Source organism: Schistocerca gregaria, chromosome 3 (assembly GCF_023897955.1).
Source record: "Schistocerca gregaria isolate iqSchGreg1 chromosome 3, iqSchGreg1.2, whole genome shotgun sequence".
NCBI classification, from domain to species: Eukaryota; Metazoa; Arthropoda; class Insecta; order Orthoptera; family Acrididae; genus Schistocerca; species Schistocerca gregaria.
The window spans coordinates 505,825,620-506,113,977 of NC_064922.1; the positions used below are offsets into that span (position 1 = coordinate 505,825,620).

Consider the following 288,358-nt stretch of genomic DNA (forward strand, 5'->3'; position numbering starts at 1 on the left):
CGGTGGCGTTAATACGTCCCCACACTCCGATTGGTTAAGCAACTACAGGGTGTGATCTCGTAACTGTGGATACCGGGACCAAAACTATCGGTTCCGAATACTGCCGAATTTAAATGGGGAAACATTTACAAATCACCGATGAGAATGGCAAAGACAATTCACTCAACTTCATTATTATTGAGATGAGGTTATCAATAAGTAAGGTGATTAAAGTGATTCTTGAGTTTCTCCTGGCGTATTTGATAGTCAAAATATCGACGGGTGTACTGCCGGTCTACAGTGTCCAATGGGCTCATTATTTCGGCGATCATACATGTCGCCATCATCAGGTGACCGAACCCAGTTCCCTCTGAGCAGCTATAGCGTACGGATCTCCGTGCCGGCACGTTCAGTCCGTCAGTTCACCTGATGATGGCGACATGTATGATCGCCAAAATATTGTGGTCGTTGGACACTGTAGACCGGCAGTACACCCGTGGATATTTTGATTAAGGTGATTAAAGTTGGTACTGATCTTTCGCGGAAATAAATATTTACACTTTAGGACAAGTAATTCCGCTTTATGCAAGACACAATTCTTTCTGTTTTGTTTCACCTAAACTTGTTTCAGCACTTTTTGTGCTATCTTCAGTGGGTTATTTTTTATTTTCTAACTCACATGATGCTATTCGACATTTATGTTGGTAGCTATTCTGCTACACAATCTACAACTTCTCATGGTTTTGATATTGTGGTACTTTGTCATACGTTGTTGGCAAAGTGAATAGCTGATTTCGTGACCTATGATCGCTTGACACTGCACTTTCTCCGATTTTTCAAAACATAGGCAGGGTTTTCACCGCCATCATCATCTTTAGTGATGAGTCCCGCTTCGAAGTGAGCCCCGATGATAAGCGAAGACGTGTCTGGAGACGCCCCAGAGAGCGGTGTGATACCAGCCTGACTCTCGCGCCCCATACAGCCCGACAACCGGGAGTGGTGGCCTGGGGATGTTATCCACGAAACCATTACATCGCAGCGGTACGCCGACGACATTCTACGCCCCCTTTAGTTGCCCTTCATGGCAAGCCATATTGGGCTTCCATTTCAGCAAGATAACGGCCGCTCGCTCTCGGCGAGAGTTTCCACTGCTTGTCTTCGTGCTTACCAAACACTACCTTGGCCACCAAGATCGCAGGATCTCTCCGCAAATGAGAATGTCTGCAGCATTATCGGCAAGTCCCTCCAGCCATCTCGGAATTTTGACGCCCTAGTGCACCAATTGGACAGTATTTTATATGATATCCCTCAGGAGGACATCCAACAACTCTGTCAATCGGTGCCAAGCTGAATAACTGCCTGTATAAGGACCAGAGATGGACAAACACATCACTGACTAGCTCGAATGGTGAATCTCATTTTCTTGAATAAATCATCCACTTTTTCTGAGATTGTAATCATTTGTCTGACTGTGCTTTACAGATTTGCGTCCCATTTGTCGATTTCTCCGTGGTGAGTCTTTTTTTCTTGGAGTGTATAAGCCAGCAATCACACTCAGGCATCCATCGGTAAGTCCTCATTCCAGAATTGCATAATACACACATCAAAAACGTTTTGCATCACCCCGGTTCCCAGATCTCATGAAGATAAATGTTGACTGTGGATACAGTATCACAGACACAGTCCCTTTGACTGTTCAGAGTTGTTACTAAACCTGCCTATAGATGTAAAGAACCATGCATGAGCCGAGCCGATTACACAGAGGGGGTCCGACTGTCGACCAGTTCCAGTCATGCCACCAGGAATTAGGTACACCGCTCGTGTTGTCTGTACTTCGACCATGCCTAGATGGTCAATGCCACGGTTCGATTGCGTCCGCCTTGTTATTTTGTGACAGGAAGAGTTCTCAACAAGGGAAGAGTTCAGGTAGTGAACCAAAGCGATGTTGTTCGGACATGGAGGAGAGACAGAGAGACAGGAACTGTCAAAAACCCAACAACATGCCGAATGGACTGCTCGGGAGTGGCATCACGTTCTCTTCACCGATGAGTGTCGCATATGCCTTCAACCAGACAATCGTCGGAGACGTGTTTGGAGGCAAACCGGTCAGGGTGAACGCCTTAGGCACACTGTCCAGTGAGTGCAGCAAGGTAGTGGTTCCCTGCTGTTTTTGGGTGGCATTATGTGGGACCGACGTACGCGTCTGGTGGTCATGGAAGGAGTCGTAACGGCTGTTCGATACGTCAACACCATCCTCCGACCGATAGTGTAACCATATTGGCAGCGTATTTGCGAGGCATCTGTCTTCAGGGACGACAATTCGCGCTCCCATCGTGAACATCTTGTGAATTACTTCCTTCAGGGTAACGACATCGCTCAACTAGAGTGGTCAGCATGTTGACCAGACATGAACCTTATCGAACATCAATATTTCACAAACAGTCTTAATCGCATTTATTATTATTATTCTTTCCTTTCTCAGACGTTATGTCTGGTTAAAAATGGAAAGTGACGCGGTCCTTGATCAAGCGTGACTTCCTTTTAACTGTACGGTATATGTTACATTGCATTTAGGAACTTGAGGGTAATTGAACATGTATCAATAATTACAGATTTCTGTAGTTGTATATATACGTTTGGATGTAGCTGTATTGCGTTGATGTACTGGTGGATATTGTGTGATATGACTCCTGTAGTAGACAGTATAATTGGCATAATGTCACCTTAATCCTGATGCCACATATCCTTGACTTCCCCAGCCAGCAGGATGTAATTTCTTCTTTTTATTGGTGAGTATGATGTCAGGTTTGTTATGTGGTGTTGTTTTATCTGTTATAATAGTTCTGTTCCAGTATAATTTGTATTCATCATTCTCCAGCACATTTTGTGGTGCATACTTGTATGTGGGAATGTGTTGTTTTATTAGTTTATGTTGTATGGCAAGTTGTTGATGTATTATTTTTGCTACATTGTCATGTCTTCTGGGGTATTCTGTATTTGCTAGTATTGTACATCTGCTTGTGATGTGATCTACTGTTTCTATTTGTTGTTTGCAAAGTCTGCATTTATCTGTTGTGTTATTGGGATCTTCAATAATATACTTGCTGTAATATCTGGTGTTTATTGTTTGATCCTGTATTGCAATCATGAATCCTTCCATGTCACTGTATATATTGCCTTTTATTAGCCATATGTTGGATGCGTCTTGATCGATGTGTGGCTGTGTTAGATGATACGGGTGCTTGCCGTGTAGTGTTTTCTTTTTCCCATTTATTTTCTTCGTATCTGTTGATGTTATGTGATCTAAAGGGTTGTAGAAGTGGTTATGAAATTGCAGTGGTGTAGCCGATGTATTTATATGTGTGATTGCTTTGTGTATTTTGCTAGTTTCTGCTCGTTCTATAAAGAATTTTCTTAAATTGTCTGCGATTCCATAATGTAGGTTTTTTATGTCGATAAACCCCCTTCCTCCTTCCTTTCTGCTTAACGTGAATCTTTCTGTTGCTGAATGTATGTGATGTATTCTATATTTGTGGCATAGTGATCGTGTAAGTGCATTGAGTGCTTCTAGGTATGTGTTACTCCATTTCACTACTCCAAATGAGTAGGTCAATATTGGTACAGCATAAGTATTTATAGCTTTTGTCTTATTTTTTGCTGTCAATTCTGTTTTCAGTATTTTTGTTAGTCTTTGCCTATATTTTTCTTTTAGTTCTTCTTTAATATTTTTATTATCTATTCGTATTTTTTGTCTGTATCCTACATATTTATAGGCATCTGTTTGTTCCATCGCTTCTATGCAGTCGCTGTGGTTATCCAATATGTAATCTTCTTGTTTAGCGTGTTTTCCCTTGACTATGCTACTTTCCTTACATTTGTCTGTTCCAAAAGACATATTTATATCATTGCTGAATACTTCTGTTATCTTTAGTAATTGATTGAGTTGTTGATTTGTTGCTGCCAGTAGTTTTAGATCATCAATGTATAGCAAATGTGTGATTTTGTGTTGGTATGTTCCAGTAATATTGTATCCATAATTTGTATTATTTAGCATGTTGGATAGTGGGTTCACAGCAAGGTAGAACCAGAAAGGACTTAATGAATCTCCTTGGTATATTCCACGCTTAATCTGTATTGGCTGTAATGTGATATTATTTGAATTTGTTTGGATATTAAGTGTGGTTTCCAATTTTTCATTACTATGTTTAGGAACTGTATCAATTTAGGATCTACTGTGTATATTTCCAATATTTGTAGTAACCATGAGTGGGGTACACTATCAAAAGCTTTTTGGTAATCAATGTATGCGTCGTGTAGCGACGTTTGTTTGGTTTTAGCTTGATATGTCACCTCTGCATCTATTATTAGTTGCTCTTTACATCCTCGTGCTCCTTTGCAACAGCCTTCGTGTTCTTCATTTACAGTTTTGTTATGTGTTGTGTGTGTCATTAATTTCTGTGTAATGACTGAAGTTAATATTTTGTATATTGTTGGTAGGCATGTTATGGGGCGATATTTAGCTGGGTTTGCTGTGTCTGCTTAATCTTTAGGTTTCAGGTAAGTTCTTCCATGTGTAAGTGTACAGGGAATGTGTATGGGTCTGCAATGTAATTGTTAAATAATTTAGTTAGATGTGAATGTGTTGAGGTGAACTTCTTTAGCCAGAAATGTGTTATTTTATCTTTTCCAGGGGCTTTCCAATTGTGAGTAGAATTAATTGCTAGGGTGACTTCATGTTGCAAAATTATGACTTCAGGCATTTGTGGTATCATCTTGTATGTGTCTGTTTCTGCTTGTATCCACTGTGCATGCCTGTTATGCTGTACCGGGTTTGACCATATGTTGCTCCAGAAGTGTTCCATGTCAGTTATGTTTGGTGGATTGTCTATTTTAATGTGTGTGTTATCTATTGCCTGGTAAAATTTCTTTTGGTTTGTGTTGAATGTTTGGTTTTGTTTCCTTCTATTTTCACCTTTTTTGTATCTTCGAAGTCGTTTGGCCAATGCTTGTAATTTCTGATTCTTTTCATCTAATTATTATTATTATTATTATTATTATTATTATTATTATTATTATTATACCCTCAACCGGTTACAACCCGACGTAGGGGTCATCTTCTGGGCGTTTACACCAGCAATCGACCAATGGTGTAAACACCCAGAAGATGCCCCTACGTCGGGTTGAAACCGGTTGGCGGTATAATAATAATAATAAATGCGATTAAGACTGTTTATGAATTATTGATTAATCATAATAATCACTGCTTCTCTCCACAACCTTGTTGTCCAAAAAACCAATCGAACAAGCCTGGGATAGATTGAAAACGGCTGTTTATGGGCGACTGACCCGCCAACCACTCGGAAGAATCTACGCCGAATCGCCGTTGAGGAGTGGGACGATCTGGATCAACAGTGGCTTGATGAACTTGTGGATAGTATGCTACGACGAATACAGGCTTGCATCAATGCAAGAGGACGTGCTACAGGGTATTAGAGGTTCAAATGATACAAATGGCTCTGAGCACGGTGGGACCAACTTCTGAGGTCATCAGTCTCCTAGAACTACTTAAACCTAACGAACCTAAGGACATCGCACACGCCCATACCCGAGACAGGATTTGAACCTGCGACCGTAGCGGTCGCACGGATTCGGACTGTAGCGCCTAGAACCGCTCGGCCACATGGGCCAGCCACTTTTTTGATGTGTGTACATAGAAGGTCTATTTCAAATAAGGATTTTTTTTCTTTTTAGTACAGTTTCGGATGCTTTCCGCTTATACAGTTTATTGTGTGAATGCCATAGCGGCATTTTTTTTTTGGTAGGAATCATCTTCTACAATGTGTTTTTTCATCTGTAATGAGATTCGAAGAATATTATATGTGGTGGCAGACATGAAGCGGCACGATCAGTGAAAAGCGACACGCTCCGGAGGAGAGTAAAAATGAGAAAACACCTTGTCTTTTGCGACAGATGAGCCGTCGTCATATACGTCTCTATCTGAGGCTGTGAAATACCGCGCCGAAGAGAAACGAAGTGGCGTCCTGTAGCAGCACTGTGACGACACCGCGCCCTTTACGTGTGACGCACTTGTCCGCCGGTGACGCGTTGTTTGACTACGGTCACAGCAGGTCAGCCGTTACCTTCTACTAACGCTGTACTTTCTCTTGTCGCGTATGGACTGCCCGCCTGTACGAGTATGAGGTAAGTGCGCAGTCGGTAGCTGTCATACGTTTGAAGTATCCGTCCACGCAATGTCTGGTGCACTGCGATACACAACACGTGCACAAAGTCCTCCGCATTCAGTCCCGAAGACACAACCTATATAATTAACTGTTAATACCTCGTCATCTACAGACATACTCAGCAAGCCACCATACGGTGCAAGGCGGGGATATCTTGTGTCACACCTGGTCATTCCCTATCCTGTTCCACTCGAAAATGGAGAGAGGGAAAAACGATTATCTGTATGCTTCCAAGCCAGTCCAGATTTCTCTCAGCTTCTCTTCAGGGTCCTTATACGAGATGTAATTGTTGGCAGTAGAATCGTTATGCAGTCCTTCACAGCTGCCAGTTCTTGAAACTTTTTCAATAGTGTTTCCGCTACCAGTGTCAAATCTAGGAGCAAGCCTCGGAAATTCTTCGGTCTATCTTTAATCCGAAAACTTGGTGAATGTTTATAAATGGTTCGCACAAATTTCTTGAATGTGGTTTCCTTTATAAATGAGCTACACCTTTTTAGAATTCACCCAGTAAACCGAAATCAACCATTTGCCTTTCCTACTACGGCCTTACGTGATTGTTCCAGTTCATATCGCTTTGCAACATTTCGCCCGTATATTTTATCAACCTGACTGAATCAAACAGAACATCATTAATACTGTATTCGAATATTATAGGACTATTTTTTCTACTCATCTGTGTTAGCTTACATATTTCCACATTTCTAGCGAGCTGCCATTCGTCACTATAAACAGAAATTCTGTCCATGTCGTTCTGTATCCTCCAACAATCATTGAATGACAACGCTTTCCCACAGACTATAAAGTCATCATTAAACATTCGCAAATTGCTGCTCATCATAGCGGTCTCATCGCTAAAGTGAACAGAGTACAAGAATAGTCCTAACACAGTTCCCTGGGGTACTCCTGGCGATACTCTTATCTACGGTGAACACTCATCTCCCAGGACAGTAGGGTCTTAGCAGATTTGATTCTCCGAAATCCAGTGAGTGGGTACTGCCTGATTTGCTTGATGACTGTCACTCCCGTTCGATCAAGACATTTTCGTGGGGTTTTTGATAGGGATATTGAACGTACCTGACATTTTCGTGGGGTTTTTGATAGGGATATTGAACGATCCTCTCCAGGAAATTAATTTGATTGAGATCCTACGTCCTAAATCCATTTGTTACAGTGTGAGATGATCTTCTCTGAAGCTTGACAAATGTGAATTTTTCATGGTTGATCGAATTGTAGATGTCTCTCAATGGACATTCAACTTTCAATCCTGTGGGATTTAATTTCTTGAAACTCAATTATACATTGCCCGCCTTAGATATACTGTTTGCTCTGCCGCCACTCATACAACAACTTGTTTTTAGCGCTATTCATAGCACGTTGCGTCTGCGAGAAAACTTGGGGATGCGGCCGTGTTAGTAACTATGATTTCGTCGGTTGTTCCCCCCGCCCGCGGTATTGTTTCCGCCGCCGCCCACTCTGCTAGACACAGAGGTGTTCAAATTATCAGACTAAAGACATTTTTTCCAAAGCAGTACATTTATTACACATTTACATCCACATACTGATTATATTTGTACATTCAATACTTTGTATGGCTATCTTTGCTCTTAGTCAACATTTTTATCCTGTTTCACATAGTTTTTATTAACTCTTCATATGACATTTTAATATCATTGTCGTGGTACCAGATTTCCTCTAGTTTCTCCATGAGATCTTGTTTGGTGGTTGTCCTCTGTTTCACAATAGCCCATAAATTTTCAATTAGGTTCATATCAGGGCCTTTCCCTCGCCAGAGCAACACTTTTAGTTGCTTTTGGAAACACTTTTGGCTTCGTGGCAAGGTGCCCCATCATCCAGAAAAATGGCATCTTTATTAGGAAACCAATCATTTATTTGGGGGAAAAGTTCCTTTTCAAAGATTTCTTTATATTGTTCTTGCCTCATTGTCCATTCAACAATGTGTAATCAGCCACACTCAGCTTTGAACTGTTCTCCAGATCTGCGACGAACATACGGGCAGTGAATACAGATTCATTACTGAAGCATACCTGAAGCTTGTGTACAAAATTGCAAGTTATAAAAGTTAGGAATAGTAGCATAGATGACCTCAACAATCCCAAAATTCAAATGTGCATTTCTACAGTATCAATAAAAAAATCACAATTTCAAGCCAAAACTTGTAACTTTAGAGATGAGACCCACTTAATTCACCATTAATATTGCATACATTAGCCCCGTCGTCACATGTCCACTCCTGAAGTTCTTTAGCCCACTGCAGTCTTTTGCTTTTCGTGGCGGCCGCAATTTCCTGTTTCTTCCTTGGTCGGCATGCCTTTAAACCACATTCAAACAGCCTCCTCTCCATTGATTTATGTGAAAATTCAACACACAAACCTTTCAGCTGAAAGGCCCATGTCTGTAGAAGTAAGTTTACGGTTCATTGTTGCCGTATTTGTAAGTCTTCTTATTGTTCTAGGATTAATTTTTCTTGTACATCCGAATTTTCCTTTCTTGTTTGGCTTGTATCCATCACCTTTCTGTACTAAACGTCTGATCCTGCTGACGGTTTTCCGTGATAATCTCATTATGTCAGCGATTTATTGCTTGTATAAAGATTTTCAGCAACACGTGCTACCACAGCCGAAACTTTCCAAGGTGAAACATCTTTTGTCTTCCCCATAACCTCATTTTATTTGGAAACTCCACGAATTATTCCTACAGCTAAAAACATGAAAGTTCACAAGCTATATAATGTTTTGTTAATGTAGCAAGAAATTAACAGAATTAATAACAAGCTGAAGTAAGCCACAGAAACATAAAACATTACTGTAAAAACAGTTTCAAAGCGTGTACACAGACAACTAACACCGTACGCGATTTGGAGGGAGAATGACAACTGTTAATAACTGTGAAAAATTCGGTGATCTGTTGGAGTTGCTTCGAAGGAACATTTCGTGCCATCAATTAAACCATTAAAATAAATCAATTATTACACTTTTCTCTCCTATTTTTACACCAGAAAACTTAAGATTATCAAAAATAATCGTTTAATCTAACAATTTGACCACGTCTGTATATGCGTTCTGAGCCGCCTCATTATGATTCGTGTGGGTGTCTGTTGACCGGTCTTACTGGGAGTCAGTGACATGAGGCGGACTGGGACTTAGATGGTAAGGTACTTTGAGGCTCACACATTGGCATGCTACAGGTTTTTTTTTATCTGTCTACTGACTGGTTTGATGCGGCCCGCCACGAATTCCTTTCCTGTGCTAACCTCTTCATCTCAGAGTAGCACTTGCAACCTACGTCCTCAATTATTTGCTTGTCGTATTCCAATCTCTGTCTTCCTCTACAGTTTTTGCCCTCTACAGCTCCCTCTAGTACCATGGAAGTCATTCCCTCATGTCTTAGCAGATGTCCTATCATCCTGTCCCTTCTCCTTATCAGTGTTTTCCACATATTCCTTTCCTCTCCGATTCTGCGTAGAACCTCCTCATTCCTTACCTTATCAGTCCACCTAATTTTCAACATTCGTCTATAGCACCACATCTCAAATGCTTCGATTCTCTTCTGTTCCGGTTTTCCCACAGTCCATGTTTCACTACCATACAATGCTATACTCCAGACGTACACCCTCAGAAATTTCTTCCTCAAATAAGGGCCGGTATTTGATATTAGTAGACTTCTCTTGGCTAGAAATGCCTTTTTTGCCATAGCGAGTCTGGTTTTGATGTCCTCCTTGCTCCGTCCGTCATTGGTTATTTTACTGCCTAGGTAGCAGAATTCCTTAACTTCACTGACTTCGCGATCATCAATCCTGATGTTAAGTTTCTTGCTGTTCTCATTTCTACTACTTCTCATTACCTTCGTCTTTCTCTGATTTACTCTCAAACCATACTGTGTACTCATTAGACTGTTCATTCCGTTCAGCAGACCATTTAATTCTTCTTCACTTTCACTCAGGATAGCAATGTCATCAGCGAATCGTATCATTGATATCCTTTCACCTGGTATTTTAATTCCACTCCTGAACCTTTCTTTTATTTCCATCATTGCTTCCTCGATGTACAGATTGAAGAGTAGGGGCGAAAGGCTACAGCCTTGTCTTACACCCTTCTTAACACGAGCACTTCGTTCTTAATCGTCCACTCTTATTATTCCCTCTTGGTTGTTGTACATATTGTATATGACCCGTCTCTCCCTATAGCTTACCCCTACTTTTTTCAGAATCTCGAACAGATTGTACCATTTTATATTGTCAAACGCTTTTTCCAGGTCGACAAATCCTATGAACGTGTCTTGATTTTTCTTTAGCCTTGCTTCCATTATTAGCCGTAACGTCAGAATTGCCTCTCTCGTGCCTTTACTTTTCCTAAAGCCAAACTGATCGTCACCTAGCGCATTCTCAATTTTCTTTTCCGTTCTTCTGTATATTATTCTTGTAAGCAGCTTCGATGCATGAGCTGTTAAGCTGATTGTGCGATAAATCTCGCACTTGTCAGCTCTTGCCGTCTTCGGAATTGTGTGGATGATGCTTTTCTGAAAGTCAGATGGTATGTCGCCAGACTCATATATTCTACACACCAACGTGAATAGTCGTTCTGTTGCTACTTCCCCTAATGACTTTAAAAATTCTGATGGAATGTTATGTATCCCTTCTGCCTTATTTGACCGTAAGTCCTCCAAAGCTCTTTCAAATTCCGATTCTAATACTGGATCCCCTATCTCTTCTAAATCGACTCCTGCTTCTTCTTCTATCTCATCAGACAAATCTTCACCCTCATAGAGACTTTCAATGTATTCTTTCCACCTATCTGCTCTCTCCTCTGCATTTGTCAGTGGAATTCCCATTGCACTCTTAATGTTACCACCTTTGCTTTTAATAGTCTTTCTCCTCTTTCATTCCTTGTCCCAAGCCCATATTCTCCTGTAACCTTTTCTTCTACTCCTTCCCCTACAACTGCATTCCAGTCGCCCATGACAATTAGATTTTCGTCCCCCTTTACATACTGCATTACCCTTTCAATATCCTCATACACTTTCTCTATCTGTTCATCTTCAGCTTGCGACGTCGGCATGTATACCTGAACTATCGTTGTCGGTGTTGGTCTGCTGCCAATTCTGATTAGAATAACCCGGTCACTGAACTGTTCACAGTAACACACCCTCTGCCCTACCTTCCTATTCATAACGAATCCTACACCTGTTATACCATTTTCTGCTGCTGTTGATATTACCCGATACTCATCTGACCAGAAATCCTTGTCTATCTTCCACTTCACTTCACTTACCCCTACTATATCTAGATTGAGACTTTGCATTTCCCTTTTCATATTTTCTAGTTTCCCTACCACGTTTAAGCTTCTGACATTCCATGCCCCGACTAGTAGAACATTATCCTTTCGTTAATTATTCAGTCTTTTTCTCATGGTAACCTCCCCCTTGGCAGTCCCCTCCCGGAGATCCGAATGGAGGACTATTCCGGAATCTTTTGCCAATGGAGATCATCATGACACTACTTCTACAGGCCACATGTCCTGTGTATACACGTTACGTGTCTTTAATGCAGTGGTTTCCATTGCCTTCTGCATCCTCATGTCGTTGATCATTGCTGATTCTTCCGCCTTTAGGGGCAATTTCCCACCCCTAGGACAAGAGAGTGCCCTGAACCTCTAACCGTTCCTCCGCCCTCTTTGACAAGGCCGTTGGCAGAATGAGACTGACTGCTTATACCGGAAGTCTTTGGCCGCCAATGCTGATTATTTATCAAAATTCAGGCAGTGGCGTGGATCGAACCCGGGACCGAAGACGTTTTGATTATGAATCAAAGACGCTACCCCTAGACCACGACTTCATGTTACTGTATTACATACGTGGTCGTTCGCCGTTGGTTCTTACGTTACATTATGCTGGCAGTGAATGTTTACCTGTTGATTCAATCCTATTTTTTTTGGGTTAGTCCCCGTTTACCAAGTGTAGGACTAGTTCACTCAAACAATCTTTCGACGTCTCACCCGCATGGAATCTAGCGTGGTACTTGATAAATTTACGAGATGTTTTACGTAACTGGTATGATTTTATCGCACACAATCAAAGTATGACCTGATGTTCACTTTTGTATAGACTCTTTTAATGCTAATTAATCCTATGTAGCTACCCTCCTAGCTTCTCTGTTCTTTTTCGTAGCGTCTGTATCTGGGATTTACATCTAATAATGTCACGTGACATGGAGCTGCGTGACATAAAGGAAGAACGTGGAATACTCAACGTGAATGAAAATTGGAGTAGTTGGCATTCTCTGCGGGAATGAGCAGCGGAAGAAGTCAAGAATATAAGGAACAAAGACGTCTGCATACTATTAAGGACAATAATTTATTAACGAAAATGACTACTGATGATTATACAGACATAAAGGGAAAGTTATTTAAGAAATGTTCTTAAGTAAACGGTGAGAGATGTTACAGATAATGAGAAAGCAAAAGAAAAGAAAACCAACGTGGGGGAGGAGGGAATTGAAGAAAACAATAAATGTTGCATGATGGAATTTTCTGGAAAAACTGTCAGAAATATCTTCAAAAGAATGTTAGAATGTAGAGTGAAAATTCTGAAACCGAAAATTGTGAAAACTATAAAAATATGAAGAAGACAAGATAGAAACTTATGTTGGCCAGATAACATATTTTAGTAACTGACAAAAGAGAGGAATCTATACAGGTATTGAAATATTATTTAAATGTTTGTATTTATTAGCCTCTTATCCGTACTTTACAAACTCTTCACTAAAATTATCACTAACTTCAATGGAAGACCATAAAATTTAATAAGATAGGAAAGTTTTAGAAGTGAGCACTGCACACTGGACCGTTTGAAAGTATAGGAAATTAAAGCACGGGGCAGTGCGCACAAGTTACCATTCGCAAAAACATGCCTTGAAAATAAAAATGTATACTGAAGTGTACTTAAGATTATTTACGCCAGTATTGCAGCTTCTATTTGCTTTTATCAAGGACACGAGCATTCAGAATAGAAAGAGGAGTCAGAAGAGGAGATTATATTTCGAAAAACTATTCTCAGCGCCTCCATAGGAAGTTCCCAGTTCTTCAAACAAGAAATCAGTGAAGAATTTTGTGTTAACGGAACATGCCTGAACTCCCTTCGTTTTGCTGACCACGTTGTGCTGCTAGCCTCCAGTGCAGATGAACTCCAGCAATGAATGGAAGAACTTAGTAAATTTGAAAAACATCCGGAAACTGAATTGTAATAAGACGCAGTAAAAATAAATTTGTACAATTTAAGATAGAAGTTACTCATAAAGTTTGGGTGTTTTTATGTTTACTGAAAATAAAGGCAACGACTGAATGGATAAGAAAAGAAATAAAAACTTCCTGGAGTGCTTTTGGTGAACTAAATAATGTTTTCAGAACTACATGTGTAATACGAAAAGTTTGCAGTCTGCATGCATTACCAGCTTTGACTGACAGTAGTGAGACGTGGATTTTTAAAACGAAAACCATTCAGAAACTAATGGTCGCTCAGCGAACGATGGAGAGATAGACGTAGGTATCACGTAGGCTACTATGTACCACAATTATAAGTGACGTCTGCAACACGGAAGAATGCTTTGGGAATGGAGATGCGCATAGAGCATATAATTTGGAGAGATCAGAAGAAAAGTGAATCACCTGGCAGATTTAATTGGATTATGGAACTACTGTTTTATTAAAAGTGAAACGTAGTTGGCCTGGACGAGTAGGCACGAGAATGGACGATAAGTGGACTAAAAAAATCTTTGCTGGATTCCAAGAAACAAGAAAACACGAGACGACCTATTGGAAGATAGAAGGATGAAATTAAACATGAAGAAGGAGTGTGAACACATACACATGAACTCCGTATTGCAAGAAAGTCTGAAGGAGCTTATCCAGCAGTGGATTGGTAGCGGTGCAGTGTCACGAAATTGTACAGTTGCTACCTGTAATCGCCGACCCATTGCACAAGTATATACACACAAGCTGTTTTACTAGTCGTATTATATGTTAAAGTATGTGTTTGTTATGTAAGTAGAGAACTGTATTTTTCTTTTTTCGTGTGACAGTATACGCCTCTGAAGAAGGGCCGCAGTGTCGAATATCTGGTCACAAGCTGCAGAGAGCCAAAGAGCATCGTCCCTCACAGCAACGTCCATATAGGTCCGTGTCATTTAAGTAACTATATGTTAATAGAAATGCATTGTGTGAAGTCCAGTTTATGATACAGACTTGTTCATTTTAATGTATAAAGCTTACACATCAGTATATGTTTATGGAAGATGGGAAGCTAAAGAAATAGTTGCTCTGCAGTTGATTATCATATCGAACTTTTTGCAACAGATCAAAATTAATTTTATTGAAAGAATATATTCTAATTTTATTATTTACTCTTTTCTTTTATTGCGAATGTTCGTGCTCATTGTAGTCACACAAAACCTCCACGAAAGACGGTTGACTGTAATACCGGTGTGCAAACGCCACCCCTGGTACTCTCACAGTCAGTTCTATGTTACGTTTCATATAACTTCATATGTACTTGAATGGTATGCTGTGATACGCTTTTGAGCAGGTCTTGAGGAGAGGGAATGAGTTATCACATAAATAAATGTAGGGTGCTATTTAAAAAAGAGGCACTTTTTTCGTATCTTCTTTACGAAAAAAAGTTACAAGAAAGACAACCGTGTTGATTAAAGTCCTCTTGGTAGCTAAAATTCATTTACTTGGTACATTTGACTGAACATAATATTATTTGGGCTGGTCAAAATAAACGGGACACACCCTGCGTAGTATTAGGAATTCGCTTTCACAAAATATTTATACACCAACAATGTGATGTACTTTCTCAAACTTAATCTTTCTCATCGTTTGCTGCAGAGTGCACACTGTTGCAATTGACGATCATAACTGATTGTACTGGCCTCTTGTTCGAAAACGCAATGTGCTTACGTACTTTGTCATCGACGCAAATCACGAAGAACTAAATGCTCCATTGCATTTTTTGAGTGTCATCACAACACAATTAGGTTGATACCGTTCTCTAGACGTCTGCGAAGCCCGCGCACAGCCATCGCTGTGACGTACCCTGTACCGTGACGCAGCGTTTCGGTGAGCGTCCTTCTGATGTTCCACAGACTAATGACGCCTCTGGATGCACCACTTTCAGGCGACGCCGCGCCTAATTACATGCGGTTAATGGCCTCCTGGCTGCAGCGCGGCCGTGCAAACTCTCCTCTTGCCTTTTGATGGTCCATTCTGTCACTGTACTGAGCTGCAACGAAAGTGCTCTGCAATATAACACGACTTCCATTGCTTCGAATTTAGCAACAATGTTACTGATGGCTGTGCGATCCCGAGGGGTCGTTTACAGTCGTATCGGAAAAGATTTCTTTGCCCGCAATCATACAGGGTTAGCCGAGCAATCTAACGCACGGATTTCCGGAGTGGGAAGGAGCGCTTGGTCCCCGGCACGAATCCGCCCGGCGGACTTATGTCGAGGTCCGGTGAGCTGGCCAGTCTGTGGATGGTTTTTAGGCGGTTTTCCATCTGCGTGGGCGAATGTGGGCTGGTTCCCCTTATTCTGCCTCAGCCATATCTCGTCGGCGATTGCTACGCAAACAAGTTCTCCAACTGTGCGTACACCACCCATTACTCTTCCACGCAAACATAGGGGCTACACTCGTCTGGTGTGAGACGTTCCCCGGGGGGGGGGGGGGGGGGGGGGCAAACTGCACAATAACCCTGGGTTCGGTGTGGGGCGGAAGAGGGGTGAAGTGGACTGCGGTAGTCGTCGTGCGGTTGTGGACCACTGTGGCTGCGGCGCGGACGGAGCCCCTCCGTCGTTTCTAGGTTCCCAGTTAATGTCCAACAATCATACAACCCTTGCCACACGATGTATGAGATTTGTTTCTTAAATGCCTGTTGAGTGCAGGTGACTTACGGGTTTGCATAGTGTGCAGTGATGTGTATGTTGTATGATGAGAAGACAAGGCAAAGGATGAGAGCAGCTATCGGCTCATAGCACACTCGTTTCGAGTGGCACCAAGGGACCTCCGGGTTTAACGTCCCCATCAGACGAACAGATCACCAACAACAGTGTTCTGTACTCTTACTTCATGAAACACTGCAAACAGGGTTAGCATTTAGTTAAGAATATAGGTGCATAACATGGTAATCAGGGTCTTTAGGCCACCGCTCTTCTTCCCCCTGACGGGCAACACTGATGGTGAAAATTTCGTCGACCACTGGGAATGGTTTAAATACGTCGAAATTGGTGGCCAGCGGTGTAAACTCATCTTCGTGCACTTTGAACTACGCACGTACACTGCGTGCAGTGTGACGTGTTGAATTATCCTTTTGGCTGATGTCAAAGTACTGGGGAAAAATAAAATACACGTGAGTGGTGGATGTGTTCCGAAGGATAGATGCATACCAGTGTTAACTCTTTGAGTGTTCAGGAATGACGAGATCACCTTTCGAATGCCACGAAATAATTCCGCAGACCAAAACGCTCCCTCCTTCTACCTGGACCCTTTCGACGGCTGTTAGGGGGTGTTTGCCTTTAGTCTCATGGAGCATCCAAACGTGATTCATATGAAAAAGCGTCTTGTGGATGCCCATTTTCTGGATTGGCGTGCAAATTCCAGCCCCTGACGCCGATGGACAGCATGAACCAGGCGCCTGCTACGGAAGCCCATAAGCAATAACGTACTGAAACTTCGTTAAGGAGACACTGTTGGTTGCGCTTTGGTGCATATGGGCGCTCAGTTGCTCAACATCTGCGCGTCTATTCACCTGTACACACCTTTTCAGCCGTCGTTCACATCTGTCATCGTTGGCCGGTGGTGTACCGAAGTTGCCTCGGCGCTGGTTTTGGATAGCGTCATTTTGCCATGCACGGTATACTTTAACTACTGCGGCAAGCGAACAGTTTGCAAACTTAGCTGTTTCGGAAATGCTTCCACCTACAGTCTGAAAGCCAATAACCCTGCCCTTTTGGACGTCAGATAAATCGCTCCTTTTCTACTTCGTTACAACGTCTGCACTATTTTCCACGTCTCCCCAATATGTTTTGTACACCCTTAACAGCCAGTGCTGCCACTTGTCGTCAGTAAGTGCTTATTGCACACTGATGTAGAAATTAGATGGTGGGAGCATTAATGTACTGGGCTATGTATGACCCATTATTGGTAGAGCACGCTACATTGTCAAATTACCCCAGGTCTTTCAGAGCGATGATTGGGTTTGGTGTTTGCTTGAGGTTTCCACTTAACGCTAATAGTGTGCACAGTTGGTTTGACCTCATCATCGCCGGCACGGATGCGAATTGTTTGGAGCAATTGACGATTAATACTGGAGCATGTATACCAACACCAAGTCGTTGCACAGTGCTTCATGATATTACTCGTTGAGTATGGCATGTGGGAAAAAATGACTGTCCACGCGTCGGTTCGCCTACTACCACTCTTTTCTTATTCTATTGATCCGTCTTTGCGATTTGGGACAGGATCAGATTCCTCGATACCGGTTCTCTACATATGCCCAAGTCTTTTCTTAGCATCTTTTCTTCGTACGTGATTTGTTGCGAACGTAACTGGGCGTGTCTAATTTCATAATGTCTGCCGACATGATTTCTTCACCAAGATTTCAACTGCTGAACCACTGCTTTGTAACTGGTAGCACAAGTGTTTTACAGGCTTTCCTTACAGATGCAACACACTTCAGAACCCTCCCAAAAAATGTTGATCGTTCTTCTCTTACCTACTATTAATTTCTCTTATTCGTCCCATTTTATATAGCTTTGTAGCTTTGCCATATATATTTAGACTTTGTGACAGACTCCAGAAGTATACCATAGTACAGTCTTTTTAAGACTTTTTATTAGGTCGCTTTAATTGTCTGTTTGTTCGATACAAATTTTGCAACTGATTTTAAACTAACTTCCCGGAGAGCTAGACTGCAAGCTTTCAGCATAGCTCACAGCTGTATAGCAGTCCAATATTAACTCTCTCTCTTGCCTGGTGTGTGGTGGAGGGTACTTTGTTTACCACTATCATTTCCCGATGAGTTACAGGCTTCATACTACTAACACAGCTCAAAATTCGATGACAGTGCAATACTAATACATTTTCGTGTCTGGTGTGTGGCGGAGGTACTATGTGTCCTCACACAGATGCCACGATATTATAGGAGAAGAACGCGTACCCGCCTTATAGTTTATAAAGCAATAGACAATATTGCTATTACTACCGAGAACTACGTGGGTGCATAAGTCGTCCTTCATGGTCCATCAGTATTCTGTGGTGGAATTCTGAACTTTACCATTAGCAACAATGATACCCTGCAGCATGGTAACGGATGGGTGACCCTTAGCCCTCGTCCATGTCCCTAAAGTCGATAAAGTTCCAGGACTTAAAAGTTTTAATAGCCGTAACGTCTCGCTTATCGGACATTTCACATCGCAGAGGTCTATGTGTCCACTGCTGTTTCCCCCTCTTCCTGTTCCACTTACGAACAGTTCATGGTAAGAACTGTTGCTGGTACGCCCTCGTGTGAGCTCGATTACGTCAGTTTTTACGTTAGACGCCTTTTGTTATATAATGGTAGGAGGAAGCAACGTACTGGTTCGCTCAGGTGAAATAATCCTGAAATTTACCACACATCAGTATTGTAAATCAAAGACTAAAAAGCAGAAAATAAATATTTAAATAAATTTTTTAGTATAACACTTATTTAAAATGGACTAAAAACTATAAAATTATTATTCCCCCCCAATACAGATTACCAAACCCATAAAGATAATCCTGAAAATTTGTCTTGTGGCTTTTTAATAGCTGTGAAAATACTCTTAGAACTTAAAACGAAAAACACGGGGCGCACACAATACATAAGTAATGCATGAATAGTTCACCACGTTACTATTATCTACTGCGTGCGCCCCAAGTTATTCATTTTAAATTCTACAAGAATTTTCATGACTATCTGTTTTGGAGTTAGGAATCTGAAATATTATTTTATGCTTTTATTTCTTTTTAAAAACGTATTATATTAAGAAGCTTATTGTTTGATATTTTGCTCACTACACCATATTTATGCGCATTTAATTAGAGCTGCCATTCAGAACACCAATTGAAAGCATTAAGTCGTTCTGCTCTTTCTTCCATTAATTAACAATTCTTCATACAAATCACTTATCAGTGAAGATATTCCATATGACCGAATCCTGGTTGTTAGTGTAAAATGTCGTCCAAGGTAAACGTCTTTCGGGCATCTAGGAAAGCTGAAGCCACAGCTTTACTTGAATGGGGTATATACAAAATATTGGGTGTGTGAATAAGAGTAGCTGTGTTTCCCTACAGCGTTTTTTCTTGAATCCACGCTACTTGTTGGAAAAAATTATCTTTTTCTTCAGGAACGTGAAAATATTCTTTCCTAGAATGTTTTGTAGGAAAATCAAACAGACAGGCGTTAAGGAACTTCAGCAGAACTTTTTCCTGCGTAAATCATTCTCGATAAACATGAGCTAGGAAATGGACTAATTCTACAAAATATTCCACCAAAAATCTAACAGAAACTACACCTTTGTGACATCATGTCCATTGAGAGGGGAAATGAAATAATGTTTTCGTGACAGTAGGTGGAAACAGATTCAGGTTTAATGACCAGTGGAATAGTGGCATGGCGCCAAACCTGAAAATATAAAAATAAATCTAGTTAATTAACAATAATTTTTGTATTTGATAGTTAGGTACAAACAGCTTTTAAGTTGCATTAAATGCCATTCGGCCAGAATTGCACATAATTTTTAAAAAGTGATTCCACATTACGTTGTTGAAAAGTTGTCCTGGTCGGCAAATAACTTCAGTAAGACTCGATATCACTGAAAACATTACATTCCACAAGAGATTGCAGAGGACTCTAATGTGAGCAAACACAGTCTGGAAGAAGCAAAACTAACGACATTTCTTGAAAGTGCTAAAATGAAAATTTTTTGCGAGTTTTCGAAAGTGTAGATACATTGATCCACTTTTGTTTGAGGTGAGTAAAATGTTAATGAAATATCTGCAGAACATGATGAACTACACGTTCAGTTCTCCGTGCAGGAAATACAGAGAATCAAGGATGATGTTGTTGATACTCCCCTTTCCCTTTCTGTAGAAGAATCCATCGACTACTTTCGCAGATACGTTTGTAACGTGGTCGCTGGAAAGCTCAATGGCATCTGGGACGCACTTTGCGTTTCTTAGTACATTCAAAGAACGAAAGAAAACGACGTACCACGAAGGAATTATCCAACTGGAACGGAAATCGCTAGATGTGATGATGTGATGTACAGAGGTAGACAAGCGAATCATTAAAATTTCAGAAAAATGAGGCGACGTATTCAAGAGAAAGAACTTCGCAAATGAGCAAGTCAGTAACGACTTGATTCATCTCTGGCCCATATGCAAGTAGTTAATCGGTCGGCACTGATTGAAATTATTATTGGATGTCTTCCTGACAGGCTGATGGGCTGTATGGCGGGAGATGACGAGGTTGGTATCCCACTGGGCACCGCTGCCCGGGGCTACACGTTTCCACTTGTCTTCTGGACTCAGTTCGAAGTGGGACTCGCCACTGAAGCCGAAGACGAGTTTGGCGACGCCCAGACAGCCGTAGGACACAAATCCGACTGCCGCTTGCCATTAGGTCCGACATCCTGGAGTGATAGTCTGGGGTGCCATTTCCTTTCATAGCAGGACCGCTTTGACGGCAGTCTTACAGCACAGCGGTAAGTAGATGATATTCTACGCCTCGTTTTGCTGCACGTCAGGGCAAGCGATTCTGGGCTTACATTTCAGCAAGATAATTCCCGCTCCACACGCCGAGAGTTTCTACTGCTTCTTTTCGTGTTTTCCAAACCCTACCTTGTCCAGCAAGAAAGACGGATATCTCCCCAACTGAGAACGTTTGGAGTATTATGGACAGGTCTCTCCAACAAGATTTGTCACGATATCCTTCAGGAGGGCCTCGAACAACTCTCCCAATCAATACCAAGCTGAATAATTGCTTGCATAAGGGCCAGAGGGGACCAACGCATTGTTAACTTGCTTCATTTGTAAAGCCCTTTCTCTTGGATACAGCATCCAGTGTTCCTGAAACTGTAATCATCAGTTTGTCTGCATCTGTACGTCACATCTAACGACTTACGTCCCAGTCGCATAATTCCTTCGGTGTAGCATGCTGCAGCGTACCAATTACGCAACTGTTGAAAAAACTGTGTGTAATGTATTGCTTACAACTAAATTACTCCTTTCTTATATGTTTGTCACTGTGAATATAACTTACTGTAGTGAAGTGAGATGAATTTCTCTGCATTTAACTTCTCAGATGCCTGCGCAATATTAAATCTGGTTACAGTGGACGATAAGACGTAAGCAGGGACCTCTAAGAACTCCAGACCTGTTACTTATCAACAAAATTACTTTTACGCCTCCTAGAGAACGATGAAGAAAGTAGTGTTCTTTATATACCTGGATTAGGCTTCCAAAACTTTCTACATAGAGAAGAATTTTCAGTAATATTAGAGGAACATGTTTATTACGCGGTAACGGGACCACGTTACTAGAATTATAACCACAGATACATTGAGACGCTGGACAATTTGACGTTTACACGTCATGTTGTTGAAAAGTTCAGTATTACGAGGTGTATATTCCAGTTGTAGTATCTCTTGAGCTAAATGAGCAGCGTTCGGGATTAAGGATACATCTAGGCGTTACCAAAGTCTTGTGATTCGAATCCTGTGGGAAGTTTGTTAGGTTCCATGCACTAACATGCTGATCCTTCAAGAAGCCATCCATGTTAACTGGGCAACCTACGGAAGCTGCGATAGTAGAAGCTGAAAATCGGTAGTTGCTATACCCAAAGAATTGATTAGACACACTGATGAGGTCATTAAGGCTAGCCGGTCTCTTATACGGTTTTTGAACGAAGGCGATATAAGCATTTTTTTGGTTGTGTTTTGTGAGCTCATAATACAAACAAAAAAGGGAATCAGCTTTTTATTCTATCAGTGATTATTTTCAGATTGTTCGGTCTATCAGGTCACCCTTTTAATATTCCGTTTAACTAATTTAACATGCGTCTGCTCTGTGCTTAAAAGTTGATCTTTGCTATACGATTACGCACAGTGACAGACTATGGCACAGTTCCCTTCACCGTTGTTCCATACACTCTAGAAAATTCTGTACAAGGTAGGCCTCCCAGTTACAAAATAATTAATATAATAATAATGTAGGAAGATCAGAATTTAACGTCCCGTCGAACACGTTGCTAGTTATTTCAAAAGCCAGTTTAAAGCCAGTCTCGAAAACACGTTTGTAAGCAGCATCCAATAGAGAGAGCAATAAATTTCTACAAACAAACACTCTCTATGATATATTTATCACATTAAAAAAATACAAGGAGAAAAGCGGTAGCAACCAGAAAACGATTTTGATAAGTAACAGTATTGGCGTATCTTATTGAAGAAAACTGAAACTTTATCATAATATGGGCAGTAGCACCACTATGTATGATTTTTATTGCATACAGTTTTCAATTTTCTCAATATTTTCTTCATAGAGGACAAAACAATGGGATACACCAAGAGAATAGAAGTTCTCAGAACAAATTTATAACTGCATGTTCAGTGGCGAAAGAAATATCAGAGAAGAAGGTGGTTCTTCGCCATGTTACTTCTCTTCTGCAGCACACTGAAAGTGATGATGTCCGATCAAAATGGTACAAAATATTCAACATTTTTTTCTGTTAGTAGATGGCAAGGGAAACAGGAAATTAAGTGGTAAAGCTAAGTATGCAGAACATTTACAGGTTGTAATTCAATGAATAGTTCGTGTAATACAGCTATAGGAAGCAATGAAGAGTGAAAATGAATCAATTACTGAAAGAAGGAGAAGTAGAGACTCGAATGGGTATAATGAAATATCAAACAGAATTTTGAATACCAGTCTATCATACATTTTAGGTGTACTGTGTCACCTGCGCAATGTGTCTTTTCTTGTCTGGTGTCTCGGTAGATATTTTCAGTTTCGTTTTTGCAACGTGCAAAGTGCAATTGGAGTCAACCCAAAGAACTACCGCTCTTCAGCCTTTCACGCGACGCCCGTGTCGACGGAAGCGTCGGTTTGCTTCCCGTTACAAACAAAATTATTTCTAAAGTGGAACTGTCGTGCCAGTTCTATAGAGTGATCCCAAGTTAGTCAAGTGCGATATTCGTTTTATCAATATTTGTTAACAGGGATAGTAAAACACGAAAAGTAACTAGTGTTCCAACAGTGACAGCACCGCTCTTCTACAGCCATGCAGCAACGCTGCTCAACCGCTAGTGAAGTACTGGTTATTTTTCGATTTTTTCTGTCCCCGATAAAAAAGTTTGGATAAAACGAATATCTTACTAGACTGATTTGGGACGACTCTATAGAATTTGTACGAAAATCCCACTTTAAAAATAGTTTTGTTTGTAATGGAAAGCCAACTGACGCTTTCTGTCGATACCATTCGTTGTCTGAAAGACGTGATGACGTATTTCTTTAGGATGACTCCATCAACGCATTTCAAATCCAGTGATTTGCTACTAAACATGACAAGTGGTTCACTGTTTTTTTTCTATTTTTTGTTTTTGGTTTTTACATGACCCAATTCTCACCGTAAAGTACATGTAATGTGAATAATTTGTCAAACTGATTAATAACGCCAGTTGCCTGCTAACAGTCATCGCTTGACAGCAGAAAAACACAGCGGCTGTAGTTTGAGAAGGAACGCCCCTAAAGATAATTAAATAATCAGTGAAGCCGAACATTCTAAATTCTAAGCACTGAAGATGAATGACAAGCCGTCTTAGGTGGACTGCATTCAGGATGTTATGCAAAAAATTAAAGCTGCCCTCCGCACTACAAAAATGACGTCCATTTTACCAACACTGAAGCGTGAGAGATTATTCACTTTACTCACTTTAACACTCTTATGTTCTGCGGTATATTTGGAAGCAACTGCTTGCATTCATGGAGAATGTTCTATATCTAAAAAAGGGGGACCATAAAAATCTGTGGTGTCAGTTCGCGACCTCCATGCAGTCTATTGTTAAAGCGTGTAGAAATTCTAACACTAACATCCTATATAAATACCACCACATAGGATTTCTGTTTAATAATATGAATTCACACCGGAGTAACTGCCCCACATAATCAGTGGAAAAGGATTTCCAGTTTGACAACATTTGTTTCCCCATTGCACAGAAAGATGTACACTATTTTGTATGTTGCATTTTCAACATGTGTACTGATATATTACAGTGACAAATTACAGATTTTTCGAGTTAAAGTTGAAATTCTTCTTTGCGATAATGTACTAGAGTTCCTCACATTAGTGTACAGTCTTATGCCGTAATGCACTACTTAACTGTACATATTATCTCCAGTCATTTGACTTTTCACAGATTTTCATGGTTTCGAATTTTACTGATTATTAATTTTCCGTGAATTATGTGATAATTTACTCTATGAGTGGATAAGTTTGGCTTGCGTGGAGCACGAAACCCAAGTAAAATAATTAAATGATACAAGGTAGAAAAACGAAAGAAACTTTGAAAACTGCCTGCTGTGTTCTGTTCTTGTTTTTTCAGTTTTTTGCACGCTTTCAATATGAGTCTGTTCGCAGGACACATGAGAAGCACGGCGGAAATGCATTAAATCGTTGCTGGGTAAAAGTTAATAACTTCTTTCATTTCTGAAAACCAGACAATATTCATGATATAAAATTATGTACAAAGGAAAAACAAATTAAATATTGTTTCACAATTTTAAGTCATTTCTGAGAACCAGAAAATGCACGAAAAATGACGAAATTGATATTGGAGTACAGGACTAGTCATTTATTTAGTGAGATTTGTTCTTGTTCATGTGTTTAATGTCTTGAATTGTTACTGTAAAGATGTATATCTCTGTCCATTTGCAAAGCGCAAATAGTTTCATTGCATTAAACAATTCTGGTGCTATTTTCATAAGAAATGTGCATCATGAGATGCATCTTTACTTTGATGGTTAGCCTGCTAACACTATTTTTTTAATTAGTGCTACAATCACAGTGTTTGCAAACATGTATTTCAGTGTTTGCGCGGCGAATATCGGACATTAGGAATGGTAAGGATTGTTTGATTAATTTACACAGACTTTAATGCTTTACGACAACATGATTATCATTTGTTTATTTATAAAAGATGCAAATGTTTCTAGTATTTACATGAGTTAACTACAGTATTCAGTCTGTTGTATAAGATACCTATAGGAATTTTTCGTGGAACATTCCTACATAAAACTATTATCATTGAGCTGTTTGTTTTAGCTATGTGAATCATAAATAACGAACCTTGTTAAATAGTATTTATCTCAGTCAACAAATAAAATATTCAGTCTGTTATGCAAATAAAAATAATTTTTGAATGTAGAAAGTTGAACGCCAGTTCTTTGGACAAGAAAGATTTAACAGCATATTGAATAAAATGACGAATAGAAAACATCTAGGCACAATTCACAGAACAGAGTTACGTTCGGTTTTGACAGTTTTAAAATATAAATAAAGATGTGCACACTTGAATGGGACGGAACTGAATTTGATATGTACGTTATTTTTGTCTGAAATAATCCACTTCAACAATCAGTAATACTGAATAATAAACTCTGCTTTGTACTTAAGTACTGATTGAACCCTATCCCATCTTGGTTCCTGCTTCGCAGCCAATTAAAGTAAATATATTGGATATGAAATTAGTAAATAATATCACAGATTATTTTCTAGAATACCACAAATATTTGGCATTCATATCACATATTCAGTCGTAAAAAACGCTAATGTAGCGTATCAGTAAATTATAATATATAACCTTAACATAGTACTCACTGGCGCTGTAACTGTAGTGCAGTAGCAATTAGTGTTGAGAACGTCTATAAGTAGTGAGCTATAGGTGGAAGTTTGCGCTATGCCATTGAAGGAGCATCACCGCGAACTGTGGGGCTCGATATGACAGTCATGTGCCACTGCAATTCGCAGATGAGTACGGTATAAGTAATAATTTAAATAAATAATAAATAAATAATATATGTACTGTGGTCATGAAAATCACGTCTTCAGATGCTTTGTAGATATAAATTAAGTGACTGAGATGAGTGTGGTGCTGTATGTAATTGTGGCGTGGTCCCACATTAATGGTCGACTTCGGCAAGCTGCGCCGCGCCAACGGCACGCGGCACCCTGACGAGCACGCAGCCGGCGTCGATATCGATGTCAGTGCCGTTGCGTGGGATGCTGAGCCGTACGCCCCTGCACTGGTACTCCTCGCCCTCCAGGAAGTGGCTGGTGCCCTTGATGCTCTTCTTGCACGACACCTGCTGCACCTGCAGTTCGCGGTCGAAGTGGACGTCGACGTCGCAGGCGACGCGCTGGCTCACGTCCTTCCAGAACAGGGAGTCCGGGTCCACGGCGCTGGACTCCGCCGGCCTGCCGTGGCTGGAAGGCAGGCCTGCGAACACCAGAGCGGCCAAGGCGGCCACGAAGACGCCCGAGGGAAGCACCGGAGGTTGCATGTCGGCGGAGACTGCGACCGGCCCCCGGCTCTGCGCGCCTTATAATCGGCCGCGGCGGCACACACCTTCTGCGTCATTTCATCGGGTGTCCACCGTCAGTCTTCAGTAGGCGGGGAGGGGAGCGAGGAAGTCGGTCCGCAGCCGCAGAGTCTCGGAGTCCCGTGCGGCGCCGAACCTTCCGCGTTACGGCAGCCGGGCAGAGAGGAACTGCCCGCGTGGGCGAGTCGCTCCAGTCGGTCCCCACCGCGGCCAGCAGGCGGCGAACGGGGCGCGGCCAGGTCGCAGGGGTGGCGGCTATCGCTGAAGCAACCGGTTTCCGGCTGTACAGGGTGCTACAAAAACGTACAGCCAAACTTTCAGGAAACATTCCTCACACACAAATAAAGAAAAGATGTTATGTGGACATGTGTCCGGAAACGCTTAATTTCCATGTTATAGCTCATTTTAGTTTCGTCAGTATGTACTGTACTTCCTCGATTCACCGCCAGTTGGCCCAATTGAAGGAAGGTAATGTTGACTTCGGTGCTTGTGTTGACATGCGACTCATTGCTCTCCAGTACTAGCATGAAGCACATAAATACGTAGCATCAACAGGTTAGTGTTCATCACGAACGTGGTTTTGCAAGCAGTGCAATGTTTACAAATGCGGAGTTGGCAGATGCCCATTTGACGTATGGATTAGCACGGGGCAATAGCCGTGGCGCTTTACGTTTGTATCGAGACAGATTTCCAGAACGAAGGTGTCCCGACAGGAAGATGTTCGAAGCAATTGATCGGCGTCTTAGGGAGCACGGAACATTCCAGCCTATGACTGGCGACTGGGGAAGAACTAGAACGACGAGGGCACCTGCAATGGGCGAGGAAATTCTTCGTGCAGTTGACGATAACCCTGATGTCAGCGTCAGAGAAGATGCTGCTGTACAAGGTAACGTTGACCACATCACTGTATGGAGAGTGCTATGGGAGAACCAGTTGTTTCCGTACCATGTACAGCGTGTGCAGGCACTATCAGCAGCCGATTGGCCTCCACAGGTACTCTTCTGCGAATGGTTCATCCAACAATGTGCCAATCCTCATTTCAGTGCAAATGTTCTATTTACGGATGAGGTTTCATTCCAACGTGATCAAATTGTAAATTTTCACAATCAACATGTGTGGGCTGACGAGAATCAGCACGCAATTGTGCAATCAGGTCATCAACACATATTTTCTGTGAACGTTTGGGCAGGCATTGTTGGTAATGACTTGACTTTGCCCCATGTTCTTCCACCTACGCTCAATGAAGTACGTTATCATAATTTCATACGGGATACTCTACCGGTGCTGCTAGAACATTGCCTTTACAAGTACGACACAACACGTGGTTCATACACGATGGAGCTCCTGCATATTTCAGTAGAAGTGTTCGTACGCTTCTCAACAACAGATTCGGTGACCGATGGATTGATAGAGGCGGACCAATTCCATGGCCTCCACGTTCTCCTGACCTCAACCCTCTTGACTTTCATTTATGTGGGCATTTGAAAGCTCTTGTCTACGCAATCCCGGTGCCAAATGTAGAGACTCTTCGTGCTCGTATTGTGGACGGCTGTGATACAATACGCCATTCTCCAGGGCTGTAACTGCGCATCAGGGATTCCATGCGACGGAGGGTGGATGCATGTATCCTCGCTAACGGAGGACATTTTGAACATTTCCTGTAACAAAGTGTTTGAAGTCACGCCGGCACGTTCTTTTGCTGTGTGTTTCCATTCCATGATGACTGTGATTTGAAGAGAAGTAATAAAATGAACTCTAACATGGAAAGTAAGCGTTTCCGGACACATGTCCACATAACATATTTTCTTTCTTTGTGTGTGAGGAATGTTTCCTGAAGGTTTGGCCGTACCTTTTTGTAACACACTGTGTATATTCTTTTTACGCTTGTTTACGTGGGGTAGGACGTCAAACGGGCCGACTTGGAGGAGGAGAGGCACCATAGGACATTTTAATTTTCATTGTCTACACAACTGGCCATTGAAATTGCTACACCACGAAGATAACAAGCTACAGACGCGAAATTTAATGTAGAGGAAGAAGATGCTGTGGTATGCAAATGATTAGCTTTTCAGAGCAGTCACACAACGTTGGCGCCGGTGGTGATACCTACAACTTGGTGACATGAGGAAAGTTTCCAACCGATTTCTCATACGCAAACACCAGTTGACCGGTGTTGTCTCGTGAAAGGTTGTTGTGATGCCTCGTGTCAGGAGGAGAAATGCGTACCGTCGCGTTTCCGACTTCGATAAAGGTTGGATTGTAGTCTATTTTTTTCGTATGAATCCAGGTTCTGTTTAAAGCACCATGATGACCACATCCGTGTTTCGCGACATCGCGGTGAACGCACATTGGAAGCGGATATTCGTTATCGTCATACTGGCGTATCACCCGGTGTGGTGGTATGGGGTGCCATTGATCACACGTCTGGTTCACCTCTTGTTCGCACTGGCGGCACTTTGAAGAGTGGACGTTACATTTGAGACGTGTTACGACCCGTGGCTCTACCCCTCATTTGATCCATGCAAAACCCTACATTTCAGCAGGATAATGCACGGCCGCATGTTGCAGGTCCTGCACGGGCCTTTCTGGATACAGAAAATGTTCGGCTGTTGCCCTGGCCAGCACATTCTCTAGATCTATCACCAATTGAAAACATCTGGTCAATGGTGGCTGAGCAACTGGCTCGTCACAATACGCCAGTCACCACTGTTGATGAACTGTGGTATCGTGTTGAAGCTGCATGGGCAGCTGTACCTGTACACACATCCAAGCTCTGTTTGACTCAATGCCCAGGCGTATCAAGGCCGTTATTACGGCCAGAGGTGGTTGTTTTGGGTACTGATTTCTTGGGATCTATGCACCCAAACTGCGTGAAAATGTAATCACATGTCAGTTCTAGTATAATATATTTGTCAAATGAATACCCATTTATCATCTGCATTTCTTCTTGGTGTAGCAATTTTAATGGCCAAATAAATTCATAAAACTACGTAAGCGTGACCAGGAAGGATTCAGGATCCCTACACATAGCAATGGGAGTACAAAAACATAACAAAATAATTTTTTTTTTCACATGTGAAATTTCATCATATGTTCACTTACTACTGGCTGCATTTGATGCTATAGGTACAGTTTTCTTCGTAAGTAAGAGAGATTCTTCGTTGAATTTTGCACAGCATACGAACCATACTTAGAAGTGAATTAAACTCTAGAATTTACACTCCTGGAAATTGAAATAAGAACACCGTGAATTCATTGTCCCAGGAAGGGGAAACTTTATTGACACATTCCTGGGGTCAGATACATCACATGATCACACTGACAGAACCACAGGCACATAGACACAGGCAACAGAGCATGCACAATGTCGGCACTAGTACAGTGTATATCCACCTTTCGCAGCAATGCAGGCTGCTATTCTCCCATGGAGACGATCGTAGAGATGCTGGATGTAGTCCTGTGGAACGGCTTGCCATGCCATTTCCACCTGGCGCCTCAGTTGGAGCAGCGTTCGTGCTGGACGTGCAGACCGCGTGAGACGACGCTTCATCCAGTCCCAAACATATTCAATGGGGGACAGATCCGGAAATCTTGCTGGCCAGGGTAGTTGACTTACACCTTCTAGAGCACGTTGGGTGGCACTGGATACATGCGGACGTGCATTGTCCTGTTGGAACAGCAAGTTCCCTTGCCGGTCTAGGAATGGTAGAACGATGGGTTCGATGACGGTTTGGATGTACCGTGCACAATTCAGTGCCCCCTCGACGATCACCAGAGGTGTACGGCCAGTGTAGGAGATCGCTCCCCACACCATGATGCAACAGTGTCCCTAATTTGCTGGGAAGTGGCGGTGCGGTCCCCTACGGCACTGCGTAGGATCCTACGGTCTTGGCGTGCATCCGTGCGTCGCTGCGGTCCGGTCCCAGGTCGACGGGCACGTGCATCTTCCGCCGATCACTGGCGACAACATCGATGTACTGTGGTGACCTCACGCCCCACGTGTTGAGCAATTCGGCGGTACGTTCACCCGGCCTCCCGCATGCCCACTATACGCCCTCGCTCAAAGTCCGTCAACTGCACATACGGTTCACGTCCACGCTGTCGCGGCATGCTACCAGTGTTAAAGACTGCGATGGAGCTCCGTATGCCACGGCAAACTGGCTGACACTGACGGCGGCGGTGCACAAATGCTGCGCAGCTAGCGCCATTCGACGGCCAACACCGCGGTTCCTGGTGTGTCCGCTGTGCCGTGCGTGTGATCATTGCTTGTACAGCCCTCTCGCAGTGTCCGGAGCAAGTATGGTGGGTCTGACACACCGGTGTCATTGTGTTCTTTTTTCCATTTCCAGGAGTGTATTTCTTTATGAATAAGTGAATGAGCTGTTACATTTTAAACTTCACGTTTAGATAAAACTCAAGTTTTATAGTTTATTATCTCAATCTTACCGCAGTTTTTTAATAGATTTGAAAAAATCTGGAGTTTTCTGTTAAAGAGTTTGTGTTTAATAAGCAATGCAAAATTCATCGCAGAATCGCTCTTACTTATGAAGTGAAGTGTACCTATAGAAACAAATGCAGCCAATAGTAAGTGAAAAAAGGTGAAGTTACACGTGATAAAATAAAAGTTTTTTGTTATGTTTTTGAACTTCCTTGCTATGAGTGTGAATCCTGAATCCTTCCTAGTCCGCAGACAAAATCTTATGAATTTATTTGTAAAAACATAGAGGGTGGAAATTAAAATGTCCTGTGGTGCCCCCGGCCGAACGGGTTCTAGGTGCTTCAGTCCGGAGCCACGCTGCTGCTACGGTCGCAGGTTCGAATTCCGCCTCGGGCTTGGATGTGTGTGATGTCCTTACATTAGTTAGGTTTAAGTAGTTCTAAGTCTAGAGGACTGTTGACCTTAGATGTTAAGTCCCATAGTGCTTAGAGCCATTTGAACCTGTGGTGCCTCTCCTGTTCCATGTCGGCACTTCACCTTTCAAAACCCCTCTTAGTAACCGGTTTCTGAAACAACCGATCTTCTCTTCTTTTATTCATATTATTTCCTGTGATAAACGTAGAAATCGAACAAAGGTTGAACAAATGACTCTCTCAGTTTCTAGGTAGACAGATACAAAGTATTAAACGAAACAGGCAAATGAAAGGAAACTTAGATCGTCCACCGTTCCCTGTTCCCTCCAGTTCGTGATAAGTGATTAGTGGTTGAAGATCACAAACAAAATCACCACTATTCTCCTACCTATTCTAATGTTTTGAAAAAAATCATGTTGTGATCGAGGATCGCATCTCTTTTTAGGCATTACCAATTGTCAGTGGTAAGCAGTGAAAACTGAGGTCGAAGAACTTTATTTTTCCGGTTAATTGGTCCGTTTTAAAGGGCAACAAGCAGATAAAGGCATATTACTTAGACACTGGCAGCAGATCAGAAATTCTATTTTTATTGTGTATTGTGAATGAATTGTTGTTTTTAAATTCATTACCGCCACCATAATTTCCTTCCTCGTTTATTATTTCATGCAAATGGTAGACAAATCTTTAAAGCAAATGCAGCATTGTAGTTCATTGCTACATCACTTGGTCAAAAATATTTGCAGACTAGGGTTAGTGCCATTCTGCAATACGACGGATGGTAGACGACGACAGCGAGAAATTACTGTGTAATTTTACAGGTATATCAGGTGGCTTGGTTTGTTTATTCCTGGGAGGGTACCAAACGGATAGGTCACCGGTCCCATTGGATTACTGAAGGATCGGGAAGGAAGCCGGCCGTGCCCTTGAAAAGGAACCATCCCAGCCAACATTTGCCTGAAGCGATTTAGGGAAATCACGGAAAACCTAAACTTGGATGGCCGAAAGCCGATTTGAATCGTCGTCCTCCCGAATGCGAGTCCAGTGTGCTAACACTGCGCCACCTTGCTCGGTATTTATCAGGCGGGGTTCAGTCTTGCAGACACACGTCACGCCTGCCTTGCGCCACGACACTCGGCAAAAGAGACGTTACTATCTTAGCAGTGCTCTACCAATTCTTAGGCAATATCTTTGTTGCTTGTTTCTGTGAGAATTTTTACTAAAACAGCAGTTACAGCTTTCCATTTTCTACAGTAATGCAATATTTGAAACAAACGCAAATATCAGGAATAGAAATATCTTTCTTTTAAAAAGGATTTTTTTGAGAAAGAAAAATTTTAACACTGCTGCTATGGGTAATTAATATTTCGGTGTTTTACTCGGTTATGAGTAAAAATACCTCTTATAGTCGAGACCAAACAAATACCGAAAAATATCGGTTTTTCAGAACTAAATTACTGGTATCAGTTCTAACCGGTTTGTTTTTCCCTTTCTTAGATCTCTCTTTTGCCCTCCGCGGCCGGCAGAGGAGAAATGGGGCGAGACCAGGGCGGAGTGGTCCAGGGCGTCAGTGGCACTCGTTAGGTGTGCAGCAGACGCGAGAAGTAGCAGGGCCATGTCTAGAATCGACGGTCGACTAGCCGCAAACTGTGCAACTTCGGAATCGAAATTCTATGAAGCATGACGTCAGGGTTCTTATTTTCACTCCGAGAGGAGTAATTTTGTCATGGCTGCTTCTACTAAGGATATCAAAAATGGCTCTGAGCACTATGGGACTTAACATCTGAGGTCAATCAGCCCCTAGAACTTAGAACTTCTTAAACCTAACCAACCTAAGGACATCACACACACCCATGCCCGAGGCAGGATTCGAACCTGCGACCGTAGCGGTCGCGCGGTTCCAGACTGTAGCACCTAGAACCGCTCGGCCACAACGGCCGGCGCTAAGGATATCTAACACTACAAGGGGCATCCAATAATATAACACATTATCCTCTAAAAACAGGTTGGTTTTGTTCAGGATCCCAATATACGGTATTGTTCACCAGTGTTCTAGCTACAAAACCCTGTTTCTCAACATAATCTCCCTCCAATGCGACGGCGGTAGCCACCTTCCCGGCTTGGAACCACTCTACTGCTCGTCGCTGGAACAAAATTCTTGCTGCATCAATAACCTCCCCATCATACACATACAGCTTCCCACGGAGTAAATCCATTTTCTTCGTCTTCTTCTTCTTCTTCTTCTTCTCCTCACTTCATGTATTAGGCAAACTGCCTAATACACCTCTTGCATCGTGTTCCTACATTTTTTCTTCCAGTGCCTCTAACACTCAGGGTGGTGTCTGTTTGTTCTATATCGTGTCTCCCTACCACTTTCCCGCACCGACGCTCTGAGCATGTTTTTTAGGGAATTGACTAGTTTGAACCTGGGACCTGTTGCTGGTAAGGAGACGCCAGACCACACATGACATGTAGAATTCAGAAGAGTTCAGTGAGACTAGCGATGATATAACCAAATACTTAGTGATTTGAGCGCCAGCTCCACTGCACTCCATGTAAAAGAATCTTAACACTAACTAAATTTAGTGGAAGGGGTTCAAGACTTTCCTATTTTTAGTTAGCTGGTAAAATAACGTCGAAAAAGCAGTTAAGTTTACCATTGGAAATTTTATTCTACTCACAAAACATTGTTTATAACTGCACTATTGATAAAAAGAAATGGTTTAATACAGGATGGTAAAGACCAAGTGCGTTCAACAAAAATGTGAAAGAATATTCCCTGAATGGGTTTCAAAGTTCTACAATGGATCGAAGAATGACCTATGCCATATCACATCTATAATCTAGGTTCAAATTAAGTTTCACAAGAGAGAAAACTATCAAAATGGTCTACAGTGACCCTCAATTGTCTTTAATTACTTATCTAATTTGTCGTAAATTACAGTGGCTGATGTGGCTTCTCAATAATTATATAACAGAGAAATCATCGCGTTTCAAATTTTTACGTCAAGTGGCAAATGTGAACACCATGAGCTTTAATTTACGATCGACACTAGTATTACGCAAAAAGGGGGCATAACAGATGAGACTTCTGCAGTTCTGAGCGAAGCTTTATGCGCTGTTATGCGGCATCGCGTGCGTTCATTACCTTGTCGTTGGTTAGGCAGCTTCAGGGGGCAGCGGCCGACGCAGCAGCTATCCAGCTCGCCGTCTCGGAACTAACTCACTTCTTCTAACTTCTCCTTACTACCATTTGCCGAAGTTGGTTAAAAAAAAATATCTGGCTGTGTTTTCATCTGACCAATCAGGGTCTCAATGTTAACCTTAAGCTCCGCCTACAAAAATTCTGTCTATCCAATGAGAAACGTTATACTTTGTGTGGTGGGGCAATGTTTTTAAACTTTGCAACTTAACAGAGACGTGAAAAAGTCTCACGCTAGAACTTGCAGCTGGTGGGTCCTTTTAGCGTTATCGTAAGATCTGTACTGTTCTTCTGGAGGGCTCTATCTTTTAACATGGGCTAGGGGGTGGTCCTTGACGTAACAAAGACGCGAAAAAGTCTCATGCTAAAACTTGCATCTGGCGTTGTCCTAGTGGTTAACTGGCCACGTGGGTGTCCAGTCCGTCCCTTATCGTAGGGTCTTCTAGTTTAACACGGTTCTGCTCGCGGCTTCTGTTCTCGTTCCCCCCTCAGAACTGTGTCTTCCCACGGTGGGAAGGTATGACATGCATTTAGGCATTTTGTGTTAGTCTGTGGTATTCCATTTGCTCACTCGTTACTCGTATTACTTTGGTTAATTTAATGTCACGATTTATTGGAGTTATGTGTCATACTACGGGATTTGCTTATCACGTCATGGTTTTCATGGAAGGTGCTGGATTTGTCTGACACCTTACATATCACAACCCTTCGAACTTCATTTTCACATTGAATTTAGGCAATGATTGAATCGTTGTCTAAGTCAGTCAAAACTTTTCTAGTTTATCTAAATTTTGTTGCATACTGTTCAGCCACGTTATTCTGTTCTATGCTAGTTTGTATTAATAATTTATATTTTTATATTCTTCCACATTATAATTAAAAATGACAAGAGAAGAATATATTTATGCTATTATTAATTTTTAATTATTTTCTTTCTTTATTTAAGTGTGAAATTTGTTTTTAAGAAGTCTGTTATCGAAAGTGAGGAGTCTTTCACATCGATTTTCTTAGAAATATTGTTTTTTATAAATGTAGTAATTAAGTAAAATCTATTCCTGACACATTTTCTAAATATCATGTGCAAGTAAAATGTTTTTGTTTCTAGACACTCATTTCAACATTTTTACACTACAAATAAGAACTATTTCCAAGAATTGCTTTGGCATAGAAATATACATACACAAGTATTGAGATATTATCCTAACAAATGGTACAAATGTAAAAAAAAGGAAAGACATCCAACAAGATAATTTTTTATTCTTTGTTTTAATAAGGAGAACATAAGTAAAATATAGTTAATCTTTTATTTTTATGAGGAAAAAATAAGTGGCATATTGGTTTAGTGTTTATTATGCCTCATTTTTCTTCTTTGTATACTGTCCATTTCAGAACTAATGACTTATTTTTATGGATAGTCTATTTTTTACTTAAGTCCATAGTCAATGACTGTTATTTTGTAGTTTATTAGCTGTCTGGTGTGCTTAACTTATTTAGTTTTTCACATGTTTCTTTTTCACAATGCTGGCCGCAGTGGTCTCGTGGTTCTAGGCGCTCAGTCCGCAACCGTGCGACTGCTACGGTCACAGGTTCGAATCCTGCCTCGGGCATGGATGTGTGTGATGTCCTTAGGTTAGTTAGGTTTAATTAGTTCTTAGTTCTAGGCGACTGATGACCACAGATTTTAAGTCGCATAGTGCTCAGAGCCATTTAAACCATTTTTTTTGCACAATTCCTACATCATATAATTTGGTTTCACACATTCACACAATCCTAAGAATGTTTAAGCATGAGGTTGGCGAATATTTTTGCACGAAGATAATGGACTTGAGCGAGATGGATGTGGGCAAGTGTTTGATGTACAGCTTCGTTCGTCGTTCCTTGTTGGCTTTGCAAGTGTGTGTTGCTGTTGTGGAGGTCCCATAATGGAATGGAGCTGTGAGTGCAGAATTTCGTGGTTTACTGGCTTTGTATGTGTGAAAGTCATCGTTATGTGTCGCTGAAAGCGGTCGCTTTTCGTTGTAATACTTCGCAGACGACTAGTTTTCACTAGGATAGGGATTTGGGAAGGTATGTCGTCTATTCTTCACCCATCTTCTTTCTTGGTCTCAATCTTGCGAATCTTCAACCTCTGTTCTTCCTGCTTTTTCTTTGCATCTTACTTGCTTCTTGGTTCTTCTCTGGGCAGGATATGGAAATATTTATTGATAACTAGTCGCTTTGAAGTTCTCCTCCTAGTAACAGTTTGATAAATTGTTTGGGCGCATAATTTTTACTTTGTGGAAGTTCTTCAGTTTCGTGCATCAGCGTGCTGTTTAGTTGCAGTAGTTTGACTTTTAAACATATTTTTTGCCAGTGGTGGCTTACCCAAGCGGTCTTCTCGTCGGGCCGTTTTTTGCTCGCTCCCTTCATTTGGGGCTCCGAGACCGGAAGGGTTCGGTGTCCCGTCGCGTCTCTGCAGGGCTCTGTCACTGTGCGGCTCCGTGTTCCATCCCAGCAGGGTTCCGCCTAGGGGGCAAATTTATTGCCCACTATCTATACAAGGGCCTTCTGTTGGTCTCGCTGTTCTTTCCTTTCTCTCGACACTTCTACCTTGCAGGAATCGTGTCTTGCTAATTATGTCCATTTCTTTCTTGATACTTCTCGCATTGCAACTTGTAGGTCGTAGCATCTCTGCCTTGCTGGAGTTTTTACAATGGTTCTTCCAAACGTTTTACTTATGATCATCTAACATATATATAGTATCTACTTAATGTACACCTTTTTAAAAAGCTTTGAAAATTTCGGCTCCCTTTCCATGTTACAGTTCTAAGATATTTGGAGTTTTAACGTCTACTCAAGAAACCTCAAATTCGTTTTTTTTATTTTTGTGTAGTGTCGTGGTGTATAACATTTTAGTATTTCATGCTGTTAGACTATCTACGCTTTATCCCTTCACCTTAATCTATGGTACTATTGGTTTTATTATTTAAACTACTTTCTTTTTCCCACCTTCCTCTCTCTTCATTCTTCTTTCTCCTGACGATCTTATCTGCAACATTATCTTGAAATATTGTGCTGATTATTTGCCAGTAATAAAATTAATCTTCAAACTTGTACTGAAAGTGTTTAATACTGCCAGTCTTAGGTAAAAATACCTCTACTTTATCTCGTAAAATACCCTCTAATTCTCTTTTACTGTGTTCCGAAAAACCTTGAACTTCATGCAATTTTCGTCGATTTCTTTGTGGACTTCTAACATGAGTTGAGGCGATTCCTTCTTTTGTGCATACCATTCTAATTCTTCATCCTCTTTATCTTGCATCATTCTTAATTGTTTGTTTATAACTGGTGTTTCTTCTAATTTTAGCTTTTGCTCAAAGAGAAGTGTAACATTCCCAAATGTTACACTACCTTTCCCCATATCTATTATCGCTCGTCTCTCATTTAAAAAATCTGCACCTATAATAAAATCTACAGTTAGTTTAGGAATAATCATGAAGTTGGTTTCGATCTTTTGACCTTGGCACGAAAGAGTTAACCTTGTTTGTCTCGTAACTTACGCAGCATTGTTTCTAATAGGACTTCTTACTTTAATCTTACGTGTTTTCAGAATGGGCAATTCCTCATTGGCATTACACTGCATGAATAAATTTTCTGATATCGCAGTCAGTTCACTTCCGCTATCAATTACAATATTGACTGGGATATGCTTTACCATGGCCTTCACAATTGGTTGGATTCTTCTTCTTGCATCAACGAATCCTCCACTGAATCACACATGAGTCTTTTTAGGAATTTCCCTTGTGAATTCGAACTTTCTGTAGGATAAGCTTCGACTGCTACTTCTCTCTCTTTTATTTCCTCTTTTCTATTCATTCCTTCATTTACGCTTTCTTCTACATCCTCTACTTTTTCCTCATCCTCGTCTATCTTCTCCTTTTTCGTCGCTACTTCCACATAATCGCATCCAAATGCTCTAATTATCGCTTCATAACTTCCTTTAATATTTACGTTGGGTTGTGTGCCCACTCATAACTTATTTTCAACTTCTGTTGACTGCAGATTATCCTAATAGAATTCGCTTTCCCTGGTTTCCATCTCAAATAGCCCTGCAATACTCATTACTTCGTCCTTTCCTCCTACATTCTTTGTGCATGCCTCTGGTAATTCATCTTCCTCGTCAGTATTCTCCCAATTAATTTCGTCCCAACACGATATTGTTATTTTCTTGTTTTCGTTTTCATCTGGTCCCTGCGGATTTGTTTCTTCCTTCTTCTCTTCTCATGATAAGATTTTTACTTCAGTGTTCAAGGTGCTGCAATTGTCCTGGGTCGGTAAGTCATTCTCTTTGGTACGGGCACTTAGCTGTCAACTCGAACGTTTATCGGGGTTTGGTGGTCTTACCTCCACCTCTTCTATCTGTATTCCCTTTTCTTGTTCAGCTTGTTGATAGTGGTTTATTTGTTGATAATTTGTCGGTCTATTGGTTCTCCAGTACCCGTTCCGGTCGTCGTTATTCCCTCTGTAATAGTTGTTGCCGTTCCTGGGTGAATTATAGTTATTGCCATATTCTCTTCTAAATCCATAACTGGTTCTTTGTTGAAATCTATTGTCGTTTCTTGGTCCCAAGTCATCACACGGTTCGTAATTATTGTTTCTTCGTACTGTGTCTTGTGGATTCCACTGCTTTTTGGTTTCGTTTCCACGTGCGCTTCGTCTTTTTCTTGCGTCATCTTCCGAAAATATGAACTCTGGTTCCCTTAGAATACCTTTAAATGCTTCGACGTCATTGCCTCCGCGACCTACTAATGATTGCTGGTATTTCGATGGTAGCTTCATCGCGCATAATTTAATCAACTCTCCATCACTGTATGGTACGTCTAATCATTGATTTTTCTTTGCCATTACTTCGAAAAATTTCACGGGACTCTTCTCTCCTGAATTTTCAAAATATGGGTTCTGTAATAATTCGTACTTCACTCTGTTCTGTGCTTCGCTGGACCAATATCGTGAGAGAAACTTCTCTCTGACATCTTCGTACGATCGGCATGTCGCTGCAACATTCTGCATGGTTTCTGCGACTGTTCCTGACATGTGTGCACATATAAAGTCTAATTTGTGTGCTAGCGTCCAGTGTTCTGGTAATCCTTCTCGGAATTGATCAATAAAAGTTCGTGGATGTAATGAGTTTCCTTCTCTAAAGTGTTGAAATTTTCTGACTGTGAGGAAATGATCGTTGTCGTACTTCGTCATAGTTCCATATGAAATTCGCGATTCTTCGCCACTTTTGTTTCTGATCATTTCTTCCGTCGTTCCTTCCGGTTGTGGTAGATCCATTGGATATTGTCCACTGTAACTTTCGCCTACCCTTGCGTAGTATCGTTGGAGTGGTACGCAATAATTTTCTTCGATCGGTTGTGAACGTGTAGCTGAATGCATTGCACTGTACTCTTCGCGACCTGGCTTTCCATTGTCACGTATTGGTTGGGTATCTTGTCTGGCTAACCTTGCTGCTTCTTGCACGATCCAGACTGTCTTGAAACATACATTTGTGGTTCCACATGTGTTTGTGATGACGTTTGTTCATCAAGAATATCGAAACGTGTTTATCGCTGTGCAGGCTGTCTGATTTCACGTATGTTACTTTCCGCCTGTGATTGGAATCGAAAATGCGTAATATCTTCGTTAATTGTGTGTTGGTGCTGTTACAGATACGGATGTGGTTGCAGACTCTGTGCCTGTTCGATCCTGTTCACTACGCTCTTCAATGGTTTGCAACAACTCTGTTCGCAATTTCTGAAATTTTCGCTTCGTTTGCGCTTCTATTTTGACTATGCGGTTATTATATCTTTTCAGCGCCGCTTTTGTGATACGTTTGTGTAACACACTGTTTTCAACAATTTCACGCGCTGTACCTGCTGCTTGTCTAGTAATTTTGTTTATCTGTTTCTTTACTTTCTTGACTTCTCCGTGGGTACGTAATGTTTTGATCTCGTCCTGCATGTCATTACGCAATGTTTGTACGTCCGCTTGATCCTTGTCAATGTCTGTTCTCAATTGATTGTGACCTGTTATTAAGTTTCCTATCACTTCTCGAGACTCTTTTGCCTCGTCTTCAATACGACTTAGGTGTAACTGATTTTTGTTTGTTTTGTTCTTTAATCTCAAGCATTTGTCTCGTGGTTTCTGCATTCTGCATTTGAATTTGGTTCGCTATGTCTTTATTTTGCCTTGCCATGGTTTCCGTAATTTGTTGTAATAATTCTGCCAGATTGGTGGGTCCTATTGCGTTTTATTCCGACGTCCTACGCTCTGTGTTTTCCCCCAAGTGTTGGTTTGCAACCGATTGCATTGAACTGTGCTGTGACACGTTTCTGCTCGCATTCCTTCTACTCTGTGGTGAGGGAGCTCTGATTACTTGTACTATGGGTTCTACGTATTCAAGACGAAAGTTAGAATCCTCATCGACTGCCTCACTACTTTCCTGCTCCTCTGTCGTATGCTGACCTAGGTTTTCTGTGCCTTGGCGTACATTACCCTCGTTACGGTGCGTTATCTGTCCTATTTCTCACGATACTGCATCGTCTGTTGTACTTTCCTCTATTCTCTGTCCATTTTCATGCTGGGTCTCTTCCACAATTCGGTCAAGGTCTCGATCTGCCATTGCTAATCTTTCCGAATCCCTTGTTTCTGTTTTTAAAGCAATTCACGCGCCCTACTTCGCGTCAACATGCGCTCATACGATCTCACGCGTTTCATAAACTTTTTGTTCACACGACTTGACAAACTATTCACTTACTTGTTGGGTCAGAACCAACTTGTCAACGATGTATCCGCCACCTGTGCGCTTGCATTGGGGAGAAAACTTAATTTTAACAATTTTCAAAATTCATAATTTAATTATGCTATTTTCTCAGCTAGAAAGTCTATCTATTGAATAATTTATTACTATCTATCGTTGCAGCTACTGTTTTCGACTATGTATAACTTTAGAAAAAAAAATTTACTACGAAAATTTTTCAGCAGGATATTTTTCTGACCTAGTTAGGCATGTGGTCGACCTTCAATCATGGTATTTTACCATCCTGGCAGGGTCGCTATTTTCTAACATTCATGGTGGTGACTGTTTGTTCTATATCGTGTCTCCCTACCACTTTCGTGCAACGATGCTCTGAGCATGTTTTTTAGGGAACTGACTAGTTTGAACCTGGGACCTGTTGCTGGTAAGGAGACGCCAGACCACACATGACATGTAGAATTCAGAAGAGTTCAGTGAGACTAGCGATGATATAACCAAATACTTAATGATTTGAGCATCAGCTCCACTGCACTCCCTGTAAAATAATCTTAATACTAACTAAATTTAGTGGAAGGTGTTCAAGACTTTCCTATTTTTAGTTAGCTGGTAAAATAACGTCGAAAAAGCAGTTAAGTTTACCATTGGAAATTTTATTCTACTCACAAAACATTGTTTATAACTGCACTATTGATAAAAAGAAATGGTTTAATACAGGATGGTAAAGACCAAGTGCGTTCAACAAAAATGTGAAAGAATATTCCCTGAATGGGTTTCAAAGTTCTACAATGGATCGAAGAATGACCTATGCCATATCACATCTATAATCTAGGTTCAAATTAAGTTTCACAAGAGAGAAAACTATCAAAATGGTCTACAGTGACCCTCAATTGTCTTTAATTACTTATCTAATTTGTCGTAAATTACAGTAGCTGATGTGGCTTCTCAATAATTATATAACAGAGAAATCATCGCGTTTCAAATTTTTACGTCAAGTGGCAAATGTGAACACCATGAGCTTTAATTTACGATCGACACTAGTATTACGCAAAAAGGGGGCGTAACAGATGAGACTTCTGCCGTTCTGAGCGAAGCTTTATGCGCTGTTATGTGGCTTCGCGTGCGTTCATTACCTTGTCGTTGGTTAGGCAGCTTCAGGGGTCAGCGGCCGGCGCAGCAGCCATCCAGCTCACCGTTTCGGAACTAACTCCCTTCTCCTAACTTCTCCTCACTACCATTTGCCGAAGTTGGTTAAAAAAAGAACTATCTGGCTGTGTTTTCATCTGACCAATCAGGGTCTCAATGTTAACCTTAAGCTCCGCCTACAAAAATTCTATCTATCCAATGAGAAACGCTATACTTTGCGTGGTGGGGCAATGTTGTTAAACTTTGCAACGTAACAGAGACGCGAAAAAGTCTCACACTAAAACTTGCGGGTGGTATGGTCCTTTTTGTGTTATCGTAAGATCTATACTGTTCTTCTGGAGGGCTCTACCTTTTAACACGGGCTGGGGGGTGGTCCTTGACGTAACAAAGACGCGAAAAAGTCTCACGCTAAAACTTGCAGCTGGTGTTGTCCTAGTGGTTAAATGGCGACGTGGGTGTCCAGTCTGTCCCTTATCATACGGCCTTCTAGCTTAACACGGTTCTGCTCTCGGCTTCTGTTCTGGTTTCTCCCCTCGGAACTGCGCCTGTCTCACAGTGGGAAGGTATGACATGCATTTAGGCATTCTTGTGTTAGTTTGTGGTATTCCGTTTGCTCACTCGTATTACTTTGGTTAATTTAATGTCACGATTTATTCGGAGCTGTGTGACATACTACTGGATTTGCTTATCATGTCAGGGTTTTCATGGAAGGTGTTGGATTTGCCTGACACCTTACATGCCTTTATAGTTTAGAGCCTTTACCAGTCTACATGTTCCTTCTATATTCTCGTATTTTCCTTTATTTTCTCGTTTACTTTGTATATCGCTACACGTTTCCTTATACATTCACTTCTTTTTCGATCTTCGTTAGTACATCCTTCCATTCTTCTTGAGCCTGTATTATACTTTCTTGGTGTCGTGTTGTTATCCATACTTCACTTCCAAAAGTGTGGGGTGGTATTGCTATTGTTTAATAAAGCTTAAGCTGGTTTGTTTTTCCTCGTTTTATTCTGTAAACTTTTTTCGATGTTCCCACACATAGATGTAAATTTATTTATTTTTGATCCATGTCATGTTTATTTTCGTAATAGATGCCGCATCCTAGATATTTAAAATATTTTACTTGCTCCAATATTCTATTATTCAAGACTATCTTATATCTTATTGGTTATCTGCCTCGAAATGCCATCACTTTCGTTTTACCTACCGATAATGTCAGGTTGTAATTTTCGGCTACCTGCTGCAACTTATAGACTTCCTTCTTAAGGTCATCTTCATTGGCTGTAATCAAAGTTAGATTTAGTTTAGTGTCATGATCTAAAAGAACTTCGTTTATGTTCAACATTTTCCATTTTCTGATAATTTCATTGATATCTATACTGAAGAGTGTTGGAGAAATACAGTATCCTTGACGGTCACATGGCTCAAATGGCTCTGAGCACTATGGGACTTAACATCTATGGTCATCAGTCTGCTAGAACTTAGAACTACTTAAACCTAAATAACCTAAGGACATCACACAACACCCAGTCATCACGAGGCAGAGAATCTATAACAATTTCAGTATTTGTATATAGACTATTAATAGCATTTATGAGGTGAGATGGATAACCGCACTCCGCCACGACATTCCTTAGCATTTCTCTATTCGCATTATCGAAATCTTCCTGAAAATCCACAAAAGCGAGATAGGTTTCCCTAATGAACTGTCGACTCCTTTCTATAAATTTTCCCATCACCATACCTACCTGCAATGGGGCGGTACCTCAATCAGGGACTCAATAAACGCACTCAATAGAGCGTTGGAAACAAAACGAGTGCAGCCTTCATCGGGCCATACAGAAAGTAGGAAGGTGTGAGATCCGGGTTATAGGGTGAATGAGGAAGAACAGTTCGGCGAAGTTTTGTGAGCTCCTCTCGGGGTGGTCAGAGTTTTTTGATGCCTTGCGTTGTCCTGGAGAAGGAGAAGTTAATTTGCGTTTTTGTGGCAATGCACACGCTGAAGCTGTGTGTGTGGCTTGCCGGCACGCGGGAGATCGGACCAGTTTGCGAGATCTTGCTGCAGTAATGACAGACGCCTCGCCCAATGATTCACTGTACTTGTGTTCACTGCCAGGTCTCCGTAGACACCCGCGCTGCTCTTGCTCTTGCTCTTGCTTAGGCTAGGCGCAAATTGAGACGCGTATAGCACGTGTGACGCGGCGAAGGGCAGCGCGTTTTTGTAACATCGTAAGTTCAAATGGGACCGCGCAAATTGCGACGCGATGCGACTGGGACGCGACACGCGCCTGCGCCAGGTCGCGCGGTGTTGTGGTTGAGGCACAGTTTCTGGCGCCGAGCGTCGCGCGTTTCTCGCTAGCACCGTGGGAAATTTGAGGCGGGGAGCGGAAAAGTAGCCCAGCCATATGCTCACATCGGAACGGCGCATATGAGCAGCGGTAGTATTGCCCTTACGATAAATATTACCTTACTGTGTACTAAATTTTATTGTCTTTGGGTAGTGTTTCGTTTTTCGACAATTAAACGCTCCAACTTTCTTCGTTAGTACATTATAATATTCTGTTATTTATATCTGTATTGTTTTGTTTTGTCTTTCTTCTGTCACGAAAAATGCATACTTCAGTAACTGGTGAGCCATTGGCCGCTGGGATTGTATCGTATGCCTCCGCGATGTTTTCAAATCGCAAGAAGGGACAGAGGGTACTGAATAAGGAAGCAAGGAATATTATAAAATCATGTGATTAAGAAGGAAGGCAGGAAAGTAAAACAAGGTTATCTTCTCGCTGTCTTGTATGTTGCCGTATCTGTAGGATCTGTTACAAACATTTGGAAAGGGGTAGTCTCCTGGTAAAAAGCGTCGAAGATCTGAAGTATAGAAGTCTCACTGTGATTATTTGGATATGGATGTAATAATGTAATACGACACACTATAATACACGCATGTGAATACCACATTTTCAGTGCAAGCTAGAAAGAGTCAAAAAGCAGTCACAAATAACAATGTTTTAATTGGTTCGCCATGATGAGAAAAAGTATTTCAGTTGTTGCATGCACATTATCAGCATTAATAAACTAATTATACAACAGGCTACACAAATTAAGAAAATGGTCGGTATTATTACGAAAGTAGGAATATCCTAAAAGAGTGTCATGATTAGATATATTTAATTTGTTGAAATGTACTACTGAGAAAAGCAGATCTACTTTCATGACAATGTTTTTCGAACTCCAGCTCACAAGGCACACATGGCTAGCTTGTGCATTCCTGTCGCACGCATTATCCTCCGCTGCTGACCATTGTGTTCTGCGACAGATCAATTGTTTATTTTTCTCAATAACTACTATTTTATTCGCGATCACACATTGTCAGTTTGCCAAGCCGTAGGTGAGTAACCAGTATCTGCCATGCGCCTATCATTCCGCCTGAAGGAACGCTCGTCATTATTTTAATGGTGCTCAGATCAGGAGAAGAATAAGATCATTTGGTAAGTTTCTAATCCAGTCGCTCAGTGTTAAAAATACGATGGGTTACGAGAATTCCATCAAAATTCCAACAGAATTGGAAATCTATTTTTTGTTAGTGGTTAACCTTTTCTCATTCGAAGAAGCGTCACCATTTATGAGTAACTGCCAGACTTCTCTTGGTGACAGGTTTAATTGTACTTCCTTTGTCGCTCTGTAATTAGCCAGAGTCATCTCACAGCAGCTATTGCGACAGAATTCCGAAACGAAGTGCCCCATTACAAGAGTAATTGGCAATCACAGAGCTCAAGAGCTTACGTGAAACGTCATAGTGTCGGTATGCAGTAACATTTCATGTTTATTTTCATACTAGGAAACTCTAGCTTCGCTAGCTGTCGATAATTCTTAAAAAATTACAGCCACTGGAGTGAAAAAATAAAACGGGAAGTATAAGTACTGTTGTATCCCCATAAAGAATAAAGTTCCGTGTGTTTACGAATTGGCAGAATACTCTCCTCCTTATGTGCTATCATTCGCTAAACTTTCGCCTCGATGTCTCGAGCGGTTTAGGAGAGATGAGAGATGTTGCGAGTATTTCATTCTCGCGGGATTGAGATCGGAAGTGAGCGCGCTACAAAGGTACCATTTTCTCGAGATCGGAGGCAGATAGAGACCTCCTCCAAAGTCTAAAGAAAACTTCAACATATTAGTTAAATTTCATACGCAGCAACTTACGGTGTAATACGCACCAAACGCAAAATCATAGCGACCCCTAATTTTCATTGCAAACTTTTTGAGTTTTGCGTAGTGTCTTACTAAAATATGTACATCACAATAAGAATGGCCATTAGCGAGATGATGGACACTTCGCCACGAAGCTGACATATAACGGTACAAGTAAGGCGAAAATCAAATATTTTCAGTGAACAGTTTCTCTAAACTTGTTTAAGAAAGATAACAGGTTGCGTGCGCTTTGGTTCTGTCAGCGCAGAGCGCCACCAGTCGGTGCGTGCGAAGTATGGTGTACGCGTCGCAATATGCGCTGCACCCGCGCGACTCGTGCTACACGTGCGTGTCGCGCTGAAGTGTCGTGTTATCTCGCACGTGCTATAAGCGTCTCAATTTGCACCTAGCCTTAAAGACGCCATTTTGAATGCTACGCCATTTTGAATGCGTCGCCACCTATCGTAGCTTCATTAAACAAAAGGAGACTGAACCGGGGACATTCCACGATGTCCCACAACAAATTTCATATGTTTCAACTGATACTGGCTGAGAAAGAAGTGTTGCATTACTTGCTGACTTCCCTCCCCCCCCCCCCTCCCCCTCCCCCGTATGAGGGATTGTCGTGTGCTCGAGGTGCTTTGTTTCCGTTTAGGTCACAGTCTTCGCCCACTTTCGTATCTATCTATGTCTCCATTTCCACTACACTTACTTAAGGTTTGTCTTTGCACCTTTCAAACTTCCGTTCTTTGCTTAGTAATGGCTTATCGTCTTTAGCTCTCGATATGCACACACTGACTTCTCTTTTCTCCGAAGCCTCTTCAATTTTCCTAGAGACAATATCTGCAGTTTGGTTAGAAACTGTCGGGGAAGCTTGTAAGATTGTTGCAAGGTAGGTTGTGCTCAAAAATAATTGTTGAGAAAAAATTCGATACCCTGCATCTTTTCCGAGTTAATTAGCACTGAAGTTATCTAATCAGGCCGCTGTGCGCGCAAATTCAGGCAGTCAACCAGAGATGATATAGCCAAGCACTCTCCGTTTGGTTTCCTAAAACCGAAAAAGAGCGCGATATAAAAATTGGACGTGGGATGGTAGTATGGATCGAACCCGAGCCAGAGCATTCTCGTTCACTGTCTTCTACCCTATGAAAACAACTGTCACTAATATTGTACTTGGCAGACCTCTTGAATTTTGCGCGCACAGCGGCCTGATTGGCAAACTTCAGCGCTAATTAACTCGGAAACGGCGCAATGTATCGAACTTTTTTCTGAACATAATTGGTCTCAGCACAACCTACCCTGCAATACCATTACAAGCTTTTGAGATTGTTTCTGTGTACCCTGTATATTTCCCCTACTCATGCAAGCTTTTCTTTTGCCTTACATGTGTCCTTTCCTGTGTACACATTTTACACTTTCTCTCAATCGTATTTTTTGGATGTATGTATTCGCATTTGCCTGCTTCATTTTCTCAATTTTCTCCTTTAATAAATGAAATTCATTATTTTTTGAGGTGTCTAAATGTTTGTAATGAGCCTTACCTTCATACTTGTTGGATCCTCTGCTGCCTTCACTATTTCAGCTGTCAAATCTACCCGTTCGTCTTCTATTACGAGACATACAAAATTAAGATGGAATGATCTTCGAAAGACCAGTCCTTTTCGGAGTCAACATAAGTGTCCCGTTTTGTTATTAATGTGACATAACCACTGTTTTGTGCCACTATGAGAGCACAAGTTGAGCAACAGTTGATGGTTATAGGATCTACTATTCATGGCCTCCCCTATACGCAGGCTATCTAGTCTGCTGCGAACGGGCCCACTGCACAAAGGACCCCGCATCACCAAAAATTTTAAATCAACGGGACTTATGTTAATACTGTGCTGCGCCATCCATTCCATTAAAATTATAAAACACGTAGACTTACCTCCCTCGCGTTTAACTCCCAGTGGCACTCGAATTAGCAAAATGGCTAAAAAATTTAAACGGAAGCTCTCGGAATTTTGGCGGGTTGCTATGAGCCAGATTGCGCGAAAAGCCTCATTTCAAGTAAACCAGGATCCACTGTGAAAGCACTACCATAGTCCGATATACATGTTTTTTTTTCTTTTACTTTCTTTTTTTTCCTTTCTTTTCTTTTCTTCAGAACTCCAGCGACAGACTTTCGGAAATTGTTCAGGAGTACCTTCTGACTATTTTGTATTAGGGGCCCATGCTCTCCGGGGCTCGTTACAGAGTTAGTGCATTTCTTTTGGCTTCTCACCCCAGTTAACTTTGTATCCGAATTGTAATGAAAATAGTGCACAACAGTGAATATGTCTGCGTATTAGCTGTGGATCTTGTTGCCATTAGCTCGCAGTACTTCTCGGTGTTGTGTTAGTCGGCAATGTTAGTTAACAGTGATACAGAGCAGTACTGTGGATGGATTTACTGACGAAGAGTTGTCTTTTCACCTTCTGCTGTCGTGCGCTTAAAATATTTCTATGTGATTAAAACAATAATTTCGCTTAAAGGTTTAAAACTCTTTCGCGTGAGAGAAGAAACTTTGAAATTGCATCGAGAAGTCGCTATGTGAAACGGTAACAATGAAGTTCCGGGGAAAAGTGAAAAGACTGATTATTGTCGTGTGTGAGCAACAGAATGTCGTGTTTATAGCAGCAGCTTTAGTCTTTGTTTATGCACATTAGTCTGTGTTTCTGTGTATAATGCGGATTGGTTTCGATACATATTGCGGACTGCGAATTTATAAATACCTGGTATCTCAAACCTTTTGGGTCTAATAGAAAGAGATGATGGCGGGTCCACAACCGATTATATTGAGATAGAGAACATTGGTCGGTAATGCATTTTGGTTGTGAAATGGATATACACAGTGTACACGCTTAACAACAACGTAGCTCATAGTAACTGTTCAAAGCGATGACAGCCTATCTCAGTGCATGTGTGGCAATGGCGCATTAAGTTCTGCCGTACTCTCTCAAATATCTGTGTTGTTTGTTGTACAAGAAAAGCAGCTTGGACCCTAGCAACAGGACTTCATCTGTTTTGTGCGGAATTTTCATACACCAGCGTCTTCACGTAACAGCAGAGGAAAAAGTACAGTGGTGAGAGACCCGGCGATCGCGCTCGCCATGGGACGGCACATCCCCAAACAGTGTAACAATGAGGATATGTGCTGTTCAGGCTGTCGCGGACATTAACATCGAAGTGGGCTGGTGCACCGTTATGTTGAAATCACATCCTTTCGCGGGAAACAAGGGGTATCGTTTCGAAGAACTGTGGTAGCACACTTCGTAGGAACATCAGTTAACGTCGACCTTTCAAACGGGGAGGCACCAAATAAGGTCCTATTAGGTGACCGTAGACAGCCCATAGGTTGACGGAGATTCTTTGCTGGTGGCCACCGATGTGGGTGACGTTGGGATTGTCCTCACTCCAGACCTGGGTTTTGCAGCTGTTGAAAACACTGACCGGGTGAATGAGACCTCATCCCTGAACAATACAGACTGTATGAAAATCGGCACTACGCCACTGCAGTGTACAATCCGTTACCAGAAATGAAAGGGGGCTCAAAATCCGTTGGTCCCAGTGATTGCATAAGTTCTTTATGATAGAAGTATAATATCTGTTCCACCAGTAGTCTCCACACTTTATCCTTCAAAGTGTGCCTTTCATGGGCAAGTTGACGAATGCTTATTGCCGGATTGTGGGCCACTTGATCCAACACCATCTTCTCAAAGTCTACTATTCTTCGGTGGGAATCATGGTCGGCACTCTGTGGCGTGAGCGACCCCGTCCTCTCGTAAATTGGTATCCAGTTAGGATGACACCCGCTGGGAAAGCGTTCTCTGTACATTCGTGATGCTATACGGGCACTACATCCAGCCGCACCGTGCATTAAATGCATGTCTGCCAACTCTCGTGACGGGTAACGTTCCATCTTTGACCAAGCATCATACGCTATACACAGTAATACTCCTCACCACGAACATACTACCTGATGCAATGGACAACTGAAACCAGAGATAAAGGTGTGCATGCGGCACAGGCTAAGTGAGAACAGTATGTCTATTTGGTGTGGACAGGGGTTCACACTGTTTATCACTGGCTGTCTGTTCCAGAGTACAACAGAACACGGCACCTTTGCGAGAGTGTGGCAGAACTGTATACGCCTTATCCGTACATGCACTGCGACTGTCTTTGAACAATTACTATGAGCTACATTGTTGTTATGCGGTGTGTGCTGTGTATGTCCATTACACCATAAATATGCATTTTCGACCATTGTTTCCCTGTATCAGTATAATTCGTTATGGACCCCCTATCATGTGTTTCAATTTGACCCAAAAGTTTCAGACACCTGTATGAAAGTACTTACCTTCGTGGACTGTTATCTCAGAAAGTAATTTAAAAATTACGATGTACTATTGTTGTGCTTGCTGGGTGGACTACTTTCAGTGCACACTGTGAACTTACTGGCCGTATAGGTCAAAATGATTCTCGTCGTAAACTATTGTATCAGAACATGAAGATGCGAAAGCTGCAAAATAGGAGCAGACAAATTTATCAAGATAACTGCTTTCAATGCGTAGTGCGGTCTGCTAAACATAAATTTACTGAAGTGCTTCCCGCCATAAGCAAATATCTAAGAAAGTGTTCGAACAGTGCAAGAGAAATGTTTAACAACCACAGTGACGTCCATAAACATCACATTTTTTTCAGAGTGAAGCGTGCTTGGCCTACATCGATGACTTGATCAGTGAGGAGGCTTTAAATAACGCACTTTCTCCTGTATTTATATACAAGTGGTCATTGTTTAGAGGATAGAGCGCTTATTTTCAACAAACAATATACTCGTGGTTTGCGGGCCATCATTTTCCACAGCTATGAGGAAGTTCTTCAAATGGTTCAAATGGCTCTAAGCACTATGGGACTTACTATCTAAGGTCGTCAGTCCCCTAGACTTAGAACTAACTAACCTAAGGACATCACACACATCCATGCCCAAGGCAGGATTAGAAACTGCGACCGTAGCAACAGCGTGTTTCTGGAATGAAGCGCCTAGAACCGCTCGGCCACAGCGGCCGGCTCGCAGAAATACAAAACTTTTTAAATAACATCCGTCAGTCCCACCTGATACGGATCCCACAGCACACGCAATACTCCAGAATAGGGCGACCAAGTGTAGTGTAAGCAGTCTCTTCAGTAGATCTGATGCACCTTCTAAGTGTTCTGCCAATGAATCGCAGTCTTTGGTTTGCTCTAACCACAACATTATCTATGTGATCGTTCTAATTAAGGTTATATGTAATTGTAATCCCTAAGTACTTAGTTGAATTTACAGCCTTCAGATTTGTGTGACTTACGGTGTAATCTAAATTTAGCAGATTCCCTTTAGTAGTCTACTCATGTGGATAACTTCACACTTTTCGTTCATCAGGGTCAATTGCCACTTTTCGCACCACGCAGATATCTTATCTGAATCATTTTGCAATTCCTTTTGCTCATCTGCTGATTTTACAAAACGGTAAATGACAGCGTCATCTGCAAATAATCCAAGAGGGCTACTCAGATTTTCACCTATGTCGTTAATATAGATCAGGAACTATAAAGGGCCTATAACAATTCCTTACGGAACGCCGGATGTTACTTCAGTTTTAATCGATGGCTTTCCGTCTATTACTACGAACTGTGACCTTTCTGAGAGGAAATCAGGAAACCAGTCGCACAACTGTGGCGATATTCCATAGGCACACAGTTTGGTTAGAAGACGCTTTTGAGGAACGGTGTCGAAAGCCTTCTGAAAATCTAAAAATATGGAGTCAATTTGACATCCCCTGTCAATAGCACTTATTACTTCATGAGAATAAAGAGCTAGTTGTGTTCCGCAAGAATGATCTTTTCTGAATCCTTGCTGACTATATGTCAGTAAATCGTTTTCTTCGAGGTACTTCATAATGCTCGAATACAGTAAATGTTCCAAAACCTCACTGCAAATCGACGTTAGTGATATGGGCCTGTAATTCAGCAGATTACTCCTATTTCTCTTGTTTGGTATTGGCGTGACTTGAGTAACTTTGCAGTCTTTAGGTACCGATCTTCCTGTGAGCGAACGGTTGTATATAACTGCTAAATATGGAGCTATTTTATCTGCATACTCTGAAAGGAACCTGAGTGGTATACTATCTGGATCGGAAGCCTTGCCTTTATTAAGTGATTTAAGCTGCTTTGCTACACCGAGGATATCTACTTCTATGTTTCTCATCTTCGCAGTTGTTCTTGATTGGAATTCGACAATATTTACTTCGTCTTCTTTGGTGAAGGAGTTTCGGAAAACCGTGTTTAATAACTCTGCTTTGGTGGCACTCTCATCAGTGACTTCAGCGTTGTTATCGCACAGTGAAGATATTGATTGCGTCTTGCCACTGGTGTGCTTCATATATGACCAGAATCTCTTTGGGTTTTCTGCCAGATTCCGAGACAGAGTTTCGTTGTGTAAATTATCAAAAGCATCTCGCATTGAAGCACGAGCTATATTTCGAACTTCTGCAAAGCTTTGCCAATCTTCGGGATTTTGCATTATTTGAAATTTGGCTTCTGTGTCGTTATTCCATTTTATAGTAATTTTGGGTTTAAGAAGAGTTCCGTAACTTCCTGTTTCACTGTAGGTTGAGCTAATTCCCCACTCTGTCGCCATTGTTTACCTTAGTGAACAATAGTTAATAGTAATGCATATTTACCATGTGTATCAGCGATGAATGCGAGAAATAGTGTTGCCTTTATCGTAAATGGTTACATTAGTCCCTCCCCCCCCCCCCATTCACAGGGATTGCATTTCTTGACATTTTAACTAAATATTAAACTATTTCGTGCTATGAGTCTACTTGTTGTTGTTTGAAATGTTTTGATTGAGAACTAAAAGATTTAACTAAATTTTCCGTGAGTGCTTGGCAGAACTCGATAATAATTATAAAAAGGAAAACACTTCTTAATGTTCTTCAAGATTGTATGTTTGGTCACGGGCCGGCTTTCGGCGTCTCAGGTTATTTTCATGTGACAACTCAGTGTCACCAACACAGATAAAAATTTGCGACTTACACGGATGTTATTTGTACAGAAGATGCAAAAATGAAAAGTGTTTAAGTAAGAAAACATAAAAATAATGACATTAGCGAAGACACTCCCGCAGCTACGAATCTGTATTTTATAATACCAATAAAATTTTATTGAGTAGTACAGACAAATTGCAACCCTTAGCACAGAGTGGTAAATATAAAATTACTTGCAAAGAGTGAGAAAAAGTTTATACTAGTCAGTCAGGCAGAGCTGTGGGCATTAGGCTGCGTGAACATGAGAGAAGCTGGCGAGGACTATTCGACATTTTCTGATCACTTTTTAGCATAAAATCAATCATATGACGTAGAAGGTGAAGTTTTACAGTCTGTCATGGAAAGCAGAAAGATAGCGCTAATGGAAATACTGGAAATCAACAAGCACATGACAGAACGCAGCTTAGCATTAAATGATCAGACTCGTTTTCCGTTTTCCCGTTTGTTACATTACGTTTTTTGCTGGAAATATTAGATTCTAACTGTAAATTCATCCTATTTCTCATCATTTGTTCAATGTATCTCCACACAAAACCTTTGTTTATCTGTTTCTTAGTTAATATCATTATTGTAATACACTCCTGGAAATGGAAAAAAGAACACATTGACACCGGTGTGTCAGACCCACCATACTCGCTCCGGACACTGCGAGAGGGCTGTACAGGCAATGATCACACGCACGGCACAGCGGACACACCAGGAACCGCGGTGTTGTCGGTCGAATGGCGCTAGCTGCGCAGCATTTGTGCACCGCCGCCGTCAGTGTCAGCCAGTTTGCCGTGGCATACGGAGCTCCATCGCAGTCTTTAACACTGGTAGCATGCCGCGACAGCGTGGACGTGAACCGTATGTGCAGTTGACGGACTTTGAGCGAGGGCGTATAGTGGGCATGCGGGAGGCCGGGTGGACGTACCGCCGAATTGCTCAACACGTGGGGCGTGAGGTCTCCACAGTACATCGATGTTGTCGCCAGTGGTCGGCGGAAGGTGCACGTGCCCGTCGACCTGGGACCGGACCGCAACGCCGCACGGATGCACGCCAAGATCGTAGGATCCTACGCAGTGCCGTAGGGGACCGCACCGCCACTTCCCAGCAAATTAGGGACACTGTTGCTCCTGGGGTATCGGCGAGGACCATTCGCAACCGTCTCCATGAAGCTGGGCTACGGTCCCGCACACCGTTAGGCCGTCTTCCGCTCACGCCCCAACATCGTGCAGCCCGCCTCCAGTGGTGTCGCGACAGGGGTGAATGGAGGGACGAATGGAGACGTGTCATCTTCAGCGATGAGAGTCGCTTCGGCCTTGGTGCCAATGATGGTCGTATGCGTGTTTGGCGCCGTGCAGGTGAGCGCCACAATCAGGACTGCATACGACCAAGGCACACAGGGCCAACACCCGGCATCATGGTGTGGGGAGCGATCTCCTACACTGGCCGTAAACCTCTGGTGATCGTCGAGGGGACACTGAATAGTGCACGGTACATCCAAACCGTCATCGTACCTATCGTTCTACCATTCCTAGACCGGCAAGGGAACTTGCTGTTCCAACAGGACAATGCACGTCCGCATGTATCCCGTGCCACCCAACGTGCTCTAGAAGGTGTAAGTCAACTACCCAGGCCAGCAAGATCTCCGGATCTGTCCCCCATTGAGCATGTTTGGGACTGGATGAAGCGTCGTCTCACGCGGTCTGCACGTCCAGCACGAACGCTGGTCCAACTGAGGCGCCAGGTGGAAATGGCATGGCAAGCCGTTCCACAGGACTACATCCAGCATCTCTACGATCGTCTCCATGGGAGAATAGCAGCCTGCATTGCTGCGAAAGGTGGATATACACTGTACTAGTGCCGACATTGTGCATGCTTTGTTGCCTGTGTCTATGTGCCTGTGGTTCTGTCAGTGTGATCATGTGATGTATCTGACCCCAGGAATGTGTCAATAAAGTTTCCCCTTCCTGGGACAATGAATTCACGGTGTTCTTATTTCATTTTCCAGGAGTGTATTTTCCTGTGTAAACTTTTTGTCATTTATGTATCTTATGTACAAATAATATCTGTGTAAGTCGCACATAATGTTTATGTGTGTTTGCAACATTCAGTTGTCACCTGTAGATGGGTTGAGAGGGCGAAAGCCGGTTCGTGACCAAATAAGTAGATTTTACAGAATATTAGGAAGTGATTTCCTTTTTAATTTTAATTAAAAGATGGTCGTTGTACTATTATGGAACTATTTTTCCATTTAAGGAAAAAGATTCGGAGCATAAGAAAGAATAGTATAGGAAGTTCTCTCAGTGTTTAATCAAGTCAGAATTGAATTATGTGCAACGGGTGAAAATGCTATACGCGCTTATAACACTACCGTCCGCTACTGCTTTACCATAACCTTAAAGTTGGATGCAGGTCGTGAATTAAAAATATCTTGTTAAAGCAATTATGATATAAAGCAACAGAGCAGTGTTACCCTCTGAGAGGAATTTTGTTATGTTGACCGTGTTGTACCTAACGGAGGTGGCTTATCGGAAATGAAAGTCAAATTTACGTAAATATTTGAACAGTAACAAACAAAATTTTGCCTATCTGCACAGTTTAACTGATAAAGAAAACGGTCGCCAGCCTAACTAGCCAAAAGAATGATTAACATTCTCGTTCAAGAAAATAGTTATTAATAACTTTAATGGATAAACACAACCTATATTTTGTCACACGCGAGTGCAGTGAACTCTTGACACCTACATATGTGTACGGTAAGATTGAAACTAACAATTAAAGCAGCACAAACTATTTGCAAAATTATAACAGGTACCGAAACACGCTATTACTTTCAGGGCTTACACAAACTGAGTGGTCTTTATAACGTTATTATTACTATTCACTGCAGAATCATTAATTGGATATAGGTTAAGTCTCTCTCAGTTAAATACTTTACTATTTAAAATGAAAGTTAATTGGAATCCACTAACAGGTTGCTTCTCACTATCATTTGAATAAAGAATAATGTTTTTCATAATTAGTAGTCGTCCTATTACTTGTTACCGAGTATTAACACAATAGACAAACTGTGGATCCTGGTATACTATTCATATGCACTTCTAATACACAAGAGAGACAAACACTTAGCAAACATGAGTGTATAACGTTTCACACTGCAGTTTTCCACTCTTACTACATTGAAAGACAAAATCAACATATATGTAAGATACTGACTCACCTTCTGTGATTTACAACAGGCAGTAATGAGATCATTTACGAAGCAAAACTTTATAAGTCTCAGTATTAAGAACTTTTGATTTGATGTCGGCAACAATACATTAATAATCAGTTTTACTAGGAAAATTATTTTCGGTAAGCATCATTAACTTTAACTTTCATTTAACTATGTTCAAGAAGCATCAATTAGCAAAACAATGGGCTTTAATGTTCTTTCAGTAAGGACACTCGGAAATCACTTTAGTTCAAACGGAGAGGAACCTGAGAGGTGTTATGATAAGGAGAAAAATCAAGGTAGGTACATAAATTCACTTATAAATTACCTTATATTTGAGTACACTAACACATCCATTTAGCTGATCCTTCACTGTACATTATTATAGTACTCCTTTACAGTGATTGCGCAATGTGGTGGCAACAGCAAGTCGGTAGGCGGATTTGAAGACAGAATTGCTGGACTCTGGCCTTTCTTGGTGGCGATGATGAATACCAATTCTAGAGTCGTTCCAGCTATTTATCCATCCATCCGAGGCATTGGAAAGTAGCAGAAAAAGCCTCTCTCGGAACCAGGACAATGTGCAACTATTACATGGCAGTGCACAGTTTGGTAGCTCGTCCCCGACTGGTGGCTCGCCCCCGACTGACTCTTGTTCCACCTTTTCTACATGGGCCAACCACAATTTGCGCGCGCTACACAGTTCCGTTCCCGAGGGGAACCACAACAACTTTTACATACAGAATAACTAAGAACCCTAAGTAGGGATCAGCAGTTTACAAAACAGTAACCAAATACATTAAATAAAACAGAACATTTGCACATATTAACATTTCTACCAAAAATTATTCACACAAAAATTACAATTATATACAGTAAGTTTTGTTCCCTCCAAATGGGACAAAGAATTTAAATGACAGATACATTACATTGCATAGAATCATATCATGACATCGAAGTTCTTACAATGAAAGGAGTATACAATTTTATGTTATCGTTTCAAACAAACACATTTACAGATGCTCAATGATGTAACATTAAATGAAACAAAAGCAAAATAAATCCGTACAGCATTAGAGCTATGGTGTTACACGCTCTACCAAGTCACTTTCCAACACCTGTTTGCTTATAAATCGTTACTCCGCTGAGCGAAATTAGATTACCGATTTCACCGGGCAAAGATTTCATTTTGATCAAGAATGAACAGCAAGGAAACTAAAGTGACGGCTTAAGGCAAAAGCAAAGAGATCCACGTTACCAAAAGTACATCATTCAGCGGCTTCCTTCCAAGAGAGTAGTAGTAACTTAAAGCTTACATTTTATTTGGCGAACTACTACCAAGATGATAGTCCTAACGAATAAATTTCATGTGAGTCTTCGGCGACGATAAGACACATAACACTAAACTTTAATTAGAAACGTGTTAGGATTCTTCCATTTTTAATGTTTTTTGGGAAAAAATCTGCTTCAGTTTGAAAGATTAGTTATCTTTATCAATATATTTTTTATGTCAGCACAGTCATTTACTGTAAAACTAATATCGGGGAGGCTCATGTTACTTTACATCATGAAACGCCAAATCCATTTGCCTCATATCGAGATCAGTTTAAATATGTATCTGTCGATTACGGTCACAAACATTAGAAGGTCATTCTTAAAAGTACCGCTTATGATAAACAAGTTTCTAGCCTCGATAATGGGTCAGGCTCAACAGTTTGGCTCCATTGAGTACTGAAAATGGTAGTTTAAATTAAATTATGAAGATATTACACTAAAGAGCCAAGTAAACTGCCTAATATCGTGTAGGGCCCCAGCGAACACTCAGAGGCGCCGCAACACGACGCGGCATGGACTCGATAATGTCTGAAGTAGTGCTGGAGCGAATTGACATCATGAAACCTGCAGGGCTGTCCAGAAATCCGTAAGAGATCAAGGGGATGGAGATCTCTTCTGAACGGCACGTTGCACGGCATCCCAGATATGCTCAATAATGTTCATGGCATGGGAGTTTGCCAGCGGAAGTGTTAAAACTCAGAAGAATGTTCCTGGCGCCACTCTGTACCAATTCTGGAGGTTTAGGGTGCCACATTGCCGTGCTGAAATTGCCCAAGTCCGTCGGAACCCACAATGGACATGAATGGATGCAGGTGATCATACAGGATTCTTACGTACGTGTCACCTGTCAGAGTAGGATCTAGACATATCAGCGGTCCAATACCACTCCAACTACACACGCCCCACACTGTTACAGAACCCCCAAGAGTTTGAACAGTCCCCTGCTGGATACATGACGTTGTCTCCATACCCGTACACGTCCATCCGCTCGATAAAACCTGAAACGAGACTCGTCCGTCCAGGCAACACGTTTCCTGTCATCAACAGTCCAATGTCGGTGTTGATGGGGCCAGGCGAGGCGGAAAGCTTTGTGTCGTGCATTCATCAACGGTACAAGATCGATGATCTTTCGTTGAACGTTTCGCTCGCTGACACTTGTTGATGGTACAGCATTGCAACCTGCAATAATTTGCGGAAGGGTTGCACTTATGTCACGTTGAACGATACTCTTTACTCGTCGCTGGTCTTGTTCTTGCAGGATCTTTTTCTGGCCGAAGCAATGTCGGAGATTTGATGTTTTACCGGATTCCTGATATTCACGGTACACTCGTGAAATGATTGTATTCCGACTATAACATCGCGTTCAAGCTAACTTTCTTGATAACTTGCCATTGTGGTAGCAGTAACCGACCTAACAACTGTGACAGACGTTGTCTTATATAGGCGGTGCCAACCTCAGCGCCGTATTCTGTCTGTTTACGTACCTGTTTTTGAATACGCCCGCCCATACTAGTTACATTGGTATTGGCGCTTCAGTGTATATAAATGCATTGCACATATAACAGTGAACAAAACACCAATGGATACAAGCAACTCAGAGAGAGGAGATCATAAACTATGAAAAAAAAATAGTTTTGCAAACGAGGACGATGCATATTTCCAACGTGCTTGTAGGATCCTATTAAGCACAGTGGTACTAGAAGGGTTAAGAGGATGATGAGCAATAAATTATTACACCAGTAGACAGAATCGTCGACCGGAAAGGTCGGGCTGTTGCAGCACTGTACTAAAGGCGGCAAACGTCGCAGCCGACCGTGATATCCGTGTCGCCGCCTCGCGGAGAAACCGTGTAGCGCATGCTTGTGCACACGCACACCTGTCCGTGGGCTTCGAACCCCATTCCCTCGACGCGTGAACCACATCAGACTTGCAACACTTTCGGCGTCTCGTCGAATCGACCTTCGCAGGGCACACAGTCCTCTTGTGTACGTCTGTAGTGTCCGATTCCACCCATCGACTATGAACAATGACGTCGTACCTAAAGCGAAGACGATACATGGGGGCAATCTTTGAGCTCAGATGGTCATATTTGTAAACAAACTAACGTGGCATAAGATAAAATTACAATCACAGTTCATGTGATTAATTACGTAGCCACGAATTATACTGAAAAGACTTTAAGGTAATGGAGATATGTGTGTATGTGTAATTTATGTAAGTAAGAAATGCAGGGAGAACCTTTAAATCCATTACAGTAAAGCAAATGGTGAAGCCGTATTATTGGGAAATAGCGTCAATTTATTAAAAATAATTATTGAATCTAATGTGACTACCGCGAGAAAGTGGGGTTTTGGGTGGGAAGAAATTAAAACGAACCACATCAACGGCAAAATGAAATAAATAATAACGTATATAAACCATAAAAAGAACAGTAGCATGAAATATGGAGAACCTGACACAGAAATCTTGAAACAACATCCAGTACACAAGTAACGAAAATTCTCGAAGTAACAGATATTGGAGTCGGTAACTAGAACAGGTCCGTTCTAGTTACCGATTCCAACAGTTCAAAATGGTTCAAATGGCTCTAAGCACTATGGGACTTAACATCAGAGCCGATCGTGGTGGCCACGCGGTTCTAGGCGCTGCAGTCCGGAACCGCGCGACGGCTACGTTCGCAGGTTCGAATCCTGCCTCGGGCATGGATGTGTGTGATGTCCTTCGATTAGTTAGGTTTAAGTAGTTCTAAGTTCTGGGGGACTGATGACCTCAGATGTTAAGTCCCATAGTGCTCAGAGCCATTTGAGCCATTTTGAACTTAACATCAGAGGTCATCAGTCCCCTAGACTTAGAATTGCTTAAACTTAACTAACCTAAGGACATCACACACAGCCATGCCCGAGGCAGTATTCGAACCTGCTAACGTAGCAGCAGCGCGATTCGGGACTGAAGCTCCTAGAACCGCTCGGTCACAGTGGCCGGCGATTCCAACAGTTCCGTGGTTCATACCTAGATCGTTTTTCCGGCAGTTGTGTACACTGACATGTAATACGATTTCTACATTTGTAAATTGCTCTCTAAAATACTGCGAAAAAATGACAAATATTGGAATCAGTAACTAGAAGTAAGAAATGTATGAGGTCAGTACCACTTATCGGTTCCAACCATTGCGCAGCAGGTGTGTGCAATGAAATGTAATGGAATTTCTGCACTTGTAATTACTCTCTGAACTGCTGAGAATAAGTTATGCTGTTGAAATCGGTAACTGGAATTAACATATATAGATCAGTTCTTTATTTTTTTGTGAATTTTCGTTATTTGTGTACTGGTTTTGTTTTATGATTGCTGTGTCTGTTTTTCCACATTTCGTGCTACTGTTTCATATACGTTATTATTCATTTCATTTTTCCTTTGTTGTGTTTTCCAACCGCCTTGCAGCAGAAGAAACACCGGTTCCCGTCAGATCACCGAAGTTAGGCGCTGTCGGCCCGGGCTAGCACTTGGATGGGTGACCATCCGGTCTGCCGAGCGCTGAGCCAAAAGGGGTACACTCAGCCCTTGCGAGGCAAACTAAGGAGCTACTTGATCGAGAAGTAGCGGCCCCGGTCTCGTAAACTGACACACGGCCGGGAGAGCGGTGTGCTGACCACATGCTCCTCCATATCGGCATCCAGTGACGGCTGTGGGCTGAGGATGACACGGCGGCCGGTCGGTACCGTTGGGCCTTTAAGACCTGTTCGGGCGGAGTTTAGCTTTTTGTTGAATTACATTTTAGTTTCTCCCCGAGCAAAACCCCCACTTTACTGCCGTAGTCCCGTTAGATTCAATAAGTATTATTACACATTAACGTTATTTTATAATATAATTCACCACGCGTTAGACTGTAACGGAATTTATTCTCTGCGGTTTATTTCAAATATACATATTTCACTTTTGTTTTCCTTATATATTTCCGTTATCTTCAGTTCGTTTCGATATACTGTAATTGTTGGCTATAACCGCGTGAATTGTGGTTGTATTTTCATCGTATGCTACAGTACTTTATTTTAGAATAACAATCACTGCTTTCAAATACTGCCTCTGTGTGGGGTCCTTGACTCTGCTATGACGTGATTGCTGAAAGCCGAAGAGTCTAATCGGACACTAGGGTTTGGACTGGCGTCGGATAGGCAGCCACCAGCGCGCTCTGGAGCGTCGCCAAGGCAACCGCTGCGGAGCGGCGGGCGATGGGAGTGCCGGCGTGAGCCGAGTTAGCGAGCTCCGGTGGCAAGCAGTCGCAGGAGGAAGTGAAGCTCGCCACAGCTACAGGCGCGGACGGAACGCGGAATGCGTCTCATCCCGCACTGGCCGCCGCTTCCGCAGAACGGATGAGCAATCCCTCTGGCGTTGCGCGATTCTTCGACACGGCCAGTCTTTTTTTTTCCCATCCTTCGTGCGGAATTGACGTGGTCGTTACTCCGCTATCCCAGTTCGGACGAGAATAGTCGCTGGTCAACAGCGCGTCTTCCGCAGCATACTCGTGGGTGTAGCAGCTCAGGATTAAGGGTAGTTTACCAACAACCTCTCTTCTGCTGATTCAACCTAGTAATTATAGCTATTACAAGTAGTATGTTATAGAATGGTTAGTACCTCGAGGCATGTGTGGCAAGAGCTAGCCTTTCATGCTTATCCACATCTACACGTACATTTGTTGTTGTGATCTTCAGTAACGAGACTGGTTTGCTGCAGCTCTCCATGCTACTCTATCCTGTGCAAGCTTCATCTCCCAGTACCTACTGCAATCTACATCCTACTGAATCTGCTTAGTGTATTCATATCTTGGTCTCCCTCCACGATTTTTAGCCTCCACGCTGCCCTCCAGCACTAAATTGGTGATCCCTTGATGCCTCAGAACATGACCTACCAACCGATCCCTTCCTCTAGTCAAGTTGTGCCACAAATTTCTCTTCTCCCCAATTCTGTTCAATTCTTCCTCATTAGTTATGTGATCTACCCATCTAATCTTCAGCATTCTTCTGTAGCACCACATTTCGAAAGCTTCTATTCTCTTCTTGTCCAAACTATTTATCATCCATGTTTCAGTTCCATACATGGCTACATTCCATACAAATACTTTCAGAAATGACTTCCTGACACTTAAATATATACTCGATGTTAACAAATTTCTCTTCTTCAGAAACGCTTTCCTTGCCATTGTCAGTCTACATTTTATATCATCTCTACTCCGACCATCATAAGTTATTTTCTTCCCAAATAGCAAAACTCCTTTACTACTTTAAGTGTCTCATCTCCTAATCTGATTCCTTCAGCGTCACCTGATTTAATTCGACTACATTCCAGCCGGCCGCGGTGGTCTCGCGGTTCTAGGCGCGCAGTCCGGAACCGTGCGACTGCTACGGTCGCAGGTTCGAATCCTGCTTCGGGCATGGATGTGCGTGATGTCCTTAGGTTAGTTAGGTTTAAGTAGTTCTACGTTCTAGGGGACTGATGACCACAGCAGTTGAATCCCATAGTGCTCAGAGCCATTTGAACCATTTTGAACTACATTCCATTATCCTCGTTTTGCTTTTGTTGATGTTCATCTTATATCCTCCTTTCAAGGCACTGTATATTCCGTTCAACTGCTCTTCCAAGTCCTTTGCTGTCTCTGACAGAATTACAATGTCATCGGCGAACCTCAACGTTTTTATTTCTTCTCCATGGACTTTAATTCCTACTCCGAATTTTTCTTTTGTTTCCTTTACTGCTCGCTCAATATAGAGAATGAGTAACATGGGGGATAGGCTACAACCCTGTCTCATTCCCTTCCCAACCACTGCTTCCCTTTCATGCCACTCGACTCTTATAACTGCCATCTGGTTTCTGTACAAATTGTAAATAGCCTTTCGCTCCCTGTATTTTACCCCTGCCACATTCAGAATTTGTAAGAGAGTATTCCAGTCAACATTGTCAAAAGCTTTCTCTAAGTTTATAAATGCTAGAGACGTAGGTTTGCCTTTCTTTAATCGATCAGCTAAGATAAGTCGTAGGGTCAGTATTGCCTCACGTGTTCCTACACTTCTACGGAACCCAAACTGATCTTCCCTGAGGTCGGCTTCTACCAGTTTTTCCATTCGTCTGTAAAGGATTTGTGTTAGTATTTTGCAGCCGTGACTTATTAAACAGATAATTCGGTAATTTTCACATCTGTCAACACCTACATGCTCCAAAAAGTACCGTACTGTGCGTGGCGGAGGGTATCCTGTGTCACTGTTATTCGTTTCCTTTCATGTTGCCGGCCGTGGTGGCTGAGCGGTTCTAGGCGCTTCAGTCCGAAACCACTTGACTGCTATGGTCGCAGGTTCGAATTCTGCCTCGGGCATGGATGTGTCTGATGTTCTTAGGTTAGTTAGGTTTAAGTAGTTTTAAGTTCAAGGGTCTGATGACCTCAGATATTAAATCCCATAGTGCTCAGAGCCGTCTGATCCATTTGAACCTTTCCTGTTCCACTCTGAGATAGAGCAGTGGAAAAACTGGTATCTATATGCCACCGTATCAGCCCTAATTTCTCGTATCTTGTCTTCGTGGTCCTTAGGCGAAATCTATGTTGGCGGCAGTAGGGTCATTCAGCAGTCGCCTTCAAATGCCTATTTTCCACATTTTCTCAATAGCGTCCCTCGAAAAGGACGTCCCTACCCTCCATGGATTCCGAGTTAAAGAAGCATCTCCGTAACTCTTACGCGCTGTTAGAAACGTACCGGTAACAAATCTAGCAGCTCTCCTCTGAATCTCTTCGATGTCTTCCTTTAATCCGATCTGGTGCAGATCTCCAACACTCGACAGTTCTCATGGATATGTCACACTTGCGTCACGGGTTTGTTTTTCTTACTCATACGCATTAACTAACATTTTTCTACATTTAAATCCGGCCAGAGGTGGAAGTGCGGACGCACGGACGAAAAATGATTAGTCTACCCTGACAGCCTTAGTCCACTTAGAGGTGCTGTTACGACTATACACGAAACATCAGGTCGTAAACCTTGTGCTTGTTTGTGGGAAGACTGTTTGACGGAAACAAAAAATTACCAACTCTCTGATGTGTGTACATATTAAGGCACCTCAAATGAGAACATCTGCGCTTGTACCCGTTACATCCTGCATTCCAATGACAGACGATAATGTCATGAGTAACCATTTGAAAATGACACTTCGCCGAAATCAATAGATCGTGTGAAATGAATGACTGTGATTTATGCAGCATTCGCAGCATGTGCTTTCAACGCCCCTGAAATCGCACTGCCCAGTCTTCAGAGGCAAATCAAACGTCAGCAATTTTGAACTAAAAATAATACTGTTACGATATATCTGTTCAAAACGGTGCAATGTTTTCGAAGCACTGAAGGTAATAGATCCTTGATATAAAATTCTGTGTATTTCCGAATGTGTGAAGAATAAAGTCGTCATAGCACTACTGTCCAAAACCTCATTTTACGTATTAGTATTAGAAATTGACAAATTTTATTTATGCGCTGTGTTAAAAAAGTATTCTATATATTGAGGCACGTTAGTAGGGACGAAAACAAGAAAAAATGCCAGTGAGCACTTAGTCACCTTCGTTACTGTGACATACATCTCCTCTACTGTAAATTATTTTCTACAGAATGCAATAAACAAAATAGAACACATTATTCTGCTATTGTGAAACAGAGCTTCTAATATAATCTGCTTCCTCATACACTTCTTTCTCTGCACTTGTGAGGCGTAGCTAAAGGAGGAGATGGATATGGCGTCCATTCTTAGTAATGGTTGCTTCTGCCCGACATCTTAGAGACATGCGCTTTCAAAACAAATACCTGGTTGGTCACGAGTGCGCTGGCAGGAATTGATGAGGCGTTTCTGCAGTGCTGAACATCGCTGATGGGAAACCAAAGATTTCGAGACTCATCACAACCTGATAACAACAGGATTAAGATCGAGAGAACGATTTTCCCAAATAGTGCACTTCCCCAGTCAATCAATTGTCTATTAAATGTCTGTGTGGCATATCCCAGACATTCTGGAGAAAATGGACTGGCGCTCAATCAAGTACGAATCATATTTCCAGCCATTGTTGGAATGGTACCTCCTCAGACAAGTCTTTTGAGAGGAATTGGTCATACATGGCACCAATCAACGTGTTTGATAGTATGTACCGCTCTATTAGCCTACCACCAATAATTTCTGCCCATACATTAATTGAAAATCGACGCCCAAGCTTTGTTTATTCAACAAGTCGTATCTTAACGTATGCATATTGGAACCCATGTTTACAGGACATTTTTGTCTTGTTTTTATTCTCCGACTGGGTTATTTAGCTGCTCGCGTCTGTTTGCTACGAACCAAATCAACAAACGATTTTTGGAAAACCTTTCTTAGGGCAATGTAATGAAGAAAACATCACTTGACAATACTGTGGCGCACAGCAGAACAGCCGCGCGGTCTTAGGCGTCTTGCCACGGTCTGCGGGGCTTTCCCCCGTCGGAGGTTCGAGTCCTCCCTCAAGCATGGGTGTGTGTGTTGTCACTAGCTAAATTAGATTAATTAGTGTGTAAGACTAGGGACCGATGGTTGAGGTTGGCAGGACAGCCAACCGTATTGCTAATGGAGGCCGAAATGCACGCGTTTTAGATCACGAAGGCTGAGGTGAGGTCTGGAACATGGCAAGGGAATTAGAATTGAGAAAAACGGACGTAGCTGGTGGAATACTTAACTTTAATCCATTAACGAAGAACGTCGCTGTGGACGGTACATGATTCACAATATCAATAGTATGGATACTGGCGCCTTGCTAGGTCGTAGCAAATAACGCAGCTGAAGACTATGCTAACTATCGTCTCGGCAAATGAGAGCGTAGAAGTCAGTGAACCATCGCTAGCAAAGTCGGCTGTACAACTGGGGCGAGTGCTAGGAAGTCTTTCTAGACCTGCCATGTGGCGGCGCTTGGTCTGCAATCACTGATAGTGGTGACACGCGGGTCCGACGTATACTACCGGACCGCGGCCGATTTAAAGGCTACCACCTAGCAAGTGTGGTGTCTGGCGGTGACACCACACCGATGACCTCAGCAGTTTTGTTGGACACGTAGGAATTTGCCATCACAGCAGAACAGAATAGAAGAGCATATATGTCGAGTTAAAAAAAAGTTTCAACTTTTACATGAAATTTCAGTCACCAACTTTCTGCTCCGAATATGAAACTACTTTGTTGACACCATCCTACAAATGGAGAAATGATCATCGTGATAATCAACGTTGGCACAAAAGTAGATTGTAAAACCATATTTTAGCAAAGGTTCGACATAAAGTTTAATCAAGGTTCTCAGCAGCAACGAAGGCGCTATTAAGAATTCTCGTCACAGCAGCGATATGTTTTTTTTTCTGAAGTCTTTGGAAAACTTGTACGTTTAAACACCGAGCGTAGAGCTTTTCTTGAAGGCGATAGGTGAGTGAGGACAACCAACCACATAAGTGATGCTCACCACACGTCACAGAAGAGGAGGTCTGCTGTGGGCGTACCTTGAAATGTTTGTGAATAAGTACCGTTTTCATACCAAAAATGATACAGTCTGTGTTGTAACTTTGCCTAAATATACACTGTCCAGTCACTTTAATATGACCACCCATCAGGATCCTGAATAACCACCTTTTGCAGCACGAGAAGTGCAGGAAGAAAGTCAGTGATGTACTGGAAGATACCGACAAGAATGTGGAGCCATGTCCATTCCAGAGCCGTGGTCAGCTGCATTAGGTTTCTTGGTGGAGGATACATGGCACGGACAGTCCGATCGAGATACTACCGTAGATTCTCGACTGGGTTTTAATCCGGGGTGTTTGGCGGCTAGAGCATTCGGTAAACAGGTCCTGATGCTCTTCGGACCACGGACGTACTCTGCAAGCTGTGTGACAGTTGAATTGTCCTCCTTGTAGATGCCATCGTGCCGAGGAAAAACAGACTCCAAATATGGTGGGAGGGCGGCGGACATGGACTCCAAGGACAGATGCATACTTTTGTTGACGCACTGCGCCTTCCAGAATGACAGGATCACCCAGGAAATGCCTCGAAAACATTCGCCAGGCTACAACGTTCTCTTCTCCTGCCTGGATCCTTCCGGCTATAACACAAATACGTTTAAAAAACAGCGAAGTGAAAATAAGCGGTGGAAAATGATGTGCACTGCAGATTATTAAGCCTTTTCTCACATGAAGGGTGGTCTTCAAGGTATATGCTCAGTGCCTGCTGAACATTGATATGAAGACTTCCGCTTCCACACAAGTACACCAGCCGGCACCGAATTTCACCGTTTCGGTTTCACGAAGATATCACGGAGGCTATGAAATTCAAGTACCTAACACTGTTCTGCATTAACGCCCTGTATATTCACTGATTATATAGAGATGTTTTTAGATCACCATGCGTCTTCTGTAGATAGCTTCTGGATGCAGTTTGTAGATATCGATGTCCCCACTCCATTCTTCTTCTCACCGGGTCACATGTTCGTTGCTCCCACATAAGGGCGCAAGGACGAACAGTGGTGCAAAACAAAATTTCAAATTACGACTCGACCGAAATAAAGGAACTGATACCGACTTAGCATGCCACAAATGTCTCTCCAAATTTATTCAGACTTTGCCGTAAACAGCCTGCAGGGCTAGTAAAAATAAATTTTGAAACTTGAAATATTTCCTGGACACCGTGTATAAGTTTTATTGCACGCAATATGCTTTAACATTTAATTTATACGTCTTTCGGTGCTATCACACGGAATATTTCATTGTCACTCAGTGTCCTATCACTTATAACACACGTCTTTACACATTTCAGTTCCGATCGCGACTCCTGCAGACGCTTAACCACCGTTTCGCGGCTGTCTCCTCCTGCTCGGGTCTGTTTGGTCTATCTCAACATCTAATAAATGTTCACCTTAATTAAAAACATTTAACATTTCTCATAGAAATTATTTGAAGACCTCAGGTATGGCTGGAAGCTAACATTTAAAAGTAAACTGCAAAAGCCAATTGTGAGAGCTACGCGACTTGGGCGCCAACACAGGTAGCCTCTCGAACGTTCCGTGTTCCCACACTACGTGACCATCTGGGGCCGCGAGGTGTGAGGTCGGCTGCCGACGGCTGATGCAGCTTCGTTCTGTCCGTTCCTCCAGGGGCCACACGTCCGTGTCTTTGTGGTCCGGACCTGTGTGTCCCAACCTTGTAATGTCATGTGGAAATGAAAGTGGGGCGCAGTGTGGCATAAATGGCACACGACGATTGCTGCAGAGTATTTGATTTTAGACGTTTCACGCCATTCGCGACAACGGCCATCTGTCCGATGGAGAAAAAGCATGATTCAACTAAATAGGACCATGTCGCCAGTCAGTGGATGTCCAGTTGCGGTTCTCCAGCCTTTGTCGCCGATGAACAGCAAGCAGCTTGGGTGCATGAACCAGGCGCCTGTTGCCGATGCCCGTACGCAGAAACGTTCGCTGAGCGGTCGTTGAGGAGACACTGTTGGTAGCCCCTTTGTTCATCTGGCACAGAAACCGAGCTGTAGGCCAGGGTAGAGAATTGGCGGAAAGCACTGGCGGCTGTCTTCTGTGATGAGGGTATTGGAAAGTTGGTACAACGCTATGACTACATAGAGAAGTAGCTGGAATGTGTAGCTAACTGTTACAAATAAAACATTTCTCATTTTCACTGTGGTTTCCATTTCGCGATCAATCGGAACTTGCTTTCTGGACAGTTCTCGTATGACTGGACCACATATAAGTCACACAGAAAAATATTCAATTGTGGTCTCGATATCTTTCGATTTGTGTGCATGGTCGCATATAACCAAGTCAGTACTCAGACTTACATGAAACTTCATGTGCAACTGTGATTTCGCATGTATAGCTTACATCGGGGAAGATCACTTTGGATTCCGTAGAAATGTTGGAACACGTGAGGCAATACTGACCCTACGACTTATCTTAGAAGCTAGATTAAGGAAGGGCAAACCTACGTTTCTAGCATTTGTATACTTAGAGAAAGCTTTTGACAATGTTGACTGGAATACTCTCTTTCAAATTCTGAAGGTGGCAGGGGTAAAATACAGGGAGCGAAAGGCTATTTACAATTTGTACAGAAACCAAATGGCAGTTATAAGAGTCGAGGGACATGAAAGGGAAGCAGTAGTTGGGAAGGGAGTGAGACAGGGCTGTAGTCTATCCCCGATGTTATTCAATCTGTATAGTGAGCAAGCAGTGAAGGAAACAAAAGAAAAATTCGGAGTAGGTATTAAAGTTTGGACAAGAAGAGAATAGAGGCTTTCGAAATGTGGTGCTACAGAAGAATGCTGAAGATTACATGGGTAGATCACATAACTAATGAGGAAGTGTTGAATAGGACTGGGGAGAAGAGAAGTTTGTGGCACAACTTGACCAGAAGAAGGGATCGGTTGGTAGGACATGTTCTGAGGCATCAAGGGATCACCAATTTAGTATTGGAGGGCAGCGTGGAGGGTAAAAATCGTAGAGGGAGACCAAGAGATGACTACACTAAACAGATTCAGAAGGATGTAGGTTGCAGTAGGTACTGGGAGATGAAGAAGTTTGCACAGGATAGAGTAGCATGGAGAGCTGCATCAAACCAGTTTCAGGACTGAAGACCACAACAACAACAACAGCTTACACAGATAATTGAAACTTCAGGAGGCATATCGAGTAATAGAATTTTACTCGCCGTACGTTTACAGCATAGTAAGAAGATTACAAAATTAAATTTTTGTAGGTGATTTCTGAGCATACAGGACGCGAAATTTTGTACACACTACTACTGCCCGCCGCCACTGGCAGCAACAGTGCAACGGCAGCGGCTGCCCCTTGTTGCGGCAACACGCGCTACCCTGACACTGGTAGCCACACGACGCTTTCCTCACACAGCCAAGGCCAATCCAATCACAACTGAGTCGTTGCAACCCGCTGCGAGCAGTTAGTATCAAATATGAGTGGAATTTCGTTAAATGAGAAAACGATCCTTGCATTATATGCTCCAATAGTTGTCGATCGGCGTGGACAACGACGGCGTGAAGAAAAATACTCGATTTATCCGATATTCAGCGGAAGATCTGCAAATCAGATTTGTGCTTCAGCAAATAAAACTAAAAGTAAATACAGGAAAGATTTTTTGAATACTACAGGATGTCTGTTACCTCATTTGAAACATTTTGAGGACCGGCCGCGGTGACCGTGCGGTTCTAGGCGCTTCAGTCAGGAACCGCGTGACTGCTACGGTACCAGGTTCGAATCCTGCCTCTGGCATGGATGTGTGAAATGTCCTTGGGTTAGTTTGGTTTAAGTAGTTCTAAGTTCCAGGGGACTAATGACCTCAGATGTAAAGTCCCATAGTGCTCAGAGCCATTAAAAATAATGGCTCTGAGCACTATGCGATTTAACTTCTGAGGTCATCAGTCGCCTAGAACTTAGAACTAATTAAACCTAACTAACCTAAGGACATCACACACACCCATGATCCAGGCAGGATTCGAACCTGCGACCGTAGCGGTCACGCGGTTCCAGACTGCAGCGCCTAGAACCGCACGGCCACTGTGGACTTTTTTTTTAACATTTTGAGTTTCATTAGAGAGAGACTTATTAAAAGGAACACATCCGTGACAGAATATACCAGTGGAATAAAAACTCGCAGTAACCTCAATGTACGTTTTATGTTTCTTTATTCTTTATGATAGTTTACTCTCAAAAGCAAATATTATTTTAAATAAATTTCGCCAGTGATTAAATTCTTTGCATGCTAACAATTTATAAATTTATAATCACAAATAATAAAGTGTAACAAAAGAGTCTTCACTGACTGCCTCCCTTTGTTCATTCCACCTGTACGCTTTCCTTTCTTCATGGTTCGGGCTTGTCACCTGAGCTTTTAATATTCATACAGCTGCAGTTCTCTTTTCTCCAAAAGTCTCTGTAATTTCTGTAGCACGCATCTGGCTATCCCACAGTCATGCGCACTTCCGCAGCCTTGCGTTTCTCCTCTATTTATCCTTTCTTTGTCGTTTACATTGACGCACTTTGTGAATTGTATAAGGTCTTCTGTCTGCTTCATTTGTTGCATTTCTGTATTTTTTCCATTCGCCAATTAAATTCAATATTTTCTTTTCTATCCAAGAATTTTTAGCCCTCGTCATTTCTCCTATTTGATTGCTGCCTTCACTAATTCATCTCTAAAAGGTGTCCGTTTGTCTTGTGTTACATTCCTTTCTCCTGTTTCAATCAATCATTACCTAAAGCTCCCTTTAAAATGTTTGACATATTCTAGTTACTTGAATTTATCCATTACCCATTTCCTCAGTTTTCTACCCTTCTACAGTTAATATTATGCAGTTCGTGGGCAATAAGTTGTGTCCATAGCCCATACCTTCCCCCGGAAATGTTTTGCAGTTTGAAAGCTGCATTCGAATGCGATGACTCCATTATGCCCTGTGCAACATTCACGTGGGCCTCCGTGGGCCCAGTGGAGTTTGTCCAAGGCATCATGATGGCCAACACTGGTTGCAAGTCACGTACACTCCTTAATGATGATCATGTTTCCCTAGCGCAGTGGCATTTTTCAACAAGTCAATGCGCCATGTTATGACAGACGTGTTAGGGAGTAGTTCGAGGAACACAGTGGGGAGTTCCAATTTATGTGCTGGCTCACCAGTTCACCAGATATGAACCCGATAAAACACATCTGGGATGTGATTCAACGTGGCGTCAGAGCTCACCGCCCCTCTCCTGAATCTACGGGAATTAAGTGACTTGTGTGGCCAGGAATTCCAGTGGCGAAAAAGGTAATCCTGGCCAAGAGAAATTTGCTAGTATCAAAAACTGGTCTTAACTTGAGGGAGAAATTTCCGAGAATGGCACGTTTGGAGCACAGCACTGTATGGCAGTGAGAGATGGACGGTGGAAAAACCAGAACAGAAGAGAATCGAAGCCTGTGAGATGTGGTGCTACAGAAGAATATTGAAAATTAGGTGGACTGATAAATAAGAAATGAGGAGGTTCTCCGGAGAATCTGCGAGGCAAGGATCGTATGGAAAACACTTACATGAAGATGTGACAGAATGATAGGACATCTGTAAAGGCATTAGGGGGTAACTTCCATGGTACTAGATGAAGGTGTAGAGGATAAAAACAGTAGAAGAAAACAGAGATTGGGATACATCCAGCAAATACTTGAGGACGTAGGGTACAATTGCTACTTTGACGTGGAGAGATTGATACGGCAGAGAATTCATGGAAAAAATGTGTGTGCAGGCGTGGTGCCAACTTCCTTCAGCGACGTATCAAGGCCTCACTGCTTGCATGCCACGACGCGCCGCCGCTGATATCCGTGCCAAACGTGGACATTCAGGCTATTAGGTAGATGGTCTTAATGTTCTTGTTGATCGGTGTATATACTTCTTTCATGATTCCAGAAAGAAGTGTTTGCAGTGATTAAATATTACTCTGTGCAAAATTCTGTCATCAAGCTTCCCCTTTTATTTCTTCCTCTCCATCCACATTCTTCTACCATTTTTTCCTTTTCTTCCTTATTCTACTGTCGAATTCCAGTTCGCCAGAACAATTAAAAGTCCGTCTCCATAACGAAATGAATAATTTATTTCATTATTGGTTTTTCCATGTTAGATTCCGCAACTGTTGTTCAGTTAATGGAAAAACGCTCCAGACTATAAGTGTTAATTCCACATACAACCGGTTTCGACCTTTATATTAGGCCATTATGAAATGTATCTGAGACTGCCTAATTTCATTTAATTGGTATATTGATATTAGTTTACATAATAGGAGACGAGATCAATATACAACTTACGTTATGCTGTACAGAAAGAACGTCGAATGATAAAAACACGAGAAGTAGATTTAAAAAAAAGTTTCACGCTCAGTGACATTATGAGAAAAATGGGCGTGTCGTAACTTTAAAAACAGTATAATCCGATACACTACTGTTGTTAACAAACTTTAGCTTAACACGGTTATATTCTAACGTGTTTCAGAATTGCAACTGCATTTTCTTCAAATAAAACTCTGAAGGCAATTATTTGGAATTAATAAAAATGTAAAGTAGTTGCTGTTGTGGTTGGCAGGAGAGCCAACCGTGTAGTAAAGGAGACCGAAATGCACGCGTCTGAGCTCACGCAGGCTGGAGTGAGGTCTGGAACAAGACAAGGGAATTAGAATTGAGAAAAACGGACGTAGCTGGTGGAATACTTAACTTTAATCTACTAATGAAGAACGTCGCTGTGGACGGTACATGATTCACAATATCAATAGTATGGATACTGGCACCTTGCTAGGTCGTAGCAAATAACGTAGCTGAAGACTATGCTAACTATCGTCTCGGCAAATGAGAGCGTAGAAGTCAGTGAACCATCGCTAGCAAAATCGGCTGTACAACTGGGGCGAGTGCTAGGAAGTCTCTCTAGACCTGCCGTGCGGCGGCGCTCGGTCTGCAATCACTGATAGTGTCGACACGCGGGTCCGACGTATACTACCGGACCGCGGCCGATTTAAAGGCTACCACCTAGCAAGTGTGGTGTCTGGCGGTGAAACCACAGTTGCAACGAACAAGACGTCCATGTCGAGCATAAAGATACGAGCTCTAATGAGTGAAATTTGAACCACAGGCACCTGTTGAGAACTCTAGCGCAGCTTGAACGCATCGCCGGTTGCATACAAAAGTATTTTTACAAGCAACTAGCTACAGCTGCTAACATGCAGAATATCTTTAACCCTAGGTAAGTAAATCCTCTCAAAATTTACGATTGCAGTTGGTACCAATTCGCGGTTCCGGCCAATCTATTGTTGTTAGTATAGTGTTTAAAACAGGACATTTCGAACTTACACTCCTGGAAATTGAAATAAGAACACCGTGAATTCATTGTCCCAGGAAGGGGAAACTTTATTGACACATTCCTGGGGTCAGATACATCACATGATCACACTGACAGAACCACAGGCACATAGACACAGGCAACAGAGCATACACAATGTCGGCACTAGTACAGTGTATATCCACCTTTCGCAGCAGTGCAGGCTGCTATTCTCCCATGGAGACGATCGTAGAGATGCTGGATGTAGTCCTGTGGAACGGCTTGCCATGCCATTTCCACCTGGCGCCTCAGTTGGACCAGCGTTCGTGCTGGACGTGCAGACCGCGTGAGCGACGCTTCGTCCAGTCCCAAACATGCTCAATGGGGGACAGATCCGGAGATCTTGCTGGCCAGGGTAGTTGACTTACACCTTCTAGAGCACGTTGGGTGGCACGGGATACATGCGGACGTGCATTGTCCTGTTGGAACAGCAAGTTCCCTTGCCGGTCTAGGAATGATAGAACGATGGGTTCGATGACGGTTTGGATGTACCGTGCACTATTCAGTGTCCCCTCGACGATCACCAGAGGTTTACGGCCAGTGTAGGAGATCGCTCCCCACACCATGATGCCGGGTGTTGGCCCTGCGTGCCTCAGTCGTATGCAGTTCTGATTGTGGCGCTCACCTGCACGGCGCCAAACACGCATACGACCATTATTGGCACCAAGGCAGAAGCGACTCTCATCGCTGAAGACGACACGTCTCCATTCGTCCCTCCATTCACGCCTGTCGCGACACCACTGGAGGCGGGGTGCACGATGTTGGGGCGTGAGCGGAAGACGGCCTAACGGTGTGCGGGACCGTAGCCCAGCTTCATGGAGACGGTTGCGAATGGTCCTCGCCAATACCCCAGGAGCAACAGTGTCCCTAATTTGCTGGGAAGTGGCGGTGCGGTCCCCTACGGCACTGCGTAGGATCCTACGCTACGGTCTTGGCGTGCATCCGTGGGTCGCTGCGGTCCGGTCCCAGGTCGACGGGCACGTGCACCTTCCGCCGACCACTGGCGACAACATCGATGTACTGTGGAGACCTCACGCCCCACGTGTTGAGCAATTCGGCGGTACGTCCACCTGGCCTCCCGCATGCCCACTATACGCCCTCGCTTTACGTCTGTCAACTGCACATACGATTCACGTCCACGCTGTCGCGGCATGCTACCCGTGTTAAAGACTGCGATGGAGCTCCGTATGCCACGGCAAACTGGCTGACACTGACGGCGGCGGTGCACAAATGCTGCGCAGCTAGCGCCATTCGACGGCCAACACCGCGGTTCCAGGTGTGTCCGCTGTGCCGTGCGTGTGATCATTGCTTGTACAGCCCTCTCGCAGTGTCCGGAGCAAGTATGGTGGGTCTGACACACCGGTGTCAATGTGTTCTTTTTTCCATTTCCAGGAGTGTATTTTGTTATTGACATACCGTTGGAGAATTTCTTGCCTATGAAGTATTATTTTAACACATTGCCAAAATTTGTCTTAAGATCTTCATCGAATTCAGGTGTGGTTAATGTTTTTGTTCCTGAACTGAGTCGGTTCCTACTTTATTGATCATATATTTGAGGAAGTACCGACATTTCATTAAAATATGGTATCTAAACAACTGTGATCTTTACGTTCTCCAATACAGTAATATCATTGATTTTCCCTGTTAACACAATTATTCAGGTTTGATTCCAGGAAGGTGTCATCATTTCCAGTATTAACATTCGAAGTGATCTGATGTTTGTCGATGTCTGGTTTTTATCCTCAGTTTCCATTTCAGTGCCCAGTCCAGCATACCAAGGGTTTTATCTTCATTTCTGTCTTCAGATTGCCTTCTTGGAATGAGAACTGTGGTTGCGGGGCTTTCTATGCTGTTCGTTCCATTACATGGGCTGAGAGAGGGTTTGCCTCCGTTGTCTTATTTGTCGTAACTGGTGTTGGAATAATCGGCGATGTCTTTTCTTTTCTTTCATATATGTCGTGGGTTTGTGCATTGTCGCTTAAGTTGATTTGCTGTGATTTGTCTCTCGTTTTGGGAACCTCAGTTTCAGCTGCTCGATGAGCTATTCTTCTTTTCTTATTCTTAAGGAGTGTTTCAATACGATTTTACGCATTTCTGCCCGTTTCCCGTCATGTTAATGCTGGAAGAACTTGGCAGTTTTCGTTGTTATCTGCAGATCTTATTTTCTGTTGGCTTGAACTGGTATGTTAAGGTGACGTGTGCATCTCTAAAGACCCGCCCACACGCGACGATCTGTTTGCGCAGATAACAGCGCAATGTGCATCCAAGAAATCCGTGTAAATGTGTCCACACGACGAAGTTTCAATCTACTGTTCGCCGCCATCTATGGGTTATAGAAAGGATATTTTAGCAGCAATCGACTACAAATGATTCAGAAATTCATAACGGGGGAAATTCTATTATGTCTCATTCACTACTCGTGCTGCAAAAAGAAATTGCAAACAAAATGCAGAAAACAGAAAGGCCGGAGAAAATTGTGTAGATAGTGAGTGCGTAAGCAAAGGCATTTTCTCACATAAATTTACTACGAAAGTTGCAGGGTGAACCCGACGACTGGCGTATTATTTGTGGATGGATTTAGAAACATATAATAATGTCTTGAAGCTCGTAGGTCCTCCTATTATTGGAAAAATACTTGTATGGTCAGTTGTGGTGCTGCTTCGGGTCAGTATTCCTTGGTCTCTCAGAAAGCAGTGGAGGTCGGAATGCTACAAACTTTGCTTTTATTTCGTTGTCCCTCACGCCACATAGAATAATTTCGTTTCCCTGCTTAACTCTTTGCGGTAAGGAGACCGCAACGAATTGTATTCTAAAATGTTTTCGATGATGTTCACTCATATTCACGCAATGGTGTTTAAAAGAGTAAAGCGCCATTTGACTGTGTATTACTGTATTTATCTTTTGTAAAATCTGGATTTCGGCTTTTATACCATTCTCAAGTACAATACTAAAAAAATGGTCTAACAATTTTAGCACTGTAGTTGAGAACGGCATGAAAGCTGAAATATAGATAGCACAAAAGGTACATACAGAAAAACTCAGTAAAACGGTGGTTTATTATTTTAAACAGATTTATTCTTCTTTACCGGTTCCCTGTTAGCCTTGAGGTCAACGGCCCGCATTTTCTCTACGAGTATTAAAGAATTATATGCAGCTGCCTTGTTATCTTGATTGCTGTATTCCTTGCTTTTAATTTCTTTAAAAGAAGTGTGAGTCTCATACATTTGATTAAGTTCATTAACAAACTCTCTAGAGCACTAACATGTATGTGCCACATTAAAATTCACTGTGCACACACAGACGACAAACACTAAACTTAACGCACGGCTGGCTCAAACACGTCCCGCGCACCAGGTTTGAGTCGATCTTCTGTCCGCACGCTACGATTTGACTGCGCATACATGATGTGGGCGGATATCAGCACGAACAGATATTTGCGCATGGAAAGGTCGTAAGTTTTCAGTCAGTGAGACATTCGCGGTCTCCATTTTGGGGACTTTCGGCGTCACATGTGTGGGCCGCGCTGCACTGCACGTCGTTATCGGCAGCGTGTTCTCAGCGCCGGCCGCGCGCTTCAGTAGAATTGCAGACTGCGCCAAGTTGTAGGCCGTCCGCCGCAGAGAACTAATGCACGGCAGACAGTTACATTCATGAACGACTGGATCTGGTTCAGTAGATCAGTCTTAACTTACCTAACTCCACTGAGAACAGGCAATGGAAACCTCGCCTTTTTTCATAAACAGAAATTATACTCCCATATTTAGTTAAAACTTGTGGTACACGCTCGCATGTAATTTCAGAGGGGTGCACAATCCCATATTCTCAGAACCTCTCTTACACTTCAACTGGCTCATCTCGTCTTAAAATCAGTGATATCTTGAAACGACACACATTAACAAAAGCAGACTGAGCTATCTTAACACGAAAAAGTCTTGAAAGCTCCTTTTCTGTCAACACTTGTCTTTAGTATCTCCCGCTTACCAAACTTTCGCAGTTGGTCGTATCGTTTTATTGTCTCCCAGAAAGTTGCCAAACAGCACACACCCGCTGTAAAGTGAAAGATTCATCAGTATCTCATCTCTGCGTCTATTAAATTTTCCTCCTTTCGTTTGACGACATGAGGCGCCTTATATCGCTCCTGTCTAGAGACTGTGTTTCAGGAGAATGACTCATGCGTGCACAGTGACAAATGGTCTGAAGCGGTTTCAGTCGAGTACGCAGTTCTAATTTTCATCCACCAGAGTACAGTAGTGCATACAAATATTCAAGAAACAAGTCAAGAGAGTGTTTTTGTGAATTTTTCTCTTTATTTCTTGAAGGATTATTTCTTTATCTATGTTTGTACAGTTTTGTATATGCTTTTAGTATTGTGGATGATACGTGAATGTGGTCCAAAGTAAATACGTATGTCATTGTTCTACTGATAAACGCTGTACGAACTCGCGTGAGAGATTTTTAAGATAGTGTGAATGCAGTCGACGGTATTTTGACAGATTTCGATAGACTTTACTATAATTAGGTCATTAATTCTTAATTCCGTCACTGCACTGTAAGATGCCGCGAACATCGAAGTTTTGCGATTAGAGCGTCGGATGGCCTGACCCCGCCGACGCTATGCTTATGTCGTAATCGCTTTCTCTCTCTCTCTCTCTCTCTCTCTCTCTCTCTCTCTCTGTCTCTGTCTCCCTTCAGCACGTCCGTCAGATTCCTCTGCATTGCTATCTTGCTCCAAACGTTCTTCCTCTCTGTAGGAATGTATTAGCGCTTGTGCACTGAATTTTCTTCTGTGTTATTCGCTCCCGCTCAGCGAGAAACTTACAGACGACAAACTTGGATGAGTGAATGCATGAGGCTCTCCGGTCGGTTTGGCCTGCCTAAATACATGCTGTCGAGAGAGCGTTGGCGGCGTGTTGGTTGTCGTGTCTCTGTCCTCTCTCGCTTGATTCAGCGCCTGCTAATCGATCTCCGCACTACTTCTTTGGCAACAGCTTACCTTTAGGTTTTATTATACTTTCTACTCCAACTCCTCCTCCTCCTCCTCCTCCTTCCCTTTCTTCTTCTCCTTCTTCTTCTCTTTGCTCAAGATAGTGACAGCTAGCTTATAAACGCGACGTTTTGAATGTTTTGTTAAACATAACTGTATGCAGCGGCATTGAACAGGATTTAGGATTTTCACAGACAAATGATTCATATGTGTCGTACGAAGCTTCGATAAGATTCTCCACAATCTTAAACCAAGTTCTGTAATTTATGAATTTTTACAAGTCTCCCCCTCATTCTTTTAAACGGAAGGTAGTCTGGACCCACTCACCAGCGTTCAAGATATAGTTGCGCAGGAAGGCCAGCGTTTTCCATGACCTGTTGGAAATAAACTTTGAAAAGCCCTGGAAGGAGGCATACCTTCGCAGGCTGCTGTTATTGTTAGCTGGAAATGCCCTATGGATATGCCTGATTGGTAATACAATTTCATGAGGTAACTGGAGCTCGCGAAATGAAATATAGACCGACAGACATCGTGAGGTGCAGGGGCCTTTTCCAGCCCTCTGAGGCGGTGGAGGTGTTACAGAATGAAGTCGGCAGTAAGTGAACCTGTGGCATCAATGAAGTTATACTTCCTGTGTGGAAAGCTTGAAAATGCGTTATCGTGAGAGGACGTGGAATGGCTTGGTCATTTGGTCATTTCCTAAGCAATTGTTGCAATTTGATGGGCGTTCACGTACTCTGCAGTTTCAGTGGAAACTTAAAATGTGTTGTTGTTGTGTATGTCCTTTCGCTTTTTGACTTTAGACTGTTTTCCTGTTTTCTTTCTTTACGGGGAATTCATCGGCGGTAGAGGATACAAACCAAAAGGAAGCGACGTAAAGTGTGTTTGTTCGTGGTGGCCGTTTTTGGATGTGAGAATTCCACAAAGTGAGTTCGATTGACGTTCTACGTTTATAATAGTAATATAGGAGCTTGGGTCGAAGCGAAGCTGATGACCCTTATTTAGAATTAAACACCATATGTTGAAAAACATCGATCATACTGCGGAAGTCACTCTCGTTTCTGAAAACAGCATAGTCGTCCCAGACTAGTGCAAGATGGAATGAAGGTCGCTGGTCTAGAGTCTGTTGTAGTGAAACTCATTAAGTTGCTCTTCATTCCGAAGTGCAAAAAACATAAAAAACAGAAATAAAGTCACGTAAGTGGCTCGTAGGAAATAGAATGTCTATCAAGAAAATGGCTTTAGTATCTTTATGCTGATTAGCTCATTTACTTTACTGTCTTGTCTGGTATCGGAACCCTATATTTACATATCACTACCGCTGTTCCATATGCAGTATAAATTCTTTGTAAACCCTATCTAGATCCTGTGTAAACTCTGCAATATCTCTGTGACGAAGTGGTACATCTCCAACTACATACATTCTTTGCAAGCTACCATGTGGTGTATGGAACAAGATACCTTGAAAACTACGTTTCTTTTTCTGTTCTACTCGCAAATGAGGAAAGGAGAAAACGACAGTCTGTATGAATTAAAACTGTGTACCGGACAACGCCTGGAATCTGAGACCATTGCTTTTCGAGAACAAGTGCTCTACCGAAACTGGGCTACCCAAGCACGATTCCCGACCCGCTCTCACAGCTTCGCTTCAGCCAGCACTTCGTCTCTTATGTTCCAAATTTCACAGAAGTTCTCCTTCGTAACTTTCAAGATTAACACTCCTGGAAGAAAGGATATATTTGGAGACATAACTTAACCACAGCCTGGGAGATGTTTCCAGAATGAATTTTCACTCTGTAACGAAATGCAAAGATCTTGCATTTTCCTAACTACTTATGGGACTCCTACTTTGTAGCTTGTGTTTGAATACTGAAGCTGAGGGTATGCTTGTAATTATCATCGCACAATCTACTGCAGAGTGAAAATTCATTCTGCAGTCTGTCCATGTGCTTTCGTAAAAGCCGTAATTTCTCTCATGTGATCTTCGTGGTCACATCCAAAATCGATTGTCAACAAACTGTAATGTGTAAGTGAGACTGTTACTGTGTACTGTACCCAAACATCAGTAGAAAAGTGGTCGGGTATTGTTCCTATACGCGATGTCGTCACGAGATAGACAGCAGTTTTCGAAGGTTGCCACAAGGAATTAGTTAATGTAGTCTGTCTTGCAGGAAAATAACACACCTTGAAAGTCAAACACGTGCTCTTAATAGCAATCAAAATATAATTAGTCGTCAATTTACTGAAGTACCGCACTTTGTAGTCGACATTTGTACCCAAATGTCAATCAATGCATGTTATTTAAGATACAGTAGACGGTAGAGCACTTTCCTGGAGAGAGGTTCATTTTACGGACAACTGTTCTCCGGAGGTATTCTAAAGATAGAAAGGTCCGAACGCTGTTGCAGAGGCAACGGAAAAAGCATGCGAAGTTCAGAAGAACGCGAAATCCTGAAGATGGGCTAAAATTTACAGACGCGCGAAATTTGGCACGTACTTCGATGCGAGATGCCTTTAATAGGTTCCACAACGAAACATTGTCTCGAAATTTGGTAGAAAATCCGAAGAAATTCTGGTCGTATGTAAAGTACACAAGCGGCAAGACGCAGTCAATACCTTCGCTGCACAGTGCCGATGGTACTGTTATCGACAACTGTGCCGCTAAAGCGGAGTTATTGAACGCAGTTTTCCAAAATTCTTTCACCAGGGAAGACGAATGGAATATTCCAGAATTTGAAACACGAACATCTGCTAGCATGAGTTTCTTAGAAGTAGATACCTTAGGGGTTGCGAAGCAACTCAAATCGCTTGTTACGGGCAAGTCTTCAGGTCCAGATTGTATACCGATTACGTTCCTTTCAGATTACGCTGATACTATAGCTCCCTACTTAGCACTCATATACAACCGCTCGCTCACCGATAGATCTGTACCTACAGATTGGAAAGTTGCGCAGGTCGCACCAGTGTTCAAGAAGGGTAGTAGGAGTAATCCATTTAACTACAGACCTATATCATTGATGTCGGTTTGCAGTTGGGTTTTGGAGCATATACTGTATTCAAACATTATGAATCACCTCGAAGGGAACGATCTATTGACACGTAATCAGCATGGCTTCAGAAAACATCGCTCTTGTGCAACGCAGCTAGCTCTTTATTCGCACGAAGTAATGGCCGCTATCGACAGGGGATCTCAAGTTGATTCCGTATTTCTAGATTTCCGGAAAGCTTTTGACACAGTTCCTCACAAGCGACTTCTAATCAAGCTGCGGAGCTATGGGGTATCGTCTCAGTTGTGCGACTGGATTCGTGATTTCCTGTCAGGAAGGTCGCAGTTCGTAGTAATAGACGGCAAATCATCGAGTAAAACTGAAGTGATATCAGGTGTTCCCCAGGGAAGCGTCCTGGGACCTCTACTGTTCCTGATCTATATAAATGACCTGGGTGACAATCTGAGCAGTTCTCTTAGACTGTTCGCAGATGATGCTGTAATTTACCGTCTAGTAAGGTCATCCGAAGACCAGTATCAGCTGCAAAGCGATTTAGAAAAGATTGCTGTATGGTGTGTCAGGTGGCAGTTGACGCTAAATAACGAAAAGTGTGAGATGATCCACATGAGTTCCAAAAGAAATCCGTTGGAATTCGATTACTCGATAAATAGTACAATTCTCAAGGCTGTCAATTCAACTAAGTACCTGGGTGTTAAAATTACGAACAACTTCAGTTGGAAGGACCACATAGATAATATTGTCGGGAAGGCGAGCCAAAGGTTGCGTTTCATTGGCAGGACACTTAGAAGATGCAACAAGTCCACTAAAGAGACAGCTTACACTACACTCGTTCGTCCTCTGTTAGAATATTGCTGCGCGGTGTGGGATCCTTACCAGGTGGGATTGACGGAGGACATCGAAAGGGTGCGAAAAAGGGCAGCTCGTTTTGTATTATCGCGTTATAGGGGAGAGAGTGTGGCAGATATGATACACGAGTTGGGCTGGAAGTCATTACAGCATAGACGTTTTTCGTCGCGGCGAGACCTTTTTACGAAATTTCAGTCACCAACATTCTCTTCCGAAAGCGAAAATATTTTGTTGAGCCCAACCTACATAGGTAGGAATGATCATCAAAATAAAATAAGAGAAATCAGAGCTCGAACAGAAAGGTTTAGGTGTTCGTTTTTCCCGCTCGCTGTTCGGGAGTGGAATAGTAGAGAGATAGTATGATTGTGGTTCGATGAACCCTCTGCCAAGCACTTAAATGTGAATTGCAGAGTAGTCATGTAGATGTAGAATATAAAAGTTCTTGTGTAGCGTTACATCATTATTACATCAGTTGATGTGAATATAACTTAGAGGGAGTTCTTATTCGCGCTATTAAATCTATATGAACTTATTACCACAACATGAGGCTGATAATACTAAAAGAGGTATTTTCCTTTGGTTTAGTTTTCTTCGTGCAGTCTGAGAAGAGAATGACTTGGGCTACAGAACTCCACTCTGGTTCTAAAGTCATGTCCGCTGTCCCGCGTTAGTGAGTAAGCAGCGACTTGCCTTGTTGTTGCACAAACAGAGTTTTAATCTGACAGGAAGTTTCTATTTAAATAGATTTCAATTAGTTTAGACCTGCTGTATCGCATACATGAGGGTTTCTTTGAGTAGCTGTGTGAGTTTCCACCACTCCGCGTTGTTTTATTCAAAGTGTATTTTCCGAAGACATGTTTAGCAGTTTTGTTGGTACTGTACGCTGTATGTGTCCGCTTTTCAGACGTAGGAGTTGTGTGTGTCTCTCAACTAAGAGGTAAACTACGATCGACATTTCCAACATACAAGAATTTCGCGGCTGCTTTCGGTCTTTGCATTCCGATAATAAGACAAATTTGTACTTGACGTGTGGGTTTCAGATTAAGTAGCGCAAACAATATTTACAACTTATACTGCCTCAGGCTCTCTAAAATGTTTAACTTTTGTATTTTAGTGATCGATGATGAGAGTCCTCTTCAGTTAGATACTTACCAGAAAGATGGAGCTGCTTGCCACGTCTCCCATAGTTTAACATGAAGTTGCTTGTCATGCCACCAATAACTTAACAACTGAGTCCAATAGTGTCATATGTGTTACATGGTAATGAAAGTATTTTGGTGTGCTTGGAAGTATTATTGCAGCTTTGCCACTGATTTACTTGCCACAGTTTAGTGTAAGAGAGTTTGTGAACTTAAATTAAGATCAGGTGATAAATACATAACTTCCAAAGTAATTAATTTTCGGTTTAAAACACTTCGCCTTTGATGTAAGTAATTTGAGGAGAAAGAAATAAACAACTGAAATACAATAATGTCTTTTTAATTTTTTAAAAAAATTATGGAATCTAATACAGTCTTGAAAGGACACTTAACCTCAGTTAACAAGTTCGTGTCACACTTATATTGCTATAAATAGGATAACTTCCACCAACATCTAAGAAGTACACAAGTAATTCATTGCACAAAAGATATCACAGTAGTTCTCTAAAACGACATAATAAAAACAACCCAGCATTACAACTGCAGAAACTGTGTTACCATGACTTAAATAAATAGCACATAATTTTATGGCAATTAAAATGATGGCCATTACATTTTATCACTATTTCAAGTGGTAATGAATTATATTATTTGTATAAGGGTGACAAATAGTGATTAGTTTTCGACATTTTTAAGGTCAAAGAACAGGACATTAAACCGTTTAGACAATGGCAATACATTAGTGTAGTGATTAAAAATTGGAACTGTATGCATCTAATATTCTTTTACCAGCATAATTAACCAGGTGAAAATTAAATTTGTATCTGGAAAGCGTCTCCATTGTATTTCAAAAGTCACCTCCTTCGTCTTAAACCAAAGGTAACGTAACAGTATAGAAATTCCCATTCTGAGAACAAACTATAATTTTGTTCGGAAATGAAGCATGCCATTGACACTAAACACAGAATGTGATTATTTTGTAGTCAGTTTGAAATGGTGAAAAGTATTGCTGTAGCTACATATGACATATCGTTTGACTCTGAGCTTGCACAGTCAGATTTTTGTGTTTTCGGCTGGGTACATGACTAGAGTAGAATAATCTATAAATGCGAAATAAATAAATACACACATAAAATAAATAAATAAATATAAATTAATGAATATGAAAATAAATAAATATGGAAATAAATAAATATGGAAATAAATAAATATTGAAATAAATAAATATGAAAATAAATAAATATATGAGATCAACTCTACTTAATATAAATTGTGTCCGTTTAGAACGGACCTCTTTTTACAAAATGCATGAATAAGTAACTTTTAAGTACATATTCGATTCTTCTCTCAGTTCTTGGTAGAAAATTTCTGAAATGCTTCCCCTTTGGAGAAGATATTGGATGCCAAAGCTGTGCTGCAAAACTCACTGAATACGATGACTCTGAAAACCGACAACTGGTTCACGATACCTGCGGTTTAGTCAGCAAGTTTTCATTATCATTTGGAAAAAATAAAATTACTTACGAAACATTTAGTTTATTTGCAGATACTGCAGGAGCCTGGTACTCAGTGAAAGCCCCGTGCTACACCACCGTATGACGCCGATTAATAGTGTAAGTTCCTTTTCTTTCGATATGATAATTCGGCTCACTCTGAATATGGTTCAACGACATACTGCCAAAATTTTAAAAGAAGAAGCTGAATTCGTGCGGCTGAATGCACGAAATTTAACGGAGCGTAATTAAAACTTTCTGTCTAACCATTGTTTATACTGTGAACCTGTTGTCGGTTTGCATTGTGATCGTGAGACTGCCTGTACTCCGTGAGAACTGCAACACAGCTTTGGCAGCTAATATCTTTTCGAAAGGTGTACACCGACATGCTCTCGTCATACAGTATTTGATGATGATAGTCAGTTGTTGTCAGACGATGGCATCAAAAGCCTAAAAGCGTGTCACGAGGTAGAAAGAAGGCGTAGAACACCCACAGTGTGTCTTCTTAATTCAAAAACAAACTCAAATGATATATGGCCAGATGAGAAAAAATGAATAGGCGGACTTACTGATCGCGTGGAAATGGTTCCGCCTGAAGTATTACCGCATCGTCGAGACGTGCGACGCAGCCGGCCCGTATGTCCACGTCCGAGCCCGCGAAAGGCACGCTGTATCGAACGCTCCTGCAGACGTACGTCTTGTCCCGGGCGGCGAACCTCTTTCCCTCGACGTCGTCGGCGCACCACACCTGCATCACGTGGAAGTTGTCGTCGTACTTGAGCGCTGCCGGGCAGATGCTCTTCTCGTGTATCTTGTTCCAGTCGGAGAGCTGGTCGATGGGAGGAGGGTCGGAGCGCCGGTGTCTGCGTCCAGGAGCTGCCATCGCGGAGGCGGCGAGCGCAGAGACCGCGGCTGCCAGCAGGACGGCAGCGGCGAAGCCGGAGGCGGAGGCGGCCATGTGTCTGCAGTGTTGGCTTAGCCAGAGGAGGAATCGCCGCGGAATGAGCCTCGGGCAGCACTGACCGCTCGCGACGCGTCCCTGCGCTTCATAAAGCCTGCGAAGCGGCTGCGCTTCCGGAACGACGGATGTGCAATGTGGGCGACATTGCACAAGCCGCGCTCACGTCGCACGGGCGGGGCTTTTTCTTTCCTGCTGATATTCTCGCGGCTTTCGGGTCTTCACTCTCTCCTACTCAGATTGACAGCTCTCTGAGTCGGAAGCGTATCGGGCGAGGCAGCGCGACGGTTAGCACACGGGACTCGCCTTCGGCGGGAAGTCGGGTCAGACCTCCGTCTGGCCATCCAGATTTAGATTTTTCGTCATTTCCCTAAATAGCTTCACGTATGACACTCGATCGGAGCAGGCCTCGGAAGACCCAACGGTACAGACCGACCGCTGGTACGCGTCACTGGATACGCACATGGAGGGACGTGTGGTCAGCACACCGCTCTTTCGGCCGTTGCCAGTTTTCGTGCTCGTAGCCGCCACTTCTCTGTTAAGTACACTACAGGCCATTAAAATTGCTACACCAAGAAGAAATGCAGATGATAAACGGGTATTCATTGGACAAATATATTGTACTAGAACTGTCATGTGATTACATTTTCACCCAATTTGGGTGCATAGATCCTGAGAAATCACTACCCAGAACAACCACCTCTGGCCTTAATGACGGCCTTGGTACGCCTGGGCATTGAGTCAAACAGAGCTTGGATGGCGTGTACCGGTACAGCTGCCCATGCAGCTTCAACACGATACCACAGTTCATCAAGATATAGTGACTGGCGTATTATGACGAGCCAGTTGCTCGGCCACCATTGACCAGACGTTTTCAGTTGGTGAGAGATCTCGAGAATGTGCTAGCCACGCCAGCAGTCGAACATTTTCTGTATTCAGAAAGGCCCGTACAGGACGTGGAAGATGCGGTCGTGCATTATCCTGTCGAAATGTAGGGTTTCGAAGGGATCGAATGAAGGGTAGAGCCACGGGTTGTAACACATCTGAAATGTAACGTTCACTGTTCAAAGTGCCGTCAATGCGAACAAGAGGTGACCGAGACGTGTAACCAATGGCACCCTATACCATCACATCGGGTGATACGCCAGTATGGCGATGATGAATACACGCTTCCAATGTGCGTTCACCGCGAAGTCGCCAAACACGGATGCGACCATCATCATGCTGTAAACAGAACCTGGATTCATCCGAAAAGATGACGTTTTCCCATTCGTGCATCCAGGTTCATCGTTGAGTACACCATCGCAGGCGGTCGTGTCTGCGATGCAGCGTCAAAGGTAACAGCAGCCATGGTCTCCGAGCTGATAGTCCATGATGCTGCAAACGTCTTCGAACTGTTCGTGCAGTTGGTTGTCGTCTTGCAAACGTCCCCATCTGTTGACTCAGGGATTGAGACGTGGCTGCACGATCCGTTACAGCCATGCGGATAAGATGCCTGTCATCTCGACTGCTAGTGACACCAGGCCGTTGGGATCCAGCACGGCGTTCCGTATTTCCCTCCAGAATCCACCGATTCCATATTCTGATAACAGTCATTGGATCTCGACGAACGCGAGCAGAAATGTCGCGATACGATAAACCGCAATCGCGATAGGTTACAATCCGACCTTTATTAAAATTGGAAATGTGGCGATACGTATTTCTCCTCCTTATACGAGGCATCACAACAACGTGTCACCAGGCAACGCCGGTCAACTGTTTTTCGTTTATGAGAAATCGGTTGGAAACTTTCCCATGTCAGCACGTTGTAGGTGTAGCCATCAGCGCCAACCTTGTGTGAATGCTCTGAAAAGCTAATCATTTGTATATCACAGCATCTTCTTCGTTTCGGTTAAATTTCGCTTGTGTAGCACATCTTCGTAGTGTAGCAATTTAAAGGGCCAGTAGTGTACCTTCTCAACCTGTCTCACAGGGGTCGAGTGCTTCCCGCTCGCCAACAGCGCTCAGCAGACCCGGACGGTCATCCATCCAAGTGCCAGCCCAGCCCGACAGCGCTTAACTTCGGTGATCTGACGGGAACCGGTGTTACCACTGCGGCAAGGCCGCCGGTCTTAAAGTGCTAGAGCCCGTGAGCAAAACCTTTGATTTATAGCGATACTCCAAAAACCGTATAAAATCAATGGATTAGGTTATACTAAACCATCAAATTACTGAAACTTCCTGGTAGATTAAAACTGTGTGCCAGACAAGAACTCGAACTCGTGATGTCTACATTTCGTGAGCAAGTGCTCCGCTTACTCGCGAATGCCGAAGGTCGTTCGTTAGAGACATGGTGCGGACACAATTTTCATATCAGCGGACACTCCTCCGCAGAGTGAAAAATTCATTCTGGAAACATTCCGTACGTCGTGGCTAAGTCTCCGCAATATCCATTCTTTTGTAAACCCTCGTCGCCAGTTTTGTATACGTCTCGCCGCTACTGCTGTGGAGACTCAGTTGCTATTGTTGTTACGGTAAGGCGAGTTTGTGAGCTCGTGAGACTGCTTCTACTGCCGTAAACCACTAAGACGATTTGTCCCTGCCACTATTACACAGCTATGCCTCAGGGCCAGGTAACAGAATAGAAGAACGAAGATTCTACAACACTCCAATAAATTAGTGAAAAAGTCACACAAACGAGTAAAAATATTTACTTATCTTTGTGATTTCTTGAATAATGAAGTCTGCAATATTGCATGTAATATAACACAAAAAGGCCCTCAATGGCTAAGTGCAAATAATCGTAGATAAACTTCGCAGTACATAGCAAATGCAATTTACAACAACTGTCTGTTCAATAAACGATGTTCCATGTCTAAGTCAGCCCTGGACGATGGTCTATAACCAAGTGGGCGAGAGCTGCTCTATCTTCCTAGCAGGCTTCTGTCCGTTGTCGTCCGGTCATTGGCGGATTGTACTTGGCCCGCAATTGGCCGAGGCGAAATCGATATCTTCATTCTCAGCGCCGTCCGTGGCGCTGGTGGAACTCGCAGTCTCTATGACACTGGCACCAGTTCGTATCTCTGCCCCTTGTTGCTTTTGCCCTGGTTTTGTCTTGTTCGGACGGTATAGCACATTATAACAGTAGTACTCCTCCTACGAGTTACATAAGAGAACTTCCGTCAAGTTTACAACGTTTGAGGATGGGTGATCAATCATGCTTGGGTAGAGCACAGTCAGTACGGTAGCTCAGCGTGTTCAATCAGACGGCAGGCTGCCCCCTGTAATGAAAAAAAAAAAAAAAAAAAAACTGAATTAAGTATTCAACGATGAACTTGAATGGATGTCATGTGACGTCCACCCAGGCCAAATTCAACGAGAAATAACGAGCTAAATGAGAAATGTCGGTAGAGAATTTGCCCACGAAAGGTAGAAGTCCGACGTTTGAGTCCTGCTCCAACACACAGTTTTATCTGCGAGGAAGTTTCATATCACTAGACATTCCGTTGCAGTATGAAAAATTCTTTCTCAAAAAACACCTACTTCCGAAAGTTTTGTCGTCCCATCTGAGTGAATGCAATTTTGAAAATTTCATAGTAAAACCTGAGATTTTTTAAACGTATCAAAATTATAGATCTAAGTTACGAAAAACGTACTTCTCAAACGCCTGTAGCATAGCGCATTTGAAAAGAAAAATAAGGGAGAAGATAAATATCATATCAACCCTTACGAACACATGTCTTTCTAGCAGATTTGGGCCAATTAATGCGAAAAAGTATTTTTTTTAGAAGGAAACCAGAGTACCTTCCATTTCAAAACCGTTTTTAAGGTGTTAAAATTTTTATCAGTCGATAATAAAGCATTACGTCTAAAACAGTGTGGACTAAAAGACTGTGCGCTTGATAAAATAAATTTCCCAGATGTAGAAAAAATTGATGTCACACAAATTTTGCGCAGTATGTTACTAATCAGACAAGTTTTCGACGCTTAAAAACTACTAAAAATCGTATTGAGGCGTATGAAACTCTTCGTTACAACCATCAAATCTGAGGTGGTTAGTAACGCTAATTCGAAACCGTTATATTGAAGTTGATTTTTTTTGAAGGAAATGCACAAAAGGGAACTGGAATAAAGTTAAAAAAAAAACACAGTTTCTTTAAAGTAAAAATATCAGCTTCTTGTCTATAGTTTTGCAAATTCTCATGTGAAAATTCATTTACTTTTGAATTTTTTGTTTCTTTACAAATCACATATGTTACGTTCGAAACCTTTCGCACTAGTTACTCAAACAAAAAATAAATAAATAAATAAAAAGAATTCACTTCCTGATTTCTCCGCACCGATGCACCACTGGTAGACGCGGAGGTAACTGAGGGTCGTTCAACGATCATTTAACGCTGCTCCAGCATTTGATTTACTGGTACAAGGGGTAAGGGCGTACTAATTACATAACCGTTCTCAACAAGCGCCTCTTCTGTCCTTTACACTTCTGCCGAAAAACAGTATTTTGGTAATTCTGATAGCTATGCAAGCAGTTCAAAAAAACTAAACCGGGCGGCTATAATATAGCTCGAGGAAATTTGTTGATGGTTTTAAAATTCGCTCGGGACAGCAACTACGACGGAAAAGGCTGAAAACACACATTTTCGTAAGAAAATGACAGAATCTAGTACGGGTTTAATCGCAGGCATATTGTAATAATACTACCTGCTTTTTTTCTAGTATAAGGAACGGAACACTACGAAGCTGTGACGTTTGTGAGTGTTACCGCCCACCTACTCGGGTTCAGCTTCATCTGATCTAACGAGGTTATACGCTTTTGGTGTAAAACGATGAGATATGCTTTTGGTCGTGGATCTCGTACTATTAAGGTAGATCCGCCCCGTGGATTAACGATGAGGGTCGGACGTCGGAAAGCTTTGATGTGGTTTTTAGGCGTTTTCCCACATCCTACTAGATAAATACCGGGCTGGTACTCAAGTGCCGTCTCAGTTCGCGAATTCGCAAACATTTAGAAAACTTTCGCTCATTTCCACACGAATAACACTACGCACGATTTGTCGGGGTACACGTGTTCCGTCTCGGTGAGTTGCGGGGCGGCGACAAGAAGGGCATCCGACCACCCCTTAAACTAATCACCCCAAATCCGCTCTTAACAGTGACGCCCTTGCGCTGATGCGATACAAGGTCACAAAAAAGATTCAAATGGTTCAAATGGCTCTGAACAGTATGGGACTTAAACTTCTGAGGTCATCAGTCCCCTAGAACTTAGAACTACTTAAACCTAACTAACCTAAGGACATCACACACATCCATGCCCGAGGCAGGATTCGAACCTGCGACCGTAGCGGTCGCGTTGTTCAAGAGCGTAGCGCCTAGAACTGCTCTGCCATTCTGGCCGGCCAAGAAAAAGGAGAGAAAAAGCTTAAGGCAAATACTTTGATGGATCCTTTGTAAAGGGCACAACCGATTTCATTTCAATGGTTCTTCAACTTGAGCTTGTGCTCCGTCGCCGATGACCGCATTATTGACGGGGCACCAATCTCCCTTCATTTTTTTTTTTTTTTGGGAAGTCTGTGAAGGGAAGAGCCATGGATGGTGAGTGCTGCTAGTGGATATAGTCGAGATTGGAAATGCTGGATCCCTAATTGACTCTGTCTTTGCACTAGTCCTTCTGTTTATCACACAATTAATGTTATTTATTAAACGAAGCAGAACATCCTTCCAGTGTAAGCGTATATGCTTTACCTAAACGTGCTTATTTGAAATAACTAAATAAAAGAGGAAAGTATCTCAGGAGCGAACTTTGGTTTACTATGCTGAAAACCATGTGTTTCACTGTCCAGTATCAATCGCTGAAAAGCGTTTGATCCACCATCCAACACAAAATTTTTAAAGCACATCCAGAAACCAATCACCCACCCGCCCACACACACACACACACACACACACACACACACACACACACTAGCTAAGGCGTATATCTGCCTTAACGTCAGTAATACCTCGATGTCGACGGGACTTAAAACCATAGTCTTCGTTCCTATCTGCGTTATACTTTCATTACGGTGATGGAGGTATATTTATAGCCTTAGTAATATATTGCAGAGTCCGAATTCAAACATAGTAATTAGTTGCTATTTTAGACCAAGTGCGTAGGAGCAATAATGGCGGAACACCTAAAGAAAAAAGATGGGGAAGATCCCGCGAAAATTTGCTGGTCACGCTATAATATTCGGGGGAGATTTCAGATTACCAGCTATAGACTAGTAGACCCAAGCAATTGTTATCCGAAAATTACTCTGAGCTGTGAATCAAAGACCCGATTCGTGAGAATAACATCTTAGATGGATTCAGCAATTCCACTTAGTCAACGAAGAACAGGAAATCTGTGATCTTGAGAACGTAAATAGGGATGTAGTGAAAGTAGCAAGTTATTTTTCCTTAGCAAGTGCGACAACAGAGGAAAGCGATTGTATTCGACAGGATACGTAAATGTTTGTACGTACACTATCAGTAAAAAATGGTGACACTAAAAACTAATTAATGTAGAGTACTGAAATTTCAGGAATACAATTGTCTATGCGACATATACAAGTGATTAACAATGCAAAATCACAGGTTAATGTAAGCGTGAGATAAGCCATTGCAAACGTGAAATGCCGGTACGTTAATAACCAGTATAACCGCCAAAATGATCAATGCGAACATGCAAACAGTGCATGCATTGTGTTGCACAGGGCCGGCCGGGGTGGCCGAGCGGTTCTAGGGGTTACAGTGTAGAACCACGCGACCTCTACGGTCGCAGGTTCGAATCCTGCCTCGGACAAGGATGCGGGTGATGTCCTTAGGACAGTTAGGTTTAAGTAGTTCTAAGTTCTAGGGGACTAATGACGTCAGAAGTTAAGTCCCATAGTGCTCAGAGCCATTTGAACCATTTGTTGCACAGGTGCCGGATGTCAGTTTGTTGCACTTGGTTGGTCAATACAGGGATGGATAATGCTGGTTGTGAGTGACGCTGGAGCTGTCGACCGATGATATCCCATATGCGCTTGATTGGGCAGAGGTATGTTAATCGAGCAGGCCAAGGGACTTGTCGAAACTCTGCAGAGCACATTGTGTTGCAACAGTGATATGTGGGCGAGCGTTATCCTGTTGGAATGCACCGCCTAGAATGATGTTGTTGAATGGCAGCACAACAGGTCACCAGACTGACATACAAATTTGCAGTCAGGTTGCGTGGGATAAGCACGAGAGTCCTTCTGCTGTCGTACTGTGCCAGGTAAAATAAATGCATAAATAAATAAATAAAATACTGTGATGCAGATCCAGCGTGTCTACCACGAAGACAGGTTGCTTGCAGGTCATGAACCTCCTAACCAAAAGATGGTCATAACTGATACCGAGGCAGAATAATCTTTCACCAGAGAACGTAACAGGTTTCCGCCCTGCCTTCCAATGAGCTCTTGCTTGACACCACTGAATTAGGAAATGGAGATGGTTTGGGGTCAGTGGAATGCAAGCTGCATGGTCTCTAGCTCGGAGCTATCCTTAGAGTGACCGATTTGTAACAGTTCGCTGTGTCGTTGTTCTGCCAACTGCTGCTCATGCTGCTGCTTCAGATGCAGTACGATGCGCCAGAGCCATACGCCGAACACTATGGTCATCCCTCTCGGTAATGCCACGTGGCCGTCCAGAACCCGGTCTTCTTGCGATCGTACATTCTCGTCACCACTGATGGCAGGAGTCATGTACGGTGGCTACATTCCTGCCAGTCTTTCTGCAGTATCGAAGAAGGAACATCCAACTCCTAGTAGACCTATTACAAGACCTCGTTCAGATTAGATTAGATTAGATTAATAATAGTCTATGGATCATGAATACGATATTTCGTAATGATGTGGAAGGAGTCAAATTTTCCAATACAAGACATATTTAAGTTAATTTAACAACATAATTAAGTTAATATAACAACCTTTTCTGTTTTTTTTAAAATTTTTTATAATATTTTTTTTTCTTTTTTTCTTAATTTATATCTAAAAATTTCTCTATGGAGTTGAAGGAGTTGTCATTCATAAATTCTTTTAATTTCGTCTTAAATACTTGTTCGTTATCTGTCAGACTTTTGATACTATTTGGTAAGTGACCAAAGACTTTAGTGGCAGTATAATTCACCCCTTTCTGTGCCAAAGTTAGATTTAATTTTGAATAGTAAAGATCATCCTTTCTCCTAGTATTGTAGTTATGCACACTGCTATTACTTTTGAATTGGGTTTGGTTGTTTATAACAAATTTCATAAGAGAGTATATATACTGAGAAGCTACTGTGAATATCCCTAGATCCTTAAATAAATGTCTGCAAGATGATCTTGGGTGAACTCCAGCTATTATTCTGATCACACGGTTTTGTGCAATAAATACTTTATTCCTCAGTGATGAATTACACGAAAATATGATGCTATATGCAAGCAATGAGTGAAAATAGGCGTAGTAAGCTAATTTACTAAGATGTATATCACCATAATTTGCAATGACCCTTATTGCATAAGTAGCGGAACTCAAACGTTTCAGCAGATCATCAATGTGTTTCTTCCAATTTAATCTCTCATCAATGGACACACCTAAAAATTTTGAATATTCTACCTTAGCTATATGCTTCTGATTAACGTCTGTATTTATTAATGGCGTCATACCCTTTACTGTACGGAACTGTATGTACTGTGTCTTATCAAAATTCAGTGAGAGTCCGTTTGCAAGGAACCACTTAGTAATTTTCTGAAAGACATTATTGACAATTTCATCAGTTAATTCGTGTTTGTCAGGTGTGATTACTATACTTGTATCATCAGCAAAGAGAACTAACTTTGCCTCTTCATGAATATAGAATGGCAAGTCATTAATATATATTAAGAACAACAAAGGACCCAAGACCAACCCTTGTGGATCCCCATTCTTGATAGTTCCCCAGTTTGAGGAATGTGCTATCTTTGCGTATTATGAGAACTTCTTATTTCAACTTTCTGTACTCTTCCAGTTAGGTAAGAATTAAACCATTTGTGCACTGTCCCACTCATGCCACAATACTTGAGCTTGTCTAGCAGAATTTCATGATTTACACAATCAAAAGCCTTTGAGAGATCACAAAAAATCCCAATGGGTGGTGTTCGGTTATTCAGATCATTCAAACTCGCTGAGGTGTCGATAACGGCGTCTTTGTCGCCATTCTTGACGAACATCAAGTCGCCATGTCCACTGTGAGACACAACAAACGCTCAAGGCCGTTACAGCGTATATTTAAAGTATCCTGATTCGCATCTTCATAGTGGCGCTGCGATCGCTAGTTTTATACGACTGGTGCGAAATTTGAATAGACACCACCTACCAGATGTACCTCTTCTAGCAGCAGGCACCATAGGTCGCTGGAGGTGCGATGCGCCAACAGTGATTGAAAAATGTTCATGTCGTTCCCGTTTCCAAGAAACGTTGTCGAACAAAAGTACACTATAGACCTATGTCAGTGTCTTGCCAAAATTGGAGTACGTTTTATCTTGTAGTGTTATAACATTTCTGGAGATTTCCTGTATGGAAGCCAACATTGATTCTTCGGACAAAGATCGTGTCAAACCTGGGTTGCTCCCTTTGTCCACGATATCCTGAACACAGAAGACACCGGCGCCCAAGTTGATGTCTTGTTCCATGACTTACAGAATGCGTTCGATATACTCTTAGTTCCGTACTGTCGCCTAGTGAACAAAACCCAGTGTACGGAATATTAGGCCAGTCTAGTCTTTTGGAGGTAGTGTGTGATTTACTTCCTGTTATCTTTGAACTGACTTAACCAAGCAGTCATGGAAGGGCCTGCTGTTTAGCATGGACTTTCGCATACACAAGTCATTTTCGGAGGTGAAAGAAGCGGTGAGTGACAAGAAAATACAAAGAGTGATAGAGGATTAAAACCGGACCTTTTGATTTGTGTTTTGACCGAGCTTGCCTCCAAGTCATTTTCATCAATGTATTATAGAAGGACGGTCAGTTGGAACCAGTAGTGGGTTAAATTGCACAAACAAGTAAGAAATTAAATATTTTCCGCTTATTTCTACAAGAAATCTGTAGAACTATTGAAATGTTGTTCATTTTCTGAGGTAAGTGAAAGACGGAACTTAGATATAGATAAACGTAATGAACTATAGTTATTCGTTGGTTTTCATTATAACAAATAAATAAACAAAAAGCAGACGGAAACAAAGTAACCATTAAACATCTTGTTACTTCAATTGTAATAATGATTTTGGATTGGGAATATAGTCGTCATAACGCACTTTACTTACAGTCATCATCACTGCCATTGATCTCTCAGCCATCACGATCATAGCTATCATTTTCAGCTGTTTCATTTGTACCATTTTGTCTGTCTCCGCTCCTTCCACGCATACTCTTACAATACTGATTAATCCGCAGCCGAGCTTTTGACTATATCTTCATCATTTTCAATCTAGTTGTGTGAATGACAGATCGTTGTTAAGTGCGACATTGTAAACCAGTCAAATTATACTGAACTAAATGAAACCGCTTAATCTGAAACTAATTTATATTTTCCTTCGAGAGATAATTTTTTTAAAGTTCATATGTTGATCTAAAGTCACCTCGTCCCACTTCACAAGCAACAAAAGCATTTCTAATAGCAGTGTACCTATCGAATGCTGGATAAAAAATATTTTCTTCGGAACAAATCGAATATTTCCAAAATCTAAGCCACCGAACAAGTAGCAGTATACCGGAAAAATACCTTGATCTGTCAGTTCTGTTTTTTGTAAAGTCACGGGAAAACTTCATCACAGTATGTAATTCACACTCTCAACATGCGGTTTTTCCCAGTATGGTACTCTAAGCACGCTTTGTTAGCCGAAACGATATCTGTGCTGAAATCATCTGGATTTCATTCGTCTCGGTGTTTGAACAATCATATGAATTCTTTGAGACAAATGAATGAACACCTCCTGCACTTTGAAAATATACGAGTATATTTATCCCTGCAGTAAGGTGCATATTGTAAGGTGGGTATTTTGTTAAGTGAGTCTGCTGCAGCAGCTGCAATGCAACTTCCGGCAGTAAAACACTTCAAGAGAAATATTTAGAATAGTACTATTTGGTCGCTAAGTAAAGTAGACTCATATGACAAGAATTGCAGGGCGAAGCTGAAGGGGCCAGCCCCTGTGGCCGAGTGGTTCTAGGCGCTTCAGTCCGGAACCACGCGGCTGCTACGGTCGCAGGTTCGAATCCTGCCTCGGGCATGGATGTGTGTGATGTCCTTAGATTAGTTAGGTTTATGTAGTTCTAAGTCTAGGGGACTGATGATCTCAGATGTTAAGTCCCATAGTGCTTAGAGCCATTTGAACCATTTTTTCAACCTGAAGGGTATGTCCAACCACTTAATTGGAAAGGTTTTTTCTATCCTTCGCTTCCACGGGGACGCTTCCTTTGCGAAGTTTGAGAGTTATATATGTGTCAACCCGTCTTGTCTGTGCCCATATCAGAGCACTACTTTGAGCTGAAGATGATCCATTGTGATCGAAACATGTCACGCGGTTAAAAACATGCAACGAAGACTGAAAAATAGATAAGAATTTTTTTAAGTATCAGTGCAGTTGCCGATTCTCTCGGGACGAATATGACAGCTACAGAGATTCTGGTCCGTATCGTCCATCAGTTGATTGGTGTTAGGTTCTTCCTTCTTGCGTCAATAGAATCCCTCGTATGACGCATTCTGTCGCCTCCTTGAGAAAAGCATTTGGATACCAGATACATGATTTACCTCTACCACGATGTGGCGCCATACTGCTTCATTGCGTCAGCATTGCCAGGAAGAATTATCCGACATCAGTGTTCGGTACTCAATACACCTGCCGAGACAGTCTCATGGCATAGCCTCACAGTGCCGATTTCTTCACCTAGGAGCACATCAAACAACTTCTTTTTATGATATCGACAGACGACGTTGTTTTTTTTTCTGGCCTCCGTCTTCTGACTAATTTGTTCTTGCCTGCCGCGAATTCCTTTCCTGTGCCAATTTTAAAGTAGCGCTTGCAACATACTACAATAAGGAATATCCAGCAAATAATTGAGGATTTATCTGTAGCCTTAGAGAACTTCACGCTTATCGCTTCAATCGTTAGTACATCCGTAACCCACTCTATCCCACTTCTTTACATATTGATTCTTCCAGACTAATCTCTTAAACTTCAGCGTACTCTTCATCACTACTAAATTGTAATCTCAGTCTATATCCGCTCCAGGGTACACCCTACAATCCAGTACCTGATATAGGATCTCTGTCTAAACATGGTGTAATGTATCCGCTGTTACTAGCTAAAATTTATCGCAGAACTGAAATAGTCATTCTCCTCTCTCACCAAGCGCATATTCACTCGTAACCCTTTCTTCTACTCCTTTCCCTACAACCGCATCTAGTCACTGATGACTACTAGGTTTTCATTTCCCTTTAGGTACTGAATTATTCTTTCAGTATCCTCATATAATTTCTCCATCCTGAGCTTGCGACGTCGGCATGTATTCCTGAACTACCCGCTGTCGATTCTGATAAGAAGAACCCTATCACTGAACTGTCCACAGTAACACACTCTCTGCCCTACCTTCCTATGCATAACGAATCCTACTCTCGTTGTACCATTTTCTGCATTAAAGACGCTTAATGTGTATACACAGGACATGTGGTCTGTAACTGAAAAAGTATAATGATGATCTGTTCGTTGGCAAAAAATTTGGGAATAGTCTCCCATCGGGATTTCCTGGAAGGGACTGTCATGAGTAAGGTGACCATGAGAAAAAGATTGACTACCTAATGAAAGGATAACGTTCTACGAGTCTGGCACTGCTGATATTACCCTACAGTGATATGACAAGGAATCCTTGTCTTCTTTCCATTTCACTTCATTGTCCCCCACTATATCTAGATTGAGCCTAAGAATTTCAGTATTCAGATTTTCCATCTTCCCTACCACACCCCGACTCGTAGAGATCATCATTACACTTTTTCAATTACAGACCACATGTCCTGTGTATACATATTAAGTGTCTTTAATGCAGTATTTTCCATTGCCTTATGCATTCTCATGCCGTTGATCATTGATGATGGTTCCGCCTATAGGGGCAGTTACCCACCACAAGGGCACGAGAGTGCCCTGAATCTCTGTCCGCTCCTCCTCCTCTTACAGCGGTCAAATATTAGTGAAAGTGGTGCATACAATAACGCCATTGATTGTGTAAGTGTACACCACTTGCAGATTTCACAACTGGTCCAATATATTATACCTTTTCTAACCTCTCCGTGCCGGCCGCGGTTCTAGGCGCTCAATCCGGAACCGCGCGACAGCTACGGTCGCAGGTTCGAATCCTGCCTCAAGCATGGATGTGTGTGATGTCCTTAGGTTAGTTATGTTTAAGTATTTCTGAGTTCTAGGGGACTGATCACCACAGATGTTAAGTCCCTTAGTGCTCAGGGCCATTTTAACCTCTTCGTAAATGAATGTCACATTTTTGTGGCTGTTCTGATGTACTTGTTTGCATCCTGTACGCTTTGAATGAATAGTTATGGAACAAACATTTTTTTTATTCATCAATCTTATGACTGGTTTGATGGGGCCCGCCTCGAATTCCTTTCCTATGCTAATCTTTTCATCTCAGCGTAGCACTTGCAACCTTCGTCCTTAGTTATTTGCTGGATGTATTCCAGTCTCTGTCCTCTACAGTTTTTACCCTCTACAATTCCGTCTAGTACCATGGAAGTTATTCCCTGATGTCTTAACAGCTGTCCTGTCACCCTGTCCCTTCTTCTTGTCAGTGTTTTCCATATATTCCTTTCCTTCCTAATGCTGCAAAGAACCTCCTCGTTCATTACCTTATCAGTCCACCTATTTTTCAACTTTCTTCTGTAGGACCACATCGAAAATGATTCTAATCTCTTCTGTTTCGGTTTTCCCACAGTCCATGTCTCACGTCCATACAATGCTGTACTCCAGACGTACATTTTCAGTAATCTCCTCCTTAGATTAAGGCCCATGTTTGACACTAATAGATTTCTCTTGGCCAGGAATGCACTGCTTTTAAGTGTTAGTCTGCTTTTCATCTAGTATTTGCGCCTTCCGTCAGGGGTTATTTTGCTGCCCAGGTAAGAGTATTCGTTAACCTTATCTATTTCGTGATTATCAATTGTAATGTTAAGTTTCTGGCTGTTCTCATTTCTGCTCCTTCTCAATACTTTTGCCTTTCTTCGGTCTACTCTCAGTCAATATTCTGTACTCATTAGACTGTCCATTCCATTCAGCAGATTCTGTAATTCTTCTTCATTTTCGCTGAGGGTAGCAATGACAACAGCAAATCTTATAGTGGATATTCTTTCATCTCGAATTTTAATTCCACTCCTGAACCTTCCTATTTTCATCATTGCTTCTTCGGTGCAGAATTTGAAGAGTAGGGGCGAAAGACTTCATGCTGTATTGCACCCTTTTTAATCCATGCACTTCGTTCTTGCTCTTCCACTCTTACAGTTCCTTCTTGGTTCTAGGAAATATTGTATATTACCCGTCTTTCCCTATAGCTAACCCTTATGTTCCCAGAATTCCGAATACCTTGCATCATCTGCTTTTCCCAGATCGACAATTCCTATATATGTATCTTGACATACTGTTTATAAACTGCAAACTACACAACATTAGAAGGAGATGCATACCGTATGTAGCAACGTTTAATTTTTGCATCGTGAATGGGACGATTGAATGTGACCGCGTTTACGGAAAATACTGCACCGCAACAGGACGCTCAACAGTCTGTTTCATATTCTGGGGTTATAAGTTGTCCGCAGCATCTCACGAGAAAACAATCTTTTGTACAAGAGTTCCGTTTGAATCTGAGTAATATTCTCTTAGTATCTGAACCGAATGGTTAAACCTCATACAGTTCTCCTTTACTCTATGTGGGTGACAAACCTAAACGTATTATTAATTTTTAAAGGTAGGTAGCACAGAAGCCTTCGTTGAGCCCTGTAGATATGCTATAATATCCAGATTTTTTCAAGTAAATCGATGACTTCAAATCGACGTCCCTACAACCGGGTTTAGTCTCATTATTTGTTGTTGTTTACGGCTTCATACACAACAGTAAGGAGAGGTGGGCTGCAGAGCTGTGCAGTAACTAATTTCGTAGGAAAGCTAGACTGGAGCAGATATGATTAGCGATCAAGTTAAAACGTAATAAACAGAAGATTTACTAAACTAGTATTTTTCCAAGTGTAGGAAATCTTTTTCAAAATATTCCGCCAAGAAATAAAGTCCAGGTGTCGGAACTTCAACAATGATGAGACTCTCTATACTAGGTACGAACGATGGAGGTGTAGCGATGAGGCTCCAAATGCATGTTTGCCATGTGTCTCCCACAGACTGCCCTAAACCACGGTGGCAGAGGGCGCTTCTAGTCCAGAGCTGCTAGGGGCCTGGCCCAGCACACAAGCGCCATTGGGTCCGCCAGACCTAACTTGAACACTATCGACGTCTAACTTTTGTTACCAATTGTAGAGCACCAGTGAGGTGGTGTCAATACCTGATACTCCTCTTGTCACTTTTTAACATTATTTCGAAATATTTACTCAATAAGATGAATTTAAAAGAAATATCAGAGCGTAACATGACGCTGACGCCACGATTGTTGAAGGCGGAGCTGTAATAAGATGAACAGAGGTTGCAGAAGTAATCAGCTGTGTCTCTTTTTGTGGGTATCACACCGATATACACCTAAGATGTTTTAGAAATCACAGTGTCGTGATGAGTATTTGGAAGTCACTTTTTACATAAGAGTCCAGTTCGGTCATAGTGTTGGATGCATACTGCTAATGCCATAATCAAATGTTGATTAGCCTTTTGTTTGAATACACTATATATACGAATTTACCCATATTTCAGGAAAATTGTTATTCTCGAGCAATGTATCAGCTTGCTTGTAATCACATTTAAAGGAAGCTGTAATTCAGTTACCAAATGAAAACATTTATAGAGTGCGTTCTAAATTAATTTATCGTGAGGTAACGATGATATCTTCCCGCAGGCAATTACATTGCCAACAAAAACTCTGATCCAATTTGCCTACAATCACCAAAATATTATGTTTAAGTGTAACTTTGTAGTTTCCTTACAGGTTGTGTTACGCTGCAACGAAACTCTCGTCTAATTCTGTGTGAATCTTACATTACGAATGCAATTCATGTCGCCTATTGCTACTTGCAACACCAAACTTTGAAAATTATCCTCCAATCCTTAACTTCAGAGCCAGTCTTTAGCGAGCTACTGAATCTTCAGATATGAATACGTGATTGTACAGTAACTGGCCAACGCCTTGAGTTGGAGAACAAAAGAACTAGAACATATAGAACAATAAATAACAGTATTATACCAAATTTTAAAGACATTTTGTATCTATTTCTCATTATTAACTACTAACGCTTCGCAAAACACACACACGCAAACCCGCATGCGTGGATACAAAGAGAAAGTGATAATATTTAGTTGTGCGTGGTAACATAATTTTGGTCGTAATGCATTATTTGATCGTGCATCTTAGCTTCTTCGTTTTACACATCGTTTTCATATTATTTCAATAATGTTTAAAAACTTCAAATGAAATACATTCTTCCAATGAAGTCCATCGAGTTTCTCGTTTCTAGGCCACTTTTCTTGGTTCCCTCAAGCAATAGCACTTCAAATTTAACTTCGCATACGATGAATTCACCAACGAGACCACATAGAACGAAATAAATGCTGAAATGCATACAATAGGTGTGCTGAAGATGTGTAGATGGTACGGTCCAACGAAGATGAAACAGAAAACTTCGAATTCTTGGATGGACTTTGTGAAATTATAGTTCATCTGCAAAGGAGCCAACGATAAGTCTCGCATTTTTCTTGATTACTAGTTGCTGATGTCAGTCCGTTATAGCATCCGACAGCATGTTTCAAGCTCGATCAGCGTGTATTTCCTACAGGAAAAAAAGCATGTCTCACAGAAACAGCATGGCTTCAAAGAAAACCAAGCGAGTGAAGCACTCAAGCACTATTCACACGCGATTTCTTGGAAGTAGTAAAAGCAACTGAATAGATACATTTCTCCTTCGTAGGGTTTCTAAATTCTGTAGACACTACCGCTTTGTTGACTAATAATCAGGGCACGATCGCATGAAGTAATTTCACAAATATACTACTGGATAGATTGTAAGCTGCCCCCTGTACCATCGGCTAGCGCCTGTGTAAACAAGGTAGTTGGGAAGAGTCTGAAAAGCTTGTAAGGGTGTCACAGGGAAGGTTGTGCTGAGAAATAATTGTTACGAAAAAATTCGACGCGTTGCGCCGTTTTCAAGTTAATTAGCATTGACGTTAGCCAATCAGGCCGTTGTGTGCGCAAATTCAAGCGCCCCCCCCCCCTCCCTCTCTCAGCTCAGCAGTATTCTCCTGTTACAGTTCATTCGTTACGAGCACAGAAATCTGAAGAAGTCCCAAAAAGCAAAAGCACTTAGCATCAACTTGTCTAGTGATGGTTCGGTCTTTGATATTTTCATCTGTGGTGAATCCACACATTTCCACCTCTTGCTTTGCTCCTTTGTTTTAGAGATACGCCCAACCATCGTCCATGGTAATTAGGCTGGATTGGCTTAGCATAGCTGTAACACTTACGTAATTGTCTCCGTTTGGCGGGCGTTTTGAATGAGTGTGAGCGGTCGCGGAACCCGACAGCCGGTGACCTTAGTTTTATTTGAGAAGCCATGACGTAAGAGGAAAAATGTGTGCTTGGAATGTCAGCGACGATGACGCCTCATTTCCGGAAAGCTATAGAATGAGATTAACCTGAGTTATACTGCTTAACCCTTACGTTCCTTATTTTGTACACGCGTTTGGTTTTACACTACTCTGGCATAGAAGGTTCATCTTAATTTTTTCCCTACCATTTATAACTTACATTCATAATATCAAAGTTGTCTTACAATTTTCGTACTACTTTGCTTCTTACGGCGTCCCTGCAACGGCAATGTTGGCTCTACATCAAACATGAGTTCCATTCCAAAGTGAGAAAATGTAGAAGCAATATTACCAGGAACAGGACTTCAGTCGCCTATGGACAGAGAAATAAATCAGTCGTGAAGGGTCAAATATTTTGCCAAATCGGGACTCGGATGGTCCGCTTCTCTAGAACGGTTGCCTTAAGCCTCAGAAATCCAGATACACTACACGGCCGATCCAATTTCTCAACGTGTCATGCGCCAGTGGCGCGCCCTTCAATTGGCCCCACTGCTAGTAGCATTCGCTAAGTTCCGCTTAGAGCCGCCAACAAAAAAAGAAAAAAAAAAACATAATTCCTGAGAGATTACGGCAACCACAAGCGCATTCGTAGTATTGTACATCTCTTAAACTATAAATGAATGTCATTACTAAAAAAATGGCTCTGAGTACTATGCGACTTAACTTCTGAGGTCATCAGTCGTCTAGAACTTAGAACTAATTAAATCTAACTAACCTAAGGACATCACACACATCCATGCCCGAGGCAGGATTCGAACCTGCGACCGTAGCTGTCATGCGGTTCCAGACTGTAGCGCCTAGAACCGCTCGGCGACTTCGGCCGGCTCGAAATAGTCCCACAGATTTTCTAAGACGTTACCACTGGGTGATGAAGTGGGCCTATGAAGGTGTGACGGGGTGCTTGAGAGTTCGTGAAACCAGGAACAAAACTATTCAGTCTTTTGAAGATGGATTTTTTACCTCAAAAGTTGATAGTATCCATGGCACAACCATAAGAAACGGATGTACTTCACTGCCGAGAATGTTGAAAACACATATTATGCTCACGGTAACCTTAATGAGTAGTCTCAAGTAAAGGTACGAAAAAAAAATCCAAAACACAACAGAAGCACCACCAACAGTCAGAACAATGCACTCCATACGCCGTCGGTGTGCTCGTCGCCTTGAATCATTTGAAAAGAGGAGCAATCAGTTACTGTCCAGTTTATCAGTTGTTGGTCCATCATGATGGACAGCTTCTTATGTCTCCATGAGCGATGACCTTTCGGGGGGATAGCCCGACAGTAAATGTTCATTGCCCGCAGTCCCTACGCAAGTTTCCTCGGGAACTAGTTGGGTTGAACCTGCTGTCTTCACTAACAGTAGCAATTCCTGTGAGACTTCATGCCAGCTGCCGGTGACACAAGCCTCCGGTTGGGATCTTTTTACAACCACTGTTTTTACGTCGTGTTACATGGCTGGCAACGGCACACCAATCTCCGTAGACACGGAGTACACAAGGTCGTATCTATCAACAATCTTTCTTTGGTGATTCCATACAGCCGACTGCCATGCCATGACTTATGTCAGTGGTGGAAGGTCACATGATCGCTAGGAACCGGTTCAGCATCATCTAAAGCAATGGAAACAGAATGGAAAATGACAGTGTGGTCTTTTAATGGGCTGCCTAATACGAGGGTCACTCCAAAAGAAATGCACACTATTTTTGTAAAAATACAGTGTTTATTCTGTATGTGTGAAAGTTTTACAGTGTGTAGATACATCCTTCCCGCTTGTTATCAAACTTAGTTCAACCTGTTCCCGTGAGTGGCGCCATCACAGCACGTCTTCAAGATGGCTGCTACACTTGACGTTCTTCAGAAGCAACGTGCTGTTATGGAATTCTTGTGCTGTGAAAACGAGACAGTGGGAAACATCCACAAGAGGTTGAAAAATGTGTATGGAGATGCTGCTGTCGATCGCAGTATAGTTAGTCCGTGGACAAGCAGGTTACACGATGAAAGAAGGCACGGCAATATTGAGGATTGTCCTCGCAGTGGCAGGCCTCGTACTGTACACACTTCAGACAATGTGCAGAGAGTTAACGAATTGGTGACAGCTGAAAGACGCATCACAGTGAACGAATTGTCACGCTACGTTGGGATAGGGGAAGGAAGTGTTTGCAGAATACTGATAGTGTTGGCGTTAAAAAAGGTATGTGCCAGGTGGGTTCGCAGGATGTTGACAGTGGCTCACAAAGGAACAAGAAAAACGGTATAAAGCGAACTTTTGGAACACTACGGGAATGGTGTAGATGAATTTCTTGGAAGAATTGTGACAGGTGATGAAACATGGCTCCATCAGTTTTCACCAGAGACGACGAGGCAATAAATGGAGTGGCATCATTCAAATCATTCAAATTCACCCAAGGGAAAAAAATACTCATAAAAACACCTTCGCTGGAAAAGTTATGGCTACGGTGTTCTTCGATTCCGAAGGACTCTTGCTTGTGGACATCATGCCAAGTGGAACCACCATAAATTCTGATGCATATGTGACGACACTGAAGAAACTTCAAGCTCGACTGAGTCGTGTTCGACCAGCAGGATGTTTTGCTGTTGTACGACAATGCACGGCCACATGTCAGTCGAAACACCATGGAAGCGATCACGAAACTCGGATGGACAACACTGAAACAACCGCCTTACAGTCCTGACCTGGATCTAACATATATTTGGGAAACTGAAAGACTCTCTTCGTGGAACAAGGTTTGAAGATGATGACTCCCTTGTGCACGCTGCTAAACAGTGGCTCCAACAGGTTGGTCCAGAATTTCACCTTGCGCGTATACAGGCGCTGGTTCCAAGATGGCGTAAGGCAGTTGAGAGGGATGGAAATTATGTGGAGAAATGAAAATATTGTTCCTAAAGAATGTATTTACACTTTCAAACATGTAGAATAAAAGATGTATTTAAAAAATATAGTGTGGCCCTCGTATTCTGCCCAGTTAGCTTAGATGGATGGTCTTATCGATGAAAACCCATAGGAGGAAATCACACACCGAAAGTCCGACGAAAGAGGTGACAATGAGCGGAAGACGCTGCCTGCCGTCGATTCGCGACCAGTCCATCCACCTGGCCTGCTCCGATTCTGTGTAAATGTTCCTACATATTTAGCTGCTAATGTGCTGGAAAGCGAAACACTTTTAATGCTCATCCGTGATTTGGGGTGTTAATTAAGGTTTCAACAAGCGGCCTGCAATATTTCACCGCGCAAAGAAATATTTCCTAAGTCTGTATTGCTTAAAATGGCACAAACACATTTTACTTGCATCAAATGTACTCGCAGTTGCGACTATAGACAACAATCAGATGTATAATAGAATGACAACAGTGAAATTTTGTGCCGGACTGGGACTCAAACCCGAATTTCACGCTTATCGCGAGCATTCACCTTACCGTTAAGCTATCAGAGCACTTTTTGTGGCCCTATCCAAACTTCCAAGTGTCATCAACCGTCTCAACCTGGACTCGTACATGGATTAAGTACATTCCTGTGCATGAGAGACATTTTAATTGAAAATCGTTTTACCACTGTCGGCCGATAAATATGATATATCAATGCATGTGTTGTTTAGGAGCACGTTGCAATGTTCCATCGGACAATGTTCCATGGAGACAAATGGCTGGTGGCAAATGGAAGTCTGGGTCTGGCCGTGAAGCGTAGATAGTAAGGTACCGCTCGCAATAAGGGGGAAAAAGAGGGTTCGAGCTACAGTCCGGCACAAATTTTCACTGTCATCGACGCATACATATCCGAAGAAACGTACCATCGTACTTCTGAACGAAACAGGCACTGCGATATCTTATATTTACTTTGGGCTGTCAGGCTCTGTTTCCAACGTCAGCTGATTCCTACGGTTTGGTCAACGTTACTATTATCATTCACAGGTCACAATGATAATCCGTGCTAGTCCTGAAAATTCATCCTTCCCCTTCATCGTTATAAAATTTCTATAAAAAACCTCTTTTACACTATAATTAGATCCCGGTTTATGCAACATTCACCTTAGGGTCATCTCTGTTGTTGATGGATGTGCTTTTTGCAGGTAATCTGGAAATTTCGCTTCTGACTTGATTCCCGCTGGAATGCGGCACGAAAATTTTCACAATAGAAAAAATGGTTCAAATGGCTCTGAGCACTATGGGACGCAAGTGCTGAGGTCGTAATCCCCTAGAACTTAGAACTACTTAAACCTAACTAACCTAAGGACAACACACACATCCATGCCCGAGGCAGGATTCGAACCTGCGACTGTAGCGGTCGCGCGGTTCCAGACTGCAGCGCCAGAACCGCTCGGCCACCAGCGGCCGGCCACAATAGAAGATAATCAATTTTTTTTTAGCATTGAAAAGGCAGCAAGAACAAAAAGGGTAAGTGGGGATACACTCAAGGAAGTGGCTGTTAGGTTGCTAATTATCCCAACGAAACCATTGGTACGTTATACCCAGTTAGAGGGTCCAGTCACATTAATGTGACGACTGCCTTTGCTCGACGTCAACGTGAAATGACCACTCACAGATGCCAGGTGGCATCACTGGCAGTGGAGGGAATACACAGTGTGTTGGGAGGACGCGAGAAACAGTGCAGTTGTTGCAATCCGGAAATGCACCGATTTATCTGAAGCCTAAAAGAGCATGACCATTAGCTTTCGGCCCAAGGACGGAGGTATTCCTGAAACGGCCGAGTTTGTAAAACGTTCGCGTGCCACAGTGGTTAAAGTACACAGTGCAAGGCACAATGTAGCTATCCAAAACCCGCGCCGAGTCATCTGTGGTGCACCACGGCCGTAGATGACAGGGGTGAACGACGGCTGCGACGGGAGAGTAGACGTGCAACTGTCGAGCAAGTGATCGCCCAGATGAAGCAAGAAGCTACCCACAGTGTCTCCTCAACGACCGTTCAGCGAACGTTGCAGCTTACGGGTCTCCATAGGAGGTGCCTGGTTCATGCACCCATGCTGACTGCCGTTCATGGTGACGAATGCTGGAGTTTGCACACCAGTACCGCAACTGGACGTCCACTGAGTGGTGACAGGTGGACTTTCCAGATGAATCATGTTTTATGCTCCAGCAGACAGATGGATGTTGGCGCGTACTGCGTGAAACGTCTGAAGCGAACAACTTGCAACAATCGTCGAAAGGGTTATGGCCGGAGGAGGGAGCGTTATGGTCTGGGCAATGTTTTTGTGGCATTCCCTGAGTGATCTCGTGATTGTGGAAGGCACAGTGGATCAACATCACCCACACGTACAGCTTGTTTTTCCTCGGTACTATGGCACCTGCCAGCAGGACAATGCAATGTATCACACAGCTCGCAATGCACGTGCGTGGTTAGAAGAGCACCAGGTTGAGTTTACCGTACTACACTCGTTACAGAATGCCGTACTTAAACCCAGTTGAGAATCGGTGTGATCACTTCGATCGGGCTGTTGGCAACTTGGAGCCTCAACCACAAAATCTAGGTACCGATGACCTAACAGTTTGGCCCGTTCCTCCCAACCAAAATACACTACTGGCCGTTAAAATTTCTACACCACGAAGATGACATGCTACAGACGCGAAATTTAACCGACAGAAGAAGATGCTTTGATATCCAAATGATTAGCTTTTCAGAGCATTCACACAAAGTTGGCGCCGGTGGCGACACCTACAACGTGCTGACATGAAGAAAGTTTCCAACCGATTTCTCATATACAAACAGCAGTTGACCGGCGTTGCCTGGTGAAACGTGGTTTTTATGCTTCGTGTGAGGAGGAGAAATGCGTACCATCGCGTTTTCGACTTTGATATCGCGATTGCGGTTTATCGAATCGCGACAATACTGCTCGCGTTCGTCGATATCCAATGACTGTTAGCAGAATATAGAATCGGTGGGTTCAGGGAGGTAATACGGAACGCCGTGCTGGATCCTAACGGCCTCGTATCATTAGCAGTCGAGATGACAGGCATCTTATCCGCATGGCCGTAACGGATCGTGCAGCTACGTCTCGATCCCTGAGTCAACAGATGGGGACGTTTGTAAGACAACAACCATCTGCACGAACAGTTCGACAACGTTTGCAACAGCATGGACTATCAGCTCGGAGACCATGGCTGCGGTCACCCTTGACGCTGCATCACCGACAGGAGCGACTGCGATGGTGTACTCAATGACGAACCTGGGTGCACGAATGATAAAACCTCATTTTCTGGGACGAATTCATGTTCTGTTTACAGTATCATGATGGTCGGTTGCGTGTTTAGCAACATCGCGGTGAACGCACATTGGAAGCGTGTATTCGTCATCGCCATACTGGCTTATCACCCGGCGTGATGGTATGGGGTTCCATTGGTTACACGTTTCGGTCACCTCTTGTTCGCATTGACGGCACTTTGAACAGTGGACGTTCATTTCAGATGTGTTACGATCCGTGGCTCTACCCTTCATTCGATCCCTGCGAAACCCTACATTTCAGCATAATAATCCACGCTCGCATGTTGCAGGTCCCGTATGGGCTTTTCTGGACACAGAAAATGTTCTACCGCTGCCCTGGCCAGCACGTTCTCCATATCTCTCACCAACTGAAAACGTCTGGTCAATGGTGGCCGAGCAACTGGCTCGTCACAATACGCCAGTCACTACTCTTGATGAACTGTGGTGTCGTGTTGAAGCTGCACGGGCAGCTGTACCTGTACACGCCATCCAAGCTCTATTTTACTCAAGGCATATCAAGGCCGTTATTACGGCCAGAGGTGGCTGTTTTGAGTACTGTTTTCTCAGGATCTATGTACCCAAACTGCGTGAAAATGTAATCACATGGCAGTTCTATTATAATATATTTGTCCAATGAATATCCGTTTATCATCTGCATTTCTTCTTGGTGTAGCAATTTTAATGGCCAGTAATGTATCTATCTGGGCTGGCCACGGAACTAGAGTCGGCAAAGCTCGACATCTCTGTCACTGCTTTCCAGAATCTCAGGATTCTCTTCCTAAACGTCTTGCGATGCAAAAGGGGATTACTCAGGCTTTTGGCAGGTGGTTACATTATATAATACGTCTTTGGAAATCACTGCAGTTCACGCCATGCTTTTGATATACAGTGACTCTAAAAATACAGCGTGATTCAAAAAGAATACCACAACTTTAAAAATGTGTATTTAATGAAAGAAACATAATATAACCTTCTGTTATACATCATTACAAAGAGTATTTAAAAAGGTTTTTTTTCACTCAAAAACAAGTTCAGAGATGTTTAATATGGCCCCCTCCAGACTCTCGAGCAATATCAACCCGATACTCCAACTCGTTCCACACTCTCTGTAGCATATCAGGCATAACAGTTTGGATAGCTGCTGTTATTTCTCGTTTCAAATCATCAATGGTGGCTGAGAGAGGTGGCCGAAACACCATATCCTTAACAACCCCCATAAGAAAAAATCGCACGGGGTAAGATCAGGGCTTCTTGGAGGCCAGTGATGAAGTGCTCTGTCACGGGCTGCCTGGCGGCCGATCCATCGCCTCGGGTAGTTGACGTTTTCTGTAAACTGTTTATACCAACGTTTAATACACAACTTATCGGGAGGTTTAACACCATACTTCGTTCGAAATGCACGCTGAACAACTGCCGTCGATTCACTTCTGCCGTACTGAATAACATAAAGTTTTCTGTTGAGCGGTCGCCGTCTTAGCATCAACTGACGCTGACGCCTAGTCAACAGCGCCTCAAGCGTACAAATGTACAACTAAATGAAACTTTATAGCTCCCTTAATTCGCCGACAGATAGTGCTTAGCTATGCCTTTTGTCGTTGCAGAGTTTTAAATTCGTAAAGTCGTGGTATTCTTTTTGAATCACCCTGTATACATGCATTGACAACTGTATAGGATATTCAAATGGAATAATTTGCCGCGACGAATTGTTACGAGAGAAAAAGTAACGATTTATATGTATGAGGAAGTTAATTCACAAAATTTTCGTACTGGACACGCGAAAAATCCTGTATTATCACAGAGACAGAACGTCATAAGCAAAATGTAAATATCCTTCGTACTGTTTACAAACTATTCGGTTTTGGCTCATTTCTATTCGACAAAAGAACTGCCACAAACCAAATGTATGGAAACGTACTGAAACAATGGTAAATAGCGAAACTTGCGGGGGTGAGGGAGAGAACAGTGTTTCACTTGCCAAGTTCGATGCTGACGTACGCAGGAGCGGGTGTACGTAAACTGAACACTGCCAAGTCCGCGAACTGGTCGCGGCCGGAAGTTTCCCATTTCCTCCACGAGGCCGGCCTGCTCGTCGTATCTCGGCGAGTGATCTCTTCCTCTGAGGTTTCATCGCGTACACAGTGTACGTCGTTTGAAATCCACATCGGTGACCGAGTTCAGAAATCACACTGCCGCAGATAAAAACAGTACGCAATCAACCAAGTTTCCCAAAATAATTTTAAGTGAATCCTGTAATGCTTCCTTGTACATGTTGCGTTGTCAAACAATTCTCGTATTTTCATCTCGAAGGAACTCGCATTTGAAATGACTTTATACTGTGGCAAATGGACAAAGATTCCTCGCTGTGTGTAAGAATATTTTGTAATTCTATTAAAACAGTTAATATCAGTATGGAATAGTAACAGTGCAACGAATGACCCTTTACATGGTTGTTTCAAATCTTGCTTCTTCTCGGTAACAGCATCTATATGTTCAGTGCTGTCCCGAGCATAGTTTTGTTGCCGTTACCGCTCACGCCTCCTGTATGCAGGTAACTCATCCTCTGGCGAGTGCAGCTGGGTGGCAACTCGGTAGCCCTTAGTCGTCGAGAATACGTAACACATTCTGAAACATAATTAATAAAAGTATTACCTCCCACTTCCATCCTTAATTCCGTCACTCAGCATCTTCGCTGCATCAACCTAGCGTCACTACTGTAAAGCGGTAAATAGAAAAGCGCATGTGTGGTAGATACAGTCAGACCGTTACATCTCTTTTCCTGTTCCGTCACGTTCAAGAGAAACACAAGTAACTGTTTGCTCTATGGCTTCTTGTTGTTTCTGATTCACTGTAAATGTGGTAATTTATGTAGTTTACTTCTCTGTCTTACAGAGATAGTTTTGGAAACACATTTCTCTTGAACTTGTTCTTATATCTCCTTTTAGTTAATTATCTTTATGCAATTTAGCATTTTCCTCGCTGCCTCTGCTCGTCGTTTGATGATTACAGTATGTACTAAACTCTTATTACACTGCTCTGCGTTCGCAGACAGTTTATTTCTGTTTCGTAAAGTAAGTTCACCAGACAGAAAATTAATCACCCGAAGATCAATCACGACGAGCATCATGTACCAGGCCAGGATAGTAGTCTTTGATATAAATTGAATTTCACTTGAAGAAACATAGATATTACGAAGCGCAACGACTGTACATGTTTCCAGAATATATGTGAAGAATTGGTTTCAGTAATACACTGCTTTTCTTTGACGTAACGTGAGGATTTGAGTGACGGTGTCAACTTTGAATTTCACTGGAGCATCCTACAAATTTTCTTTCTATTTAGTGCATATTAACGTTTTAAAGGTATGATAATTATCATTTGAGGTGCTGTCATCATCGGATCTTATGCTTTAAAAGATTCAATGAGAGCAGCATAGCTCTGTCGTAACCGGTAATCAAACAAAATGCTTTTTTAGCGATCTTGGCTTGTGAAGTTTTCTTCAGCAGTCATACAGTGTACAATGGCCCCGCTCTGACCACGTCCGGAATCAGTCACTGACACCGGAATATCCACCTATAGTCATGGACTCTCCACTCACACGCAGTCGTGATTAAATGGTTCATAGGCTAAAAAGCCATCAAAAAAGTTATTGTACAGTGTCTCATGTCCGTTGAATCACTCGCTAAGGTAACATATGACGAGTTGAGAAGGAACTGAAATTTTTCCTTCGTGAATCACAGTGTAAACGTATTGCCCGCTGCCTCTATAAATCACAGCCAAAACCAAGTATTGTGTATGAAATTTAATTCCTTCTTTTCTTTCGTGTTATGTCAAAAATCATTTTAATGTGTTGAAACAGAATCGGGCTGACAATACCGTGTCACTAAGCGATATATGAAAGTACCGCTGCGACGAAGGACCACGTGCAGAGCGGCTGGAGCGCCTGATCAGAGCATCTACGACGGCCTCACGGGGGCTCACCACGTGACTCACACTACCTGCCAGCCACGTATGGGGAATTTCGCAAGGGAAGGAAACGATGCAAAACCTGAAATGTAGCGACGCTGTTAAATCTTGGACCATCAGTTAACGATCTGAAAATCCCCTCCTTGTACAATAACTTCAGTCGAATGTTCCTCCTAGGTAGTCACAACATCGTACTACTATTTCTTATTTTCAATAATAGTCTACAACTACATCAACATGGCTACACTGCAATTCACACGTCAGTACTTAACAGAGGATTCTCGACCGTTCCATTCTCGAATAGCACGTGGTAAAAATAAACACCCAAATTTTTCAGTGCGAACTTTGATGTCTCTTATTGTATTACGATGGTAATTATTTTATATTGCCATGAATCAACCAAATATTATCATATTCGAAGGATAAATTTGGTGACAGAACTGTCATGAAAAGACTTAGCCGCGCCGAAAGATACATTTGTTTATAACCACAGCCACTCCCAATCGCCTATCGCATCTGTCACACTCTCTCCTATATTTAGTAACCATATAGGCTGTTTCACAATCTTTTGACGATTTAAAACCTATATAAAGCACAAACTGATGGCGAATCAAAGTTGAACATTTTTCCCCAGATTCAATATTTTTTCAAGTTTACTTTTGAAATACTACATCGGACAAATGACGACCAGTCGTGGCTACGCAATAGTCATCTACATCTACATGGATACTCTGCAAATCACATTCAAGTGCCTGGCAGAGGGTTCATCGAACCACCTTCACAATTCTCTATTATTCCAATCTCGTATAGCGCGCGGAAAGAATGAACAGCTATATCTTTTAGTACGAGCTCTGATTTCCCCCCTCCCTATGTAGGTCAGTGTCAAGAAAATATTTTCGTATTCGGAGGAGAAAGTTGGTGATTGGAATTTCGTGAGAAGCTTCCGTCTCAACGAAAAACGCCTTTCTTTTCATGATTTCCGGCCCAAATCCCGTATCATTTCTGTAACACTCTCTCCCATATTTCCCGATAGTACAAAACGTGCAGTCTTTCTTTGAACGTTTTCGATATACTCCGTCAGTCCTATCTGGTAAGGATCCCACACCGCACGGCAGTATTCTAAAAGAGGACGGACAACCGTAGTGTAGGCAGTCTCCTTAGTAGGTCTGTCACATTTTCTATGTGTCCTGCCAATAAAACGCAGTCTTTGGTTAGCCTTCCCCACAACTTCTAATTTAAGTTGTTCGTAATTTCAATACCTAGGTATTTAGTTGAATTTACGGCTTTTAGATTAGACTGATTTATCGTGTAACCGAAGTTTAACGAGTTCCTTTTAGCACTCATGTGGATGACCTCACACTTTTCTTTATTTGGGGTTAGCTGCCACTTTTCGCACCATTCAGATATCTTTTCTAAATCGTTTAGCAGTTTTTTTTATCTTCTGATGACTTTATTAGTCGATAAACGACAGCGTCATCTGAAAACATCCGAAGACGGGTCCTCAGATTGTCTCCAAAATTGTTTGTATACATAAGGAACAGAAAAGGGCCTATAGCACTGTCTTGGGGAACACCAGAAATCACTTATGTTTTACTCGATGACTTTCCGTCAATTACTACGAACTGTGAACTCTGTGACAGGAAATCACAAATCCAGTCACATAACTGAGACGATATTCCTTAAGCACGCAATTTCACCATGAGTCGCTTGTGTGGTACAGTGTCAAAAGACTTCCGGAAATCCAGAAATACAGAATCGATCCGAAATTCCTTGCCAATAGCACCCAACACTTCATGTGAGTAGAGCTAGTTGTGTTTCACAGGAACGATGTTTTCTAAACCCATGTTGACTGTGTGTCAATAGACTGTTTCCTTCGATGAAATTCATAATGTTCTAACACAATATGTATGTTCTAAAGTCCTGCTGCATATCAACGTTAACGATATAGGCCTGTAATATAGTGGATAACGTTTCACCCAGTTTTTGAACATATCTCTCATAACTGCTGGAGGAATTCTGGAGATTTAATCGTGAATTCGATCTTTTAACAGTTGCAAGCTTCTCGGCCTGCAGGAATATAGTCTTGCCTTCCAATAACCCCCTATTTAAAAGTCTGGCACGTTTTAATCAGTCGAGTCAGAAGGCCATTCGACACAAGCGCGCCTGGACGGATTTCCGAGACCAGTTGATTTTCGATACGATTCACTGGCAGTTGCTCGAGCATTTGTTACCTTCTTCAGCATTGCTCCACGACCTGGAACTGGATATCGCGGCTAAATTTTGAAATGCTTATGAAAGGCACGTTTCAGGCACACGACAGAATCGCCGTAGCGAAAATAGCTCTTCCTCGCGAACACACGATGTTGCTTCGACCAGTGAAGCATGGATAGTGCCCTGGATATGGGATAGAACTTGGCACTCTGCACTACTATTAGATGACACCACCGTCGCTGTATCTTGTTTTTAGCGCGCGTTAATAACAAATTAAAAGTCGTAAAAACACTGAGAAAAACCCGGTACAAAAACGAGCAATCTTTCTCTGTTCGATGTTCTCCGGCAGTTCTCCGGCAGTTCTGCCGGATAAGGATGTCATACCGCACAGCAGTACTGCACAAGAGGACGGACAAGAGTAGTTCAGGCAGACTCTTCAGTAGCTTTATTGCATCTCTTAAGTGTTTTGCCAATGAAACGCAGTTTTTAGTTCCTCTTCATCACAACATTTCACGTGTTATGACACCAGTTTAAGTTGTTCGTAATTGTATGTGCTAGGCATGTAGCTGGAACGATAGTTTATAAATCTGTGTGGTTTATCATGTAACCAAAAAGTACGGTATTTTATTTAGTACTCGTGTGGAAGACCTCACATTTTTGTCGCTTAGAATCAACTGCCATTTTTCGCACCATAAACTTACACTATGTGATCAAAAGTATCCGGACACATCATATAAGGTGCTGCCACTTACTGCCAGGTACTCTATATCAGCGGCCTCAGAAGTCATTGGACATCGTCAGAGAGCAGAATGGGGCGCTCCGCGGAACGCACGGACTTCGAACGTGGTCAGGTGATTGGGTATCACTCGTGTCATGAGTCTATACACGAGATTTCCACACTCCTAAACATTGGTCCATTGTTTCCGATGTGGTAGTGAAGTGGAAACGCGAAGAGATACGTACTGAAAAAAGCGTACAGGCCGACCTCGTCTGTTGACTGACAGAGACCGCCGACGGTTGAAGAGGGTCGTAATGTGTTATAGGCAGACATCTATCCAGGCCATCACACAGAAATTCCAAACTGCATCAGGATCCACTGCAAGTACTATGACACTTAGGTGGGAGGTGCGAAAACTTGTATCTCATGATCGAACTGCTGCTCATAAGCCACACATCACGCCAGTAAATGCCAAACGACGCCTCGCATTGGACGATTGAACAGTGGAAAAACGTTGTGTGGAGTGACGAATCACGCTACACAATGTGGCGATCCGATGGCAGGGAGTGGATACGGTGAATGCCTGGTGCACGTCATCTGCCAGCATGTGTAGTGCCAACAGTAATATTCGGAGTCGGTGGTGTTATTGTGCAGTCGTGTTTTTCATGGAGGGGACTTGCACCTCTTGTTGTTTTGCTTGGTAGTATCACCGCACAGGCCTATATTGATGTTTTAAGCACTTTCTTGCTTCCTACTGTTGAAGAACAATTCTGGGATGGCGATTGCGTCTTTCAACACGATCGAGCTCCTGTCCATAATGCACGGCCTGTGGCAGAGGGGTTACACGACAATGACATCCCTGTAAAGGACTGGCCTGCACGGAGTCCTGACCTGAATCCTTTAGAACACCTTTGGGACGTTTACGAACACCCACTTCGTGCCAGGCCTCACCAACAGACATCGATACCTCCCCTCAGAGCAGCACTCCGTGAAGAATGGGCTGCCATTCCCCAAGAAACCTTCCAGCACCTGATTGAACGTATGTCTGAGAGAGTCGAAGCTGTCATCAAGACTAAAGATGGGCCAATATCATAATGAATCCCAGCACTACCGATGGAGATTGACACGAACTTGTAAGTCATTTTCAGCCAGGTGTCCGGATACTTTTAATCACATAGTGTATCTTGTCTAAATCATTTTGCAATCCGTTTTTATATTCTGACGCCTTTACTAGATGGTAGAAGATAGCAACATCTGCAAAATATATAACAGGGCATCTCAGACTGTTTCCTAAATCATTTGTATGCAAGGAGCGATCAAAAAATTTCCCTTTGAAGGCGTTGCTGCAGCGCGTATAAGCACAGTGCGACTCAGATGCGATATAACTGCACCGACATGTAGCCAAGGGATTAGTGTGGCATTCGTGTCTTCCCGACGTGCGTGCGGTAAATGCGGAAACGTGAACGCCCGACGTCGACTGCCGAAGGACGAACACCGTAGGCATCTATCGGAGAACAAAGGAAGTGTATGGCATAGCAAGCCTGTGGAAAACCAACTTTGCGGAATGGGGTGCTGCTGCTGCATGATAACGCACGTCCCCATATCATAATAGTGGTAACACAGAAGCTACGCCAACTCGAATGGAAGACACTCGAGCATCCACCCTATAGTCCCGATCTCTTCCCAGGCGATTCTGACGCATTCGGTCCTTGAAGAGTGGACTATTCCTGTCGGACGAGATATTCAGCGTTCAGTTACGGACAGCTTCAGTCAGCAGAACTCGGTGTTTTTCCAAACGGGTATTCTCGACCTGGAGCGCCGGTGGGATGATTGGTTCAATGCTCACGGCGACTGGCATACGGATTCTGGACTGTAAGGCCCTTGAACGGAAACTTTATCATAGCCTCTTATATAGGGTGGTCCACTGATCGTGACCTGGCCAAATATCTCACGAAATGAGCGTCAAACGAAAAACCTACAGAGAACGAAACTTGTCTAGCTTGAAGAGGGACACCAGACTGCGTCATGGTTGGCCCGTTAGATGGCGCTGCCATATCTCAGGTGGATATCAACTGTGATTTTGTAAGTAGGCTGTTTAGGTTTTTTTGTTTGTAACACCACCTCCGTATGAAAATCACTGGCTGTGCTGTGTGCAGTCATTGGCTGGTTGGCATTGTTGTAATACTCGCCATTGTTTAATATTGCTGCTTGCTTTGACAACTTCCATTTTTTTCATTGTTGTTTGTATTAATTGTTTTGTGCTGCTGCAATGCCTCGTCCCTTAGTTTAGCATCTGAGCTCAGTAGCTTTAAGTTAGCTTAAGACGGGGTAGGCTATAAAAGAGAACGAGTTGTGATGAATTGGAAGAAATACATTGAGAAGCTATAAGACATGATTTGCCCAAAAAAGTAGTGTACAGTGGAGAAAAACTATTTTTGAAAGAGGATGTGAACATAAATACAGAAAGCATGCTTGGATAGGATATTTTTGGTGGAAACAAATGTTGAGATATGGCGAAAGATCTACAGAATGAAGTTTTGGGTTGGACTGCAGTACTAAATGTTACACTGAAAACAAACCCTGTCCTTTCCTTCTGTTATCCCACTATGTGTTTGTGTATCCTTGTGTATTTATGTTCTACCAGTCTTTATATGTTTATCTGATAAGACTTATGTTGTAGAATTTTCTAATATTCAGCTACATTCACTATGATGAGGAATACTGTTATCCTCAAATATAATTTGCATTAATAATATGTAGTTTTCTTTGTAAAGAAAGTTTTGTTTGCAAAATACTGCAGTAAAACAAACCCTGCCCTTTCCTTGTGTTATCCCACTATGTGTTTGTGTACCCTTGTGTATTTATGTTCTTCCTGTCTTTATATGTTCATCTGATAAGACTTATGTTGCAGAATTTTTCTAATACTCAGCTACATGAACCATGATGAGAAATACTGTTATCCTCAAATATAATTTGCATTAATAATATGTTATTTACTTTGTAAAGATGTTAGACATTATTAATTCTGATCTGTTTTAATGCTCATGTGTGAATTTTATGTTTCAAAAGTTATTCTGATCTTTATGTATGTACTTATGTCATAATTTTTGTAACACTGATGTATTTGTTATTTCGATTATTTTGTAAAACCTGTATTACTGCAAATGTTATCTGTACTATTATGTTCTTTAATGATATATTTTGTACCTTTGTTATTGTATTCTCATGTTATAAAATTGCAATTGACACCAGTTCATCAAAATTAAATAACTTGTAAAATACATTTCACTGCACACTTTTCTGTTGGCCATAGTATATGAACAATATGTGAGAAGTAGGGACTGATAGTGTTTACACGTGTGTTAATAATTCAGCAAGAGACTGGATAACAGCATTGCTGGTTCTAAGGACATTTTAAACAAATTCTTTGTGAGTGGACAAGCGGTGGTTTATGGACTTGCTATATTGTCCACAAGACTCTTCGATGGTGATTGTGCACCTGCACAGTCGCAACAGTTGGCTGATAGCCATCTCTACAAGGACTGAAGTGGGTCTGCGCCTTCGATGGCCCACCAATACCATTATTTCTACAAGGACTGCAGTGGGTCTGCACCTCTGGTGGCCCACCAATACCATAATCTCTACCAGGACTACAGTGGGTCTGCTCTGTGATGACCTACCTGCCAATATTCTTTAAAACTTCGACTGACTCTGCTGTGGGTTTGCTCTGTTGTGGCCCATTACCTGTCACCACATCAAGAGTCAGCACTGTCTTTCCGTTGGAAGGACAACACTACTTCTTCAAGACTGCATGGAAATCCACTACTTCCGTGTGCATTTTCTTTTACTGCTCAGACTTTGAGAAAAACACTGCTAATTTACTGTGATGAATGATCACGACTGTCTTTATGGACTGTGAGAAAATTTAGGTTTTGACCAACATTGTATCAATAAGTGTGTGCATTTGATTTCTTTGTCATTGTAATTATCATTATGAAATTTTTTTTCAAATCTGTATTGGCCAGTGCCCAAAACAATTTGTAAAATATTTTGTGGGGAGCGTGGGGGCTACGTAAGTAGGCTGTTTAGGTTTTTTTTATTTGTAACACCACCTCCGTATGAAAATCACTGGCTGTGCTGAGTGCAGTCAGTGGCTGGTTGGCATTGTTGTAATACTCGCCATTGTGGTGTTGGGCAGCTGGACGTTAACAGCACGTAGCGTTGCGCAGTTGGAGGTGAGCCGCTAGCAGTGGTGGACGTGGGGAGAGAGATGGCGGAGTTTTGAAATTTGTAAGAATGGATGTCATGAACTGCTATATATATTATGACTATTAAGGTAAATACATTGTTTGTTCTCTATCAAAATCTTCCATTCGCTAATTGTGCCTATCAGTAGTTAGTGCCTTCCGCAGTTTGAATCTTTTATTTAGCTGGCAGTAGTGGCGCTCGCTGTATTGCAGTAGTTCGAGTAACGAAGGTTTTTGGTGAGGTAAGTCATTTGTGCAAGGTATAGGTTAATGTTAGTCAGGGCCATTCTTTTGTAGGGATTATTAAAAGTCAGATTGCGTTGCGCTAAAAAAATATTGTGTGTCACTTTAAGCACAGTCTTGTATAATTGTTCTAAGGGGACGTTTCAATTTTTCAAAAAATAGGAACCACCATTTTTTATTACATATTCGTGAAGTATGTAAAGAAATGTGAATGTTTTAGTTGGACCACTTTTTCCGCTTTGTGATAGATGGCGCTGTAATAGTCACAAACAATTTTAGACAAACAGTTGGTAACAGGTATATTTTTTAAATTAAAATACAGAACGTAGGAACGTTTGAACATTTTATTTCTGTTGTTCCAATGTGATACAATTTCCTTTATGAACTTATCATTTCTGAGAACGAGTGCTGTTACAACGTGGTTAACTGTAAATACCACATTAATGCAATAAATGCTCAAAATGATGTCCGTCAACCTCAATGTATTTGGCAATATGTGTAACGACATTCCTCTCAACAGCGAGTAGTTCGCCTTCCGTAATGCTCGCACATGTATTGGCAATGTGTTGACGCATGATGTCAGGCGTTGTCAATGGACCACGATACCAAATATCCTTCAACTTTCCCCACAGAAAGAAATCCGGGGACGTCATATTCGGTGAATGTGCGGGCCATGGTATGGTGCTTCACGACTAATCCACCTGTCATGAAATATGCTATTCAATACCGCTTCAACCGCAAGCGAGCTATGTGCCGGACATGCATCATGTTGGAAGTACATCGCCATTCTGTCATACAGTGAAACATCTTGTACTAAAACCGGTAGAACATTACGTAGGAAATCAGCATACATTGCAACATTTGGATTGCCATCGACAAAATGGGGGCCAATTATCCTTCCTCCCATAATGCCGCACCATACATTAACCCACCAGCCGGCCGCGGTGGTCTCGCGGTTCTAGGCGCGCAGTCCGGAACCGTGCGACTGCTACGGTCGCAGGTTCGAATCCTGCCTCGGGCATGGATGGGTGTGATGTCCTTAGGTTAGTTAAGTTTAAGTAGTTCTAAGTTCTAGGGGACTAATGACCACAGCAGTTGAGTCCCATAATGCTCAGAGCCATTTGAACCATTAACCCTCCAAGGTCGCTGATGTTCCACTTATCGCTGCCATCGTGGATTTTCCGTTGCCCAATAGTACATATTATGCTGGTTGACGTTATCGCTGTTGGTGAATGACGCTTCGTCGCTAAATAGAACGCGTGCAAAAAATCGGTCATCGTTCCGTAATTTCTCTTGTGCCCAGTGGCAGATCTGTATACGACGTTCGAAGTCGTCGACATGCAATTCCTGGTGCATTGAAATATGGTACGAATGCAGTCGTTGTTGATGTAGCATTCTCAACACCGACGTTTTTGAGATTCCCGATTCTCGCGCAGTTTGTCTGCTACTGATGTGCGGATTAGCCGCGACAGCAGCTAACACACCTACTTGGGCATCATAATTTGTTGCAGGTTGTGGTTGACGTTTCACATGTAGCTGAACAGTTCCTGTTTCCTTAAATAACGTAACTATCCGGCGAACGGTCCGGACACGTGGATAATGTCGTCCAGGATACCGAGCAGCATGCATAGCACCCGCCCGTTGGGTATTTTGATCACAATAACCATACATCAACACGATATCGACCTTTTCCGCAATTGGTAAACGGTCCATTTTAACACGGGTAATGTATCACGAAGCAAATACCGTCCGCACCGGCGGAATGTTACGTGATACCACGTACTTATACGTTATGACTATTACAGCGCCATCTATCACAAATCGAAAAAGTGGTCCAACTAAAACATTCATATTTCTTTCCTACTAGACGTATATATAATAAAAATGGGGCTTCCTATTTTAAAAAAAACGCAGTTGATATCCGTTTGACCTATGGCAGCGCCATCTAGTGGATCAACCATAGCGCCAACTCGTTTCCCCCTTCAAGCTAGAAAAGTTTAGCTCTTTTCAGTTTTTTCGTTTGATGCTTATGTCGTGAGATATTTGGCCAGGTCACTATCAATGGACCACCCTGCATATTAGGAACGGTATCACTACTGTTTCACTCAATGGTTTACCGTCAGTTACTATGGACTGTGACGTTTCTGATAGGCAATAAAGGATACAGCCCTAATCTTGAGATCATAACCATAGACACACAATTTGATTAGAAGCCACTTGTGAGAAACAGTGACAAAAACTTACCACAAGTCTAGAAATATGGAATCAACTTGAAATCCTCTGTCGATAGCACTCATTACTGACTGTGAATGAAGAACCAGCGCCGTTTCACAAGTACAATATTTTCTAAAACAGTATTGGTAATGTGCGAGGTATTTAATAATGTTCGAACGCAGTATATCTTCCAAAATCCTGCTGCAAATAAATGTCAGTGATATGGGTCTACATTTCACTGGTTTAATTGCCTTTACTTTCTTGTTTATTGGTGTTCCTTTAGCCTACTAATTGTAGATAAACTCAGTTGCAGACCACTAACACTGACAGTGATACAGAGAGAAAGGACGATAACTGCGGAGTTAACGAAGTTTGGCTAGGCAGAAGCGAAGTCCAGAGCATAGTGAAATCTGAAGCAAATGCAAACATCTAAGGCGTAGTCAGAAAAAAAAATAAGGAAGATCACTGTCAAAGTCAATCACTCTGCTATCAATGGGCATGTCGAAGGCTTCAAAGACTGGAGAGAACTGACAGACGAGTGTGGGCCAGTGGTATTCGGGGCCACTATTGCGTTAGTGAACGGGCACACGTGACATGCACACAGCGGTACCCTCTGCAGGAGCAAGCTGCAGCTGCGATGCGAAGCGCAACCATTTCTGACCTTTTCACAAAATCGGTGCTTGGGTTAGTCAAAAGGGAGAGGGGCTGGAATATCCACCGACATACTTCCTAGTTTGGGTCGGCCTGATCAGGTATCGGCATTGTCTGTAGAATTGCCTACCAATTGACAGTTTCTGCAACGCCACTTAGCTCCTCCCAGATGAGAACCACATTTCGGCCTCTATGGGCATCTGAATCCGAAAATGTTCAACCTATTTGATGATGGTGGCTCAGGTGTTGGTTGGAACTGGAAGTTGTTTAAGGGTTGGAAGTGGTTCCACTTTAATTGCCTCCCATCGCAGGTCATTGTCGATCCCCTGTTTGCATCTAAAACGACGGTGGAAGTTGTTACGACGATGCCTTGGATCCACCCAGATTTCCCATACGTGGGAACTTAGACGGAGTTAAGGGCCGGTGAGTAAAGCATAGCAGGTCGAAGATATTTGGGGTTTGCGCCCGTGTGTAAAATTTTTGCCAGACGACGTCAGGTTACAGGGTTGCCATCAAGCAGCTGTGTGCTTCTCCAGAGTCGCCTGCCGCTGTTGCCTTATGGATCCGCTTTTTGAGGTTCCTGATGACCCACTTGGCATTGGACGAGAATGGGTAGCGATACTCAGTACTGTTCCGTTTACAAAAATCCTTCAACACTTATTCCACAGACTGAGAGCCATCATAGGTAACCTGAGTGCAAGATGCCACCTCCATTGCAAATACAGTATGATGCAGAGAGCATAGATGCTATCTGTATTGGTGGTGGTAGCCATTGTAATGCCACGTCCTCAGACGAGAAATAAAAACCAAAAATTAGCTCCCAATACCCCAAAGATTCCTCCCCCCTCCCAAGTCCCAAATTCCCAGAAAAATGAATAAGCGAACGAAGTTCCATTTATCACTATTATTAGGACAATAACAAGTAATTAAATCAGGAATCTAAGACTTCTTGACAATTTAGCAATCTACGAAAGAAAGATTAAATTTCAGTAAAATTAAAATCAAAATCATAATAAATCGCAAAATTAGCATAAATTAACATTTGCAAAGTAGAACCAACGATCCCATAGAATACTCCGTGTGAGTACTCTCTGGGAATCGTGAGTAATGACTAAGTATAATTCAATTCATTGTCACTACGTTACTAGTGTTAGCCGAAGCAGGTCATATATTTGAATGCTCGTACACGTAGGCGCGCTTAGATTGTTTTTGAAATGGAATAATTGTGATCTATTATGACGCTGTAATACAATCTTCTGACTTGAAATATCACGGCATTAGAATTAAAACGGAGGACTTTTACCTACTAGAATAAAGTGAACTTTTAACTAGATAATTGAACTAAACGTTACTTAGACAGTGATTCAGGCAACGAACACTGATAGACAATTTTCATTCATAATAGCAAGTGGTTTATGGAACTTCAGTGATAGGTCCGAAGCATATAATTTAAATCCCCCAACACCTGGGAAAGTTTTCTTCTCAAGGTTCAATAAGGAAGTGACTGATTTTGTGCACTAAAACACACTCTCGTGCCAAGTCGTGCATTTGTGATTTAAAATTCTATCAAATTATTGACATGAAACTCCTGAGTAATAATTACGCGCAGCTATAAAATTTGAATGTAGCGCTCTGCGCTCGTGTAGAATCTTTGATTCAAATAACAAGCCCACTGTTACGATTTCTTAGATACTTGAAATTACGACCAGCTTGTAGGGAATTTGTTGTGGATGTGACTGTATTGGTTTTATCATTAATATTTCATCATTAATCAGTTGAACATCGATTATGGACGATTAATTACGATTCTCGGTGAAGTAAATATCTCACGCACGTCGACATTTCGGTTCAGCACTGTCGCCGAATTTTAGCCGAGGCCAAGTATAAATCAAACCAAATAATCAATAAGAGGCGTTATACCATCCATGGCACATAATAAACGCTATGAGGTTGGTTGATTGTGGACACAGGCCAGGAAGTTCTGGATCTTATTTTCTATGGTGAAGCCACGCTATTATCTTCATTCTGTACATTCGTCTACAACTACTTTGTACTCCGCAAGCCACCTAATGGTGTGTGTCGGGGGGTAATTCTCGCGCCACTGACGGGTCATCCCCTGACCCGATTCACTCGCGAATGGCACATGGGAAGGATGATTGGTCCTAAGCCTCTCTATTAGCTCTAATTTCTGGAATTTTTTCGTCGTGGTCGCTTTGCGAGAACGAGATGTGTGCGAGAAGAAGAAATATGTTGTCCAGGTCTTGCCGACAACTGTTCTCTCGAAATTTCAGTAATAAACCTCTCTTTGATGCAGAACGCCTCTACTGTCTCCCAGTGGAGTTTGTTGAACATCTCGGTAACGCTCTCGCGCCGACTAAATGATTACGTGATGAATCGAACCGCACTTCGTTGGATCTTCTCTATCACTTTTATCAGTCGTAGCTCGTAAGGATCCGATATTGATGAACAATACTCAAGGATCGGGCGAACAAGCGCATAATAAGCCACTTCCGTCGTGGATGAGTTACCCTTCCTATGGATCTCACTCTGGCATCTGCTTTTTCTACGATTTACTTTATGTGATGATTTCCCCTAAGGGCGCTCTGGATAGTTACTGTATTTACGTATTTACTGTATTTACGTTATCTACTGTTTCCAGCAGTTTGTGAGCAATAATGTAGTTGTACAGTAGCGTCTTTTTTCTGTGTATTCGCAATATGTTACATTTATTTAGGTTCAGGGTCAACTGCCAGAGCCTGTACCATCCATCAATCCTCTGCAGGTCATTCTGGCATTGCTACTTAGCTGTAGACAGCCGCATCATCTGTGAACAGCTTTAAAGAGCATCCGACGCTTTCTGCTAAATCATTTATATACATTATAAACAACAACGGCCCTTCCACATTTCCTTGGAGTACCATGGAAATTGCCGGTCGTAGTGGCCGAGCAGTTTTAGGCGCTTCAGTCCGGAACTGCGCGAGTGCTACGGTCGCAGGTTCGAATCCGCCCTCGGGCATGGATGTGTGTGATGTCCTTATGTTAGTTAGGTTTAAGCAGTACTAAGTTCTAGGGGACTGATGACCTCAGATGTTAAGTCCCATAGTGCTCAGACCCAATTGGACCATTTTTACTGTGGAAATTACCTTTAATCTGTCGATATTCTTTTGTAAAGAGCGACGTGTTCAGTCATATCTATAAGGAAGTCTCGAATTCAGACTAAAATCTGGTCCGATACTTGTTAAACTCGTATTTTTTTGCTAAACGGAAGTATCCGCAATGTGCAGTGAGGAAGAGTGTAAGTGTGAGAGGACGGTGAATGAGTACCCAGCAGTGAAATTCGTCTGCGGCTAGTAATATGACACCATCAGTTGCATTAAGCCAGATTTGTAACGAAAAATACGAGCACCATCTGCGTCGTTAAGAGTCGTGGCCCGGCCAACCCCTCGGGGTCCGCAGCTCGTGGTCTAGTGGCTAGCGTTACTGCTTCTGGATCACCTGATCGATTCCCGGCCAGGTTGGGGATTTTCTCTGCCCGGGGACCAGGTGTTTGTATTGCCCTAATCACTTCATCATCATCATTCGTGACAGTCGCTACATTGGACTGTAAAAAATTGGACTGTGTAAAAAATTGGGACTTTGTACGGGCGCTGATGGCTGCACAGTTGAGCGCCCCACAAACCAAACATCACCGGTGCATCATACAACACTCTGTGGAATAGAAGCCTATTTCTGTTGGTACCACACGTGCTGTGATGGGGAATTCATCGATTGACAAAATACAGCGCTTAGTGCATGTGAAGCTCTGCATTTACGCTGTATAGCAAGCAACGAAGTGCGTCTACGTTTGGTTCGTGTGTGATGGGCCAATAATGTAACTAGCAATTATACACTACTGGCCTTCAAAATTGCTACTCCAAGAAGAAATGCAGATGATAAACTGGTATTCATTGGACAAATATATTATACTAGAACTTACATGTGATAACATTTTCACGCAATTAATGTGCATAGATCCTGAGAAAACAGTACCCCGAACATCTACCTATGGCCGTAATAACGGCCTTGATACGCCTGGACATTGAGTCAAACAGAGCTTGGATGGCGTGTACAGGTACAGCTGCCCATGCAGCTTCAACACGATACCACAGTTCATCAAGAGTAGTGACTGGGGTATTCTGACGAGCCAGTTGCTCGGCCACCATTGACCAGACGATTTCAATTGGTGATAGATCTGGAGAATGTGCTGGCCAGGGCAGCAGTCGAACATTTTCTGTATCCAGAAAGGCCCGTACAGGACCTGCAACATGCGGTAGTGCGTTATCCTGCTGAAATGTAGGGTTTCGCAGGGATCGAATGGAGGGTAGAGCCACGAGTCGTAACACATCTGAAATGTAACGTCCACTGTTCAAAGTGCCGTCAGTGCGAACAAGAAGTGGCCGAGACGTGTAACCATTGGAACCTCATACCATCACGCCTGGTGATACGCCAGTGTGGCGATGACGAATACACGCTTCCAATGTGCGTTCACCGCGATATCGCCAAACACGGATGCGACCATAATGATGGTGTAAGCAGAACCTGGATTCGTCCAAAAAATGACATTTTGCCATTCGTGCACCCAGGTTCGTCGTTGAGTACACCATCGCAGGCGCTCCTGTCTGTGATGCAGCGTCAAGGGTAACCGCAGCCATGGTCGCGGAGCTGATAGTCCATGCTGCCGCAATCGTCGTCGAACTGTTCGTGCAGATGGTTGTTGTCTTGCAAACGTCCCCACGTGTTGACTCAGATATCGAGGCGTGGATGCACGATCCGTTACAGCCCTGCTGATAAGATGCCTGCCATCTCGACTGCTAGTGATACGAGACCGTTGGGATCCAGCACGGCGTTCCGTATTACCCCCCTGAACCCATCGATTCCATATTCTGCTAACAGTCATTGGATCTTGACCAACGCGAACTGCAATGTCGCGATACGATAAACAGAAATCGCGATAGGCCACAATCCGACCTTTATCAAAGTCGGAAACGTGTTGGTACGCATTTCCCCTCCTTACACGAGGCATCACAACAACGTTTCACCAGGCAACACCGGTCAGCTACTGTTTGTGCATGAGAAATCGGTTGGAAACTTTCCTCATGTCAGCACGTTGTAGGTGTCGCCACCGGCGCCAGCCTTGTGTGAATGCTCTGAAAAGGTAATCATTTGCATATCACATCATCTTCTTCCTATCGGTTAAATTTTCGCGTGTGTAGCACGTCATCGTCGTGGCGTAGCAATTTTATTGGTCACTAGTGTATTTACTAAGTTACAAACGCTCGTCGCTGCAGCCGATGCGCCGTCTTATCGGGACATTTCGAGTGGGGCTGAATAACGAAATGAGGGGCTTGTGATCGGTGATCAGGTGGAAATAAAAATGTAAATTTATGGTTTGTTCCTATGGGACTAAACTGCTAAGGTCTTTGGTCCCTAGGCTTACACACTACGTAATCAAACTTAAACGAACTTACACTAAGGACAGCACACACATCCATTCCCGAGGGAGGACTCTAACCTCCGATTGGGGGGGGGGGGGGGGGGGGGGGAGCCGCGTGAACCGTGGCAAGGCGTTCAGACCAAGCGGCTATCCCGCGTGGCGATCAGGTGGAACTTAGCAGTATAGACATATACATTGAGATGACAAAACTCATTGAATACCTCCTAACATCATCCTTTTGCGCAGCAACTATGTGTGGTATGGACGCAACAAGTCGATACAAGTCCCGTACAGATATATTGAGCCTTGCTGTCTCTATAGGCGTCCATAAATGTGAAAGTTTTGCCGCTGCAGAATTTTGTGCACGAAATAACCCCTAGATTATGCTCCATAAATGTTCGATGAAATTGATGTCTGGTGTTCTGGATGGCCAAATCATTCGGTCTAATTCTCCTCAATGTTCATCTAATCAATCGAGAACAATTGTGGCCCGATTACATGACGCATTGTCACCCACAAAAATTCCGTTGTTTGGGAACATGAAGTCTGTGAACGGCTGAAAATGGTCTCCAATTAGACGAATATGCATTTCCAGTCAATGATAGGTCTATTTGGACCAGGGGACCCAGTTAACTTCATGTAAACACATCATATACCATTATGAAGCCACTACCGACTTGCCTTGTGCCTTATTGACAATCTGGGTCCATGGTTTCGTGGGGTCTGTGCACTCGAACCCTATCATCTCTCACTAACTGAATTTGTGACTCACCTGAAAAGTCCACGGTTTTCTCGTCGTCTAGGGTCCAAACGATACGGTCACGAGTCCAGCAGAGGTGCTGCAGGCAATGTCATGATGTAGGCATTCACGTAGGTCATCTGCTTCCATAGCCCATTAATGCCCAATTTTGCAATTTTGTCCCTCTGTCCAAACGGATACTTTCGTCATGAGTCCCACATTGATTTCTGCGGCTATTTCAAGCAGTGTTGCTTGTCTGTTAGCACAGAGAATTCTACTCAAACGCCGCTGCTCTTGGTCATTAAGTGAAGGCCGTCAGCCACTGCGTTGGCCGTGGTGAAGGGTAATGCATGGAATTTGGTGTTCTCGGCACAGTCTTGATACTGTGGATTCTAAAACACTGAATCCCTTACGATTTCCCGAAACGGAATGTCAGATGCGTCTAGCTCCAACTACCATTAAGCGTCCAGAGTCTGCTAATTCCCATTGTGCAGCCATAATCACGTCGGAAACTTTTTCGCATGAATCAAATGACTACAAGTGACAGCTCCGCCAATGCACTGCTCTTTTATACTTGGTGTATGCGATACTACCATCATCTCTAACTAGTGTAGAAGTATGAAACCGGAATTAGGCTGCAACATTTACACGTCTGTTGTTTGAAACTGATAAACAATATTCTATTGAAAATAATCTCCATTGCTTTTAACACATTTCTCCCACCTCTCCGGCAGCCGATAAATGCCACGCCAAAAAAACAGTTCTTCTTTTGAAGCCAACCAATTAGCGAGCCATTTTCCTACATTTTCATGCGAATTGAAGTGTCGTTCAGCGAGAGCGTGTCCCAGTGATGCAAATAGATGACAGTCAGTCGGAGCCAAGTCTGGAGAATAAGCCTCATGCCCTAGTATTTCCCAACTCAACTCTCGACCGTTTCCCTGACCCGTTTTGCTGTGTGTGATGAGGCGTTTTCATGGAACACTACTACTTTGTGTTATCTTTTTCCATACTACGGTCGTTTGTCACGTAATGCTCAATTTAAATCGATCATTTGCTGCTGGTAGTGATCAGTGTTAACGGTTTCACCAGGTTTTAGCAGCTCGTAACAGATGACACCCTTCTGATCCCAACAAACGCAGAGAATTGTGTTCTTTACAAAGCGATTTGGTCTTGCAGTGGATGTCGATGGTTTGCCTGGATTCACCCATGATTTACGACGCTTAGGATTCTGAAAATATATCCATTTTTAATCATCTGTCTCTATTCGATGGAGAAACGACTTTCTTTTGTATTTGGAGAGCAGCATTTCACAAGTAGTCTTGTTGTCTTTCATTCCGTTCAGCCGGCCGCGGTGGCCGTGCGTTTCTAGGCGCTGCAGTCCGGAACCGCGGGACTGCTACGGTCACAGGTTCGAATCCTGCCTCGGGCATGGATGTGTGTGATGTCCTTAGGTTAGTTAGGATTAAGTAGTTCTAAGTTCTAGCGTACTGATGACCTAAGATGTCAAGTCCCATACTGCTCAGAGCCTTTGAACATTCCGTTCATGCGGAACCCATTTTCCCACGTTCTGCACCATTCCCACAGCTTTCAACCAAAGAGAAACGGCTTTCTGCGCCACATTCAGTTTTCCGCGAGTTCATGTTGAGTTTGAGTATCACCTTCATCCACTATGGCCTGCAATTCGTTGTCTTCGAACTTTTTCGGTGCTTTCTCCCATTCGGTGTTTCTCACGTCAAAATCACCACTTTTGTAGTTTTTATCCACTTGAAACGCTGTGTTCTCCCAAGAGCATGTTCCCCGAAAGCGTCTACAAGCATTCGATGCGATTCTGCTGCAGTTTTCATCAGATGATAACAGAAAACCAATGCTGTCCTCATATCGTAGTTCGTAGGCACAAAACTCGACATGTTAAACATGAAATAGATGCCGATGTATGGAACTTCGTTTACTGTGTATTGACGTTCTTCGTCAGCCCTTGCAGGAAGAAAATGGCATTGCAGACGCGGTCTCACCGGCCCTACAATGGCGGGAAATTCTGGTTTCATACTTCTATACCTGGTATCTGTGTAAACTGCTTTCCCATGACTTTTGTCACTGAGTGTACATGCAATTTACTTGAGGCCATATGTGACAGCCATGCCTTTTTCCCTACTTGTACCGAGTGCGGTGGCGCAGTGATTAGGCACTGGACTCGCATTCAGGAGGACGACGGTTCAATCCCGCGTCCGGTCATTCCGATTTAGGTTTTCCGTGATTTCTCTAGATCGCTCCAGGCAAATGTCGGGATGGTTCCATTGAAAGGGCACGGACGACTTCCTTCCCCGTCTTTCCCTAATCCGAAGAGGCCGATGACCTCGCTGTCTGGTCTGCTTCCATAAACAACCCAACCCAACCCTACTTGCAGGTATTTTTTTTATGCCGCATTTAATGTCTTAAACGCAAATGCAGTGGCCGTTGGCGACTTTGTGTGACAGCCCTGTACCATTGCCATAATGTGACGCACCAGTGACTTTCGTTAAGCGTTTGCCCTCTTGAAGATTGCTAAATAAAGGGCCGGCATAAGGCCCTTTTTACGTTGTAGGAAAGCTTTCTGGCACACCTCTGGCCACACGAAGTTGATTTTTTTACACGATCAATTAAATGGGGAGGAATTTTGGTGCATGTTGGCGATGCTGCTTATTGTGACTTACGTTGACGCCCTAAAGACTGTTGTCACTTCCCCACAGCATCCGACACTCCCTGACGACCCAACGCTGAATCCTTCCCATGCAGTGGGAAGATAGAATTCCTGTTCTTTGGGTCAGGGTCTCCACTCTGACATCGTCCCCCCCCCCCCCCCCTCCCCCGTCCTTCCCAGTCGACAGATGACGATGTTCACGATGACTCGCTGATCCTACTGGCCTACTGGTCTTCGTGTCAGAGCGTCGTGAGTCACTGCCTTCATCTGACACAGAAGGACACACCAGAAAGCAACGATCCCTAAAGTGCCGTAAGTGGAGGCGAAGAATAACTTCAAAACAGGTAGAGGACCAGCCGCTGGAGGACGAGGGCGCCACACGCCAGAAAATGCTCCCACGGAGGCTGCTACCCCCCCCCCCCCCCCCCATAGGCCGGAGTGCGTGCCCTGAGGAGACATTGGAAAATGTTATTGGTCTGCTTTCAACAGCTTGGCGTGAGGACGATGGTGCCGCACAAGTTACGCCGACACTTTAGGAACCGTTCCAGTTGATGTACTGAGGGCAGCTGGAGGTGATGAAGCAGCTCGACAGTTCGAAGACAGGCTCATCATATCGCCACAATTAACTTCAGTATGACTGGACAAAAGGATAAGATCCATCTGCTACGAGAATGCTACGGGCGTTCCTTTATTGCAAGAAGTGCGCTTTGCATCCGTTCCTGATGAGGATGGTTATGCGATGTATATGACACCGTGCACTCAGATCGACAACAGTATCGCGGTACTAATCCTTTATGATATTTAAATCGAAGTCAGCGGGCTGACGATCTCGGCGCTTGGTACAAGTGTTGTTAACATTTATTCTCCTTCAGGAACCGTCAGATGTCGCGAGAGATCACAGTTCTACACAGATAAAACCTTCCCCTCGTTCTTTGTTTCTACAGTGAATATATCCTCCGCGGAAATTTTGTGTGTTCCACCTAAAAGACGAGACACCATACTTATCGACTTGTCGAGAACTTCGAGTAGGCATGGCGGATGGAGGGTTCAAGACCGGCTTGTGCTAATAGAATATGGAAAGCACATCGCCGCATGGCATTCGTCATACTTTGGACTTTTATTACACGATGCTTCGCGAACTCATTTCCCAACCATTGTCACCAGACTGGTAGATGGTAAACCGCCGGATTAAAGCCAAAATATTGTCTCTTACGCTGCGAAAATTGGGGAGGATCATTGTGCGGTCGCAGGTCACGACCGAGTGAGTAGCGAAAGTCCTTCTATGCACCATGTGATGCTCGATAGCTGTCGATCCGACGACAGCTGATCACCGACCTCACTTTGCCGGATGGTCGATCTTTAACCACCCAGATGGCCTTTGTAGATGCTTTGGCCAACCATTATCGATGTTTTCACCGCGTGGAAAATATACAGGAGGGGGACAAAAAAGAAATTGTGAAGCCTGTGTCACGCACCCTCGACGACACAGCAGCATCGTCGCTTTTAGCGAAGGTTATGTAGGACGACATTGAGGATACGCTACACAAGCGTGCACTAAGGCGCCGGGGCCAGACAGACTGCCACTTGAATACTATCGGTCTTTCTGCACCCAGGCGATGCGCCACTGGATTACCATGTACTGAGAGCTGATGTTTCCCAGTCTTTGCGTACCATCTGCCTTCGTTGAAGGACAAGTCATTACGATGCATAAGCCTTCGAGAGGTGAGACGATCGAGGGCCACCTTCCGATTACAGTGTTAAATTCGTTTTTCTAGGTCTTTGTCCGGCTTCTGGCAGTCCACCTAGAGAACGTCTTTCCATTAATCCTTTCCACGGAACAAACGACACAAGGAGGAGAGACCAACATGCAGACAGCCACTGCCAAATGTAGGGATTCGATAGCTCTCGTCACATCATGTCGCCTTCGAGTTGCTGTGTTTGCACTTGACTTTGACCACGCCTTCGACAGAGTGCACCACAAGTTTCTTACGGCAGTTCTAGTCCATATCGGCTTCCCACCTGATTGCCCCGACGTAGTTTTGCGCGTATTACGTAGTGCTTCATCCAATGTGCTGGTAAATGAACGTACACTCGGTCCCTTGTCAATATAGCGTTCGGTTCCACAAGGATGTTCATTCTCCATGACTCGATCGCACTGGAACCTCTCATTGGAGGACGGAAACACAGGCTTTCAGGAATGACATGTATAGTGGAGGCGGCGTTTGGTTATTATGTTACTGCTAGATTCTAATTTAAAGTCGACTACTTCACTCTCGAATGCGTGAGGGCAGACACTCCTCGCTATCAACAACTCTTTGCAAATTATTGGCGCAGTGTCTTTGTAAATCCCCACACAGTTGGGGAGATCCGGGCAGGCAGGCTAAATGGTTATCGACTTAGTACCAATGAACACTGTTCGCAGATGGGTAGTGTATTTGGGAGTGCTAGCAGGATTTGTTTTTCATCATTATTTTTATTTCCTTCGTGGTCGTTTTTTGAGAACTGTAACTGTAGCAGTTTCCATGCTTTTAAATGTTCTTATACTTTTTGAGTTGGAACAATGACGCATGAAGTAAATGAGATTAAAATTTATTTTATGGTGAGGCGACTTATGTTATTAAATTATTTACAATTTCTTCACTATAACAGAAACAATTTGTATTAAAATTACATCCCAAATTTCGGAATTAAAGACAAAAAAGATAAAAAATAAATAAAATGAAATAAAAATATTAAGGAAAGTTGAAGAGGCGTTCGGGAATGGGAAGGGACACACTGGCCAGTCTCGATCCCTGTACTCCATGTCTCCATCACCCTCAAGTAGACTCCTCTGTTTACTTAAACAAAAGAATAAAAAATGGTCGTAGAACACTTGCCACGAAAGGCAAAGGTCCCAAGTTCAAGTATCAGTCTAGCAAACACTTTTATCCGCCAGGAGATTACACATCAACATATACTGCCCTGTCTTTTATTTTGCTAACTAGAGTTTCATTATTGTAAATAAATTAATTATTTTGAAAGACAAGATTTTTTAAAAATTGTCATGAAGAAACTGTGTTAGCTTGTGATAAGCACTATTCCTAATATTCGAAATCGGGCGAATTAGATGATTTATTTTGTGGAATTTAAACTGAGAATGTAATTTCGAAGGCTAAGGGTTCATGTTAATTAATTCTCTTTTATGAACCGGTCTGAGTAGAAGTTTTGTATCGAAAATAGTGGATCTGATTTATATTTCCAAAACTGAGGTAGTGATCGTAATGTAACTCGAAGATATTGTCTTCTTGGATATACTGCAAAGCTTTTGTTACATGCTACTATCTATTAGCAATTTCTTCGACTGTTAATAGGTGGTGGAACGTAATGGATGGCGCGCTTGTGTCATGTCCACGTTGTGGCAAAGTTCTGCCTGTGGGCCTCTTAATCTGATGCCACCTGCTGTGACGGTTTCCTCTTACAGACCTTAGCGGCGTGTAGTGTGCTACGCCATGTACTTATAATTTTACTTACACTTACCAACTTTATATCAGTTCCAATGTCTGTAATTTTAGGTGGTTTAAGTATTATCTTCTTGTGAAATATTTTAATGACGAGAATGTTTTGCTCGTAAATCTGTTCACCTGTTACTGCACGTGAGTATACTATCCTCATAAATCTGTTCGGCATAATAAGCATCTATCTTGGTTTTCCTCTAGTTAATGGTTTCCTAATATTTTTAGGTAATTGTTTGGCTTTTCTGATGAAGACACCCACAGTCGGTGTCGAAACCAGGTTAAAATCTTGTTGCAAACGGTTGGCTTTATTATACATATCATATTTCTTGCACGGTTGCTGTCCCTCAGTTACGTTTAAAATTTTACGTTAGTTTACTTACGTGGCAGTCGTCTGTACGTATTGTTCAGAAATAAAACGTTTTCTGTCTTCGGAAAAGAAGATAAAAGTGTTTATGGAATGAATTATTTAGGAAAGTACTGAATCCAATTTATATTAATTTATATTCACTATGAAGATCATGAAGAAAAGTGATTTTTTCCTGATGGGAAATTTAAAATCTGTTAAGAAAGCAAAGTGCTATTTACTTTCTGATGTAAGGACCTGAAGAAAATTTGTCATAAACTGTGAATACTGAAGTATTATGAAAATGTCGTATAGAGTGTCTCTATTAAAAATGATTAGTTTATTATTCCGGAGATGGCTAAAATGGTCACTAATTATGAAAATAATAATTTTCTTCGGCATTTCTTCTGTTTTTTGTCTTTCCCTTCGTTGCTATAAATTCGTGGAGGTTTGTTCCGTCTATGCAACTAATTGAAGGCAGTTTATTTATTGTCATAAGCGTTTCGCTTCTTTTATTTGGGAAGCATCTTCATTTGCGATTTCGAGCGCTGTTAACTCATGTGTGTGGTCCTGGAGATGTTTCGATGCTCCGGCTGGCTGATTTCTGGCTTTCTTTCGCCCACCTGTTTAAATAATGATAAAACAAATCTTGGGATCTCTGGAAAGAAGGTAGCGGAATTTAATTTTTCAAACGTGGTACGTAAGATACGATTGGTCAGAAGATTACATAAGCTGTTGTTCCATAGTATATCTTTATAGGGATAAAGAGATAGCGATGTAAGTACCTGAGAATCTCTCAATGGCATCCATTGTGACAGAGCGACAATAATAAATCAGTGCGTCTACCAACGATAAGGACTCTATCAACTATCATTAGCTCTAGATAATGACTCCCGCTTCGCCGTACTACCACAAAATCGCTTGCTAGATAAATGATGTTGATTGTAGAACTCAGTGGTGACTATTACCGCTAAGAAAGTAGATAACAGAAGTATCGTAAAACTTAGCGTGTATTGACGCTATCACTTCGCGAGCTTTGTCAAATTTTCGCACATCACTCATTGATGGATGAGGTGCACTAATTTCTCTATCAGGAGCTAGATGTGTAACATCACTAGTTAATGATTTTGATTATTGTGCGCCACATTGTTTACACGGGAAATCACACCTGGGTGCTGAGTCCTGAAGTTTGCAGACCATGCAGTGTGTGTTTGGATATAATGCTTAACACTTATTAAATTTTTGCTTAGTTGCGGCTAGGTGCGTTTGGTGACCATTCCAGTTGATTATCAGACCAAAAACATAAGAGAATCTCAAACTATTGAGGCCTGAGAGGGGCACCAGTTTATATAATTTACTATAGTAAGAGTGCACTACGATATTCACGGTCTGTCGTTTTACTTGTCTTCCATCATGTAAATTGACCTTTCAACTTTCGTTTGGTTATTGATCCGTGTGCGGCTCGTGTTTCTGCCGTTATTGCTTCACATCTTGTCTTTGCAGTACTGCCGTTCCGTTTCTTATTCGATTTACTGGCGTCAATAAGTTGCTGGCTTGCTTGCCCGTGAGTGGCAGCAGCAGCGCTTGTCGATAAGAACACTGTCATACTATCTTTGGAGCGACCGATAATATTTGTAGGTCGTCGTGTGTCGGGAGGTCAGTGGGGACGGAGCAGCAGTGAGGTCCAGACAGCCATGACTTGCCCAACTGTTGCCGCCACACATGACTTCAGTGGATACGACCTTCGTTGGTCGTTCGATCGGTCGTCGGATGACGTGTATTTGGTAGCCGACCACTTCCGAGTTCTCTGTGTGTGTCGACTTGTGATTGCTCCTAGTTGTTCCACAGTGACTGGTTTTAGTATTGTTTGAGTTGTTTGTGGAAGTGTTTCGCGGAACCGAGTGTAGCTTGTGTGCAGTTATTTTAAAACTGTCGGCATGATGGATTTTAGTCAGTCGATTGGGGGAAAGCCTCCACGGTGCGTGGCCAGGCCGGGACCGCTGGGAGCGTGCACACGCTGTCGGATTGTGAAGTGCTAACTGCGAGAGCGACAAAGTTCGTTGCCCAACGAACCTGGACGCTGAAGTTGAGTGATCAGTTAATCTGTTATGAAACTTCAGCTGTTGTTACACCTCTTCGTTCATTTGCGGGTTTTGCCCCCTTGGCCGTTCGGGCTAGCACCATCGTATGATGTGTTGGCGTCGGAGAAATCTTGCAGCCGTCTTCCTATATTGTGATTAATTATTAAATTGACTGTTACTTGCCAGTGTAGTGCACCAGCGGTATTTTCTATCCTGTGGTCGTTAACGTCCCAGTTACCTGCCCTGGACGTTAGCATAGTTTTCTGGCAGGGTGTCTTTCCTCGTCGTGTTGATGCTGTCTGTCACAACGTGTAGTTCGACAGCCTTTTAAATTGTTCGGTTCATATTTTGCTTAGAGTGGTTATTGTTCCCTTAGCTGATTATAGACGCCAATTTCTGAAGACGTGGTTCTTTTCGTATCTTCGTCCTCGACCGATATTTTCCATCGTTGTGCCGTTAGTTGGACAGAAGGGAATTGGCTTAATTGTAGGTCGGTCCTTGGGCCATCCCTAGTTTGGGTTGCCATCTGATTATTTAACTTCAACTCTTGGCTGCCTGTCACACCTCACCTTACGGTTGAGGTACCTTCTCAGGCTGACCCTAGGAACATTTCTGAGCACCACTTGTTCTGTTTGTTTTGGATTGTGATTCTCATTTTAGTTTGAAGCGTAGTGCGAGGTATTCGGTCGTTTATTAATTCAGTTATTTTAAATTTTCATAAAGGCCTTCAGTCGTGTTAAATAAAAATTTGAAGATTGATTTTATTTAAGATTTTTTTTATTTGTTCTATGTGAAATTGGTTGTAATCCTGGCCCTAAGCCGTTAGTTGTTCGATGTCCTATTTGGGGCCTTCAGCCAAGGATTTACGTGAACCCCTTTTAATAAAGCCTTCAGCAGTGTGTATTCTTTAAAGGAAAATTTTTATAAGAAGGAAGTAGTTTATTTAACTCGTTTGTCTGACCTGTTGTTCCGGCCTTCAGCCATTGTTTCAGATTTGTTTGTGGCCTTCAACTGTGCAGTAAGTTAATATTTCTTTAACTAGGCTTTCAGCCGTTCTGTTAAGTTTAAAAGAAATTTCTTGGTTAGAAAAATAGTTTATTAATGTGTTTTAATTATAGTTGTCCTTCAGACGTGTAGTGTAGGCCTTCAGCCGCAAATTGTTTTCAAGTGCATGTTTTTTTATAAAAAAATTACCTTCTAATTTTAATTGCTTTTGATTTCTAAGCCGGACCTTCAGCCGTTCTTGTTTTGGGTGTGGTTTTTGGCCTTCGGCCCAGAAAGCATCTCAAGGTTTCTTTAACTAGGCCTTCAGCCGTATTGTTTAGTTGTGGTCCTTTAATGCAATGTGTAAATAAGTGGTTCTTAGAAAAATAAAGTTGTGTGTTTGATTGTGCAACTCACAGTAACTGTTTACGGCCCCATCCACAATCTTAACCTTATCCAGTCCGCTCTGTGAGTACCTACCAACGAGGTTTCAGTCGTTGAAGCAAGCAAATGGTTGTGGGGGAAATTCCTGCTGTTGCTGTTGGAATTCACACTGCTGTTCTTGCTGTTACTGTTGCTGAAGTTGTTGCTGACATTGTAGCTCCAACAGTTGCTACCACAACTGTATGGACTTAAGATCCACAGTGAGAAAATATTCATCTCCATTTTTCCGTCCTACTCACTGTAAGAAGAACACAGTTCATAATCACTCACTTTGGCAATGACGCTAAGTCCTGTGGTTCCTGTGGCCGATGATGGACTAGTTCAAGAAGTGAATGGTTTGCCAGAAGCAAAGTTCACAGCGTAGCGAAAGTCTTCATAACCGTGCCCAAGCAGTCCAGGGATCAATCCGAATCGTAAAACGTAAAGGCAAGGTCAGTGACTCTGCTGACAATTGTGAATTTCGAAAACTTGAGTCGATAGAGAGAATTGCTGAACAAGTGCGGGGCCACGGTATGTGCTGACAATGACGGTTCAGTGGACGGCCCCTCTGACACGCTCATGGCCCCGGCTGCGACCCACAGTGGAAAGTGCGACCTTAGTCTGTCAGCCGAGCATCTCTGACTTTTTGTCCATATCGATACTTGGGCTCGATGAGGGATCCGAATCATTGTCGGATACTAAAGGTGTAACCTGTGAAACTCTCCAGTCCATACGAAGGGATCGTCCCTTGGGAGAACAATTGTACAGTGAAGTTCACAAGAAAACAAACACCTTGAACGACTAGAGGTAAGACGTTCATATTAACAGGACATATACATAAAGATTAGCATTTTAACCGTATCGACCAGCGGGTCGACGCCAACATCGATATCACATCGCGACACCATCTACCGATAAATGTGCCTGCGGCTTTCGTTGTCGCTATAAACAGGAGGTATAGATCAGTATGATTTGAGCAGATCTGCTGTATGGATCGCAGACGTATGCGCGAATCGTGCCGTTAAATCAGTGAGTGTGAATGAGAGAATGTGTTGCGTTCATCCGGGAAATTGCTGCTCGTATGGGCCTGTAGTTGAAGAAGTGTCATGATGATATCTGCATTAGCAAAAGATTCCGGAATAGTCCCCCATTCGGATCTCCGGGAGGGGACTGCCAAGGAGGAGGTTACCGTGAGAAAAAGATTGAATAATCAACGAAAGGATAATGTTCTACGAGTCGGGGCGTGGAATGTCAGAAGCTTGAACGTGGTAGGGAAACTAGAAAATCTGAAAAGGGAAATGCAAAGGCTCAATCTAGATATAGTAGGGGTCAGTGAAGTGAAGTGGAAGGAAGACAAAGATTTCTAGTCAGATGAATATCGTGTAATATCAACAGCAGCAGAAAATGGTATAACAGGTGTAGGATTCGTTATGAATAGGAAGGTAGGGTAGAAGGTGTGTTACTGTGAACAGTTCAGTGACCGGGTTGTTCTAATCAGAATCGACAGCAGACCAACACCGACAACGATAGGTCAGGTATACATGCCGACGTCGCAAGCTGATGATGAACAGATAGAGAAAGTGTATGAGGATATTGAAAGGGTAATGCAGTATGTAAAGGGGGACGAAAATCTAATAGTCATGGGCGACTGGAATGCAGTTGTAGTGGAAGGAGTAGAAGAAAAGGTTACAGGAGAATATGGGCTTGGGACAAGGAATGAAAGAGGAGAAAGACTAATTGAGGTCTGTAACAAGTTTCAGCTAGTAATAGCGAATACCCTGTTCAAGAATCACAAGAGGAGGAGGTATACTTGGAAAAGGCCGGGAGATACGGGAAGATTTCAATTAGATTACATCATGGTCAGATAGAAATTCCGAAATCAGATACTGGATTTTAAGGCGTACCCAGGAGCAGATATAGACTCAGATCACAATATAGTAGTGATGAAGAGTAGGCTGAAGTTCAAGACATTAGTCAGGAAGAATCAATACGCAAAGAAGTGGGATACGGAAGTTCTAAGGAATGACGAGATACGTTTGAAGTTCTCTAACGCTATAGATACAGCAATAAGGAATAGCGCAGTAGGCAACACAGTTGAAGAGGAATGGACGTCTCTAAAAAGGGCCATCACAGAAGTTGGGAAGGAAAACATAGGTACAAAGAAGGTAGCTGCGAAGAAACCATGGGTAACAGAAGAAATACTTCAGTTGATTGATGAAAGGAGGAAGTACGAACATGTTCCGGGAAAATCAGGAATACTGAAATACAAGTCGCTGAGGAATGAAATAAATAGGAAGTGCAGGGAAGCTAAGACGAAATGGCTGCAGGAAAAATGTGAAGACATCTAAAAAGATATGATTGTCGGAAGGACAGAATCGGCATACAGGAAAGTCAAAACAACCCTTTGGTGACATTAAAAGCAACGGTGGTAACATTAAGAGTGCAACGGGAATTCCACTGTTAAATGCAGAGGAGAGAGCAGATAGGTGGAAAGAATACATTGAAAGCCTCTATGAGGGTGAAGATTTGTCTGATGTGATAGAAGAAGAAACAGGAGTCGATTTAGAAGAGATAAGGGATCCAGTATTAGAATCGGAATTTAAAAGAGGTTTGGAGGACTTACGGTCAAATAAGGCAGAAGGGATAGATAACATTCCATCAGAATTTCTAAAATCATTAGGGGAAGTGGCAACAAAACGACTATTCACGTTGGTGTGTAGAATATATGGCGACATACCATCTGACTTTCGGCAAAGCATCATCCACCCAATTCCGAAGACGGCAAGAGCTGACAAGTGCGAGAATTATCGCACAATCAGCTTAACAGCTCATGCATCGAAGCTGCTTACAAGAATAATATACAGAAGAATGGAAAATAAAATTGAGAATGCGCTAGGTGACGATCAGTTTGGCTTTAGGAAAAGTAAAGGCACGAGAGAGGCAATTCTGACGTTACGGCTAATAATGGAAGCAAGGCTAAAGAAAAATCAAGACACGTTCATAGGATTTGTCGACCTGGAAAAAGCGTTCGACAATATAAAATGGTGCAAGCTGTTCAAGACCCTGAAAAAAAGTAGGGGTAAGCTATAGGGAGAGACGGGTCATATACAATATGTACAACAACCAAGAGGGAATAATAAGAGTGGACGATCAAGAACGAAGTGCTCCTATTAAGAAGGGTGTAAGACAAGGCTGTAGCCTTTCGCTCCTACTCTTCAATCTGTACATCGAGGAAGCAATGATGGAAATAAAAGAAAGGTTCAGGAGTGGAATTAAAATACAAGGTGAAAGGATATCAATGATACGATTCGCTGATGACATTGCTATCCTGAGTGAAAGTGAAGAGGAATTAAATGATCTCCTGAACGGCATGAACAGACTAATGAGTACACAGTATCGTTTGAGAGTAAATCGGAGAAAGACGAAGGTAATGAGAAGTAGTAGAAGTGAGAACAGCGAGAAACTTAACATCAGGATTGATGATAACGAAGTCAATGATGTTAAGGAATTCTGCTACCTAGGCAGTAAAATAACCAATGACGGACGGAGCAAGGAGGACATCAAAAGCAGACTCGCTATGGCAAAAAAGGCATTTCTGGCCAAGAGAAGTCTACTAATATCAAATACCGTCCTTAATTTAAGGAAGAAATTTCTGAGGATGTACGTCTGGAGTACAGCATTGTATGGTAGTGAAACATGGACTGTGGGAATACCGGAACAGAAGAGAATCGAAGCATTTGAGATATGGTGCTATAGACAAATGTTGAAAATTAGGTGGACTGATAAGGTAAGGAATGAGGAGGTTCTACGCAGAATCGGAGAGGAAAGGAATATGTGGAAAACACTGATAAGGAGAAGGGGCAGGATGATAGGACATCTGGTGAGATATGAGGGAATGACTTCCACGGTACTAGAGGGAGCTGTAGAGGGCAAAAACTGTAGAGGAAGACAGAGATTGGAATACGTCAAGCAAATAATTGAGAACGTAGGTTGCAAGTGCCACTCTGAGATGAAGAGGTTAGCACAGGAAAGGAATTCGTGGCGGGCCGCATCAAACCAGAGATGAAGTGTTTTGGTAGTGCAACGGGTGTGTGCAGAATGGTTCACGGAAGGCCGTGAAATACGACGAGATGGATCACGTCGCGACACCCAGACACCCCCCCCCCCCCACCCCCGCCCCCGAGAAGATCGACACCTCATCGGAATGGCATTGCAGGGCAGATCTGCGTACTGCTCGCCTCTCGCGCAATAGTGGAACAATGTAGCACATCGTAAATTATCAGGGGCGACAGTCCGTAGCCGTTTACTACGGCATGGGTTGTGTGCGCGTTGTCCACTTCTCCGCCTACCCTTGCCGAATGTGCAGAAACATGCTACACGGCAATGATGTATGGAATGGCGTCACTGAGGACAGGATGGCATCAGATAGTATTTTAGGAGGAATCTAGGTTCTGTTTGTTTGAAAATAATGGTCGCGTTTTAGTTCGCAGCAGACGAGGGGAGCGACTTCATAGTCACTGCATTCAGACAATACTTACAGCACCAACTCAAGGTCTTATGATGAGGCGTGCTATTGGGTACATCCACAAACCACATTTGGTGCGTGTCCAGGACAATGTGACCAGTTTGACTTAAGAGAATGACATCCTGTGACCTGTAGCCATACCTTTTCTGCACAACAGCCTGGACGCCATTTTTCAGCAAGACAAGGCACGACCACAAGTTGCTCACAAACACGTGCCTTCTTGGCGTCACAGGATGTCAGCCTTTTCCCTGGCCCGCCAGAACACCAGAGTTGTTGCCAGTCGAAAATGTGTGGGATATGATGAAACGACAGGTGCAGGCTGTGACCAAATGCTAACCACCACAGATGAACTTTGGAACCAGGTAAATGCAGCATGGACGGCTATACCACAGGTCGCCATTCTCACCTTATGCGCTTCGATGCCATCACACATGGAAAAAGTTATCAGGCCCATGGTGGACCCTGTGACAATTAGGCGACAGGGCACTTCATGCACCGTGATGACTGAAAAGCTAATCAATGTCGCAGAACATACTAATATACAGGTGCTGCGAATAAGAACGTCCTATCTCTAGCCGTTCAAGGCGTTCTGTTTTTTTTTTTTTTTCTGAACATGAGTCTGAGTTAAAATGCTTCGCTCCCGAGGGGATATCTACTTCTGAATTTCTGATGTTGGCAGCAGTTATTGATTCGAAATAAGGAATATTTACTAAACATTCTTTGGTAACGCAGTTTTAGGAAACCGTGACTGATAACACCGCTTTACCGGCTTAGAAATTTGTAACAATTCCATTGCTGTTGCGCAGCGGAGGTATTGATTTCGTCTCGCGTCTAGTATATTTTACATACGACCATAATATCCTTTCAACAATTGACAACCATCAGCTGTAAAATGAAATGACGACAATGAAAATTTTTGCCGGAACAGGACTCGAACCCAGATTTCCCTCTCATTGCATTCATGTCCAAAGGAACTTTACATCATAATCATAATAACACAGGCGCTGTAATATCTTAGAGTTTTCTGCCCGATTTGGAAACAGGATTTGATTAAGAAAACTACACTACTGGACATTAAAATTGCTACACCAAGAAGAAATGCAGCTGATAAACGAGTATTCAGTGGACAGATATATTATACTACAACTGACATGTGATTACATTTTCACGCAATTTGGATTCATAGATCCTGAGAACTAGGTACCCAGAACAACCACCTCTCGCCGTAATAACGGCCTTGATACGCCTGGGCATTGAGTCAAACAGAGCTTGGATGGCGTGTACAGGTAAAGCTGCCCATGCAGCTTCAACACGATACCACAGTTCACCAAGAGTAGTGACTGGCGTATTGTGACGAGCCACCACTGACCAGACGTTTTCAATTGGTGAGACATCTGGAGAATGTGCTGGCCAGGGCAGCAGTCGAACATTTTCTGTATCCAGAAAGGCTCGTACAGGAACTGCAACATGTGCTCGAGCTTTATCCTGCTGAAATGTACGGTTTCGCAGGGATCGAATGAAGGGTAGAGCCACGGGTCGTTACACATCTGAAATGTAACGTCCACTGTTCAAAGTGCCGTTAATGCGAGCAAGAGGTGACCGACACGTGTAACCAATGGCACCCCATACCATCACGCCAGGTGATACGCCAGTATGGCGCTGGCGAATACATGCTTCGAATGTGCGTTCACCGCGATGTCGCCAAACACGGATGCAACCATCATGATGCTGTAAACAGAACCCGGATTCATCCGAAAAAGTGATGTTTTGTCATTCGTGCACCCAGGTTCGTCGTTGAGTACACCATTGCAGGCGCTCCTGTCTGTGATGCGGCGTCAAGGGTAACCGCCGCCATGGTCTCCGAGCTGATAGTCCATGTTGCTGCAAACGTCGTCGAACTGTTCGTGCAGATGGTTTTCTTGCAAACGTCCTCATCTGTTGACTCGGGGATCGAGACGTGGCTGCACGATCCGTTACAGCCATGCGGATAAGATGCTTGTCATCTCGACTGCTAGTGATACAAGGCCGTTGGAGTCCAGCACGGCGTTCCGTATTACCCTCTGATCCCATACTCTGGTAACAGCCATAGGATCTCGACCACCGCGAGCAGCAATGTCGCGATATGATAAACCGCACCGCGATAGGCTACAATCCGACCTTTATCAAAGTCGGAAACGTGATGGTACGCATTTCTCCTCCTTATACGAGGCATCACAACAACGTTTCACCAGGCAACGTCGGTTAACTGCTGTTTGTGTATGAGAAATCAGTTGGAAACTTCCCTCATGTCAGCACGTTGTAGGTGTCGCCAGCGGCGCCAACCTTATGTGAATTCTCTGAAAAGCTAATCATTTGCATATCACAGCATCTTCTCCTGTTGGTTAAATTTCCCGTTTGTAGCACGCCATCTTCGTTTTGTAGCAAATTTTAATGGCCAGTAGAGTATTAAAAGGGTCTCGCCATGAATTCCGCACTAAATTTCGAGATTCTGAAAAACATCGACAATGTCGGACATCTGCGTTCTTTCGTAACTGGGGTGGTTTTTCCATTGCTCTGCAATAGAGTCGTGACTTGTTTTACGTTCCGTGGCGAGTCTAGCTGTCACTTTGTTTACAACTGCAGGTAAATTCAATTAAAAACGTGATTCTGTACACAAATGAAAGAAACTCCGGTAAAACGATACAATGTGTTACTGAGGACTATAGTGACGGTGACAGCGTACTGTGAAAAACTGCCGGATGTTGTAGAAATATTCAGTCGTCCGTAAAAGACTGTATCTTCTTCTCGAATGAAAACAAAAAATTGGGCTGAAGTTTATCTTACGCATAGAACTAGAAAGTCTTTATTTTCAAATGAACCAACTGATTCTACATGGGTTTAACATTTACGTACATTCACTTACCGCATAGCCATACTTTACACAACTACTTTTTAGGATATAAGCTGTCATTTATCTTTCACAGTTTATTAAACATAGAAGATTGGAACTCCGTAGTAGAAGGAGGTGAAGATAGAGTTATGGGAGGATATGAGCTTGATTCAGTTAGTAATAGCGAATACACAGTTAAAAAATAAAAAGGGCAAGAGGTATATCTGGAAATGACGCAGAGACACGGAAAAATCCCAGTTGGATTAATTCATGGGCAGACAGCGAGCCCAAAATCAGATATTGGATGTAACGCGTACCTAGAAGTAGATACAGACTGATATAATAAGAAACGATGAATAGACTTAATATTAAGAGAACTGTCCGGGAGAATCACTGAGCGATGAAATGTGGCGCTGAAGTACTGAGTAACGATAAGGCGCGTAGCAGAAGAAATACCTCAGTTCGTCGACGAAAGAAAGAAACACAGACATGTTTAGGAAAAAGCAGGAAAACAGTAATATAGCTCACTTAGGAAATAGATAAATAGGAATTGTAGGAAAGCCAAGCCGAAATGGCTGCAGGGGGACAACTTAGGAACTCACAAAAATAAATGGTCGTCGGAAGAACTGATTCAGCATACAGAAAACTCAAAATAACCTCAGTGAGATTAAATTCAAGAACGTCAACATTTTTCAGTTCAATGGTTAGTCACTGATAAACGCAGAAAAGATGGCGGGTACGTGGAAAGAGTACGCTGATGGCCTCTACGAGAGAGAGGCATCTGATGACGTATAGAAGAAGAAAGGGGAGTCGATACGGAAGACATAGGGGAACCAATATTTGAGTGACAGTTTGACAGAGATTTTGAAGACTTGCGATCTAATAAGGCATAACGTATAGATAACGTTTCTTCGGAAGTTCTAAAATCATTGGGGGAAATGGCAACCAAACGATTACTGATGTTGGTATGTGGAATGTATGAAATTGGAGACATACCATCAGATATTTAGAAAAATATCATGCCTACAATTTCGAAGATAGCAATGATAGATAAATGCGAGAAACATCGCATTATCAGGGTGCGTATCGAAGCTGAAGAGCTGTTAGATTCCGATTAGTAGATAAAGGAGATAGAGAAGCAGTTGTGAGGTTGCAACTGATAATGGAAGTATTACTTAAGAAAAGTTAAGAAATTTTCCTAGGTTTTAATGATCTAGGAAAACTGTTCGATAATGTCAGATGGTGTTACCCGTTTGATATTCTGAAGAAATAGGAGTAAGTTACAGAGAAAGACAGGTAATATACAATATGTGCAAGTACCAAGAGGGAACAATAAGAATGGAAGACCAACAACTAAGATCTCTGATTAAAAAGAGTGTAAGACAGGGATGTGGTCTTTCGCCCCTACTGTTCCACCCATATATCGAAGAAGCAATGACGGAAACAAAAGAAAGGTTCAAGAGTGTGATTAAAATTCAGGGTGAAAGAATATCAGTGATAAGATTCGCTGATGACATTGCCATCCTCAATGAATGTGAAGAAGAATTGGGGGGGAGGGGGGAGGTACCTGTTGAATGGAATGAATAAATGAGTATAGAATATAGACTGACATGAAACTGAAGAAAGACGAATGTAATGGAAAGTAGCAGAAATGAGAACAGCGAGAAACTGAACATCATAATTGTGGAACACGAAGTAGATGAAGTTAAGAAATTATGTAACTAGGCAGCAAAATTACCCATAATGGACGAAGCAAGGAAGAAATACACTCCTGGAAATTGAAATAAGAACACCGTGAATTCATTGTCCCAGGAAGGGGAAACTTTAGTGACACATTCCTGGGGTCAGATACATCACATGATCACACTGACAGAACCACAGGCACATAGACACAGGCAAAGGAGCATGCACAATGTCGGCACTAGTACAGTGTATATCCACCTTTCGCAGCAATGCAGGCTGCTATTCTCCCATGGAGGCGATCGTAGAGATGCTGGATGTAGTCCTGTGGAACGGCTTGCCATGCCATTTCCACCTGGCGCCTCAGTTGGACCAGCGTTCGTGCTGGACGTGCAGACCGCGTGAGACGACGCTTCATCCAGTCCCAAACATCCTCAATGGGGGACAGATCCGGAGATCTTGCTGGCCAGCGTAGTTGACTTACACCTTCTAGAGCACGTTGGGTGGCACGGGATACATGCGGACGTGCATTGTCCTGTTGGAACAGCAAGTTCCCTTGCCGGTCTAGGAATGGTAGAACGATGGGTTCGATGACAGTTTGGATGTACCGTGCACTATTCAGTGTCCCCTCGACGATCACCAGAGGTGTACGGCCAGTGTAGGAGATCGCTCCCCACACCATGATGCCGGATGTTGGCCCTGTGTGCCTCGGTCGTATGCAGTCCTGATTGTGGCGCTCACCTGCACGGCGCCAAACACGCATACGACCATCATTGGCACCAAGGCAGAAGCGACTCTAATCGCTGAAGACGACACGTCTCCATTCGTCCCTCCATTCACGCCTGTCGCGACACCACTGGAGGCGGGCTGCACGATGTTGGGGCGTGAGCGGAAGACGGCCTAACGGTGTGCGGGACCGTAGCCCAGCTTCATGGAGACGGTTGCGAATGGTCCTCGCCGATACCCCAGGAGCAACAGTGTCCCTAATTTTCTGGGAAGTGGCGGTGCGGTCCGCTACGGCACTGCGTAGGATCCTACGGTCTTGGCGTGCATCCGTGCGTCGCTGCGGTCCGGTCCCAGGTCGACGGGCACGTGCACCTTCCGCCGACCACTGGCGACAACATCGATGTACTGTGGAGACCTCACGCCCCACGTGTTGAGCAATTCGGCGGTACGTCCACCCGGCCTCCCGCATGCCCACTATACGCCCTCGCTCAAAGTCCGTCAACTGCACATTCGGTTCACGTTCACGCTGTCGCGGCATGCTACCAGCGTTGAAGGCTGCGATGGAGCTCCGTATGCCACGGCAAACTGTCTGACACTGACGGCGGCGGTGCACAAATGCTGCGCACCTAGCGCCATTCGACGGCTAACACCGCGGTTCCTGGTGTGTCCGCTGTGCCGTGCGTGTGATCATTGCTTGTACAGCCCTCTCGCAGTGTCCGGAGCAAGTATGGTGGGTCTGACACACCGGTGTCAATGTGTTCTTTTTTCCATTTCCAGGAGTGTAGAAAGCAACTAACTCTAGCAGAAAGGGAATTCCTACTAGTCTACTAGTACCAAACATAGGGCTAAACTTGAGGAAGAAATTTCTGATAATTTACGTTTAGCGCACAGAAAACCGGAAGAGAATAGAATAGAAGCATTTGCGATGTGGTGCTAGATAAGAATGTAGAAAAGTAGGTGGAGTGATAAAGCCAGGAAAGAGAGGATTCTCCGCAAAATCAGCGAGGAAAGACAAATATGGAAAACACTGGCAAGAAGAAGAGCCAAGATGATAGTAGCCGGCCGGAGGTGGCCGTGCGGCCGTGCGGTTCTAGGCGCGTCAGTCTGGAACCGCGAGACCGCTACGGTCGCAGGTTCGAATCCTGCCTCGGGCATGGATGTGTGTGATGTCCTTAGGTTAGTGAGGTTTAAGTAATTCTAAGTTCTAGGGGAAACTATCGTCAAGGTGTCCAAGCGGCCGGAAACAGCGGTCTTTTTGAGACCAATGCCTGGCCAGAACATAAAGAAGGTCCAAGAAGTTTTCGCGACTTCAGTCAACCCAGTTAAGGATAAAATTAAAATTAATAGGATTAAGGCTACAAAGAATGTAGTGATTGTCGATGTTGCCACTGAGGAGGACAAAAACAAGCTTTTGGCGAATCAACAGCTATGTAAGGCAGTCAGATGTGAACCCCCTCGTAAGAAGAACCCCTTGGTCATTCTTTATGATGTGCCAAAGTCCATAACGGACGAGGACCTGTGTAAGACGATCTATGAGCAAAACTTTGACTCAGAAGGCAACATGGAAACTTTCCTAAAAGACTTCAAACTTAGGTTTAAAACTGGGCCTAAGGATAAAGATACAGTCCACCACGTAGCAGAAGTTACAGGATCCCTATGGAAGAAATTGACAGCTATGGGCAGGGTATACATAGGTTTTCACTCTGTTAATGTCAAGGACTACCTTGTTGTCCCCCGGTGTCAGAACTGTGGGGATATTGATCACATACACAAATACTGTAGTAGGAAACCTGCTTGCTCCAGATGCGGAGAGGAGGAACATATGAGGAAGGAATGTAAGAAGTCCGTGGTGTGCATTCCATGCACACGGAGAGGAAAGAAAACCTGTGGTATGGCAGGAAGAAACTGCCCGACCTACAAACTGCTAGAGCAGAGACTCATATCCCGAATTGACTATGCCTGATGCTGGTAACATAAGAAAGACGAACATCAAAAGGAAGTCTCCCAGCAAAAGAAAAAGGGACGCTGGAAGGGCAGAAAGATTTAATAAATTTTTGAAGTCTCTAAAACAAATGCAAGAACGAAAAGCAACGATGATTGACTTCAGTACACAAACTGACTCTGATCCGAGATTCAAAGAGATAAGAGAAATAATGCAAGAAATAAAAGAAATTGAGGTAATTGTAGATGACTTCTGGGCTGCTAGTGAGTCTCCACCCTCAACATCTCCAGCTCCTCACTCAAAATTAAACCCAGAAGCTGAAACTTTCGTCTCCAAGCTTGAAATAAAAGGGACACAGGAAGTAAAAATGGTTGATCTTTGTATTCAAACAGAACCTGAAGAAGAAAATGAGGAGCATGACGAAAAAGCAGTTAACCCAGGCTCACAGCCTCAATCATTATCCGGAAGGAACAGCTCTGCTCCTGTCCCAGGGAGTCTTCCAACTTTTACCCTGCAAGACAGCACAGTCACAAGCACCACTACGAGCACAAGTATGGCACAGCTGCAAGACGATAAACCGGCTGTAGGAGCGGACCCAAGACGGATCTATCCCAACTTGGAGTTCGCGATGCAGCTATCGCGTCTGGAGCAACCAGCGATCCTCACTACAGCGTTGAGGCACGTCGTACGCGTAGGTCATGAACATGGCAGAATGGTCACCTTCACGGCGATGGAGGCTGTAGATAGAATACAGCTGAAGTCAGTGAATCTTCCCACTGATTTCGGAGCCCTGCGTGACCTGCTGAAGAAAGTATTTGAGAGAAGAGGTGAAGAGTTCAAGCTGGACGAAATTTACGCACAGGCTGTCCTAGCTAATGGTAGAGTAGCATTCGACTTTAACAAATCATGGCCTGAATGTTACTTTCACACTTATTTTCCTTAATGACAACCCTAAATTCAATCACGGTAGGGCAGCTAAACACTCATAATAGTCGGCTGGTCATGCAGGAACTCCGAAAAGTAGTGGAGGAGAGGAGACTAGATGTAGTCTGTCTACAGGAGCCATACTACTGGGCCGGGCAAATATCATTCATGTCGAAAACATGGCAAACCATCTTTACAGGAGAGGAGCCAAGGGCGTTAATAGTAATAACAAATAAGGCCCTTAGAGCCACAAAAATAACGCAACTCTCTGATTGCCACTGTAACGTCATCGAGTTGCAGTCACCCGCCGGGATATTATATATTGTTAATATGTACTTTCAGTACGGGGGAAATTTCGAACATTTCATAGAACATCTCTCTAGGGTAATGATGGCGTTACGTGGGTGTAAGGTAATAGTCACAGCAGACATGAACGCGAAATCCCCCCTATGGCACAGCGGCACCAGGGACGAAAATGGTGAAAGGGCAGAGGAAGCAATAATGGCGTCACAGCTGGTGGTAGTAAATAAAGCAGGGAACCCCCCCACCTATGCGGGAGGAGGGGGACAAGGCACGAACATCGATGTGACGTTAGCAACGCCGAATGCTATAAACCTCATCCACAGCTGGAATGTGATAGAGCACGCTACCACAAGCGATCACAACTTGATTACTTTTTGCATAGGAGATGAAGAGTGCCGCTGGGACCTGGGGTGGGAGATTCAATACAACTTTCACAAGACAAATTGGGAATGCCTGGCTCAGGAGTGTGACGTTCCTCCGTTGCCTGAGGGTGGCCTGGATGTCGACAGGTACGCCGAAGAACTGGTAGGCTCCATCGTTAGGGCGGTAAAGGTTGCCGTGCCAACCAGGAGGAGGGCCGTGGCGGCCTCACCATCACCATGGACTGCCGAACTGGAAGGTATGCGTCGGTCTGTTAGACGGGCGAGGAGGTATTACCAGCGAAGTGCCGTCTGGCAAGAGAAGCAATACTGGCTGCAGCGTTACAGAGATGAGAAAGAAAATTTTCAAAGGGAATTAAAGGAAGTAAGAACAAGGAGTTGGGAGAAGTATGTGCTAAATCAGCTCGATACCGATCCCTGGGGAATACCCTACAAACTCGTAAGGGAAAAGGTTAAATCCCCCGCGGTTCTCTCGACCATCCGAGATGGAGACCGAGTGACAGAGTCGTGGAAGGAAACTGCTGAAGTTCTCCTGCGCACTCTGCTACCGGACGATGATGAACATGATGATGATGACTCTCAAAGGCAAATCCGCAGGGAGGATTCTCTAGAATATACCAATGATACTAGAGTGTACCCTTTCTCTGAAGCAGAAGTCGCAGCACATATCAAATCATTAAAGAAGGGGAAGGCGCCAGGACCGGACGGCATTGTAGCGGAGGTGGTACAGTTCCTCGCCCCACAGCTGGTGGCTCCTCTAACGCGGCTCTTCAATGAGTGTCTCATAGCTGGGAAATTTCCGAGAGTATGGAAGACTGCAAATGTAGTAATCATACAAAAAGGAAAGGACAAGGACCCCATGGATCCCAAATCCTATAGACCTATATGCCTGTTAGACATCATGGGGAAGCTGCTGGAGAGGCTGCTGGCGGACAGACTGACCGCACATAGGATGCTGCGTGGAATGAGTGACAGGCAGTTCGGCTTTAGGCCGGGGCGATCAGCGTCTGACGCAATCGCCCTGGCGGCTGAGGTCTGTGGCTCATCCACGCACAAGTATGTCGTAGGCATCATGGTGGACATCAGTGGCGCCTTTGACAACCTCTGGTGGCCCTCGCTCTTCTCACGTTTGCGTGAGATGGAGTGTCCAGGGCCCCTGTATGGCTGTCTGAGGAGCTATTGCATGGACAGGGAGGTCTGGCTATCATCGCCTAGCGAGAGAGTAAGTAAGACCTGTACGAAGGGGTGCCCCCAGGGATCGGTCCTGGGGCCACTCTTTTGGGACGTAAACATAGAGCCCCTGTTAGTCAGGTTACAACAATGTAGAGATGTGCTAGACGTGATAGCCTACGCTGACGACCTCCTCCTGCTGGTAGGTGGCCGTAGCCGAGAAGACTTAGAGCCAAAAGTGGAAAGGTCAATGCAAATTCTCCAGGAATGGTGCCGAGAGGCAAAAATGAAAATTGCACCACACAAATCAACATATCTTCTACTAAAAGGCAGTCTGATAAGAAATCCAACTGTCAGGATTGCGGGAGCCCCAGTTCTCCGGCGACGCGAAGCTAGGTATCTTGGAGTAGTAATAGACGAAAAATGGAATTACGCGACGCACATAGAAATGATTGCACAGCGCGCGATAGAAATCCTTAATAACTTAATAAACATAGGACACAAAAGATTTCACTTACCCCCCCACCTTATAAAATTATATCATAATAGTATTCTGACTTCCTTAGTAGGGTATGCCAGCGGGGTCTGGGCACACAGGCTCACGAGGGTGGCGCCTGCCATGGCCGTGAGGAGGGTGCAGCGAAGTATGCTACTAAGGTCTGCTGGGGCATACAGAACTACTCCTGGGGGGGCGTTGCTAGTTATTATGGGATTATGTCCCCTTGATATAAAAATTAGGGAGCAGGCAGCGTGGTATTGGGTAACAAAGGGGAAAATTGAAAAGACTAGGGAAATCATGGGTGTGCAAGTAGGGGACAAATACGCAATCAAGAGAAGGGGGGAGGAACTATGGCAGAGTCAGTGGGAAGGGGAAGGAACAGGGAGACGAGTTTTTGAGTTACTTCCGGATGTTGCAGAAAGGTTAAAAATGGGATACTTTCAGCCAAGTAGGGGTCTGCTGCACTTCCTGACAGGACATGGGCCATATCCGGCATACCTTTGCCGATTTGGTAAACAGGCGACACCAGCGTGTGACTGTGGTGCTCCGGAAGGAACTCCCGAACACGTCATCTACAACTGCACGTTGTATGATGGAGTGGCAAGTGAACTTAGAGCGCAACTTCCTAGCCAAGATACATATACCTTGCTGCGGCGTGCCGACACATTCAAAGTCCTCAACAGTCTGGCAAATGAGATCTCGATGAAAGTCATGAGGGACTTTATTAGGGCAAGGAACTAATCAAGTACCAAACCGAACTTGACCGAGCTGCACCTGCACTACCGCCAGGCGCGGATCTGGCCAGCCATTTCATGGCTGGAATCCGCCGCGTCTTCGGACAAGGACGGCAGGTGCACTACCCGGACTTGGAATTATCGCACAACTATTTTTTGAGTAGAAAGTAGCTTAAGTAAGAACTAGAAATACTAACATACAAACAAGGTAGGGACTGCAGTGAAGTAAGAGTCGTAGCCAGCCCAGTGCCAGGGGCACGCCCACTGGGGTTAGCTCGGTGGGCAGGCTAAATAACAGTAGGTTTGTATGCATAACTTCTGGCACATACTGTAACACTGCAGATCACACTAGTTAGTCATGTAAGGTAGTCTAACAAGTAGCTTATTAATCATGCCCGTAGTTAGTGCCGTACAAGTAATACACTGCCAATTAGTAGTTTGTATTAAGGACCCACTAATTATTTGAGGTGGTGGGTTAATAGTATGGGAATAGTTTCTTGTATTTGACTTTTGTATCATACTTATTTATATATTAAGATGTTGTATAATTAAATTAATGTTGTGTCGTATTATTAATAAAGTTTTTTTTTAAAAAAAAAAAAAAAAAGTTCTAGGGGACTGATGACCTCAGATGTCAAGTCCCATAGTGCTCAGAGCCATTTGAGCCATTTTGGTAGTACATCTATTAAGACAACAGGAAATAATTCCTTGGCACTAGAGGGGGCTGTAAAAGGTAAAATACTGTAGAGGAGGAGAAACATTGGAATATATCCAGCAAATAATTCAGGACATATTGAGCAAGTGCTAAAAAGTAGTGTGATACTTTTGCCAGCCTGTATTGAGTTACTGCTTCCAGTATTCTTCCTATGCGGCGCCTGAACCAATTGAAAGCGTTGTAAAACGTTTACATACCCGGAATTTTTTGTTTACACACCCATCTAGAAAAAGTTACATACCGTAAATAAACGACCTTGGAGGTCGATGATGCAGTGTGAGACCCGTATGCCACTTACGGCAAATCAATCAGTGAGGCAACGCTTTTAAAAAACCGTGCAAATGCCAGTAGGACTTGGGCTCTGAGGGTTCCGTAAAAACTTAATTATTTATGTAGACAATAATAGTAATAATTTCATTGGCTCAATGGCCTGTTGCAAGTCTTTCTTTTGGATTCCACTTTGGTGACCTGTGTGTCGGTAACCTACCCCAGTTATCCATCCGGGGAAAGGAGGCTTACACTTTGACGTGGAATCTGATGCATGTGTTGTTTTTGGAAGTATCTGACATCGTTGAGAGGTGAAGACAACGTTAAAAGGAAGACTGATAAATCCGTGGTAAGACCGACATACGATCCCGCTACCTCTCGATTTCTAGGCACGCGATTTACTGCTAGACCACCATGCCCGACTTGTATATAGACAGTTTATGTATAGGTTTTGATGACTGATTTGGCTATTATGGAAGTATATTACTTACATGATGGTATCTTTTGACTGCACTATCCTTGATGTTTAAATGTTTTACAGCGCCGAGGCACCGTAGAGCTTAGTAATCTAAACAAATTTCTACCTGGGTACCTCTACCGAATCCTGAGAAAAGTGGTCTTAACAAACGGAGAGGCAGACAGAAGGACAACAAATGGAAAAAAAAATTATCTGATGCAGTTACAAACTGACAATTTTCTGATTTTTTCTTTAACTTGTATTGCGAAACCTTGCTTCTTACCAAATTTCTGTAGGTTTTGATGTTGGAGCTTGTGAGTATCAACATGTGTGACATAAATGGCAATAACTTTTGATTGAATTAACTTAGAGGCTTAAGTTCTCACACAGTCAAAGGACTGTAGCCCTTATTATGTGACATAAATTTCAACTTTATATCTCTACCCGTCCATGAGAGACAAGGTTCTTAACATACAGGCAGAAAGACAACGAAGTAATCGTTTTTACAGCTTGAGATACGTACCCCTAAAAATGGTCTTACACGCAGATACCCATGCTATGATACTCCATCCTGCTGAAAAAAAAAAAAGAAATTGTAAAGAATATTCTCGTTACTGTGCCAAAACTTCATCTCCAGCATATTAAGGCACTTGATACCTGTAAATGACTTTTTCCGAAAAGTAATGGGCTGTTAATTTGTTCTTGAAAAACGCTACACCACTCTTGAAGCTTCGGACAGTTGCTCTCTTGCACGACCGTGGTATTGGGTTGCTCTCTTCATGTTTCCATATAATGATAGTCTACTTTCCACTTAAGTGTAATGTAGCCTTACCAAAGATTACTAAAAGTGAGAAGAAATTTCTTAATTCTCAGTGCCCGCAGCGTAGTAGATATGATGTCTTGTAAAGATCTTTTATGTATATTGAACCAGGACGCTGCTTCTTTTTGAAACTTTATTCAAGAGTTGTACAGTTCGACGATGAGCTCATTTCGGCTGCATTGCTGTTTTCAAGCGATCTGCAATTATATAGCAATATTATTATATATACAATTTTTACCTTTGTTTCTGTAACAGTGAGTGAAGTACTTCAATATCTCATCAGTGACGTTGTAGCTCTAAAACATTTCTGCGTATTGTATTTGTTGCACAGATCGAGTTGGTTTCTGTTACGTATATTTTTCTCAACAATAGAGGTTTTTGTTGAGTAGTTTCTGTTGGAATTTTCATTTTCGATACACCTGGCAACTTTACTTGCTTTCAGTCATCTATGGAATTGTGTGGTAGTTATAGATTCTTTGTATGGGATTGGTTTGTGTGAGTAGGTTTTGCTGATTATGTTGTATATTACCGTATTAATGCCAATTCTTGTCATCCAAAAACACGCAAACTTGCTTATTTTTACATAATGATTAACGGATTACATAAACTATCATTACGACGCCCACTATACAGAAAGAAATTATAACCGTCATATACACAGTGCAACAAACCGACTTTAATCTCAGTGTAGTCTTCCAAATATTTGAGAAATATAAAAATGTCACACATTTCCATTTTCATATTGGTATAAAACTTAAACGAGAGACTCGAACACAACGGAAAATAACATATATACCACAAAGATACATAGGGAATACGCCAGACAAACTAAATTCATTATTTAAAAATAATACAGAGAGATTTTCATACCGTATGTACACAACATAAAAACACAAATCCATTACGGTAAAACAAAACCATCAACATGCAAGTACCCAGGTATACATAAAATCAGTTGTGATTATTGCGAAAAATTTTGTATTGGCCAAAAAGGAAGCAATTTTCTGATTAGGTTTCGAGAGGACTCCAGAAAAAGCTGCACAGATCCACATTTTTCTGCAATTTGGAAAGAGAAAACTATAACGTAAACCAGCTTGCCTACGCAAAAAAGAAATCCTATATGTAGTAGCTAAAGGCCCAATAATGGCCCTTTTAGAAGAAATAGAAATACACACACACACACACACACACACACTCACACACACACACACACACAGACGCGCGCGCGCGCGCTCGAAAATACCCAGAATAAATCCTAGACGAACAGACCGAACTTAAGTATAAAAATTTTATTGAAAATTTCGTCTAGATTTAGAACACGATAATAAATAACATGATAAGCAAAGACTACTCACTCAACCGTATACAAAGAATCTGTACCCACCACAGAAATCCATTGACGGCAAAGCTGCCAAATATTTTGTCTGGCGTGAGGTCGGTCGCTTGACGGCGCGGCCCTGCCCGTTGCCGGCGCGCCGTAAGGCACGGAGGCTCGCACTGGGGCGTATCGCTTCTAGTCGGGCGTGCCGCGGCAGTCCTCATAGGGGAAGTGGTGCGTCTCTCATAGCCTCTCCTTCCCAAGTGGCTCTTTCCGACTTCCCGTGGTGCCAGATGTCAAGCTCGGCATTCTGCCTTGCGACAAAAGGGAGAGCTGCGACCCAACCCGATGCGAAAGCGAAGAGTGCGTGACACAGGGGGAGCTGTGTCGAGGGACCGAACATCAGTCCCTTTCTGTTCGCAGGGCACAGACCAGCAGGTGCTCTGCATGCCGGCGACTTCGTTTGTCGGCGTGGGATCACGGCGCGAATCGGCAAGGGTGCTTCGCCGCGCCCCTGGGTAACCGGGGCGTGTTCTGCCAAACCCAGGAGGTGGTGACATCGTCTGGGCCAGGTTAGATGGGTCCAGACCGCCGAACGACTGGGGGACCGGCCCGCCATCTGAGTAGGAGTGGGTCCTTGGCCATCAGGTGGAAGCTCGGGCAAGTAGGCGGCGAAGGGCGAGGGGTGCATCCGCCTCTCCAGACTGCGGGGTGCACTTGCTGAGGAGCGTCGTGCGAAATCGTCGACGACGAGGCCATCGATGGGGACCAGTGCGCTGGCGACGGCGCGCTGAACCCAGCAGCTCTGGAGTGCTCTTGACCTAGGGGCGAGGTCGGTGTGCGAGCTGCAGAAGTCCCCCCTCCCATGCCAGAGGGTTTGGTCCGGGGCAAGAAACGGGCTCCCATACGTTTTTCACTCGTCTACAAACATGGCTGACTTAGAGACCAGTGACTCTACTGCGACCTCGAGGGCGTCGATAGCGATTGTTCCTGCCTCACAGGAGGAAGCGGAACAGAACGAGCAAAACACTCTCGAACGACCCACTAAAATTAATCAAATTTTGGATTCTAGTGTGTAAAACGGAAGAATCAGCCAGGCGGCAGTCCTGGCAATCGAAAACGAGCTCGCCGCCTGGGCCATTGCAAGTGCAAAGCTTGAGGGGCGAGTTGAAGAATTGGAGAAAGAGAACAACAGATTAAGGCAGCAACCAACCAAAACCTGGGCTGCAGTGGCTGCGCGAGCAGTCACAAAACCTCAAACCACGAAGGAAACAATCGCAAAGGTCTCAAAAAGGCCGGACACGGCGGTCTTCTTAAGACCCCTGCCTGGACATACAGTCAAAAAAGTGCAAGAAATATTCACCACTACCATTGACCCCGCTAAAGACAAAATCAAAATTAACAACAACGTCAAGGCAACTAGAAATGTAGTAGTAGTGGGTGTGGCAACTGAGGAGGACAGAGACAAGATTTTAAACAAAACCAAACTTAATACAGCAGTCAAATGTGAGCCACCGAGAAAGCGGACTCCGCTGGTGATCCTTTACTACGTACCGGTAGCACTAACAGAAGTAGACATATATGAGACGCTATACAATCAAAACTTGGACGACATGGAATGGGAAACATTCAAAAACGACTTTAAATTACGTTTCAGAACAGGGCCCCGGGAGCGTGACGTCGTGCATCACGTTGCTGAGGTCTCTGGAAAGATGTGGCGCAGAATCACCACTATGGGGAGAGTCTACATAGGTTTCCATGCGATAAATAAAAGAGACTACCTAGTGGTTCCCAGATGCCACAACTGTGGCGACCTAGATCGTGTACATAAGCATTGTGTGAGGAAGCCGGCCTGCTCCAGGTGTGGGGCAGAGGATCATACGAGAAAGAACTGCAGCAAAGCTGGAATCTGCATACCCTGTATAAAGAGAGGCAAAAAGACATGCAACACTACTGGCAGAAACTGCCCTACTTACAAGATGCTTGAGCAGAGACTCATAGCACGAATTGACTATGGCCGAGTCCCTAAATGGGAACAGGAAGCCCAAAAGTCTCCAAGCAAGAGGCTGAGGGATGCAATAAGGGCCAATAAATTCAAAGAATTTATTCAGAAGATCACCAGGCCACAACGCTACACAATTACAATGAAAGATGTTTGTATCCAAACAGATCCTTGTGATCAGAATGATGCACCCTCCCCTCCGAATCTGGGACAAAGGTCGCCCAAAGATCAATCACGACCAGCTGGGCATCCTGTGGTAGGGGAATTATTACTGACAGAATACCCAAAAGCAAAAAGTCAGGAAGAACAAGTGCAAGTTAACTCAATAAGTAGCACGAGTGTACCGACAAACACCAGTACACCAATAAGCCCACCTACCGAACGAGGGCTGGGAATAGATCCTGCTAGGATTTACCCCAACCTGGAGCACGCTTTACAGCCGTCTAGACTGGAAGAGCCGGCCACCCTCACAACAGCCTTAAGGCATGTGGTGCGTGTCGGCCATGAATATGGCAGAGACATGGAGGCTGTAGACAGAATACAGCTTAAGACAATGAATCTCCCCACAGACTTCGGAGCCCTGCGAGACCTGGTTAAGCGAGTATTCGAAAGGCGAAACGAAATGTTCAACCTTAATGAATTGTACAATCAATCTGTCATCACTAACGGCAGAATAGCACACGGCTGGCGCAAAAACTGGCCGGAGTCTCATATACACACATACTTCCCACGTGAGCCAGTTAAGAGTGGGACAGATAAACACACATGATAGCAAACTGGTCTTGCAGTAACTCCGGAAAGTGGTGGAGGAGAAGAGTCTAGATGTACTCTGCATGCAGGAGCGTCCCTGGCTGGACGGATCCCGTTCACCGCAGTCAACTGGCAACAAATCTATAGTGGAGCAGAACCCAGAGCGGCGGTCATAATTACAAACAAAGCATTGAGAGCCACAGTATTAGCACAATTCTCAGATGACCACTGCAACGTCGTGGAGCTTCATTCATCTATGGGAGTCCTATACGTGGTGAACGTGTACTTCCAGTACGAAAGACAAATAGACGAATTCCTGGACAAGCTCGTCCAAATACCCACGGGGACAAAAAAATTCTTGCGACTGCAGACGTCAACGCAAAATCCCCCCTGTGGTTCAGTGGTACTCAGGACGACCGAGGAGAAAAAGCTGTCGACACAATCGTGTCACTACAATTAATGGTCGCTAACAAACAGGGAAACACTCCCACCTACACTGGTGGGGGAGGACACGACACAAACATTGACGTTACTCTGGTAACGCCAAACCTCGCAACAAAAATATCGCATTGGACAGTTTGGGATTAAATCACCACTAGTGACCATAACGTAATAACATTCACCATTGGACACAGCGAGTGCCACTGGGACATGGGGTGGGAAACGCAGCTCAACTACAATAAAACCAACTGGGACCGCCTGCCGAGGGAGTGTGACATTCCTGCATTGCTGGAGGGTGATGTCAACGTAGAAGAATATGCCTGAGACCTTACAAGTGCGATAACTAGGGCAGTGAAGGCAGCTGTACCAACCAGGAGGAGGGCCGTTGCGGCCTCCCCCTCACCATGGTTAGCCGAACTGGGGCAAATGCTCCAGGCAGTGAGGAGGGCGAGGAAGTATTACCAGCGGTGTGTCGTCTGGCATGAAAAGCAGCGCTGGCTCCAGGTATACAGAGAAGCCAGATAACAGTTCCAACAGGAACTCAAGGCTGTCAGGATGAGGAGCTGGGAGAAGTATGTGCAAAGCCAATTGGCTACAGACCCCTGGGGGTTACCATACAAAATAGTACGGGAAAACATCAATTCACCTATGGTGCTATCTACCGTCAGGGACGGGGACCGGATGACGGAGGCCTGGCAGGAAACTGCGGGAGTCCTACTCCGTGCCCTGCTACCTGACGGTAGAGAGGAAGATGACTCTGATGAAGTACAGAGAATAAGAACAGAGAACCAACGGGTCTACGAAAACAACCGAGTGGTTTTCCCCTTCTCCGAAGAAGAGGTAAGCTCCCAAATAGAAGCTCTCAAAAAAGGCAAAGCTCCTGGCCCAGACGGCATCACTGCGTAAGTGATACAGCACCTCGCCCCCCCAGCTGGTGGCACCTCTCATTCAGCTGTACAACGAGTGTTTACAGCTTCAGACATTCCCCTCAATATGGAAGAAGGCGAATGTAGTAATAATCAAAAAAGGCCCGGACAAAGACCCCAAAGAAGCCAAGTCATACAGACCTATATGTCTACTGGACTTGTTGGGCAAGCTTTTTGAGAGGTTTCTGGCAGACAGGCTAGCTGCACACCGTGTCCTGTGCGGGATGAGTGACAGACAATTCGGTTTTCGGACAGGACGGTCGGCGTCCGACGCAATCGCCCTGGGTGCGGATGTCTGTGGCTCTGCCCCGCACATGTACATAATCGGCATCATGGTGGACATCAGTGGCGCCTTTCATAACCTGTGGTGGCCTTCGCTCTTCTCCTGCTTGCGGGAGAAGGAATGCCCAACTCTCGGCTTGCACGACTAATAGACATTAGTGGACTACGAGCAAAAAACTCTTCAATACGGTCCATCTCTTGAACGAGCACACAGGGCCGACCTGTGTTTTTCTCCATACATAAACAACCTTAATGCGTTGAAACTGCTGGTCCCGCGGCCCAGTGTTTTGCGAGAACATGATACATGTCCGAAGGAACATTCTTCTGAACAACACAGGCACTGCACTATCGTATTTAGCTACCGATACCAGAGAGCGACTTTCAATTCATGTGCCCTCTCCTGTACGGGAAGTACACCATGTGTATACGATTAGAGGTTGCGATACAGGAATGACGAGACATGGATGTTTGGATCTGGCCGTGAGTCGTGCACGGATAGCCAAAGCTTCCGCAGCTCGTGGTCCAGTGGTTGCTGCCTCTGGATCACGGGGTCCCAGGTTCGATTCCCGGCCAGGTTGGGGATTTTCTCTGCCCGGGGACTGGGTGTTTGTGTTGTCCTCGTCATTTCATCACCATCATCATTCGTAAACGCCGGAACGGTAGGTCAGCGTGTTCGGTCAGAGGGCTGGCTGCCCTCTGTAATATAAAACTGAGTGAAAGGATCAACAAAGAACTTCAACGGATATCATGCGACGTCTGCTACGATCAAATACCCCAAATAAAGGGTTAAGGCAACCGCTCGCGTGAAGTGAGGAATCCAGGTTCGATAAATGATATGAATTATTTACAGAAAAATGGAATGATTAATAGAAGTCGACATTCAAGAAGATCAGTTTGAGTTCCGGAGAAATGTAGAAATTCAAGTGATAATTTAGACCCTATGGTTTACCTTACAAGATTGCTGAAAAATGCATTGTAGCATTTCTATATTTGGAGAAAGCTTTTGATAACGGTAATTGGACTAAACCCTTGGAAAAAAGGTAGCAGTGAAAAAAGTACAGGGAGAGAAAGGTTATTGATAACTTCTACAGAAATCATATTACAGTCATTAAAGTAATTGCACTCGAGGGAGGACGATCGTTGATAAAGGAATGAGGCAGAGTTATAGCCCATCCTAGATGTTATTCAATTTGCACATTGAGCAAGCAGTGGAATAGCGCTTCCAAGAGCTGTTGAACTGAACGGGCAGTTTATTAAAAAGAGACTATCAGATAAACATAAACAAAAGTTAAACAAGGGTAACGGAATGTAGTGGAATTAAACCAGGCTATGTTGCGGGAATTAGACAAGGAGAACGGATACTAAAGCAGTCGATTGGGTTTGCTGTTTTGGGCAGAAAAATAACTGACGATAGCAGAAGCAGAGAGGATTTAAAATGCAGACCTGCAATGGCAAAAATGTTTCTTTCTTTTTTTGAGAAAGAGACAATTTTTAACACTGAATATAAATTTAAGTGTTATAGGAAGTCTATTCAGATATTCTGAAAGAATTTGTATGGAGTGTAGCCATGTAAGGAAGTGAAACATGGACGAAAAACAGTTCAGACAAGAAGAGACTAAAAGCTTTCGAAATGTAGTGCTTCAGAAGACTGCTGAATATTAAGTGCATAGATCATATAATAAATGAAGGGATATTGAATCTAATTGGTGAATACAAGAATTTAAGACACAATTTCACTAAAAAAAGGGGCTCGTTTGGTTGGAGGCACCATGAGCCGTCACGGAATCGTTGGTTTGGTAACGGAAGTAAGTCTGGTGGGCGAAAAATGTAGAGACAGGCCAGCGTCTAATATATTATGCAGATTTAATAGATAGTGTTAACGTTGTATTAGGTCTATAGTACAATCACGTTAGTGTTGCTTTATATTGTTTGTGTCATTCTATTATTGATTTTTATTAGTTTTTTGTCATTCCTATATGCATTTAAGTTGCTGCAGTCAGTGTTTATCACCTACAATGAATTATTCTAGTCGGTGTTAATTGGTTATCACCGTTTCCTGGGTCTTAGTCACCTGAACTGGTCTCACAGACACCGGTTTCTGTCTCGTCAGTGTTATTTATAGTTCGTGTCGTGTGCTCTGATACTTTGTGGTCTGTGTGCTCGTCTTTGTCGATATTCGTCGATGAGTAGCACAGGGAATGACAGTTGGCCCTGGAAGTAAATTAACATCACATATTACGCATAAGTGATTGAATAATACCACTAACGTAAAACTGCACGATTAGCGACAAAGCGCTACCGTAAAATGCGAGGAGTGCCATTCCGGAGCGACCACTTACAACAAACTGCAGGAGAACCAGCCAGTCTGAGATTCAGTGGCAGAAGCTTAAGGAAATGCCATTCATCTACGAAAGAAATGACTTACAAAGATTTTGAGGGGATCAGAAGCAAAGGAGCGTAAGTAAACTTCCCGTAGTTTTAAGAAGCTAATGTTCACAATCTTTTAGATATCTCTCGAGACTGCAAATTGGAATTTCCTTTCTTTTGTACAGTTTTCCGTTCGCTTGTTGGAATAACAGGTTAATATAAATGAATAGTTTTATATCTCTATTCGTAAAAGTCGGTATGCATTTGTACCCTTTTCTTCCAGACTATTGTGAATCAAGAATAATGTGATTTATGTTTTCTCTAGAATGCTTTATTATTGGTTGTTATCGATTCATTTATCATAAAACTGCGATTTAGAGCAGTAACAAAATATTTACATAGTGCTACATGAACGCCATATTATTTGTGGCTTACTACAATGAAATAAAATGAGAAATGCTTTATCCCATTATTGAAAAATTTCACATCACCTGGGTCGCTATAGATAATATATACCACTAAAAAATCGGTATAAACATACAAGAATGTAACTGTTTCGTAACATCTTTCACTATTTTTCTTTTCGTTCACCATGGAGTAGCACTGAATGGGATTTCACATGTATCGCTTTGCCACAAAAAAATTTACATGCCTTACCATGCTCTGGATGCACTTATCTCATTTTTGTGGGAAATGTCACTTGTACACATTTGCTCCTCACCACTTTATGTCCAGGCCGATTCCTCCGACCCGTTCATCAGTCTGGGACTCTTACCAGGATAGATTAATAGAAGAGAGAAGATCCAACGAAGAGCAGCATGGGTAGTTCAGTGGACGGAAGAGCGTATCTGAAATGCTCAATAAGATCGAGTGGCAGACGCTACAAGAGAGGCGTTGAGCAGCACGGAGAAGTTTTATGCTGAAATTCAGAGAGAGTACGTTCCAGGTAAGGTCGAGTTACATGTTATTATATTTTCTCTCACATACATCTAGTAAAATGACCAAAACGAGAAAATTCGAGAAATTACAGCTGCTGCAGAGATTTACCGACAATCGTGACATTTGTAAATGAAACAGGAAGGACAGGGAATGTTAATGGTACCGGAAGTACCCACTAACACACACCACAAGGTAGTTTGAGAAGTATAGACACAAATGTGGGTTTTGTTGCGCTCTGAGTACGTAGTGCCCATCATATTTGTCTTCATAGGCCTTCGTTGTGTAGCGTTTTAGATACGAGGGTAGTCCAACAGGAAGGACAGGGAATGTTAATGGTACCGGAAGTACCCACTAACACACACCACAAGGTAGTTTGAGAAGTATAGACACAAATGTGGGTTTTGTTGCGCTCTGAGTACGTAGTGCCCATCATATTTGTCTTCATAGGCCTTCGTTGTGTAGCGTTTTAGATACGAGGGTAGTCTGAAAAGTTCTCGGAATAGAATAGATAGAAACGGCTTAACCCAGTTACGTTGGTTATTTTTCAATATAATCTCCCTTTAGACTAACGCACTTGTTCCAGGGACGTTACACTGCCTTGGCCCGTCTCGAAATTAGATTCCCCCAGGCCTACAACATTCATGTCTAGTTCAGCCGTCAGTTCTTCGTTTAAAGAAAATCTCCATTCACCGAGGAAAATTTTGAGCTCGTAGAGAAGAAAGAAGCCTGATGATGCAAAATCAGGTGACTAAGGCGGCAGGGCGGATGTAGCAACAGTTCGTATGTTACTTCAGGTATTTTTCTCATGGCAACGGTTCTTATGTGTGGATCGCATTATCTTGATGAAAGATGACTTTGTTGCTTGCCACACCTAGCCTTTTTTCCGTGTGTATTTCGCTGTTGTTGGTCCAGGAGTTTAGCGTAGTATTTCCCTGTAACTGTTTTGCCAATGGGAAGGTAATGTATCAGGAAAATCTCTTTTGCATCGCTAACGCCATAACGTTTCCAGCCGACGGTATTGCCTATTCTGTCGTTTATGGTGGTGGGTGGTGGTGGTGGTGGTTGTGATGATAGTGAACTAATATGTTTCCACTTCTCTGACTGCTATTTTTTTCTCTGCGGTATAGTGGTGCACCCAAGTACTGGTTGTGCTCACAAACCGGCGCAAGAAATCTTGTTGGTTGCTCTGAAAACAGGTCAAACATTGTTCGGACAGTTACCTTCTGATGAGTTCCTGATCCTGTGGTAAGAGTCGCGGGACCCTTCTGGAACATAATTACCTGAGACCCAATTCTATTGTTAAAATGTTATATTCCCATTCAGCTGACATCCCTACAGCTTCAGCAACTCCTCGCACTCCCAACCTGAGATTCTCCTTGACCATTTTACACACTTTTGCCATAATTTCTGGATAGTGGCACCTCTTGGCCGAGAACTGCGAGGAGCACCAAGCTGTCCTGACCAAATTTAAACTCGTTTGACCACTCGGTGATAGTCAAATGTGTTCTTAAAATCAGCATGAATTTACTTTGCTTTCACACCTTTCTTTACGAAGAACTTAGTCACTGCTCAGCTTTCGATTTTTTCCCTCTTCACAAATCACTAAACGCGATCAAAAGGGAGGCGTCCACACCACAGGTCTCTACCCAGAGCACTGACGCTCCACGTGTTTACTCACAAAGGGTTCAAATCGTTCAAATGGCTCAAAGCACTGTGGGACTTAAGCTCTGAGGTCATCAGTCCCCTAGACGTAGAACTACTTAAACCTAACCAAGGACATCACACTCATCCATGCTCGAGGCAGGATTCGAATCTGCGGCCTTAGCAGCCGCGTGGTTCCGGACTGAAGCGCATAGAGCTGCTAGACCACAGCGGCCGGCCACCCACAAATGGTGACCTGTTATTACGAGAGAACTTCTTTGAACTAGCACTGACATGTGGTGCTGATTCCGCGAACTTTTCAAACCGTTGTCATATTTTACCTGTTCCGCGTGACGGAAAGCGATTTGAACGATACGACTCCTGAATGAGAACACAGAGCCTCAGTCACTGTGGAAGATCATTCAGTCACCGCGACAGGCAGCCATTGGTAGCCGCAGCTGGAACTGTGGCAGTTCGGAACTGCAAGACCGCAGCTAAATCGGCGAGACGTTCTGAGAATGTGAAGGGAAACGTTAAAATGGAATGTCGCACGCTGCGTGGGAGGCGTCGGAAGACTGCGGTTACGTCAGTCAGAACGGCCACTCCCGTGAAGCGGACGAGGAAGAAGAGCTGTCCGGGAGTCCATCCGAGACTCGGCATGAGCTTCCGAAAAGCAGAGTTACAGGCGTGAGCTCTGTGGGACGGCACGCGTCACCGGGACAGCCTCGTTCCCCGCTGATCAGCTCTGCGCACGCGCGAACACAGGAAGTCCGTTCTGGGCGGCTGGCTGCCGCCATGTTATCAATAGACGTATCATTCTGCAATATTTCCTGTGCGACTGACGCACCCACACGTAATTATCGACTGAAACTCGGTGACTCAGCAAACCGAAAATTTGGCACCACAGTTGTCGCAAACTAAACTTAGATGCGATACAAATGTACCCTCATGTCATCCACACATATTGAACGTATATTATTTTCCACTGAACTTTCTGTTAACTCCCACATCTAGTCAATGTAATCGCTCCGCTGTTTACACATATTTTTTTGAACACTCTTCCCTCCCTATCTCACTCTGTACCGCTCCCTTTTCCCTCTCTACACTACTGGCCATTAAAATTGATACACCACGAAGATGAAGTTCTACAGACGCGATAGAAGAAGATGATGTGATACGCAAATCATTAGCTTTTCAGAGCGTTCACACAAGGTTGGCACCAGTGGCGCTACCTACAACGTGCTGACATGAGGACAGTTTCCAACTGATTTCTCATACACAAACAGCAGTTAACCGGCGTTGCCTGGTGAAACGTTGTTGTTATGCCTCGTGTAAGGAGGAGAAATGCGTACCATCACGTTTCCGACTTTGATAAAGGTCGGATTGTAGCCTATCGCGGTGCGGTTTATCGTATCGCGACATTGCTGCTCGCGGTGGTCGAGATCCAATGGCTGTTATCAGAGTAAGGAATCAATGGGTTCAGGAGGGTAATGCGGAACGCCATGCTGGATCCCAAAGGCCTCGTATCACTAGCAGTCGAGATGACAAGCATCTTATCCGCATGGCTGTAACGGATCGAACAGCCACGTCTCGATCCCCGAGTAAACAGATGGGGACGTTTGCAAGACAACAACCATCTGCACGAACAGTTCGACGACGTTTGCAGCAGCATGGACTATCAGCTCTGAGCCCATGGCTGTGGTTACCCTTGACGCTGTATCACAGACAGGAGCGCCTGCGATGGTGTACTCGACGACGACCCTGGGTGCACGAATGGAAAAACGTCATTTTTTCGATGAATCCAGGTTATGTTTACTGCATCATGATGGTCGCATCCGTGTTTGGCGACATCGCGATGAACGCAGATTGGAAGCGTGTATTCGTCATCGCCATACTGGCATACCACCCGGCGTGATGGTATGGGGTGCCATTGGTTACACGTCTCGGTCACCTCTTGTTCGCATTGACGGCACTTTGAACAGTGGACGTTACTTTACAGGTGTGTTATGCCCCGTGGGTCTACCCTTTATTCGATCCCTGCGAAACCCTACATTTCAGCAGGATAACGCACGACCGCATGTTGCAGTTCTTGTACGGGCCTTTCTGGATACAGAAAATTTTCGACTGCTGCCCTGGCCAGCACATTCTCCAGATCTCTCACCAAATGAAAACGTATGGTCAATGGTGGCCGAGCAACTGGCTCGTCACAATACGCGTCACTACTCTTGATGAACTGTGGTATCGTGTTGAAGCTGCATGGGCAGTTTTACCTGTACACGCCATCCAAGCTCTGTTTGACTCAATGCGCAGGCGTATCAAGGTCGTTATTACGGCCAGAGATGGTTATTGTACGTACTGATTTCTTAGGATCTATGCACCCAAATTGCGTGAAAATGTAAGCACATGTCAGTTCTAGAGTAATACATTTGTCCAATGTACACCCGTTTATCATCTGCATTTCTTCTTGATGTAGCAATTTTAATGGCCAGTAGTGTATCTTTACCTATCTCTGTACGTGCTTATTTCGAATATTCAAGAACAAACGGCGAGTGCGAGGTGAAAAGTAGTTCTTGGTATTCTTTATCTGAAACCTTGCGTGCATTTTTGTCTACACATTAATTTATCAACACAGTCACCCAGGCGACGAACACGCTTCTCCCACCGAGAGACCAGCTCGTTGATACCGTCACTGTAGAAGGTCTGACATTGTTGAGTGGGTCGCAATTTCATCTCTGCTTGCACCGCTTTATAGCAAGTAAGTCCTCGAAGGTATAGTTTCAGTTTCGGAAACAGGTGAAAATCGGATGGGGTCCCGCCGCGACTGCATAGAGGATGGTTGATCACAAAGAAATCAAGGCATCGGACTGTTGCCGATGTCACAGCACTCGTATGTGGTCTGGTATTGTCATGCTGATGGAGAGGGTGCTGCGTGTGTGAACTCTTCGTACTTGAAACTCGACTGCGTCGTGCTCTTTCTAACACACCATTATAGTGAAGTTACACAACGCTACGTTTCACGCTGAAGTTCGGAGCCCTCTAGCGGCAGAAGGCTGCAAATTTTCACATAAAACGTTCGGAGGCGTTACTTAACAGGACGCTGTCGCAGGAACTATAAATATGCAAACCCTACTAGACAGTGTATCCTTGAGGAATGGAGGTTCCCGATACGAAACAAATACCAGCTGAGACCGCTCTGTCGAGACACAGAATCGGGGTAGTTTTAGAGAATGTTTTATTCATGTTTATCTCTTAATCTTCTGTTTTAAATACGCCATGTTATTTTTCTTTGTTTCATGACTACGTGCATAATACAGCGCACGAAACTGTTACGATTAGTTTATTCTGTTAATGTGGGGCTGTATAAAATAAGAAATTTAGTTTACGAATAACACCTTGGTTATGCTTAATGTGTAAGTAGTCACCTTCCGGATAACTGGATTGGCTATGGTAGTAGTATTACTGAAAAGTCATTCCAGTTGCTATGCCCACGACTGGTTTCAGCCTTTACATCAGAGCATTTTCAGGTGAATATGAAACTGACATTGTTAACGTATAATATGATGGATGCAGAAATATTTTACGTTAAACGACATGAAAAACAAAGCTTAGATAATTACGTTCAGTATGAGTACAGAAAGAATATACAGGCGAATTCCATGATGATGTTATAAACTTTCAGGGATTATAGAGGAGCGTAAATGTATCTGTAAGTGAAAATCGTTCTCATACCTCTGATGGTAGAATAGATGTACCAGTACCGTTGCTTCTAAGACTGTAAGATAGGCAACTTTCAGAGGTGGCAGTGTGGACCAAAACAAGAAAAAGATGTGTAGTAAACATGAGCTTCGATAGGGTGAAACACACCTTTTCTACTGAACAACTGCCCACAGCTGTTAGGGTATGCATTTTGGAGCCCGTGTGTACTGGACCTTTTTTGTTATTTGGTCTATACTACTTCTTCCGAAAATATGGAAACAAAAGAGCTTGCAGTAGAAGAGACGTGTTTCACAGTATCGAAGATGAACAAATGCTCATTACTGTCAAAGTATGCATTTTACAGCCTATGTTTAGTAGACATGTTTTTCTTTTTTTCCACACTGCCACCTTTGAAAGTTGCTTGCCCTGTAATCTTAAAAATGTTCAGATGTGTGTGAATTCCTAATGGACCAAACTGATGAGGTCATCGGTCCCTAGACTTACACACTAGTTAAACTAACTTATGCTAAGAACAACACAAACACACATGCCCGAGGGAGGACTCGAACCTTCGGCGGGAGGGGCCCGCCCTGTAACCTTAACAACAACATCAGTTCCACTGTCAGAGGTATCACAACGTTTTTCGTTTATAGCTTTTGACTCCCTCGATTCCGGACCAGAGTTCCTTACTTCTAATTGATATACACTGAACCGTCAAAGAAACTGGCAGAGGTATGCGTATTCAAATACGGCGATATGTGAACAGGCTGACTACGGCGCTGCGGTCGGCAACGCCCATATAAGACATCAAGTGCCTGCCGTAGTTGTTATATCGGCTACTGCTATTGCTACTACAACGGCAGGTTATCAAGATTTAAGTACGTTTGAACGTGGTGTTATAGTCGGCGCACGGGCGATAGGACAAACCATCTACGAGGTAGCGATAAAGTGGGGATTTTCCAGCACGTCAATTTCATGAGTGTACAGTGAATATCAAGAATCCGGTAAAACATCAAATCTCCAAAATCGCTGCGGCCGGAAAAAGATCCTTCAAGAATGCCATTGACGACGCCTGAAGAGAATCTTTCAACGTTACAGAAGTGCAACCCTTCTGCAAATTGCTAGTGTCAGCGTGCGAACCATTCAACGGAATATCATCGATACGGCCTTTCGGAGCACTTCAGAACTCGTATACCCGTGATGACTGCACGACACAAAGCTTTACGCTTCACCTGCGCCCGTCAACAGATACATTGGACAGTTGATGACTGGAAACGCGTTGCCTGGTGGGACGACTCTTATTTCAAAATGCATCGAGAGGATGGACGTGTACAGGACCCATGGACCCTGCATGTCAGCAGGGGTTGATCAATCTGGTGGAGGCTCTGTGATTGAGTGGGATGTGAGCAGTTGGAGTGATATGGGACCCCTGATACGTCTAGATACGACTCTGACAGGTGAAACGTACGTAAGTATCTTGTGTGATCACCTGCATCCATTGATGTACATTGTGCATTCCGACAGACTTGGGCAATTCCAGCAGGACAATGCGACACCCCACACGTCCAGAATTTCTACAGAGTGGCTCCAGGAACCCTCTTATGAGTTTAAACTCTTGGGCAATTCCAGCAGGACAATGCAAGAACCCACACATCTAGAATTGCTACAGAGTGGCTCCAGAAACCCTCTTATGAGATTAAACACTTCCGCTGGAAACCAAACTCCCCAGATACGAATATTGTTCAGCATATCTGGGATGCCTTGCAACGTGCTATTCAGAAGAGATCTTCACTCGTACTCTTACTGATTTATGGACAGCCCTGCAGGACTCATGGTATATGTCTCCTCCATCGCTACTTCCGACAAAATGTGTGTGAAATCTTAAGGTACTTAACTGCTAAGGCCATCAGTCCCTAAGCTTACACACTACTTAACCTTAATTATCCTATGGACGAACACACACACCCATGCCCGAGGGAGGACTCGAACCTCCGCCGGGATTAGCAGCACAGTCCATGACTGTACTTCAGACATAAGTGGAGTCCATGCCACGTGGTACTGCGGCACTTCTGCGTGCTCGCGGTAACCCCACACGATATTGGGCAGGTGTACCCGTTTCTTTGGCTCTTCAGTGTATTTCCCCTTTTCCATCATCCCTGAAAGTTTGCAACATCATTACGAAATCACATTGTTCATCTTACTTTGTACAGTAAGGGGTAGGCAAATGAAAACGAGACAGATGGAAAAATGTAATTAAATTGTTTATTATTTCAAAAGTACAACTATTAATACATTTATCCCAGTGTGAGGAAAGACGATCTACGCCTTCGTGGAAAAATGTTTGGACATCCACATGTAGCCACGATTGTTTCACTACCCTGCAGAAGTTTTTCTGGGAAGCCTTTGCACATACTCTGCACAGTCCCGATTTCTTTCCGTGCGATTCCGATGTTTCTGGAGCACTGAAGAAAACCATTCGTAGTCGTCGGTTTACTTCGGACGAAAAGGTGTACACCTTGGTACAATCATAATTCCGTAGGCAGCCGCGAACATTTTTTCATCAAGGCGTTGACCGTCTTGTCTCATGGTGTGATAAATGTATTAACAGTTATGGCGATTACTTTTGGAACATTATGCAGTTTACTCTCTTCTTTCCGCCTGTCTCGTATTCATGCGACTGCTCAAAAGTACTTCAAATGGCTCTAAGCATTATGGAACTTAACATCTGAGGTCATCAGTCCCCTAGACTCGCAACCACTTAAACCTAACTAGCCTAAGGACATCACACACATCCATGCCAGAGGCAGGATTCGAGCCTGAGACCGTAGCAGCAGTGCGGTTCAGGAATGAAGCGCCTAGAACCGTTCAGCCACAGCGGCCGGCATGTGACTGCTCGTTATATATTCTTTCAGTACTTATATTGTAGATATATAAGCTCTGTTTTTTTCGATTATGAAAAATTTTTGTGTATTCATCGACTTACATTGTGCTGTAATTTAAATCATATATTTTTCTGTACTTATACTCTACATATCTAAGATATGTATTTCGCGTCCTATCAAGTAAAATATGTTTCTACCCATCATAATATGCATTAAAACTGGCGGTATCGTATCCACTTGAAAATGGACTGGAGTTAAATCGGAAACTGGTCGTGACCTTAATAAAGTTCTCATCAACAACTGGAGCGGCTTCTCATTAACTGTACACATTTGCGGAGTCAGTACCATCCACCATGAAGAAATTAATAATGCAGTAGTAGTAATAGCAGTAGCAATAGTCAGCCCACTTCCAAGTTAGAGGGAAGGCTACTCGCTTCGTCGTGCTTAGTTGTGGATGTCATAACGATCTGTAACAACTAACTTGTAAAATAGTACATAACTTCAATAGTTGTAATAAAAATCAAAGTAGAAAGGTGTAGACAGTAACACGGTATTTTTTTTAACCTTGACTTGTGGAGCATAAATGTAAATTTAGATGTAAGAACCACATCCCTTTTCCCTTTACACTGTAACCTGTCGCAGGCACGACTCTCCCGCTTCTGTTTCCAGAGTAAAAAATTAAACTCATCTCCACAGTGACAACCCACCGGACCTCTTTTATTGCACCCTCAACCTATTAACACCCAGTAGAACTCCTAATGCTCACTTCTATAACCAACCTTCCGCAGTCCACATCCTTCAAATTTTGGCACATTTGCAGTGCTTTGTTTTAAAATTGCCCCTTTCTGCGCCATATTTATAGATGTATAATAATAATTTACATTTATTTTTGTTATTAATTAAAAGCAACGATAATTAACATTTGTTTGATAATATCGATGTTCATTTTTCCTATGACGTACTCGTGTAGCTTGAGAGGCATCCACATGCCTTGCTCATACTGTGGCATCAAGCAGTCAGGCCTGGAAGATGAGTGGTCTGCCAAGCGAGTGGATTCATTCTTATTTATCGAGTAACATGAGCTCTAGTACTCACAATTAAGTTACAAATTATTCTTACGCAACGGAAACGTATAACGCACATCTGACTATTAGAAATTTACACAACTCTGACTGTTCACTACGCACTGGCAGTACCACATTTTCTTTCTTACCCTACGGCTTTGATCAACACGTGGCCATCGCACTGAATATGAATGGCGCACACATTATAAATGCTGGATATCATAACATACTATGCGAAGGAAAAGGCCACCAATCTTTTTCTTTTCACTATCTTTTTTATTCCGATAAATTCTATAACCTAAACACACCATTACATTTTCTACAACTGTTGCACATGAGAAACTCCGCCCAATGGGCATGGCTTTACATTGGTGATTCTCTATCTTATGGTCTCGTAATTATCTAATACTACAGTGCATTTTCTGGATAGGATGGTGGATCTTTTGCTATATCTCACACTTCGACTCTCACACCCATCATCACGAAAATTTCCTCCAGACCGAGCGGTACAAAAGGAACATACATAACCCACTACCTCTGAACCTATCTTCCTGCTCTCCCATGCAAACCACACATACTTAAATTACATGAAATGCACCACACTGGCAAAATGGAATACAACACAAGGTATAGTCACAACGTTATAATCACATCACTTTCAGCTTTCCCACTTCAATTAGTATTTATCCCAGTTTCACACGACACTGCTCCACTTCGTAGCTTTTCTTTGCTACTATGAACTCTGGAGGATGTATGCACGTCTTCCTGTGGAATGCAAGCCAAGTGGCGTTGGTGGATAGACGGCTGACCCACCTTGCTTCACTCTCAGAGTATTATAGTTTGAATCAAGCGTCACACGGAAACATAACACGCAAAGTAATATTAAGAACATATTCGTCACAAACGCGAGTCCTCAACTGATACCATGGACGAGTACTTCTCCTTATCCTTTGTCTCATACACAGATTGAGACTCACACAGTACTCACCACGTGGAAGTACTCGTCTCTAATTTCAAGTCCTGCACACGCCATTTCTTAACTAATTCCAACTTAAAGTACACACGCCAGTAATTCAGCTTAACTTTAGCACTCGGAGGTATTTCAACTTATTGCTAAAGGTGGTTTCATTGTGACCGTTGGTCACTTCCGAAGATTACTACGATCCCCTTAATATTACCTGCCTGACATTTAATTCTCACCACAAAAGTTCCTGAAATAGAGAAATTATTATTCCAAACTACTCTTAAGTATTCCACATGCATACCATTCAATCCACTCTTTTGTCTAGGGGCACACCTAAGACAGGTCTTACCAACAGAAGATCCAGCGCCAGAATGCTGAAAACATGCCCGTTCTTCAGGTCATCTCGCACCTCTGTCGAAGTGGGGGAAGACCATGCTACCCATTGGACAGCCACATTTCAGGCGCTCAAAGCTCAGGTAAATTTCATATTTTTGGTTCCACCAAAGGTGACCAAAGGACCGTCTCAAAGATGATCATATATGGAATATTCACTATCTGCGGTTAGCAGACGACCATACATTCATTCATTTCACAGACCTCACCAAATTGGATGTAGGGTTTATTTTGTGGGAGTGCACATGTAATCAATTAAATAAATAAATTGTCATTCTTTCCTACACTGGTATCCGGCTTCGCTGTATTAATTGAAATTGAGTTATTATTAGAAAAAAATATGTTGTTATGACAGGAATAACGAAGAATGTTGTACCTATTTTCAATTGTCGGGCGGTACTGTACCCTTTCAAGCTAATACGTAGTAGCGCACTAAGTGACGAGATGGGGTGTATAGACAGAAACGGACTGAATACGTGGGATGGGTTATCTGCTGAAGGTCTGCTACATCGGCCAGCGTGCGCTTAGCTTTATGGCAGTTTTCTACGTTATTCTAGCCAAATGCTGGGGCGACCCGCGATTTCAGGCTCAGAGAATAAGAAGTACAAACAACTGAAATAACAGCGATAACACACGCAACAAAGTGTGCTTGGCTCACAGGCTGATGATGCACAGGTCCTCACACCTGCATATTGATGGCTGTGGGGTAACAGCAGATCCCCGTACGAAGGGATAACTCCTAAGAAAGAGAGAACAGGCCTACAAGTTACATTTGTAATAATTTCACAATCATTTATAAATATTTCACCATCCGCATTACACTGTTTCGATTAGGTATTTGGAAACCCATTTGATGAACATTGCAATGTTTTCACTGCTGGCAGCCACCAGCCATGTGGGGAGGGGGGAATGAAACAACAACTAAAAGAAAAAAAAAGCTTCATAGTAACGGTAGAAAGTTTCACCATAGAACAAAAATAAATCACTTTCGGTGTTTAGCCGTATTATTAGTTGCGAAAGGTCAGCTGAAAAATAATGGACTCAAGTCAATAGAAAGTTTCACCCTAGAACAAAAATAATTAACTTTCGGTGTTTACCCGTATTATTACGCTACAGTCTGGAATCGCGCGACCGCTACGGTCGCAGGTTCGAATCCTGCCTCGGGCATGGATGTGTGTGATGTTCTTAGGTTAGTTAGGTTTAAGTAGTTCTAAGTTCTAGGAGACAGATGACCATAGCAGTTGATTCCCATAGTGCTCAGAGCCATTTGAACCATTTTTTGTGGATGCATATAGAGTGAAATGACTAAAGATGGAAAAACATTGGCGAATGAAAAATGCTACTGCGAAAACATTACTCGGAATTTAATTAAGTTTTTAAGTTTTGTATTTTGTAATGGCCACGGTTTTGCCAAGGACAGTCACTATTGCAAGCGTGAAAGATTTTATTTTTGTTGTGACAATGCAGTTTCGCTATTGAAGAATAACATTTCAGCAGCTTTGTTCAGTTTTGCGTTAGTTGCTGGTTAACGGGAAACATTTAAACAGCACTGGTTTCATGATATTAGAGCTTCAAAAGAAAAGTAACAACCATGTACCGTTGAATCGTGATGCGTTCCCGATTAATGAAATGAGAGGAACTGTACAATATTAATTACGTGAATCTCAAAAAGTGGGAGTTGTTGCTGAGCATTGGCACTGAAGTAAGAGAAAGGCTGAGTTTGTCAGTATCTTATGGTTCAAATGGCAATGAGCGCTATGGGACTTAACTGCTGAGGTCATCAGTCCCCTAGGCTTAGAACTACTTAAACCTAACTAGCCTAAGGACATCACACACATTCGTTCCCGAGGAAGGATTCGACCTTGCGACCGTAGCGGTCGCGCGGTTCCAGACTGTAGCGCCTAGAACCGCTCGGTCACACCGGCCGGCTTGCCACAATCGATACCCAGATACGACCATACTCAGAATACTGCTTACTCCAAGGCAGCGTAATGTTTTGAGTACACATAACGTGATTATAATTAAATCCCTGTTTCAAAATGCTGTGAAAAAAAGAACCACTGCTCAAAATGACGTCAAATTTGAATGCACTATAAACGAAGAACGGGGAAACGTTATGGAAATAAGACATTACCGAAAATTTGAGCACTGGATGCCGCTGTAGACGGCAGAATATGCTAAATAAAAGACGCGAGGTACCCAATTGCTTCTCAGTTTTTCTTTGAGAGTCTCGCCATAACTGTCTGGATGTAGGATCTCGGGCTGCTGGTAAAGCTCTGTTACGAGAACGGTGACTGTTCGCCAGTAACGCTGCAGAAGTTACGGACACTCAATGGTATGAAAAAAGGCGTAGGTCACGGTTCTGAAGAAAATGATCTCCAAATTCGAAAGAACAAGTTCTTTTGAAATGCGAAATTTCAAGGGAGGAAACAATTGCTCCGACTTCAGTGGAAGATATGGCCTAAGTATTGCCGGAAGTGGTGCGCAAATGTGCAGTATACAGGGAATTATTCATACTATGGACATGTCTGTGAGCACGGTGTATGAAGTTCTACGTAGCGTCATGCATTGCTATCCACACAAAATTACCCATATTCAGGAGTCGCTTTATACTGATCTGCCAGTGAGGCAAACGTTTGCTCTAGAATTTCTTGTTCGCATGCAAGCGGACAGCGAATGGAGAAGGAACGTTCTGTGGACAGACGAAACCCATTTACGTCTCCAATGACATGACAGTACACAGAATTTCAGAATATAGCCAATGGAAAATCCGCGCACACATCAATCGGTATCGCTTCATTCTGCAAAGGTAAAGGTGTCGTGCGGTTTGACTGTATCGTTTACAGCGGGCAACATTTTTCAAGTAGATGAGTCCTGTTACCAGTACCGCCATTGGTAAACACTGTGGGTGATAATAACGTGTAGGCTTTCACGGCCTGCGGCTTCATTAATTAAAACTTCAGGGCTAAGAGGTCATGGCCAAACAGTAGAAATTCTTCCTCCTGACTTTTCGTTGCCAACTTCGGGCAACATCTTCCGAGGTGAGCCAACGACTAGCTGCTGCATGGAGGTCCCGTTTATGTAATGTGCATAGAGGACGCCACCGCTCATCACGTGCTGTCGACAGTGAAACTATCTCTGACTAACGTCGTTACTCTCGATCAAAAGTAATCGGTTGTCACATCCTTGGTATAAAATCGACCGTCAAATCTTATCTAACTTTGAGCCTTCTTCTTTTTTGTTGCAATTATTGTGGTGTTTGTAAATCTCTATGGCTTCTCTGTACATACGTGCATAACAATGCAATTTCTTAGCTAGCACGTTCATCTCACAAAATTTTATTTCATGATCACCGTCTTGAAAACACGTTCCGCTTCAGCCGATTTGTCGGCGTGTCCCAGACGACAGTTGCTTTTGTGTTTGGTTAGGCGGGTATTAACACATCTTTTCTTTGTTCAAATATAAACCTTCCAACAACTACATGGAAATTTGTGGAACCCAGGGGTTGCAAAAGGGTGTTATGCGTCTTTGCCGATCCTAAACATTCGCTAATGTTCGTGGTGGGTCTAAACACTATTTCAACTCGAAGCTTGGCCAGAGCTTTCCCAATGCGATCCGTAATATTGTGGATAAATGGAAGAAAATCTTTGCCAGCCGACAGCTGTTGTGGTTGTTGCATTTTTTTCAGACACTTTCTTCCGGGATGGTATGCTCAATCTATCTCAGTTATCAGCATATTCATTTTTCTTAAAAACTGTTCTCAAATTATTTAGCTCCTCTTACAAATAAACTGGTTCACAGATTTTATTAACCCTGCCCACCAACACTTTCTTATTCTGCCTGGGATGATGACTCGATTCATAATAGAGATAACAATCGGTATGTGGGTTTTTCCTATATATCTTACGACCTAAAGTCCCATGTTCCTGTTTAATTACTGAAGCATCCAAAAAATTAAGCTGCCAGTTACTCTAGCTAAGCTAGCTAGCTAAGACTTCACATTATTATGCACGTGTGTACAGAGAAGCCATAGAGATTTATAAACACCACAATGTGTTTAACAGAAAAGAGGAAGGCTTAAAGTTAGGTAAGATATGGCGGTCGACTTTGTACCAACGATCTGACAATCGATCACCTTTGATCGAGAGTAGTGACATTAGTCAGAGATATTTTCAATGTCGACAGCTCGTGACGAATGGTGGCCCCCTCTATGCCCCCTATAGTTATAAACGGGACCTACACGGTGTAGCAGCCAGTCGTTGGCTCACCACGGAAATTGTTGTCCGCAACTGGCAACGAAACGTCAGGAGGAAGAATTTCTACTGTTCGACCACAGCCTCTTAGTCCGGAACTTTTAGTTATGAAATGCTAAGAGTGTCTTTCGCGCGCCAACGTCATTCCAGCCTTTCAACAGCGTGAATGTGTGGGTAGGAGTATTTTTATGCGAGATGGCGCTCCCCCAGACATTGCACAGCCAATGAACCAGCAGCTGCAGAGGCATTTCGGAAATGCTAGATTTATCAGCCGTCTTTTCCCTACAGCCTGGCCGTCCAGATCACCTCATCTTAATCCGTGTGACTTCTGGCTATGGGGTTATCTGAAATATCCTGTGTTCAATGCCCCAATTATATACGTAACTGAACTGAAAGCACGCATCGCGCAACGCATTCTGATTGTGACCCCTAAAACACTTCGATCTGTCGTGGAACATACTGTTTCTCGATTTCAGTTTGTGGTAGAAAACTGTGGACAGCATATCATGTCTTGCGCCAGGTTTACCCCATTCGTTACTGAGCGAGAGAAAAATGACTGTTTACATGCCTCTGAACATGCCCTAATCTCTCTTATCTTATTATCGTGATGTCTGTGCGAGATATACGTAGGTGGAGGCATGACAGTTGCTTTTTCTGAGGTTTTTTGGCCTCAAGACAGTTAAAAATACATTTCGTTGTGGCTTTTTAAGTGTTATTTTTTGTTTATGGCCTCAGGATACTTAAAAACCGATTTTTTTCCGCCCGATGTGGATGTGGTTGGAGTTGGCGTGCGTACACGGCGAGGTTATTCTTGCCATGCGATGGGTATGACCGTGCCATGGTGGACGGTTTTAACTAGCGGTTGAATTCCAAATTTGTGAGCTCACATACGTTGCACAATGAGGTTGGTTTAATGTGCAACACACGTCGTTTGCTGTTCATCTGTCATCTGTAGCCGAAACCATTTACGTTATGACGCTTAAAACGCCATCAGTGGGGAACGTTTCGTTAAATTTTTTGTTTCCATTGGGTTTCCCCTTTTTTTACATTATTCTCTTCAAATTTGACTTCATTTTGAGCAGATTCGTTTTCTACGGCGTTTTGAAACCTGAACTTTACCTTTCGCAGCAATGCAGGCTGCTATTCACCCATGGAGACGATCGTAGAGATGCTGGATGTAGTCCTGTGGAACGGCTTGCCATGCCATTTCCACCTGGCGTCTCAGTTGGACCAGCGTTCGTGCTGGACGTGCAGACCGCGTGAGACGACGCTTCATCCAGTCCCAAACATGCTCAATGGGGGACAGATCCGGAGATCTTGCTGGCCAACGTAGTTGACTTACACCTTCTAGAGCACGTTGGGTGGCACGGGATACATGCGGACGTGCATTGTCCTGTTGGAACAGCAAGTTCCCTTGCCGGTCTAGGAATGGTAGAACGATGGGTTCGATGACGGTTTGGATGTACCATGCACTATTCAGTGTCCCCTCGACGATCACCAGAGGTGTACGGCCAGTGTAGGAGATCGCTCCCCACACCATGATGCCGGGTGTTGGCCCTGTGTGCCTCGGTCGTATGCAGTCCTGATTGTGGCGCTCACCTGCACGGCACCAAACACGCATACGACCATCATTGGCACCAAGGCAGAAGCGACTCTCAACGCTGAAGACGACACGTCTCCATTCGTCCCTCCATTCACGCCTGTCGCGACACCACTGGAGGCGGGCTGCACGATGTTGGGGCGTGAGCGGAAGACGGCCTAACGGTGTGCGAGACCGTAGCCCAGCTTCATGGAGACGGTTGCGAATGGTCCTCGCCGATACCCCAGGAGCAACAGTGTCCCTAATTTGCTGGGAAGTGGCGGTGCGGTCCCCTACGGCACTGCGTAGGATCCTACGGTCTTGGCGTGCATCCGTGCGTCGCTGCGGTCCGGTCCCAGGTCGACGGGCACGTGCACCTTCCGCCGACCACTGGCGACAACATCTATGTACTGTGGAGACCTCACGCCCCACGTGTTGAGCAATTCGGCGGTACGTCCACCCGGCCTCCCGCATGCCCACTATACGCCCTCCGTCAACTGCACATACGGTTCACGTCCACGCTGTCGCGGCATGCTACCAGTGTTAAAGGCTGCGATGGAGCTCCGTATGCCACGGCAAACTGGCTGACACTGACGGCGGAGGTGCACAAATGCTGCGCAGCTAGCGCCATTCGACGGCCAACGCCGCGATTCCTGGTGTGTCCGCTGTGCCGTGCGTGTGATCATTGCTTGTACAGCCCTCTCGCAGTGTCCGGAGCAAGTATGGTGGGTCTGACACACCGGTGTCAATGTGTTCTTTTTTCCATTTCCAGGAGTGTATTATCATCCTTCAGCAATACAAAACTGCTCGCTGATGATGCATATATACGCAGGAAAGTATCACCGTTGGATGATAGTACTGATATGCAGAAAGACTTGGACAACATTTCCATTTGATGTAATGAATGGCAGCTCTCTTTAATGAAACTGGGTTCACATAAATTCGTTCTTAGGTAAGGTGTATGGAATACTTACTGTAAAGTTTCTTCAAAAGAAAATCACATACAAGACGCTAATATAACCGATTCCAGAATATTGTTACAGTGGTTGCACTCCTTATCAAGTAACAGTGGCAACAGACATCGGAGACGCACTGCTAGGCTCGTAGCAGGTCAGTGGAGCGGAAGTGTAGCAGAACTGTTCGGATAACTGAGTTGGGAATCGCTGAGAGAAAGGCATCAGAGTTCTTGCGAAACCGTTTTGCTTGAATTTAGAGGACCTTACTCGAAGGTGACTGTGCGACCATTATGCTGCCATTAGGTATATCTCGCACAGACATCACGAGAATGAAAAGAGAGAGATTAGGACACGTTCATAGGCAAATAAACTGTCATTTTTCTCTCGCACAATACGCAAATGGAGTGGAATAGTACCGGTGAGACGTACAGTCTGCTTTGCACTGTAGAGTGGCTCACGGCACATTTATGTAGGTGTTGATAGTGATGAAAAGTGCATAGATAACTAGCTAGGTACCTGGCGTTGCCCGAGTGTGTACTTATTACAATATTCCGTTAGTCCGTCTCCCCCTGCCCCATCTTTCTAGGCACCCCAACCTTCCCACACTGTCCATCTCCTCCTCACCCTATCTCTGTCCGGCTTCTGCCCCCCCCCCCCCCCTTGCTGCCCGTCATTTCCTCCTCCCCTTTTCTCTCCAAGCTATCAACCCATCCCAATAGGACGTTCGTAGTTCTTACTCCCACGGTAGTCTTTCCAGATCGTAACTAATAAGTGTACCAGATTTGGGTGAAGTCCCTCCAGTGGTTTAGGATGAGCACTTTACCTGTGGCTTTGCCAGAGCACGCACAAGTCATATTTGTTTCACATATGTTTAACATATTTCAAACTTAATTGTACACATATTTCGCCTGTACCCCTAGCGAATTACGCCCCGCAGTTTCATTTTCACACAGCTCAATGTTTATGACGTCATATTTGCTGGACTATGTGTCGTAGAATGATATAATTTCCTGGTACATTCAGTGATATAAGTGAATGTTGTCTGGAAAATGCGCAGCGAATACCGTCAGTAGTAAAGAAGTAATAAATTGTCACGTTTAATGCGACAACTTTACTGCAAGAACAGCGAAAATCTAATAAGTGATAAACTTTTTCTCCTTTCGTAGTTTTGTGGGTGTTGTCGGCGAGGAAAAGTTTCTTACAGATTTGAAATTATGCGTAAAGTGTGTTGTAAGTCACTAAGTGCTCTCATTCTGAAATATTGGATGATAAAAGTATGGGAATTCGCGCATCATGGGCTACACTGCTTTATCATGCAATACGAGGTTATTAGTGGCGTAACATTAGAGCAATGATAGCAGAAAAAGAGAGGGAAGCGGATGTGGCGTGTTAAAGGATCGAGCCTGGCATCTGGCCACAGCGGAGCCGTTCACCGCAGCGAGATTCCGTACTTCCTCAGTCTTGCGCAAGGTACAGGCACCTACCGCAACAAGACGCGTCATCCGTTCACGATTGCTTCTCGAGTAAAGATGATGAAACGTACACATACATTACTCAGTAGTCTAAACCTTATTCAATAGGAGACACCTCCATCGTAATCTAAGACCAGCTATAGCAGTTTACATTTTTTTAAAATTGGATTCATTTTCCTTAGCTACTTGTACAATATTGTTTACGCTAAATAAATTATTAATTACTACTCATCTTTCGAAAGTGAGTTTTGTTTTGCTTCTTAGCTAGATATTGTTTTAAGTCCAGTTGAGGCCTTTATCAAGCTTATACACTGTGGGGTGCTGGGAGGTGTCGTCGCTGAGTGACGGTTGCTAAGATGAATGGCAGATAGTTCTTAATACGGAAAAAACGCAACTTGATTCAGATGAGTAGGGAAAACAATCCCGTAATGTTCGAATGTAGCATTAGTAGTGTATTGCTTTACATATCTAATGTGACGTCAACTGAAACTACTTGCAACTCAGCGGCCGAATGTCCCCAAGTGCGGAATCCCGGCTGTCAAGGCCTCACGATGATTTTTGATTTCAGTATCTAGGCGTAACTTTACAATGCGAAATGAAGTGGAACTAGCACGTAAGGACTGTAGAAGTCAAGTTGAATGGTCGACTTCGGTTTATTGGGATGATTTCTGAAAAGTGTGGTTCATGCGTTCTGGAGTACACGAGACCAATCTTGAGTGCTGCTCGTGTGGGATCCACATTAGGTCGTTTTAAAGAATAACATTGAAGCAATTCAGAACCGGACTGGTGTATTTCTTAGCGATAGGTTCTATCAACACGCTAGTATTATCGGATGCATCGTGAACTTAAGTGAGAATCTCTGGAGGGAAGACGACGGACGTTCTTTCCGCTGAACACTACTGAGAACATTTGGAGAACCGGTATTTGAGGCTGAGTGCACAACGATTCTATCCCCGCCGTTTCTCATAAGGACCACAAAGATAAGAGAAGTTAGGGCTCGTAGGGAGGCAAATAAACGATTGACATATGACTGTCGTCAGCAGTATTTTCGCAAGCTGTTACCTACTTCTCTTTAAAGTGACATTTATGACATTTGCCAAATTGTATGTATTTTACGTACCACTGTAGAACATCGTTGTATTTGGTGTGCTGTTGACTCATTTATGAGTTATACGCATTTTCGATCCACCAGATGTACTTCTTTTCTTTCAACGATGATGATTATAATAAGCGAAACTGGTAAAACATAAAGCTGAGCCGCCCGGGATTAGCCGAGCGGTCTGGGGCGCTGCAGTCATGGACTGTGCGGTTGATCCCGGCGGAGGTTCGAGTCCTCCCTTGGGCATGGGTGTATGTGTTTGTCCTTATGATAATTTAGGTTAAGTAGTGTGTAAGCTTAGGGACTGATGACCTTAGCAGTTAACTCCCATAAGATTTCACACACATTTGAACATTTTGAACATAAAGCTGAATGTGTACAGCTGATGGCTATAAAACGCTTTCTCCAAATATTAAGCACATGTAGCAAGCCACTTATATAAAGTAGGCGTTACGAGACTGTATAGCAAGTGATTTTCCAACACTATGAAAGTATGAGTTAATTCAGATGAGATCAACACAGATTCGGAATATAGAAGTTGTGAGAATTGTTAGCATAAATTTTGCTAATCATACGATAAGTGATTTTAATTTGTCTGATTTTTAATGTCAACGTCGCCAGCTTACCATGAGACATCTCGATAGAGATTTGAGCCAAAGACTTTTACTACGTGGTCTCCAAAGTCTTGGTCATCAGCCAATGCTAAATCATTGATTCATCTTACAGTTATCTACAGCTGAAAAGCGTTTTATTGCACTGTTGAGAGACATGCGAAAACTGTTGTCCGTAAAGCTGTAGTAGGGTGGGAATCACCCCAGTTAAAAAATTTTTAAGAACACTAGGAAACACCTCTTCTCGAGGAAATGCTCCAAAAGGAATCTTAATTGATTTAATGAATTATACATATGATTTTCTTCACAAGCAACTTAAGAGAACTTCAGTGTGAGATGACGTAACTGGAACAGATGGCTAGACACAAGCAATACCTTCTTTTGTTTAGTAACGTAATCAGGAACTTTTAAGTGTGTCTGACTAAAAGCATTTGGAAAATGTCAAGGCAGCAGAGATAAATGACAGCAGGATATGAACGGCTCATGGATTTCAAAGACACAAGGATATAAACAGTACGAGACTGAGTAAGATACAGGTGCATGAGAAATTCGCTAGCAAAGTTATACTAATATTTTAGTACACTGCCCAAGGGTCTTGGTCCTAAAATCGGTTAACGTGCTAAAAGTGACATTTCTGATGCTCGTTGACCATTTATGGATAAAAAGGAGGCACATGTCTCTGTGACAGAGTTCCTGTTAAATTCTGTACTCAGTATGCAATGCAGCTGATCCTACTTTTAACTTCGGTTGTCAACACTGGCCTCAATATTAACGATTCTCCAAACGTAACCAAGATGGAGCCTAAAATAGAGTCTTTTTTAATGGAGCAGTGAGGCCTAAACAAGGAACTACCGTGACGACTTTTGGCAGTAGATTTCTGAAGTAAGTTTTAAATTTGAATAAGATGAACTTCTTTAAAATTACTCCTTCCCTGTGTTTTTATATTAGATTACAGGAGTCATATTTCATACTTTCCAGGTAGCAGAGTGTCTGTGATGTAAAAACAAGTAATAGACATGCGTTTTATTTAAGTGTAATGCAACTGACATAGCTGAAGTTACGAAATCTGCAGTACTAGATCTCTGACATGAAGAGTATTACAACCAATACACTGGCTTGAAGAACAATTCGAGAATAGTTTCCTACTTGTCAACCAGATCGGCACCGAAGTTTCCGCCTCTTTTCTGTGCTATACTTCTCTTTTGCAGTTTTTAAATAGATTGTTTGCGTTCATTATTTCTGAGCATTATTCGTAACGTATTCTTAATGTAATATTTCGCCACCACGGGCCCAGGACAGGAGGGATCCATTAAAACTGTACTTGTATGTAGTGAGACTTTCCCGAAAGCCGGAAAGGTACGTTTGAACAGAAGTAATTTCTTCGCTCCGAAAGGCTTGTCCTGTATACGGACTGAATGACAGCAGGTCACCACAGAACTACGACGGAAAGTCAATTATTAACCCCAATATAGTTATATCTTTGTTTATTTTAGTAGCACTGTCGTTTTACGTTGGTGACGCATGCTTTGTTTATTTTCAAAGTGCAAGGTTAGTTTCGTTATCGCTGCCGTACTGTTAATCATGGCAGCTCCGCTGTCTATTTTCACCAAAGAAGAGCAACTGTAAGTAGGATGTTTAGGTTATTGTGTTGGTAACGCCACATAGTGCTCTGTATGAAAATCACTGACTGTGCTGTGTGCAGTCTGTGGCTGGTTGGCATTGTTGGAATATTCGCTATTGTAGCGTTGGGTAGTTAGATGGGAACAGCGCGTAGCGTTGCTCAGTTGGAGGTGAGCCACCAGCAGTGGTGGATGTGGAGAGAGAGACGCCAGAGTTTTGAGAAGTTACTATAAGCGAACGACCAGGACGTGTGTCCGTCAGAAAAAGGAAATTTGTAAGAGTGGATGTCATGGACTGATGTATATATTATGACTTTTGAGCATTATTAAGGTAAATACATTGTTTGTTCTTTCATTTGCTAACTATGCCTACCAGTAGTTAGTGCCTTAAGTAGAATCTTTTATTTAGCTGGTAGTATTGCAGTAGTTCGAGTAACGAAGATTTTTGTGAGATAAGTGATTCAAGAAAGGTATAGGTTATTGTTAGTCAGGGCCATTCTTTGTTAGGGATTTTTGAAAGCCAGAATGCGTTGCGCTAAAAATATTGTGTGTCAGTTTAGTGATGATCAGAATAAGTAAAGAGAAAACTGTTTGAGTACGTTGAGTTTTGCTCAGCTGTTTGAAAATCAAATAAAGTAGAAGTTTACGAGCACAATCATTCATAATTTTTTCAAAGGGGACGTTTCACAACGATCAGTGATCCGTTTTTGTGGTCTGAAGGCGTATCAGTGTACGAAATTCATAAAAGACTTTCTCTACAGTACGGGAACAGTGTTTTGCCACAACAGAGTGTCTACGTATGGATTGGAAAATTACGAAATGATCGCACAAGTGTTAGGAACGATGAAGGAGCCGGACGACCGTTTACCGCTACAAATGAAGAAACCATTGAGCGTTCACGTGAAATGATTCTCTTAAACAGATTATTAACTATTGACGAAGTGGCACATCGTCTGCAAATTAGTCATGGTTCTCCCTACGAAATCATCCACAACAGACTCAGGTTTCATAAAGTTTGTGCAAGATGGGTCCCAAAACAACTCACACAGTTGCATAAACAAATGCGCTTGGACATCTGCAAGAAACATTTGGATCGCTTCTTAGACAGTATCATTACTGGTGACGAAACATCGATCCAACATTACGAGCAAGAGAGTAAACGGTAGAGTATGGAATGGAAGCATCCAAATCCGCTGTGCAAGAAAAAGTTCAGGGACCCAACCGTTCGCAGGATAACTGATGCTTACGGTTTTTTGAGACGCACAAGGTTCAGTACTGCAACATGATGGGGAAATGGGCACAACAATAAACAGTGTACGTTACACTGAGATGCTTACTGCCAGGCTAAAGTCTGCAATTCGAAGCAAACGCCGAGGATTGCTGTGAAAAGGTGTTGCTGCGCGACAACGCCCGTCCGCATACTGCTGCCAACTCTGCTACAACACTCCAGAAACTCAAATTTGAAGTACTGGATCGTCCTCCATATAGTGCCTTCTGACTATCACTAAAAGGATCACTAAGAGGATTAAGGGGCCATCAATCGGACGAAGCAGTGAAAGAAGCGGTGCATTCCTGGCTCGCTCAACCGAGAACCTTCTTTTATGAGGGCATCAGGAAGCTTATACAACGATGGACCAAGTGCGCTGAAACACAAGGAGACTACGTCGAAAAATGATGTTCTGGTAAGTTTCCTATTTGATTCAATAAACTTTTATAACAACTTTGCGGATAATAATTGACTTATCCTCGTACATATGCCTTGGGGGTACTTGAGCGAGGGGTTACAGGCGTAACCATTATAAACCAGCGGGTTTGTTTTGGGGTTGCAGCTTTCTTGATAATTCAGGATTGCAGATAAACAAAGGAATTATTAGAGGTGTACATGAAAATATCTGGCTTAGAGTGAGTGCCGAAAGTGCCACTACGAAAGACACTTGGGAGCAGTGGAGGAGTTTCCATGTCACACACCAGACGCTTCCTACGATCTTTTCCACTCGAAGATCGGAAATTTTGTGACTCTGCCCGCAGATTGATAGTTGTGATTGCGCTCTGTCAATTGTTCATTGAGTGAGATTGCAAATTGACTCCCCGCCAGTGGTATCGGCAATACTATGGGAAATTCATCGGCCTGAAGAACAGAGTGAGGGGAAATGAACAACACTGCCTAGCAGGAGCAGACAGGTGATGCGACAGTCAATGAGTGTGGACAATGATCGATCAGTGCGAGGGGTTTCCATAGATGCTTGCGAAAAAGTTGTTTGCACCCTACTTCACACAAAGCTTTCTAAATTGGCTTTCTGAAGGACTGTCAACCTATTGTCAACTCGGCTTTCACAGAGACGGATCCCTGCATTAATTACTATATATCTCGTCACACTGTGACGTCTTCATTTTGAGTTTTCTGTGAGAGGGACTTGCTCATGGTTCAGTGCTGGAATCCTTAAGAATCTCACTGTGTATGCCTTGCCTAACTCCTGCCTCTGACTGAGCCTGCGTGCTAATCACTGCAGACAATAGATATTGAGCACACAGACAATAACATCGTGCCGGCTTGGGAGATAATTAGGCCGCCTGGCACCCAGTGAAAGGAAAAAGAAATGAATTATGCCAGGTCGCCGCCTCGGAGCCTTCTGACATGGGCGATTAAGGTTACCGGCTGTCAATCAAAGTACAAATCTTGAGGGTAGTTAAAAACATCGTATCAGCAGCACCCGCCAGCAGGTGACATCGACTTTGTCAAACTTTGTAACGTCCCCTTTGAAAAATTACGAATGATTTTACTGGAAAAACTCCTACATTATTTGATTCTGAAACAGCTGAGCAAAATTCAACGTACTTAGATAGTTTTATCTTTACTTGTTCTGGTCATCACTAAACTGACACACAATATTTTTAGCCCAACGCAATCCGACTTTTAATAATTCCTACAAAAGAATGGCCCTTACTAACAATAACCTACACCTTTCATGAATCACTTACCTCACAAAAATCTTCGTTACTCGAACTACTACGCCAATACCCCCAGCTAAATAAAAGATTCTAACTACTGAAGGCACTAACTACTGATAGGCATAGTTAGAAAATGAAAGATTTTGATAGAGAACAAACAATGTATTTACTTTAATAAAGCTCAAAAGTCATCACACACACACACACACATATGTATGACATCCGTCTTCACAAATTTCCTTTTTCTGGCGGACACACGTCCAGATCGTTCGCTTATAGTAACCTCTCAAAATTCTGGCATTTCTCTGTCCACATCCACCACTGCTGGCGGCTCACCTCCAACTGCCCAACGCTACGCGCTGTTCACATCCAACTGCCCAACACTACACAAGCGAATATTCCAACAATAAGTCTAACATGCCACAGACTTCATACAGCACAGACACCGATTTTTATACAGAGCACTACGTGGCGTTACCAGCATGAAACCCTGAACAGCCTACTTACAACCTGACTCCGAACGATAAGGAACAAAACGAAGAAAAGGTCGCAAACGTATGCTTGTGTGGTGGTGAACCCGGGGGTAAAACAGTTCGAATCCTGGTCGTGGAAAAAATTTTCGCTGCCGGTATTTGGTCGACAAGGGGAGTGGAGACGGTGGCATAAAGTTCTTGATCACTAGACTTTGCGCCAACGCCCTGGTTTAAATACCAAACCTCTCCGCAGTGTCGAATGAAGGGGGGATATCTGACACTGTTGACAGTGATCCGCCCGTCGGATGGAGAAGTTAAGCTCGGCGCCCTTCTTGTTGCTATTCGCGGCTATGTGCCAGCACCGGGTTTCATTCTCTCCCTTCTCTCATCATCATAATAATCATCAATAAACACTGAAGACTCAAAGAAACTTGTGCACCTGCCTAATATCGTTTATGGTCCCCGCGAGCACGCTGAAGGGTGACAAACAACGTGCTATGGACTCGAATAATGTCTGAAGTAGTGTTGGAGGGATTGACAGCATTAGCCCTGCAGGGCTGTCCATAAATCCGTAAGACTACGAGGAGTGGAGATCTCTTCTGAACAGCATTCTTCAAGGCATTCCCGGATATGCAGAACGATGTTCATATCTAGGGAGTTTGGTTTCCAGCGGATGTGTTTAAGCTCAGACGAGTGTTCTTGGAGCCACTCTGTAGCAATTGTTAACGTGTGGGGTGCCGCATTGTCCTTCCGGAATTGCCTAAGTGCGACAGAATGCACAATGGACATGAATTGTTGCAAGTGATCTGGCAGGATGCTTACTTGCGGCTCACCTGTCAGAGTCGTATCTAGACGTATCGGGCGTCCCATATGACTCCAGCTGCACACGCCTCACACCATCACAGAGCCTCCACCAGCTTTAACAGTCTTCTGCTGAGGTGCAGGCTCCATGGATTCATGAGATTGTCTCCATACCTGTTCACGTCCATCCGCTCGATACAATTTGAAATAAGACTCGTCCCACCAGGCAACATGATTCCTTCCAGTCATCAACAGTCCAATGTCGGTGTTCATGGGGCCTAGGCGAGGCATAAAGCTTAGTGTCGTGCAGTCATCAAGGATGCACTTGTCTTATATAGGCGTTGCCGACCGCAGCGACTTATTCTGCCACTCTACATATCTCTGTATGTGAATACGAATGCCTGTACTAGGTTCTTTGGCCCTTCGGTGCATAAAGCAGACGGCGTATACAACACTAGTGCGACCCATCCTTAAGTACTGCACGAGTGTTTGGGCCCTGCACCAGGTTGAATTAAAGGGAGACCCCGAGACAATTCAGAGACTGACTGCTAGATTTGTTACCGGTAAGGTTTATCATGACGCGAGTGTTACCGAGATGCTTCGTGAAGTCAAACAGGAATCACTGGAAGGAAGACAACGTTGTTTTCGTGGAGCGCTATTGAGAAAATTTAGAGAACCGGCGTTTGAAGCTGACTGGAGAACAATTGTACAGCCGCCAACGTACATTTCGCGTCAGATAAATTAGGTCTCGTACGGAGACGTATTGACAGTCCGTGGCTCTACTTGCAAGTGGAACAGGAAAAGTTACTGGTTGTAGTACAAGTACCCTCCGCCATGCACCGTATGGTGGCTCGCGGAGTATGTAGATGTACTGTTTAGAACGTTAAGCGGCCGTGATGGACTGTGGCTGTCATAGTTGGCACCAGCTTACCCACTGAGGATATATTGTCACTCTGCTGGGTGTGTCCCTGTTTGGATTGGCTGAGAACGTGTGGTCTGAGCAACTATAAAGTTTTGGAGTGGCAGCGATTCATGACATTTTTGTACAGAGGCTGATTTTGTGTGTACTACAGTCACGTGCGAGTATCAAATTTACGTTGTTGGCCTGTAATCAGTGGAAACACAACGTAAAAGTAAGCTTTACATTTTACAGAATAACTGAACAATACTGTGTTGAAAATGCTATCGGCATATATCCATCGGTTTAGAGAGAGATAGTAGACGAACATGCAAACAGACCAACAACCATTCTGTTCTATATTTGTAGTAGTTTTATGAATCCTGACTTACGAATTCCATTTCTACGTTAACCCAATTTGCTTAGTAATGCGTTTCGGAAGAAGGCGAACATTTCCTGTATTCCGTGTGGTATTAAGTAGTTCACATAAAAACAAGCTGCCTGGACGTATCTGCACATTGCATCGCCACTGATTTTAATTGCCTGACGCCCCGGTACAACGTAGTCAAACAACTTGTAGAAGCAGCTTATGACACAGCTAGGTAGTCAGAGGGGGGCCTTGCCACTCGCACGTAAGTTTACCGACAGATTATAGCACGCATCAGACCTCCTTTGCGCAGTGTTACAATGCAGCTCACATGAGTCCATTGATGGCCTTTACCTTATGTTAGTAATTTGTTCATGCTTTATTTTAATGTAATGTACCCACCTTTTGCTGTATTGTCAGCTGACGTGTAAAGTTGTATGATGCTAGCAGATGGTCAGAACCACCCATTCATAATGGTCTAGTAAGCTTCAGGCTCAAGTTTACAAGGATGTAACATGAACACAACACGGTCAATTGTCTTGTAAGGTACCGCATGAAAGGAGATTTAGCATGCTAAAATTAGCTTGCATGTTATAAACTGAAGGTTTGTTACAATAACTTGAGCACATACAGTTACGTACGTGCATTACCTTATTCTTTTTTTCTTTTTTTGTGGGTTTAAGCCCGTTCGAGCAGCTCATACCGCTGATGTAACAAAAGTGAAGTCACTGGAGGCCTCAATATATGAGTCATGTGCGCCTCGCATCATATAATCAAAGGGAATGTTATGTAACTGAGAGCTCCATCATTTTTATTTTGTGGAAATCATACCCAGCTAGGTGGAACTTTGAACACTGTAAAAAACCCGTCTGAACAGGTCTTGACGTTTCAATGCTACCGACCGGCCGCCGTGACCCATCCGACAACGCTTAACGTCGGTGATCTGACGGAAACCGGTGTGAGCACTGGGGCGAGGCCGTTGGCATGGTTTAGAATCTTGTGTTGTTACCCGTTCCATCCTATCTGGCCTGGCCTATGTTCATGTAATGATGTAAATAATGAGTATTTGCTATTTTATGTCGTTACTCGTTTTGGTTGGTATCTACTTCATATATTTATATTTCTTTGATGATTATTATTTTTGATGACGTTTATTCGTCAAGTCCAAAATGTTGGTTACTTCAACTGTCAAAATGTAGTATTATCTTTCATTTCGTTCAGAGGGGTAATCCTATTTTTATTTGAATATTTTTACCATTTATGAAGTGGGAAAAAATGAATATTGTGACAGTGCGCTTGTATTATATTAGTGTATATTAGTAGCAATAGTCCGCCTCGATAGCTGAGTGGTCAGTGCGGCAGAATACTCTATAAGGGACCTGTGTTCGACTCCCGGTTGCGTAGGAAATACTCTCCACTCGGGGACTGAGTGTTGTGTTGTCTTTATCACCGTACCATCCCCATCGACACACAAGTCACCGAAGTGGAGTTAAATCAAAAGACTTGCACCAGGCCACTGGTCTATCCGATGGAAGGCCATAGCCCCACGACATGTACTTCTTTTAGTTCAAAAAATGGTTCAAATGGCTCTGAACACTATGGGACTTAACATCTGAGGTCATCAGTCCCCTAGAACTTAGAACTACGTAAACCTAACTAACCTAAGGACATCACACACATCCATGCCCGAGGCAGGATTAGAACCTGCGACCGCAGCGGGCGCGCGGTTCCAGACTGAAGCGCCTAGAACCGCTCGGCCATACCAGCCGGTTTCTTTTAGTAATAATAAAGAACCTAAGACACACCCTCAGAAATACCATGTTTGATTGCTTCAATTTCAGACTGTCTCTTTTTTTTGAAAACACAGAACGAATTTTTAGTGCTTTCAGCTATGCAAAGAAGTACTGTAAATTAAATCGATAGTCGTAGGTAGATCACTAAACACCCTCAGTGACAAAAATTTCACTTTTACTAACAGTGATTTGTTCTCTGCTGTTGTGAATTTAGTTTTTCGTTCAATGATCATTGATGAAATTCAAATTGTTTATCAATGATAATGTCTTTCTGACGGATTTATAAAGTCTATTGTATTTTAAATCCTCGTTTTCTGAAATATGGACTTCCATGAGGTGGGTCAGTATTTTTTGCTTTTACTGTCTTATTTTTCTGCAGAATATTCGTGTGTTACTCTTGTTGTGCCCTGAACACGCAGCAGGTAAGAATAACAATGATAATGCCAGTGCACTGCACACATTCACTGCAGACATTTGCATCTTCTGTGATGTTTGTTACGTGACCTGTTTAAGTTTGAAACTACTGTCTGGGTCGTTATAGCTCCTGATATTCCCAGCATTGGAGGCCGAGGCTTTAGCCACAGATACGTGGCCTAAAACACATCGTAATGGCCATAAAAATAACAATAATCACGAAGGACACTTAAGATACATTTTATGTTTTGCAGGATTAATGAATGTGGCCATGAGGAGGCAAATGTAACATAGCACATACGTTCCTGCAGTTGACTTTTCGTGTATACATGAAGACATGTTGTGGACAGAGGTTAGAGCTAAATGCCTCTGAAGTAAAGAGTTATTTGGAGGTGTCTCTGGGGTTTTCGAAGACATCTGAGCGAAATCTATAGGACATACGAGAAATACACATACTAGTGGATACAATATCTCTAAGTCTTTAACCTACATCACAGGCCCCCAGCATGGGCACCGCTTGTGTTGATGCAGAGTGTCAACATGTGCATCCGATATGCACGCGTGTGCCTGGCCAGCAGGCTGCTTTGGAACACTGTTCATTATGTTGCCTATCTGCAGGTACGAACTAATTCTATGGGACAATACGAGTGGATGATATGGCAACTTGTTTTGACACGTCTAGCCCTTATTGGTGCGTTCTGGAACCAAGCCTTGGCGTGTACTGCGAATCGAAACTTTCCGCACCCACTGATGTGTCGTTTTTCTGTATGCCTTACACATTTTTCCGCAGCCGTCTTCTGAAACTTCTAAGTACTTATGTATAATGACCCTTTTCACTCACTGGAAAACTGTCGTCTTTGTTAGCGATGGTGCTGTAACCCCTTGCCTCTTTATGTATATTTCCTGATAATTTTTGTATTTTACAAGCTTTTCAATCCTTGATGTTTCAGTAGAAATATTAAACTATGTGTCATAATGTACACTGTTCTTGTTCAGTAAACAGATATGAATGTAGCTCCATACGTATTTCAGTTATTTAATTCAAGGTATCTTACTCTCTCCTACGTGAGGTACGTTGTTACCTCATGTGCCGGTTGAGTCCTATTTGTATGCGTAAGATGAAAAATTAACATATAGACTCATGGCGTTTCCTATGACCAAGTATTGATTTTTTGGAATACGTTTAGCAACGAGATTGACCTACCAATTATCCACATAATTAGAAATGCACTACAGCACAATACAACTGGATTAAATGTTTTATTTCCGATGAAGGCACTCTTAGAAGTGGCCGAAACCTAGGTCCAAAAGACTCCATTTCCGAGACCGAGGGCTACAATTGTTTTAATTTTACGTCTCATTGTGCCATATAAAATAGATAAATATTATATAAATAATAATAGATATAGATAATGAGATTATTAAGGCGTTTATTTTTAAATAACATTAAAATTTATGTACAAACGTTTTCTTCAGTAGCAAGTAAAATTAAGCTACAATATTAACTTCAAGAAACTGTAATATAGGAACTTTCTGTTGAATACTCTATAATACATCTTTTCATTATAAAACATACAAATATTATCAAATGTCCCCTATCACTGAACATATTATCCTTAAAGTTATAACCCAACTTTTCAGGCATCAATATAATCATTACAAACACAAGTGAATAAAGAAACAGAGACAAGGCCCCCTGGAAATCCTGGTAGCACAAGTGTTATCCTTTATGTATAGTTTATGCTGGTTACTATAGTAACCTTAGGGGCGTTGAAGCAAATGATTGCAGTGAGAGTGCCAATTATGTCTTCGGCTTCTAACCATAAAAAAGATTCATAGGGCAGCAAATATTAGTATTGAAAGAAATGAATAAAAATTTTAAAAGTTTATTGCATTTTGGTTAACAGTTCGGTAGAACTTCTGTAACAACATAAGAATTACCTTAAATGTTATAAGAGAAGCAATTCACTTCTTTTTCTCGAAATTTGGATCACATATAATACTACATTTACACAACAGATATCTCTAACACTATCACACACGTGGCCCTTCAGTTTAGGAAGGTCGCACTGAGACATCAAGTAAAATAACCTGTGAACGCTAAAGAACTGTGCTTTCAAGTGATGTTAAGTGCCTTTAAAAGTACTTTCTGTATACATAATAAACTAATACTACATAATTCTGATCATGCCATATTCTGCTGCAACTCAAGTAGAGTTCATTGTCAAACGAGTGCTTAGGCACAGCGTTAATAACGTAGTTCACTGTGAGCTCCATATGGTTTACTTCAAAGCATATATCAAAAGACGGTATGCTGCGTAATGGGTATGAGGAATAATAAATATATTTTGTTATTTAGACGTAGCCAAATAAGGAGTTTCTTTTCTTCGTTAATAAATTCTAAGTGCGACAGTCACATTAAATAGAATCAGAGACGTTCAAATTCATATCGTGTATCTGAAGACCAGGATGGCACTCATCGAAACTCTCTGCCTTTGCGGCGAGCTTACGTGGTTCGAAGCCTGAGGAAGTAACAGCACGTCAGCTGATGTGATGTGAGTCTGTTTACTTCACGGTTTATGAAGTTATATTTATGGATGTGTACTGAATGAACTGCTTATTAAATTTCTAGAGTTACCTGTTACCCGTCAAAGTGGACTGAATCTCTGGCCAGTATGAAAACATTGTCGCGGTTTACACCGAGAAGCAGGGAGGGCTAGTAGTAAGAGCGTACACTTCTGTAACTCCGCGAGTGGAACGCTGAGAAACATACACGTATGTACGGCCAATGCCCTGCACATACTAAGAATTAAACATTGACAGCAGCTTTTGTTTGGCAGTATTCCTCGCAGCCTATCACTACGACAAGATGTATTTTTTGTGAGCTGAATATGCACCAACCCGTCTTCAGAATAAACCAATAGCAGCGCTAATTCCGATGCTTCACTTTTTAGTATCATTCTAATGCAGTAAGATGTTTCTGAAATTGTCTCGTCTCGTTCGCACATCACTCGTTTATTTTGACGTCTTTTTAAAATCATTAGGAAAACAATTTTTCTTAGTGTTTGTTTGCTGGTTTTGAAGTAGAATTCTTTGTAGAAAACTCTGTGAACTGTTTGCAAACTTGGTATTTGTTTTTATTGTTCATAATATGGCATAATTTGCGTCAAATTAACACTTTACAATATATATAGCAAGTGTTAATTTATCTTCTTCTTCTTTCAGGTGAAAGTTCTTACTTCACTCAGCAACGTGATTTGCACCAACCTACTTTTTAAACTGTAACACTTTCCGGTAAGCACTGTGACTCATTTTTTTGTCTCACACAGACGTTAAATATAATAACTCAGACTGTGAGTCGCCGTGATTCCCACCGAGGCATTTCCTCTCCGAACTCACACTGTGAGGTAACAACACCCCCTGCTATGAACTGGAGCTCGGCTGCACCTAATCACGTCACCGTAATGGTCTACTGGCTAGCGTTGCTGCCTCTGGATCTCGGTGTCTTGGGTTCGATTCCTGGCCGGGTCGAGGATTTCCTCTGCCCGGAGACTGGGTGTTGTTGTCATTACTTCATCATCATTCGTGACAGTGGCTGCATTGGAATGAATAGAAAAATGGAGATTTGTACGGGCGCTGATGCCCGTGCAGTTGAGCGTCCCACAAACCTAACATCATCATCGTCACGTCACCATAATAGACCTCATTGCGGTTGAGTCTATGTCGAACTTTATCGAGTGATAACAGGGTTTTCCGAACAAGAAAGTGAAGTAATACAGAAATGAACATCACTATGGGCTTGCCCAAAGTAATGTCGCAGTACCACTTAGGATCAGCTACATCGGCCAACGATCTATGGCCACAGCGTATGAAAATTGTAATATCATAGATGGAGATCATCCTCACCGGCGTATCACAATTGGCACGTATCCGACAGACGCCGAAAGGAGTCAATGTTGCGCATTCAGGGGCTCCGACTGCGAGCGCCCTCTGACGCCGCGATATAGGATGGCTGGCGGCAGCTACACGGCCAGTCTCAATAGCAGTCTTTAGTCTTGTATTGTATTGTATTGTATGTTAACCGGGGGCCTAGAAACGACGAAGAGGCTCCGTCCCCGCCGCAGCTGCAGTGGTCCACAACGCCACGACGGCTACCGCAGTCCACCCATCCGCCCCCCACACCGAACCCAGGGGGTTATTGTGCGGCTCGGTCCCCAGTGCACCCCCTCCCCCAGCCCCCCAGACAACGTCTCACACCAGACGAGTGTAATCCCTATGTTTGCGTGGTAGAGTAATGGTGGTGTACGCGTACGTGGAGAACTTGTTTGCGCAGCAATCGCCGACATAGTGTAGCTGAGGCGGAATAAGGGGAACCAGCCCGCATTCTCAGTGCCAGATGGAAAACCGCCTAAAAACCATCCACAGACTGGCCGGCTCACCGGGCCTCGACACAAGTTTGACGGGTGGATTCGTGCCGGGGACCAGGCGCTCCTTCCCGCCCGGAAAGCCGTGCGTTAGACCGAACGGCTAACCGGGCGGGCGTCTTAAGTCTTAGTCTTAGCCTTCTAAAGCTCGCTCATGCATTAGTAGCGGGAGCCTCACACTCCACGACTCCATTTATCTTTCTTGTAATAGCTGGACTTCATTGCTGTTCGTTCTTTTGTAAAGTTTCTTCGCAACGCTTGGAGAAAGCTACAAGGAAAACTTCTGTTTATTTTTATGGGAGCTAATCATTTCTGCTCGTGGCCAGCTTCCCTCCGACGGCAGCTGGTGCACCGCTCGATAGCCCACCTCCCCTTGACATTGTGTACAAAGTAGTACACAACACAAATAACCTAGACCACAGGTCCAAGGGAGTTGTAAGAGCTAAGAAACTATGATTTCGTACAGCCTAAAGAGGAATGAATCATAGATCACTTTAAATAATATCACAGCATAGTCTTCCTATCGAGCGTCTCATTACAAAGCATCGTCAAGTTCCCTGATTTAAGAGCAGGTAACAATGGCCAATAAATTGATGGGGTAATCCAAAATATTTTGTCAAGGTCGTAAGCGTATAAATTACTAGTTGAATAAATAAATAAACAGAATAATTAGCAATTCGTGACATTTTCAGGGAAGGAGAAAGAGATCTTTCGTAATTCCATAAAATTTGAATTTTTTTCAAAATTATTTTAACTGCCATGATCGCGGACATATATATATATATATATATATATATATATATATATATATATATATATATATATATATATATATATATATATATATTAAAATATGATGACTAGTTTGCTGTCGATCAGCCGTCTTCAGACAATACCAGCTTGAATGTAAATAAGCTATACACAACTGCAACCAGTCACTTTTTTTCAATAATAATGCTTTATTACATGAACCGGTTTTCGAACCTTTTCAGGTTCATCTTCAGATGGTTTCGGGAGGATCCGCGAAGTTACATCATTACTGGTAGTAGCATAATGCTGGGTGCTGGTTCTATGGCAGAAAGATGGGTCACACTTTAATGTATCGCCATGACTATAGCTTATCTGTCGATATGGGTGTAAATTTAGTTTTTACTTACTCCGACATGCTGGTAAAGTGTCAATGTCAAAGTGTAAATTAATATAATTTGTGTGAAAGTGTTCTGGACATCAAAATGGAGGCAGATAGATCCGAATAAAGCCGCCTACACTGTCGGAGTAAGTAAAAACTAAATTTACACCCATATCGACAGATAAGCTATAGTCATGGCGATACATTAAAGTGTGACCCATCTTTCTGCCATAGAACCAGCACCCAGCATTATGCTACTACCAGTAATGATGTAACTTCGCGGATCCTCCCGAAACCATCTGAAGATGAACCTGAAAAGGTTCGAAAACCGGTTCATGTAATAAAGCATTATTATTCAAAAAAAGTGAATGGTTGCAGTTGTGTATAACTTATTTACATTCAATATACTGACAGGTTCTAAAATATCCGTAATGGATAAGCATAATACCAGCCTGATCTGAGCCTGCTTGTATGGACAACTGGAACTAATTGTCACACTTCAGTGTCTCACGCTACGTCAGTCTTCTGGTAGTTTTCTGGCTTTGACTTCAGTGACCTGTGGCGTGAGAGCGACGCAGCCACCGGCAATGTCCACGTCGGAGTCGCTTACGGGCACGGAGTAGCGCAGCGTGGAGCACACGTACAGAGAGCCGCGAACCTCCAGCATGTCGCCCTCTACTCCGGCCGCGCACCAGACCTGGTGCACTCGCAGCGCGGGGCTGAAGGCGACCACCGCGGGGCACAGGCTGGAGTTGCCGATGCTCTTCCAGTCTTCCAGGCCACTCACGTCGGGGGCGGCGGACCGACGCTGGCGCAGGCCCGGCTCTGCTGCGGGGGCGGCGAACGCCGGCGCCAGCGCGAGCCCCGCAGCGACGGTCACCAACGCGGCGGCACTGAGTCTGGGCTTCGGCAGTCCCTGCGGCAGCAGCCGGACAGGGAACCGTGTCACTCCTGCCTCGGGCATGTAGGCGACACCCTAAAGTCGGCTGGCGCGACTGTCGGAGCAGCACCTCTTAGTCTGCTTAAATGCGCTCCCGTTTTCCGGGATGACAAGCCTCTGTTGCGAAGGTGCTGTTGCACAATGTTCGTGACTATTGCTGGGCCCGCTTCGCTTCCTGACGTATGACGCGTCGCGTTAGACCGCGTTCACAGTGGCACCGACACCTGCCGTCAGACGCAGTCGCCACAGGTCGCCCAATAACATGAGCACACAACGATCTCCTTCGACAGTCTTTGGTATCCATCTCACCTCTTAGGGAGAGATGCATACCAAGACGCCTCTGTCCCTCTGTCCCTGGAGATAATGCGGCATTGCGGATTTTGCTATTAAAAAGAGGTCGAATGCATGGCAATAAGCTCCATCTGTCTTGAAATACACTACTGTCCATTAAAATTGTCACACCAAGAAGAAATGCAGAAGATAAACGGGTATTCATTGGACAAATATATTATACTACAACTGACATGTCATTACATTTTCACGCAATTAGGGTGCATAGATCCTGAGTAATCAGTATCCAGAACAACCACCTCTGGCCGTAATAACGGCCTTGATACGCCTGGACATTGAGTCAAACAGAGCTTGGATGGCGTGTACAGATACAGCTGCCCATGCAGCTTCAACACGATACCACAGTTCATCAAGAGTAGTGATTGGCGTATTGCGACGAGCCAGTTGCTCCGCCACCATGGACCAGACGTTTTCAATTGGTGAGAGATCTAGAGAATGCGTAGGCCAGGGCAGCAGTCGAACATTTTGTATCCAGAAAGGCCCGTACAGGACCTGGAAGATGCGGTCGTGCAGTATACTGCTGATGTGTAGGGTTTCGCAGGGATCGAATGAAGGGAAGAGCCTCTGGTCGTAACACATATGAAATGTGGCGTCCACTGTTCAAAGTGCCATCAATGCGAACAAGAGGTAACCCCATACCATCACGCCTGTTGATACGCCAGTATGGCGATGACGAATACACGCTTCCAATGTGCTTGCACTGCGATGTCACCAAACACGGATGCGACCATCATGATGCTGTAAACAGAACCTGGATTCATCCGAAAAAATGACGTTTTGCCATTCTTGTAGCCAGGTTCGTCGTTGAGTACACCATCGCAGGCGCTCCTGTCTGTGATGCATCGTCAAAGGTAACCGCAGCCATGGTCTCCGAGCTGACAGTCCACGCTGCTGGAAACGTAGTGAACTGTTCGTGCAGATGGTTGCTGTCTTGCAAACGTCCCCATCTGTTGATTCAGGGATCGAGACGTGGCTGCACGATCCGTTACAGCAATGCGGATAAGATGCCTGTCATCTCGTCTGCTAGTGATACGAGGCCGTTGGGATCCAGCACGGCGTTCCGTATTACCCTCCTGAACACACTGATTCCACATTCAGCTAACAGTCATTGTATCTCGACCAACGCGAGCAGAAATCGCGATAAGCTACAATCCGACCTGTATCAAAGTCGGAAACGCGATGGTACGCATTTCTCCTCCTTACACGAGACATCACAACAACGTTTCACCAGTAAACGCCGGTCAGCTACTGTTTGTATATGAGAAATTGGTTGGCAACTTCCCTCACGTCAGCACGTTGTAGGTGTCGCAACCGGCGCCAACCTTGTGTGAATGCTCTGAAAAGCTAATCGTTTGCATATCACAGCATCTTCTTCCTGTGGGTTAAATTTCGCGTCTGTAGCACGTCATCTTCGTGGTGTAGCAATTTTAATGACAAGTAGTGTAGCAGGCGAGTACTTACACTCTGTCCTTGGTTATCGGAATAACCAGACAAGTTTTATATGAGATTAGGAGAGGAACGTTCTCTTATATAGTCTACATGACTCGTGGTGGCTTTGAAAGAAAGTTACAACTAGTTTCGCTGTGTTTATTAAAGTGCAGACGTGCGTCAGTTAATCTTTAATAAATGTAATTCATCATACGTTTGAAACACGAGTAGAAGGTTTTGCATAAGATACTCTGAACACCTAAAGAACTCAAAAGTGGAAATACATACTTCACACCACATTTGCAAACCACTTCATGTAACAGTATCACCAGCTTACCGGCGTTAAGTCGCCAGTAAGCAGTAAATCATACTTTGTAGACAGCTGATGCCAACCTACCACAACCCAAAAAAGATCCACTACAGCAATGATGAGAATAAAATACGCTACCCTTCTTACTTGGACACATTGTTCTTTAATTTTATAATTTACGCCCAAAATTCACGATAAGAATTTCGACTATTTGTCGTTTCCAATTTAATTGCACTTTCAGTCATAATTCCGTACGTTCTGGAGATGGGTTGACTACAGTTTCACCACTCACGTAGTGGCGTCTTCCGCCGATGTCGGACGTCGGCGAATCCACCGGTTTCGGTGCTAGTTTGACCGCATCTTTCGTTGTAGCGCTAGTACCGATTTCAGAATTTGAAATCGAATCCCTTTTCTACGGACAAAAGGTACAATTAATTTTCAATCTACTGCTCTGTTGGCCAATACAGTTCATCCTATGTTTCTTCCGGAAACACAATTCCTCTGTGAAATTCGATTCCAGAAAGTCTGCAAAACACCCGTCTCCTACACCCATAACCTCTACACTGGGCTCAAAGTGTTTCTCAGCGCAATATTTTCGGACGTGGAGGCGAGTGCTAGTGAACCGATCTTATTGTAACGAAGCACGACTTTGGCGGTGGAGCAGAGTTAACGTGCTGTGTCAGCAAGCAGCGCGGGCACGCTCACCTGATTTCCTTCGGCCGACACTAACAAGACTCCGTAACGCGAAAAGATATGGCGCTTTTGGAAGAGGCCAAGATCTTTGCTGCTGACATCGTCGGCATCCACTTATCGATCGTAAGTAACACAATTTACGTGAAACTTGTTAACGACGACGGCATTAATGGAGAAAATCTCTTCCGAGAAGGTGGGAGATACCTAGGTTCAGCCAATAAGTTTCCAGCGACCGATGGATTACCAAAAAAATGTTCTAATGTGTGTGAAATCTTATGGGACCTAACTGCTAAGCTCATCAGTCCCTAAGCTTACACACTATTTAACATAAATTATACTAAGGACAAACACACACACCCATGCCCGAGGGAGGACTCGAACCTCCGCCAGGACCAACCGCACAGTCCATGACTGCAGCGCCTTAGACCGCTCTGATGGATTACCAGTCGAGTTTTACCGGACCTTCCGTAACATCATGATGCCCCAGACTGCGAAATATCGCCTTCCTTAGTCGAAGGACTTCTCATGTTAGTACGCAAGCCAGCATAAGAGCAATTGGCCAACGACTATCAGCCACTTACAATGTTAAACGCTAAATACAAGATTTCCACCAGGCTTACAGGCTTTTGGCATCCCACGTTACCAAGATATCGACTTTGATTCACGCCCCAGAACACACGTTGCAAGGGGAAGACGCCTACTCATACATGGCCACTGGTGACTGCAGGGAATTAATAGCGATCCCCTAGGGGTGCCGCCTGCGAGTGGCGATTGTCTCCGATTTCAGTTGGGTCTTTGATAGAGTGCACCACAATTTCCTCCTACCGTATGGGATTTCCTCCCAGGCTCGCCGACACCCTGTGGCGTCTTCAGCCAGCAGCCAGCTCTCAGGTCCAGGTCAACGGACGGACTACAGATCCAGTACCCATTAAGAGGTCCTTACGACAAGGTTTTCCCCCTTTCTGCAAACGCATAGGCAATTGCGCTCGAGCCACTCCTCGGGGGGTCTCAACCACAGGCTATCTGGCATCACCCTGAGGGGCTTCACTTTCCTCTATAGAGCGTACGCCGGCGACCTACTGCTACCAGTCCCTTCCAGCAATGAAATCCGCAGCGTTCTAACTTCCAAACTTCACGGATGCTCTCCTGCGATGCTGCAAAACTAGCACTCTTGGAAGAAAGGATATTACGGAGACGTGTCTTGCCACAGCCTGGTGGATGTTTCCAGAATGAAATTTTCACTCTGCAGCGGAGTGTGAACTGATTACAATTGCCAGGAAGTTTCGTATCAGCGCACACTCCGATGCAGAGTGAAAATTTCATTCTGGAAATGAGGGGGTACTGTGCATAATCGGAGAGGAAGGGAATACGTGGAAAACGCTAACAAGAAGAAGGTACAGGATGATAGGGCATCTGTTAAGACATCACGGATTAACTTCCATGGTACGAGAGGCAGCTGTAGAGGGCAAAAACTATCCTTAAAGTAACTGACGACGTCGGTTGCAGGTACTTCCCTGAGATGAATAGTTTGGCACAGGAGAGGAATTCGTGGCGGGCCAAATAATTTTGCTGCCCAATTCTTTAATATGGTCAAAGATTTTTCTTTTTGAGTCATGTAAGAGATATCAACCTTGGATGAAGCACATTCCACCATCTGAAAGCACAATTAAACACTGTTCGATGAGGCAAAACTTTATGATTCAACGATCTTAGAGATCCGTTTACACCGCAGAGTATTAGCTTTCTGTTTGTGTCTTAATTATCTATGTAATTTTCATTCTCTTCTATTAAAAAAATTAGGTACCTAATACTGAGCAGTCCTTCTGCTTCTTCGAGCCTCGCTGCTAGAAGGCTATACCATATTATAATGTGAATTATATTGTGAAATAATAACAATTTTTAAATTCATTTACAGCTTTATTTGATAACACAGTGTGTAATTCTGCTTTCCTGTTAATGTAAATAGTTTATAGTTGGGAGCTCTCGGTTTGGTGGCAGAACGATCACTGCCCATAAATGCACTGTCGTGTTCCATGTTTCAACATTTGTAAGGTGAATAAGCAGTCTATGTTCTTTTAAATAAAGTCCGATTGTAATTACTATTACTATGCAAACTGTTCCCTTGCACTGACAGTTAACAACAACATGGTCTTGTGTAACCAAATTCGCCGCTTACTGACGACGGCTTCTGGGCCTTTACTTAGACTCATACGAGTAAAGAAGTAATTTTATAATAAAAGAAAACTGTTTGAAGTTCGATGCATCGTGACTAAATTTTACAATTACATGTATTCCTTTTCTTGCTGGCAATGTGATGCGTCCTTTCTTTACCAACATTTGACCTTATGTTTAAAAGTAAATCAACACATTAAGGAGGAGCGCACGTTACACCGACACTTTTATAAATATTACTGCTTGCGCTCTATCTCTTTTTCTGCATTTATTCACACTCTAAAGCGTATGAATCCACTTTTAGTCTAAATACGTCCCTGACTGTTTTAACACTAAAGCTCCATATTTAGTAAAAATATAATTGTCTCGACGTTCACGCATGATGGCTCGTTAACCTTGTATCTCTAAAAACAAATCTTACCGACAGAACATTTTTCTCATAGCTCCTTTGCTACCTTTGCAGTTGAGTTCTGTGAAAAAAAGCTGCGAAGCAGTCACAAGGTTGGTATTTCCCTGTATTGTTTACAATATCGCAGAATTTCGGTCTTATGACATACACAGCTTGATAAAAAATGTGAAACACACATAATACATAGATATCAATGTAACTTCATACACGTACACACCATCGACCAGTGTGCAACTCATTACAGCTGCAATTCTCTGTGACAGGCAGGACGGCTACCAGAGTGTGTTGGGGTTGTTACCAAGTCTGATAGGGTATATAAGGGGTGTGAGCGGCGTCAGATACTGAGCAGTCACAGTGAAGGACACGGGACGCTGCGTACTCGTATGAAACAGCGTTATCAGTACCTCAGCGTTTGAAGGGAGACTCACTGTGGATCTCCTTTTGACCAACTCTTCGAATCGCACGGAATGCAGGTTTGTGGGGCATCCAGATGTGACCGAGGCCCGATGTCGGACTGCATGGAATCGTGAGGGCAGGCATACTCGCCGTCAATGATCCTGTCGACCACGTCTGACCATTACAAGGGAGCATCGTCGTATTGTGCACCAAGCACAGGTAAGCCCTCCCGATCGCCGCCTGCCATTCGAGAACAAGTAATGGAATCCCTGCCACATTCTGCGGCATCCCGCACCACTGGTCGGAGGCTAGCTGCAGATGAACTATGGAATTACGGTGCAATGCTTTGGCTGCCGTGAACACCACAACACAAATGGATGTGTTTGGAGTGGTGCCGTGATTGGGTCAGTATTGATGTTTGCTACGCCTTCTGCATCACGATCCATGTTCCTAGCCTAAACATTTTCAGAATTGCCTCTAACTGTAGATCTGCTCATTACCAATGGTGCCTCCATCTATCGCCAAAGACGCCACAGAGAAACCACACGTATCTTTGTGAGAAAAGAATAATATGCAACGACCACCTCATTATTATAGAAATCCTCCCACTTGTGTTCATGCACAGCCATTCACGATCTGAAACAGTGTGCCAACATTTTTACTCCCACGCTAACAACTGCTATCATTCCATACCACACACTCTGCCACATGCTCCTATGAGAGTAAAGCAAACATCCTCCCACTGGACCTGAATTAACCCATACGACCCTACTGTTGCAGCGTCCCATCCAAACAACTTCCTACGCCCTATTCCCACCGACATAATCATAACTGGTTTTTCTGTAACCTACCCTCAAAACTTTCCTTTCGCGTGATCCCCATCTCCTTCATAAAATTTCACATGCTTTTCGTTCCTGTTTCATCTTAGCGCCACCACCCCATTTTCCCAGAATTACTCGCAACTGTCTTTTTCTTATACAGTCTGAAAAGCTTTTAAGGTTGTTGCACGGTAGGTTGTGGCGAGAAATAATCCTCAAGAAAAAAAAATCGATACGTTGCGCCATTCCCGCTTTAATTAGCATCGAAGGTAGCCCATCAGGCTGATGCGTGCGTAAGTTCTTGCGGTTCGCCAGATATAATAAGAGTTGTTTTCATAGCGTAGATGATATCGCAGGAGACTGTTTGGCCTTTGGCTCGGGTTCGGTCCTTACTACCGTCCCATGTCCAATTTCGGTATCGCTCTCTTGTTTGATTCTAGGAAAACACACGAAGAACAAACTTGGCGACACCGTCTCTGATGGGTCGCTTGAATCTACGAGTGCGACAGCCAGATTGGCTGACTTCAATGCTAATTAACTCGAAAACTGTGCTAGGTATCGTATTTTTGCTTAACAATTATTTCTCAGCTCAGCCTACCTTGCAATATCGTTGCAAGCTTTGCAGAGTGCTTCTGATCATACTGTATAATTCACATCTAATCGCACCTCTAAACCACCTCTCATTCTTCCCTTGAAATTTCTCTCCATTAATCGACATCTCAAAACGAGGTCTCCAACAACACCTCACCTCCAATTTTCGTCTCATAATCCCATTAGCCGCGTGGTCTTGGGCGCCTTGCCACGGTTCGCGCGGCTCCCTCCGTCGGACGTTCGAGTGCTCCCTCGAGCAAGGGTGCGTGCTGCCCTCAAATCAGATTAATAAGCATGCAAGCCTAGGGACTGATGACCTCAGTAGTTTTGTCCCATAGGAATTATCACCACCAAATAAGGCCATCAGATGAAACGTGTTATCCGGAACTGGTCACTGAGCTACAGAAGAACTCCTCTAGCAGGACTACAGTAACTCCGATATCGACAACTTCAGCAGAATTACAATACTTACTCCGTAGCCATCGTGACATCAGGACGATCTGTTAGAACCGTACTTTCCTCATCATTGAGATTTTTTGAACCTTTATAGTATCCAAATCATATTTGCAGAAAAGCAAGTACCTAGCTGCTGTCACGCTGCACCGATTGGGGTTTGAAAAATATGAAATGGTACAAGTTTAATAGCCTAGCCTGTTCATTGCCACTACTGACGTCTCCCAAAGATGATCCCCGTGAAGAATTCCCCAGAATGCAGACACAGAGGAAAACATAGAGACAGCTGAAAACGTCTTGTTGGACGGTAAATGATGGAATGGTTATGAAATACTTGACGGCAAAAGTATACTAGAATGGCAGGAACGAACTACAAGGAATTAAAATATCCGCAGAAACTATGAAAACGTTTTGCGCAAATTGGGAATCACAAATGTTGAAAGCCAACCATTAGGAAATGTCTTGACAACTCGTTTGATGCATTTCATCTTTGCCTGACTGTTGTAACCCACATCATCTTTGTGGCCGAGCAGTTCTAGGCGCTACAGTCTGGAACCGCGCGACTGCTACTGTCGCAGGTTCGAATCCTGCCTCGGGCATGGGTGTGTGATGTCCTTAGGTTAGTTAGGTTTAAGTAGTTCTAAGTTCTATGGGGCTGATGACCTCAGAAGTTAAGTCCCATAGTGCTAAGAGCCATTTGAACATACATCATCTTTTGCTTCTTACTACAGTCAAGCCAAGCGTTTGTCTCCATCTGGAAGTTATTGTCCTCCACACACACTCTCTTCTTTCCAAAACTAAATACTATCTGATGGTTCAGGATGTATGTGAGCCTTGCTGCGGCTCGTGTTGGTGCCGTGTGTAGGTTTCTGCCAGACCGTATCGTTTAGTTGGCATAGTTGCGTTGTTTTATTCTTCTCGGGTTCACTGGCACCACTCGCTTTCTTAAGCGTTGCCTGTCCTCTAGTGGCAGCAGCGTCGCTTATCGATATGTAGTTCTACTGCCCTATCTGTGGGGGAGCTCGTGCTTCTTCCATGTAGTGTGAGTGCGGAGTTTGGTAGGGACGCAGGAGCAGCGAGGTCCGCGCAGAGCGACAACACGACACGACCGCTGGCGGCGTGTATGGACTGCCCGATGGACGTGTCCAACTCTTGGCGGCCTTTCTCTTCGCTCGCGAAAAAGTTTCTGGTGCGGCCTAGTGAGAGGTCCATTCCTGGAGCACCGCATGTCACTGACCCTTGTATTTTATTTTATTATTGTATTATTAAGTTACCATCATTTATCTCACCTGTTTGGTGATCTATTGTTTGTCTTTTTCATTATCTTTTACTATACCATTCGCCGATTGACAATATATTGGTTAAAAATTTATATTTGCCATTTTGGCGTTCAAGGCCTTCAGCCGTGATAGTGGTTATTTGCTTTATAATTCTGATTGCGACCACATTGGCTTGTTTTCAAAACTTATTTATTAAAATAAGTGAGTGAAATTGCAAAGCAAACCAATAATAATTGATTCGGGCGCCGTACACAGTCGTAACCCATTCTGCCTTCCTTAATTACCAGATTACAGAATCCTATCAACCGATCAAATGGCTCTGAGCACTATGCGACTTAACTTATGAGGTCATCAGTCGGCTAGAAATTAGAACTAATTAAACCTAACTAACCTAAGGACATCACACACATCCATACCCAAGGCAGAATTCGAGCCTGCAACGTAGCGGTCGCTCGGTTCCAGACTGTAGCGCCTAGAACCGCACGGCCACTTCGGCCGCCATCAACCGATCATTCATTTAGTCATGTTGCACCAAACATTTCTTTTCTACATAATTCCATTCAGTATCTCTTCATTAATTATCAGATCTACCCATCTATGAAGCTCTGCTGTGACATCACATTTCCAAAGTTTCTGTTTTCTTCTTCTTCGTATCGTTTGTCAACCACTTTTGCTTTACGAGAGCATGTTGAAAAGTAATGCCACAGAATTTTTTATGTCAAAATTATTGACGCATTTAAGATAAAATAACTGATCTAACATTCTACATCTTTATTCTTCATGTCAACGTGTTTGTTTCTCAACGAAATCACCATGACGTCGAACGCATTTCTCCCAATGAGCGACTAGTTTGTAGATACCGTCACTTTAGAATGTTTGACGCTGTTGACGTATCCACAACCTCACCTCTGCTTACACAGCATCATCACTATCAAAGTCAAATCCTCGAAGGCGTCCTCTAAAATCTGGAAACACATGAAAATCTGTTGGGGCCAAGTCGGAACTGTATGGAGGACGATCGAAGACAGTCAACCCAAGGCGTCGGATTGTTGAAGATGTCTTAGCATTCTTGTGAAGTCTGTCACTGTTATGCTGAAGGAGAGGAGCACCTTGTGTGGATGAACTCTTCGAATTCGAAACTCGGATACAGCACGCTGTTTCTCACGCAATGACTTAACATAAAGTTATGTTAAACGCTACAATTGGAAGACATCTAGCGGCAGAATGCTGCAGATATGTAGAGATGAATAATAAAGATGTAGAATGTTAACAACATTTTTTAAAAATTTAATAAGCTTTAAGACTTTTCGCATAAAGAAAATTCCGATGCGTTACTTTTCAGCACGTCCACACACAATAAAGACATATACCTTCAAAAATGGCTTCCTGACACTTCGATTGACATAATATGTTAAAATATTTCTCTTCTTCAGCAACCGTTTTCTTGCTGCTGCCAGAGTACTTTTTATATCTTCTTTATTTTGATTGCCGTTGTTTTTTGCTTTCAAGTACAAAAATTTTCTACTACGGTAATTTTAGTATCTCGTATCCTCACATAATTCCTTCAGCATCTCCAAATACAATTCTACTACACTCCATACCCTTATTTTACACTTTTTACGTTCCCCTTATAATCTCTTTCAAGACACTATTCACTGTGTTCAACTGATTTTCTAGGTCCTTTATCTGCCTTAATCAGAATCGCAGAGTCTTTGGCATACCTTCAGTTTTTTTTCCAAATTTCTCTTTGCTTTCCTTAACTGTTTGCTCAACTTTCTGGTTGAAAAACATGAGGGATAGGCTAAAATCATATCTTACTATCTTCTCAGCAACTAACTCCCTTTCCTATCATAACTGTTAACTGACCTTTTGAAACTGAAAACTGATGTCTCTTGTATTTAGCTTACTACATTTACAACACTTACATTAACGAATACAATAAAATTCTGAAATCTCGAAAAAGTGACGCGTCTGCTTTGATATTTAGAAGTCTACTGTTGTTTGGCTTGTTAAAAGTGGACAGCAATTCCTTCTTCAAGTGTTATTTTGTTTTTATGAGTGTTGATTATGCCCATTATATTTCTATTCGAAATCCACTTTCGGATGCAACATTTGAGTTTTCTTTTCCTTGAATTAAACTGTGTCTCTGCACTATAAAATAAATACCCATGCAAATTGTATCAGCTGACGCCATACTGAGTGAGGTGTATCGAATATCACGTTATAGTTTCTTCTTCCTAGATTCTTGGATTTCTAAATTTTTTAAATTATATATGAATGCCTCGTGCGCCATTCTTGTTGATTTAGATGTGCCAGAAGAAGCGACTCTAGCGTTGTGATACCACTAGGACTATTAAATGATCATACGACAGCAAGAATGCAAACTTACAATAGTCTTCCACATAAGATAAAAGTTACTTTATCTTTATCACATTTTAACAAAACCCTAACGTCATTCTTATTCCATGACTGTTTCTATTCATTAGTAGAATTTTTAGAACATGTGATATGCAAGACCTGAAATAAGAAAGAGCAAAATATCCTACTAGAAGTAGTGCAAGCTCTCTTAAAGATAAAAAGATAATTTATTTGCTGCAATATTGTATTATCTGAACTTCATTTAAGTGAGTGCGTAGGGTGGGGAGGGGGCGGGAGATGGGGGGGGGGGGGGGAGTAGCGCTTGCAGTCTTAAAGAATATTTATAAACGAATTATTCGTCCCATAATCTAGAGTGGTTTCTGGGTGAATAAATAAAAGTCCACTTGAAATCGAATGAGACAGTGACCTACGAGTAGAAAGCAGTCTTCCAATTAGTTGGTCCATGTTACTTAGCATGTTAACAAAATTGAACCCATTCATCTTTGAAAGAGAGCGCATTTATATTTACATATCATCAAACATTTTGCAACATATTTTTATCAAATTAATAAGAAATCTCACAAGCTTTTAGGATTTGAGGATAAGAAATAGAAACAAGAACAACACGCTTTTTGACGAGGTTTCAATGTGACAATACCTTGAAACGGCATACTTAATGAAACATGTTAAATGGAAATGTGTGGTAAGGTCTTATGGGACCAAACTGTTAAGGTCATCGGTCCCTAAGCTTACACACTATTTAATCTAACTTAAACTAACGTACGCTAAGGACGACACACACACCCACGCCCGAGAGAGGACTCGAACCTCCGACTGGAGGAGCCGCGCGGACCGTAACAAGACGCGCTAGACCGCGGGGCTAACCCGCGCTGCAAAACATTTTATAATACAAAAGTAACGAAATGCGAAAATTCTTTAAACACCAGTGTGTCTTTTGCCGCGTTTTACTACAGCAAATTGTTGATGCGTTTTACAGAGATCCTCAGTGTCGCCATGCATTGAAATGGCGTAAATTGATAGTACGTAATGAAGTATTAGTCATGTATGGACAATTAATAAAAATAGCCCGAACCTTAGTGGATATTCTGTAAACGTGACAAGTAATTTTTCTCTGGGTAAATAAATGTGTAAAATGATATGAAACGTTATGTAATAGAAAGATTTAATTGTATGTTAAAGATTCATCTTTGGAAAACAATGATATGTACTCGTAATTAATTTTTGCTCTCTATGGAACAACAGATCGCATTTCCTTCTCTTGTGTTGAGTAAAAAGTGAATGTTAGACATTATCTCTCTTCTCAGTCGTTGTAGCAGATGCGTTTCGTAAGTGTTGCTCATGCTTGTGTACTTTAATTGAGTAATTACAGTGAATTTACGTTAAGCAGCCGTGTAATTACTTCGATGCCTCTTCCTAGTCCACCCATTTGATTTTTATTATGTGTTTTCTAGAGTAATGTTTCAGGACGCATTGGAGAGAAGTTGCGGAAACGTCGTTTGGTGGCAAAGAACGAACACTGATAGTGTTCATTCATCGCTTGGACCATCGCTTTCAAATCTATACGTCTGAGATCATTTTTTCGATCTTTTCTGTTCACGATCCGGGCTATGTTTACAGGTGTAATGTTTCAGATCGGTCATTGGCCACCTAACAATGTCACCGTGTAACAGTCTCTCTGGTCTTATGAAATGATACAGCTGGCGTGCAGAAAAGTATCACAGTTTTATTTAACTCCATTATTTGGGGAGTAAAACAGTTACGAAAATTTGTTTGTTTCATGTTTTAATCTGCAGATTTAGAGCCTCCAGCGAAGCGTTAAATTATATTATGGTGTTTCACGTTCAACCAGTTTAAATTTATGTGTGAACGGTTTTTAGTTCAAATTCAAACTAATATTTTCAAAAGATATGAATCCCGTTAAATCCGTATTAGAAACACTATAGTAAGTTATAATATAAAAGCCACCAAACATAGGTTTCAACAGAAAACGATGAAATCCGGTATGGTGTCTGCCGAGTTCCGCTTGTGGCCGAAAAGCGTCCTCGTCTCTCATTGCTTAAAAATTGTTTCACGTGCGGCAGTACTCCCTTAACGTCAAAAAGTCGGAAATGACCTCACAAATTTCGTACCGCTCCACGTTCACGTCATCTTTGACGTCCCGCGTGAGGACAGCTTAAGCGACTCCCTCCCCCCCCCCCCTCCCCCCCTCACCTTCTCGCGAACAGGCCAGTGCGTCTGGCGGGAAGAATTGGCAGCATCCGGAGCGGCTGCCGTGACCGACAGGATATCACGCCGTGACGTAGCACTATGGAGGGACGCGGACAGCTAGGAACGCTATAGGCAACCGGGAGTGGAAGTCTTTAACACTTGACGCTTCTGTGGCGTGAAGGCGGGTTTACACCTGCGATACTGGGCGTATGCGGCCGTTGCACTAAGAGGCAAGGAGCCGCATGCAGCGGCGCAAAGTCACCCACGCGTCTAATTTGCGCACACGGACAACCGTGTACAGGTGCAGGGATATTCTCATCGCAGACGGAGAGGGAGGTGCTACAGTCGTCACCTGCCCGCACTGCTCTCCCTTTCGTAGTCTGTTTTACAATGTTCGCTGTTTTCTTAAAAAAAATAAAAATAAAAAAACTCACCATTCCGCACGCATTCAAATTTGTTTTCGCGTTAGCTCCTGACATGGCATTTGAACAATATTATCGTGCGTTTCCTTTTTTTCTGTCTAGTTGATTTCGCAGATTGTAAAGGAACAGTGAAACGAAGTGACTGTCGATAGTTCCTCACTGATAAAAACTGTCTGGAAACCATAAAGGCAAACCTGAAAAATACAAAAAGTCTTCGTTCGCACTTCCGATGTATGCATGTTGAAGAAGTGGAGTTTGTCTGAAGCCTTTGATGTGACGATGCAGTCCCAGTTCCTTTACGAGCCGCTTTGAGCCATAAATTTTCTCGACGAGAGCAAAAAAAGAACACGTAAATTGTGCTTGTAATTGAAATAGCTGCTTCCACTGTTGTGTGGGCGCTGCAGAGCCTTATTTTTGCCGTCCAAAGCTCACAAAAAATGGGGGAAATTTCACTTCACTTCAAAATCTCGCGTGACACTTCTTCCTAGAGTCTGGAGGCTGGAGATAGACTAAAAAATCTAATTATCGCTTTTGACAAAATAACACCCTCCTCCAATCCCCGTCAAACACACGCAGATGTGGATATTGAGAAATTAACACAAGTACACATATTCTGATACTACTGAACGTAAACACTAAGCATAAACTGTTTCATTTTCTAGACAAAAGATAAACGTTATTCATCCAAGGATTTCACCACATTTGACGAATTTCTGTGATGATGATAAATTGCTATACAAGATACCTTGAACTGAAACTTGAATCCGGGGGAATTGTCTCCAACGGCAAGAACTCGGATTGTCATACTTAACTTTTGCGCCACTCGTATAGCGTCTCTGTACTTGGTATTTTTCTTCACTATCTGTGGCCTGGTGTTGTTGAAGGAGAGAGCAAGGAAATGGCACCCGCCCCCCCCCCCCCCACCTCCCTCCCCCCAAGAGTTCTAGTTTTAAGCTTGGAAAAGATACGGTGAAACACGCCACTGCAAATTCTCGGGGCTATCTAAAATGCAAGATCCTTTCGTTACTGCGCTTAGGGAAACAAAGTTTTACGGAGGGTGGTCATCTTACTTCCTTTAGACAATATATTCCTGAAAAAATTAGAAACTTTAGCAGCACATGTTTCCAGATTCTAGGAGATATGGGCATACGTAAAGTCTTTTTGATGTGCAACTGGAATCGGTAAACCAACAACTAAAGTGTTGCATTTCTTCATTACCCGCCAGCCACTTAATGTAGCTTGCAAATCCATATTATGCTTCACAACATTCAGTTCTCAACGCACCCGCCTAGGCCAGCGAGTCGATTTCGACAGAATAACAACAAAATGCTCAGACCTTACAGACTCTTTCTAATACTAGTCTGTGTCCTTTCCAAGTGAAGCAAAAATATACATTCGTAATGTAAACTAAGTGCTTTACTACGGTATTTATTTGATAAATGTTACTTTTCTTTGTTAATATAAAATTTTCTCGTATTTAGATTTCAACATAACGGTTACACGTGTTTGAGATAAAATAAATATACGTGCAGTTTCTTGACTGTTCATTGTAGATATTGAGAGTATAGCAAATGTTTTGCACCTCACAGTAGGCCTTGCAAATAACGTTAGGTTGTCTTCAGCCTGCCTTTCAGGGTCACTTCTATACCACAGCCTCGCCGGTGCACATCGAAAGCGCACTTAGCTGGTGCTGCTATAGCTACAGCTGCAGCTGCAGTTTGGTCACTGATGCAGTGCGCGTGCTTGTTTCTTGGTGTGAATGGGGTAACTCATGTGCACAAGGTGAGAAAGAAGCGCGCACCTTAGCGCAGGTGTCTACTTACTTGCGGAGCAAGCACGGGAGCACGCCGACTGGACGCTTCACGCACTAGTGCAAATGAAGCATAAAGGCCTACCCAACAGTTACAGTCAACGTCCTTGAAGGCAGTGCCAGGTTCGTGACGCAAAATATGGAGTTTCCGCTGTTGTGCTCTTTCATCCCGAAGACTGGTTTTGGTTACCTCCCTACGCTACTATATCCTATGCGTCCACTCTGCATAACTACAGCGACCTACATCCATTTGGCCTGATCGCTGTATTCAAGACATTTTAAGTTACAAAAGAGAAATGCAGACTTCAACGGCACGAGGGTATTGAAATAATTCAGTGGCGACAAGTTAAAAATTTATGCCGGACTGAGAATGAAACCCGAATTTCTCGCTTTACGCAAGCGATTGCCTTAACCCCTTCGATTACCCACGCACGCTCCTAGTCCAGCCCGAATTGCCCACTTGTTGCTCACAAGTTGCCCTGTCCGCCATCCTTATTTCGGTAGGACAGGAAGCGTGCTCGGATAGCCGAAGCGATTAAAGCGAATGCTAGCGTAAAACGGGAAATCCGGATTAAAGTCCCGGTCTGACACATTTTCTCACTTGCCAACAATGAATTATTTCAATGGTCTCGGGCGCCTGACTTCTGTACTTCTCCTTTATGAAGCACACTCCTGGAAATTGAAATAAGAACACCGTGAATTCATTGTCCCAGGAAGGGGAAACTTTATTGACACATTCCTGGGGTCAGATACATCACATGATCACACTGACAGAACCACAGGCACATAGACACAGGCAACAGAGCATGCACAATGTCGGCACTAGTACAGTGTATATCCACCTTTCGCAGCAATGCAGGCTGCTATTCTCCCATGGAGACGATCGTAGAGATGCTGGATGTAGTCCTGTGGAACGGCTTGCCATGCCATTTCCACCTGGCGCCTCAGTTAGACCAGCGTTCGTGCTGGACGTGCAGACCGCGTGAGACGACGCTTCATCCAGTCCCAAACATGCTCAATGGGGGACAGATCCGGAGATCATGCTGGCCAGCGTAGTTGACTTACACCTTCTAGAGCACGTTGGGTGGCACGGGATACATGCGGACGTGCATTGTCCTGTTGGAACAGCAAGTTCCCTTGCCGGTCTAGGAATGGTAGAACGATGGGTTCGATGACGGTTTGGATGTACCGTGCACTATTCAGTGTCCCCTCGACGATCACCAGAGGTGTACGGCCAGTGTAGGAGATCGCTCCCCACACCATGATGCCGGGTGTTGGCCCTGTGTGCCTCGGTCGTATGCAGTCCTGATTGTGGCGCTCACCTGCACGGCGCCAAACACGCATACGACCATCATTGGCACCAAGGCAGAAGCGACTCTCAACGCTGAAGACGACACGTCTCCATTCGTCCCTCCATTCACGCCTGTCGCGACACCACTGGAGGCGGGCTGCACGATGTTGGGGCGTGAGCGGAAGACGGCCTAACGGTGTGCGAGACCGTTGCCCAGCTTCATGGAGACGGTTGCGAATGGTCGTCGCCGATACCCCAGGAGCAACAGTGTCCCTAATTTGCTGGGAAGTGGCGGTGCGGTCCCCTACGGCACTGCGTAGGATCCTACGGTCTTGGCGTGCATCCGTGCGTCGCTGCGGTCCGGTCCCAGGTCGACGGGCACGTGCACCTTCCGCCGACCACTGGCGACAACATCGATGTACTGTGGAGACCTCACGCCCCACGTGTTGAGCAATTCGGCGGTACGTCCACCCGGCCTCCCGCATGCCCACTATACGCCCTCCGTCAACTGCACATACGGTTCACGTCCACGCTGTCGCGGCATGCTACCAGTGTTAAAGACTGCGATGGAGCTCCGTATGCCACGGCAAACTGGCTGACACTGACGGCGGCGGTGCACAAATGCTGCGCAGCTAGCGCCATTCGACGGCCAACACCGCGGTTCCTGGTGTGTCCGCTATGCCGTGCGTGTGATCATTGCTTGTACAGCCCTCTCGCAGTGTCCGGAGCAAGTATGGTGGGTCTGACACACCGGTGTCAATGTGTTCTTTTTTCCATTTCCTGGAGTGTACATACAGAGTGAATCACCTAACGTTACCGCTGGATATATTTCGTAAACCACATCAAATACTGACGAACCGATTCCACAGATCAAACGTGAGGAGAGGGCTAGTGTAATTGTTTAATACAAACCATACAAAAATACACGGAAGTATGTTTTTTTAACACAAACCTACGTTTTTTAAAGTGGAACCCTGTTAGTTTTGTTAGCACATCTGAACATATAAACAAATACGTAATCAGTGCCGTTTGTTGCATTGTAAAATGTTAATTACATGCGGAGATACTGGAACCTAAAGTTGACGCTTGAGTACCACTCCTCCGCTGTTCGATCGTGTGTATCGGAGAGCACCGAATTACGTAGGGATCCAAAGGGAACGGCAATGGACCTTAGGTACAGAAGAGACTGGAACAGCACATTACGTCCACATGCTAACACCTTTTTATTGGTCTTTTTCACTGACTCGCATGTACATTACCATGAGGGGTGAGGTAAACGTACACACGTGGTTTCCGTTTTCAATTACGGAGTGGAATAGAGTTTGTCCCGAAATGTCAGGCTAATAGATGTTCAATGTGGTGGCCATCATTTGCTGCACACAATTGCAATCTCTGGCGTAATGAATGTCGTACACGCCGCAGTACTGTAAGTAATTGGCAAGGTACACTGAATTTTGAGATGGAACCGCCGAAACGATGTAACAATGACCAACATGCGACTAGCCGACATGATGATTTTGACTATAAGCTGTTCATTACTACACGTAAATTCAAAACATTTAAGAATTGTGGCTACGACATTCATCCACAAGCGTGGCTTCATCAATTCTCTCATTGTTTTCCTCCCAACTGGTCATTAGAGCACAGATTAGAATTTATGTGTGGCTACTTGGAGAATGAACCAGCTGTAAGAAAGTGATCGGTCATTCACGATTGTCACAGTGACGGAGACTTTTATCATGCCTTCCTCTCAGCATACTGGCCTCAAGCTATACAAGACCGAGTAAAACATAGCATCATTATGATGAAACATTTCGAACAATATGAATTTTCCAGTCTTGTGAAATATTTTGAAGACATGTTACATAAGAATCAGTATCTTTCAAACCCATACAGGCTGTAATCTGCAACACCTGAGGATATAATTACATTAATCCTCAGAGGGTACACGCTTACTTTGTGTACCATGTATGTGGCAAGCACAAGGAGCCCTAGCTAATATGGTATTTGCCTATACAACTTTACACATCGGTACCATATTTCTCTAACAGATAAATTACACAGCGATCTTATTATTTAACAGAGAAACAAACTTTTTTTTACTATGTCAGTGACACATGTTTACGCAATTACACAGTTGGATAATTTCACACTTATGAAATTGTATTTGGTCCGTACTTTGTGAAATGTTCATATTTTTTGGAACCATTGTGATACTATGAGAGCTTTGAATGATGTATTTGGTATGGGATCATGATTTTTAAAGTACGTTTGAGGCAGATTTTGACATGAGCAGAGATTTTTTTTAGTTTTTGAAATTATTGGAGGAAACTAGGACGATTTTGAGAGTTGACTGAGGTGTTATGATGTTATTATTACGATGACTATGTGTATTATGCTGCTGAGGTATGTTTATGATCAATAAGCTGATGCTATATGAGGAATTTGATTATGCTACTTATTTATTATGATGAAATATTGAAGAAGTGTCGACGAATATGTATATGTGTAATAAGGTAAGGAATAATGAGTAGTGGTTAGGGACTCTGGTTTGTGAAAAAGGTGGTTGGAAATCGAGAATCGTACTTTAAGAGATGAAATGTATGTAAATGCGTGAATGTATTACAATGGCGGCGGAACTTTTTTGGACACTGTTATATCACTAGGATTTTGTTTCTACAGATTTGTAACGCAAATTCTTGACCTGTGAAATTTTTTATATGAGACTGTCACTGTAGCGGAAACTGGTGTCGTAAATATTTCGGTAAGAAAGTTAAGTGACCACCTGCACGTAATGCGTCGTGGGCACCCAGCTGCGCGACAGCCACCTGGAAACAAGCCATTAGTGTGTGCCTTTCCGAGGCACAAGAAAAAAAAGGGCCATTATCCTCGCTAATGACATTTCTTTGTAGAAAGCGTCGCAAATACGACACACTGAAACTTGAAAACATATGATTACACTTTGGAGTTTTTAATTTATGTTTTTTTTTTTTTCCATCAGTCTACTGACTGGTTTGATGCGGCCCGCCACGAATTTTCTTTCCTGTGCTAACCTCTTCATTTTGACTGAAATGAAATGGTGAGAAACATTTCATGTCTATTGTCTTGCTAGTTGGAAGATTGTTTACTGCATTATGAAATGACTTATGGCTAGCGAATGACGTTTCACGCCTTGCTTTGCCTATTTTGTTTAATATCTAATTTCTAGCTGCACTGCAGCATTGGTTAGAATAAAATTTAATGGATGTACTAATATAGATATTTTATGCCTACAGATCTAGTAAATAATAACTTTATGATGTACTTAAAAAACGAAGGAGCACAAAAAGACTTCCCTTCACAGGAACTGCATACATAATTTTCTTTTCAACTACTTGGTAATATCTTTTGTAGTATTAGTTTTGTGGTGCACCACTTGAATGACATAGATATTAATATGTGAATATACATATCCCTTATCTGCATTGTTGTCTTTAGTGTACAATTTTTTCTGCTTGAGCTTTATCATGTTTAGGTATAAGTTATATTGCCTTATATTAGTTGTAATATTGCTGCCTGCTTTGACAACTTCCATTTTTTTCATTGCTGTTGGTATTAATTGTTTTGTGCTGCTGAATTGCCTCATCCCTTAGTTTAGCATCTGAGCTCAGTAGATTTTAAGTTAGCTTAAGAGAGGTAGACTATATAAGAAACTAACTATGAGGAATTGGAAGAAGTGCATTGAGAAGTTATAAGAAAATGATTTGGCCAAAAAAGTAGTGTACAGTGGAGAAAAACTATTTTTGAAAGAGGATGTGAACAAAATACAGAAAGCATGCTTGGATAGGATATTTTTGGTGGAAACAAATGTTGAAATAAGACGAAAGATCCATGGAATGAAGTTTAGGGTTGGACTGCAGTACCAAATGTTACCCTGAAAACAAACCCTGTCCTTTCCTTTTGTGTTATCCCACTATGTGTTTGTGTACCCTTGTGTATTTGTTTTCTTCCTGCCTCTGTGTACTGTTTCATAGAATTTTTTTTCTTATAATACTAAGCTACATTCACTATGATGAGGAATACTGTTATCCTCAAATATAATTTGCATTAATAACATGTTATTTGCTTCATAAAGATGTTTACACATTATTTATTCTGTTTTGTTCTAATGCTCATGTGTGAAGTTGATGTTTCAAAAGTTATTCTGATCTTTTATGTATGTACTTATGTCATAATTTTTGTAACACTGATGTATTTGTTATTTCGATTTTTTTGTAAAGCCTGTATTACTGCAAATGTTATCTGTACTATTATGTTTTTAATGATGTATTTTGTGCCTTTGTAATTGTATTTTTATGTTTTAAATTTATAATTGTATAGACACCAGTTCTTCAAATTAAGTATCATTTCACTGCTCATGTTTCTGTTAGTCATAGTATATGGACAATATGTGAGAAGTAGGGACTGATAGTGCTCCCACGAGTGTTGAAAAGTCAGCAATGGACTGGATAACAGCATTGCTGGTTCTAAGGACAATTCCAAAAACTTTGTGAGCACACTAGTGGTGGTTAATGGACTTGCTATATTTTCCGCAAGACTCTTCGATGGTGATTGTGCAATTGCACAGTCGCATCAGATGGCTAATGGCCATCACTACAAGGACTACAGTAGGTCTGCATCTTTGATGGCCCACGAATACCATTATTTCTACAAGGACTACAGTGGTTCTACACCTTTGATGACTCACCAATACCATTATTTCTACAAGGACTGCAGAGGGTCTGCACCTCTGGTGACCCACCAATACCGTAATCTCTACCAGGACTACAGTGGGTCTGCTCTATGATGACCTACCTACCGATAGTCTTCAACGTCTAGTGACTCTGCTGTGGCCCATTACCTGTCTGCATGTCAACAGTCAGCACTGTCTTGGAAGGACAACACTACTTCTTCAAGACTGCTTAGAGATCCACTACTTCCAAGTGCAATTTCTTTTATTGCTCAGATTTTGAGAAACACACTGCTATTTTACTGTGATGAATGATCAGCACTGCCTTTATGGACAGTGAGAAAATTTTAGCTTTTGACTAACATTGTATCGATAAGTGTGTGCATTTGATATCTTTGTTATTGTAATTATGAATAATTTTATCAAATCATTATTGGCCAGTGCCCAAAACAATTGGTAAAATTTTTTTGTGGGGAGCATGGGGGCTATGTAAGTAGGCTGTTTAGGATTTTTTATTGGTAACGCCGCCGCCACGTAGCGCTCTGTATGAAAATCACAGGCTGTGCCGTGTGCAGTCTGTGGCTGGTTTGCATTGTTGTCTGCCATTGTAGTGTTGGGCAGCGGCAGCTGGATGCTAACAGCGCGTAGCGTTGTACAGTTGGAGGTGAGCCGCCAGCAGTGGTGGATGTGGGGAGAGAGATGACGGAGTTTTGAAATTTGTAAGACTGGATGTCATGAACTGCTATATATATTATGACTATTAAGGTAAATACATTGTTTGTTCTCTATTAAAATCTTTCATTTGCTAACTATACCTATCAGTAGTTAGTGCCTTCCGTAGTTTGAATCTATTATTTAGCCGGCAGTAGTGGCGCTCGCTGTAATGCAGTAGTTCGAGTAACGAAGATTTTTGTGATGTAAGTAATTTGTGAAACGTATAGGTTAATGTTAGTCAGGGCCATTCTTTTGTAGGGATTTTTGAAAGTCAGATTGCGTTGCGTTAGAAATATTGTGTGTCAGTTTAAGCACAGTCATGTATAATTTTTCTAAGGGGACGTTTCAGTACATCTGGTGTAATGTCGCCGGAGGCTGCCACAATACGTTGTTTCATATCCTCTGGGATTGAGAACACATCACGGTACACATTCTCCTTTAACGTATCCCACAGAAAGAAGTCCAGAGGTGTAAGATCAGGAGAATGGGCTGGCCAATTTATGCGTGCTCCACGTCCTATGAAACGTCCGTCGAACATCCTGTCAAGGGTCAGCCTAGTGTTAATTGCGGAATGTGCAGGTGCACCATCATGCTGATACCACATACGTCGACGCGTTTCCAGTGGGACATTTTCGAGCAACATTAGCACATCATTCTGTAGAAACGCGATGTATGATGCAGTGCTCTCCGATACACACGATCGAACAGCGGAGGAGTGGTACTCAAGCGTCAACTTTAGGTTACAATATCTCCGGATGTAATTAATATTTTACAATGCAACAAACGGCACTGATTAAGTATTTGTTTATATGTTCAGATGTTCTAACAAAACTAACGTGGTTCCATTTTAAAAAAACGTAGGTTTTTGTTTAAAAACATACTTCCGTGCATTTTTGTATGGTTTGTATTAAAGAATTACACTAGCCCCTCTCCTCACGTTCGGTCTGTGGAATCGGTTCGTCAGTATGTGATGTGGTTTACGAAATACATCCAGCGGTAACGTTAGGTGACTCACCCTGTATACGATTGTGGAATCATGAATGTGTGGGGTCTGTTCTTTCAGACAAGTCCGAAAGAACTGACGACACACATGTAATAGCAAGTAATTTTAGATTCGTTTTACTCCCACATTTCCCACATCATCAAACTGACAATTCAAGTTAGTTCCTCTTCATCAGTTATTTAATCTACCCATCTTATCTTCAGCATTCGTCTGCAGCACCACACTCGAAAGCCTCTATTCTCTTTTTGTCTGAGCTGTCAGCCATGCACGTTTCACTGCTGCACATGATCACATTACAGACAAATGTCATCACTAAACACTACCTAAGCCTTATATTCATCGATGTTAGCAAACTTCTCTTTTCCAAAAATGACTTTCTTCCTATAATATTCTCTATAGTTCGGCCATGGTCAGTTATTATGCTGTCCAAGAGACTTCCATTGTGTCTTCTCAATGTAAGTGCCTCAGCATCGCCTGATTTAAGTTGACTACATTCCATAACCATAGTTTTACTTTTGTTGATGTCCATCTTATTGCTTCTAAGACACTATACTTTTCGTTCCTTTACACTTCCAGCTTTAAATATCACATTACTTTACAAACAAGTTGTTGTGTTGAATATTTGGCGTTAAGCATGTAACAGAGGAGAAATAATGATTAAAATTTGTTGTAAATCGTTGGATGAGCATATTCTGGGTAATTTGCTCTCTGTTTTAAGCTAACTCTGGCTTCCACTTATCTAAACATTTATGACGTCAGATCACCTGAACGACGTGTCGTATAGTGTCATAAGTTTGCAGGTACATTTAATGGAGTATGTGAATACCGTTTGCAAAATGTGTAACGAATTAAGTTAGTAGTGCCTGGTACTTACGTTCTACTGCAAGAACGGCGAAAATGAGGCAAGCTACAATCTTCTTTCCTGTTAACACTTTGTGGGGACTTTAGGGAGAAAAAAGATTGATAAAGATCTCAAACCATGTTTAAAGTTTGTTGGAAGTCGCTAAGTGCTTTCATTCTGAAACGAGGAATAAATGTTGCGCATAGATAGGAAAAGAAATCCACTAGTGACAAACAGCTAGGGACAGCTTCTGTCGTAAAATAACTAGGCGTAACTATCCAGAGCGACCTTAAGTGGAATGACCAGATAAAATAGACAGTGGAAAAAGCAGACACCAGACTCAGATTAATCGGAAGAAATGTAATTCATCCACGAAAGAAGTGGTTTATAAGGCGCTTGCTCGCCCGATTGTTGAGTATTGTTCATCTATCTGTGATGCCTATCAGATGGGGCTGATAGAGGAGACAGAGAAGATCCAACGAAGAGCTGCACGTTTCGTCACGGGATCGTTTAGTTGGCGAGAGAGCGTTACGGATATGCTAAACAACTCCACTGGCAGATGTTACAAGAGAGGCGTTGTGCATCACGGAGAGATTTACAGTACTGGCCATTAAAATTGCTACACCACGAAGATGACGTGCTACAGACGCGAAATTTAACAGACAGGAAGAAGAAGCTCTGATATGCAAATGATTAGCTTTTCAGAGCATTCACACAACGTGCTGACATGAGGAAATTTTCCAACCGATTTCTTATACACAAACAGCAGTTGACCGACGTTGCCTGGTGAAACGTCGTTGTGATGCCTCGTGTAAGGAGGAGAAATGCGTGGCATCACGTTTCCGACTTTGATAAAAGTCGGATTGTAGCCTATCGCAATTGCGGTTTATCGTATCGCGACATTGCTCCTCGCGTTGGTCGAGATCCAATGAATGTTAGCAGAATATGGAATCGGTGGGTTCAGGAGGGTAATACGGAACGCCATGCTGGATCCCAACTGCCTCGCATCACTAACAGTCGAGATGACAGGCATCTTATCCGCATGGCTGTAACGGATCGCGCAGCCACGTCTCGACTCTTGAGTCCACAGATGGGGACGTTTGCAAGACAACAACCATCTGAACGAACAGTTCGATGACGTTTGCAGCAGCATGGACTATCAGCTCGGAGACCATGGCTGCGGCTACCCTTGACGCTGCATCACAGGAGCCTGTGATGGTGTACTCAACGACGTGGGTGCACGAATGGCAAAACGTAATTTTTTCGGATGAATCCAGGTTCTGTTTACAGCATCATGCTGATCGCATCCGTGTTTGGCGACATCGCGGTGAGCGCACATTGGAAGCTTGTATTCGTCAATTAGTCATCGCCATATTGGCGTATCACCCGGCGTGATGGTATGCGCTGCCACTGTTTACACGTCTCGGTCACCTATTGATCGCATTGACGGCACTTTGAACAGTGGACGTTACATTTCAGACGTGTTACGACCCGTGGCTCTACCCTTCATTCGATCCCTGCGTAACACTACAGTTCAGCAGGATAATGCAAGCTCGCATGTTGCAGGTCCTGTACGGGCCTTTCTGAATACAGAAAATGTTCGACTGCTGCCCTGGCGAGCACATTCTCCATATCTCTCACGAACTGAAATCGTCTGGTCAAAGGTGGCCGAGCAACTGGCTCGTCACAATACGCCAGTCACTACTGTTGATGATCTGTGGCATCGTGTTGAAGCTGCATGGGCAGCTGTACCTGTACATGCCATCCAAGCCCAGGCGTACCAAGGTCGTTATTACGGCCAGAGGTGGTTGTTCTGGGTAGTGATTTCTCAGGATCTATGCACCCAAATTGCGAGAAAATGTAATCAAATTTCAGTTCTAGTATAATATATTTGTCCAATGAATACCTGTTTATCATCTGCATTGCTTCTCGGTGTAGCAATTCTAATGGGCAGTAGTGTAGTACTGAAATTTCGGTACAGCAGTTTTCAGGAGGAGTTCCACAACATATTACTTCTCCCAACGTACATCTCACGTATTGACCACGAAGAGAAATTCCTCGAAATTAGAGCCAGTACAGAGGTTTACCGACAATCATTCTTCCCACTCGCTATTCACGAGTGGCACAGGGCTGGAGGGATTAAATAGTGGTACTGAAAGTACCCTCCGCCACACACCATTTGGTGGCTTGCAGAGTATGATGTAGATGTCGATGAATTCAATAGTTATAATTTGCGCGTCGTGATTTTTGCTGTCTCACGATTTATGTACGAGACCTTTTCCATCTGAAATACTCATCTTTCTGTGTTAAACCTTTAACATATGATTATAGCACTTGATGAGTAGTTTACAATAGCACATAAAATTTTTAAATTCAGTTTATAATTATATGAAATAATGGAAATAAATTTTTTATTGCCCCTGGATGCTGTTAGATAAGCAACCTTGAACTAAGATCGCAATCCACGAAAAACAAACCATAAACTGGTTAGTAGGTTAGCAATATAGATTACAAAATCAGCGCCAAATATTATTATTTTTTGTTTCCTTCCTGAACGTTAATTTCCTTCTCAAATTTGCCTGCGCACTGTACAGGTTGGTTAACACCAGTTACAGGCTAGTACACTTGTGTCAATCTTCTCAACTACTGCTTGCCTTTCATATTCGTCGATTCTTATAACTCTAGTGTGGTTTCAGTATGAGAAAACTTTCCCTTTCACCGAGCGAGGTGGCGCAGTGGTTAGCACATTGGACTGGCATTCAGGAGGATGACGGTTCAAAACCGACGTTCGACTACCCTGATTAAGGTTTTCCGTGATTTCCCTAAATCACTTTAGGTAAATGCCGGGATGGTTCCTTCGAAAGGGCGTTGCCAACTTCCTTCCCCGTCGTTCCCTAATCCGATGATTTCGCCGTTCGGTCGCGTCCCACAAATCAACCAACTGACTGTATATTAGGCCTGCAGCCTGCAGAATATCAAAGAGTACAGTCCAGTCAGCACTGTCCATAGCTCTCTCTTAATCTGCTTATACGATTAGCTTAAAGTTTCCTTTCTTCAAGCTGTCTTGTAAATTAAGTCGAAGGATCCCAATTGTCTCGCTAGTTCCCATGTTTCTTCTGAACTGGAACTGGTTTTCTCTCGTTCCACTGTGATTTGTCGAGATTACAAACACTTTATGAAGGTGATTCATTTTGGCCTTATCCAGCTAAGACATCGGCACTTATTCCACTTAGCTCACGAAAGTCATTGTAGGAGGTGTGAAGGTGCAAATTGAGGATGGTAGAACACTATCCATTTCCGTAATCGATTTACGTTAAACTGCTTCTTCATATTGTGCCTCAGCTAGGGCTGTTTACACCGGCACTGTTGATAGCTACAGAGGCCGCCATTATTTCAGTCATTCCCTGTCCACATGCCCATGGGTGCCTGGCCGTGCGGAGATGTTAGAACTTCTCTTCGGCTCCGGCCCTCCCCCAGCTGGACTGATACTTCCTTGCATTCACGGCGTCTATCCCGTCTCAAATCAAGCCCACATGGAACCAACAGAACTCGCTAACCAAATAATTTATTATTTAGTTATCATAACTAGTTACTGCTAGCGTTTTAGGCAACTGTTCTGCCACCACGAACAACAAACTGCTCGAATTCAGTGAAGAAGAAGCAACGCAGAAGGACAATCACCACACTTGAAAAAGTCTGGTACCACATACATACATACGAACAGATAAAAGTCTAACTAAAAAACTACAAAAAAACTAGAGTTCACAGCAGTGGTCAGGTCTTTGGAAAACGTGGAACTTGGAGAATTTCTTTTAGCTATTGAGACCATCAAAGAGATTTTTTAAATAAATCACCGGAGGTTCGATTCCACCCTCGGGCATGGGTGTGTGTGTTGTTCTTAGCATAAGGTAGTTTAAGTAGTGTGTAAGTTTAGGGGCCGATGACCTCAGCACTTTGGTCCCTTAGGAATTCACACACGTTTGAACATTTTTAAACAAATTAGAAACTATTAACTGCGTAAGCTGTTGCACTAACTGTGACTCACTGGACATTTCTACATTTATTTCTTCCCGAAGTGATGAATGCTACCCACTTCTTGGCGATCTCCAGTATGCAGCAGCCTGCTGGTTCGTACTTCGTCCCCACGAACTCCTACAGTTTCAACGTCCATTTATTCTGCCTACTGGAAAGGCGCTTTAGGATGAATTTGGAGGCAGATAATCAAGTGGGATACACTTGAACGGATCGGTAGTATTGTTTGCAATCATTCAAAAATGCATTCTACGTCCAATCAACAGCTATATTACCTCATTTGGACATTCCGCTATGGTAGACACAACAATACCTATTAATCGAGATCTCGAAGCCAACCGCGCGTGGTTTCACCCGGCTACCTTCGCATATTCTATAATATTATAGCCACGATTCTGTTCATGCGTTTCGTGGCAAGCGAGTAAAGATTATTCTTAATTGCGAACTTAGCATACTGTGTATGAACTCTGGATCAGTTTTTGAAAGCGTACACGATGGCATCTCTGCACTCCCTGTTGTATCACGACACGCACACATTATTTCACGACGAGCATCAGTTAAGTTATTACACTGCCTCATAAAAATAGGGAAGCACCTTGAAGACGTTGTTGACGTCAGTGTAGCTTCGTACACACCATCAGCGAGTGTGGAAATGATATAGAGTCGCAGTTATCTGTAACAGGTGGAACGACAAGCAGAGTTCATTGGTGTTGTAGTGCTCAGTTCAAAATGGTTCAAATGGCTCTGAGCACTATGCGACTTAACTTCTGAGGTCATCAGTCCCCTAGAACTTAGAACTACTTAGACCTAACTAACTTAAGGACATCACACACATCCATGCCCGAGGCAGGATTCGAACCTGCGACCGTAGCGGTCGCTCGGCTCCAGACTGTAGCGCCTAGAACCGCTCGGCCACAGCGGCCGGCGACACGTTGTGTCGTACGAGTTGCAACGTCCGTCTCCAGCAGGGGGTGAGTTGGTGCTCAGTATTGTTACCAGGCCTCGTAGGGTGTAGACGCGTGAACACCGTCAGACTTTGAGTGATCACTGTGAGATGCCGCGGAGCGGAATAGCAGTGCGGTTAGAGGCGCCCTGTTGCGGACTGCGTGGGCGCTCCCGCCGAAGGTTCGAGTCCTCCCTCGGGCATGGGTGTGTGTGTTGTTCTTAGCATAAGTTAGGGTGAGTAGTGAGTGTGTGGTGTCCAGGGGCTGATGACGACAACACTTTGGTCCCTTAGGAATTGGCACGCATTTGAACATTTTTGTGAGACGCCACGTACTCGTTTGAGACTGCGTTACCAGCATCTCAGATTTTGAAAGAGGCCTCATTGCTGGTCTCCATTTGGCGGAATAGTCGAATCGTGCAGTATCCGGATTTATGTGGCATCCGGATGGGACACGACCCGTAATTGGATTACTTGGGAAGTTGAGGGCAAGCATACTCGTCGTTGACGAAGCGGCCGACTACGTCTGACCACAACAAAGAAGGATCGCCGTATTTTACACCGAGCGCATCGTATGCCCTTCACATCTGCGCCGGCCACTTGAGAACTAATAATGGACTGCCTGAAAAATTATATGTCATCCCGCACCAATAGTCAGAGAGTAAAAGCCGCTGGGCTACGGAATACCCGCCCCATACACAGGCTGCCACTAACAGCACGCATTAACATAAATGGCTGCGTCTGGAGTGATGCCTCGACGAGGAGGCATTGGCCTGCTGATGAATGTCGTCACTCTGTCTTCAGCCATGTATCATGGTTCTGTACAATCTTGATGACCATCATCGGCGATTACTGTAGCAACCTGAAGATAGGACACATTCTTCCAATGTTCATATCCTGCATCCTCACGCGTCACTTGTCTTGTGGTTGTATCACAGTGCCATTTTTCGGCAAGATATAGATATAGATCTCTTCCCGAAACTAAACAAAAATTAATTATATTAGCTACACTTCATATCCAGCAATGTAAGGTCGAACATGCATTAAACGTAAATTCGTAACTACTACTATTTTTCGCTTCACACTGTTTGCATTTCTTGTGTTGAAGTACATAATCTCTAAAGATCACAACAACAATGACTACTAGTGAGACGTTAGGTGTCACATCGTAATGCCGTTATATGATGATAGGAGTAAGCAAAGAATCATTTTTTTTCCAGTTAATAGCTCTTGTAATATCGTTTGAGAAAGACTGCTGAGCGATTAACCCGGTTTCGTTGGACTACTGCTTGCTTTTGTCAAACGTTTCACTGCTTATAATGATAATTACCACCAATAGTAATCATATTTCTATCACTGTGCATCTTCTGTCACGAGTTCTCGAGTGTCACGGAAAGTATTTCGTTCCTGCACTTTTATGTTTCTCAGAAATTGCCTCAGTAAACCAGTGTGGAGAAAGTTACAGGTATTAAGTACGCAGAAAAATAATTTATTTTTTGTTTGCTATCGTATGAGGAAAATCTCTTTTCAGTATCTTGAACCGACTACAGAGTATTAGCGTACTTGACGTGTTCTGAACCAACATGTCTACTGCTTACAAGACGATCACCTTTTTATTCCTACTAAACATTTCTACTTGTGTACACGCCTCCCTACAAATGCATATGTGTGTGGGTATGTATGTGTGGATGTGAGGGGGGGGGGGGTTGCGTGGGAGACGGGTGATTAGCACAACTGCAAAATGGAAATGTAGTGAAATGGCATGCAGTAGCAGCTGTGCTTGTAATTGAGTTGGCAGTTTTTGGAATGTAGTGTCAATGGAATGCGGTCGAGATTAAAACTATCATTATAAAGTATTTTACACTGTAAAATCATTTTTTTTGCAATGAACTAATAAACACAAACAGGATGGTAAAATATCCAGTTTTAAGACTCTGCTACAAATGTTTTTATAATATTTATGTTGCACCTCCAATATTTTCGACAAAATAACTTCTAATGTCCTTTCGAACGTGGTGGACTCGATGGCACGAAAACGGAAAAGGAGAGGATATGTATGTTAGGGTATCATGAATAGAGTGTTGTGCTACAGCTTCTGAAGATCTACCTCTCACTCACACGGAAACAGGTGTTACTGAATGGACTCAAGCTGGCTGTAACAAGAAAGTGAAAGCAACAAAAAAAGGTGAGATTTTATTTTGCGGTACTTGCTTTGTTTGTTAGGTTTTTGCACTTATCGCTAACGAAACAATGAATCGCGTTGTTGCGTGTGATGTGGCTTCGAAATATTGTATTCTGAGCCATGCCGGCTTTGCTGCTATCGATATTTGTTCGGGCTGGCCGCTGTGACCGAGCTGTTCTAGGCGATTGAGTCTGGAACGGCGCGACCGCTACGGTCGCAGGTTCGAATCCTGCCTCGGGCATGGATGTGTGTGATGTCCTTACGTTAGTTAGGTGTAAGTAGTTCTGAGTTCTAGGGGACTGATGACATCAGAAGGTAAGTCCCATAGTGCTTAGAGCCATTTGAACCATTTGATATTTGTTCAGAGCTGCTAACCTTCGGCGATTGTGAGTCGGTCGCGAGGTGGCGCGGCAGGAAGCGGATCGAGAGGCGAGCGCGAGTTTAGTTGGGAGGTGGAGAGAAAACGGTGCGGTTGGCCAAGGAGGTGAGGTAACCCGGTCGGTGAAGAGGTGTTTTGAGAAGGATTGTACAGACGCCAGTCGTAACGGCTTTATGTTGAGATGGTCTGCGCTGCCAAGCTGTTCGTGGCCGTTACCCGATTACATCTTATTGGGGGGTTGTAGTGGCGACCTACTTCTCTGATGCTGTTGGACGATTATTTCACCTTCCTGACAAGGCGATATGATTCTAGTTAAGTCTTTCACCGGCCATGCACTCTCTGCATTCCGTATTGCAAGTGTACCTCACTCGAGACAAACTATTAGTGATTGCTGAGTTATGAAAATCTGTTAGTAATCCATGTTGTGGTCGGACCCTACGCAATTTGATGCAGCATTGTGACGGGACTCTTGCTGCTTGGTGTCTAGTAGCGTCGGCATTCTGCCTTACCATCCAAGCAGTGGGGCTTCTTGTGTGTAATGTTGTAAAACTGAGTGTTTAGTTTGCTCCAGACAATCGGGTGTATCTCCAACTTGCAAGTGTACCTCACTCGAGACAAACTATTAGTGATTGCTGAGTTATGAAAATCTGTTAGTAATCCATGTTGTGGTCGGACCCTACGCAATTTGATGCAGCATTGTGACGGGACTCTTGCTGCTTGGTGTCTAGTAGCGTCGGCATTCTGCCTTACCATCCAAGCAGTGGGGCTTCTTGTGTGTAATGTTGTAAAACTGAGTGTTTAGTTTGCTCCAGACAATCGGGTGTATCTCCAACTGTACGACATACCAAGGTACCGAACTCCGTCAGGCATTTGTGCGGAAGTTTGAATGTCGGCATCCACCAAGGGCTCGATTATCGTAAGCATAAAATATCATTTGTGTGTGTGTGTGGAGGGGGGGGGGGGCGGAGGGGGGGGGGGGAAGCAACATAACTCATCGGTTAAGAGAACGTGATGCCAATTCTGAGCGGTCCATTCGGCATGCTGTTGGGCCCATCTGTACCGCACTGCATGGTGTCGTGGTTGCAAAGATGGACCTCGCCATAGACGTTAGGGGTGAAGTTGCGCATCATGCAGCCTATTGCGCACAGCTTGAGTCGTAACCCGACGTCCTGTGGCTGCACGAAAAGCATAATAAGCATTATACAACAAGGTGGCGTTACTGTCAGGATCACTCCGAGCCATACTCCTAAGGTAGCGGTCATCCACTGCAGTAGTAGCCCTTAGGCGGCCTGAGCGAGGCATGTCATCGACAGTTTCTGTTTCTCTTATCTCCGCTATTTCCGAACAACATCGATTTGGTTCACTCCGAGACACCTGGACACTTCCCGGCACAAGTAATAATGCGGACGCCATCGAACACAGGTATTGACCGTCTGGGCGTGGTTGAACTGCAGACAACACGGGACGTGTACCTCCTTCCTGGTGTAATGACTGGAACTGATCGGCTGTCGGACTCCCTCCGTCTAATAGGCGCTGCTCATGCTTGGTTGTTTACATCGATGGGCGGGTTTAGTGACATCTCTGAACAGTCAAAGGGACTGTGTCTGTGATATAATGACCACAGTCAACGTCTATCTTCAGGAGTTCTGGGAACCGGGGTGATGCAAAACTTTTTTTTGATGTGTGTACATGGTTCTGTTCTGGTTAAAAATAACAATTGCCATACTTGATTTTTAGTAAAGTTTAGAAGTTTTCTCGATGTTATGTGTTGTCTCCCCCCTCTCTTTCTCTCTTTTAATTACATGATTGTACAGATACAGAGAGGTAAAGTGAACTGGTCTATATATTTTGAAGATACAAGACGGAGCCCAGGAACACAGTGTGAAAATTACTTGAACAAGTTCGCGAACGGAGTCACCTGCCCGTACATCAGATGCCTGACCGGAAAGAGATAAGTTTGACCGCTGCTATTGTTGCTGGTGTGTTAGAGGAAATGTTGGTGGTCGTGGAGGGAGACGATGTCTGCACTCTGACCAAGTGTAAAGGCTACTAGCTCGCTCCAACCATTAGCTGGATGGACTGAATGATTTGGTGGGTGTGGACAAGTAGCAGGAAAATGTTTAGAAGGCTGTATTAAGAGTATTCAGGAACGGTAGAAGAGCAGGACAAGAATCCCGGTGGAGTGGCTAGTGTGTGTAATCAGATCGATACTAATGCCAGGCTGGATGAGTAGTCCTTGACATCATGTTTTCCAATTTACAAAACTGCAGGACAGTTTGACGCTAAATTTGTTTGATGTTATTAATGAGTTCTTGAATTTTTCCGTGGAATTTCAAAGCCAAGCACTAGCTACGCAACTTAATAATCTGGATGCACTGAAATTGGTAGCCGTTACTGCTAAAGGTAAGGTGCAGTAAGAAGTAGTGATGACTGTGGAAGAAAAATCTACATGGAAATAACTAAGATATAGGATTTGTAGTTTGATCCTGCCAAGAGCCTTGCAACAGTTGATTTGTGGTCAATACTGGTGCCAACAAGGTACTCTTGAGCAATTAGTGGAATATGTAAAGCATGTTAAGAAAATTGAGATGGCTTTAGCGCTAACTTATGCTGAGGAACAGTTGATCAGACACATTTTAAGGGACTTATATGAGGATACTAGACAGAGGGCAATAATTTGTAAGTCTCCCACCACCTACACTCAGTTGGAAGAAATTATAAGGCAGGTACAAGCCAGTTCCACGGTGGACCCCAGAAGATGTCATGTAAGGACTCGTGTAACAAATCAGTTAGATGAGAGGACGAGAGGCGTTGCTAGAAAAACTAGTATAGGCAGTGATGAATTACAACAGCAGAAAGGATTGGGATTCTGCAATGTGAAGTAGGCTGTTTAGGTTTTCTTATTGGTAACGCCGCGTAGCGCTCGGTATGAAAAATCACTGGCTGTGCTGTATGCAGTCTGTGGCTGGTTTGCATTGTTGTAATACTCGCCATTGTAGTGTTGGGCAGCTGGATGTTAACAGCGCGTAGCGTTGCGCAGTTGGAGGTGAGCCGCCAGCAGTGGTGGACGTGGGGAGAGAGATGGCGGAGTTTTGAAATTTGTAAGACTGGATGTCATGAACTGATATATATATATATATATATATATATATATATATATATATATATATATATATATAATGACTATTAAGGTAGATACATTGTTTGTTCTTTATTAAAATCTTTCATTTACTAACTGTCCCTATCAGTAGTTAGTGCCTTCCGTAGTTTGAATCTTTTGTTTAGCTGGCAGTAGTGGTGCTCGCTGTATTGCAGTAGTTCGAGTAACAAAGATTGTTGGTGAGGTAAGTGATTTGTGAAAGTTACAGGTTAACGTTAGTCAGGGCCATTCTTTTGTAGGGATTATTGAAAGTCAGATTGCGTTGCGCTAAAAGCATTGTGTGTCAGTTTAAGCACAGTCATGTATAATTGTTCTAAGGGGACGTTTCATATGTCGACACTTAGCCGAGGATACCTCACTGGAATCTTCAGATTTTTTCTTGTTGTTTGTGTAATTAGTGTAGCTTTTGTTTATTGCTAGCGCGTAATTATAGAGAGAATTTCCTTGGTAGTTGTAGTTTTTCATTGTTGTACAGTCAAGCAGTAGTGGCATGCATGTAGATTTGCAGCAAGTATTTCGCAGCTGCGCTTGCAATTAACGAGATATTATTTTCAGTGCTACGTTAATGTGTTCTGTTATTGTTGGTCTTTAAATTGTGCTTTTCTGTGTTATTATGTGAAATATTGTGACAATAATGGCGTGTGAAAAACGTAATACTAGGCTCCAAAGTAAACTGAGAAATGACATTGAAGACGAAAGCAGTGTGTTAGCGCCACCATGTAATGAATTAACTAATGTTCAAAGTAGTAATTTGGTAATAGTGCATAGGGAAATGGAGCGGGCTGCAAATAATGGTGTAGGCAGTGAAACAATTAGTGAACAGGGAAGCATTATCGATCGATCGGTCGGCAACAGCTCGCGTCAGGAATCCGAAATGACAGGACGCAATCTAGGAAATACTGTAGATTCAGGTTTTGCGTCCTCACCGTTTTCTTAAATAAGTCAAGACACATTTTCTGCTTTTCAAACTGCAAATATTGCTGGTTCAAATGCATTGCCGAATAGCACAGAGGAACATGTTTCAGACACCAGTGCATTGTTATTACAATTAATGCAACAAATGGGACAAATGCTTCAAAAGTTAGACACAATGGGACAAAATCTTCAAAAGTTAGACACAATGGAACAAAATCAGAGACAAACACAGCAAAAGCTTCAAAAGTTAGACACAATGGAACAACACCAGAGACAAACACAGCAACAGTTAGACACAATGGAACAAAATCTTCGGAAGTTAGACACCACACTTGAACAAACACGTGAAGATTTACATAACATTGAATCGAAATGTCAAAAAATCTGTAAAGAAGTAAAAACACAAATTTGTGAGCATTTTCAACCTATCTTTTCGCGGATTGAAAATGCATTACAGAATCACGAAGCAGCCATAAAAGAACTGCAAACAATTGTTCGTGAAAATCACGACACCTTACAAGCTAAAATGGACTCTGTTGCATCCACCGATTCGGTTACGCAACTTGCAAGAACTCAGGAAAACTTAAAGTACGCAGTAGATTCGATTTCAACACAAATGGACACTCTGAAACTTGATTCAGAAAAACACACTGAGGAAATGTGTTCACTATCGGAGAAAGTAGCCGAACTTGCGGATCAGTTTACTAACTTATCTACAAAGGTAAATGATGATCTGAATGACACAAGACCTGTAGCCATCACTGACACAGAAGAATATGAACAAATTAAGAAATTCAAACAAAATCAGAATCAAATCAATAAGCAATACAAAAGAGAAATGTGGGAAGTACAAGATCAGTTGACGCAGGTAATACAAAAATTACATATTTCAGAGGACACTCGCGCACAAACACGGGAAGAGGAACTTAGAAATACAGAATAGCCACAAAATAATAACACAGGGCATTTCGGAAATCATGAAAGAAATTGGCAAGGTGCGCCTAATTTTGAGATGGAACCGCCGACACGACGTAACAATGACCGATATGCTACTCGCCGACACGATGATTTTGACTATAAGCTATTCATTACTGCACGTAAATTCAAAACATTTAAGAATTCTGGCAACGACATTCATCCACAAGCGTGGCTCCATCAATTCTCTCATTGTTTTCTTCCCAACTGGTCATTAGAGCACAGATTAGAATTTGTGTGTGGCTACTTGGAGAATGAATCAGCTGTAAGAATGCGATCGGTCATTCACGATTGTCACAGTGAAGGGGAATTTTATCATGCCTTCCTCTCAGCATATTGGTCTCAAGCTATACAAGACCGAGTAAAACATAGCATCATAATGATGAAACGTGTCGAACAATCTGAATTTTCCAGTCTTATGAAATATTTTGAAGACATGTTGCATAAGAATCAGTATCTTTCAAACCCATACAGCCCCTCAGAACTCATCCGCATTTGCTTAATCAAACTGCCTGAACATTTACGACATATTATTTTAGCAGGACGATGCAAAGACGACATTGAAGCTTTTCAGGGACTGTTACAAGAACTGGAAATTGACACTGATAATCGCGGAACGTGAAAACAGGAGCACAACAATTACAGGTCACATCCGTCGCAATTCCGCGATGAAAGAAACAGTAACTGGACACGATAAGGCTATTCTCACAACACAAATCGTGACCAAAACAGACACCACTCATATGACAACCACTGGCAGAGTAATAGTTACAGAGAAAGATAGCATTTCCGTAGTAATGAATATTACACAGACAATCATAGAAACAGACAATATGGCAATCAGAACTATTATTGTAACGGGAGACAGAATAATTTCAGACGCAAGGGTCCACCGAGCAGTGATAATTCAGGGAGAAATTCTCCACCACTTAACCGACAAGAAAGAAACTACAGGAACTACCGACATGACGACAGACGATATGATCGTAACGACAGACCTGAATTGCAGCAGAACTGGCGGGATTCAAACAGAGCTGGGCCCTCTTGGCAAGGTGAATTTGGATAAGTTAGGTCTCCTAATCCCAATAACGACGCACGCCAACAAAGAGATAGCAGACAATGACTCGCACCGCAGGCAGCCACGTGCGCCGGCTGGATCAGAGAAAAATAACATAGGCGCTAACCTTGAGAAAAGCTCCAGTATTCTTTACCGACTTTTACCTCATGATAATTACGTTCAAGTTGGAACTCTGAGTACTATGAAGAGTAAAGGACTGCATCATATTTCACATGTAAACCCTTTATTGAAAGATAATCTGCTTTTTAACTTTGTCTTTGCCACAAAAGATTTCAGTTTACATTTCTAGTATGCTTTGTCACACTGAGAAACTGTTAACATGCAACAATGTTTTGAAGTTAACTATCCAGTCTAGAACCTAGGGAACATTTTTAAACAGAAATTACGAATGCATTGTTATAGTGAACTGACGACACAGTCTTGTTATTTGTACATTCTTGCCTGTTAGTTGCACAATTACATAACGACTATAAGGCTCACTTACTTAGAACATATAGTGTTAATTAGATTTTAATGCAACATTTTGGTTTAGTTGAAAAGACATTCTTTATTTGAAGTACTTTCTGTGAGATTAAAGATGACTTAGCATTTGGTTTCTTTGATAGCTACATGATTATATCACGACACTACTAGTGTGTGACACAATTTACACTGTGCTTTTGCGGTGTATCTGTTTTATATCTGCACAGTTTTTCTGAATTCTTCTGGAAAGGAAAACTTGTTTTAGTAGTAACTATGTGGTATAGCTACAATGAGACAGCCTTTTCTGTAGCACAACAATACGTTACAGTACATACTTACTTCATCACGGCAATAAGCGTAGTAACTACGATATCTATACGCAAAGCATTTCACTTTTGTTTATCATGAGGTAAGTACATTGACTTCTGCAGAACTTAGCTTTCGGAGGATGATAACTACGACACTTCCACAGAGATTATCTTACAGAAGACGCACAGTTTAGCGCTACAGTACACGTATTTGAGTGATTAATTTTGTACTTAAAACATTTTTTCAAAGGTATTTGAAGTACAATGATACAAAGGTTTTCCGTGATACATTTCATTCCATTGCTGCAATCTGCAACTCCTGAGGATATAATTACATTAATCCTTAGGGTGGTATACGCTTACTTTGTGTACCATGTGTTTGGCAAGCACAAGGAGCCCTAGCTAATATGGTATTTGCTTATACAACTTTACACATCGGTACTATATTTCTCTAACACCTTAATTACACTGCTATCTGATCATTTAACTGAGAGAGAGACAAACATTTCTTTACTACATCAGTGACATATGTTTACGCAATTACACGGTTGGATAATTTCATACTTATGATATTGTATTTTGTCTGTATTTTGTGAACTGTTCATGTTTTTTCGGAACCATTGTGATATAATGAGAGCTATGAATGATATATTTGGTATGGAATCATGATTTTTAAAGTACGTTTGAGGTAGATGACACTTTTGACATGAGCAATAGTTAGTGCCTTCCGTAGTTTTAATCTTTTGTTTAGCTGGCAGTAGTGGTGCTCGCTGTATTGCAGTAGTTCGAGTAAAGAAGATTTTTGGTGAGGTAAGTGATTTGTGAAAGGTATAGGTTAATGTTAGTCAGGGCCATTCTTTTGTAGGGATTATTGAAAGTCAGATTGCGTTGCGCTAAAAATATTGTGTGTCAGTTTAAGCACGGTCTTGTATAAGTTTTTCTAAGGGGACGTTTCAAAGGTAAGTTTTTTGAACAGTGGCAAACAGGGACATGTTAGAAAGGATTGTACCAGCAAGGAAAACCGAGAGCAGTATTTGTGACAATTACTACAAGCAATACTACAAGATAAAGGAAAGTTGATTAGCGCATTCAAGGAATGAAGGTCGCCATGAATAGTTAATCTGTATGCGCTATACTTGATTTAGACAGTCCTATCTCACCCATTGATTCCAAGTGAGTAAATGGGGAAGGTTGGTAATCGACACTGGATAATATTTGACGGCAGACAGATGGTTCAAATGGCTCTGAGCACTATGGGACTTAACATCTGTGGTCATCAGTCCCCTAGAACTTAGAACTAATGAAACCTAACTAACCTAAGGACATCACACACATCCATGCCCGAGGCAGGATTCGAACCTGCGACCGTAGCAGTCGCGCGGTTCCAGACTGAGCGCCTGAACCGCTAGACCACCGCGGCCGGCGACGGCAGACAGATCAAGTCTAGGTGTGAAGGAAATTTTGCAGGTTAAGATCACTAATGGATTTTAGTCATGGAATGTTACACTGAGGATCAATGGAAATTTGGCGACCGAATGTATTTTGGGTGCCGATGTTATTGGTATTGCAGGCCTCATCCCTGACTGGGCAGGTCAGCGCTTTCATTTCAAGTTCAGTCCCAGGATGTCGTCAGAACTTTGCCGGCACTGGCAAACGGGGCTGATCACTATGAGCCGCAGTACTCACGCTACTGAAATCGAAGGTGAGAGGGACTTGGCTTCATTAGACGACCCGTTGGGTCCCCTAGATGGTTTTCTTCAAGACGTGGTTAAGGCAATAAGCAGCATAATTAGGGGAAGGCCGCGTTATTTGAATATCGCACTGAGCTGAGCAATCAGGTACTGGTTAAGTAAGCTGTGCTAGCTAGCATCGATCAGTTGATCACTAAATCGCGGTAGCAGGGCACGATTTTTGTTGGTTCTCCACACGAGGAGCCTTGACCGCAACGAAGTTTGGCAGAATTTGGAAGGAGTAATTGCGAAGCGCGAGACCGGTTTACCTCCGCTGTCTGGAGCCGATAGTAACCGGCTTTTGCAGAGCACAGACCTCATTCCGTGAAGACGGTGTTTTCGATTGGCTGCGGTGGTGATGGTACTCTGTGCAGATGGTGTGGAGATTTTTAGTGCGACGTAGCTACCGGTTCATCAAATATTTTGGTGGGGTTCCTTCTGTGGATTCTGCGCCTTATTTTGTTAAAATCATAGTGCTGCGACTAGTTTCTCCTTCCCAGGAGGTCTGCTGTGTTTTCAGTTTACGGAGGTTTGCTCCGAAAGAAATGAAGTTTACCGTATTAAAAGCAACTCTGTGTAATTACAGGCGCTAAGAGCAACTGTTTGTGAAATGTGTGTAAGTTGTGTGGTCTGTGTTCAGAGCTAGTCGAGTGACCTTAGCCATAGCTGCCTGTTTAAATTGGTTATACTTCGAGTGGTTTACCGCGGGCCAAGTTGTAGACTGAAATGAGTGTTGTTGATTCTCAGTACTATGGGACTTAGCTTCTGAGGTCATCAGTCCCCTAGAACTTAGAACTAATTAAACCTAACTAACCTAAGGACATCACACACATCGATGCCCGAGGCAGGATTCGAACCAGCGACCGTGGCGGTAGCCCGGTTCCAGACTGAAGCGCCTAGAACAGCTCTGTCACCTCGGCTGGCTGTGTGTTGATCTTCCTTTTAAATCGAGTGAAGTCTAACTTAATCAGATTGCATTTTCACTGTTATCACTTTAGTTAAGCATTTTAAAAACATTTTAGTGGCGTTAATCTAAGTTAATCAGAGGGCCTTTTCATTGTTATCATTTCATTCAAGCGTTTGTAAAACATTTTAGTGGGTCAAGCGTAATTTAATATGAGTGCGCTTCCACTGTAATCATTCTAGTTCATAGGGGTTGTTAGTTGAGTCGCCCTGAAGTTTTCTGTGGTAAATTCTGCTAAAATAAGAACGTACTTTTCCACTTTAGTTGATATGGGCAATCTGGTGAGCCTAATTTGACATAAGAGATTCGGTTGTTTAGCTATTTGAAATAATGGGTTTTACGTTAGTAAGAGCTGCCCGATGCGCTACTTATGGCTAGCGCCTTACTGAAAAACACGTTAGAAGTCAGCAAGTTTGAATTTTCTCCCATTTCAAAACAGATTGTAATGACTGTTCCCGATTCATAATTAGCACAAGTAACTGTTTGCCAACTAATTTTGGGGGTACTGAAGCCTTATGTTCTCAGTGCTACTCATTTGTTAAGTACTTTGTTGCTTATCACCATATTCACTAATTGAGCACATATTTTTTTATTTATTTATGTTTGGCTCTTACATGGTTTTACAATGAAATATGTGCTGCCCTTTGTAAAGCAGCGCAATGTTACTAGTTTTCTAAGGTTAGTCCTTAGTCTGCCGTGGTTCACGTTGTACGTGGCCTGCCCCATCCATCAGCGCACCCGTGCGCGGCGAGTTCACACCGCCCACCTTGACAGTCAGATTATCCCGCCTGTCGCGGGGCTGAATTATGTCTGTATAGCTTCTCCTGGTTCTGAACTTATGTCACCAACGGACATGACGCACTGCTTATGTTACTACCATTGTTACCAAATCCATCACAGTCATTTAAAATATTATATTTAAAAGTCAGCTCAAAAATTCTGTAAACGTTAAGGCTTTGATTATTAATATGCAATTTGGCTGACTTCAGGTACCTGCTAATACTTCACAAATTGCTTAGTATCTTAATTGTTTAAAAGCTCTTTTCCTGACGTCAATTGCTGATCTCATTTCCCCGTTAATATTCGACAAGTTGTTTAATTTCTTATTTGTTTTAAAAGCTATTTCACTGACGTCATAAGTCGTCGACTTCTATTTAAATAAAAGATTATGCATATTTCCAACTGTGAAGGTTGCTTTCTTGCGTGTATTAAGCTGCCTTAGGGTATATCTACATCTACGTCTACATTTATACTCCACAAGCCACCCAACGGTGTGTGGCGGAGGGCACTTTACGTGCCACTGTCATTACCTCCCTTTCCGGTTCCAGTCGCGTATGGTTCGCGGCAAGAACGACTGCCGGAAAGCCTCCGTGCGCGCTCGAATCTCTGTAATTTTACATTGGTGATCTCCTCGGGAGTTATAATAAGGGGGAAGCAATATATTCGATACCTCATCCAGAAACACACGCTCTCGAAACCTGGACAGCAAGCTACACCGCGATGCAGAGCGCCTCTCTTGCAGAGACTGCCACTTGAGTTTGCCAACCATCTCTGTAACGCTATCACGCTTACCAAATAATCCTGTGACGAAAGGCGCCGCTCTTCTTAGGACCTTCTCTATCTCCTCTGTCAACCCGACCAGGTACGCATCCAACACTGATGAGCAATAATCAAGTATAGGTCGAACGAGTGTTTTGTAAGCCACCTCCTTTGTTGATGGACTACATTTTCTAAGGACTCTCCTAATGAATCTCAACCTGGCACCCGCCTTACCAACAGTTAATTTTATATGATCATTCCAATTCAAATCGTTCCGTACGCGTACTCCCAGATATTTTACAGAAGTAACTACTACCAGTGTTTGTTCCGCTATCATGTAATCATACAATAAAGGATCCTTCTTTCTCTGTATTCGCAAGCTGGGATAACTACTTCTACGCCCAGTTCATTAAGAAAGCGCCGTACAGATTGTCGCCGCCTAGAATTAGGCTCCTAAAAGAACATGTTTCAAGAGTGCTAGAACTGGGATTGGTACGGCCATCCAAGTAACCCTACACTACACCAATGTTATTGTTGCCGGAACCAAATGTGAAGTTGCCCAGTCGTTGGCTACCATGAACAATAGGGTATTTCTACGGTTGGTGCCTCTGCCCGACTTACATGTTTGTTTCATTTGTTTTAGGGAGGGTGGGGGAGGGCGCACAATCCTATCCCGTTAGAGAAGGTTCCAAGTCTCTAACTGCTTTCTCTACGGAATGGACTTGAATTCAATGGGTGCCGTGCTCTCCCATCTGATTGATACCGTTTTTTGGATATAAAGTTTAAGCATGCCTATCATTATCTGGATAATTTGGTGGTATATATAGTCAGTTGTTACACGAACATCTCTAACACTTACGAGAGTTTTTCTAACGATTACCAAAGGCAGGTGTTACTATTAATCAATGTAAGGTTGTTCTTGCTGATTCAAGCATGAAATTTTGGGCCATGTTGTCTCGGGAGAAGAGACTTACATTGATTCTGAAAGGACAGAAACTATTCAACACTTTCCGGCCCCACAAAATGGCAGGGAGGTGACAATTTACGCATTGAAAATTTTTTCGATAGTTTATTGATGGATTCACTGAAACGACAGTGCCAGTTTCTAAAAGGGCACAAAAGGATGCGCAGTTGATTGGAGATCATCCCAAGAAGAATCATTTTGAACATTAAAAGAGACCTTTCAACCGACGTCTGTGTTGGCCTTATCTGAATTCAACCTACGAATTGACACGTCGGCGTTGGGTGCAGGGGCTGTTGTGTTCCAGGGACAGGAAGGTGGAAAGAGAGTGACCGCTTATACGTCAAAAGGCTTGATGATTTAGAGAAAAATATTCGGTTTATGATTTGGAAGACATGGCCCCTCTGTTCGGGAAGGAGAAACTCAGGTACTACTTGAAACATAGGAAGTTCACACTCTAAACTGACAACCACACATTTAGCTGGGTGCTGGCAAGGTCGAGAAAGATCTGTTGCATAGCAGAATGGGCGACGTGCATTTTAGCATTAAAATTTGACGTAAATAATATCTGGGGTTCCGAAAATGCCGCGGCTGTCGGCCTGAGCAGCACGTTTGGAATGGACGAAGAGGAGAGGAAAGACGAATGCTCAGAAAAGGGGCGTGATGGGGAGGTCATGGTGACCTGGATGCTTAATCAGATTCCTCATTTGTTCTTTGACGTCAGAAAATTTGATGGAACAAAAGGGGGAGACACTTAAGCCACCCTACAACTTGGTGCTTTGCTCAAGGCCCATGGCCAGGACAGGCCCAAAAGAACGGTGCGAAGGGTATTGGCCTTGTTGCTGTTTAAATATTTCCATGAGTCAGCGACTGGAAGGAAGGAGGTGGGGTGCTTGGAGTGTATGACTAGAGAGAAGATTCGTCAACAGTTCATATGGGCTGACATGGGTAAGGAAATACGAAAGGCATTGCTATTACCAGACCTAGCTAAAATAGCGAAATTGGCTGTGTGTCCCCCAAGCCAGTCGAAAACCATTTCTAAAAGATGTATATCAATTTCGTTGGCTCACTACCAAGGTCTACGTAGGTATCAAGTGTATCTTAGTATATGTGTAGGCCTTTACAACGTCCGTTTGGTTGTTACCCAGTGGAGGAACGACTAGCAGATGGTGATACAGAAGTTAGAAAATGCATTTGCTTCCTTTGGGTCTCCTCAAGCCCTAGTCACTGACAATGCTACTGTCTTCACTGCTCACCAATTGAGATAGTTCTGTCTTGGCATGGGTACTCCCCATGTAACCACACCCTATTATCCCAACTGCTCCTGTGCAGAGAGGCTTATTATAAATCTCAAGGCAGCCCTTAGGGCACACCGTAGTGATGACCATGGGGGATGGGATCGCTCCCTGCCCTGGTTGTCGGCGTTTAACATCGCTCGGCTTGAGCGCCACCATCTACACCCGCTAGTTTACTTCTAGGCTTTCGGATGGCCACTCCACTGTGCAACTCATGCAACTTATGGACCACTGAGGGTCTGTTGTCTGAAGTAAAAGACGTTCGGCACGCAGTTGCGCAGCTGAGGTGTACAGAAGGAATATCCAGGAGCTGCATTGAAAGCAAGCCAGTGGTACAATAGGGGGTGGCAGCTGGACGCGTATAAGGTTGAGGACGCAGTGTGGGTTCGTAACTTTCAAGGGATGAGCAAGGCCTCTGACAACATTCTCAAGAAATTATTGCTTCGATTTACGGGGCCCTTTGAAATTCGAGGGTTTCTAATGCCGATCACCATCTGTTTAAGAGATCAGCCAAAGGAATCATTTTATCATTTTATGTACGATCAAAAAGTTCAGTTAATAGTGAAAAATCTATTAGTGATACACACAAACATACACACAGACACAGGGTGAGTCAGGAGGAAAGATACATGCTTAGAGGGGTGATACTAGTCGTGATTCTGAACAGAAGCTCCTAGTAAACATATGCCCTTTTCTTAACCGTTGCCGGGTAAACCAATGAAAACAACTAGGAACAGGAAACGTGTAACGTCGTCCTTACCATCCGTGGCAGTACGCAGTTCACTTGCGCATGGTGCTGTTGTTTGCCTCGAGTCTCAGTCCGACTGTCCTTGTCGTAGTGCACGGTACTGCAGTGTTGTGCAGCGAAAATGCCACGGATCTTCACACATGCAGAGCATGCTGACATGGCGTTGTCTATGGTTTGCGCAATGGGAATTCCAGAGCTGCTGTCCGAGAATACCAGCAACGATTTCCAAATCGCAGAGTGTCAGACAGCAGGGTTCAAATGGTTCAAATGGCTCTGAGCACTATGGGACTTAACTCCTCAGGTCATCAGACCCCTAGAACTTAGAACTACCTAAACCATTACTAACCTAAGGACATCACACACATCCATGGCCGAGGCAGGATTCGAACCTGCGACCGAAGCGTCTAGAACCGCTCGGCCACACCGGCCGGTAGACAGCAGGGTGTTTCACCGATTGCGTGAGCATGGTACGCTTCCCAGCGTAAATGTTTTCTCTGAACGTCCCGTATAACAGAGTCTCAAGGATGATGAGAACATTCTTCAAGTATTGGAACACATCCCTACTACCAGCTCTAGAAGAATTGCTGCCCAACTTGGTATTCCACAAACACGAGTGATACGCACAGTACACGAGCACGTTCTGTATCCCTTTCATCGACAGAGTGAACAACATCTGCATGAAGTAGATGCTGCCGCCCGACAAGAATTCTGTCAATGGATCATTGCCAATGAGCGATTAATTCTGTGGTGTCACCGCCAGACATCGCACTTGCTAGGTGGTAGCCTTTAAATCGGCCGCGGTCCGGTAGTATACGTCGGACCCGCGTGTCGCCACTATCAATGATTGCACACCGAGCGCCACCACACGGCAGGTCTAGAGAGACTTCCTAGCACTCAGCCCAGTTGTACAGCCGACTTTGCTAGCGATGGTTCACTGACTTCTACGCTCTCATTTGCCGAGACGATAATTAGCATAGCCTTCAGCTACGTCATTTGCTACGACCTAGCAAGGCGCCAGTATCCGTACTTTTGATATTGTGAATCATGTACCATAATGAGCGACGTTCTTCATTAATGGATTAAAGTTAAGTATTCCACCAGCTACGCCCGTTTTTCTCAATTCTAATTCCTTTGTCATGTTCCAGACCTCACGTCCGTCTGCCTGAGCAGAGACGCGTGCATTTCGGCCTACTTTAGAAAAACACGGTTTGCTCTCCTGCCAACCACAACAAATTCCATGTATTCTGTTCACTGATGAGTCAACATTTACCCGCAACGGAATCAACCACACGCGCAACTCTCATGTATGGGCAAATGAAAATGTGCACGCTACTGTGGAAAGAAATTTTAACGACGTTTCTCAGTCAACGTGTGGTGCGGTATTATTGATGACCAACTCATCGGTCTAATTGTTTTAGATAACCATCTTACAGGGACACGGTATCTTGAGTTTCTTCAAAATGTGTTACCAGAATACGTGGAGGATATCCCTTCGGCAACACGAGCTCGTATGTACTTTCAGCATGACGGAGCTCCTACACATTCTGTACGGCCAGTGACACAGTATCTCAACACAACGTATCCTGGTCGTTGCTTGGCCACCGAGATCACCCGATCTTAACTCATTCGTATTTTACATGCTTGTGTCCGGTTAAAGGAATCCAAAACTGAGCTCCCATAGGCGACACAACCCATCTGTCTACAAGAGCAGCAACATGCATTGAAGCTGATGGTGGACTGTTTGAACATCTCCTGTAAGGAAGCGTACACAAATCATAACATAACAGAATCTTAATTTACCGTCACCTGCACCTTTCCCGTTTCTAGCTGTTTTCATTGCTTTACCCGGAGACGGTTAAGAAAAGGGCGTATGATTATTAGAAGCTTTTTGATCAGAATCACCGGTAATATCACACGTCAAAAATGTACCTTTCCTCCGGCCTCACCCTGTATATATATAATCTCTGTAGCCAAAGAGAACTTACATAGGGAAAAAATAATCAAGCACAAATTATCCTGACAACAAGAGAAAAGGTTACATACAGAATAAATTCAATCTTCCGTTACAACGGGCTACCAGGAAACAACATACACTTTAAAATATTTGGCACTGTGCCACAGTCAGAAACGCCAGCAAAAACTAAGAATGACAAAGAGGCAGTAATACAGAGTCAGCAAAATAGTCTCTAACTACACCTTACTGTATTATTACTACAGGCACCTGACAAGTATGACACCAGCTACTTACATGACTACCAGCTACCCCTTCTTATGTCTGAATAACTTCCTATATAAAACATATATGATAGTTCATTACGTGAGTCAACAACAAAACTAAATATTAGTGCAGAGAAATGAACTACAGGTTCACTCACAAGAATTCAGTACTCAATCATCTCTTAAAATCACTAAATGAACAACGCTCATGGGAAAAACAACTTCTGTCTAATTTTAATAATGACGCCCAACGTGACTATGACACGGTTATGCGTGCTCTGTATCACAACACACTGTCGCACGCGCTGTTTGCTACAAATAAAACGAGCCGTTACTTAGCACTCGTAGACTTCCGTTCAGGAAGTTGTTTTACAACTGACAGCCTCAAAGCCCGTTCACGCATAACACTGTTCACCATTGTAATCATAGGCCGCCAGGGTACCATCATCAGTTATGGAAGCTCTCAGGTATAGGACTTCATGCCCAGCAGAAGCCGCTCATTTGCCTGCTCTGGAACTGCTATGCATCCCTCTAGATAAAGACAGCAACTGTTCCAACAGGTTGTCACACGGCTGCCTCGTCCGCGCTGCGCGTCGTCTCGCCCTGCAACTGACCCGCGCACAGCTGTTCATGACTATGATTTCTGGCGCCAGGGAAATTGCCCAGACCACCACCGTCAACACCTCCAGCTAGGCGATTGCGGCGCTAACAGCACTGACGTGTCTGTCACCGCGGTTTTTCTCTGTCGGCGCCAGTGCCACGCGCTAAGAACAATGACCTCTGGCGCCAGGGAAGTAGACGGACCGCTCGACACAGCACAGCATTGGATTGTCGTTACAGGAAAAGTATCTGATTTAGCGTTACGACAACATTATTCTTTTCATGAAGCTGGTAACACTTACACCTACAGGGTGTTTCAAAAATGACCGGTATATTTGAAACGGCAATACAAACTAAACGAGCAGCGATAGAAATACACCGTTTATTGCAATATGCTTGGGACAACAGTACATTTTCCGGCAGACAAACTTTCGAAATTACAGCAGTTACAATTGTCAACAAGAGATGGCGCTGCGGCCTGGGAAACTCTATAGTACGATATTTTCCACGTATCCACCATGCGTAGCAATAATATGGCGTAGTCTCTGAATGAAATTACACGAAACTTTTGACAAATTGTCTGGCGGAAAGGCTTCACATGCAGATGAGATGTACTGCTTCAGCTGTTCAATTGTTTCTGGATTCTGGCGGTACACCTGGTCTTTCAAGTGTCCGCACAGATGAAGTCACAGGGGTTCACGTCTGGCGAATAGGGAGGCCAATCCACGCCGCCTCCTGTATTTTTCGGATAGCCCAAAGCAATCACACGATCATCGAAATATTCATTCAGGAAATTAAAGACATCGGCCGTGCGATGTGGCCGGGCACCATCTTGCATAAACCACGAGGTGTTCGCAGTGTCGTCTAAGGCAGTTTGTACCGCCACAAATTCACGAAGAATGTCCAGATAGCGTGATGTAATAATCGTTTCGGATCTGAAAAATGGTCCAATGATTCCTTTGGAAGAAATGGCGGCCCAGACCAGTACTTTTTGAAGATGTAGGGACGATGGGACTGCAACATGGGGCTTTTCGGTTCCCCATATACACCAGTTCTGTTTATTGACGAAGCCGTCCAGGTAAAAATAAGCTTCGTCAGTAAACTAAATGCTGCCCACATGCATATCGCCGTTATCAATCCTGTGCACTATATCGTTACCGAATGTCTCTCGTGCAGCAATGGTAGTGGCGCTGAGGGGTTGCCGCGTTTGAATTTTGTATGGATAGAGATGTAAACTCTGGTGCATGAGACGATACGTGGATGTTGGCGTCATTTGGACCGCAGCTGCAACACGGCGAACGGAAACCCGAGGCCGCTGTTGGATCACCTGCTGCACTAGCTGCACGTTGCCCTCTGTGGTTGCCGTATGCGGTTGCCCTACCTTTCCAGCACGTTCATCTGTAACGTTCCCAGTCCGTTGAAATTTTTCAAACAGATCCTTTATTGTATCGCTTTTCGGTCCTTTGGTTACATTAAACCTCCGTTGAATATTTCGTCTTGTTGCAACAACACTGTGTTCTAGGCGGTGGAATTCCAACACCAGAAAAATCCTCTGTTCTAAGGAATAAACCATGTTGTCCACAGCACACTTGCACGTTGTGAACAGCACACGCTTACAGCAGAAAGACGACGTACAGAATGGCGCACCCACAGACTGCGTTGTCTTCTATATCTTTCACATGACTTGCAGCGCCATCTGTTGTTGAAAATTGTATCTACTGTAATTTCGAAAGTTTGTCCGCCTGGAAATGTACTGTTGTCCCAAGCATATTGCAACAAACGGTGTATTTCTATCGCTGCTCGTTTAGTTTTTATTGCCGTTTCAAATATACTGGTCATTTTTGAAACACCCTGTATCTTTATTTTTATGTACATTTTGCTGATATAGATGGACACAGCCTAGAACAAAGTAACATGTTGTCACAGATAGAAAGTTCCCAGGCGCACCCAAAGTGTTATATGCAGTACACATACATCTAAACGGCACATTGTACATCTGCGATTACAATGAATTCTCAAGCGTTTCAATCGCAGCAGGAAAGTCCGAACATTCAATGTTTGGTATAAACTGCCATTAGAAAGCCCTACAGCTCAAAAACGTTAAATCGGCAGAGTAATTTATGGAAATAAGCAATCTTGATCCTACAACGTAAAACAATTATCCAATAAATCGAACAAAATCAGCTGAAGTTGAAACTCAGTAATCTCAACAAGCCAAAATGTCATAGAAGGCTTAGTGGCTGAGATATAGGGCACTCATACACAATTACAAATGTGACGGTGGCTTTAGTAAATACAGAATACGGAAATAAAACGTCTTTGGAGTTGGATGACGAACATAATGTTCTCTTGCTTGACAGGCATAATAATATTCTGAAGTGGGAAGGCCTTCACAGGAGTGGTTATGGTTGCAAAGTAGTCACTGGTTATATTGTCACAATGAAGACATAAGACAAACCCGAAAGAACGTATGGTACAATACAAAATAATTATTATCGTTAACGTCTAATGATGGTACGCTATTATTTAAAGTTTACATACAACAGTGGCGTAGCGTGGTTGTAAAGGTTGGGGAGACTCTGTAGTTATTATTGGGAAACCAAATAGTACAATAAACAATAATTTAAATAAATGAAACAAAACGCATCAAATCAAACAACAACAGCTACTACTACTACTACTACCATTACCACTACCACCGCCTCTAATAATAATAATAATAACTAACTTGTTCAAGAAACGATGGCAGATTTGTAGAACTGCAGCAGCAAGAGAAGAAGCACTTATATTTTCTTTTACAAAAGTACAATGAGCCTGTCTTTTCTTTCCACGAATAAGTCTATAACTCGGTCTACAAAGATCTGATCACTGGATAGCTCTCCAAGTAGTGTCTTTTCTGTTGCTAAAATGCTCAAACACGACAGCCGGATGTTGGACATTGAATTCCTTAAATAATTCTTCACTCGTTCAAGAGCACTCATGCTTCGTTCACTGCTTGCTGTAGTTGCGGGTAGGGTCAAAACCAAACGTAGGAACTTCGTTGTTTCTTCATAAACGGAGCTAAATCATTGTTGACAATGTACTTTAAGAGGATTCTTGGAGATAAGTGTTTTTTCTCATCAGCGTTTATGCTACACAGTTCATTTTCAAGTTGTTCTTGTTTGATAAAAGGGCACTGTTCTAATAATTGAAGTAGTTTCAACTTTGGGAATCCTTTTTTATAGTTCGGGAAATACTTTTTGTTCAAAGGTTCAACAAACTGAATTTGGTTAAAGTCTTGAAACCTTCTTTCCATCTGAACAATTTGCAAATCCAGTACCTCGTAAGTTAATGCCCTGAGAGATGTCTTTTGACTGTCACAGAACGATAAATTGCCATTCAAACACAAGCTGCATTTAATGCATTCATCAGCGAATTTTTCCGTTCTTAACTGTCGTAAGTTTCTCAAAACATTTCTTATTTCGTCGTGGCAAGCAGTTATACTGGCAGATTTTGACTGAAGGACATTAAAGAGATGATCAATATAAACAAAGCACCCTCGGTAGAAGCAAAGGAAGTAGACAAACGTAAGATCATCCATCCGTCGTTTCATTCCCACAGCACAGCTCTAAGATTCTGGATCCCACTGAGAGTCTGTATCATGAAATATATAATTAAAAACACTATATAGCCCTGAGAAATGACTAGATGTTTTTGAAACTGCCTTGGAACTAACGTACCAGCGAGTGTTGTTTGCATGTGGCAGTTTAAATCCTTTCTCAGTGAGCAATACAGTTCGTTTTGATGATTTGCTAAAAAACGAATGAAATGCAGTCAGATCACTTACTAACATGCGTACTTGTCGTATGATTTTGGAGGCATGTAACTGTACCAAATTCAGTTCGTGTGCGTAACAATTAATACACAGCGCATAGGGACAGAACTGCTTCACCAATTGTTGTAGTCGCCTTTCTCTGATCGCCATTACTGAAGCGCCTTCATATGTTTGAGAAACCATTTTTACTTCCACATTCCATTCTTCCAATACTGCATGAATAATGTTTGACAAACCTTCAGCAGTTTTATCTCCGAAATATCGTAAAATCCAACGAATCTTTCCTCAATTTTGTCTGCAATGCGGTACCTAAATATTATACTCTTTTGACTCTTGCGTGACACGTCTAATGTTTCATCAGCCTGAATCGAAATGAAATTGCAGTTCTGAATTTCAGATTTTATTTTCTCATTAACTGCCAGAGTTATCATTTCTATTACATCATTCTGTATATCTGGAGAAGTTCCTTTAAAAGTTGAAGATAATGACAGATGGCCTCGGATTAACTGATCTCCTTGAGCTAGTAAATCCAACAATTCTAGATAGTTACCTTTGTTGCTGGATGATTCGTCTTCTCGATGGTCGCGAAAGGCTAGTTCCTGTTTACAAAGAAATACAGTTGCGTGAATAAGACGAGCCAATACTCTCCTGCTGGATGCAACTTATTTGTTGTATTTTATTGCTGTCATACGAGCGGCTTCAGAAAGGGCTTGCTCAATTCAGATTTGCCCAATAACTGAAATGATTCTTTGTTCTGCAGGTGACGTTTTGAGATCTAATGCTTTTGTGCTTTCCTGTCAAAGTTCCTTATTGTACAAATGCCCTCATTGGACCATTCCTTTTCACCATCAAACAGAAGACATATATAACAATATAATCTGTGTTATTAACTGCATTCGCAGTCAACCAAGCATACTTTTCGTACCAGGCTGTCTGAAAAGTGTGTTTTTGTTTGGCTTCACTGAAAACTACACTAAGTATAGGAGTAGGTCGTTTGTCCTTCAATTCTCTCTTTTTTCGTTCGTTAATGTAGAAAAAGGAGTTTTTAATAAAAATTCTATAAGGTGTTCAGTTGCTGGCTCACTCATGTTGGCGACACAACGAAAATATGCACTAAAATCAAACAATAATGACGAACACAAACCTCGCCACTGTTCACTTCCATGTTAAAAGCCAGCATAGAAGCGGCAGAGACTAGCCTCGACACCTGCTAGCAAGTGCAGCGCATCGGCCTTCGTGGAAGAGGGGCAGTGGTGGGGAGCCGAGAACGCTCAGGCGCACACAGCCAGGTAAGGGAAGGGAGGCACAGACTGAGGGCAGTCGAGTCTCAAGCAGGCAGACACATCAATACTCAGTGTGCGGCGACTCGGGCTATAAAAATGATGTCTTCACACATTTAGTGCTCTTAGTGGAAAGTTGTTTATATTTTTGTTTTGAATTACTATTGAATATTTTTTAAGCACGAATACAGGGGAGACTAAGTCTCAAAGTCTCCCCTCACGCTACGCCACTGACATACAGTTCTACATCTGATAATGGGACGATGTAATTCAACGTTAACATGTGCGTTGACGTCTGACGATGACAAGTCGTTTAATGTTTGGTGGCTGACGAGGGAACTATATCCTACAAAAATGAAACATGGTAGTGTCATGTTTGATAGTCACCGACAGGACTGCTGTTAAGTACAACGAATTTAACTCAAGCGAGTTGATGATGCCCTTGACACAAAACAAACGCATCGCCAGATGACTGCACAACTAATGACATTGACCAGTGCAGCATTTCAAAACAGTAATCCAAACGATAAAAAGTCGAAGCAAGTATTAGCGAAAAATATAAAATCATCATTAATCCAGTATGGTAGTCACTCAGCAAAAATGTAGTAAGTTACAGGTAATATTTCCAGGTACCAGAGGTAGAACGGGCTCCGTTAAAAGACGTACAGCCAAGCCGCAGAGTATGTTTGGATGAATGACATCAGTGATTTGATTGACAGGCTAATGGTTATTCACGATGAAGAAAATACTGCAAATAATAACCACGACAATGAAATGGTTGGAATTACCCAAATTCTGGCTAGTAATTTTAATGATTTCATAATTAATCACCTGAAGGAAGTGCCATATGTGACTTTCTTTGCAAACACCTTGCGTCGTATTTTCTGGAAGTCGGAAAGTCAGGGAAATGGTTTAGTAAACACGTTATTGGTCTTGGTGCCAAATTAGAACAAATATAGCAAGAGGTGATGTGGCAGTCAGTCCTCTAGATGAAACTAGCAAAAGATAGGACGTCGCCTTCGGGGACCACCAGAATTTGGAACACCGATAATATGCTGATAAAGAGTTACAAAATGTAGCCAAGTTGAGAATTTTCGGCAAAGGTATTTCACTAGACGAAAGATAAACTTCTATCGCTGTTACTGGAATTACTTTTAGAAATTTTTAATGAAGGTTAAATTTAATTTTTGAATGAATGAATAAAAGTATTTACACTGAAGCGCCAAAGAAACTGGTATAGGCATAGGTATTCAAATACAGAGATATATAAACTGGCAGAACACGGCGCTGCGGTTGGCAACGCGTATATAAGACAACAAGTGTCTTACGCAGTTGTTATATCGGCTACTGCTGATACAAAGGCAGCTTATCAAGATTTAATTGAGTTGGACGAGGTGTTGAGGTCGGCGCACGAGCGATGGGACACAGTATCTCAGTGGTAGCAACGAAAGGGGATTTTCCCGTACGACCATTTCATGAGTGTACCACAATCAGGAATCCGTTAAAACATCAAATCTCCGACATTGCTGGGGCTGGAGAAAGGTCCTGCAAGAACGGGACCAACAACGATTCAAGAGTATCGTTCAGCGTGACAGAAGTGCAATCATTTCGCATATTTCTGCAGATTTCAATGCTGGGCCATCAACAAGTACCAACGTGCGATCTATTCAACGAAACATCATCTATATGGGCTTTCTCGGCCGAAGGTTCACTCGTGTGCTCTTCATGACTGCATGACACAAAACTTTACGCCTCACCTGGGCCCGTCGTCACCGACATTGAACTATTGGTGACTGGAGACATGTTGCCTGGTCGGGCGAGTCTCTTTCAAGGGGATGGACGTGTACGGGTAAGGGGACAACCTCATGAATCCATGGACCCTGCACGTCAGCAGGGGACTGTTCAAGCTGGTGGAGGCTCTGTAATAGTGTGGGGCGTGTGCTGTTGGCGTGATATGGGACACCAGATACGTCTAGATAGATAACACATACGTAAGCATCCTGTCGGATCACCTACATCCATTCATGTCCAGTGTGCATTCCGAGGGACTTGCGCAGTTCCAGAAGGACAATGCGACACCCTACACGTCCAGAATTGCTACAGAATGACTCCACCAACACTCTTCTCTGTATAAACACTTCCGCTGGCCACCAAATTCCCCAGACATACAGATTATTGAGCATATCTGAGATTCCTTGTAAAATTGCTGTTCAGAAGAGGTGTCCACCCCCTTATACTCTTACGGATTTATGGACAGCCATGCAGAATTCATGGCGTCAGTTCCCTCCAGCACTACTTCAGACATTAGTCGAGTCCATGGCACGTCGTGTTGCGGGACTTCTCCGTGCTCGCGCGGGCCCTACACGATATTAGGCTCTTCAGTGTAGTTTGACAACGGCATTACCTCTATTGTGAATCCTAAAGCGAAATTTATTAAAATAAAATTCTCCAATGAAAATCTGGAAACTCTTACCTCACAGATTCTCAAACAGAGAAAAAACAAATATGATTAAGAAAGTGTATAGTTTACTCATAACTTTATTTGAATCTGTTTTGAAGCATAAAAAAGGTCCTGGACTGAGGAAGTATGAAGGTGTGGGCCTCTCACTGATACCATCTTCCACTGGGAGCACTCGGTTCATGAATTGTTAGTGCTGCTGCCGTTACGATCGCCGGCAGTAACAAACAAAAATAATACGGACAGCTAGCAGAGTAAATCAGAGATAATCTTGGATTGTAGAGAAGCGTGTTCTCTGGCTTAAAAATAAAAGGATCTAAGAAATAATGCAAAAGTGTAACCACCCATTGTCCAGACACAGAACGTTCAGCAAAGGCCTTATAAATTAACAGCTTTTGAAATATTTTTGTGAGTGATGCGTTTCCAGTAGAGACTGAAGAAGTCTAATCAGCAATAGTTTAGATACATCTGATAACATACACACTCACAGGATATCCTCCATAACAGTCGGTAATAAAAAAATATTTTCCCTAATTCGGTAGCAATACTCCACAAACGTTCGAGCACTACTAAGTGTCTGATAATTTATTATACAACACGGAAAGCATTCAAAATTTTGATCAGCATATATGTGACCACTTTTGTGTTAGTCCTGAAGGTTTTTGCAGATTGGTGAAACTGTAATAAAATTCTTGATACAGTAAGTTGAAATTTTTGAAAACAAGAAGTAACGGAAGATATCAGAGAGGACATAAAAAGTCTAGACTTTACCGTTAGTAAACCATATGAATTTACCGTTAGTAAACTATATATCAAAAAGTATTTTTTTCTAATAACTTCGTCTCATTACAAGGAAGGTAGCTTCTAAGCCTAGCAGATGCTACGAAGGAATATGATGCAGTTAGCAAATGACAGATCGGTAACACAGATGTTATAAATTCCAAATAATAGTGCACTAATGATCCCAACAATTGCTACAATAAGAAAAACGTAGAGACAATTTTTTCAGAGTATTCCTCAAAGTACGATTTAAAACAAATAAATAGTTATCCAAATAAAATTTGTGACAAACTTGAAATGAAAATTCACTATGCAGTTGGGAGTGAAACATTAAAACACACATGTAAGTATGATGGAAAAACGAAGATAACTGTAAGCCAATTTAGACTGTGACTCCTGTTCAGTTTGCCAAACAAATAGAAATATTTAATGAGCACCAGATGCAAAATTTATATTCAATCAATTTAATAACCTATCACTTAAAATGAAAAGGAAAAATAAACTGTTTATATTTCTCAATGAAATAGTTATGACTGTTCCTGTTTCAGGTGAAATATTCCTATTTTGCGAACTGACGTTAGACTCACATGAAAGCAAGTGAATGGAAATGTAGAATCCTGATATTAAATTTCCGACTAAATAAATGACCGGCGAAAAACATATTTGGTGTATGTGCTACAGTTCATTCTCTCAGAGTTACTGCGAAAAATATAGTAAAAGGATCGAAAGCTATTGTGCAGGATGTAGCACCAAGAATAATAAGTTTCTATGCCGTTGGCCTTCGGTCTAGGTTAGCGGTTAGTGCTTTGGAAAACAAGTTAGTGATAAAATTTAGAGATGTCACAACATTAAAACAATATTTATGAAGAAATGTTGTACAAACTTCACAAACTACTGAGAAAGGACTTTCCAGGAAAGTCTGTCACCTCTAGTGGTACAAATGATTTGTGGCGAGCTTAGTTCAGATAATTCTTTGTAACCTTAAAGGAACATCTAAAACCGGTAAGGGTACGAAGTAAACTAGAACTGTGATGTCATTTCAAAGTATGCCAACACTATTCTTATCACAGATTTATGAGGCGTAAATATAGTAGTGCTCTCAAGTGTATCCTAAAACAAAGGATATCAATACAACTACAAACTGATAGTAAAGGAATTCTACAATAATTTCTTTAAGTCACTACTCTACCTTGGCAGTTACCTTGGACCTTAAGGCAGCAAACGTTTAAAGGTAAACTTCATGGGGATCAAAACTGGGTTGATTTACCGTCAAAATTGATCAATGATTACAATAATAACAAACAAAGGACAATAGGAATGTGACCAGTAGACATGAATGAAAAGAATTAAAAAACAGTACCTACTACACACACTTGAATTCAAAGATTAAACACGATTAAAATCTAATTTTAGTTTATTCTTATTCGAAGGTTTCATGAGTCAATAAATGTTTAAGTTTTGTGGCAGTGCTTTTCATCACTGGATTTATGAGTCATGCCAGCAATTATGAATGCGAAGTCTTCGTTCCACACCTAACTGCCGTTTCAAATTCCCACCCATAAATTCGTCATTAGATATTACATGGGATAGTGCGGCATCATGAGGTATTTTACTCATACTTAAATGCACAGACGAAGTTTCTACGGCAATGTTTTATGTCTGTTCTTTTATGCATACCACACAATCATGTGTTTGCTCTGTTTAATGCGTCTGTGACATAATACCTGCCTAAGCCCCACATATTATATGACATATTCATAGCATTTTCATGAAGAGCGTCATTTGAATTTAAACATAAAAGCGACATTTTTACCATTAATAATATTATGATTGTACTTTTATATCTCCCACTCAGGAACGTATTTGCACTGTTTGGCGTCAATGTGGTATGTCGCCTGGATATTATTTAAGAACCAGATAACCATGTAATATCAGAACATTTTCTAAGCCTTGTTGATGTATATGTCTTCATAACCACGTAGCGCGGAAAGTATTCGCTATTTTATGGGTATGTATGCTTCATGCCGTTCGTTTTTATTATTTCTAATAAAACTTGATTGATCTCAGTTTACTATTACCATAAGTTTAGCACCTAAGAGTTTACGTACCTGTGCTGGCAGGGGGTGTGTATCGGAACGCCTGTGTGCGTCTTAAGTGTAGTCTCTGAAGATGGCGTAGATTCGCTTGAGCACTTTGCCAACTGTTTTGACCAGTACGCTTTTCGTTACGATATTATAGTACGCTCGAGTAGTGTTACATTTATTTCTGTGGTTTACGATGCGTTCTAGTAACACACTGACGCATTTTAAACTCTATTTAAATGCTGTACGTGTCTTAAGGCAGAAACGAGCACTAGAGCCTGCCGTAAATTTTATTCCTTTTACTAATGAGTACTACTGTGCTTAGAGCATGTAAGTAATTTTAGTACCTATCTTTTAACCCAGATTTTTCTGACTCAACTACAAAATTTTCATATATGATGTCAGCGGTATTTTTAACTTCATGTATGTTGTATGTTGTTTGCAGTTATTACGCACTTGAAAACGACCAAAAGGTTGAAACTGCACCATTTAATTAACAATAAACGTACAGTCAATGGATTGTGAACTCTTTCTAAGAGTCTATTATCCCACAGAAACTACAAAGGGAACATTAGTTTATCATCGACAATACACTAAATATATTTATGTCACAGAAGTATTACTCTGGAGAACAGGGTCGTCAGTAACAAATAGTTGTCCCAAGTTAACTGCACAGTGAGCATTCAAACATACTCCAAATAAAAACTCAGAGAAAGGCCTATTTTAATGTATTTATTTTTTAGAAAACACTGTAATAAACGTACATAATTTCAGCATGAAGCGTAAATAAAATTAATAAAAATTTATATCAGTCAGCTATGAATACGTAATATAGGAGCGTACAGTTAAATAGTATCTAACATATTTTATAAAGACAGTATGTATCACATTACAAGGTAACAAAATAAAACTTCTAAGTTTCTCAGGTATCTTTGGCATTGATGACAAATGCATGCTAGTGGCATTCGAAAATCGAGATCGTAAATTATTGTTACAACTCTAACAAACTATATAAAGTTTTAAGTATGCTCTTCTTATACAAAAAGAGGAACGTTACACAGTACAAACAAGACGTGTTTGATTCTTGAACGACAAACTCGTTTAACTGCATCAGTAAGAAAAGATGCGGTGACTCACAAACAGAAAATTTTGAGATAACATCATTTGCTCATAAACGTCTTTTAGCGAGAAAGAAAGTTATGGTAACAGAAACTAATTTGTTATAGATTTTATGGATTTCGTCTTTCTTTATATTGCTACAACATTTGAAACTAAGTTGTACAATACACGTCTCCATGCCAGAGCCTCTTTCAATTGTTTACTTTGGTGTACGTCCAAAGTGAATGAAAGCAATGTCGACCTCAAGCGCCGAGGAACTGTTAAGGATAAGGAACTATGATTTCACACAGCCTAAAGCATGATGAATCACGCATCACATTAAATAATATCACAGCACAGTTTCTACCCAGAGGGCCTCTAGCAAAGCGAGGTTCATTCCCCTGGTTTAAATTTTCTAGACGTACTGATTAAATGACCAGTAAAGTATAGAAATAAATAGGTGGAATAAACCAAGATATTTTGCCAACGTAGTTAAAAAATAAATAAGAAAATAAATAAATAAATAAATAAATATGGTTTGACAAAGAAAACTTACAACAAAAACGCATACCTAGAAAAAAGAATAAATAAATAAATAAATAAATGTGGTTTGACAAAGAAAACTTACAACAAAAATGCATATCTAGAAAAAGCAAAACTAAAACACTATACCACAGTGGAACGACCAGAATGTTTATAAGGACGTGAATGCCTAACAATGAACTATAAGCTGAAGAGAATAAAGGTACGTGAAAGACGGATAGTTAGAAAAATAATGGGTGCACTACAATCTAAAGGTGGCTGGAAAATGAAAAGAAATAAAGAAATTTACAAAAATATAAAGAAAATGTGAGAAGTAATGGCTAAAAGAAGATTAATCCTTTTTCGACACCTCTACTGAATGAATAATAGGCTCACCTAACAAATATTCCTGTATTTCTAGAAGAAGAAATCGACTATAGTATTGATTACAGAAATGAGGAAATATAAAGAAAGAGTATCAAAGAATCGAAAATAGTAGACAAAATATTTTTAAAGAATGAAGTTTAAAATTTAGAAGGTTTTCGATGCAAAAGAAATAATAAATCGGAACAAGATGGCTAGAAAGAAAAGGAAAAGACAATACGAGGAGATGGAGTACTGGAAAAATTGAAAACAACAAGGAAAGAAGAGGAACTGAGGTTATTACTTGATACTAGTTGGTCAATACGAAAAAATAAATAAAATAAATTAAAATAAATAGCGAGTAATAAATATGTATAGTGAAACACGAGGTGTCAGTCTTGCGGTGGCGACTTGGCGTCGACTTCAGCGATCCGCGATACGAGAGCGACGCAGCCGCCGGCGATGTCCATGTCGGAGTCAGCTACAGGCAGGGTGTACCTCAGCGTGGTGCACACGTACTTTGCGCCGCGGGCGTCCACCTTCTCGCCCTCGACTCCGCTCGGGCACCACACTTCGTGCACGCGCAGCGCCGGGTTGAAGACGACCACCGCGGGGCACAGGCTGGAGTTGCCGATGCTCTTCCAGTCTTCCAGGCCACTCACGTCGGGGGCAGCGGACCGTCGCTGGCGCACTCCTGGCTCTGCCGGGGGAGCGGCGAACACCGAGGCCAGCGCGAGCGCCGCGGCGACCGCCATCAGCGCGACGGATCTGGAGCTCGTGTGACACATGGCGCTTGGTAGCACTTCGGAACTGTTGGAACGTGGAGCTCGCTGCTGCTGCTGCGGCCTCGGGTGTGTGTGCTCGCTCGCAAGTGGCGCCGGCGGGACTGCGTCGAGTCGCCAGGAGCGGGCTCTTAAGAGCGCGCGCAGCAGTTCCTCGACTGCGTGCGACCGAGCGGACAGCGGCCGCGGAGGCGTCGTTGCACAACGCGTTGCTCCGGCCACAGGCGCAGCGTCAGGACGGGGACTTTTTGTCCCGCGGGCGGCACGACTCCCCGGGCCTTCACGGCTGCTCCAGTTCCCCATACGGGAGTGCGCAATGCGACGCCTGCCAATCTTCGTAAAGCGACACCCACGATGTGCTCGCCGCCGTGACGTCGTACGCCTCAACTGGACAAATCTAAAGGTGATTCGTGTTCGTTACTGGATTTCATTGTCCGGCAAGTTCCGGAAAATATTTTTGAATACTCGGTAACGTCCTCCAGCTACCCGCCTCAGCAGTCGCAGAAACCATTCCCGTGCAATTACTCACAGTCAGCATATCAACGGCCCCGGTTGTTCAAAGTATCAAACTCCCGTGCCTGTAAGGGGCGGTAAAAAAGTTCCCGTTTGAGGTCGCTGCTGCAGGGTATACAGGATGTTCTCAAACTCCTATTACAAACTTTTAGGGCCTTATGGGAGCGGCGGTTTATAGTATTTTGAAGAGGAACCCATGTCCAGAAATATACCGTTTCCGCGCTTCAACCATTTGAACACTGTTGTTTGGGTTGGGTTGCTTGCGAGAGGAAACCAGACAGCTAGGTCACCGGTCTCATCGGGTTAGGGAAGGACGGGGAAGGAATTCGGCCGTGCCCTTTCAAAGGAACCATCCCGGCATTTGCCTGGAGCGTGTTGGTAACGCGACCACTTTTACAAGTATTTCATTAGGCTGACCGAGTACCTCACTTGTTTTAAATTCCAGTTATTAATAACCTAAGAAACTGCTCGGCTGATCCCGGCGGAGGTTCCAGTCCTCCCTCGGGCATGGGTGTGTGTGTGTGTTTGTCCTTAGGATAATTTAGATTAAGTAGTGTGTAAGCTTAGGGACTGTTGGTTCAAATAGTTCAAATGGCTCTGAGAACTATGGGACTTAACTTCTGAGGTTATCAGTCCCCTAGAACTTAGAACTACTTAAACCTAAGGACAACACACATATCCATGCCCCAGGCAGGATTCGAACCTGCGACCGTAGCGGTCGCGCAGTTTCAGACTGAAGCGCCTCGAACTTCTCGGCCACAGCGGCCGGCAGGGACTGTTGGCCTTAGCAGTTAAGTCCCATAAGACTTCACACACATTTGAAGATTTTTTTAAGAAACTGCTAGTTGAGGGCTTCTCTTCAGCGGGACGCAGAACACCCTTTTCCATTTCGGGTGTTCAGCGTCTCCTTAAAGCACCACATTCGCTCCTGATGACAGTGAAGGTACCCCTTTCTCGAAATCGAGAACCTCGTATTCCACTATATTGGAATCTGGAAGTTTTTAATCTTTTACACACCGTCTATTAGAGGTGTCTTATTTCGACGGACAACGAATATTAGGTAAAAAGATTTCGAGCTTTTCTGCGCCAATTTTTTAATGATACGTTCACCTGAAGACGTCCCTTTTCGTGCCACGAAACCAGTAGTGGTCCTGTATTAAAGGACTGAATACAGCTGGAACGGCTATTGTTGTGTTGGCAGAAGAGCCAACACCGTGTTACTAGTGGGGGCCGAAATGCACGCAGGCTGGCGTGAGGAGGGAAGGGCTCTACTGACGTGAGGTCTGGAACATGACAAGGAATTAGAATTCAGAAAGCGGACGTAATTAGTTTGATACTTAACTTTAATCCATTAATGAGAACGTCGCTCTTGATAGTACATGATTCACAATATTTTCTGTTCAGAAGACATATAGTAACTGAATGTGGCGCCTTGCTAGGTCGTAGCAAATGACGTAGCTGAAGGCTATGCTAAACTGTCATCTCTGCAAATGAGAGCGTAAGTAGACAATGAACCATCGCTAGCTAAGTCGGCTATGCAACTGGGCGAGTGCTAGGGAGTCTCTCTAGACTAAACCTGCCGTGTGGCGGCGCTCGGTCTGCAATCACTGATAGTGGCGACACGCGGATCCGACGTATACTAACGGACCGCGACCGATTTAGAGGCTACCACCTAGCAAGTGTGGTGTCTGGCGGTGACACCACAGTTACTAATACCCGAGGTGGAGAAGAGGTTATGCAACGCAGTCATACTTTGTGGATAACGATCTTGATAAAGGCGATGAGCATCTCTTCCATTACTGTGTGCTTCGCTATACAGAAAGATCATGTCGATGTACTCTGCAAATGTGTGCTCAACAATATTGCTCTAACTCTCACAGACACGTGAATGGGGCTCGAATCAGGTCTGAGAGGTAGGATAGCCGTCAAATTACAGACCCCCCCCCCCCCCCCACCACCACCGTCACTACAATGTTGCATATCTTCCTAGCAAACATCTTTCCAAACGGCTGTAGCGAGGAAATGGTACGTTTTGAACATGGGTTACAATTTAAAATATTGCCTATTCAGTACCCTCTACAAGTCCTGAAAGTTCCTAACGGCAATTTACGAAGAGTCTGTATACAACGTTGAGCATCTCTATTGCGCGTATATAAGTACCGACACTTAGCAAGGGATTACTTTGGCATTCATCTCTTTCTGATTTGTTTATGATAAATACGGAAACGTAAACTGTGACGATGTTACTACCAAATGCGTCCTAACAGGACCAATGTGCCGTTATATTCTTCTTGGGTCCCGAAGGACAACTACCGGCAGACATCCATCGAAGAATGAAGACTGTGTATGAGGATGCATGTTTGTCGAAATCCTCCGCTGTGGAATGGTGCGCCGAACTTCGTACTGTTCGGGATTCGACACAAGATGTCGGGCGATTCGGGAGTGACTAAGAAGTTCCGCCGTCTGAAGTGGGAGACACTAGAGTATCCGCCCTATAGTCTTGATCTCCATCCATACTATTATCACGCCTTCTGCCATTCAAAGTAGGCCTTGAAGGGTCGACGATTGCCGTCGGACGAGGATGTGCAGCACACAGTTACGGACTTCTTCACGCAGCAGGACACGGTGTTTTACCAAACCAGAATTTTCAACCTGGTGAGTCGGCGGGATGTCTCAATGTTCACGGCGATTCATCCTCATTGGCATACCGATTCAGGACTTCCAACGGAAGATCTTTAATCGTGCCTTATAAAAAAACCCTCATGCGTCTGATTACGTTACAAATGAAACAATACGTTAAATATTTAATTTTTAGCATGAAAAAGAGAAGAAGTTTGAAGTTATGGTTAAAGGTTATTGCAAATCGCCAATCACTCCCATTATCAAATACTGAATGAGTATTGCTTAGGTAATTTGTTGTCCATCTTAAGCGAAGCTACTTTTTCACGCCTCTCAATGTTTATGACGTCATATCGCCTGAACTATATAATGTTCAGTGGTATAATTTTGCGGGTGCATTTAGTGTTGTATGTGGATACTGTCTGAAAAATGTGTTGCGAATGAAAGTTAGTAGTAAAGAGATAGTAAATTAAAAGATCGTGCTTCATGCCGAAATTTTACTGCATAAAGAGCGCAAATGTAATAAGCTGTAAACTTTTCCCCTTTCATCATTTTCTGGAGGCTTCTAAGGGGAAACGGTTTCGTAAAGGTTTGAAATTATATGTAAAATTTGTTAGAAGTTGCTTAGGACTTACTAAGTTATACCTCTAACATAACATTATACTTCTTAACGAGTAGATCATGACAGCGTTTTTAATTTTTAGAGTCGGTCAGTAATGATAAGGTTTCTTTTTTAATTTTATTTTGGTATCTGAGCATTACTAATACAGTCATCGTCAAATATGTGAGGCTTAACACATCGTCACAAACCTAAAATTACGATAGAAACATATTTGCCCCGCTATTTCAGCCAAAAGGCTTTCAAGGAGAGCAGTATGGTGACACACGTTGGCAAACAGTAACTGATCCTAATCAACCTTTGCAGGTGGTGGTTCATATGCGAGGCATCTGTCCGTGCAGCACAAAGATGTGACTTCACAACATTCGCACAACGGGAATGCAACCAAGTACGATACAGATGCTTCCTTAACAGCCGTGGTTGAATGTGAGACGCCTTAAGGTGCTCCTGAGTCTTTTGGAGCATTGTTTTTTCTTGTTCAGAAGTTGGGATTCACAAGAAGTATTCAAAATCAAATTATCATAGCCCCTGGAAGCCGTCAGAGAGGCAACCTGCAAGCGCGACGGTGGCGTGTGCACAGGGTTAGCCTTCTAGTAATATAGGTTTTGGAACATCGCAGCTTACAGCTACCCCTTAACCTGTCACTATAAATAAAGTAGCTCCAGTGGATGTGGAAACGTTATTTCGGGAGAGACCTGACCACCATCTATTGGTTATGAACTGTAGATCAAAACTGAAGAAACTGCAAAAAGTTAGGAATTTAAGGAGATGGGACCTGGATAAATTGAAAGATCCAGAGGTTGTAGCCATGGTGGCCGAGCGGTTCTAGGCGCTTCAGTCCGGAACCACGCGACTGCTGCGGCCGCAGGTGCGAATCCTGCCTCGGGCATGGATGTGTGTGATGTCCTTAGGTTACTTAGGTTTAAGTAGTTCTAAGTTCTAGGGGACTGATGACCTCAGATGAAGAGTCCCATAGTGCTCAGAGCCATTTGAACCATTTTGAACCAGAGGTTGTAGAGAGTTTCGGGGAGAGTATTAAGGAACGATTGACAAGGATGGGGGAAAGAAATACAGTAGAAGAAGAATGTGTAGCTTTGAGAGATGAAACAGTGAAAGCAGCAGAGAATCAAGTAGGTAAAAAGACAAGGGCTAATAGAAATCCTTGGGTAACAGAAGAGATATTTAATTTAATTGATGGAAGAAGACAATATAAAAATGGAATAAATGAAGCAGGCAAAAAGGAATACAAACGCCTCAAAAATGAGATCAATAGGAAGTGCAAAATGGCTAAGCAGGGATGGCTAGAGGACAACTGTAAGGATGCAGAGGCTTATCTCACTAGGGGTAAGATAGAGCCTACAGGAAAATTAAAGAGAACTTTGGAGAGAAGAGAACCACTTGTATGACTATCAGGAGCTTAGATGGAAACCCAGTTCTAAGCAAAGAAGGGAAAGCAGAAAGGTGGAAGGAGTATATAGAGGGTCTATACAAGAACAATGTTCTTGTGGACATTCTTATGGAAATGGAAGATGAGATAGATGAAGATGAATTGGGAGATATGCTCCTGCGTGAAGAGTTTGACAGAGCGCTAAAGACCTAAGGCGAAACAAGGCCCTTGGAATAGACAACATTCCATTAGAACTACTGACAGCCTTGGGAGAGCCAACCCTGACAAAACTCTACCATCTGGTGAGCAACATGTATGAGACAGGCGAAATACCATCAGACTTCAAGAAGAATATAATAATTCCAATCCCAAAGAAAACAGGTGTTGAGAAATGCGAAAATTATCGAACTATCAGTTTAGTAAGTCACGGCTGCAAATTACTAACACGAATTCTTTACAGACGAATGGAAAAGCTGGTAGAAGCCGACCACGGTGAAGATCAATTTGGATTCCGTAGAAATGTTGGAACACGTGAGGCAAAACTGACCCTACGACTTATCTTAGAAACTAGGTTAAGGAAAGGCAAACCTACGTTTCTAGCTTTTGCTGACTTAGAGAAAGCTTGACTGGAATACTCTCTTTCAAATTCTGAAGGTGGCAGGGGCAAAATACAGGGAGCGAAAGGCTATTTACAATAGGTACAGAAACCAGATGCCAGTTATAAGTGTCGTGGACCATGAAGGAGAAGCAGTGGTTGAGAAGGGAGTGAGACAGGGTTGTAGCCTATCCCCAATGTTATTCAATCTGTATATTGAGCATGCAATAATGGAAGCGAAAGAAAATTTCGGAGTAGGAATTAAAATCCATGGAGAAGAAATAAAAACGTTGAGGTTCACCGATGACACTGTAATTCTGTCAGAGACAGCAAAGGACCTGGAAGCGCAGCTGTTCGGAATGGATAGGGTCTTGAAAGGAGGATATAAGATGAACATCAACAAAAGCAAAGCGAGGATAATAGAATGTAGTTGAATTAAATCAGGTGATGCTGAGGGAATTAGATTAGGAAATGAGACGCTTAAAGCAGTAAATGAATTTTGCTATTTGGGGAGAAAAATAACTGATGATGGTCGAAGTAGAGAGGATATAAGATGTAGACTGGCAATGGCAAGAAAAGCGTTTCTGAAGAAGAGAAATTTGTTAACATCGAGTATAGATTTAAGTGTCAGGAAGTTGTTTGTGAAAATATTTGTGTCGAGTGTAGCCATGTATGGAACGGAAACGTGGACGATAAATAGTTTGGACAAGGAGAGAATAGAAGCTTTCGAAATGTGGTGCTACAGAAGAATGCTGGGAGATGAAGAAGCTTGCACAGGATAGAATAGCACAGAGAGCTGCATCAAACCAGTCTCAAGACTGAAGACCACAACAACAACAACAACCCTCTCCACCAGAATGTAAGAGTAAGTTTCATGACTATAAGGAGGTACTGGACAACATCAGTATCCCATTCATGGCTCTAGACGACGGACGTTCAGAGAGAAACGCTACACGGTATATTTTTTTCCGGACGATTTCGGTTGAAACAATCATTCCCGCTTCAGTCCCTATAGTTTCATGAAGTTTTGATAGGTGGCGGCGGCGCTATACGTAGCCCTCAAAATGGCACCTGTAACAGAAGTGCGTTAAAAGCAGAGAGCTATCACTTTCTTTTAGCGGAAAACCAAAGAATCGGAGATATTCATAGGCATTTGCACAATGTCTACGGACACTTGACAGTGAAAAAAAGGACGATGAGTCGTTGGGCAAGGCGTCTGTCATCATTGCAACAAGGTCTCTCAAATCTGTTCTATCTCCCGCGTGCTGGCCGGTCGCACACAGCTGACACTCCTGCAATGTTGGAACGTGTGGACACTCTCATTTGAGGTGATCGACGGATCACAACGAAACATCTCGCTACTCTTATGGTATTGCTAACACACTCGTCCAGTAGTTGGGCTACTCAAAGTTGTGGGTTCCTAGCTGCCTAATGTACTAAAGAGCAACGAAGGACCATGTGTAGGAGTTCCTTCTGCGTTACGGAACTGATAGTGACAATTTTTTGTCGAACACCGTCACAGGCGATGATACATTGGTTCATCACTCCTAACCGGAAACAAAACGGCAGCTGTACTCTTTGCGGGACATACGCAACTGTTGCTAAAATTTTTCATTATGCATAAATCCGCTCCAGTTGTACTCAGTAAATCCTTTGTTTGGATAAAATCGTATAAGCGCCTAAGTATGGAATTTACATGCTACAACTCAGGCCGTGTGTTTGATCTCAACCGCTAAAGTCATGGCGATAGTTTTACTGGAACTCTGAAGGCCTTATTCTGTTTGATGTTGTTCCTCCAGGTGCAAGTGCATTACGCCACTCTAACGGCAATTGTCACCTGTCCTTTTGAGCAAGAGGAGGTTGCGCTAGCAATCTCAAAGCTCAAAAACAAAAAGAGCACATGGACCAGATGGTATCCACTCGGAAACACTGCAAAAACTAGCACTACCTCCAAAGAAGTAATAATTAATAAATCAGCAGACAGGGGTCATTCATATCCAATACTTACAGGCCAATATGCCTAATAAAACTCTAGCAAAGATTCAGGAAAAGCTACTGTGTAAGCGCTTGCAAACCCTCGGAACTCTCAGGGGCATGAGCCAAAACCAATTCGGCCTCAGAACTTGAAAATCTGTTGACTATGCCATCAACCATGCCCTACACAAATACTACCACACAGTAATACGCCATGGTAATAACGACTAATACTTCAGGGCCATTCGGTAACCTCCGGCGGACCGCAGTGTTTCAAAGGTTAAGATATGTGGAAGTACCGCAATCACTGTACAACAGCGTCCTAGACTATAGTAAAGACCTAGTAGTTGAATGGCAGATGGACAGCCGGAAAGTAATTAAAAGAATTACCAAAGGCTGCCCTCAGAGGTCTATCTGCCGCTCCATCTTCTTGAAGATAACAATCGAAGACTCCTACAAATTGCAGATGAGGACGACAGCTCAGACGTGATTGTTGCCAACACGGATCACTCCAAACAACAGATTCCAGGTAGAAGAGAAAGCCAGTGGAATACTACAAAATATTACACAATGGGGTCACAACAAGAAAGTAAGCATTAGTGAAAAGATCACACCAAAGGAACCCTTCAGTTAAAATAGGGGCACAAACATCATAAGAGCAAATGTTATGCGTTATCTTGGAGTAAACATAGATGATAACACATACGGCTAACAAAAAACAAAGAGGAAAAATACTGCATAAACTGTTGAGGCTAAATTCAGAGCGGTACAGACTACCTCTAACCGTCATAAGGACATACTACTGTGCACTTCTGAACCAGTACTCAGGTTCGCAGCTGGCACGTGGGTGTACAGACTGCACCTGGTCACCAACGAAGCATCAGACGAGGGCAGAGTATTGTCCTACTTAGGCTATCTGGAGCCTTCGGCACCACCTCAGTAGGTGCACTGTGTGTGGTGCTGGGAATATGCCCCATAGGTATCACGATCAGGTGCAAAGCTGCAAGGTACTGATTAAAGATGGGAAGACTAGATAAGTTACACACAATAGCTGGTGTACCGGTACAAACGACACGCCACCTTTAAAGTTGGCTTTTAGATACATGGCAAGGTGAGTGGAAGTGGACGAAGACTGCACGACTTCCTCCCTGACATAAGGAAGCGGTTGAGAATGAAACATGTCGATCCCAGCCGCGGTAAGATACATACCTTATCCCACGCACTTAAACGGCGCGAGTCTGAGACAGACAACTAGAAGCACATGTGGGGAAGAAAGCTCTCCAGAACACACTGCCTTCTTCTTCCGGCAATACATGAATAGTAGACTACACTGAAACAGACATACATATATGCACAGCAATAAGAGTCGGAGAACAATGGGCACAACTAATTGAATTTGCAAACAGTATTTCAAAAACAGCACAAAAGTATCTGCGGACACAACAGACATGCCTATGTAAAACATGACAACAATCTCCAGAGGGTGTACAGTGACACTCACAGCGACAGCGGAAACAGTGAAACTGAAAAAAAAAAAACAGGAGGAAGACGAGGTGTAACAGTAAATAAGCATAAGGCGCTGGCGATTTAACCAAGGCCTGCCGCTGTGATCTAGCGGTTCTAGGCGCTTCAGTCCAGTGCCGCGCTGCTGCTGCGGACGCAGGTTCGAATCCTGCCTCGGTCATAGATGTGTGTGATGTCGTTAGGTTAGTTAGGTTTACGTAGTTCTAAGTCTAGTGGAGTGATAACCTCAGATGTTAAGTCCCATAGTGTTTAGAGCCATTAAGCGAAGAAAGCACCAAATGCTGTACACGGATGAGCGTCAAAAGTTAATGCATAGGATTAGCAATACTATTTTTCTACTACTAACCAAACTTTTTTATTGTGACTGGCGGTTAACGACCCTAAGAAACGATTCCGAAGTATTCACCGCCAGTCACAATCGGTGAAGACACTAACAAATCTCTCCTCTGCACTATCATCTTTTTATATTATCCTTAAAACAATATATTTTTTATATAGCCTTCTTGATATTGACTCCGGATGTTGCTAACTCGACTAAGAACATAAATTTAACATTATAAAATACTGTACCGTGTATTTAAGATGTTTCTATACTGTGTTTCATCTGATTTTCAGTCTTACCACTGCTCTGTATATGTCCAATAACACCATGTATTGTGCCATAATCTAAACAAATAACAATTTCGAGACGAGCTATTTAGGACATGCAACCACGCAAAGAAGGAGGTCAGATATCTATGATGACGTCTACAGCGCCACAGCCACAAATAATAAAACATCCATTACTGGATTAGTATAAAAAATCTGGAAGAACATACAGACTTCCATCTGTGTATGAACCGACTTGTAAACTCATCTTACCGACACCATGATTGCAGTAAAAGGCTTTCCAGTTGATTTGGGCACCTTGTTTTGTTGCGACTCTTGCGAAATAAAAGCGTCCGCCGTACACACCTTCACTTGCAAGGATCTGAACCAGATATGGCGGTGGACGCGGAGAAAATTGTCACATGTAAAATGTCGTCTGCAGCTTTATCTTCTGGCCAGCACGAAAAAAAATGACGATTTTGTGAAACTTATGGGACACCAAGTGACTTTCACGTTATGTCCAGAGTTACCACTGATAGGTGATCGGTGAAACTTGCTACGCCGACAACCGTGGATCGTACAAAATAAACTCTAAATCCGATCGAGCTGCCGTATCTTCTTCATGGCGAGTGGCAATCTATCCTTTTCCTAATATTTTCGACAAAATAAACTCGGCAATGAGAGTTGTACACCTTTCTAGGGACCGTGTCGGACTTATAACTAGCAGTTGGTCGGTTTCAAGAGGAATTTTATTGTTTCCATAATTTTTCTTGTTGTCAAGAGGAGTTCAAATGGCTCTTAGCACTATAGGACTTAACTTCTTCGGTCATCAGTCCCCTAGAACTTAGAACTACTTAAACCTAACTAAACTAAGGACATCACACACATCCATGCCCGAGGCAGGATTCGAACCTGCGACCGTAGCGGTCGCGCGGTTCCAGACTGAAGCTCCTAGAACCGCTCGGCCACACCGGCCGGCTGTCAAGAGGAGTTTCAGTGTCTTCTAAGAACTCATTCTCTCTGGACGCTGTTGTATTCTGAGAACAGATGCACTGTTTTTCTATGATATTGTTTTACATCCTTTTAAAAGAACACCTTTAATATACAATGAAGCTTTCACTGTGCGGCAGGGTGAGCATTGATATGAAATTTTCTAGCGGATTAACTCGGGACATTTGCCCCTTGCGTGCAAGTGTGAATTGTGGAAGGGAGGACATGAGGTATTGACGGAAGCGAAGCTCTAAGGACAAATCGTTATTCGTGTTTGGGTAGCCCTGTGGGTAGGGCACTTTCCAGCGAAAGGTAAAGACCTGGAGTTCAAGTCTCGCTCCAGCACACAGTTTTAATCTGCCAGGAAGTTTCAAGACGTTCGTTCAATGTTTATCCGAAAAGAATTGTACTATTTTTCAAAGATGAATTTTTCCTTTCCGGACGATTATGAAGTTTTTAAACTGGCAGATTAAAAGTGTGTGCCGGACCGATACTCGAACTCGTGACCCTTGCGGGCTAGTGCTCCGCCGGCTGAGCTATCCAAGCACGTCTCACGAGCCAGCCCCACAACTTTTTATTCCGACAATATCTCATCTCACTCTGTCAAAGAGTAGGCTTGATATGAAACTTTCAGGCAAATTAAAACTGTGTGTGGGACCGAGATTCGAACTTGCAACGTGGTACAGCCCTTTCCCGCGAAAGGCAAAGGTCCTGAGTTCGAGTCTCGGTCCGGCTCACAGTTTTATTCTGTCAGGAAGTTTCATATCAACGCACACTTTGCGACAGAGTCAAATTCTCATTCTGGATAGAATTGTTTTCTGCCCGAAGAAGCTTATTTTTAGAATACGTAGCATAATTACCATATGTACAATTCCCGTGACGAAATATTTACAGTAGGCCACATGCTTGCGCTGTTTAAGGTCTTTTTATGACATGCATAGGGCAGTAGGGGTTTCCAAGGCGGCCGCGTTAAAAAAATATAAACCTCCGAAAGAATTTAAAGCATCGTTTCTAAGTTTTTATTTTTTTACAGGTACACGCTGAAAACACTCCGTCACAGTACACAGTACCGAAGCAAAAACAAAATGGCGCAAACCACTGATAAAGTGGAGTATCGCGCGGAATCGTGTTCTCTGCATTTGAAGACGAACAACGCTGCAACTGCCCTTGCAGAGTTGGAGGAAAAGTGAAGCACCAATAAAACGTAAGCGTAGACGCTTCCAGTAAAGTCTGAATGACGAAGAACGCAATAGAAGGTCACTTCTGGGTCGGGGACACCTACTCAATAAGCTCGCCTAAATAAGACATCAGCAGTAATGTTACAGCTGTGTCAGACCAGTCCAGAAGCATTTTTTAGCCTCATAATCTTGAAAGCTATCTAAATAAATAAAAATAAGACTGAAGTACTGTTTCTGGTTGTAACATTTGAGCTGTAATAATAAATGAACTGCCGTAATGAAGGCAAAGCTGTACTGTAATAACAATTAATTGTCGTAATGTAAAGGGAAGTCTTTCATACGGTAAAAGTTAACAATCTGCCTGCAAGAATTTTGAACAGTATAAACTGCCTGAATAATGAAGTCTGACATAAAACATACGATAATAAGTTTTGCAAAACTGTTCACAGATTCCGGAACTAAAAGTGAAACACATCACAGAAAATCTGTCTCTGAACGACATAAGTCGCCTCTGACTGAATAAAAGAAAAATCACAATATTTAGTTGTTACCTCTATTCTGCGCAAATCTGGATAACGCGTTGCAGTACTGTTCTGTCTTGCGCGCCGCTATACTAAAGCTGCAAAATAACTATATCTACACAGAGACACTCAGGAGGTGCAATGCGTTCTATTTTAGTTACAAATCTAAGTATAGTTTTTAAAAAAGCATGATCAACTAAAAAATTGTGATAAAAGGTAAGTGAGAAATGTTATATGGGCATAAATGGCAACACTAAGTTTCATTGTACTGTGAAAAAGGGCTCGAGGCTGATTTTAAATTTAATGAACGTATTAACATCCAAATAATACACTTTTCTATCTTTCATATCTACCAACTCTCAGTACAATAAACAAGTTAGTACGATGGCGCAGCGATTATGAAAAAAAGTAACATCAATATAATATTTACCTCTGACAATCCACTTCTGGTATACACTAATTTCATTAAACTTCCTCCTTCATTAATCAGTTTCCGCTACAATATTGATATAATCGTGTTCATTAAAAACACTGATAAATTGAACTTTACATTTGAAACATAACATTACCCTCGCTTCCTCACTGTAACGCAGCTTAACATTATCTGCTCACTGCAGCCTCGGGTACACCAAGGATATTACCCTAACTTGTGCGATGCAGCTTTACAACATCGCTACTCGCTCACAATCGATTCAGATACCAAAATTATACATGACATCTATCAATCAAAGTGGAGTTATGGATGTATCACTACAACCCTGGGACGAAGGAGCGAAGAAGTCACTTCAAACATGTTGTAAGCGTATTGTCTTATCGCGGGCTTAGTTGTGGAGTATCTTTGCAGGCAGTCTGTCTGTAGAGTCAAGCGCGGTACACGGAACTGTTATGTTGTGTTGTGTTGTGTAGATCTGCATGTGAGAGGCATTGTTAGTACGGAAGTGAAGTGATGCTACAAGTGCTATTACAGTAAAGTGATAAAATAAGCAAATGATTCAGAGGTAAGTGCGTCAAGAAGTAATTTAAAAGATGTGCAGTGCTGCTGATACCGTATTTGTGTATCCTGTCGTTGCGTGTCTTACCGTACTGTATCAATCATCCGCGCCTTGTTCGGTCCCCCAGAATGAACTGATGTGAATCAGTAGAAATTAGTTACCATAAAAGAGTTCAGTCAAGTGCCAGTGTCTTGTAGTTAACGTGAGAACGTGCGTTCGATCATCGCGTTTCCGCATTATCAACAATCAACCGCGCCGTGACGGTTACGCGCACGCTCGTACAAGAGAGAACTGAGAACTGAAAAATTAACTTTACGGACAGTGTTATATCATTACTAGTGGCAAGGAGGACTGGTATCAAAAGAAATCTGTGTATGCGTCGCGAGCGTAAGAACTTTCGTTCGGTTACTCGGCTTTCGTATCATCAACAATCATCCGTGGCCTGTTCGGTACGCGTACGCTCGTCCAAGTAATATTGTGGACAGATAATCATCAAGATTGTTAATTGGGATAAACATTTACGACTTAGAGTGTAAACACTGCAACCTGCGACTTTCTTTTAGCGTCTCAGAATGTAGTTGTTCATACCAGACGTAGATTAGTGTTGTGTTTTAACGTTGATGGCTCCTCTAAACCCGCTTGCATATTTCGATAGTTTCAGGCAAGCCAGCAGCAGTATGGAGCCGCGGGATTATCAGGTGCGTGGTGTGGACAGGGCGCACGGGCAAGAAAAGAAGAAGTGGAAAAAACAGTATAAGTACCCCACCCATTTGTACACCCGGGCGTGTTACAATGTGAATCCACTACCGCCGAGAAAGTCTAAACGCGAACCATTATGGGGCGAGGCAACGCTGAGTGTTTTTTGGGGTTACACTGTGTGATGCTAACAGATCGTGATCTTAAGGAGAAACCTGCCGCAAGAGCATACTGCCGAAAGATCCTGGCAAGGCTAAGGGAGGCATCGCGTGCAGCTCGTTACGCACAGGACACGGTAACACATGCTGCCTCTTTGTGTTATCACATTGTGTTATCAAATATCCCCGTATTCTACTGACATACTACCTAGGGACTTTTTTTCTCGTCAAGGAACTATTGAGTACAGGCATTTCCAAAATGACGAGATGATTTTTCAGGTGAAACGTTTGATAACTTGATGAAACGCAGACTTTTACAATCAAGTCCTCTGCTCAGTTTATCATTGTTGGGAAACAGAAGTCGCATTAAAGCATTAAACGATTACCACATGTTTCAGGGCCGTAGCTTCATTTATTCCAGTTGATAATTAAATCTTTATGACTACCGCGGATATTTATCGGTAAATCGAGGAGAGTTGATGACCTAAAGTTCCTCAGCTTAAGATGTGTGTCAACGCCTAGTGTACATCTACATCTATATCTATATGTACATGATTACTCTGCAATTCACAGTTAAGAGCCTGGTGGAAGGTTCATCGAAACACATTTAAGCTATTTCTCTACCGCACCACTCTCGAACGGCGCTCGGGAAAAAACGAGCACTGAAATCTTCCTGAGCGAGCTCTGATGTCTCCTGTGTTTTCATGATGATCATTTCTCCTTATGTAGGTGGGCGCCAACAGAATATTCTCTCAATCGGTGGAGAAACCTGGTGATTATAATTTCCTGAGAAGATCCTACCGCGTTTGTTTCAATGATTGCCGACCCAGTGCGCGTATCATGTCCGTAGTCCTCTCACCGCTGCTTCACGATAATACAAAACGAACTTTTGCGACGTCCTACGTCCGTCCACTTTGATGCGGGTCTCACACCGCACGGCAGTACTCCAGAAGAGGCCATACAAGCGTATGTAGGTAGTCTCTTGAGTAGACCCGTTGCACTTTCTAAGCGTTCTGCCAATGACTCAGTCTGTCGTTGCTTTACCCACAGCATTGTCTATGTGCTCATTCTAGTTTAAATTATCCGTAATTTTAAGCCTTAAGTATTTAGTTGAATATACAGCCTTAAGATTTGTGTGATTTATCGTGTAATCGAAATTTAGCGGATTTCTTCTAGTACTCATGAGGATGACTTCACACTTTTCATTATTTAGAATCAACTGTCACTTTTCGCACCATACAGACGACTAAGTCATTTTACAATTGGTTTTGATCATAGCAGACGGTAAATGACTACATCCTCTGCAAACAGTCTAAGAGGATTGCTCAGATTGTCTCCTACGTCGTTTATGTAGATCAGGAATAGCAAGGAGTCTTACCACTTGCCTGGAGAACGCCAGATGTTACTTCCGTTTTATTTGATGACTTTCCGTCAGTTACTACGAACTGTGACCTTTTCGACTGGAAACCACGAATCCAGTAACACAACTGAGCCGATACTCCCTAGGCAAGCCACTCGATTAGAACACGCTTGTGAGGAACGGTGTCGAAAGCCTTCTGGGAATCTAAAAATATGGAGTCAATTTCCTTAGGTACGGATCTTTCGAAAAGCGAACGTTTGTACATGATTGCTCAGCATGGGGCTACTTGTGTCTTGCGTACTCAGAAAGCTACCTTACCGGTATAGAAGGCCTTGCCTTTATTAAGAGATGTAAGCTGCTTCGCTACACCGACGATATATTCTAGAGCATTTATTTTGTCTTCTTTGGTGAAGGAGCTTCGTAAAACCGTGTTTAATGACTCTGATTTAGTATCTCTGTCATCAGTGAGATAACCATTGTCATCGCGACGTGAAGGTATTGAGTCTCTCTTGGATTTTCTGCCAGATTTCGAGACAGAGTTTACTTGTGGAAACTATTAAAAGCATCTCACATTGAATTCACGCTAAATTTCGAACATCTGTAAAACTTCGCCGACCTTGTGGACTTTTACATTTGGCATGTACTGATGCGGTTTGTGTACCATGGGGGATCAGTCTCATCTCTTATTAATTTATGTGGTATATGTCTCTCAACTGCCGTCCATACTGTTCCTCTGAATTCAAACCATAGCTGGTGATCGATTACATAGTCAGATCGGAATGAGTTGAAACTTTCTCTTAGAAAGGGGTCAAGTGAATCATGCTTTTTAAATAGTTGTACTTCGCGTTTAATTCCGAATTTTTGCATTTTAAGGTAAGATACAGACAATGACGTAACCTGCAACTAATCCCACTGAACCGGTAACCTGTAGTTATTTGTTGTTAGTTAGTTACATGGATGATAAACCGAAATGACGTGAATCTAGTAAGCATGCTGATTATTAAATTCATTCTTCAGTAAGTGCGTAATTCTTTTTCAGTATATAGACTACAAATTTCCAAATGAAACTGTTTTTTGGAATAAACTTACTTAGCTTTTTGGGAGTTATTTCAAATTTAGCTTTTCTATCTGCAAAGGATTTTCTATCGTTAGGTGAAGTGTAAAATATTTCAATAGCACTATTATTAATGTCCTTCTAAAGCCAGTTTTAATGATGAGCAATGAACAACTTCCTTCTAGTATTGCGGTTACGAAAATCACTGTTTTTCTGATATGGGTGGATACTTCTAACAAGGACTGTGTATAACTCCCTTGATCAAAAAGAATTACTGCCGAGGACTGAACAACACGTACTCTGCAGAAGTAAATCATGAGTTGGGTATAACACAAAAATAAAACAGAAATTTTACAACGATACAAGAGTGAAAAAATAACAGCAGCACAAGAATCAATGTAGCTCATACATCAGTGCCCACAAACATAAAACGCAAGTAAAGAACACAACACATCATTTGATTATAATATGTTGTCAAGATCGCAATTATTGTCTATAGTACAAGCTTCGGAAATTACTTGATTCAGCAAGAGGCCACCGTTACTTTGATCCAGAGGTTATCTTCTAAAGGAAGTATCTCACCATGAGTACTTTACTCACGTGAGACGCATTGCCTCCTCATTATATGTGTCTGTGCAGAGACTTGCCAGATCGTCCACTCATTATAGAGGGCTCACCCGACTAATGTGCATCCCTACGGTGCTTTACTGAAGGAATAGTTTAAGGTCATACGCGTAGGTAACATGGAATCTCAAATTACTTTAAGCGAGAATGGAAGTATGAGTGACTCAGGGCCATACAATGTACTTTTTGAAACTACGTTATTCATGCCAAAACAAATTCCATAAGGTGCCATCGCCATGAGTAAAGTGGAAGCAGAGGAGCTGAAAAACTGAATGTAATGTGATCATGTTGACTTTGCAGCATAATGATTGATGATATTCTCTGATATGCAGCCCGATAATGTAGTCACATTGACAGAACATTTAAGCGAATCAACTGACTGCCATCTTTAGGTGAGTTTGGTGATGCACGATCATGCCGGAACTGAGTTTCCAATAGAATCAGCAGCTGGTCCACTGTGCATGCACGAATAGCAGCGCTGTTGACCCCGATCACAAGTTAACTAGTAGTACACCGATGCTAGAAATAAGCAAAACGATATATTTGTGTAACTAGCAGACCACTAACGAAAAGAATCTGCTTTCCGAAATGAGGAATTTTGTTGTTTAATATCAGATAAATCGGATTCCACGTCTTGCATAAAGGGAAAACCTTAGCCCTATCAATAACATATTCAATTAATCGAATTTAAGTGGATTCCTTTGGACAAATTCCCAGTAGTGAGTAACAAAGTGATGATTTGCATCTCATTATAATACATCCTACGTCCCTCGTTAAGACAGTGTTCTAACACAGCGGATGTTTCTGGCTGAAGCAGATGGTGTGACCATGGTGTTCTGCACCTCAGCCCTTAGTAGTACGGACAGTTTGGCCAATATAAGCCATCCCACAATGACAAGGTATTTTACACTCCTGGAAATGGAAAAAAGAACACATTGACACCGGTGTGTCAGACCAACCATACTTGCTCCGGACACTGCGAGAGGGCTGTACAAGCAATGATCACACGCATGGCACAGCGGACACACCAGGAACCGCGGTGTTGGCTGTCGAATGGCGCTAGCTGCGCAGCATTTGTGCACCGCCGCCGTTAGTGTCAGCCAGTTTGCCGTGGCATACTGAGCTCCATCGCAGCCTTTAACACTGGTAGCATGCCGCGACAGCGTGGACGTGAACCGTATGTGCAGTTGACGGACTTTGAGCGAGGGCGTATAGTGGGCATGCGGGAGGCCGGGTGGACGTACTGCCGAATTGCTCAACACATGGGGCGTGAGGTGTCCACAGTACATCGATGTTGTCGCCAGTGGTCGGAGGAAGGTGCACGTGCCCGTCGACCTGGGACCGGACCGCAGCGACGCACGGATGCACGCCAAGACCGTAGGATCGTACGCAGTGCCGTAGGGGACCGCACCGCCACTTCCCAGCAAATTAGGGACACTGTTGCTCCTGGGGTATCGGCGAGGACCATTCGCAACCGTCTCCATGAAGCTGGGCTACGGTCCCGCACACCGTTAGGCCGTCTTCCGCTCACGCCCCAACATCGTGCAGCCCGCCTCCAGTGGTGTCGCGACAGGCGTGAATGGAGGGACGAATGGAGACGTGTCGTCTTCAGCGATGAGAGTCGCTTCTGCCTTGGTGCCAATGATGGTCGTATGCGTGTTTGGCGCCGTGCAGGTGAGCGCCACAATCAGGACTGCATACGACCGAGGCACACAGGGCCAACACCCAGCATCATGGTGTTGGGAGCGATCTCCTACACTGGCCGTACACCTCTGGTGATCGTCGAGGGGACACTGAATAGTGCACGGTACATCCAAACCGTCATCGAACCCATGGTTCTACTATTCCTAGACCGGCAAGGGAACTTGCTGTTCCAACAGGACAATGCACGTCCGCATGTATCCCGTGCCACCCAACGTGCTCTAGAAGGTGTAAGTCAACTACGCTGGCCAGCAAAATCTCCGGATCTGTCCCCCATTGAGCATGTTTGGGACTGGATGAAGCGTCGTCTCACGCGGTCTGCACGTCCAGCACGAACGCTGGTCCAACTGAGGCGCCAGGTGGAAATGGCATGGCAAGCCGTTCCACAGGACTACATCCAGCATCTCTACGATCGTCTCCATGGGAGAATAGCAGCCTGCATTGCTGCGAAAGGTGGATATACACTGTACTAGTGCCGACATTGTGCATGCTCTGTTGCCTGTGTCTATGTGCCTGTGGTTCTGTCAGTGTGATCATGTGATATATCTGACCCCAGGAATGTGTCAATAAAGTTTCCCCTTCCTGGGACAATGAATTCACGGTGTTCTTATTTCAGTTTCCAGGAGTGTATATACGCCAGATTTCCTCAGTGCCAATTCATCCTTTACCGATCCAAGAAGGATTCTAATCGTAGCCGGGTGTTTAGATCATTTTAAATGTCTCAAACATAGTATCAGATTTAAGAGAGAAGTTGAAAATGATTGAAAACTTGCTTTTCTGGATGTTTAGGTTCACAGGAATGACGAAGGGACCTTAGAGCATAGTGATATATCGTGAACATGTGCATACTGATCGTTACCTTCATGCGATCAGCTGTCATCCATCACACAAAAGCAAGAGAGTTTTGTGGACTTCGATGCAGAAAATTTGATATAGGAATAGGCCCAGCTTACAGTTCTTTTTAAGCAGAATGGTTACACTAATCAATAAATATGTTGTGCTTCTGAGGGAACTATCAGAGGATACTTGTAAATCTGCTACTTTTTTATATTTTGCTGGGAGGATATCCTCGAACATTTAATGAATTTTAAGACGATGAGGCATAAAAAGTGTATTGATGTTACCGGATATAATTAGATACCTTTCTGGATCAAGAAAATATGACTTGCGACTGTGGAAACCAGTCATTGTGGGATGGCTTGTATTGACCAAACCATCCGTGTTATTCAGGACTGATGTGTAGAACACCATCATTAAACTCGTTTGCCACAGTCAGAGAAATG

At 42.9% G+C, this 288,358-nt stretch overlaps 1 pseudogene; it reads right to left on the bottom strand.

The window, feature by feature from the left end:
- Positions 1–90,048: 90,048 nt before the first annotated feature.
- Positions 90,049–90,167, bottom strand: LOC126356722 (5S ribosomal RNA; annotated as a pseudogene).
- Between the last annotated feature and the right edge of the window lie 198,191 nt (positions 90,168–288,358).